The sequence below is a fragment of the Sciurus carolinensis genome, chromosome 2 (genome assembly GCF_902686445.1).
Source record: "Sciurus carolinensis chromosome 2, mSciCar1.2, whole genome shotgun sequence".
Lineage (NCBI taxonomy): Eukaryota > Metazoa > Chordata > Mammalia > Rodentia > Sciuridae > Sciurus > Sciurus carolinensis.
In genome coordinates, this window is record NC_062214.1 from 28164552 (window position 1) to 28452909 (window position 288358).

Consider the following 288358-nt stretch of genomic DNA (forward strand, 5'->3'; position numbering starts at 1 on the left):
GGCCACACCGATTAGTATTAAAATCTTAGGACTCATCAAAAGAAACTGAATGAGAAATAATACGATTCCTTTCGCACAAACCCAGAACACATGCCAGTGAAACAATATATTATTTTGGCAATACGTAGAAACAAAAGATAACCAAAATGGTATAGACCACCAGGGGTAGGCAGATGGGAGTGGGGTGTAGAGGTAAAAGGGAATAAAATGAAAGACCCTGCAGAGAAGAAAAATGGTCAACACAATTCCTGAAATTCCTTTTAATGTAGACATAGTAATCCCGTTAGAGTCAAAAGTCTTAAAAATGCAAGAATAGGCACGCTGGAATGAAAAAGTTCTAAGCTTTTCCGGCTTGGGTCAAGAAAGAACGGTCCTCCTGGCTCGTGTGACTTAGGCGGCTGGGCGGGTACCTTTGCTCGCGGTCCTCTCCGCTTCACCGCCCGCCCCCGCGCCCTCCCGCGCAGCCTGCTCCGATGGGGGTGGAGTGAGGCCGGGATCCGGCAACCTTTTGGCCAGGCCAGACCAGACTTAAGGAACCGGGTGGAGGAGGGGTCATCCGCGAGGGAACTGGCATCCAAGTAAGAGCGGACCCCTGGCTGGACGCACATACCCCTGGGGAAACCAAGGAGTGGGGGCGCCCAGTAGAGCGTCCTCCCGCCCTAAGGAACTGGCTGCAAGGAGAAGGAGCAGCTAGAATGCGGCGGGCTATAAAGGTGTTTGTCAGGGGTCGCTTGCTGCTAAGGTGCACCCCTTGAGCTGGATCATCAGTGGCCAACCTGGGGGAAGGAAAGGGGCCCTTGGAAAGAGGAAACCGTGCAGCCCCGGGGAACTTCCAGGGGCGGGCGCGGGAAGCCGGGAAGGGAGCGTTTTCCCTCAGACCCGTGGGTGGCTAAGGCTGAGCAACGCTGGGAGTGCGATGAGCGGCTCATCGGACCCAGCAGTCAGAGGCCTCAGGGAAGGAAGAAGGAGATGGCGTCATCCGGGAGGGGAGGCGGCCTGCACAGCCCTGGGAGGATGCCCCAGGATCGGGGCGGGGCGCGCAGGCACGGCTATGCGGGGGAGTGAAAGGGTCGCCTCCCGCTGCCCCGGGAGCGGGGCTTGGTCGGGCGGCACGGAGGCAGCGGTTGCTAACAGTTGCTAACTTGAGGCTGGAGGAAAGTCGCGGTGGGGAATCCCTGCGTGGCGCCGGGAACACCTGAGGCCAGCCGCGAGGTGCGGGGCTCCGAGGGCACTGCTCTCTTTCCAAGTCTCAGGGACGCGACGACAGGCGGGCGTCCAGGCTGGAACGTTGGCTGTGGGGCACAGCCGGGATGGCGAGAGCCTGAGACTGGGAAGGAAGTCCCAAGACCCGTCCAGGACTGGAGGGCCGTAGGTGTCCAGGAAGGTGCTAGTGCGCCTGGAGATGAAGTCCCCCAGAATTGCCCGATGACTGACCGGCAAGATGCGCCCCCTGGCGGAAATCTCTGGCGTTGGTAGTGCAAGATCGGGCTTGGCTGGTGGGGGGGGGGGGGGGGGGAGAGGAGGAAGAGGTGCTGGTCCCACAGACTTGGACACCACCTTTTGGAGTGAGGAGGCAGGGCGTGGGCCCACTGCCATCAGGTGGCTTCGATGCCACCTTATCTTTTGCCTCAAATCTCCAGCTTGGGTCCCCCGGTCAGACAACCAGAAGCACTGAAGTCAGAGCTCATGAGAATCTGGGGAAGGAGTGGCACCAATGTAACCTGTTCGACTTGTCTCCAACTCTTGTCCCAGTCCTGGTCTGATATGATCCCATTGCTCCTGGGGTTAAAAGGGCTGTTTTTGTAAGATTCTGTCAGGGTCTGGAGACACCTAATTTGGGACAAATCACTTATTCCTGCTAAGCAAAAATTTCCATTTATATTCTGGAAATTTCCTTGCTTGCTTTATACTGATTCCTTGCCTTTCGAATATTTCCATCTTCACAATAAAAGAACTTGAAAGCTGCAGCTGAGCTCAGTGATACAGAGCTTGCTTAACGTGTAATGCTCTGGATTCAATAAAAAATAAAAAATAAAACTTGATTTACTATCTGTTGTTTCTACTATATTTTCTGGCCTGTACTACCTTCAAATGTCTAAACCAAAGTATAAAATGAGAAATTCATCCATGTTCTTCTATGTATCAATAGTTCACTTTTTTATAGCATATTAGTATTCCTCTGTATGGTATACCAACATTTATTTATCTGTTCCTCTGTTGATAAACATTGAATTTTATTTTTCAGCTTTTGGCTATGACATTAAAAAAAAACTCCCGTGATTCATGTACAATGAAAAAAGATACACTATTGTATCTTTTTGTAAACATTTTCATTTTTCTTGGGTAAAAACCTAAGAATGAAATGGCTGGATCATATGGTAGGGGTATGTTTAACTTTTTAAGACACTGCCAAATGGTTTTCCAAAGTGATTGCACCGGTTCACCTTCACACCGGCAGTTCCTCCATACCTTGGCCAACACTTGGTGTGATTAGTCTTTTAAATATCAGGCATTCCAACAGGTGGGTAGTGTCTCATTATGGCCTTAATTTGCATTTCTCTAATGGCTAAAAATGTTGAACATGTTTTAATGTGCATATTTGCAATCCATTTATTCTCTTTCCTTAAGTGTCAGTTCAAATAGTTTGCCCTTCCCCCTTAACCTTTTATTGGGCTTTGGGATTTTTTTTTTCTGGATACAAATTCTTTATCAGACACAACTTGAGAATACCTTCTCCCACTCTTCAGTTTGTCTTGTCTTTATCTTAATGGCATCTTTCGAAGAACAGAAATTTTTGGTTTTAATGATGTACAGCATACCAAGTTTTTCCTTTATGGATTGCATTTTTGGTGTCCAGGAAAACTGCCTAACTCAAGGTCACAGCAATTTTCCTTTATTCTTTCTTCTAGGTTTAAGGTTTTAGTTTTACATTGAGGTCTGTGGTCTATTTTGAGTTAATTTTTGTATATGGTGTGAGCTATGAATTGAGATTGGTTTTTTCTTCACATGGATTTGCAGTGGTTGCAACCCACTTATTGAAGACTATCCTTTCTCCACTAAGTTGCCTTTGCACCTTCATTAAAACTGATTTGTCCATCTTGTGTGTGGATCTATTTCTGGATTCTGTGCCATTGCTGTTTGCTTATCTTTATGCCAGTACCACAACCTCTGCCCATTGCTTTATAATAAGCTTTGAAATCATGTAATGTCAGTCCAACTTGTTCTTATCTAGATTATGTTGGCTGTTCTAGATCCTTTGTTTCTATAAGTTTTAGAATCAGCTTAGTTTCTACAAAACTGTTGGAATTTTGTTCATATTTTGTGTGTGCATGTATGTGTATGTGTGTGTGTGTGTGTGTGTGCGCATACACTCCCCCCCCACACACACACTTTGAGAAAATCAATATTTTAATGTTTGGCTCCTATCTGACCCCTTGGGCAAGGTACATCTCTCCCATTTATTCAGATCTTCTTGAATTTCTCTCAGCAATATTTTTAAGGTACCATCTTTAATCACATTTACCCAAAATGCTTATTTTTGTCATTGTAAATGGTATTTTAAAAAATTCTGTGCCTGATTGTTCAGGGCTAGTACAGAGAAATACAACTGATTATTGTACATTGACCCTGTATCATAACCATGACCATGACCACATGAATACAAGGTCTACACAGACAATCCTGTTGTCTGCCAACAAATTTTACTTTGTGTCCCCCATTCTATACGCCTTTTACTTCCTGTGTTATTGTAGTGGCTGGGGCACCCAGTATACGCTGAATAGAAATGGTGGAAGTGGACAGGCTTGTTTCTGATCTCAGGGGAGGCACTCATTTTTTTCACCATTAGGTATGATGTTAACTATAAGTTTTTTGTGGATGCCTTCTATCAAGTTGAGAATAATTCCTTCTACTCCTAGTTTACTGAGAATTTTTATCAGGAATGGATACTGAATTTTATAAAATGCCTTTTCTACATCTATTGGAATTACCAGGTTTTAAAAATTTTTAGATTGATGTGAATTACATTAGTTTTTTTTTTTTTTTTTAATGTTAAACCAAACTTGCATTCCTGGTTTTAAAAGAGAAGTTATGCAGTTTGAAGGTGATAGAGTAAAGATGATAGTTTTTCCTCTTGGAAATCACCCAAGTAAAAATGAAAATGAGAAACAAAAATGCAAATATCTTGTTTGACGAAATCAGGAGAGAATAGAAACTACAAACAAATTAGGTGGACAGGGTGAAAAAAGTGTACGTGGAGTGGAAATAGGTATAACCACTTTGGAGATTATCAGGTAGCACTTACTGAAGTTGAATACTCACATACTTTATGACACAACAGTTCCACCTAAGAAACAAGTGCATCTGTTCACCAAAAGACTTAAACAAAAATGTCCATAGATGCTTTATTTATGATGGCCCAAATCTGGAAAGAACCCAAGTGTCTATCCACAGAATAATGGATAAATTGTTGTCTTTCCAGCTAACGGAATACTATACACTAATAAAAAGTAACAAAATTACTTATAACAAGAACAAATCTCACAGATATAAACTGGGGAGAATCCAGACACAAAAGTGCATTTTGCATGATTTTGTTCTATATGATTTCAAGAACAGGCTAATCAATAGGACAGGCATGTAATCCCATCTACTTGGGAGGCTAAGGCAGGTAGATTTCAAGTTCAAAGTCAGCCTGGGCAATTTAGTGAGACCTTGTCTCAAAATAAAGTTTGAAAAGGGCTGGGGATATAGCTCAGTGGTATTGTGCTTGCCAGCATATCTGAGCCCCAGGGTTCGATCCCCCATACCACACACATTTGCACAGACAAAAAGAGTAGACTAATCTATGGTGATTGATACCAGTATACTGGTTACATTTTGGGGGAGGTATTTATTGAGAAGGGGCACAATGGAAATTTCTGGGATTGTGGAAAAGTTCTGCATCTTGACCTTGGTTGTGGTTACATGGACACACACTTGTAAAAAATTAATTGAGCCATACTCACAAGATTTGTGCAACTAGGCTGGCTCAGTGGTAAAGTGCTTGCCTAGCACACATGAGCCACTGGGTTCAATCGTCAGCACCACATAAAAATAAAGACATTGTGTCCATCTACAAGTAAAAAAAAATACATTAAAAAGATTTGTGCAATATATATGTATGTGAATTATGTCAATTAACAAGGAATCAGGATAGTTTTTTCCCCAAGAAATATGAGTAGTCTAATATGGAAACATAAAAATGATTTAATAAAAGAAACAAAAACATAATTCACCATAAACAAAACAAAGCAGAACAACCAATTAGTCCTTAATATAGGAAAAAGCAATTTTATCATCTGACACCCATTTGTGATCAAAACTGTTAGTAAACAAAGTATGGAATTTTTTTCCTTTTTCCAGTACTAGGGATCAAACCCAGGACCTCATGCATGTTAAGCAAGAACTCTACCACTGAGCTGTATTCCCAGCCATTGGAGAGGAATTTTCTTAACTGGATAAAGGTTAGCTATAAAAAATCTACAATAATATACATAATTTTTAGAGTGGAAATTTAGAACAATTCCTTTTAAATCAGGATCCAGTTGAAAATGATTAAGAACAGCAATTCCATATACTCTTGACTGGGAATCTGAGTTTACAGAGTAAGATGAGGAATACACAGGAAGAAGTCCCATTCTGATAACATCTGTCTTTTAGATTCACGTGGTTTCCAATTTAGGTTCATAACTTTCATGTATTACAAATATTTTATAAGTACACAATAAATATTACACATCAATTTTTAAAATGAACAATTTTTAGATCCCATTAAGATGAAAGATGCTAGATTAAAAGAGTACCTATTGAATGATTCTACTTAAAAATTCTAGAAAATGCAAATTGATCTACTGTAACAGAAAGCAGATCAGTATAATGGTTGCTTGGGGACAGGAATAAGAGAATGCAAGGAAATTGTGGGATGGGTAAGAGGGAGAAATTATAAAGTAGTAGAAGAATATATTTTTTAAATGTATTTTTTAGTTGTTGATGGACCTTTATCTTATTTATTTATATGTGGTGCTGAGAATTGACCCAGTGCCCCTCATATGCCAGGCAAGTGCTCTACCACTGAGCCATAACTCCAGTCCCTAGAAGGATACATTTGATTATCTTAGGCGGGTGTGGTGGTACACACCTGCATTCTCAGCAGCTAGGGGGAAGCTGAGGCAGGAGGATCAAAAGTTTGAATTCATGGGCTGTGGCTCAGTGGTGGAGCACTTGCCGCATGTGTGAGGCACTGGGTTCAATCCTCAGCATCACCTAGAGATAAATAAATATATTATGTCCACTTACAACTGAAAAATAGATATTGAGAAAAAACTTTAAAAAAAAAAGTTTGAGGCCAGCCTCAGGATCTTAGCAAGCCCCTGTCTCAAAATGAAAAATAGAAAGATCTGGGGCTGTGGCTCAGGGGTAAAGTATCCAGGGGTTCAGTCCCCAGTACAAAAAAAAAAAAAAAAATAGGGGGATTACTTGATTGTGATGACGGTTTTACAGATGTATTATCAAATTACACACTTTAAATATATGCAGTTTATTGTATATAAATTACATGTCAATAAAGCTAACTTAAAAAGAAAGAATAGATGCATTTACTTGCAATCAGAGTTTATCTTTCACTATTACATGTCTCAGATGTACTCTGACACCTAATTGGACATACAATCTATGCCAAGAACTGAATAATTTAACAGAAGGCAAGTTATCCACTTTTGTTGGAAAACTTCCAGTTTAGATCAAATATTCTGAAAAAAGCAATTCCACTAGTTTTAACCTTCCTTTAAAAAAAAAATTTCCCCCCTGGAGAGGAAAGGCTGAAATGAGAGTAAAGTGCTCATGCATCTTTTGCTCCTTTTAGGAATATCTTGGTATGGCAAAGGAATGAATACTGGATATATTCTTTGAAAACCAAGATTCAAAAAAACAAAACCAAGATTCCATGAGAAGGAGACAAAGCAAGACTGTCTTACTGAATGCCTTGTTAATGGTCAATTATGGTTTCTGAGACAACACAGTTTGAGTTCTGTTCTGAGCCAATAGTGGGCCTACATACTGGGGGAACATAAGATTTTCATTATTTTTTCGTCTCAAAACAAAAGCCAGGAAATAATTTAAATGCAAATGATGGCTTGTGTAAAGCTATTTTTAAGTTTCTTGTTTCCCAGTCATGACTGAATAAAATCTGTAATACAGGAGTCAAGTTTTCACAAGTGATTTGTACTACACAAGCTTATATGACAACAAATTGAAAATAATGTCTTTATTCTATTCTTATGATAAAATTCAAGTTTAAAGAGAATAAGATATTTCAGCACATTTTAAAGCTGAAAATTTCAGGGTAAAAAGGGTCAGGACATAGATATAAAGGTTATGAAACTTCACCATGGGTGAGGTAAGCCACAGAGCAAAATGGGGTGGAAATAAAAAACAGAGGTAGAATGCAGGGGATGTTGAGCACATTAAACAGTACCAAGGTTGCTCATAGAGAGTTCTAGAGTCAGGATGGAGTTCCAGAAGCCAGTGGGAAAACCTTGGAATGACTAAGTCGGAAAGGTGACAGAATTCTTGGAGAATAAGATGGCATGCAACAGAGAAGGCCCAGCAAGACTGGGTAGCTCACATTGTTTTCATCCTGCAAATCAATCCAGGTGCAAAGTACTCTCCAACAACAGTCAGAGCCTCCAGAAGTAGAGATGCAAAAGCATCTGGACAGAGGAAAGGGTTTTGAGAAGGAAAGCCACAAAGCAGTGGCAAGGGATTGGGCAAAGTGGATGCAGTTGGAGAGCTGCTCCAAGATGGGGTTTACTAAGGAAAAAAAAAAAATTTTTTTTTTTGTCAAGAAAATTATGTATTTGTATTTCCATAAAAAAAAAAAACTTCATTTTTGTTATGTCCCCTTTTTTGTTTATACCAAAGATATTCGAAAGTATTTGTTTCAGGCATCATGCTGGTGTCTTTGCAAGACTGCCTCGTTTGGCACTTCAAAAGGGTTTTATCAATTCCGGATGCCTGTACCTGTTTCCTCAGCACCAATGTGTGTTAATCATTTCCTTTTACTTGCACTTAGTCTAGTAGACTGCTAGCCAGAATCAACAATTTTTCTGATCTGCTATTTGTCTCCTTTTGTGTTAGATATTAATGTCCTTTTCAAAGGATTCATTAATCAGAACAGGAAGTAAGTGAAAGAATCATGTATCATGCCCTCCATTCATTCTGCTTCATGATTATTTAAGTGGTCTTCATTTTTTTTCTGCCTCTACATCACTCATCAGCCCAGTGCCATGATCCATCCTGGATGCCTCCCACCATTTTAGCCCATATTCCACCACTGATGACCTTTGTAGGATCAGAACCCAAGAGACAGGACCACTTGTCAAAGCTGAATTCCTCTGCTTTTCTTAATTTCCACATTGAGTTTAGCCAACTCTCTATACTAATACCCTGGCCCTGCAACCACCTTGGATTCCTTTTTCAATTCTGTTTCCCACAACCAAAAGCTTGTTTAATTTTTTTCCACCGTACATTACATCAGGTAAACAGTGAGTTTCTAATTGGTTTTGCATTTGGATTTGCAAGCTTCTGGTTTAGTTCTAAACAATGAGTGCCACCTATGTGCTAAGAATTATGCCAGATAAAGTATCTACCTCCAGGAATCGATGAATATTGAATACATATAAGATTACATGCAACTGGGACATACAGGTAAGAATTAGCCAGATCCAAAATTTTAGCCCTTGATTTTTCCCAGGCCCAAAGAGCTGCTGACCACAAGAGACCCCTCCATAATCTTTGCTAAGTATATGTATTCTGGTGAAGGTAGACATGAATGTGTTGACAGCAGAGAGCGCATTCAATGACTTCTAAATAGTGTGAGGTCAAATGTCCAATATTGGAGAAAGTGAAAGGCAGCCTCACCAACTCTAAAGACCAAGGTTTGGGAGACCCACTTTCTTTATACAGAATATGTCACTCTGTCCTTCCATGCCTTTATTGGTGACAGCAATGGACAAGAACAATGCCAGGCCCAACACCTGGGGTGCCAGGCAGGCCCTGCAGGGCCACTGGCACATCCAGCCCCCAGCCCAGATCCAATCTAACCAGGCCATGTTCCCGAATGGGTATGTCCCCGTCTGTCCAGTTTGTATGTGTGGATCAGTCTGTCTGAGTGCCTGAGCCGTTGTCTACAGGGTCCTACCATCCTCGGCACATGGTAGGGGCTGTTGGGAACACAGCGTGGCATTCCCCGGTGGACCACTGGGCCTCGGTGCTGACCATGGGAGACAGGGCCAGGGACTGGAGGTGGCAGGGGGCCAGGCACAAAGTTCACTCCAGGGCCACATCCTATAAAAGAACCAGTTGTCAGAGTGGGCTTCTAACCAGAGTGAGCAAAGCTCTGCTTCCAGGCAGCTCTGGTCCTCTAGTGTGAGTTTCTGTTGGTTTTGGTTTCCTCATCTGCAAAATTGGGATACCACTTCCCCTACCTTCAGGTGAGTAAATTCTGATAATCAATGAACTGACTAATTAGTCTGTAGATGCTGTTCCAAAAGGAGGAAATACTGTCACCAAACTCAATCCTGGGAGCACAAGGGGTACCCAACTCCTCTCTGCTTTCCGGGGTACAGCAGGCTGGGCTGGGGGAGGTACAAGGGGAGATTGGGAGAGGTGTGAAGGGAGGCCACGGAGGCACGTACCTAGGTTGGGTGGCATCGAGAAGTCCTCCATTGGATTGTAATTGAAGAATTCATGGGGTGGGAAGGGCTGGCCTGGGAAAAAAGGGGCATCCTGGGGCAGGGGTGGGAACAAGGGAGGTGGTGAGGGCTGAGGAAGAGGGTAGGGAAAAGACATGGGAGGAGGTAAAGGAGAGGGTGGGGGCGGAGGCAAGGCCAGCTGCTCCCCGAAGTCTGGGGACTGCCTATGGCTTCCCTGGAATGGATGATCCATCTCTGGCCAGTCCTCAATCCACGGGTCTAGGAATGGGACGATTGTTTTAGAAAGACCTGGGAAGCCAGGCTGCCCTGAACTCTGATTATCCACATGACCAGAGTTCTCTATTCTCTCAGAGAATAGGGCCACCAGGCTGGAGTACCGTGTGCCTTCTACCCAGTTTTCCTCATTTCCTCACTTTTTAGGCCCATTTCAAGGTATGCTCCTTTTTTCTTGCCTCACATCTCCCACTCTTCTGGCCTCTTCCTTTCCTCCCAAGCCTATTTCCTGTGCTTGCTCAATTCCTGTTATCTTTAGCTTTTTCCTCTCCCCAACTCTTTCCCATAGACCAATAAATAAGCCAAATATAAAGACCCTGCTCTCCCTTCTGCCATTAGCCCCCCTTTCCTTCCAAAGTTCCACAAGGAACATTATGTCCCATTTCCATGCCCTCATCAACTGCTCACTCACTCTTCTCCATGCTACTCCATGCCTTCAATGCATTTCCTCCTAAATGCAACCACTCAGGGACAAATTTAACCAAGCCTTGTCTTCCCAACAGTCACATGTCATCAACAGCCTGTCTTCCCTGAAAGTGCCTCTCTATCCTCACCTCCTTGTTTCTGCCATCAGTTCCTTTCCTGCCAATCTGAAGTGTGAGTACTGTTCTGTTTTCTTCTTCATAGTTCACACTCACGCTCTCGACCTCTATCTTTGCCTGGTACCTGACTACAAGTCTACTGTATTTCCACAGTACCTCAGACAGAACTGCCCTAATCAAACTCACCAACTCATCCTCCCACCTCAAATCAACTCTTGTATTGGATGTCCTTAATTTCTGTAGTTTCAAATTGGATTCAGGAGACCTGAGACACCACAAACTAGCTTCATCACAAACCTGTCCTTTGCTAGGGATAAACACTGTCATCTAAAACAGGGAAATGGGACATTACCCAATCCAGGTCTTAATTCATCTCCCTGATGCTCCAATTTCTGGCTACTAAGTTCCAGAAGTTTGCCTCTATGATATTCCCAGCCTCTGCCCCAACCCTGTGGTGCTGAGACAGTTTCTAACATAACTTACACCTCCTACTCAACAAACACTGTCCTATTGGCACTATGTACAGAGCAACTGTGCTAGACCCGGGCTGAAGGGGTGAATTGTGAACAAGTGAGGCAGGATACCAGTCTTTTGGGGATAGGATGGAGAGGAGAAACAGACATGGAAACAATCAACCATGATGCCGGGGTGTGAGGAGGCAGGGACTGAGAGTCTAACAAGGAAACATTTTGCTGTACAGAAAAGTTATGACTCAGACGTGATGGGAACTGTGCCCCACAACAGCAGGAGGCTTGGAACCCTCAGAAGCCTGTGCTGATAACCAGTGATAGGGCCAAAGGACAGTTGTACTAAGCTGCAACCAGTGACACAGGGACCCTGAGGCTGAGATGAGCTTATAGGATGTTTTCCACTAAGCCCATTCCTGTTGAGACCGACCTTGTGTGTTATGTTTCTGCTCAGTAACCTTACAGCTGACAGCTACTCCTGTCCAATGAGTTTCCTTGCCTCTGCCACACTGCCTGGACTACCCTTCCTTCATTTCTGTCTTCCGATGCCCCACACCTGTGCCTAGCTAAAAGTACCCCCATTTTTTTCCTATTTATCTGTGAACAGGATCTTTTGATACCTGGCCTTATGCAATAATCAATGCTTGCACAAACTCATTCATGTAAACAGAGGGACTACATGGTTAGACTGTAAAGAACTGGACTCAGCCTAAAATGTTGTTCCTATGAGCTAATGCTCCCCAAAGAATGACAAAGGCACACTCAGTAGCCATGACAATCCTTCAAGGGACCCCAATTCTCCATAAGTACCTCTGTTCCACTCCCTTCCCAAGTCCTGTGCTCTGGAAGCCCTATCTGTATCCCTACCCGGTCCCCCTGTAGGAGGGCTCACCAGGGGGACGGTCACGCTTGGGCAGTTCCACGCCCCAGGCATCAGCCACATGGGTCAGAAGCAGATGTGAGAGGTGGCGGTGTGCATGCTGGTCCCAGTGGACACCATCTCGATGGCGGTGCTGTACTGCATGCCGGAAGTGGAAGTGGAGGTCCAGGACATCGAAGCAATGGTCCCCTGCCAGTGTAGCACTGTAGAAGTTCCCCTCAACCACATCCCGCCGTAGAGAGCCTGCGAGTGGCTGGAGCTGAGGGAGAAAGTGCAGCCTCTAAGAGGGTCCCCTATCTACCAGCAAGGTTTTCATCCCCTGTCCAGGAGGGCCCCAGTTACTTGCCTCTGGCAAAAGAAAACCCCCAGTGACACGCTCCCCTAGGGGCATTGCCATGTTCCACACCAGCAAACAGGAATCTGGTAACACTTGGTCCATGCGCACAAACACTCGTTCCAGGTTCTCTCGGTAGCTCTCCATTGAGCAACGGCCATACCTGTTAGGTAACACACATGGTGGGCAAGGAGCACAGGGGCAGAGCCATACCTCCACCTCCAACCTGTATTTACCTCTCCCCTGCCCCAACCTGGAGAGATCCCAGAGGCAGGAGTTGATGATCACCAAGTCGGGGGCAGGCCCATATGTCAGCTCCTCCAGGACGTCCTCAAGGTACTCGGAGTAAACGCGGGTGAGGAAGTAGAAGCGTACAAGGTGGTGGCCAGAACCCGAGCAGAACTGGCGGACCTCACGATACTGTGTCCCGTTGTGCAGCTCACCCAGCTGGCCCCCAGCCACCAGTTGGTCCTGTTCAAAGCTCAGCTCCCCCTACCCACCCCCCAACCCCACTGGTCAGACCCATGCCAGGGAGGTGGACCCTGCCAGGCCAGGGTCTGCACCCACCCACCACTGGCATAGCTGCCAAGCCTCCCTCACCTTGGCTTTCAACTGGGCAGCTGTAAGCAGTGAGTCTTTCTGGAGCAGAAGCACCAGGTCCTTATACACAGCTCTCTGGACTGCAGGGAGACAGTGATTCCCAAAGGCTGAGGCAGACCTTGCCCCACCCCAGCTCTTCCCAAGTCTAGGCCTCCCATCTTCCCAGGGTTGGGCTGCCCAACACCAACTCCATGGAGTATTCACTTAGGTGCAGGAGAAAAGGGAAGATTTAAAAGCCCTGGCACTGCCTGTTCTTTCTAGTTGTGTTCCACTCTGCCAAAGTAGTATATTTTGATCCTAGATCACCTGGCAAAATCAAGTTGGTCAAGTCCCCCAGGAGACACATGACACAGCCCATAGCTCCTTTTAGGGAAATTATGGAGGACTGTGAGAGAGAAAAAAATTCTAAGCAAGGATGGGCAAAAAATGCACAGGTTACATGTCAGGACACCTGTGGAAGATGTGCGGGGAATTAAATAAAAAAGAAGCGGGGGGGGGGATCTATTTAACTAGAAGAGACTAAGGGGCAGAGAGACCTGAGATGGAGAAAAAAGGTGCAAACATAGAAACGGGTTGCAGGTGCGGGTTTGGGTCATGTCATCCTAGAGGGGGCACTCACTGGAGTCCCCCAAGATGACCACGAACTTGTTGTGTAGCAGCTGCTGGACTTCCGAGGCCTGGAAGTGGACCATGGCGCTTCGCAGCGGGCGGTGCGGCACCTCGTTTTCCAGACAGAAGACCATGCCGCCACTGACAACGACGGGCTGCAGAGAGAGGCCACTAAGCCGCTCGAGGGCGGGGTCTTGGAGCAGGTCGGCCCCAGGGCCCGCCCTGGGATAAATAAGGCCTGCGCCAGCCCCTCCCAGGCTGCTCAGAGCTACAGAGAGGCGGCTGCGGCGGCAGAAGGGAGCCCATGGCAGCGCCGGGCTTGGTTACACTCCGGGCGGGAGGCGGCGGACGCCGGGCCTGCAGGCCTCCAGGGCACTGTGGCGCTTCCCGCGCGGCGGCGCCGCCCTGCGCCCCGCCACGTGCCCGCTGCCCCGCGCATGCGCGCGCGCCCGCTCGCGCCAATTACCGAATCCCGGCGCTCCGCGCAGTTCACCGGCGAGTAGTGCGAGACCGCGCACTGTGCGCCTGGCCCGCAGCGGGCTCCAAGTCGAGCCTCATGTTCCCGCGCCCCGGGAGGCCAGTCGGTTCTGCAAAGCCCCCGCCCTGCAGAGCCCCTGCGCCCCGGTTAGCTGTCGGTGCGCAAGCCGACGCCCAGCGCTCTCCATGCGTGCGTCGCGGTGGCCCCGACGGCGCCTCGGGCCTCAGCGCCCCAGGTGGCGTCGCTCACAGCTCCCACTTCCGGTCACCCATGTCCCGCCCTGCGCGACCCCCAACGCCCGAGGAGGCAGAAAAGCGGCAGGGCCGGCTGCTAAGGAGCCCAGGAGCCAGGGCCAGGCCCACCGGGTGCGGGGGGGGGGGGGGGGGGCACGGCCACGGAAGAGATCAGCTGCCCACAGTGGTGATGGCCGCAGAGGCGGCTTCGTCACGTGACCCGGACGGGCGGAAGCGGAAGTGCCGGCCTGGAGCCCGCGCTAGGTGGGAGTCCTCCTGGCGTTGCCCAGCCGCTGCTTGCACCAGCTATGGACTGCTACACCGCGAACTGGAACCCGCTCGGGGACTCTGCCTTTTACCGGTGAGCCACCCTGCCCTCCCGCCTACAGCTCGGCTTACCTCGCTCACCCACTGACTCGGATCTCCAGGCAGAGCCGGTGGCGTTCGCCCTTGTCACTATGGGCGCTGGGGTCTGCCCAACGCTGGCCTTTTCCTGAGTATCAGCCACTTGATGCACAGCCGCCTATGGGGAGCCGGGCTTTTTCCTGCTCCAGAGAAAGAAACCGAGATGAGCGGTTGCCACTTCCAAGTTTAGGTCTGTCAGCCTCCGGAAGGATGCTCAGATCACGTTGAAGGAGGCTGCCCGCGGTGACAGCGAGTACCCAGTCTCCTGCCGGAAAGTGCTGCTGAAGTCAGACCACAGGGGCGCTCGGAGGGGGGCGGGATCGCACGGCGGGCGGGGTGACTATGCTGACCAAGGCAGGGAGAAGGGGGCGAGTTGTCAGCGAATCCTGGAACAGCGCGAGTGAGGACCCCTGGCCCGGGGTAGCTTTCCTGTGGGAGTCGTAGAATCCTAAACCGTAGATTTTCGTTAACTTGTAAACCTATTACATCGTTACCTTGATTAGGATTTTTCAGTAACTTCCCTTTGTAAACTAAAATACAAACTATGTGTATGTCATCCCTTTTATCATTTCAACCTCACCTGCTGCTCTTTTACCCAAAGCTTGTGTTACAGATGCACAGGGCCTCAACACAAAGTGATATTTCGTGGCTTTCTATGTTTGCATCAGCCTACAGTTCTTTCTGTGGGCTTTGCCATTTCCCTTTTTAACTCACTGAAGAATTCTTGCTCATCTTTCAGGACTTAGTTCAACCTTCTTTCATCCTCCCCCCAGTAGAATACTTTAGGCCTTACAGGGCCCAGCGCTAAGTAAGGTCTGTTATGTGTGACACAGTAGGGCAATATTTGTATGAGTTTCTTCTGCTAAACCAAACCCTTTGAGGCTGAGATCATGTTTCTTGCATTTGTTTATCTCAGGTGCATGTTCAGAAGTGTCTTCTGTGTAATAGTTGTCCAATTAAATTTTTAAAGAATAATTTTAGAGCTGGGAATGTAGGTCAGTGGTAGAGCCCTTGCCTATAGGGAGACCCTGGATTTGATCCCCAGCACTGAGGGGGGAAAAGGATATTATATTGATTACAACTAATGATGGCAAAGACATTGCATCAGAGTTTATTTCAGTAGAAGATATTCATTTCTGCTGATGAAAATACTATTCTCATTCATGGATTCAAACTTTTGATTTTTGATTTGCAACATGATACACTTCCTAGTTAATACCTTGTGACAATTTTTAGAGATCTGTTGAATTTATTTATTCATAATAATTCTCAGAAATATGCCTATACAATATGAAAAATTGCAAAAGTTTTGTTAAAATTAGTAGGCAATACTGATTTCAGCTGTTTTAGTAGAGATATCAGCTGATAAAGTTAGCATATCACTTAGTGTTCACATGGTACCTAGTTAACACAGCATTCACTTTTTAAAATATTAATTTGTAGTACTCTTGAAAATACATGCTGCCTGCCTATACCTTTTAAATCAAAGACTAAAAACAATATTCTCATTACCACCGACCTGTTTATCATATATCATATCATGTTTAGCTTTATAAATAGACCATTAAGGTTTTTTAAAAATTTAAGTGTTGAGTGCACACTGTAGACCTGAAGCTGGTTGGCCAATCTACCCTTACCTGTGCTGCACTGCCAGAAAGGATTAGGGGTCTTAGCCTTGCTGTAGAAAATATCTATGTTCTAAGTTGCTAACAGATATTGAAACTTTCTTATCTTCTAGACACTATCCTAAGTACTTCTTGTGTGTTAATTTGTTTAACCTTCATAACTCCATAATGTAGGCATCATGATTAGCCCCATCTTACTGATGCAGAAGCTGAGGGTCAGAGAGGTCAGGTTACAACAGACTATGTCATGTAGCTGGTAAGTGATGGAAACAGGATTTTTTTTTTTTTTTTTTTTTTTTTTTTTGCAGTACTGGGGATGGAACTCAGGGCCTTGTGCTTGCGAGGCAACCACTCTACCGGCTGAGCTATCTCCCCAGCCCTGGAAACAGGATTTGTTCTAGACTGTGTGCTAAAGCATAAGAATTGCTTTTTTGTTTGTTTGTTTTTAAACAGGAAACTATAATAGCATGTTCTAGCTTTAGCAGAGTGAAAATGCTTTAAGGGTGACTTCATTTTCTTGATATTTGTACATTGCTAGGACTTACTTGTGTTCTAGTGAGTGAATGAATAATAAGCAGGTGGGAGACATTATATTTTGAGTCCTGTTGGCAGTACAGGATTCTTCTGCACTAAAGGTAATATTCTGGAAAACGCACTGAATTTGGGAATGCAAGGAGAGGAAATGGTGACCAGGTCTTATGGGACTCTATAAATCTAGACTTTGTTTAGTTCTGGGGATTGAATCCAGGGATCACTGAACCATATCCCCACTCCTTTTTTTATGTTTTATTTTGAGACAGTGTCTTGCTAAGTTACGTAGAGCCTTGCTAAATTGCTGAGGCTGGCCTTGAACTTGTAATCCTCCTGCTCAGCCTCCTGAGTTGGTGGGATTACAGGCATGCACCACCACACCCGGCAGATGTCTAGCCATTTTTATCCTAAAAATACAACTTGAGCTGTTGCCATTGATTAATTTGACCCAGCCTTTGCCAGTTTGAGCTTGTATTGACCAATAACACAGACATATCCTCTGCCTGTCCTCATAGGGCTAATAGTTGCTGGGCAAGGCCAATGATAACAACTAGGTATTTGTTTGATTTTAGTTACTAGGAAGGATAATCACTGAGGTGAGCATATAAACGGGGCATGGTGGTACACATCTGTAATCCCAACTACTTAGGAGATGGAGGCAGAAGGATTGCAACTTTGAGGCCAGTCTCAGCAACTTAGTAAGACCCTGTCTTAAAATAAAAAGGTCTGGGGATGTAGCACAGTGGTAAGAGTGTCCCTGGATTTAATTCCAGTACCAGAAGAGAGAAAGAGATGGAGAGAGAGTGTGCATGCATAACAGATTGGGGGTGGGGGAAGATAAAGACTTTTTTTAAGAGAAAGAATAATGCCCCATCCAAGAGATAAGTAGACTTAGGTGCAGGGGGAAGGATAAAGAAGAGCATGTACAAATGTCCTGAGGCAGGAAGGACTGAAATACTCCCAGTGGAGCCAGTGGAGTTGGAGTGTTACAGGCAATGGGCAAGACACAAGCTGAGGCTGATTCCCTTCTCTTAGGGGTCACACCCTGCAGGAACTTGTTGACCACCTTTATTTGAAAAACATGGGAAATTCAAATTAAGGAAAAGATTGATGTGAATGGATTTGCAGAGTGTGGGGATTGTTATATGTTTAAGTTCCTTCTGGTGGCAGAAGAGGGAACTAATTAGAAGGGCCAAGCAAAACAGAAGCAAAGGAGTCTGGGTAAGGAGCCTAGGGAGAAGTTGTGGGTGGTGAGCACTGGGTTAGTGATGGTGGGCGTGGAAGGGACCTGAGAGATTTAGTTGGTGAAACAGAAAGAGGTTGTAATGACTGTACTTGGTAAGGAGGAGGAACAACAAGGAATCAAGGATGACTTGAGTTTTGGCATAAAATATGAAAAAGGAAAAGTGAGTTTGGCAGAGAAGAGGGTGAGCACATTGACTTCCAAGCACTTCAGAAACATCCTTATTGTAAAAGAAAGGAGTGAAGATAAATTATGTCTCCCTGATGTTCTTAGAAAAGAGGGAGACTATTTTAATACTGTACTTGTGTTTTCGTTTTGTTCTTTTGCTAATATAAACAAATGTTTTAAAAATTGTGTAAAATATACATAATATAAAATTTGTCATCCTATTTTTGAATGTATAGTTCAGTAGTATTGTATTCAGTGTTGCACAACCAGATTTCAAAACCTTTTCACCTCTCAAAACTGAAATTCTGTACCCATCAATGGCAACTCCCCATTTCCCCCTCCCCGCAGCAAGTGGCAACCATTCTATTTTCTGTCTCTGTGAATTTGACTGCTCTATGTACCTAATACAAGTGGAATCATATGGCATTTGTCTTTTTGTGGCAGGTTACATAATATCTTGAAGGTTTATTCACATTATAGCATGTCATAATTTTCTCCTTTTTTTTTTTTTTTTTTTTTTTTTTTCCTGTTGGGATTGAACCCAGGGGTGCTTTACCACTGAGCTACATCCAAAGCTCTTTTTATTTTTATTTTGAGACAGGGTCTTGCTACGTTGCTGAGGTTGGGCTTCAATTTATGATCATCTTGCCTCAGTCTCCCAGGTTACTAGGGTTACAGGTATGGGCTACCACCCCTCTCATTAGCAATATTTTAAGGTTAAATACTATCCTATCATATGTATATATACCATATTTTGCTTATCACTTCTTCAGTCAAGAGATACTTGGGTTGCTCTCACCTCTTGGCTATTAAGAATAATGCTGGCATAAATATGGTGTACAAATATCTTTTTTTTGGGTGGGGGTTACCGGGGAATAAACTCGGGCCCTTGGCCACTAAGCCACATCCCCAGACCTATTTTGTATTTTATTTAGAAACAGGGTCTCACTGAGTTGCTTAGAGCCTCACTTTTGGTGAGGCTGGGTTTGAAATTGAGATCCTCCTGTCTCAACCTCCTGAGCCACTGGGATTACAGGTGTGGGCCACCGTGCCTGGCCAAATATCTTTTTAAAAGGGCTAAAATTGTAACTCAGTGGTAGAGTGCATGCTTAGCATGCATAAGGCCGTGGGTTGGGTCCCTAGTACCTAACAACAACAAAACCTTTTTGAGATAGGTTGAAGGCATGGGGCTTCAAGGGTGACAGTGGGTTCTCTTTAGGGACTGGGGATTTGGGGACTTTGGGGTTTTCCCTACGTCAAGATCTGATGTGCTTCTTCCCCAGGGTTTCGATACTCTAGCCCGTTTCACACAGGGGCTCTTGTCACACATGATGGACCATGCCTCTCCAGCAGTTCAGCTGCATTGCTTCAGGGATTTTTTTCACTGTTACTTGCAGGGGCTAGAATTGAGGCTGCCAGGACAGTGGTTGTAATGGTTTCAAAGCCTAAGAGTCCATGGTCCATTTACTGCTGCTCAGGAGATTTCCATTTCTGAGACCTGGAAGTGGAGGAGAAAGATGTAGCTGACCTTTCCGTTTGAGGGTATAGCCTGTCTTCACCCTTAGGCTTTTCTGAGAAGCTGCCCTTCACTTTGCCCTTCCACATCCATGGTACCTTGCAGTATAGCTTGAGTTATCTCACTGAGAAGCCTACTGCAGCTTGAAGACTTTGGGAGGTGATTTGCAGCGTTGCTCTTTGCTTCCTGACCCTTGCCCCCATACCTCTTTCAGGGCTCCTTTATGCCTGGCTCTGCCTCTTTTATACTTGTTCTGTCATTGCCTACTTCTTAGACCACATCTGATTGGAGGTTTTGACCCATAGCCTAGAGATCCCTGCTCGTGCCAACTTCAGGGTGACTGAAGAGGCCACCTGGCTTCACACTGACTTTATCCACTTCAGTCACTTTCTCCCTGAGTCTCGCCCAACCCTGGTGTTCATCAGAAGTGCTCTACCTCAGAAGTGTTAAATTCACAGAGCTGCCTCTTGGACCACAGGCTCCTGTCTGCACTTATACTCTGAAACCTCCTGATTCACCTGCCCTTTAACATGAATAGGTCCCTATCCAGGGAGCCCTCTGTTTTCTTGGTGTTCACAGGCAGACCCGCTTCTATAGATGTTTCCTTCTCTGTCCAGCTTGCTGGACAGCCATGGTCAGTCACTTCATTTTCTTGCCTTTTCCTTGTCAATTTAGTTCCTTTGTCCTTTGGTTGCACCTGGTTGGCACAGGACCACCTCCCTGTGCACCAGCCTCAATATCTCCACCTGAACCTGGCTGCAGGGTCACACAACAGCTAGGTTGGGACTACTACAGATCCACTGTCACAACTTTAGCTCGATGGAGTCATCCTACACTCGCTCACCTCAGGGGCTCTGCTTGTAAATGATTATACTATGAAATCCTTGTGAGTAATTAAAACACTTGGGGAATATTAAAAATTGAAATCTCCTTGCCCTCTCCTCCTAATAGCTGATTTCATCTAATGCTTCCCAGAGAAGTTATGTTATGAAAGCCTAGGCTTCCCCTACCAAACCTGCTCTTTCCTAACCCATTGAAGAAAGTTGCCCCTGTTCAGCCATGTTCCTGTCTCTTTGTCTTCTTAGGCATCATGTGCCAACTTGCTACCCTCCCTCAGCCACAGTGTTTCTCCAGGTATTGTCCAGGGCCCCCTGCATCAAAATCACCTGAGATGCTGGCTACATGCAGGTTCCTAGCCCAGATCTCCATCATAACTGGGGTGATTCTTAGGAGTTTGATCTATATTTTAACAAGCATCTAGGTGTTTTCTTGCTGCATGAAAATTTCAAGACCATGGCTCTGTGTTGTTTTCCAGCAGCCCTGCCCCAGTGTTCCCTGTTAGATTAAAGTATACTTATATCTCCCATACTAACATTTTGAATAAACTTTCTTATCTTGGAGGTCTTTCCTCATGCCTCTTTCTCTCCCTGCCTCCAGCCAAAGGCATGAAGACCTCCATCTGTACTTACTTCCCTTTTCTCTCTTCTCACTGACCACTTACTCTGGTCTGACCACCATGTTCTCAGTGACATCCTTCACCGCACTGGACATACCCCAGTGTTCAGCTGAACTTGAATCTAGAGCATCATCCAGAGCTAATCAGTGGGAAGTAGGAAGAGACTTCTTGGGCACAGATGGGTCACTGGCAAGCCATAGCTGGTGGCCAGCCACCAAGTGGGAGAAACATTTTAAGCAGGACACTGGAAGCATGCAGTGACTAGGTGGAGAGCTGCTGGAAGGTGCCCCCTACCCCCAGTGCAGACCAACACTGTGAGGTCGTCAAGGGATTGTGTGTTCTAGGCACATTATTGGGGTGGAGCACCACCAGGTATCCACAAACCCACAGTGCCCACAGACCACAGCACTGCTGGAAGCAGTAGGAGAGCCTCTTCCTCCTGCGGTGTCCCTTTGGCACCCTCTACTGATAAAGCTTAACCTTCAGCTCACTTCAGAGCATGTGTTAAAGTTTTGGGTGAATTTGGAGCAGAGAAGCAGTAACTTGATAACTGGCCCAGTCTACCCTTTGACTTCTCAGCTTTTCAAAGGTGTCTTCTGCACACCTTTGAACTCCTTTATAACAACAAAACAGTTATTTCTGACTTAACAAGGTATTCCTGTCCTTACAAGAAAATAACTATTCTTTCCCAAAATGAGAAGACATAACAATCTTAAGTTACTGTCCATTACTATATTCATTACTCCTCACATTGAGTTACTGTCCCACTGAATATCCTGTTACTTAAAAATTAAATTGTTCTGGGCGTGGTGGCGTATAGCTGTAATCCCAGCGACTTTGGAGACTGAGTCAGGAGGATCACAAGTTTGAGGCCAGCCTTAGCAACTTAGCAAGTCCCTAAGCTTGCTCAAAATAAAAATCTCAAAAAAAAAAAAAATAGATCTCAAAAATAAGAAATAGAAAGTGTTGGGGATATGGCTCCATGGTTAAGTGCCCCTGGGTTCAATCCCAGGTACCAAAAAAATAAAAAGAATCCCCCCAAATATTACTAAATTGTAATATTAACCTCCAGTATATATTACATATTTTGTATATAAAATAAAAATGGGAAATAGATGATAGGTAGTATATAAATATAAGCACATTGATGTAATAAGCATAGAGAAAACAGGGAAAACGACTCTAGTCTTCATTTCTACAATTGGTCACGAGGTCATAGTTGATGTCTATAGCTTCCTTCTTCAACTGTCCACCCCATACTTCCCTTGTCCTCAGCCAGACCTCTGTTGCTCTAGGTTGTTTACCTCATGGAGTGATCCAAGCCTTCATTCCTCAGCCATTCTGTTTTTGGTTTTTGTTACTGATGTTTTTCATTGACCTTTAGTGTTGGGTATAGAAACACTTAGGAGGTCCCCCAAAGGACTCCCTGGATTTCAGGCAGTCCTTCTTGCCTCTGCTATGTAGCAGCAACTTGATTTTCCTCTGTTATCAGAACAATCACTTTAACTGGTAAATTAACCTCATATTTTATGTCACTGTTGAGTCAGTGGCATAGGATCCCAAAATGGCAAGGTGGCACTCTGTCTTCTAATTCAACAAATTCATTGTTGAATCCAAATCCTTTGGAGACTCAGCTCTTCAAGCCATCAGATCTCAAAGTTCCTGGGACTGGAATAGTTTTATTAGATGGTTGTTAGGTGTAATGTTGAGTGGAAATGCTCCCACTTCTACCCCTGGATTCCAGGTCCCATATATATGTGTGTGTGTGTGTGTGTGTGTGTGTATAAAATTTTTTTTTTTTTTTTTTTTTTTTGTGGTGCTGGGAATCGAACCCATGACCTCATGCTTGCAAGGCAGGCCCTTTCACCACTGAGCTATCTCCCCAGCCCTGGTCCCATATATTTTGACTATGGAAAAGATAATAACTAATGGTCTGTGATTCAGAGCATAAGCTGCATCCTAAAAGATAGAACCTAATCCTTTTAAGGGTGCTGGCTCCCAATTGGGGCTGTAACTGAGTCAAAAAATTTAGGCCAGCCATTTGTGGGCAATGGGGTATATGGTAAAACCTGTTGGTTCCATGGCCCTAAGTCCACTACAGCACTTTCCTGCTGTGGACTGAAGCTCTTGATTAGATGCAATGCTTTGCAGAATGCCATAATGACGAGTAAAGCATTCTGTGAATCTACAGGTGGTGGGTGATGGCAAGCAGTTAGAGGCAGGAAAGGCAAATCCACATCCAGAATATGTATCTGTTCCAATGAGGACAAATTTTTGTTTCTCTGTAATGAAGAGACCCAATGTAATCAACTTGTAGGTTGGTCCTCCTGGGAATGGTGCCATACTGGGACCCTATATTAGGCACTCAGGAAGGTTAACCTGGTCAACCTTAGATAGGGAAGCTTCCAAGATCTCTACCACAAGTGAGGTTATAGGTTTTTTGTTTTTTTTTTTTTTGGTGGTGCTGGGGATCAAACCCAGGGCCTTGTGCTTGCAAGGCAAGCACTCTACCGACTGAGCTATCTCCCCAGCCCTAGGTTATAGGTTTTTGAAGCCAAGGAAAGCTAGTCTCTACAGAGTTGGAAAGGCAAGCTACTTTCACTGGTAGGGGAGGCTTGGAGTGACTGTGGGTCCAAGATTGTGAGTTTCATCTGGGTCTAACTGGATGTCCCCATTCAGGTTTCAGGATCCCATTGTTTTGATCAGTACCCTAACCTACACTTGAAAAATGTCTCTTGTGAATTCCACTGTTGTAATTCAGCAACCCACACAATTAAATTTTGTGTTTGATTTTTAGCAACAGTAGCTGTGTAGCTGTCAGAAATAAGAGATTATTTTAGGGCCATGATAGAAACTTTCTGCTTTTGAGTGCATGACTTGAGGTGAGAGCTAATGGACCTGATCTTGTCACTTTTTTTTTTTTTTTTTGGTACTGGGATTGAGTCCAGGACATCATGCATGCTGCACAAGTGTGCTACCACTGAGCTATGCCCCAGCCCTCTTACATTTATTTGTTTTATTTTTGAAAAGGGTCTTGCTAAGTTGCCAAAGCTGACCCTGAAGTTGGCAATCCTCCTGTCATAACCTCTCAAGTAGCTGGGATTACAGGCATGTGCCACCATTTGACACATATCTGGATTTAGTCAAAAGACTTAAATTTTGAAAGTTAATATAAAGAATTAGTAAACTATGATAAAGAAGTATAAGATATAAGAAAATCTCATGTGGTAGCCTAAAGATGAGGGAGAGTACCTCAAGAATGGCAAACTTGGAAGAGGAAACCTCTCCCCAGATTGGCATACCATATGTGCCATCATCATTTTTTCTTTGTAAATGTTCGTGTGCATTCAGAATAATTCATTCCATACCAGAGTCCTTGTAGTCATCATTACTTCCACACATTCAAATATGGAAGCCATTCCCAAAGCATGTGCGTAAGTTGTCACTTCATCATAGTAAACTGCAGACTTGGTTAATTGTGATGCCATAGCATATGATAGGTTCCTATCCATTTCCTACTGGCAAAGAGCTCAACACCAAACCAGTCCCTAAATCCTATCTTTAGGTGTCTATCTGCTGGGGCCATTCCCTATACCAGGTCTGTATCCATCTGGACCCAGATGGGAGATTTAAATGGGGAAAGTTTAATATAAAGAATTTGTAAACTATGATGAAGTAGTATAAGACGGGGCTGGGGATATAGCTCAGTTGGTATAGTGCTTGCCTCACATGCACAAGGTCCTAGGTTCAATCCCCAGCACCCAAAAAGCAAAAAGCAAAAAAAAAGTATAAGATATAAGAAAACCTTATATCTTAGCCTAGGATGAGGGAGAGTATCCCAAGAATGGCAGACTTGGGAGGGGAAGCCTCTCTCCAGACTGGGGTTCAGACCTTTTTTAGAAAACATAGTTGCAGCCCACTGGATGTCAGAGAAACTTGCTGGTTATCCCAGACCAGAGCTGACTTACAATATCAGGCAAACAAGAGGCAGAGGATGCAGGTAAACCATAGCTGGTAGCCCCAGAATGTGCACATGCAGCCAGAGGAGTGCAGGTGCCTGGACTAAACGGTGTCTATGGGTAAAGATTTACAAATGCGCAAAGGGGGCAGTGGAAAATGTGGTAGGGTACAAGTGGGGCACAGCTAGTGACTGGGCATCTTGGTGTGCAGAGGAATATGTTGCTTAGCATGGGCAGGAAGCCAGAGTGTGGTGTCTTCAGAGAGCCATGAGAAGGTGGTCTAGGCATGGTTTTCCAGATGCATGAGTGGGGCCTAGCACCAGCAGGTGTCCTCATACCCTGGCTGTGGGCCTCTTACACGGCCCTCCAGCCCCCTCTACTGAGAAAGCTTCGCAGTGTGCTCGCTGCGTGGTTGAGTGAAGGAGTGCTGACGTTACCACAGCACACTACGAAGGGGAATTTGGAACTGAAAGGCAGTCAAGTGATAACTGGCATGATAGCTCTGTGTAAATATCTGTATTTTATTACGCTTTTCACCCATCGATTTTAGTAACAGAATGTCAAAAGAAATGCATATGGATTATAAAAAATTCAGAATGTCAGAAATTAACAAAATCTGTGTACAAAAATAAACATTTCCTCTACATGTCACTCTATCCACCACCTTTCCCAGAGATAACTGCTTTTCTGGCTTCATTTGGAAGCCTCTGAGCATTTTTCTTTATATTTGTACACAAAAAGTTTATATTTAAATATAAACATGTCAAAAACACAAACTCAGCGAGGTGCAGTGGTGCAAGCCTGTATTCCCAGCGACTGGGGAGGCCGAGGCGGGAGGATTGTGAGTTCAAAGCCAACCTCAGCAAAAACAAGGTGCTAAGCAACTCAGTGAGACCTTGTCTCTAAATAAAATATGAAATAGGGTTGGGAACATGGCTTAGTGATTGAGCACCCCTTAGTTCAATCCCTGGTACCTCCCCCTAAAAAAAAAAGGTGCTCAGATTTTTATTACATAAATGGGCTTCTATGGTCAATGTTGAACTGCAGCTTACTCATTTTACTTAACACTGTATCTTAGAGATCATTTCATGTCACTACACACAGAGTCCCCTTAGTGATGACCACATAGCATTCCCCAGAATGAGTGGACATACGATTGTTTATTTAACTAGTCCCGTTTTGATGAACTTTTAAAGAGGGTTTGCAGGGTTTGGGCTAAATGCAAAGGGTATGTGCGTTTTAAACGTCAAGTAGATAGCACTTCATTTTCTTCCGTAAGATCCAACCCTTTTGTACTTGAGTGTTCATTCCCCACATCTTCAACAGTACTGGATTTTATTTGTTTCTCCCCCCCCCCCAATCAGTTGATCAAAACAAAAATAATGTGGTGCTCACCTGTTATCCCAGCTACTTGGGAGGCTGAAGCAGGAGGACAGCAGGTTTGAGCTCAGCCTGGGAAATTTAGTGAAACCCTATCTCAGAATAAAAAACTGGGGATGTAGCTCATTGGTAAAACACTCCTGGGTCCAATCCCCAGTACTGGGGAAAAAAAATTTAATGAGTGAATAAAATAAAATAAAAAGTTAATGAAAAGTTAAAAATTCTTATTTACCTAGTAATTAGATATGTCTTTATATCCTTTGACTTTCTCTAGGGTGTGTTTTTTTTTCTATTGACTTTTAAAGGAGCCCTTTGTTCTCCATACTAATGCTTTGTTATAACACACGTATTTTTTTTTCACAGTTGTCACTAGGCTTTTATTCTATGTATTAAGTTTTAATGTACAGATTTTAAATTTTTATGTCATAAATCTGTCTGTCTTTTTCTTGATAGTTTCTGGGTTGTGTCATGTTCTGAAAGACCTTTGCATAGCTCAACATTATAAAAGTATTAGCCTATATTTTTTCAAGTTTCTTATTTTCGGTTTTTATTTTTAGTTAAATTATTTGTGTGTTGATTTTGTGGTGTTGGGGGTCAAACTTGACCTCATGCATTACTAGGTAAGTACTCCACCACTGAGCTACATCCCCAAACCTTTTATGTTTAGTTTTTAAATATTTTCACATAATGCAGTATGTTAGAGCCCCTGACCATTTTATAGTATAATTTTTATTTTTTAATTAAAAAATTTTTTTAGTTGTAGATGGACACAATACCTTTATTTTGTTTATTTAGTTTTTTTATGTGGTGCTAGGGATCGAACCCAGTGCCTCATGCAAGTGTTCTACTACTGAGCCACAACCCCAACCCTATAATTTTTATTTTTAAAAATTAACTGAAGCCTTTTGAGAAAATTGTCCCTTTTTTCATATATCATAAACATTTTTTTCCTTTTTTTTGGGGGGGGGGCTAAAGTTCATGTTTATTTATAATCATTGGTACAGTGTTAGAAACAAGCAACCTGTGAGCTGAATATAGCCCATAGGCCCCAATTTATGATTTTTCTTAGCCTTCATGATATTTAAAAACCAAGACATTTCTCATAAGTCTACATTTGGGCTTCTTTTGGTAGGGATGCACCTATCTATATTCCTGTTCCCATAGCCCCCTATACACCTTGTTCCTTGGCTGCGTGGCTCCTGGAGGCACTTGAGTTCATGATCTCTGGGTCAGAGGATGCAGGGGGGACTGCGTCCACTCCCTTGACTAAGATATGGCTCTTGGCTGTCTCCAGCAGAAGACTGCTATTCCAGAAAGCTCAGTTTCCCCTTTGGGAGGGACTCCTCATGTAGGACTTTCCCCAGGTCTCTGAGGCTACAACTGAAAAGCAACTGAGCCCCACCTTTAACAGAACTTCAGTCTCTCTTGTTCCGTTTCTTCTTTTTGGTGCTTCTGTCAGTGTTGACTCTAGTTTCTTCCTTCCCTGGTTGCTGCCACCTCCTCTTCTCAACTCTGCTCCGTATTTCCCCGGTCCTGTCATCATCGTCTTCACAGCTTATATCCAAGACCACCTCCTCCTCCTTACACTGCTGTCTTGTCTTCTTTCTTCTGCTGCTTCCTTTACTGTGTGCTATGCTTTCTGCTTCCCTGGCCTCACCATCTAGAGCAGCTTCCTCCCCTTCCTTGTCACCCATGTTCAAGTCCTCCTCACGCTGCTGCCTTTGCTTGTCTCTGCTGCATCGGTCACCGTGTGCTCTGCTTGCCACCTCCTTTCTCCCAACACCACTTGCAGGATCCTTACCGCTTCCTTCTCTACCCAACACCACAGTCTGCTCCTCCACCTCCTCCCCTTCACGGTGCTGCCTCTTCTTTTTCTTAAGATGCTGATGGGCTTGCTCTCTGCTCTTTAATTCCTCTAGTCCACTTGTTCCTGCAGCCTCTTCCTCCTCACTCCTTACAGTTGTTCCCCCTCTCTCATCTGAGACCTCTTCCTTGTGATGTTGTCTTTTCTTCTTTTTGCTTTTCCTAATGCTGGGCCTAGTGTGTTCTGGGTGTTCCTCATCCACATTCCTCTCAGTTGCTCTACACTCTTCTTCCTCTTTCTGTTTCCTTTTCTTTTTCTTTTTTTTGGGGAGCTTACTTTCAGACTGTGGTTGAGAGGTCTCAAAGTCCTAGCCTTTAAGATGAGCCAGGAAGGCCTGCTCCTGGGCCTCTAGCCGAGCAAGCTTGACCTTCATTGTGATTCCAAGCCGTGCAGCCTTGTGTGCTGTTCGCCCCTCGCAGGCTTGGAGCAGCATCTCATCAGTCAGACTCCCCAACACCCCCAGTGCTGAAATGCAGTCTCACATCTTTGGAGGGATGGGCCCTTGGCTGTCATCATCACTGTGGTTCTCCAAGTTTTTGTCTGGCTTCTCTTCACCCGAAGTCAGCGTGGCTGTCTTCACAAACTTCTGATACAGCATGTTAGGCTTGGGATGATTATAATGAGTGGTCTCCTTGGAAAGGCGTCTTATCTGAACTCCATCCTGCCCAGTTTCCACTACCAAGTTGGCTGCAGTCTTATTGAAGAGTTCATTCCACCAGTTGTTTGTGAACTCCTTGGCAGGGTTGTGTCCCACCCCATGAGTGTCTTGCTTCAGTGTCACCTTGATGGCCTGGTGATGCCATTCTCCTTCTGGCCTAGGCCTTTGCCTTGAGTCCATCCATGCTTTAGCAGCTGCTCCTCAGCAAACTTCATCCCACGACTCTTGACCTCTGAGGTGAAGCTCATGGTGGGCAAAGAGGCTCAGCTTTCACCACAGGAGAGATGACTTCACCTGTCATCGAGATGTGCTCTCCGCCGAAACATGTGCTACCCCTGACTCGGGCGCCGCCATCTTCCTTTTTTTTCCTTCTTGACATATGTTTTCCTACTTTGTTTTTGGTGGTTTTAAACAATGTATAAAAGTTTCCTAACATTAATTATTTTGATAAATGTTAATGTGGCTCTTGGTTAGGGAATAGCTGAGAGGAACTGGGAACCTTGAGCATGCTAGGCAAGCACTCTACCACCAAACTATACCTCTAGTTCCTTGTTATTGTATTGTTTTAAAAAAATCAAAGTCCCATTCTCATCCCTGATCCTATTTAACAATTCTACCCCTCAGCTACAAGTAACCATTGTTAAGACATTCTTGTCTTTCCACAACTTTTTAAAAATGGAAGCAAATGAATGTATATTATTTTTATTTTTTAAATTTTAATTTGACCTATTATTTGGCTTTTCTTTGTGACTTCTAGATTTTATACCATGCTTAGAAATTGTTTCTGCAGCCTGGTATGGTGGCACATGCCTGCAACCCCAGCAACTCTGGAGGCTGACCAGCCTGGATAACTTAGTGAGACACTGTCTCAAAAATAAAAAAAATAGAAAAGAATTTGGGATGTAGTTTAGTGGTAAAGTACCCCAGGTTCAATCTCCAGTATTAAAGAAAAAAGAAATTATTGCTACTTTGAGATTAAAATACTGAAGATCTTTTTTTTCTGATATGGCATTTTTTCTAACATTTAAATCTTAAAATTCATCTGGAAGATATTTAATGTAAAGATTAGGTAACGAAATAACATTTATTGAGGATCTTCCCATATGGTTTCATTTCAAGTATCAATTTGTACCATTTTGAAATGCTGTCTTTATTATATGCTCAATTCCCAGGTTCTTTTCTGGATTCTGCTCTCTTTATATTGATCTGTTTGTTTATTCATATACCAAAACAAGTTTGTTTTTTTTTTTTCACATCAGGTGGGAAATGTGCCACGTTACAACAAGTTTAGAGGGAGTCATATCTCACCCAGTGGTGTAAACACCCATGTTTGTGAACTGGAAAGGATCCTAAACAATAGTCTTAATTAATTTTAGTTTATATAGTGTACTTGACATCTGGTGTATATCTGTTCTCATATTTTCAAAATGTTTTAAAATATTTTCCAGTATTTTCTCCTTTAGATGATTCTCCTCACCATGAACTTTAGAATCAGTTTATGTATCCCTACCAAAAAAAAAAAATTGGGAGGAAGGATTTTATCAGAATTCCTGTGCCTTTATAAAACGTTTTGGAAAATTTCTGCATGTCTTTTATACCCTTGAGGAAACTTTGGTGTAATTTTGTAAAATCATTAGGTTTTATTCTTGGGTATCTTGAAGTTTTATTTCTATGATGATTAGGATTTTTTAAAGTTATATTTCTCTGTCTTTCTCTTTATCTTCTGTTGTGTGAGAGAGAACCCAGGGCCTCGCACATGTGAGGCAAGCACTCCACCACTGATCCACATTCCCACCACTAGGTGTTACATTTTCAATCAGTCTTACTATGGTATAAAAAAAATTTCTGTCTCTAGAAAATAGATTGATTTTTGTTGATCACCCTGTTGAGCTTTCTTATTCATTGTTCCATAGGCTGCTTTGGACTTTTAAGGTAGATTACGCAAATACAGGTTGAGTATTCTTCTACAAAATATTTGGCACAAGAAGTATTTCAGATTTCAGAGTTCTTTGGATTTTAGCATATTTGCGTAGGCTTTATCAGTTGAGCATCCCTAATCTGGAAATCCAGAAATCCAAAATGCTCCAAAATCTGAAACAGTGCTTCAGATTTCAAAATACTTTGGGATTATGGGTATTCAACCTATAGTAACAGTCTTGCTCCCCCCTCTTTTTTTTTTTTTTTTTCCTTAAATTATTTTGGCTAGAACTCCAAGATGTATGTCAAATGGTAGGTAATGGTGAGCATCTTCCTGATAATTAATGGGAAGGCTGCTGAAATGATTCTAGCCAAAATGCCCTCCTTCTTAAATACTGTCTTCTCTTGACATCCTGGAATAGTGCCCATTCTTTCTTTGTCTTTTGGCTGTCCCCTTTTCCCTACCTCCAAGCAGCAAATAATGGCATGTTTCAAGCCACCTACTCCAGTTTACAGGACACACACTCAGTGATCCATCCTCATCTCAGATTACAGTCATCTCATGCCTGCTCATGATTTTATTACCTCCTGTAAGCCAGGCATTCACAATTTGAAATCAACCCAGAACCCTCTCTCCAGCTCTGTCTCACTGAAGAGCTCCCCTTGGCTTTCTTTTAGGTGCTCCTAACTTAGTACCTCTAAAGCAGTTCATCATTGCTAAGCATAGCTGGACCCATCAGTATAAAGCCCACAACCTGATTCATTGTTAAGAACCAGAAATAGCATAAAGACCCCTTCCCCTGAGAGACTTTCTCCGAGGGTCTTATTTTCCATTGGGCCAGCCACTTCATCCTAGTCTTGTCTCAGTTTGTGCCTTGGATATTGGCCACACAACCTGCCTCTCAGGAGCTCCTGCCAGTCATGGATACTTGCCCCAAAAGTCACATCTTTCCTTGCTAATACTCTCTACTCCCTCCCCTGCTGTCCCTAGGCAGGCATATGGTCAGTTTCTAGTCATCTTCCCCCTCTTTGCCTGTAATTTGTGGGGAGACTCTCCTCCATTGCCCTATGAAGAACAAATGGAGTCTTTAGTGATTCCTCTAGGGCTTATTCTATCCAGATGCAGGGTTGTGAGGAAGTTAATATCTGCTCATCTCTGTGTGAACAGGAAATATGAACTGTACAGCATGGACTGGGACCTGAAGGAGGAACTCAGGGACTGCTTGGTAGCTGCTGCACCCTATGGGGGCCCCATAGGTATGTTGCCCCTCCCCCATTGCATGCTCTGGGACCCTCAAATTAACTTGGTTCCTGAGGATCTTGCTGTCTAACCTGACCATTCTCTGCCAACTTACTCCATTAAGATGCTTTCAGTTTTGGTTCTCCTAACATCTGCCTTATGTTGGGTAGGCCTGAGACCCTGGTCCAGAGGCCTGTGTGGGGCCTGAGGGTCTAGGACAGAAATCTCTTCTCAAACCACAGCACTGCTGAGGAACCCCTGGAGGAAGGAGAAAGCTGCCAGTGTGCGACCAGTGCTTGAGATCTACTCTGCTTCTGGTATGCCTCTGGCCAGCCTCCTGGTGAGCTCTCCAGACTGTTCCTGGGTCTCTGGGCTGGGTGGGGCTTCCTTATTCCAAGGACAGACTCAGGAGTTTCTCTCTGCAGTGGAAGAGTGGACCTGTGGTGTCCCTGGGCTGGTCGGCTGAGGAGGAGCTGCTTTGTGTGCAGGAAGACGGTGCAGTGCTGGTTTATGGGCTTCATGGTGACTTCCGAAGACACTTCAGCATGGGCAATGTAGGGGCCACAGGGGGCTTGGAAGGAGGATGGGGTTTATGACCCTGTGGTTCCCTCAACCCATGGTCCTTTTCCCCAGGAGGTGCTCCAGAACCGGGTTCTAGATGCCCGGATCTTTCACACTGAATTTGGTTCTGGAGTGGCTATCCTCACGGGGGCCCATCGTTTTACCCTCAGTGCCAATGTGGGCGATCTCAAACTGCGTCGGATGCCAGAGGTGCCAGGTAAGCCCTATACCCGAGACAACCATTTGGTGCCATAGATGTGCCTCCAGACTGTGGGAGCAGCCAGGGGCTCTGTTCATTATGAGGTTGTCCCCTTCCCTGGTTGCAGGTCTGCAGAGTGCACCGTCATGCTGGACCACTCTGTGCCAGGACCGAGTAGCACACATTCTCCTGGCCGTGGGGCCTGATCTTTACCTCCTGGACCATGCAACCTGCTCTGCAGTGGTGAGTGCCTGAGTGAGAATGAAATCTGAAGGGGTGAGGGAGGCAGTGAGAAGGCTCTGAGAAGTGTCCATCTGGTGTCCTACCCTGCCCTGCCCCAGACGCCCCCTGGCCTGGCCCCAGGAGTGAGCAGCTTCCTGCAGATGGCTGTCTCCTTTACGTACCGACACCTGGCGCTCTTCACAGACACAGGCTATATCTGGATGGGGACAGCATCACTCAAGGTATGATTCTAGAATAACAGGGAATACTGTGCCTGTCCAGTGAAGCTCTGTTGGGGATAGGGGAGCGACTTTTCAACCAGACCAGTAACTGCTGAAACAGGGCCATGACATCCCTGCTCTCTTTCAGGAGAAGCTGTGTGAATTCAACTGCAACATCCGGGCACCCCCGAAGCAGATGGTCTGGTAAGGACAGGGGTGTTATTTGGGGATGGGAATGGAACATGTTTCTGGGGACACCTTGAATCATCCTGTCTACTGGCCAAACTATGTAGAGCTTGGATCTTCTATTTTGCCAGTAAACACTTGAAGGAACCATTGTCCTTTGTGGGCCTCAGCTGCCAAGGGGAGCTGTTGATACGGGGGTGAGAGGGAAGCAGACAGGTCAGCCTGTGGCCAGAGGAATGGAATAAGGGCATAGTCCTGCACAGGGCTGTGGGAGACTCGGCTGTGGGTCTGCTGTTCTGGGAGTGTCCCAGAGTCGTGTGTATGGTACTGCCCACAGGTGCAGTCGTCCTCGCAGCAAGGAGAGGGCTGTTGTGGTGGCCTGGGAGAGGCTGATGATGGTGGTGGGCGATGCCCCTGAGAGCATCCAGTATCCTTGAAGGGCTGCCTTTGTGGGGTGGGAGGGGTAAGGGAGGTCACTGGCCTCACTCTAACTTTGGACAGTCTTGGAAACCTTGACCAAGCTCAGGTTCGTGCTTGATGAGGATTCCTACCTGGTGCCTGAGCTTGATGGGGTCCGCATCTTCTCCCGCAGCACCCATGAGTTCCTACATGAGGTTCCAGGTGAGGCCCCACAAGGGCACCATGTAACCTAGGGCAGAGGCTCCTCAGCACCCCAGCTGCTCTGGGCCAGTGACCCAAAGCAGAATCTAGGTATCAAGGCAAGACTGAGGGTTCTTGCCCCATCTCCACTTACCAACTCCCTCCCCCAGTGGCCAGCGAGGAGATCTTCAAAATTGCCTCGATGGCCCCTGGAGCGCTACTGTTGGAGGCCCAGAAGGAGTATGAGGTAAATCCATGGACTTCTTCCCAGACCCTAAGATGGGAAGAAGTCCTTTCTTTCCACCTACTGACTGGTCTAGCCCTCTGCCCCTGTCTGGGCATGTGTGGGCACAGCCAGGTGCCACCTGTCAAGAGAGGGTTCTAGATACCTATACTCCCAGCAGCTTGGGAGGCTGAGGCAGGAGGATCACAAGTATAAAGCCAGCCTCAACAATTTGGTGAGGCCCTAAGCAACTCAGTGAGACCCTCTCTCTAAATAAAATATTTTTAAAACTATTTTTGAAAAAGGGTTGGGGATGTGGCTCAGTGGTTAAACACCCCTGGGTTCAATCCCCGGTACTGAAGAAAAATAAAAAGGTTTCAGGTGAACTGCTCAGGGGAACTGAAGTGACATGGGTGTTCTCCACATGGTGATGGGGAAGAGTAGGGCACCCCCGCTATCCCCAGCCAGGCACAAGTCAGCACAACTGTGAGAAGTTGTTAAGGCCTCCCAGAGGCAACTGTGAGTCAACATGGGATGATCTCAGGTGAGAGGTGGAGTGAGAGGTTTGGGCTCCAGCCTATGTAGGCCCTCCAAACCAGTCCATTCAAACTTCAGCCCAGAGGGACTAGGGGCTCATGTGGGGTGTCCTCTGTCATTTCGCTCCATCACTGAACCTCTCCCTACAGAAAGAAAGCCAGAAGGCAGATGAGTACCTGCGAGAGATCCAGGAGCTGGGGCAGCTGACTCAGGCTGTGCAGCAGTGCATTGAGGCTGCAGGACATGAACACCGGCCAGACATGCAGAAGAGCCTGCTCAGGGTTGGGCTGAAGAGGGTTTTGGAAAGGGGATACTGGGAAGGGGGTGACCTAGTTTGGGTGGGGGGTCAGGGAGGGAAGCTCTCTTTCACTGCTCTCTGGCTCTTCTCAGGCGGCCTCGTTTGGAAAGTGTTTCCTCGACAGATTTCCACCCGATAGCTTCGTGCACATGTGTCAGGACCTGCGTGTGCTCAATGCTGTCCGGGACTACCACATTGGGATTCCCCTCACCTATAGCCAGTATCCCCTTGCTTGCAGGGAGGGTGTTTATAGCTGGTGGTGACAGGGGAGGGGGCTGGAGATGTGGTCTGCAGGTCCTTGGCAAATAGGACTTACCCCATCTGAATCCTTAACCAAGAAAAATACAGATATAAGCAGCTCACCATCCAGGTGCTGCTGGACAGGTATAGCAAGCCCGGGGGTGCTATAGGAGGGCTGTACGTGGGTGGGCATTGTGGCCTTGGGGAGGGTCTTATGGTCATTGTACCTGACACATCTTTTTAAGATTTTGGAGGTCTGAGGCACAGGCTGGGGCTACTCTTCTCCCTCTCTCTGCCCTACCTTGTCCCTTGTGTTTTCTCACCCACCCTTGTCTGTCAGGCTTGTATTGCGGAGGCTTTATCCCCTGGCCATCCAGATATGTGAGTACCTGCGCCTTCCGGAAGTGCAGGGCGTCAGCAGGATCCTGGCCCACTGGGCCTGCTACAAGGCAAGGATGTGGGATGAGACCCAAGGGCATTTAGGTGATATCAGGTCCTGGTAAAAAATGTGGAGTGAGGGGGTGGGGATCTGATGAAGGCCCTGTGGGGGTGGGGGGTGAGGAATGACATGCAGATGTGTATCACACCCTCCCCCACACACCTTGCAGGTGCAGCAGAAAGATGTGTCAGATGAGGATGTTGCACGGGCCATTAATCAGAAGCTGGGGGACACACCTGGTGTCTCTTACTCTGACATTGCTGCGCGGGCCTACGGCTGTGGCCGCACAGAGCTGGCCATCAAGGTGTGGGTGCCCAGCCCTCCCCAGAGTCTGTAATATGAATGTTCAAGGCCCCCATTCCAGCTCTTCTCTGCCTTCCTCCCCACCCTACAGCTGCTGGAATATGAGCCACGCTCGGGGGAGCAAGTGCCCCTTCTCCTAAAGATGAAGAGAAGCAAACTAGCATTGAGCAAGGCCATTGAGAGTGGGGACACTGACCTTGGTGAGCAGAGTTTGGGTGAGAAGCAGGCTGGGGCACCTAGGCTAAGGAGGTCCCATGGTAGAGTCCCCAGTCTACCCTGTTGTCACACAGTGTTCACAGTGTTGCTGCACCTGAAGAATGAGCTGAACCGAGGAGACTTTTTCATGACCCTCCGGAACCAGCCCATGGCCCTGAGTTTGTACCGACAGGTGTGTGTGGTGGGCAGGGAGCAGGATGGAGCTGCCTGAGCCCTTGAGTTGGCATTAATGACTGATGGCCTGCCCTTTGCCCAGTTCTGTAAGCATCAGGAGCTAGAGACGCTGAAGGACCTTTACAATCAAGATGACAATCACCAGGAGCTGGGCAGCTTCCACATCCAAGCCAGCTATGCCCCAGGAGAGGTCTGAGGTCAATGGGGTGGGTGGAACCCATGAGCTGAGGCTATTGGTCTGGTTCCTTCTCTAGGAACCTAGGCTTCTGCATTTGGTTCATACTCCATCTGGTCCTCACTGTTGTGGGAGAGTTTGAGAAAATGTGAGACCAGAATGGGGACTGGTTCCAGAGGAGTTAGCCATCCCTCTCGGACACCAGAGCAGTGCCCCTAGTGGGTAAGGCTGAACTTGGCAACTCTGAGCACAGGGACTGGGAAGCTGTCACCTGGATTGGGAGGGCCTGGGTCCTGTGCACCGTGAACTTAATCTCCTTTTGTCTTTGTAGCGTATTGAGGGACGTGTAGCAGCTCTGCAGACGGCAGCTGATGCCTTCTACAAGGCCAAGAATGAGTTTGCAGCCAAGGTTTGGCCTGCCCTTTCCCAAGAGTCTCCTGGCCTCGCCTCCTGCTCTTTCCTTCTTGTCTCACTCATCCCTCACCTGCCTCATTCTGGTCCCCAGGCTACAGAGGATCAAATGCGGCTCTTACGGCTGCAGCGGCGCCTAGAAGATGAGCTGGGGGGCCAGTTTCTAGACCTGTCTCTACATGACACAGTCACCACCCTCATCCTGAGTGGCCATAACAAACGTGCAGAGCAGCTGGCCCGTGACTTCCGCATTCCTGACAAGAGGTAGGTGGGGACCTGGGCTGCATGTGGTACCAGGACGACCTGCCTGTTCTGCAACACCTCTAAACCCAGCTTTCCACAGGCTTTGGTGGCTAAAGCTGACTGCTCTGGCAGATTTGGAAGACTGGGAGGAACTGGAAAAATTTTCTAAGAGCAAGAAATCACCCATTGGTTACCTGGTGAGTCAGGGGTACTCCCTTCAGCTCCCAACTACCGAGGGTCATCTGGGCAGGGACACTGGTAGGATGACTTGTTCAGGCACCTGTTCGGCTGCTCCATGTACTAGCCCATGTGTGGGCAGATAGCATCCGCAGTGTTGAGTGTATGCAGGATGGGCTGGAGGCTGCCTGCAGAGGGAGGCAGAAAAATGAGCTGCTTTCCCCAGGGAGAGCCAGTGGGGACAACATGTGCCTGAAGGAAAGTCCTGCTTGAGTTGGGGGAAATAAGGGTGTCTGGGAGGGTGCACTATGAGGTAGGGGAAGATACCATGGGGTTTCATTTTCTGTGGCAGGTGGTTCAAAGGTGTGAAGACCAGGTTTGATAATGGCAGCCATGAGAGAAAACAAGCCCTGAGAGGGCAGGTGGCAGCTAACACTTGTTGTCAAGTGGGTAGTAGTGGTGGATGGTGAAGGAGGAGCATGAAAATAATAGATTTCAAGATCCTAACAGGGGACTGGGGATATAGCTCAGTTGGTAGAGTGCTTGCCTTGCAAGCATAAGGGCCTGGGTTCAATCCCCAGCACGGCAAAAAAAAAAAAAAAAAAAAGATCCTAACAGGTCTTTGGTTTAGGTTTTTTTCTGCCCTAAGTATGTGGAGACCACAACTGTCTTGCATTGTTGGATTGGTATATAAAATACACGTGGACGATGTATCCATTGGGCTTTGCTCAGAAGAGGACAGAGACTATGCTTTGTCTTCTCTCTCCACCCCTTTCCTCTCCTGTGAAGCCCTTTGTGGAAATCTGCATGAAACAACACAACAAATATGAGGCCAAGAAGTATGCTTCCCGTGTGGGTCCTGAGCAAAAGGTCAAGGCTTTGCTTCTTGTTGGGTGCGTTGAAAGAGGGCCCTATGGGTGTGAGGTGGCTGGACCAGTGGCTTGAGAAGAGGCAGGGTTGGTGCCCTTGGGCAGTCCCAGTACCATCTCCCTTTCTGCTCCAACCACAGGGATGTGGCTCAGGCTGCAGATGTGGCCATTGAGCACCGGAATGAGGCGGAGCTGAGCCTTGTATTGTCCCACTGCACTGGAGCCACAGATGGAGCCACAGCTGACAAGATTCAACGAGCTAGAGCACAAGCCCAGAAGAAGTGAGGAATGCTCCTTTCAGGGGGTTCTTCCCCTAGACGCTGGACATGGCAGAGGATTACTTCATCCAGTTCCTTCCCCAGAGCAAAGCTGAGGAAGGGATAGGGCAGGAGGGGACTCTTGTTGTAAATAAAGTTGGGACACTTTAGAATGCTTGTCTTATGTAGCCCAGTCTAAGAAAAGCAAACCTGAGGCAGAACCATCTAGACACTGCAGCAGAACTCCATGTATTTGGTGTTGGCACTGGAGGTAGGGCTTTATAAGAGGGTCCTATGTGACTCCTTGTAGTTATCAAGGAAAGTTCTCTTGGGCTTACAGCCCTGAGGAAGATTATGGGAGAAAAGATGCAAAACTTAGCAAGAATCACACTGAAAAACACTATGTGCTTGTGCACACACTCGGGACAACCACGATAAACATTTTGCCATTATTTCATTTGTTGCCCACAACAGTCTAGTGAGATAGATAACATCACCCCTCTAACATAAGAGGAAATTGAGGACCAGGGAAGTTGGTAACAGCAAATATGTGGCAAAACAAGGATTTGACACCCAGGTTGATTGTAAGCTGGAACAGGAATCAGGCTGTCTGTGAGCAGGAGAACCTGAGGAAAGGCCCCAGGACTTAGGAGAGGCATGTGACCATCCAGTGGTGGGGGTTGAAGGGGAACCCCCTTCTGAGAACCCTGCCTACTGAGCAGTGGAGGACAATTTTTGAGTGGTGTCTGGTTGAAGAGAAAAGGAAGATAAAACATCTCAATTCTGCCTAAGAACTGTGAACTAGAGACTCCTTGGCCCCACCTGACTGCCAGTGGAGGCCTCACCTCCAGTCTTGGCCCTCTGCTCTTGGTCTCCAGCCTTCAGTTTGCCACTCCAATACACTGTGACTCTTCCTCCCATTACCCAGGGCATTCCATTTTCCTTGTGTTGCCCTCTTATTTAGAAGGAGGACAAAGGAGGAAACCAAAGCCCAGTGCCTCACTAGAGCTTCGGCACCCCCTACCCCCGCTTAACATTCCTAGGTATAACCATACTTCAAAAAAGCGTGAGAGACTTGGGGCCTTGTAAGGTATGTCCTTTTCTTTTTTCCCATCTGATTTATAAATGTAAGTTCGTGAAAATTTTTCGACAGGATACAACAGAACATTTTGCATCTGCTGCCCAGTGTCTGGGCATCAACTGGAAGACTCAAAAGGCAGGGGGTAACTTGACAGCTAGGTGCTGAAATCACCCAGGGGCTTGCTTTCCCACATGTCTGGTTGAAGCTGGTTGTTAACCAGGACCTTAGGGTTGTAAACCAGAACATTCTACAACCAGGGTACCTCATGACATCATGATGTTGATCATAGGACTAGCTAGCTGGGTCCAAGAGCAGACATCCCAAGAAGGAGCCAGATGGAATCTGTTCTGCCTTTCCTGACCTGCTTTAGAAATCCCATGGTGTCATACCTGCCACATTTTGTTTGTCAAGGCAGTCTCATATACTTACCTCACCAATATCAAGGTGAAATAGCCTCCACTTCTTGATAGGGGAGTAGCTAGGTACTGGAAATATGGCCAGGTTTTGGAATCACAGTCTGGCACAGCCTATCATTCTTCCCTTTGAAACAAGCAGACACCTCCCAGGAAAGGAAAGTATCCCAATTCTAGGCTCATTCTAGGCTGTTTTCCTCCCCAGTCTTCCCTCCACAATTCCTCACTGCCTTTTAAAATGTTTTTCTTGCCCGGAAAGGTGGCACACTCCTGTAATTCCATAAGCTCGGGAGGCTGAAGCAGAAGGATTTTGAGTTCAAAGTCAGCCTCAGCAACTTAGGCCCTAAGTAACTCAGTGAGACCCTGTCTCTAAATAAAATACAAAACAAAAACATGCTGGAGATGTGACTAAGTGGTTAAGTGCCCCTGAGTTCCATCCCCAGTGCAGAAAAAAAATGTTTTTCTCCAGGTTTTCTTTTTTTTTTTTTTCTTTTTTGTGGTGCTGGGAATCAAACCCAGGGCCTTGTGCTTGCAAGGCAAGCACTCTACCGACTGAGCTATCTCCCCAGCCCTTTCTCCAGGTTTTCTAGTTCTCCATGAAAGAAAATTGCTACCAAACAGCACAAATTGGAAGGGGAGATTTGGCCAGTGCTTTTAGAATGTACATGATAAAAAATCTGCATCCCAAAGCAACATACCACCTATTTCTTCAAGTGCAATGCAAACATTTAACACTGTATGGCTGTCACTGTACACATGAAGTTTTAAAAATACGTGGGAAATACTTTTTAACAACAAATGTATACAAACAGTGATTACGACCTGTAAAGTTGTAAATGAAAAGTGTGTTAATGTGGAGAAACAGTGGAATTGTCTATGGGGAGAGTTGTTTGAAAATTAAAGGCAATTTTTAAACTTTTTTTGGGTAAAGTTAATCTCTAATTTTCTTCCCAACTTTTTATTGTAAAAACTTCCAACTTTTGGTCTGGGGGTATAGCTCAGTTGGTGGAGTGCTTGCCTTGGAAGCACAAGACCCTGGGTTCAATCCCCAGCACTGCAAAACAAACAAACAAAACAAAACTTTCAACTTTAAATTTTTTTTTCCAGTACTGGGGGTTGAACCCAGGAATGTTATACTCAGCTACATCTCCAGCCCCTGTTTTAAATTTTTTATTTTGAGACAGAGTCTTGCTAAGTTTGCCCAGGCTGGCCTCGAGCTCCTGGTCCTCCTGCTTCAGCCTCCCAAGTTGCTGGGATTACAGGTGTGCACCACAATGCCCAGCTAATAAAAAGAATTTTTACAGCAAACACCTCCTGTATAACTGCTGCTTGCATTCTGCATTGACATTTTGCTATACTCAATTGATCACACATCTGTCCATTCATTAATCCATCCTATTTCTGATGCATTTCAGATCAGTATATCTCTTCCTAAATACTTCAGAATGCATTTCATTAACTAGAATTCATTATTTGTACCTTTTTTTCTTTTAGGCAAAATATTACACAATGAAATACACAGATATTGTGTACATTTGCTAGTTTTTGACCAGTGCACACACCTGTAGTGATATTTAAAACAGAACTGGAGGGTGGACTTAAGCTCAGTGGTATAGTGCTTGCCTAGCATGCATGAGACTATGGGTTTGATCCACAGTACTGCAAAAGAAAGAGAGAAAAAAATCTGAAAAAAAGAAAGTTCTTGTTCTTATTTTTGTTTGTATATTTATTTATTTTATAGATAAAACCCAGAGCCTCACACAAGCAAGGCAAATGTTCTACCACTGAGCTACATCCCAGCCCCTTTTTCCAAATCTGATTGCTTAATTGTATTAGTGTGAATTGTCTTCTGCTGTGAGCAAGTGTGTAGCTGGCCTGTGCCTATTATGATGTTGGCCTGGGCCAAGTATTGTTCAGTGGATGGGGTTTGGGGCAGAGAATCTTGAAATATTTCTCATCCTACATCAGGATATCAGTGGTAGCTGTATAGTGAAAGTCAGGACAAAGGCTCTTATAAGACATGTCAGGGCAAGGAGGCTGCCTGGCCTGTCTTTTAGGTATAAAATATAGCAAATGACCTTTAGGAGTTAGACAGTGTGGCCCAAAGGTTCTCATTTACTTCAACTTTCTATCGTATTGCCTTGCTTTATTTTCATTACAGCACTTAGGAAGTTTTCTTATTCATTTGTTTGTTTATTGTCTGTTTCCAGAATGTAAGCTCCTGAGAGCAGAGGTCTCTTCTGTCTTATTCCCTGCAGTGTCCAAGCACATGGTCTGTACTCAATAAGGATTTGTTGAGAGAATGACTCATTGTTCTACTCTCTAGATGGGGAAAGGAGGCCCCAAAGAGGGGAATTGACTTGCCTAAAGAAGAGTCCTTTACTCCTGTCCTCCAGCTCTCCTTCTAGTTCAGTCCTTTGCTCATGAACCTGTGACTGTTGAGACACCTGTGGGCTGACTGACAAGAGCCTACCCCTAGGTGTACCCCATGGGCTGGGTCTAAAGCAGAACTGGAAGCAAGAAGGCTGTAGCTTCCTGCTAGAGTGGGCCTGGGTCTTGGAAGCCTGTCTCCCCTCCCCTCCCTCTCTTAGTTTTTCTCTTTTCCTGTCCTTTCCCAAGACAACCTATAATTGCTGAGGGGACGTTGGGGGTGGCCTCTGTACACTCCAGGAATAAGGTAGGATGGAGGGCTAGGCAAGTCTCCACAGGTAGGCAGCTGAGAGGATGGGACTCTGTTCTCTTCCGTTAGAAACAGTCTGTGCAGTTACTTTGCTGAACCTTCCTTTCCAGGGTCTCAAGGGTGGGTCACCCAAGACTCTGCCTCTCCTGGCTGAAGTTCTGTGCCACTTTTGCGCACACATCACAAATGCTCTGATCAGAGTGTGCCTGTCTCATGGGGGTGAGAAAAAGCTTGCCTTTCCTGAGAATGGGTTGCTTGCCAAGCTGTATGTGCCTATAATCTCAGTACAGCTCTGGGAGGTTCCAGGAAGAGCAGCAGAAGAAGGCTTAGGTCACCCAGAGAGGGGCAGGCTGGAAATCAGGGGCTCTCTGACTGTCACACACACCTGTAACATTTTCCCAGGTGTGGTCAGATGGGGTAGGGGTTCTTTATATGGTCTCAAGGATGATAATAGTTTTTGTCTTCTTCAGTGCTGGGGATTGAATCATGTCCTCACACATGGAGCTGCATCCCCAGCCTTTTTAATTTTTTATTTTGAGACAGTCTCAAGCCCAAAATGTTTGCTAAGGTTGACCTTGAACTTGCCATCTTCCTGCCTTATCCTCCTGAGTCACTGGTATACAGTCATGCCACCACACCTGGCAATAGCTATTCTAATTATATTAGTAAATACAAGTTGTTCCTCTGCCCCTCCTGTGGGTCCCATGGTGCGATGCTGAGTCAGTATATTCTATACTATTCTATCCCTTTGTAAATTACATTTGACATGGATTAAGCCAATATAAACTGCATATATACATATACTGTTTATATATAATCTCCAAACCCTTTTATGGTAATACAAGTAAATTCAAATAAAAATAAACATTAAGAAATAAGTGTGGGTTAGATGTGCATTAGATAAAACCATGCTGGTGTGATTGCTGTGCTCCTAGCTACCAAGGTACTTCTTGCACTTACAGAATTTTTCAGGATTTTTTTTTTCTTTCATACTCTGAGTTCCAGTGCAAGTTCTGGCCTCACACTTTTCCATTTGGTGTGCATTTCCATTCCGAGTTTGGACTTCCCAGGAAACATGACTGTTGGGTGTGTGGGAGGCACCCTCATTGGCTGCCCCAGGGGTCTAACATTTAGGAGATAGAACAGTGGCTTCTGGGTCTGAGGCTGGAGTGTTTATCAGGCACAGGTGCCTTGGGTTCCGCTAGCTCATTGATAACCTCTGGACTTTGGCCCTGCTGAAAGGAACCAAGAGTCATAATTCAAGGAGGAATTTCCCTGCTAGAGAGGGGATCGTCTGAGAGAGACCCACCGCAACCTAGTATTCCCAGACTGTTGCTCAGGTTAGCACGCACTAACTCACTCACAAATAACCGGGACCCGGGAAGTGCTCCAACAGCAGAGCCTAGGGGTGGTAGAGCATCAAGTTGTTGGAAATAGTAGCTGATGTGGGCTCCTCCTCCGGCAGCAGTACGTTCTCACGGTACCCTCTCCGCCATAAAGAGTCGCGGCTGGCCACAGACCCTTTCCCCGCAGCGCTCCGAATGTGGGACTCTGCCAGGCGGTTGTGTGTGAGGGGAGATTGGGGTTGGCCGGCCTAGAGGAGAGGCCTGTAGCCAACCTACCCCGGACACCGCAGACTCCGGGTCTAGGATGAAGGCTCCACCACAACTCTTGTGCCCTGCTGTGTAATCTGCTTCCAGCCCGCATACACCCCAGCCACTCGCGCTGCGCAGATCATTGAGCGTCTAAAGGAACCCGCTGGAGACCACACCCCAAAGCGTTTTACTTGCCACCTCGTACGATTAGATGTAAATTAACTTGAAGCCACAGATGACCAGGTCCTCCAGCACCCACAGTACTGCGCCTGGAAAACCGCTCGCGCCAAACATACAGACAGATGGTTTCCGGGCACCACGCGAGGACTCCGGGGCCCAGGACTCCGGGAAGGGTGTCCGCATCCCGCCCCTGGGGGATGCCCATCCTAGTCCTCTCCGCACTTTGATCCTTTCCTTCCCCGCTAGGCCTGTGGCTAAAGGTAACACCCGCCCCGCAGAGCACCACGTGTCGTACTTTCACCCTGCTCCGTGGAGGCCCAGGACCAGTACCAGCATCTCGAAAACGGGGGGGATTTCCCTGGGGCTCGTGTGGAAATGGTGTGGGCTGGCTTGATGTAAGGCGGTACCCACGAGCCAGGCACGTTCTAGGGACTTAGCAGGTTCCTCCCCCGATCCCCCACCCCATAAGATCCTCAGTCCTAGCCTTGCAGCAGTTAAGGACGGTGGTGGGGGCGGGGTGGGAGGAGGACGAATGAATCACTTTCGAAGAGAGCTGGAAAGAGGGCTTTCACTAGGTATTGGTGTGGCTGATCCCTAGCCTATTTTCCGCATCTATAAACTGGGAAGAAGGCTCACGTCCAGGGGTCAGGTCTGTCAAGAAACGGAAGACGGAGGTGCACTTGGTAGCCGGTACTTCTGAAGCCCAGCTTCCCGAAAGGTTGCGCCGCGGTGGGGCGAGCCTCCCCGGTGCTGTGAGATTGCGATACCCGACTCCGCGCCCCCGGCGGACCGGCGAGCTCTCGGAAGCGCGCGAGGGCGGGGCCCACGAGGGCCGGAGACGCCCGTTCGGTGTCGACCAACCAGCGCCCGTCTCTGAACGGCCAATGGGGACGCGCCTTACAGCTAAGGCCGGGTTGGGAGCGAGGCTGCAGCGAGTGCGGCGCTGACAGGGACGCGCGCGCGATCCAGCTCGGACCCCGGGCCAAACCCGCCATCACCGCTGCCCGCCCAGTCGCCCCCTCCGCCACTTCCCCTCGCCATGGAGGCGAGGCCGCCGCCGCCGCCGCGGGGCTCCAGGCCGCGGGCCGGGCGGCGGCCCTGAGGGCGAGTGGCGGGCCGAGACGCAGCCGCAGAACCCAGGCGGAGGCGCCGTCCTCGTCCCCAGCGGTCCCGCCCAACGCCCGACTCGGTGAGTGTGGTGTCGCCGCCGCCCGGGTGGGCTCCGGAAGCGGGGGAGGCTCCGGGTGCGGGTGGGAGGGGTCCCCGGATCCTCCTTTTCCCAGTAGAATCCCTCCCGCTTCTGCTGTCGGATCCCACGTCCCTGCGCGGTGGGGAGGGGGAGGGGGTCCCCGGAAACGTGCCGGACAGGGCACCGACCCCTCTCGACTGCCCAGGAACTTTGCGTGCGACCTTCTAGCGCCAGGCCAAGGCACTGCCGTGGTTCATTCTGAAAGGAAACTTGGAACAGCGAGAACAGCTTGTGCTCAGGTTCATTTAATAGGAAGAAAGAGGAAAACTCCGGACAGGAGGAAATTTGCTCTTGCAGTGACCAACTTTTCTTTCCCTTAAAACCCCCAGCCCCTCCCCGCCCCGCCCGGCCGCCGCCGCCGGTCTCCCAGGCTCCCTTCTCTGCTGCCTACTCCCAACTGTTGAGGATGCTTAAGAAGAAAAATAGGGGCTTAGAGCTGCCCAGAGTTCAAAGTGAGCCACTTGAGAATACACGTCCCCTCCCTTTTTAATTCCGGTAAATTAAAAAGAAAATCTTTAAAAAATCCTGTTTCCTGGAAATAAAAATGGTACTGGCAGAGCCGAATCGAATGTCGTGTGTGTGTGTGTGTGTGTGTGTGTGTGTGTGTGTGTGTTTTGTCAGTGATGATATTGTGAGACAGGAAAGAATATTCAGATCCTTCTAGGCAGGGTGAATGCCTTCAGAAGCCTTTGCTCAGAATAGGGATTCCTGCCCTGAACCAGTCATATCTCCCCGGAGATCGTTTCACGTGCCACCTGCTAGCTGTTGAGGCAGCCAGAGAACCAGAAGATGGGTGAGAGGACGACTGGGTAGGAAAAGGCGAGCATCTTCCTGCCTGGCAACTCCTTTCAAAAACACAGATCTGATGCTGTCACTTGTTTACTTAAAAACTCCTTCGCTTTCTTTTTCCCATGGGGGTGAATGAAGCCCAGAATGCCTTATCAGGTCATCCAAGGCCCTTGACACTCTTGCCTCAACTTACTTTTTTACTTTAGGCTAATCCCTCAGTTCTCTTTTCCTTCATCCCCTCCCTGGCTATTCGGAGCTTTTTGACCACTTTCAATTTTAGAAGGTTTTTATTTTCTGTGATCCTCTTTCACCTTTACCTACCAAGCTCCGTATATTCCTTTAAAGCTCCTCTCTCCCTCTCTGTCTCAAATCTCTGGGAGCTTTGCCACTGAGTTGCATCCCCAGCCCTTTTTGTTTTTGTTTTGAAATAGTGTCTTGCTAAATTGCTAAGGCTGAAACTTGGAATCCACCTGCCTCAGCCTTCTCAAACGCTAGGATTACAGGCATGCTCCATCCTACTAGCTAGGTCTTCTCATTTGAGAAGCTTCTTAGGGGCAGGAGCTGTGTCTTGTTCGTTTTTTGTTTTTTTGTTTTTGGTTTTTTTTTTTTTTGGTGCTAGGAATTAGAACCCAGAGCCTTGTGCATGTGAGGCAAGCCCTCTACCAACTGAGATATATACCCAGCCCTTGTTCACCTTTTCTTGCTGGAAAAATTCTTTTCTGTTGTCTCCTAGATCCTTTCCCAATACCCAAGATAATTTTTCACTTGTGTTTCCTGAAGGCCTGCTTAGAGTGCATGCCCAGGACTTTTACTACATCAGATTTCCTATCTCCCCATATCCATCCTACCCAGCCCCCATAAGTATTTGGGAGTCAAGAACCAGCACTTTCCACATTCCACCAACTTCCAGTCTGCTTGAAGGAAAGGCCAAAAGCTGCTCACTTTTCACCTCTGTCTGCCCAAAGTGATCTTACTGATGTGGATACCTTGAAGCTACTTATTTAGCATGTGAACGAAATACTGAACCAGAAAAGCAAACCCACTTACCTAAGTATATTCATGTGCTTTATATTTGCAAGGCTTAGTGCTTGGGATACAAAATGAAAGTAATGAAGTCATGCTCTTACCTTGAAGGAGCTCACCGTTTAATGCAGGACTGGTAGCTATAAATAGTGATATTACAGGTAGTACTAGAGTGTAATAATATTCTCTGTTGTTTTTTTACTTGCCTGTGACAGATTGTGTAAGAAGTGCTTGACATGAATTATCTCATTTAATCCTTTCAGTAGTTGTTATAGGGGTGGAAGCTGAGGCCATACAGTGGGCAGATGAAGGTGTAGTCAGGATTTGAATCTTGGTAGTCTATTTCCAGAACCTCTGCCAGATTATGCAGGGTACATTCCCTCCATCCCTAGGTGATCTGGGAAAGCTTTCTTGGGATGGGCCTTTGGGTTCTGAAGGATGCATAGAAGTTTGCACATAGTGGACAGTGCACATAGGAAAGAGCACAGCACCAACAGGTTTGTATTGAGAAGGACCTACTGCCCTCAGGAACTGGGAAGAGGTTAAACAGCTGAACTGGGTAAAGGTAAGAGGGGTGGGAGATGAGATTTGGGTCAGCTTGAAAGGTTATAGGTACTATGTTTACGTTTGAGCTTTGGAGAGCCACTGGAGGAAGGATTTAAAGGAGGTCAGGGACTTGGACTGAGTGGGCTTTGGAAAGGTCATTTGAGGGCATTTGTGGCTAATGCTGATACCTGTACAATTTAGAAGACAGTGGCCAGGCCTGACACAGGTAGAATCATATCCTCTTAGACCCAAAGGAAGGTATGAAGAGAATTCTGTTTGGTTTTGGGAAAAGATAGAGAAATGAGAGAAAAATTCCAGCAATACAAAAGGGCATATAGAGAAACAAATTGCTTTTCTATTCAGACCCCAAGTCTCCTGTTTCCTAACGTCTTTCTCCAGGGATGGCTGAAGTGTCCAGTTTCTGTTACCCTTCTGTCCACATTGTTCCTTTATAAACACTGTCAACCTATATCTACTTCCACAGTGATACAGACCAGTCACACCTTACTTTTAAAAAATTAACATATTTAGCGTTGGGGATGTGGCTCAATGTTGGATGCTTGAGGCCCTGTTTGATCCTCAGCACTGGAAAAATAAAACAAAGAAAAAAACAACATATTTAGGAAATTATTCCAAATTAGTACCTGTAGAATTGTTCATTCTTTGTACTGACATTATCTTATTTAACTGTATGACTATGTATTTGCACATGTGGCCATATGTATTTGTAACTAGTCTTCATATTAAACATTTGTTTCCTTATTTTTCTATAACAGTGCAATACAAAGTACATACTTTGTTATGAGTGCATGTGTAAAATTATCTGAACAGAATGCTTTTAGAAGTGGAACTACTTGGTGAAAAGATGTGTACATTTTTAAAATTTTAGACATGTAACTGAATCACCACCCCTTTCAGGTAGTTCAGCCAATTTATTCTCTCCCTCAAAATATGAGTGTATCTTAGTGGATTGTCATCAGAATAGCTAGCAGGATTACCTGGGATACTTTTTCAACTACCACATACCTACCTTTCTCTTATCAACCACCCACCCTCATGCCATTCTAGCCTATTTCTTCTAATTTACGACACATTGAGGCTTAGAAAGATCAAAGTGACTTGTGCAAGAAGAGCAGTGTTGGGTGGTGATGGCTTGTGTTTTGCAGCTCTGATATTTGTATTTGACTAGTACCTTTCTGGAGGCACTTAGCAATTTGTAAACATTGTTGCATTATTTTGCTCCATCTTCATGTGGAAAAAATGAGATGCAGGTTAAGTTTGAGTTATAAGCCAGGAAATTGGCCAGATGTAGAATCTTGTTTTTTTAACTTCCAGCATAGTAACTAATAAGCATTTTCAAATGCCAACGGTAAGAAAAAAAATTTTTTAGCCTTAAGTAACTGTAACAAAGCTAGCAATAATATAATACAAACTTAATAAAGCTCAGCAGAAACTCAAAAGTAGCCCAGCCTTAAAATTTATTTTAATATATTCTGTATTGCAAAGAGAATCCATTAAATATATATTTACTCTAAATTCATATCTGTGTCAGTGTATAGACATTGATTTTTTATTTGTAGTCAGTACACAGAGATGATAATTTTTGAATTGTTGAATAGCATAAAATATTTTATATTTACTCATTTATATATCTTTGTTTTAAATCAGTATAATATTGCATGCATTGACAACTGTGGTTTGTACATTCTGTTAAGTTTTCCCTTTTTTATTGTTATAATTGGTACTTTTATAAACTGAACACCCTTGTTCAAATACTTGTTTGTTTTGTTTTGGATTATTTTCTTGGACCCTTACCCCTCCAGTATGCTCACAGTATCAGAATAATATTTTATTGCTGAATTGTTATCTTTAAAGGTTGAACTACTTTACAACACTGTCAGCAATTTTATATGGCCCTGATTCCTGACAACACAGCCAGTGTTGTCATAATCAAAACCTAATATTTAATTAATTTAAAAGAAATGTAATGATATCTTGAGAAAAGTTTAATTCATGTTTCTTTTTCTTTCTTTTCTTTTCTTTCTTTCTTTCTTTTTTTTTTTTTTTTTCTTCCTTTTTCCCCCCAGTACTGGAGATGAGACCTAGGACCTTGTACATCCTAGGCAAGCGCTCTACCACTGGGCTACATCCCTAGCCCTTTTTAATTTGATTTTGAGATAGGTTCTTGCTAAGTTGTGCAGGCTGGCCTTGAACTTATGGTCCTTCTACCTCAGCCTGTAGCTAGGAGATTATAGGTGTAACTTACATTTACTTAATGAGACAAATATTAGAAAAGTATAGAATGGGATCATATTGGCATGAAATATAAGACTAGATGCTATTCTGTTGAATATACCAGGCATTGTGCGAGGAGCAGGGCATACCCCAGAGTAACATGGATATGATTTCTGTCCTTGTGGCACTTAAGGGTTAGCGCAGTAGACAGAAATTAATCACTTTATGGTAATTATAGATGTGGTGGATGTAATCAGAAGAGAAGAATAAGGTGTCCAGGGAATGCCAGAGAAGTTCAACAGTTAAGCAACATTTGCAAAAGCCCTGAGCTGGGAAGGGATTTGGTAGCTCAGGGCAGCGCTTCTCTTACTTGAATATGCACATGAACCATCTGGGAATCTTGTTAAAATGCCAAGACCTGATTCAGTAGGTCCGGGTGGGACTTGGGATTCTACATTGCTAACCACCTCCTGGGTGAGACGGATGCTGCTGGTGGGTGGATCACACTTGGTGGAACAAGGCCTAATTGAGAGGTTGGTGAGCACCTGAAACTGACTGATCATGATGAGCAGGAAGTGGCAGGTGGCTTGCTGTGACATTAGAGCCATAATTCTCTGCCCTGGCTGTGCTTTAAATTAACCTGGAGAATTAAAAAAAAATTAGGATTGCAAATGCCACACCCCTGATCGTTTTAATTTAATTTGCCTTAGCCTTAGAATGTGTGTATATAGTTTAATTTTCCAGGTGTTTTTTTTTTTTTTTTTTTTGCGTATCAGAGATTGCCCTATTTTGTGTTTTATTTAGAGACAGGGTCTCACTGAATTGCTTAGCACCTCACTTTTGCTGAGGCTGGCTTTGAACTTGCAATGCTCTTGCCTCAGCCTCCTGAGCCACTGGAATTATAGGCATGTGCCCCCATTTCTTGGCTTTTCCAGGTGATTCTAATGTGTAGTTAGGGTTGAGAACCATTGGACTTGAGAGACAGAAGCCAGAGTTGAGGGCTCCATGTACATACATGGATTTTGGACTTTATGAAGGCAGAGCTAAGCCATTGAAGGATTTTAAGCAGGAGATTGAGCCAATTTGATCTGCAGTTGTAGACATTCACAGTGGCTGCATTCTAGAGTGGTAGTTTTCAGAGATGTGGATATGACAGTTCACTGAGATGCTGGAAGAAATTTTGAATTTTTATTTTCCCTTAAAAAGTAAGAAAACTGGGCTGGGGTTGTAGCTCAGTGGTAGAGCACTTGCCTAGCACATGTGAGGCACTTCGATCCTCAACACCACATGAATAAATAAAACAAAGGTATTGTGTCTGTCTACAACTAAAAATAATTTTTAAAAAATAAGAAAACTAATTCAGGGATTGTCATTGGCATACTTTTGAGTGTGTAGATCACATAGTGTTGGTGTTAATGTGTCAGGACACAGAATTTTGGGTGTCCTGAAGGAAGAGAGGGAGTTCTGCGTGAGCAGAGCTATACTGGTTCATTCAGTGGAATGCAACTTTATTTATTTATTTATTTTTTGGTAGTAGTGGGGATTTGGGCCCCTGGCCTCATACATACTAGGCACACACTCCACCATTGACCAACATCCCCAACCATTTTTATTTTATTATTTATTTTTGTCATACTACGGATTAAACCCAGGGCTTCACATACTGAGCTTTATTTTGAGACAGGGTTTCATGAGGTTGCCCAGGCTGGCTTTGAAAAGATTGTGCATTCCTTTGGTTTGTATCTCTGTGCCTTTATCTATCCCTGTAAACCTTCTATTTGGTCTTTTTATGTTATCCCACAATTCTTGGAAGTTCTGTTCATGGTTTCTTAACATCTCTCCGTAGTCAACTCTATTTTCAATATTATATATTTTATCTTCATTGCCTGAGGTTCTGTCTTCCAAATGGTCTAGTCTGTTGGTGATGCTTTCTATTGAATTTTTAATTTGGTTTAATGTTTTCCTTCATTTCACATATTTCTGTTTTTTTTGTTTTTTTTTTTAAGAATCTACCTCTTCATTGAAGTGATCTTTCAGTTCTGTATTTTCTTTCTGACTGCATTCTTATACCATCCTTTACTTTGCGGGTCAATTTAACTATGCACATTCTAAACTTCTTCTCTGACATTTCTTCCACTTTAGTGTCGATTAATTCTGTTATTGGAGTATCTTAGTTTGTTTGGGGCAATTTGTTCCCTTGCTTTTTCATGTTGTGTGTCTACCCATCTAACAGTATGGATCTGAGACAGTAGAGTTTATACCCTGTAGACTTACAGTGTTTCTGAATGTTTCCAATACCTCACTTGTAGAGAAGCTGCCTGTCTCCTTTCTTGGTTTCATACCATGGGAGAGCCAGGAATGTGACCTCCTCTATTCCCCCATCTTGAAAAACCACCTTAGGCTGACTTTAAACTTGTGATCTTCCTCCCTCAGCCTCCCCAGTAGTTGGGATTACAAATATACTTTCTGACACCCAATTACAACATATTGTTAATTGTTTACTTTATTCACTTTTCGTTAAACTAATCTGCAAAGAAGTCAGTGATTGAAAAAAAAACTGTTAATACAAGCACAAACAAATAAGGTGGCAAAGCTGATACTAGTCTTCTATTATGAATTCTTGGTGAACTATTATATTAAAGAAATGAACTCATTTGTATGAAGAATATCAAGAAACTTATGAAATGTGGATTTATAGCCTCTGTTATTAATAGAAATCCTTCATTAAAAGTATATAGAACCTTGAGATGGCAAATAATAAAATAGGGGGCTATCATCAATACCAAGACATTTGAAAACTAAGCATCTGGAATATAAAGAGTCTGCCCCCCCACTTCCAGTGTTGGGGATGCTAAGGAAGTACTCTATCACTGAGCCATACCTCAGCCCCCCCCCCTTTTTTTTTTTTTTTTGGTGCTAGGGATTGAACCCAGATGCACTTAAACACTGAGCCACATCCCCATCCCATTTTTGTGTTTTGAGACAGGGTCTCATTAAATTGTTAAGGCTGGCTTTGAACTTACAATCCTCCTGCCTAAACCAGGATCCTGGGCTACTAGACTCATGCACCAATGCGCCTATCTCTCTCTCTCTCTCTCTCTCTCTCTCTCTCTCTTTTTTTAATGATGTTTACAGTTATAGGTGATTCAGCCAAATGCTTCACCAAATTTCTGGTTCTTATAAAAGACATAAAGGCACATACCATTAGCAGGTTCTTCCCTTACCTGCCGGGTTCACTTAAATAAATAAACAAGATTGATTTAATACATGGAAAATAATATATCAAGAAGCCAAAATGCATTCCTTTGTCAGTAAATAATGTTGGAGAATGCATAGAAAACAGTGCTGTATTTGTGATCAAATAATATTAGAATAAACCTGATTCCTGTGGCATGGCATGTGCCTTTAATCCCAGATTTGGGAGGCTGTGGCAGGAGGATCCTGAGTTTAAGTCCAGCCTGGGCAATCTAACAAGACCTCATCTCTAAAGAAATAACTATTTGAACAAATTTTGCAGTATGGGAGGTTTGCTGTACAGCGAGTCCAAGACTGGAGGTATAACTCAGTGGTAGAGTGCTTGTCTGGTATATGCCAAGCCCTGGGTTTGATCCCCAGAACTACAAAATAATAATAATAATAATAATAATAATAATAATAATAATAATAAAAGAGTTAAGCAGCTTTTAGCATATATTACTAGAGTCTTTTTAATAATTGAATTCAGAAAGAACCACTTCTTTTGTGAGCTATTGGAAGACATACTCTTAATAGTAAATAATTGCCTTAAGAACATTGTTATTTGGAATAATTGTCTAAATATAAACTACTGACAAAACTGCTTTGATTAAAAGAGAAATTGGTTCATTGCCTTGTAATGGAGAAGCTGTCGAGTCAGGTTGTTCTTCATTAGTTACGTTGTGATAGAGTTGTTGATGACTTATTTTCTTTTAAAAATGCCATTTGGCCAGGTATGGTGGCACATAACCTGTAATCTCAGCCACTTGGGAGGCCAAGGTAGGAGGATTACAAGTTTGAGGTCAGCCTTGGCAATTTAGTGAGACCTTGTCTTAAAATAAAAAAAATATAAAAGGGAGTAGAGCACCCCTAGGTTCTATTCCAAGTACTGCAAAAAAGAAAAATAGTCAAAGTCAACTGTTGGTCACCTTTCTGTTTTCCTGACCACCCCTCCCTTGCCTCCATTTAAAATTCCTTCTCTTTTTCCAATTTCCACATATGAGGGAAAACTTTTGGAGTCTGGCTCATTTCATAATGTTCTCCGATTTCATCCATTTACCAGCAAATGACATAATTTCATTCTTCTTTATAACTGAATAAAACTCCATTGTGTATATATACCACATTTTATTTATTCTTTTATCTGTTGACATTTGCTTAGGCTGGTTCCATTAGCTTGCCTTTCTGAATTGTGCTACTCCAAACGCTGGTATGCATGTATCAGCATAGTATGCTGATGTTAGTTCTTTTGAATAAATACCAAGGAGTGGAATAGCTGGGTCACGGAGTGATTCCATTCTTAGACTTTTGAAGAATCTCAATACTGCTTGCCAAAGTGGTTATACTAATTTGCACTCCCACCAACCATGTACCTTTTCCCTCACATCTTTGCCAGCATTTATTATTATTATTTGTATTCTTTTTTCCCCACTTCAGTACCAGGGATTGAACCCAGGGACACTTAACCACTGAGCCACATCCCCAGTCTTTTTTATTTTTTATTTTGAGGCAGGGTCTTTCTAAGTTGCTTAGAGCCTCAGCCTCCAGTGTTGCTGGGTTTACAGGTGTGTGCCACCCTGCCTGGCTTTTATTGCATTCTTGATGATTTCCATTCCAACTGGTGCGAGATGAAATCTCACTGTAGTTTTTGATATGTATTTCCCTGATTACTAATGATGTTGAACATTTTTTCACATATTTGTTGCTCATTCATATTTCTTTTTTGAGAAAAAAAAATTTTTAAATCATTTATCCATTTGTTGACTGGGTTATTTGTTTTTGAGGTTTTTTTTGAGTTTTTTTTTATATATTCTAGATGCTAATTGTCTCTTGTAAGTGTAGCTGGCAAAGATTTTCTCCCAATCTGTTCTTTCTTCACATTCTTAATTTTTTCCTTTGCTGTGCAGAAGCTTTTTGATGCCATCCCCCTTAATGATTTTTGGTTTTCTTTTTCTTTTCTTTCTTTCTTTTTTTTTTTTCAAACTAGGGATTGAAGCCAGGGGCACTTAACCACTGAGCAACATCCCCAGTTCATTTTATTTTGAGACATGGTCTTGCTAAGTTGCTTAGGGCCTTACTAAGTTGCTGAAGCTGGCTTTGAACTTGAAATCTCCTGCTTCAACCTCTGGAGTCACTGGGATTACAGGCAGGCTCTACTGTGATGGCTCTTGGTTTTATTTCTTTTTTTTTTTTTTTTTTGGGGGGGGGGTGCTGGGAATCGAACCCAGGGCCTTGTGCTTACAAAGCAAGCATTCTACCAACTGAGCTATCTCCCCAGTCCCGGTTTTATTTCTTGAGGGTATCTAGAGGGAGGAAGGAGGGAAGAGAATGGGGAGGTACTAAGAATGAAATCTATCAAATATGCTATGTCCATGTGCAAATATACTATAATGAATCTCACTTACCTATAATTATAATGTAGTAATTAAAGTAATAATGCTAATGATAGAAAGGAGATCAGTAGAGTAGAGGAAGCAGATTAGGAGGAGGGAAAGGGAAAGTACTGGGGAATGAGATTGACCAAATTATGTTATATGCATGTATGTATCCCACTATTATATTTAATGATAATGCATCAATTAAAAAGCCAACTGTTGGGGTTGGGGAGATAGCTCAGTCGGTAGAGTGCTTGAGGCCCTGGGTTTGATCTCCAGCACCCAAAAAAAAAAAAAAAAAAAAAAAAAAGCCAACTGTTGCCAGGTGCAGTGGCACACATGTATAATCCCACCTATTTGGGAGGCTCACAAGGAAGATCACAGGTTTGAGGCCAGCCTGGGCAATTTAATGAGACCCTGTCTCAAAATGAAAAATAAAGCCAGGCACAATGGTGCATGCCTGTAATCCCAGTGACTCAGGATACTGAGACAAAAGGATTGCAAGTTTGAGACCAGTCTCAGCAATTTATCAAGACCCTGTGTCAAACTAAAAAATAAAGGGCTGGGGGTGTAGCTCAGTGGTAGTGTACCCCTGGGTTCAACCCAAGTACTACACACACACACACACACACACACACACACACACGAAGAACAACAATGATAACAACAGATAAATAAACTAATTGACTTAAAAAATGCCAACTGTTTGGGACTGGGGATGTAGTTCAGTGGTAGACCACTTGCCTAGCATGGGTGAGGCCCTGGTTTTATTTCTTGCTTTATTTTTGGGGATATTGGGGATTGAATTTAGGGGCACTGAGCCACATACTCAGCCCTTTAAGAGACAGGGTCTCACTGAGTTGCTTAGCACCTCGCTTTTGCTGAGGCTGACTTTGAACTGGCAATCCTCCTGCCTCAGCCTTCTGAGCCACTGGGATTACAGGTGTGTGCCACTGTGCCTGGCCAGGTGTGGGTTTTGATCCCAGCATTGCCCCCACTGCTCCCACCCCCAGTCAACTTTTTATAAGTGTGCTACAAAGCAAATATCATTTGAAAAAGTAATATCCTTAATCTGTCTCTTCAAGTAAAGGTATTATTTTAATAATGAACATGAAAGTAATTTATTTCTTCTTAGAAAACGCTATGGGAGAACACTTTCCTCTTGATACTTAAAAACAAGCTTTATTGAGATAATTTACATATCATGAAATTCTGTGGTTTTTTAGTGCATTTATAGAGTTGTGCAACTATCACCGTTATCTTATTTAAGGGCATTTTTATCACTCCAGAAAGAAACCATGTACCCATTAGCTTCACTCCCCATTTTGTTCTCTCTAGCCCCTGGTATATAATAATATTTCTGTCCCTGTGGATTTGTCTATTCTGAGTATTTCATAAAAACAAAATTGCATAATCTGTGGCCTTAGTTAGGGCTCTCTATTGTTGAACTACATCCCCAGCCATATGTATTTTTATTTGAGACAGGGTTCTGTTAAGTTCCCTAGGCTAACCTTCAACCTGAAGTCCTCCTGCCTCAGTCTCCAGAGTCACTGGGATTACAGGTGTGCACCACCGCACCTGGATCTGTTTGTTTATTTATTGGCACTAGGGATTGAACCAAGGGGTGTTTTACTACTGAGTTACATCCCCAGTCCTTTTGATTTTTTATTTTGAGACAGGGTCTCCAGTTGCTGAATGTCTCACTGAATTCCTGAGGCTGGCCTCAAACTTGTGATCCTCCTGTCTCAGCCTCCTGCAAGCATGCACCTCCATGCCTTGCTCTGTGTTTAATTTTTTGAGGAATTGCTAAGTGCTTTCTAGAGCATCTGTACCATTTTATAATCCTGTCAGTAATTCTATAATAGTATCCATTTCTCCACATCCTTATCGGCACTTGTTATTATCTATCTTTTTAACTTCAGTCATCCCAAGTGGGTTTGAAGTGGAATTGCCTTGTGGTTTGGATTTGCATTTCCCAAATGATTTATGATTTCACTGTGATTTTGTTGTATCTATAAAAATTCTTATAATTTCCCACATAAAAAACTTGGAAATGTAATTTTGTAACCTTATAAAAATCTCCAAATATATTTCTAATTTCCAGATACTCTAATGAAATAAAGAACCTAGGCATTTATTATTAGTAGCTGTTAAAACCATTATCTGTAGTAAGGCAGCCATATCAGTGTTTATAGCAGCTCAAATCACAATAGCTAGATTGTGGAACCAACCTAGATGCCCTTCATCAGATAAATGGATAAAGAAACTGTGGTATATATATATATATACAATGGAATATTATTCACCCATAAAGAATAATATTTGCAAATAAATGGATGGAATTGGAGAATATCATGCAAAGTGAAATAAGCCAAGCCCAAAAAACCAAAGGCTGGATGTTTTCCCTGGTAAGTGGATGATGATACATAATGGGGGTGGGGAGGGTAAGAGAAGAGTGGAGGAACTTTAGATTATGTAGCGGGAAATGAGAGGGGGGAGGGACGGGGGTATGAAAGATGTTGGAATGAGACAGACATCATTACTCTATGTACATGTATGATAACACGAATGATATGAATCTTCATCATGCACAACCATAGAAATGAAAAGTTGTACTCCATTTGTGTACAAAGAATCAAAATGCAGTCTGTAAAAATAAAAAATAAATAAAACCCCCCCAAACAAAAAAAAACATTATGGAACTTTATAATAGAGAGGGGGTCAAGCTGACATTATTCTGATGAATCGTAACATCTCTGAAATTGGGACAACCAAACCTTTTGTCCCTTCTGCGTGATCAGTAGGAAAAACATGATATCATTCATGAAATATTACTCCCCCCTCCATAAAGCAAATCAAAACTAACTCAGATTAAGCTTCTAGATCTAACAGTTTATAGGATGCAAACTCAGAATGTGAGAACTATTGCAGAACAAATGAATCCTGTCACTTCAAATAAATGTTAAGAAAAAAGAGTAAAAGAATTATTACAGCTTAAGAGAGGCTCAAGACATTAAATGTAATGTGTAGATTACATATTACATGTGCTTTCAACAAACCACTGTTGGAAGATATTTATGATATCTACCATTGGGAATATCAGAATATTGTTAAAATAATTTTATTTTTTTAAGTTATGATAGTAGCATTGTGATTATATTTGTGTGTGTGTGTGTGTGTGTGTGTGAGTGTGTGTGTGAGAGAGAGTATTTAAAAAGGAAGACTTAGAGACAAATACTGAAATATTTATGGATGAAATGATATAATATCTGGAAGTTGCTTAACAATTATTCAGTGTGTTTGGAGGGTTATAGATAAGACAAGAATGGACACATTCATAATTATTAAAGACATAATAGGTATAAAAGGGTTTGTTTATTGTGTTCTCTTTATTGTATTTCAGAATTTCTATAGTAAAAAGTTTAAAAATACACCCAAGTGATGAATTGTAATGATTTCAAACCCATTTGTTAGAAATATAAAAATGTAACATGTTCTGATTAGTTTTTAAGAGTAATTGTGTCTGAGAAGATGAACATTTGAAGTGCTAGGGTATGGCTCAGTGATATAGAGCTTGCCTAGCATGCCCAAGGCCCTGGGTTTGATCCCCAGCAGCATCAGAAAAAAGAGAAAGAAAGGAAGATGTACATCTTTTAGCCAAAAGAGAAAGAAAGGAAGATGTACGTTTTTTAGCCAAATGTAAATGAAAATGTTTGTGTTATTGGGTGGTAGAAAGATAAACATCACAGTTAACAAACAGCCACAGTGCGCATTCCTTTTGGACCCATTCTCTTTTGGCTCTGTTAGCCATTAAAAACAAATATCGACTTGATATCAGACTTTCAAACTATTTTGCCACAAAGTGTTAAAATGAAATTTTTTGTCAAACCTATTTGGAAATATTTAATAATATGGGTCACACCAAAAATGAGTTTTATATCAATATTTTAGTGGTGTCAGTACCATTAATGTGATCATTATTGTTTCACTTGAAAATTAATTTTTTGTTGTACATATATTAGTACATATGCAGTATTTATAGGTGAAGATACGTTGGGGATGTTCTTATTAGTGGGTTGGCAGTCAAAAAGTTTTGATTGTCACTACTATAGAAAATGGACTGGGCAGATCAGAGAGATTTATTTGGTGATTGAGCAGGTTTGGCAGGTGATGATGGCCTTCTGGAGTGGTGATGAGAGATGTGGAGATATGTGGACAAGTATGATTTAAGAAGAAGCATATGTAGAGTTCCGGATTTTGGGATTTTTGGAAGACATGATTGTTAGTTGGTGAATGGAGCTTCAGTGTGTAGGAAGAAGTTGAAATCCTGCTGCTGTAAATTGTGCAGGCAGTTTTCAAATATTGATTGACAAATAACTTAACCCACAATTACTTTTCAAACATTGGTTGACAGGCGGCTTAATACCATATTGTAAATGCATTGATACTACTCATTAATAAAGAGAATGCCTTTCATTGATGTGTCAGCAGTACTGTTAGCAGAACATTGTGGAATAGTTCCAGGATTTCTGCTGTTCTAAAAGAAACTGAGGGGCCCAGTCTTTTACCCTGATGTTTCTGTTCTGGTTGCCTTTTCTGGTCTCCAGTGATGTGAATGCGTCTCCCACCTTTCAGGGAGTGAGACCAGTCCGTAAGTCAGTGCCTCTGCCTGCACTCTGCAAGACCCTCCAGTGTTCCCTACTTCCTGGCTGGGCCTGCTCATTTTGTTAGCCCTTATCCTCTACTGAGTTCAAAGTGACTTGCAGCTGTTGGTTCTTTCTTTCTTCAGTCTGGTATGTTAGCTAAATGGGCCTCACAAGTCCTTAAGTCCAAACCTCACAGATGAGAAGCAGAAGCAGCCCAGGGAGATTCTGCCTTGCCCAGGGCTTGCTGCTAGCATGGGGCAGGGAAGATTCTTTTCCTTCTATAGTTCATGCCCAGTTAGCAATAGTACCTCTGCAGCTGTTCTGAACCTCTAAGGCAGGGATTCTTAAAAAAGAAAAGATTCTAAAAAAGAAAGAAGATAAACATGGTTTTGATGTTTTTAGTTTTTATATTTTTAAAATTGCGCTTAACTTAAAATTGTGTATTTGAATAATTAATATGTATACATGTTAAAAATGTATTAGTAATACTAAAAATATATAGTAAAAGTTAATTCTCTTCCTTCCATCTTCCCTTTTCAAAGACATCCCTTTCTACAGGTACTGTGAATAGTACTTGTGAAATCTTCCACATATTTTACATGGCTGTGCAATGTAATAGTTACTTAAGTTTGATATTTCAAGTAACAGTAAAGGAGGGTATGTTTTATGTTTATCAAAAACGTTGATAAACATAGATTTAGCAGATTAAGATATGCTCCTCCTCTTCTCCTTCTTGTTATTTGCAGTGCTAGGGATCAAACCCAGGGCCTTGTACATGCTGGACAGGTGCTCCAACATGCCCCTTTTATCTTTATTTTTAATTTTTAATTTTTTTAGTTGTAGATGGGCACAACACTTTTATTTATTTAATTTATTTTTATGTGGTGGTGAGGATCGAACTCAGTCCTTGACAGGTCAAAGGTACTACATTAACATATAGAATTTCCTTATGCTTTGACAATCTGTGATACTAAGAAATTAAACTTGCAAATCTACTGAAGCAGATTCTCTTAAGACCAGTGCTTTTCATTAGCTAAATATGAATTACCAACACGTTAAAAATATTTATCCTAGTTCAGTGTGGCAGCACATGCCAGTAATCCCAGTGATTCAGTAGACCAAGGCAGAAGGATTCCAAGTTTGAGGTCAGCCTCAGCAATTTAGTGAGACCCTGTCTCAAAAATAAAAAGGTCTGGGGATGTAGCTTAGTAGTAAAGCACCCTTGGGTTCAATCCCTAGTACCTCCTCTCTCCTAGCCAAAAAGAATCCTAAACTTAAAGTATTCGTACTATGGCTTTGATATACTTCATTTTATTGCTCACATCTTTTCTTCTCACAGTTATAGTGTCACTCACTCAAATGTGGAGGATAGATTCACTGTGTGAGAGCCAGGACTATGGTACAGTTTTTGGTCAAGAGATTTGAGACTGGGGAAAGGGAACTAAAGGCTCCTTGTTTCTAGGATAATCCTACTTAAGAGGTACCCTTCTTTGTAGGAGAATCCTAAATGAGGCATCAGTGGCAGAATCCATGTCCAGAGTTTGTTTTGCCACCCTTTGTACTTTTTTTTTCTTTCTTTTTTGTTTTTCAAGTTAACCTTTAAATCAGCCCCCCAAATCAAATTGGATTTTGTTTTTTTTTTTTTTTCATATATTTTTTGTGAGGCCTGTTATTTTAATTTTGGGAGTTGGATTGATTAGGGTTCATATCTTCTGCGTGCCAGGTTTTATGAACTTGGACAAGATACTTAACCCTTCTGAGTCTCCATTTCCTCACCTGGTAATTGGGTTCAACAACATTACTCAATAAATGTTAGAAGTTATTATTTTGATTATATCTGTTTTTCCTCCCTTGTGGCTGGATCAGGACCCAGTGTAGCTATTTGAATTAACACAGTAACATTTTTCCTTCCTCCTTTTTTTCCCCTTTGTGGTGACAGGGTACTGTACTACTGAACCACATCCCCAGCCCTTTTTCATTTTATTTTGAAACAGGGTCTCATTAAACTGTTGAGGGCCTCACTATGTTGTTGAGGCAGGCCTTTGACTTGTGATCCTCCTGCCTCAGCCTCTAGAATTACTGGGATTAAAGGTGTGCACCATTATCCTCAGCTCCTTCCTGGTTTTGACAGGAAAATGTCATGTGGGAAGGGAGGAAAGGGAAAAGAATTGAATGAATGTAATGAACTCTACAGTATTTACTTTCTGAACTGTCCCCTGAGCTGTATGACACACTGTCCTCATTTTTTTCTGCCTGTGGTTTTTCCTCAGTTCCCTCGGACCCCTCTTCTTTAGCTACTCTTTGACTTACCAGAGATATTCATTTTTAGCTTCATGTTTCACTGTACACATTTTTTACTGGAATCACATGACTATGGCCATGGTTTCATCTTCCTTGCTAATCAGGAGAAAGTTGGACCACAGAATAGATATAGTTGGTAGCCAACAACCTGCTTGTGTCCTCCACTGGGCTGTTTCTCAGGCTCCTATGATAGACTCAGAGCTGAATTCATCTTCCCTTTAAATGTTCTCTTTTTATATTAAGTCTTGAAGAATGGCAGAACCCAGAAACTTACATGAAAAACCAGATGATGTTCATCTGGTTGATGACACATTCTTATCCATCTTATATCTTTAATATTTCTCAAATTAGCGTACTTTTGCCCATCTCTTCTATCTATGAGTTTAGGCTGCTTCTCATGTAAATAATTGCATAGTCTCTAGTAACCTAATCACTACTACTTCCTCCAAATTTGTTGATCAAGTGGCTGTCACAAGTAATCTTTTTGACTTTCTGATCTAATTACAGCACTCACCAGTTAAAAATCCTTCAAAAAAAATCCATACTCCTTAACAGAGCAAACTTTTGGGATCTAACCCCTTATAACCTTTTCCCTGAGCCCACTGACCCTTGCCTGCTGTGTGCTCAGGCTCTCTGCCCTTGGATGGACTGCCCATCTTCCTCTTTCCTAAGTAGTATTAAAATTTCTTAAAAAGCATCTCCTTCAATGAGCATTCCCTCACTGACAGCCACAGACTGACTTCTGTATTGATCCTGTGCTTATTTCTATCAAGTCATTTATTAGATTGTGTATAATCCATATGCTTATATTATATAATCTTTACATCATCCTGTGAAGATTAAATATTTTATACTCTTAGATGAATCCTTACGCCCAGAATGTTCACTAGTATGTAAATTTACTGAGGCATGGGTTCACTTTACTTGCCCATTGAATTTGGTGGCAGCAAGAACTAAGTTCACTTCACTATTCAATGAACTAGGTAACCTCACTCAGCATCAAATTCTTTTTATTATTTCCATTTTAGGCAGGCCACAACTTTAATAAAAGCATTAATATTTTTGAAAAGTATTATACTCAGAAGGAAAAATTAATTGTTTTTTATCCAGTCATCAAGATTTACAGGAATCTTGTCATCAATTATGTTTTATTGTGTTCTGTAGAATATATCATAATGATATCCAATGGTACTTGAATTTTTTGTGTGTGTGTGTGTGATTCTTTGAATGTCAGAGTTTTATTAGTTTGTTTTCTTACTACACTGGTTGCTCTTTGAGGACAGGGACTGTGGGACTTTTTCATTTTATAGTTTTCTTCATCTCCAGTTCTAATGTAGTATCTGGTTTATAGTGGGAATGAAGAATTGACTGCAGTAGAACCATATTAAAGACCCTCTGATTTCAGATTGCAAATTGCTAGCCTTATGAAACAAACGGATATTCCTTCAAAATGAAAAAATGCAACCTAATCATTAGGCGTAGTCCAGGTACCTGGCTCTGGCAAGAGTGCTGTGTGTTTTTCAAGGTAGCCAGGTAGCATTACTGTGATATGGAGTTTATGCACACTAACTGGAAATTTACCAACCCCAGCCCCACATGCTGGGGATAGAATCCAGGGCCTTCTGCATGGTAGGCAAGTACTCTATCACTGAGCCACATCTCCCAGCCCTAACTGATGTTTTGAGGAACTAGAGATTTTTAAAATTTTAATGATAGTTTAGGTTAGAAATATTTATTGTATATCATATTTAATTATCATTTAACCATATTTATTCAACTGTTTTTCATTCCCCAGCTGATATGGGGACTTTTTAATTTTTTCTTTTTTTTTTTTTGTCAGATGGCTAGTTATTGTTGCTCATCCATGGCTTATGAAAATCTGCATTTTGTTTGTGAACTCTTTTACCTTTCCTTTTGAAGCATAATTGAGAACCTTTTTCTCCTTACCTCTTGACCTTCAAACCCAATGATCATTGCTTTTGAAAGTTGTTTGTCTCTACTCTGGATGTCTTGTCACAGATGCATTTACTACAGGAGCTTATTTAGATATATAGTACTTGGTATACTATATTTATCATGATTAATATTTACAACATACAGTGAATTAAGAACAAAAGTTAACAAGGATTTGAAGTAGTCTCATGTAAGTAATTAAAATAACAGTGGTACTTCTTTCAAACTTCTCCCCCCCCCCATAATATGGTGAAGATAATAGCATGGCCAAAGAAAGAAGTTAATTATTTTTGGTATTACCCAATCTTACTTGTAGGTTGTCATTAGAACATGATGATTATGTAATAAAAAAGCAAAGTAATTTTTTTCTCCCAATATTGGGGATTAAACTCAGGGCTGCATTCTACCTCTAAGCTACATTCCCAGTCCTACTTATTTTTTAATTTTGCGATAGGGTCTTGCTAAGTTGTTCATGTTGACCTTGAACTTGATGGATCCTCCTGCCTCAGCCTCTTGAGTAGCTTGGATAACAGGTGTGCACTACCATTCCTGGAAAAACAGAATAATTTTTTATGAGAATAATTGATAACAAGTATTTTGTTCATTGTTCATCTAGTTTTATAAGTTTTATATTCTAATTTCTAAACTAGAAAATACATTTAAACAAAAAACTTGAAGTCTCTGTAATGCTCTCAAAATTCATAATTTTTTTTCTTTTGCAGTTTTGGGGATTGAACCCAGGTCCTTGCAAATGCTAGGCAAGCGCTGAACTATATCCCTAAACCCTTCATAATGTTTTTAAGATCTTTTTGTGTTCTCCTCACCTCTTCCCCATCCCCCTTATTTTGACATTAAGTCAGTCATGCATTGGTAACTCAAATATATATTGGAGGCGAGGCAGGCAGTGTGAATGAGAAAATTTGATTTATTGCATTCTGTGTTACATTGGGGGTTCCATGGTCTGTCTAAAGGAGTTTGTTGTTTTGCTTCTTGTAAATTTTTAACACACTATTTAACAAGTTTTAACCTTCACTTTAACTGTGAAAGGACTGTTAAAGATTGTAAAAGGTATGGTTTGTTTCTCTTTGAAACTGAATTCATTAAACAAAATTTTAAGTAATTATACTACTACTTACTCTTTTATACCCAGCTGAAATAATATTTACATAATGACAGCTCCTTAATTCTGGCATATTTTTTTTTTCCCTTTAAGATTGGCATAATAATTGGGTTTGGTGACACACTCCTGAAATCCTAGCAGCTTGGGAGGCCAAGGCAGGAGGTTTGCAAGTTTGAGGCTGGACTGGGCAACTTTGAAAGAATCTGTCTCAAAATAAAAAATAAAAAGGTGTGGAGGTGTAGCTTAGGGGTGGGGCACCCCTGGGTTCTGTCCCACTGATCATTATATATTTTAATTATCCATTTTCATGTCTAGTTTCCTGGTAGTTTATTGAGAGCAAAGAGCATGTTTATTAGTTCTAGTGGGAACTAAAGTGTTTATGTTAAATATTGCATAAAGTAGCAGGTACACAGTAAAGAGGGAGATATGTTTAAAACTAAAATGTGAGGATAGTCTATGATAACATTTCTTTCTTTTTTTATGATGATTTGGAAGACTGTGTCTACACTAAATTTTACCTGTGTTTATTGGAAATAACTAAGAATGTTAATGATGATTTATCCATGCTGGATTTGGTTTTGACAAATCTCTACAAATGGTGACCAAATAAGGCCATCACAAATAGCTAATGATTTAGTCATACAAGAAAAGGTCCATTACAAAGGGAAATTTCCTGCTTACTACTTCATACAGTTAAGATAATTAAACAACTGGTTTTGAAAAATATAAAGAAATTTGAGGGCTGGGGAGATAGCTCAGTTGGTAGAGTGCTTGCCTCACAAGCACAAGGCCCTGGGTTCAATGCCCAGCACCGCAAAAAAAAAAAAAAAAAAAAAAAAAAAGAAAAGAAATTTGAGTATACCTTGAATGAAGAAGGGATTTGGAGTTAGCACACCTCAGTTTGTTAGCAATGATGTTTCTAGCAATATTGCTAATTAGTCACAGATCTCTTAGGGTGAGTATTTCCCTTTTTTTTTTTTTTTTGTGGTACTGGGAATTGAACCCAGAACCTCATGCATATTAGGCAAGCACTCTACCACTGAGATACATCCCAGTCCTTTTTATGTTTTATTTTGAGAGAGGGCTTTGTTAAACTGCCCAGGCCTGGAACTGTAATTCTCCTGCCTCAGCCTCCAAGTAGCTGGGATTACAGATGTGCACCACCACTTCTAGTTGGGGGCAGAGGTTTTTCATCTGTAAAGTGATTAAGGACTTGATCATCTAAGATTGTTCTGCCCCTTAAATGATCTAATACTAAAATGTCATACTTTCTAAATGAAATATTAAGATTCACTGAATGTTACCTCATTCTAAGGAGAGTTTGAGGTAGTTTATTGAAATATATAATACTGTGTTATATGTGTATGTGTGTGTGCACACACGCATGCATGTGTGTTTAAGAATTCTCTAGAAAGATATAGAAGAAACAGGTAGTAATAATTAGGTCTGGCAGGAGGGGACCTGGATGGCTGGTGGGAAGAAACCTTTTATTTAGGGTACTTTCCTTTGTGTTTTTGAATTTTATAACATGTATTTGATTATCCATTCAATAAAGACAATTTAAATATAATCATGTATCAACAGTGAGGCACAAGATTTATTTGTTGCATAAATATCATAGGGTAAATGATATAGCCTATTTTTAAATCTAGAATTTTCTTTTTCTTTTTCTTTTCTTTTTGTTATAAGCTAAGACACACATATTATTAGCCCAAGTCCATATAGGGTCAGAATCATTAATATTAGGCTCTTCTACTTCCACATGTTATCCCACTGGAAGGTCTTTAGGGAGGTGACAGACATGCAGCTGGAGTTGACATCCCTTATGATAACAGTGCCTTCTCCTAGAAATCCTGAAGGACCTGTGTGAGGTGGTTTTACAGGTTTTTTTTTTTGGTACCCAAGGGCACTTAACCATTGAGCCACATCCCCAGGCCTTTATTTATGTTTGATTTTGAGTTACTTAGGACCTTGCTAAGTTGTTGAGGCTGGCTTCCAACTTGTGATTCTCCTGCCTCAGCCTTTCCAGTTGCTGGAATTACAGGTGTGTGACACCACACCCAGCTAATTATTTATTTATTTTTTTTGCAAAAAAGGAGTACACTCTAAAATAACAATAAAAGTATAGTAAATACATAAACCAGTAATATAGTTATTATTAAATCTTATATCCTCTACATAATTTTTATGCTATACTTTTTTATGACTAATAGCACAATAGGTTTGTTGATACCTGCTTTACCAAAAACTTGTGAGTAGTACGTTGTGCTTTGACATGATAGCTATACAACTCATTACTAGATGATAGTAATTTTTTGGCTCCATTATAATATATGGGACCATCATTTCATATGTAGTTTACTGTTGACCAAAATATTGTTATTGTGACACATAACTGAATATAAATGTGTACATGAAAAAGTCAGAGTAAAGGGAAAGTAAAGGTATATTGATGAGAACCAGTCCAAGACTATTAGTATGGAGAATACAATTCATTAGATCCTGTGCAGCTATCTATTTATTTATTTTGTGGCGGGGATTGAACCTAAGAACTTGTGCATGCTAAAGCAGGCATTCTACCACAGAGCTACATCCTCAGTCCCCTATGCAACTATTTAAAGAAGACTGTATATTGAGCTTTCAAGTTGTAGTAGCCAAAGCAAAGAGATGCCAAGAAATTCACTTGACAAGATAAAATTGTGAAAAGCAGCTTTTTCTGGCACTAAGATTTGAGGCATTTTTTATCTTAAAAGAGATATTATGTGATATTGTGGAAAATGTTTTCAATAACTACAGCCATATTGCAGTGTCCTTAAATGGAGGTTCTTTGATGTTTTGGAGGGAAGTTTCTGAGTAGACCCTTTTTAAATTCTTATAGTCTGATATGCAAGCGTATAAAAGACTGCCCACCCTATAACTACTGATTATTACCATACAATTTCAGTGACCATGCTTGCTTGTCTTTTGAGGATTTAGGTTATATGGTTATATATGTCTCTCACTTTCTTTTTTGTTTTACTTTGGTGCTGGAGATTGAACCCAGGGCTTGTGAGCATGTGCTTTACCACAGAGCTACATTTCCAGCCCCAACTTTATTTGTTAGTAGTGCTGGGCACACTGTGTGATTAAAGGCTTTGCTGTTGTTTGAAATGGAAAGGTAGCGACATTAGGCATGCGAAGCTTTTTTTTTTTATTTTTTAAATCTGTTATAGTAGTCATTACTGTCCTTGTTATAAGAGATGATTTGATTTTGACATTAAATCTATTGTTATCATTAATGTTGTTATTTGAGTTTTAGTAATTTCATATTTTTATATTAATTTATATGTATGTTTTAGTTCTACTGTGGTTGAACTGTCCTCTAAAATGGATGTGCTGGAAACTTAATTCCCTGTGTAACAGTGTTAAGAAATGGGACCTGACCACCCCATCCTCAACCCACCCCCATCCTGGGGATTGAACTCAGGGTCTTACACATACTAGACAAATGTTCTGCCACTGAGCTACATCTTTGGTCCTAAGGGATGGGACCTTTAAGAGGTGATTAGGACATGAGAGCAGAATGGGTTTGTGCCATTACCTCAGGAGTTGAGTTATATTGCAGGAGTAGATTTTTTTCCCCCTTAATTTTATAGGAGCAGTAAGATATCGTATTACCAGAATGTTTTACATGTATTGTGTAGATTTTGACTTTCTGTAATGGCAATATTCTACCCCACATTCTGTCCTAACCAATGCATGGAAGGCAGGGACTTATTCTGTAGGCTAGGGTTTGGGAATGAGAGTTATTTTCTCTTGTTGAAACTTTTTAGTATTCATGTTGTTCTAAATAACTAAACATTTATGTCTGTATTTTTAAGTTGTCTCAGTTGGGGATGCATATCCAAAGTTAGTTTATTGTTAAAACTATATGGGAAGGATCATTAATGTGTAATAATGACCTGTTTCTGACAACATGAGAATTAAAACAATATATTTTCTCAATAGCTTCATAGGAAAGGAAGTTCATAGCATACTGTTGTCACCATGGAATATACATTTTGATAATGTACAACTCTAAAATACAGAGAAGTTTGAGGGATTTAAAACTTTAGAGAAAACCACTAAATTATGGTCTTGTGAGACCAGTCATGAGACTGGTTTTTGTTTCACATGCAGTTCTGTTCAGAAAACTTTATTCTCTTTTTTTTTGTGTGTGTGGCATTGGGGATTTAACCCAGGGGTGCTTAACCACTGAACTACATTCCCAGTCCTGTCTATTTTTTATTTTGAAACAGGGTCTCACTAAGTTGCTTAGAACCTTGCTAAGTTGCTGAGGCTGGCCTCCAATTTGTGATCCGCTTGCTTTAGCCTCCCAAACTGCTGGGATTAGAGGTGTGTGCTATGCAGACTTTATTCTCTTAAATGAACAAAGCATATGCCTTCTGCATAAATGTCAGTTCACTCTTTGTGTTGTTCCCTATCTCCACAGTCATTTTAATTTTCAGATATTTCAATTTTTGGTATGATATGTACATTATTTAGGTTATGTTAATATAGGGTTGACATTATTTTACTAATTTACTGCTATTTTACTAAAATAACAGAGATATTAATATTGAGAAAATGTTGCTGGTGCTTGGGAGGCTGGGGCAGAAGGATTTCAAGTTCAAGGCCAGCCTTAGCAACTTTGCGAGGCTCTATGCAAATTTAGTGAGACCCTGTCTTAAAATAAAAAAATGAAAATTACTGGGAATATAGCTCAGTAGTAAAGTGCCCCTGGGTTCAGTACTCAGTACCTAAATAAATTAATTGATTAAATTAAATAAAAATTGAGAAAGTGTTTAACTTTATACATGTTAAAGTGGCTCAAAAACTTTAAAAAGAAACAGTTGCTTTAAAAAGGTCTCAGTTAATATATATTAACAAGAAAAGGGCTGGAATTTACCTTCATAAAAATTTCTAAATAATTATCCCTTATAAAAAAATCCTTATTGAGCTTACAAAAGAAAACCAATTTGATTGAAGTTGGGTGGCTTTTAAATTGTTTCACATTTGAACTTTGCATGTAAATATCTGCCTATGAATAGTTCACACGTTGAAAAACAAAAACAAATCTTTATTGTCTAGAAATGTGTGTATATATATATATATATGAAATCCCCCCACAAAAGGTGCTGTTCTCTCATTTCCCCATCCTTTTCCTCTTCTTCAACACTTCTGATGTAAAGGACATTATTACACCTTATTAAAACTTCACCCAGATGTCCAGACAATGCTCCATCTATGTATTCTTCTGTAATTGCAAGTTGCATGTTTATATAGCCATCTACAGATCCCAGGTGGCCCTTGTACTCCATTCCCCACTTAAGTTTCACCATCACTAGTGTTCCTGTTAATCTATTGAGGAAAGGTTTGGGATTGAGGGGTAAACTCATTGTGAATAGAGTGCATGCTGCAGGCTACCTACCACTAACCCAGCTGCAGTGAGTGCCTCGTGACTGAGCAGCTACCCTACCGCAGGGCCCAAACTGGTGAGCATCAGGAGAAATGCAGAGGAATAGATTTCTGATAAAAGAACGAATTCATCCAACACAGAAACCGACAGGTTCTGAAGCTGTATGACAGCATATTTTTATGTTTATGTGTGTTCCTTATAAAAGTATTTTATTTAGTATTGGGGGTGTATAAGAATTTTAAAAGGGTTCTATATCTTTCTCATTTGAGAAACTCTGCTGTAGTGATTTGGTTGTAGATCTTGTCACAGCATCTCTCATTCTAAGCAGAGTTCACAATGCCCAAATAAAAGGTTGTTTTGTACGTGAACCCCATTTCTCATAACTGATTTGTTGAGAGTTAGAAAAAGAAACTTTGAAATTATTAGTAAAGCTACTGGTTAAGAACAATTGTAACTTGCTTTGGAAATGAGAGTAGTCTAAAGGCAACACACCCTTGAATAGGTGGCCATTTCATCTCTACATGAAGCAACTGTAGGCAGGACCAGATGGTTATCAGAGAGGAGGAGCCTGAATACCAGGTGCAGTGGCTAATGCCTGTAATCCCAGTGTCTCGGGAAGCTGAGACAGGAGGATTGCATGTTGGAGGTAAGATTCAGCAATTTTGTGAGGCTCTAAACAACTCAGTGAGACCCTGTCTCAAAATAGAAAGTAAAAAGGACTGGGATATTTCATATATATATGAAATATAGCCATATCCCAGTGGTAAAGTGCCCCTGGGTTAAGTCTCCAGTACAAGGGAGTCTGACTGCTTCAACCCACAAATGACTGACTAGCCCAGTCCTCTATCTTCCTCTTTGACTGATAGAACATAACTCTAGTGAGTTTAATCTGAAAAACATCAGAGTTCAAGAACCCACTTACTTACTTTCATGACTAATGAAAGATGTCTATAACTTCCCTGTGAAACACCTAATTTCAAATAATGTAATTTTCTGGTAAGTCCAACAGGACAATTCTTTTGAAAAAGACAACTCTAGCAAATGGAGTTTTAAGGTACTAAAGAAAACTGTTACATATTAATTGCAGCTTCCTGCTCACAATGATACCTAATTTTCATTTTAAAGTTGTTGATCCTAAGACATTTTTTCTGATAATAACAAATGAGCCATTTTTCTTTTTCAACAATCATTTTTTGCATCAAAACAATATTTATCAACTGTGAGGATAATTTCTCTTTCTTTTACATTTCAAATAATTGCAATAGAACTTTAAAAGAAGGATGTAAGGATTTATATTTCATGTAATATAATCCATCTGGCAGAAGTGTGTTGAATCCATCCCTGTGATCTTAGGGCAGTTTGATTATAGGTAATACTTATCAGATTAAGGAAGTTCCCCTCCATTCCTGTCTGTGAAGAAGTTTTTAATGAATGGATGTTGAATTATACCCCATGCTTTTTCTGTAGCTAGTGGTATTCCTTGTTTTCCTTTAAATTGGCAATACCATCAATCAGTTTTTATGAAAGAATGGTATTTCTTTTCTTTAAAACTCATCATTTTTTTTATTGTGGTGACATATACATACACATAAAATTTACTGTTTTAATAATTTTTAAGTGTACATTTTAGTGTATGTTCACATTGTTGTGCCATCATTAGCATCATCCATTTCCAGAACTTCATCATCCAAACTAAAACTCTATATCCATTAAGCCTTAACTCCTTATTTTTCTCTGGCTTAACTAACCCTTGGCAACCAGCTATCATTAATCAGTTTTTAAACTTGAATACAGTTTGGTCGTGGTGTATGTTATCTCTTAGTGGAGTCAGATTATTGATATCTTGGTTAGTTTTTTTTTTCCAACGATAGACTATTTTCATAATTTCATTGTGATTTTCCGCTTTGATCCTTGGATATTTAATTTATGTGTCTTTTAGCTTTCAAATATGGTTTTTTTTCCTAGTTATCTTTTTGTAATGGGCAAGATTATTAGCATTGTGGTTAAATTATATGACCTATACATATTCAAATCTTTAAAATTGTTAATATTTATCTACCATTTGGCTTACTGTACCCTTCACCCAGATTCCACAGTTAACATTTTACCTATTACCTTCTCTTATTTATCCATTTGTGACAATTCTGAATCATTTGACAAAAAGTTGCAGACATAATGCTCCATTCACCTAAATCATTGTGTACTAAATGATTTAGGGTAAAGACAAGGGCACTTTCTTGCATATCCATAGCATCCCTTTAAAATCAGCAAATGAAAATAAATAAAAGGCTTTTAATTCAAAGACCCCACTCATCTCACTGATCTCCTATTTATATCCTTTGTAACAAAAACAACCCCCCACCCCCATGAAAACAAAGAGAAAAACCTCTTAGCTACTTACTTTTTTGGGGGGGCGGGGAGCATACAAAGAATTGAAACCAGAGGTGTTTAACCACTGAACCACATACCTACTCCTTTTTTAGACAGAGTCTCCCTAAGTTGCTTAGGGGCCTCATTAAGTTGCTGAGGCTGGCCTCATACTTGAGATCCCCCTGCCTCAGCCTCCTCAGTCTCTGGGATTACAGGCATGAACCACTACCACGCCTGGTGGCTACTCACTTTTATTTCTGATTCAAGAACCATTCAGGGTCATGCCTTGCATTTAATTATCATGTCTCTTCAGTCTACTTCAATCTGTAATGGGTTTTCAATCTGTCTTTCTTTTCAGTGATCTTGATATTTTTGAAGAATAAGCCAGATACTTTGCAGAATATCTCCCATTTTGGATTAATCTGAGGTTTCCTCGTGAGCAAATGCATTTTTGGCAAGAATATTGCAAACCTAATGTTGTGTTCTTATTGCATTGTATCAGGAGGCACATCAGTTTTTCCTATTACAGGTTAAGTTCAAACTTATCACTTGGTTAAGATGTCTGACAAATTTCTGTAAAGTTAGTTTGGAAGTGTTTTGTGCTTACTAATTAAGAAGTAAATACAGTGCATTTTGCATTTTGTTGAGGTGATACTTTAAAACTATGTAAATAGCCCATTTGTCTTCAAATTTCCACCAACAAGTTTTGGTATCCATTGATGATTTGTCTCTGAATCATTTATTACTATGCTTGTTGCCAGATGGTGAATTTGAAAAATTTCATCATTCCTTTTGCATTCATTGCTTGACATTTCATTATAAGGAAAAGCTTTCTCTCCTTGTTGTTTTTAAATCTTAAAAAATGTCAGCATGGGCTCATGAATTCTTATTTTATTCATTTTTCACTTATTTTGATGTTCAAATTGTCCCAGATTTGGCTAGTGGGAGCCCTTTCAAACTGGCTCTTGTGTCCTTTTTTTCATGTCCTCTTTTTCATGTCCTCATCTTTCTTTTTTTTTTTTTTTTTTTTGTACTGGGGATTCAACTCAGGGCTCTTTGGCCACTGAACCACATCCCAGCCCTATTTTGTATTTTATTTAGAGGCAGGGTCTCACTGAGTTGCTTAGAGCCTTACTTTTGCTGAGGCTGCCTTCGAACTTGTGATCCTCCTGCCTCAGCCTCCTGAGCTACTGGGATTACAGATGCATGCCACTGCGCCCAGCCTCATCATTGTTTGAGCACTTTTTTTTCCCATACTTTTTGGCACAATAAGATTTTCTATGCTTATTTCATACCTTAGCTGTCTTAGTCCTGGAATCAACCATTTTTTTTTTCACATAAGGGAGTTTATTAAGCAAACAAAGTGTCTCCCTGCAGGGTAAGAGAGAAAATGAGAGGAAAAGAGAAAGGGTGCACGCTAGACAGAGTGGAAAAGCAAGGAGGAGAGAGAAAGAAAGTGAGTAGGAGAGAGAAAGCCCTGGAATCAACCATTTTTATCAAAGAACTCTCGTTCCTTTTATTAGAGAATGTGTTTAGAAAGTAAGATCTGATTACTAGGTGTGTTCCTTGCTACTGGGGTGTCATTGATTTTCTGCTGAGCACAGAACTAGGATATTGTTTAAAATGTACCTGGGATTTAATTTGTAGGTGTGACTGAGTGATAACACAAAGAAGCCAGTACCATTGAAAGTTTATTTCTCAGTTTCCAAGAAACAGGAGGCATACCATGCTGTATAGGCCACTGGGAGAAGCACCATGGTGTTTCAGAAGGGAGAAGGAGCCAGAGGAAGACATGAGAACTTTTTTTTACTATAATGGTGGTATGTTGTTAGGTGGTGACATCTATCCCTTATCAGGCAGAAAACAAACACAGATGTTGGGGGTCTGTGGTTGGAGCTTTGTGATAAGATTTTAGCATACCCTCAGAAACACAGGGATGTTATAAACGTCAACAACTTTGACTGTTATTTTAACCCATGCTTTCAAGATGCCAAATCATCAATTACAGAATATCAATAGTAATTATTATAGGTATATATGCATGTTTGTATAGTCATGTTCATATAAACATATACAAATATCTTTATCTGTCTATAAACATTTTTAATGTTAACATTTTATTTAAGACTTGTTTTAAACATCTGCAAAACATTCATCAATCCATATGCCTATAAATATTGAAAGCAATGATTTTTCCAACACAATGGAATTTTTTAGAAAGTCTTTTTCTGTTTTTGTACCTCCCTTTTCTGACACTGAAAAATCTGCTCTCATTATCCTATTTACTCCATCCCTCTGTAGTTAACAATCTCCTGACTATAAGAACCATTTCCTTGCCCTCAGCCCCACTGAATGTTTGGTTGAACACCCACTGAAGTTCCATGAGCTGTTTTTATATTCAGTCTTCACTTTGCATGGTTCCAATATACAGAAATTTCCATTACCATGCTTTAGTTAAATAGCACTAGTCCCCAAACAATGTTAGTAAAATGTAAAATATAGCTTGCGATCAGGAACAGTTTCTCCCAAATTTAAAAAATTTACTGTTATCCTATAGTAGCTATTTAATACCTCCTTAAACACTACTTGAACACTGTTCTATTAGAGCTAGCTTTTTTAAAAAAATTTTTTTAAAGAAAAATTACTGTCTCTGCACTGCTCTCAGCCGAACTTTACATAGCTCTGCATTTCCCTGTGTCAGTTCCTCTTGGAATGGTGGGTGGGTAGCAGAAGGGAGGATATGTACAATAATATATTTTTAGTTCTTTTGAATAGAGGGGTTGCTTCAGCCATTGGTATTGATGGCAGGAAGTATATTTATAGCTCTAAGGAAGGGAAGGAGGGGTGGAAAAAGTCCTGGTTTAAAAAAAACCTGGGTGGCTGTACTTCATTTCATTAAAATTAATTTGCACTTTACTGTAATTTCTTACCTTAGAAATGTAATCAAAATTAATGGTAACATTGTATTTGGAAAACTTTTTTATTTTGAAATTTCACAGTCTCCAACACCTGTAACAAAGGGCCCTGTAGTGCAAATAAGGATGTATGTGAAAAATTCAGGTGTGTGCTAGCATGCAGTTGAACAGCAAAGATATTGAGGAATACTAAATTTTGTGTCCAGTTAGATATTATTCATAAAACTCTTATTAGTACTGCTTCTGTTGTGATTCTTTTAAAGATTGAAACCAAAATACAGTGTATATGAATCATAGGATACTCTCAGTCATAGGATACTCAATTTGAGATTTTCCACTAAGCACAAAGAACTTTGTCACAACTTTGGTTGGGACAGGACTTTTGCCCATGTTTATCATGTGCAATGGGCACATTAAACACAAGTTAAATTATTCTGAAATCTCTCTTTTTTTCTACTTCCTTTCTTAGTTGAGAGAAGCAATGAATTCGTTTCCAAGGATACGCCTTCTCTCTTAGTTGGTCTTGGATTGATGCAGTCATGGAAACAAGGCAGTAAACTCATTCTTGGCATCTGCCAGCCCTGGTCTGATCCTTTCTTTTAAAAGCACGAGATTCTTTAATAATACATTTTGGGAAGGTTGCTGCCAAATGATTCCAAATCATCCTGGAGGGGGGTTGGGAATGTTGTTGAATTGATTTTAAATGAATCAGGCAAGTGTTAACAGGTTGCTAAATAAGACTTCAGTGATTTAACTAAAGTTGTTTGTCTAAACGGAAGGACCTGTATTAGAACAATTAATATTTAGTCTATTTTAATATTTAAAAACACTCCTAGTTATAATTTGAGGATTTTATTTTTTAAAAATGTGATATGTTAAGTTGTAGATGTGCTGAGCTTTATTTAACACAATGAGCACAATGAAGATTTTTAACTGGCTGGTTAAAGCCAATCCACTAATGAGATGGAATATGAGATTATTTTGTGGATTCTAAAGCTGAAATGCTTAGGTTTCAATCTCATCTCTGATACTAGTGCAGACTGTAACCTTGGGCAAGTTACTTAATCTCTCTGTGCCTTAGTTTCCTCACCTGTAAAGGGTATAATATTCACATTGGTTTGTGGTGTGGAGTACAAACTGAATTATGTAAAGCATCTAACCTAACTTACAGGGAGCACTCAGTGAGTGTTGATTGCCATTCACACATGAGAAGTGAAATTATCAATGAGGTTATAAAGGCTAAAAAAATAAATTCTATGGTTTGTACTGAATTCATTTATGAAAGACCTTTAAAAGAAGGAAGGTGTGTTTGACCTGGGTACTTTTTTTTAATGTTAGCAAGGGTGGTGGATTTAGGAAGCTCTTCTCTATACCAAATAATAAGCCATCTGTTACCCTGTTTCCCCTTTAAAGATTCAGTATTAAGTTTCTATAACTTAGCAAGGAATTTTTCAATTTGGTAAGCATTGGTTGATTACTACATGCTAGGTATTAAAATCACAAAAGTGAATAAAACACATCCTTTTCCCTCAAAAACTTCCCATTTTGGAGGGTGTGAATAAAGGAGAGCAAAGAGGAGGGAAGACCTGTTGTTATAAAACTTAATTCATTAAGTGCTACACTAGTAGAATCTAAAAATTTTTTTAATCATGTAGAGACAGAAGAGGGCACAAATTAATTTAATAAAAGTATGTAAGACATGAAGAAAACTGTAAAACTTTAAGATGTTAATTCTCTCCAAATTATTCTGTAGATTTTTAAAAATTCATTTTTATTGTAAACAAATGGGATACATCTTATTTCTCTGTTTGTACATGAAGTAGAGGCATACCATTTGTATAATCATACATTTACCTAGGGTAATAGTTTTTGATTCATTCTGTTATTTTTTTTTCTCCCCCCCACTTATTCTGTAGATTTAATGCACATTAATTTGTAAGCCCTGGTTAGGGCCAGGGGGTGGTGGTGAACATTTTTGAGAACTTGATAAATTGCCTGAACAGTTCATTTAGAAGAATATATCCAGCCAGGCATACACCTGTAATTGCAGCACCTTGGGAAGCAGAGACAGGAGAATCATGAATTCAAAGCCAGTCTCAGCAACTTAGTGAGTAAAGTATAAAAAGGGGCTGGGGGTTTGGCTCAGTGGTTAAGCACCCCTGGGTTCAATCCCTGGTACCAAAAAACAAACAAAACAAAACAAAACATTCAACAGTTGAGAAAATTTTGAGAAATTTTGGAACAGAAGTTTTGGAACAGAAGAATAATTGGTGGGCTGTAGAGGTGGAAAGTATATTTGACACTGAATCCTCTAGATAGTAAAATATATCAGAAAGTTAGATTTGGTATTTGTTGTAGAATAAACAAATAAATAATTAGAACAGATTAGAAAGTTAAGAAACAAACCTGGATATGGATGGGAATTTAGAATATGATGAATTTGAAAATCAGGTTGAAAAGAACTATTCAGTAAATGGTTCTGTCACAGTGGGCTGTTTGGGGAAAAATGCATAAAGATTCCCAATTTAGACTATATTCAAATAATCACCAGATTATGGAGTATACACACCAAATTATCAAAATAACCACATTCTTGCTGGGGAGATAGCTCAGTAGGTAGAGTGCTTGCCTTGCAAGCATGAGGCCCTGGGTTCCATCCCCAGTACAACCAAAAAATAAAAACAAAATACAAAATAACCACATTCTTCATTCTTTCTGTAGATTATATTGAATGATTCCTAAGAAAAGCTGAATATTCATGACTAGTAGGCTGCTACTCTCTAGCACACCTCATGTTCAGCTCTCACTCTTCCAGGCGTCAATTTGTTTCAAAACTGCTTATGACAATTATACTTACTGTAGTTTTTTGATCTAATTAAATATTCTAATAATAATTAAATATTACAGTTATGAAATGATTGGGAAAATAATTGTTTTTAAGAAAATTAAGTTGAAGATGTTGAATGGAATGGATAAGTACAAATCCCCACTTCCCCCTAGCTATTGTCTTATTAGTTGTAGGCATAAACGCTTTAAAAGATTAAGGGAAAAAATATAAAATTCTTATTAATGGTTCTACACTTAGGGCAACTCAGTGTTAGAGCATGTGCTCAGCATGCAGAAGTCCTGGGTTCAATTCCCATTACCACACAAATGTAACAAAGTGATAAAAGGTTCTACACTTAATTATCTCAACAATTATCCAAGTTGTTTCACTTTAAAGAAATTGAAATTTGAAATCACAAATGTATATAATGGGTATTATTTATGCAGGAAAGAACATGTGAAACTTCAGTTGATCTGTACTCATAGAAGAGGCTTTGACTTTTCACTTAAATATTGGCAGATGAATGTATATTTTAAATTTTATATATGTATGTAATATACATGTATATAATTAGCTAATTTACTGTACTTTTAATGTAACAAATCAGCCCTAAGTCTGTGTTGGGTAAGTTTTTACCAGTCCCAAAAGGAAAGAGGAGATGCTTTTATATTTAGGCTGAAAAAACCTTTCATTGTTGAATAGAAGTGGCAAAAACAGACATACTTGTCTTTTTCCTGATCTTTACTGGTGGGGGACAGAAGGAGTCTTTCCCCACTGAACACTGGTATGTTTTTTTGATAATGCCTTTTATCTTGTTGAGGAAGTTCCTTCTAATCCTAGTTTGTTGAGTGCTTCTATCACAAAAGAACATTTGATTTTGTCATGTGCATTTTCTGCATTGAAATGATAGTGTGCTTCCCCCCTTTATTAATGTGTTGTATTTTTACATTGTTACATAGGCACCCCCACACACACAAGATTGAACCCAGGGGGCAATCTAGTGCTGAGCTACAACCCCTTTTTATTTTTTATTTTGAGACAGGCTCTCCCTAAGTTGAGGAGCTAGCATCCAGCTTTTGATGATCCTCTTGCCTCAGCCTCCTGAGTATCTGGGATTACAGGCATGTACCACCATGCTTGGCAATACATAGATTTTTAAATAGTAAATAATTAGCTATCAGCTTCTGTTTTATTCCATCTTTTGCATTGTATGTAGGGATTGTCACGAAGTATTGTTTAAGCATGATAAAATTAATTGCACACATGTCTTCAAGATACCAAATCAAATATAAAATGAGATTATATTTCTAAAAATGAGATTTATTAAGACATACATCTTACAAAAAAAGGAACCTTTCCTACATACAGTTGAATGAGTTTGCCAAATTTATATACGTTAACCGACCATCACCACAATCAAGATATCTATTTCCTTAACCCTAAAAAGTTCCCTTACACCTTTCTGTCATTTCCCTCTATTTCCTGGGACCCATGCTTTTATCTGCTTTGGGTTTGTATGCTTTGGGTCACTGAAGATTAGATTTGTCTTTTCTAGATTGTTGTATGACTAGAATAATATGGTATAGAATCTGTCAGCATAATGTTTCTAACATTAGTTCATGTTAGATATGTTAGTAGTTAATTCCATTTTTTTCTTTTTTCTTCTGTTGTATGGATATCTTAGAATTTGTTTATCCTTTCTGTTGATAGTTATTTCTACTTTGGTTCCCTTATAAATAAAATTTCTAGGAACGTTTTTGTACAAGTCTTTATGTGAACATGTTTTTATTTCTTTTGGATAAATCTTGGGAGTGGGATTTCTAGGTTTTACTTTACAGTTATCTGCCAGACTGTTTTCCAGAGTTTTGTAATGTACATTGCAGTTATTCCAAGGGCTGGGATGTAGCTTGATAGTAGAACTATTACTTGCCTAGGACCCTGTATTCCATCTCCATTAACACATACACAATGTGCATATGCGTGTACACACACACACACACACACACACACAGACATGTTCCAGTTCTAACGCATACTCATCAACACTTGGTATTGCCAGCCTTTTAATTTTTAGCTAATATAAAGAGTGTGTAGTGGTATCTCATTCTGGTTTTAATTTGCATATCCCATATCCCTTTCTTTCTTCCTTCCTTCCTTTCTTTCTTTCCTTTTTTTTTTTTTTTTTTTTTTTTTTGCAGTACTGGGGAGCAGACCCAGGGCCTTGCAGATGCTAGGCAAGGGTTCTACCACGGAGCCACACCCCCAACCCTGATTTGCATTTTCTTAATAGTAATGATGTTTATTGGCATTTGTGTATTTACTTTTTTAAGTGTCTCTTTAAACATTTGCCCATTCTTCTTGAGAGTTGTTGACGTTTGTTTGTTTGTTTGTTTGTTTGTTTTGGGTATCAGGGATTTAACCCAGGGGTGCACTTTTACCACTGAGCTCTATCCCTCCTTAACCCTTTTTATTTTTTATTTTGAGACTGGGTCTCACTGAGTTGCTTTGGGCCTCACTAAGTTACTGAAGCTGACATTGAACTTGTGATCTGTCTCCCAAATTGCTGGGATTATAGGTGTGGGTCACCACACCTGGCTGTTGGGTTGTTTTTGTTATTTTGTCAGTATTAGCTCATTAACAGTTATTTATGTATTAGGGTTGTAATTCATTAATCATGTGTATGTATTACAAATACAAATCCAGACTCTGGATAGCCTTTTTATTGTTCTGCTGGGGATTAAATACAGGGCCTTGTATAAGCAAGGCAAGCACTGTACCATTCGGCCATTTCCCCAGCTCCTTTTCTTTGTTACTTTTTTTTTTTTTTTTTTTAATGGTATCTCTCTAAGAGAAAAAGGTTGTTGTTATTCTTCTTTTTTCTTTTTCTTTTTTTCTAGGTACTAAGAATTGAATTCAGTGCTTTGCACATGCTAGGCAGGTGCTCTACCACTGAGCTATATCCCCAGTCCTTTTTTCTTTTATTTTTTGAAACAGGATGTCATTAAGTTGCCCAAGCTGGCCTTGAACTTATGATCCTCTTCCTCAGCCTTTGGAGTTGCTGCGATCATAGATGTGTACCTCTGCACCCAGCAGAAGTTTGTAATTTTGGTGCAGTCCATATTGCATATATTAATAGTTCATGCTTTTTGTATCCTAAGTTTTTGTCTCTTTGGCAGGCACAATACTAAGGTGACTATGATGGCCCACTGCTTGACTAATTTCCATAAGTGTTGGTAAGACCTGTGAATATGATAGAATTTTGCTGCAATGATATGTTATCTGACACAGAACATTTCATTGAATAATTTACTAATCAATTGACTTTGAGTTGATCAAAAGGAAGATTATGATGAGGGTCCTGACCTAATCACATGAACCCTTTAAAATATGGGTTCAGATGTCAGAGTTAGGACAAGTCAAAGAATTTGAAGCATAAGAAAGATTTGACAAAAGGAAGATTTTTTTCATTGCTGACTTTGAAGTTTTAAGAGTATTGCAGGTGGCTCTAGATGCTGAGAATGGTCCCCTGGTTGAATTTGGAAGAATTTCCCAAGATGGTGATGTGAACAGTCTGGTAGACACCTTTAGTTTATCCTTCAGAGACCCTAAGCAGAGAATCCAGTCATGCTGGGCCTAGACTTCTGACTTTTAAACTTCAGGTGCTTTGTTATGCAATAGTATAAAATTAATACACTATCTCAAGCTTGTGAAGATTTTCTCTTATGCATAAAAAGAAAAAAATATTGAATCCAGGACCTCGTACATGCTAGGCAAGCACTGGACCACTGAGCTATTATCTTCAGCCACAGAGTTGCCTAGGCTGTCCTTGAACTTGTGGTCCTCCTATCTCAGCTTTCAAAGTGGTTGGGATTATAGACATGTGCCATCCTGCCCAGCTATAGATTTCTTTAAGATTTTTTCTGTCTACAAAATTATGTCCTCTAGTAAAGATGGTTTTAATACTTCTTTTCCTAGCTTTATGTATCTCTTTCTTTTTAAAAAATTTCTTGCCTTTTATCTGATTTTAGGAGGGAGATTCAATATTTCACCACTAAATATGATATTGCTTTGAATTTTTCATAGATGACTTTTTTCAGGTTAACAAACTGTCTTATAATTCCTAGTTTGCTGAGAGGAGTTTATTTAGATTTTTTTGGATTATAGGGTCAGAGAGTACAAAGTGACCTTTTATTTTGAACTCAGCTGTTTGTTTTAACTCTGAGTTATTTTCTAGATCAGGGCATTTCTTTCTCTGTGTAACATTTTTGGTAAGTTTTTTAGACATATTTTCCAGTTTATTAATTCTTTCTTCAGTTGTGTCGTCGCTAGTGGTTAACTCATCTATGGAGTTTTATATTTCAGGGTCTTTTTTTTTTGAAGTTCCATTTTTGTTTTGCTTTTTTCTTTTTAAAAAATATTTTATTCCTTATGGTATTGTTGTTTTTGTCTTTTAATCATTGTTAATCATACTTATTTTGTAGTCTTTATGATACTGATTTTTCTGGATTCTGTGCATTTTGTGTTTGGGGACTTGTCTTTCAATATTTGTTTTACTCTTTATTTTACTAGATGTCCAGCGGCATTACAAGCATGAACCAGTTTTGCTCATTTCCCTTCTGAACGTTTCTGAATCATATGATAGAATAAATTTAGTCCTTAAATTCAAATAAAACATCTATGGTGTTTAGATTCTCAAGAAGAACATTTTCTTCCTCTTACCCACAGTTCAAACTGAGGCAGATAAACTTTTGATCTCCTTGTTCTTGTAGGTGGATTTTTTCTAATCCATTTTCATTGAGAGCACAGGCCTTTGAGGGGTCTTGGGTCAAAATCACCAGGAGCTTCTCAGGAACCTTTTCAACTTTTCTCCTGCTTCCTGTCTTCTTTCCTCCTCCTCCTCCTCCTCCTCCTCCCTCCTCCCTTGGTCACTCAGATGTCATACCTAATGCTGCTGGAACAATACAGAGATTAGCTCATACTTCTAGCTCTGACTTTTGGCTCACTTTTTTTTTTTTTTTTTTGTACTGCTAGTGGTTTTCAAAGTATATTAGCATTTATCTAGCATTTCTAGATTTTAGTAACTGAAGAATTTTAATAGATTTTCTAGGCTGCAGTGTTACTAGATTTAAAAAATATACCATGTGCTTTTTAAAGATTGAGTTTAATATACAGAATACTGGGTGTCAGCCAAAGTATAAAATTACTTCATACATATTTATTTATTAAATTCTATTTTTAAATAATAACTTCTCTTTAAAAAATAGATCAAGAGCCTGATTTTCCTGTCTGCTTCCTGAGGAAGCAAAAATGCAGAAATTTGTTGAATAGCAGACCAGTAATTGCTATAGTAAGCCTGGGGCTTCCTGTCAAATCAAGTTGTTAACAGGAGGAAATGGAACCATAGCCGTGTCTCTAAATTGCTTTTGTTTTCCATCTCTGAGATGGGAGGCTCTGCCATGTCAACAAATTGGTTTTCCCCATTTGTTTCATTCTTTTGTTTAGTCAAACTGTGATTGGAGGGGCTGGGGAGATAGCTCAGTCGGTAGAGTGCTTGCCTTGCAAGCACAAGGGCCTGGGTTCGATCCCCAGCACCCAAAAAAAAAAACAAAAACTGTGATTGGAAAGCTTCATTAACTCTATACTTTGGACACTGTAATTATATGACAGTTATACTTTCAAAGAGAACTTTGAAAATTTCCATTCAGCTTCTTTTGGAGAAAGCTCTTTTCCTCGTGTGGCTCTTGACATGCATGGGTCATAGTCTTTATTCAACCAGTGAGTGAGAACATAGATTTTGGAGTTGGTAACACTTGGATTTGAGTCAGTCTTAACCATCTGCTAGTTGTTTGTGGACCAGTTAACTGTTGTATGCCACAGTTTCTTCATCTGTAAGATCTGCATATTGAAGTATCTATTTCTTTTGCTGTTTCAAAGACAAGGTTAAATAATGTACTTTATGTAGTTTGACAAATTCTGACCTATAAGAACTTAATAAATTATAGTTATTATTTTTCTGATCTTCAGTGAGCTGCTGCTTTTGATGTGTTCTGGTTAATCTCATACTGTATTGCATCTTCCAAGATTTGACCAGGTGTCAGAGATCCAAGAAGCAGCAGCAACTAGAAAGCAGAAATTAAGCAGTTATCAAAGCATTGAATAGTGGTGACCATTATTACTTGTGCTTAAATTTTTAAATGGGAGCTCAATCTTTGTCTCAGCCTTTATTTAATACATTTTAAAATTTTTTGTTTCTCCCTTTAAACCTTTTATCAATTTCAATAATAAATGAAAAAGAAATATATGTCTTAGCATAAAGAAAGATTCAAATTAATAGTATATGTGATTTCCTTTCTTGGTGGTGGTATTGATTGGTGTTTTCAACCAGGGAATCACTTAAAGAGCCTTTTTAAAGAATGCCTATAGTGTTCTTGATGTTCTAGTAGGCTGTGTGAGTATTAAGGTATAGACCTTTACCTCAAGGCTCTTACTATTAGGTGGGAGCTGCTGTAAAGCAATTTGTGCCAAGTACTTTACTGTAGGCAGTGATTGACTTGGGTGGCTAAGGGAAAGAAAGTAATTGAAACAGCTGGAGTTCTGGCTTAGGCAAGGGTATAGACCAGGGTTGGCAAACTAGGACCTGCTGCTAGGTTTTGTTTTTGTTTTTCTACCCCGTGCCCCCCCCCCCCCCCCCGCTAGTTTTTGCATAGCCCACAAGCTCAGTTGTTTTTACATCTTTAAATGGTTGCGGGAAACATCAAAAGAAGAGTAATATTTTGTGCTGTGGAGGTTATATAAAATTCACATTTCAGTGTTCCTAAATAAAGTTTTACTGGAATACAGCAGTGCTGAAATTTTACATATTGTCTATGTATGCTTTTGTGCTACAATAGTAGAGCTGAGTGATCATAACAGAGGCCAGACCTGCAAAGCCAAACTTTTCATATGTTACAGAAAAGGTTTGCTGACTCCTTGGATAGATTGTGATTTTTGTTCACTGAGATAAGCAGTTAAGGAGGAACAGATGTAGAAGAAAACATTTCTGTGAGTGTGGATTATTTGAATCAGAGAAATTTGTGAGATATGCAGGTGTAGAAGGCAAGGGCATATATCTGATACTGAAGAGCTTGAGACTAGAGATAGAGGTGAGAAGAAAGAATGAAGTCAAGCCTGAATGGAAAAGTGATTCTCATCCTGGCTGCACATTGCTGAGGTACCTAAAAACAAAAGGGAACTGACCTTGGCAATGAACCCCTGCCCCAAGAGTGGGCGGAGGAAGTGTGTGACTTGGGCACCAGATTTTTTTTTTTTTTTTTCCTGCCAATCCCTTTGTGCAGTCAGCTTTGAGAACTACTGGTATAGAGAAGGTTGAAGGTGGAAATCTAGGAAACACTTAACATTTAAAAGGCAGTTCTAGGTACTTCTACAGAGAAGAAAAATTGCTGATGAAGTGCTGGTTGGAGTGGTCAGATCCTACAGTTTGGGCAAGTAAGAAAAGAATCTCTCTTGCAGATCATAGTTTGTATCAATCAAGAGCAGTTTTTGTAGAGGCCACATGAGGTTGTATGTCAAAGGGCAGCAGTTTGAGGTGGAGGTGGAAGGGCACTAAATGTAAACTGTTGAGAAGAGTGACAGGAAAAGAAAGAAAGTGATAGCTGGAATGGGGAACAATTAGGGATGTAGTTTGTTCAAAAGAGAAGACTTAATTTGATATAACTTGAGCCTGTTTATGTGCGCAGGGAGTCAGCACTCAGAAAGGGAACCTGGAGTACTAGATGCTACCATTCAGTTTTCATAGAATAAAGGAGCTAGATTTTGAATTATTCTTGGAATACTCTTAATATTATAGCCTCTTTGCAATTGTATGCTTAATATTCTTTTTGCATTTGGGTAGTTTACCAGTGTACCTGAACAGAGGAATGAACCCAGGCAGTCAGAAACACAGCCAACAACTGTTCTTTGCTGACCCAGTCAGTCACTCTGGGGCATTGGTCTCATCTATGAAAACAGGCGCGTTAACTGAATGGGCTCCATAGTGGTTTCCAAAAGCCTTTTATTTAAACTAGTAAAACTTGTAATTAAACAAATGAGGAAATGTCTGTGAAGCCCATAACTTCATTAGTACCTGGGCATTTTTTTTTTTTAATTTTTTAAATTTTTTTAGAACATCAGCAGATTGGTTGATTCATTTTGTGAATTTGTGTACATTGTATACAAAGTATTCCAATTTAGCTTGCCATTAGAACATTTCTGTGGAAGAAAAATCTAGTATAAAGTCTTAACGTTCATTTTTTTTTTTTAAGTGTAAGTAGCAGATGGTCATGATGGTATACTTAATACATAAGTCTAACTAGAATTGGTAACATTTTGGTTTATTTTTTGGGCGTTTCCCTCTCCCTAGGAGAGTATTGTTTCTTTATCAATGTACATATTCTTTATTTTTTTCTTTAGTTGTAGATGAACACAATGCTTTTATTTTGTTTATTTTTATGTGTGCTGAGGATTGAACCCAGTGCCTCACACATGCCAGGCAAGTGCTCTACCACTGAGCTACAACCCCAACCCACATGTTCTTAATTGATGTGCTAAATCAGGGCATGGTGGCGCATGACTGTAATCCCAGCCATCCTGAAGCTGAGGCAGGAGGAGCACAAGTTTGAAGCCAGCCTCAGCAAATTAGAAGACCCTAAGTAACTTAGAGAGACCCTGTCCCAAAATAAAAAATAAAAAGGGCTGGGGACATAACTCAGTGGTAAAGTGCTACTGGGTTAAAATCCCAGTACCCGCCCACCCACCCCCCAAAAAAATGATACACTGGTCGAGTTCCTCAGGAAGAGCATCATTGAGGTGGAACTAGAGGGGAAGGAATTCATTGGGGAGTAATGAAAAGGAAGAAAGCAGGTTTGGGTGTAGCAAGCCACCAAATTGTAATTCACACTTTTCCAAGTCTCTTGCCTTCCCAGATTGCTTGACAGATAAGGGCCACTGGAACAAAGTGGATGGACCCTTGTACCACCTCATTGCCCAGTCATTGACTGGGGGCAGTCCTGAGGAAAGGGTGCCCTCTGCTAAAAGCTGGGGCACATTCTAAAGAAGCTAACAGCCAGAAGCTGTAGGCTAACCCCATCCCTTACACCTGGACAGCATGTCCTTTCTTGAAGAGGGATTTGCTTATTTTATCTTTGTGTCTGCCATGAAATAAAATTTTGTGTCCTGCATTTTCTCTTTAACATGTGGGTTATTTTGTGGTCATTATAAACTTTTAAAATATATGCACAATATTCCAACATCGGTACTTGGTTTACATATATGTTCCCTAGGTTGATAAATTTTTCATATTAATAAAAATAACAGTGGTATCTTTATATAAGGCTTTTTACAAGTTATTTAGAATTATTTTATCAGAACAGACTCAGAAACAAAATAGATAAAAAGAGTGTACATTCTTAAGACCTTTCATGTTGAAAAGGATGGTTATTTATAGTGTTAGTACAAGGTATGAGTAACCTATAGCATTAGGTCCTCGGTAGCCTTGGATCTTGTTTTCTTAATCTTGACTAATTTATAACTGAAAATGGCATATCATCTCCATTTCTGACCTGTGGTCTCATATGGTGTTTAGTGGCTGTGAATTGAGGGATATCTTGACTCTATCCTCTGTCCAAAAAGATGGGAAAAGTTAAGGATAACAATGAGAGCACTGGAAATCAGATTGACTGGGTTCATTTTCTGTCTCCCGTTTGCCACTTTGTGACCTTGGGCAAGTCTTGGTACATCAACCTATTCATCTGAATACTGAGGGGAATAATAGTCTCTGTCTTAAAGGGCTGTTTTGAGGATTCAAGAAGGTAGAACATGTAAAAACACTTAGTATGAGCTATGACCCATTGCATATGCTCAAATAATAGGTTTTATTAGAAAATTAGTTATTTTACTATCTCATGAATTAGGAAAGAACATGTAATTCAAACTTTAAGGAAAAAAAAAAACCCTGAGACTTATAAAGGATAAGAGATTTTGCTTGGGTCATTCAGCTAAATAAATTGCAGAGCTCAGACCTGAAAGTGGGTCTTTATCCAGTGCAGAGTCTTTCAGCCTATTTACATTTTGGAAGGCGGGGCGGGTAGAAAATTCATTGTTACAGAAGGCTGTCCTGTAATTAGTAAGGTGTTTAGCATCATAGACCTCTACTGCTAGATACCAGAGGATAAACCCCCTGTCTTCTGTTATGATAATCAAAACTAACTTCAGGCATAGCCAGAAGTCCCCTCCTGGGTTGGGGTGGGAGGTGGGGGTGGAGTAGCTAATGATGTTCTAGGACATAGTACTAAGTTTTGGGATAAGGGAGTGGTGTTCCATCCTGTCCCTATGAAAAGGCCTATTCCCATGAACTCTTCAGTGATCTGAACTATTTAAGATGAAGCTTTGGTCTGTGGCTACTGGAATTTTAAGCACACTTCTGTGAGACATCTTGTAAGGGTATACACCTTTCCCTAGAACGGTCCATGGTGTCTAAATAGGGCTATTTTATATCGCCCTCACCAACTCTTTTGGTACCAGGGATTTTGAACCCAGAGGTACTTAACCACTGAGCAACATCCCCAGCCCTTTTTAAAATTTTTATTTTGAGACAGAGTCTTGCTAGGTTGCTTAGAGGCTATTTTATATTTCTAAAGTTTTTTTTTGGTTGTTGTTTATTTGTTTGTTTTTTTTTCAATTTGGTTGCAGGTGGCAGTACTTTAAAAAAGGTATTTATGGAATTCCAATGAATGGTCATGGATGATGCAGTTCAAATAACTAAGGTAAGAGAAATAAAACCAAAACTGGGAAAACCTTGTCAGACAAGTTAATATTCTCACAAAATAAAGCGAAAACTAGACTCTTTCCCATTCCATTTTGTTTCCAAATTGTAAAATAGCTTATTTTTCATGATTAAAAACAATTGTTATCCTTTAAGATGATGGTTCTCAATGTGGTCATGTATAAGAACTATGACCTTAAAAAGAAAAAAGACTTAAGTAAATATCCTGCCATCCTGCCCTTACTGAATTAAAGCTTCTATGCGTAGGTCACAGATTAACTCCAGGTTTTACTGGGAGTGCCAACCAATACTATAGCTTTGGAGAACTGTTGGGCAATATTCACTGAAGTTAATATAATTAGATACATGTATCCAGTAACCCAGGAGTTCTATTCCCAGGTATTTGCCCTTGAGAAATGAAAACATGTCCACACAAAGATATTAAATAGTCACTGCAGCTTTATTTGTAATGGCTGTGAACAGTGGCAATAAATGTCCAAAAACATGTGAATAGGTCATAAATTTGAATATATTTGTACAATAGAATTTTACTTAGAAAAGGAACAAAACTAACAATATAAAACATAGTTGAATCTCGTTGTTCTAATGTTGAGTGAAAGAAGTCAGAAAACCACACAGAAGTTCACATGTTGTTCAGTTATCAGGTAAAATTGAACTATAGGTTAGTGGCTTCTCTAGCCAGAGGTTGGGAGTGGAAGGAGGTATGTATGAGAGAGCCCCTGCTGCACTGAGAGTGTTTTCTATATTAATGTGTGCATTTACATATTTCTTATTTTCTTGTAGTAAAATATACTAACATAAACTTTATCATTTTAAGCATTAAATTTTAAGTATACTATTTACTGGAATTAAGTACATTCACGTTATTATGGACCATTTACTACCATCCAGCTCTAGAACTTTTTCATTTTCCCAACTGAAATTCTGTACCGTTTAAACTACAACTCCTAATTCCTCCTTTCCCCCAGCCCCTGGAAACCACTAGTCTATTCCCTATCTTTATGAATTTGACTGTTCTGGGTACCTCATATAAATGTAGTCACAGAAAATTTGTCCTTCTTACCATAGGGCTGGCTGGCTTTCTTTCTCTCTCCCCTCTCCCTCCCCCACTCCCTCTTTTTTTTTTTTTTGATACTAGGGATTGAGCCACTGAACTACAACCCTAGTCCTTCTTATTTATTTATTTATTTTTATTTATTTTTATTTTGAGACAGGGTCTTGCTAAGTTGCTGAGGCTGACCTCAAACTTGTGATCCTCATGCCTCAGCCTCCCGAGTCCCTGGTATTGATTACAGGTGTGCACCACTATACCTGGCAGTGTTAAGGCACTATTCCAATATCCCAGATAAAAACTCTGGGTCCTTTTGAAGCAAAGACAAAGGGTTTATTCTGGCCAGGGCCGAGGGAGCAGGGTGCAAGTGGGTGAGAGTGGAGGTGTTAGATTCCATGTTAGTGGGCTCATGAGGAAAGGGGGACCAATTTCACGCAGGTGGAGATGTCTGAGCAAAATGGGGTCAACCTGACCTAATTTCCAAATCATCCTATAACAGCATCATAGTTTTTTCATGGGTCACCCATGTTGTAGCATATGTAAGAATTTATTGATTTTTAAGGCTGAATATTCCTTTATATGCAGATATCACATTTTCTTTATCTGTGTATCTGTTGACGGAATTTGGGTTGCTTCCACATTTTGGCTGTTGTGACTAATGTTTCTCTGAACATGGATTTATAAACAACTGTGCAATTCCCCACTTTCAGTCCTTCTGAGTATACATTTAGAAGTAGAATTGCTGTATCATATGGCAATTCTGTGATCCAGCAGTTTTTGGAGGGACCACTGTGCTGTTTTCCACGGTGCCTTAGCATTTTATATTCTTCCCAGTATTATTAATTTTTAATGGCCTTTGTAGTGCTAGATTATGTGTTTATATTTGCTATTTTGTGAACCTTTTTGAAAAATTAGTTTAACAGTTTTGCCTCTCTAATATGGAAGATGGCGATTTACCTTTTGACACAGTTTTGTCCATTATGAAAGATGAGGATTTACCTCATATTATGCATCCATTTGATTTTGCATAATTTTTTGTACTTCTGCTGTTTATTAGTACCTTTCATGTACACTTTTCCACTTAACTTGTTAAAATTGTTAACCTCTGCATCCTGTTGTCTGAAAACAAACCCATGGTCTGTCTGTAAGTTCTCTCAAAATTGAAAGCTGTTAAGCAGTATTCACATTGTAGCTAGCCAGTATTGTCCTATGAGACCAAACAGTGTTTTCTGGGTTTTTTATTTCTTTCTATGTAGGTTTAATGTTATGGACCCTTGGCTGTTCAAAGGAGAAAATTAAAAAGTGAATTCTCTTCTTGAAACTGTCAGTTGCTTTTAGTCATACTGTATATTTTATATTTTGACCATAACTTTCTCATGCAGTTTTTACCCCTGGAGTTTCTTTTGTTTTGTCTGTTTGCCCATTAAGATCTTACTTTCCCCCAAATTCACAATCACACATCCTAGTCTTCTAAGACTTGTCCGTACCACCCACTGTAGCTCAAGTGTAATCTAGTCATATGCTCTAGTTCTAGGCCAATCTGGACTTTTTTTTAGGATGTATACATATAGTTCAGCCTATAACATGGACCAAATTATGAAAGGTTTCCTGTTCATTTCAGATATTTTGAAATATATTGTTTATTTAGTGTGAAACCATTGAGTAGGATGAATGTGACATTTTAGGTAGACTCCTGGGAATGGGACTGGAGGAATGTTAGCTGAATTGGAATGCAGTAGAAGGCCTGAACTGTGCTGCAGAAAATACAGATTCTGAAGTCCCCTTTCAAGAAACCTGAAACCATAATCTTCAGACCAGAGACCCAGGACTCTAACTGAAGCTTCTTTCTCTCCTACTCTTTCTGTCCTACTCTGATCCTGATGATTACCCTACTTTAGATAACACTGGGTGTGAGATGATAAACACATGAAATGGGTTGGTGGTTATATGAGCAGAAAGAAGAGGGAAGCTAGGAAAAAGAGACATTTCAAAGAAGTAATACATAGTTTGGTATCTCAGAGACTGAGATAGAGATGGAATTTTTCACAGAAATAAGGTTGTGCCCTGCAGGTCTTCACTCTTTTTACTTCCCTTTAGGTCTTTTGCCCATTTTCTAATGAGTTTTTTTTTTTTTTTTATGATTCAGTTTAGAGTCAAATATGCTTTCTTTTTAGTTATTATTTTTAATTTATTTTAACATAAATTCTGTATTTATGATATACAACATGTAGTTTTTATGTGTGCATACATACATATATTGTGAAATGGCTAAATCAAGCTATTTAACAGCACTTACAGATTTTTTTGTTTTTGATGAGAACACTTAAAATTTTCCCAACAGTTTTAAAATGTGCAGTAACTATGATGTACAATACATCTCTTGAACTTATTCCTCCTGCTTAACTAGAATTTTGTGTGCTTTGATCAATATCTCTCCAATCCACATATCCCCCAGCCTCCGGTAATCACTGTTTTACTCTGTTTCTGAGTTTGACATTTTTATATTCCAACTATAAGTAATATTGTGCAGTATCTATCTTTTACTTAACGTAATGCCCTCCAGGTTTAGCTATGTTGCCATAAATGACAGGATATTCTTTTTTAAGGCTGAATAATGTTCCATTGTATATGTATACTACATTTTCTTTATTCCTTCATCCATTAGTGGACACTTAGTTGATTCCATATTTTGACTGTTGTAAATAATGCTGCAGTGAATACAGGATACCAGTATCTTTTTGAAATAATGATTTCATATCCTTTGCATGTATATCAAGTAGGGATTACTGGAACATATGGTGGTTACATTTTCAGGTTTTTGAAGAACCTTTGCACTGTTTTCCATTATGATTATACTCAATTTACAATCCCACCTATTTATGCTTTATTGGTAAAGTTAATCATTAAATATGTTCTGCTGATATTTCCTCCCAGTCTGTCATATCTTTTTCATCCCCTTAAGAAGATCTTTCACATACCTGATTTTAAAAAGTGATAAAAGTTTAATTTGTGAATTTGTGAACTTTTGTGCATCTTGGTTTAGTGTGGTGTCTAAAAACTATGTGGTGACTAATCCTCTGGGTCACAAAGATTTTCCCTTATGTTTTCTTCAAATTTTAATTTAAAGTTTTATATATTGTTTGCAAATGTATAATTCTAACTTATATTTATGTCAAGGATCCATTTTGAGTTATTTCTTATGCAGCTTATAAGACTTTTGTTAAGGTTCTTTATTTTTCTTTGCCTATGGAAGTCCACTTGTTCCAGCCCCATTTTTTGAAAAAAACATCCTTTCTCTATTGAATTGATTTTGCATCTTTGCCATAAATCAGGCAAACTTGTAAGGGTTTGTTTCTTAACTCTGTCTTGTTCTATAGATCTCTGTGTGTCTTCTCCAGTACCACAGTTTTGATGACTATAACTATATAGTAAGTCTTAAAATTGGTTAGTGTGTTTCTTCCAATGCTGTTATTTTTTAGTACCATTTTAGCTATTCTAGTTCCTTTTTTTCCCCATGTAACTTAGAATTAATTGTGTCTCAATAAAAATCAATTGTGGGGTCTGGGTTTGTGGCTCAGTAGTAGAGCACTTGCCTAGCACATGTGAGGCACTGGGTTAGATCCTCAATACCTCATACAAACAGATAAACAAAATAGTTATAAAAATGTATTTGAAAAATCAATTTTGTTAACCCTAATTATCATTCTGGGGAGAATTGATATCTATACAGTGTTGAGTTAGCTAAAATGTGAACATACCGTATCTTTCTACTTATTTAGGTCTAATTTTATTTGTTACTATGTTTTATTAGATTTATACATCTGTATTTCCTATTTTGGGGGGGGTGAATATAAATGATATTGTGTTCTTAAGTTTTGTTTTTGGTCATTGCTATTACTTGAAAAATACTTGTAATCTATAGAAACTTTATTCCCTTTTCTTTCCATATTGCACTAGTGAGGGCTTCTGATAATATGTCATATATGAGTGGTGAGAGTGAACATGGTCATGTTCATGATTTTAGGGGTGAAGTGTTGAGACTTTACGGGTCTTGTAGATGCCTTTTATTGTAGATTTTTTTTTTTTTTCTATTCCTGCTTCCTGAGGATTTTGGGGGTTTGTTGTGTTTTATTTTTTGAATGGATGTTTGCACCAAATGCATTTTTGCATAGATTAATATGATTATGTGGGGCTTTTTTTATTTGTTTGTATTGATTTTTTAAAATTGAACCAGTTTTGCATTCTTGAGATAAATCCCACTTGGCATGCTATGTTGTCTTTTTACCTATTCTAGTATTTACTTTGGTGATCTGTTGGGGATTTTTGTGTCTGTTTTAAGGGGGAAATTGGTCTGTAGTTTTCTGTTTACTGTTTGGTTTTGATATTACAATAGTTTTTTTTTTTTTTTTTTTAAATAATTGGGAAATGTTTCCTTCTTTTCTGTGTTTTTGGAAGAGATTGTGTAGAGTTGGCATTATTTTTTCTTTAATGTTTGGTAGAATTTGCCAGTGAAGCCATCTGGGCCTGATGACTTATTTTACAGGAGTTGAAACCTTTCTTTAAAAAGTTATAGGAATTTTGGATTTTGGAAGTTGTGATTTTCAAAGAATTAATCTATTTTTTTCTAAGTTGTTGGATTTCTGTATAAGAGGTTTTTGTTTTTGTTTTTGTTGTTGTTGGTTTTGCAGTTCTGGGGCAATCCCCATCCAATACCAGGGGTGTTCTACCACTGATCTACATTCCCAGCTCTTCTTATTTTTACTTTGAGACAGGATCTCCTTAAGTTGTGCAGAATGGCCTTGAACTTGTTACTCTCCTTCAGCCTCCCCAGTAGTCAGGACTTCAGGTGTGTACCACTATGCCCAAACCAAGAGTTATTTATAATATCCCCTTATTCTTTTAACGCCTGTCATATTACTATTGAAATACATGTTTTTCTTTTTCTTTTCTTTCTTTCTTTTTTTTTTTTTTTTTTTTTTTTTCCAATATTAGGGATTGAACCCAGTGTCTTGTGCATGCAAGGCAAATGCCTCACCCCTGAGGTATATCCCAGTCCTGAAATATCTTCTTTTCAAATTGTAAAGATTTATTTTATTAGCCAGTATGTTGTCTATCTTGGTGGATGTTCCATGGGCACTTGAAAAAAATGTATAGCCTGCTGGTTGGTTAGGTCTTGATGGTTGATGGTGTTCATTTCTTCTGTATCCTTGCTGATTTTCTAGTGGTTCTGTCCATTACTGAAAGAGAGTTATTGAACTCATAAGCATAATTGTTGATTTGTCTCTTTCTTCTTTTAATTCTGTCAGTTTTTGCTTCACGTGTTTTGTAGCTCTGTTCTTTCATGCTTACAAATTTGGAATTTTTATGTCTTCTTAGTGAATTGACTCTTTTCTCATTGTATATTGTTTCTCTTTGTCCTTGCTCTTGATAATTTTCCTTGCTTTGAAGAATATCACATACTAATATAGCTATGTCAGCTGATCTTTGATTAATGTTTGAATGGTATATCTTCATCCATTTTTTGAAAATTAATAGACTTTTTAAAAAGCAGTTTTAGGTATGCAGAAAACACCCTCACTTCTGTCCCATACCCTTACCCCTCTTGCATTTGTGTGGTAGATTTTTTTTTTTTTTTTTTTTGGGTATGGAGTATTGAACCAAGAGGGGTTCAACCACTGAGCCACATCCCTAGTCCTTTTTTTGAGAGAGTGTCTCACTAAGTTGCTGAGGCTGACTTTGAATTTGCAATCCTCCTGCCTCAGCCTCCCAAGCTGCTGGGATTACAGGTGCATGCAACGACACCCAGCTCATGTGGTAGATGATTTTTTTTTCCCCATTAGTCAGCCAGTGTTGTTAGATAATTACTAACTAAAGGCCACAGTTATGTCAGATTTTATTATTTGTGTTCTACCTTCTACCAGTTTTGACAAATGTATAATTACATATATCCACCATTGTAGTATCTTACAGAATAATTTCACTGCAGTAAAAATCCCCTGTGCTCTATCTATTCATTCCTGCCTTTTCTTTCTCTGAAGGAGGATTTAGTACACAGATTTTAAAAATTCATTTCTTTAGCTCCCTCCTCACCATAATTCTCTCCTGACTCTGGTTGTGCTGGAGCTGGCTCTCTTTTGTTTTTCCAGGGTGGAGGTGGACGACAGCTCCACCCACGTTCTCCACAGATGCAACATGCTCACAACCATTCTGGGCCACAGTGCCTGATGGTGGTGGTGGGGGGAGCACTCTCTTTGTGTATGCCTGAAATAGGGCAAGAATGGTCAAAATGTTTTTGCCTTCTGTGCTGCCCCTTTCCTGGTCTTTTATCTAGAGAAAAATCAGACGTTTTTTGGCACTTTCTTGTCTGTGCTTATTTGTGTTTTCAGATTGTGGACTTTTTAAAACTCAGGCTAGGACATATTAGAAGTCAAATGAGATAAAACAAAAGATAAAGAACTTACTGGATTGATCTTTGTATCCGTGGCTCCTAGTTGATTCTTTCTTTTTTCCACTTTTCAGAATCCTTGAGTTGTTTCATGAATATTATCCATGGATTTTGGTTGTAATTACTGGGAGTAATAAGGTAGAATATTCTTAATCCATCTTGTCCTGAATGGTGAATCTCCCTTGAAATTTTAAATTATAAACTTTATGCTCCGTTTCATTAGTTTTTTACCTATGTCCTTTTTCCCTCTGAGAGCTTTCCTTCACAAACCTCTTTCTTTTCCTTTGTTCCCTCACTCATTAAATGGCACCTCCTTGGTAAACCAGAAACACAGGAAGAGTAGCATCTAACATCTTCTTCTTTCACCACAAGAGCAAGTCCACTATCAAGTCCTTGCAGTTTATCTCATAAATATCTCCCTACTTGGCATCCACCAATAACCTAATCTTCTAATTGTGCTGCCCACATCTGCTACTCTGCCCTCTCTACCCAGCTTAAGTGTTCATTCCAAAATACAGGGGTTTATATTCTTCATGTTTGTATTCTTCAAAGACTTCTTAATCCTTGGAAAACAAGAAAAACCCCAGTGTGGTCCTGCCTTATATGCATATCCAGCCTCTCCTGGCACCATGTTCCCCTTCGCTCTTTGTGCTCCAGACACAATACTCCAGACACAATGCCTTCTTTCAATGGCTTCCAACCTCTCTGTGGCCCCTGACTGAAATGAAGTTCCCTGTCCTCCGTGTCTCCCTGAGTCCCATTCATCTTTCACATCTTAACTCAAGGGTTGGTGCCTAAGGGTAGCCTTGGCTGAGCTCCCTGACAGGTTGAAAAAAAGAAAATTCTTATATAGACTCTTAGAGTCCTTTCTTTCCTATCACTTCTCACATTTGTGAGGTGATTTGTTTAATGCTACTAGGATGTAAGTTTCATGAAGTTAGGGATTCAGTAAGTTAATTTATTATTTCATTTCTAGTACCAGGAACAGGGCATAGTACCTAGTAAATGCTCAGTAAATGTATCCCCAGCCCCCATGAATGCATTTTAAACAAAAAAATTGGAATTTTACAAGCAGTTTTTATACATTTGTTAGGGTAATCATGTAGTTTTTTTTTTTTTTTTTTTAATTAAGTGGTATTGGCAGTTGAACCCAGAGGTGCTTTACCACTGAGCTATATCCCCAACCTTTTCTTTTTGACAAAGGGTCTCATTAAGTTGCCAAGGATGACCTTGAACTTACAATCCTCTTGCCTCAGCCTGGCATATTTTGAATTGTTTTTGTGAGGATCTTTATTAATATGTTTCCTATTAATAGACTGTGGCTAAATTTCTGAAGTAAACCTTACTTGGTCATTTAGTAGTATAATTATATGTTGCATTTTCTTTTCAGAATCAGGATTCTGATTTTTAAATTATGGTTTTCTTTTTTGTTAGGCTTAGTCAGATTTTAACATCAGAATTATAGTAGTGTTTTCATGGTTGATTTTATTAAACTATCTTTATTTTCAACTTTTCTATGTTCCTATGTTTTAAAATAGCTCCTCTAAGTAGTACATAGTTGGGTTTTTGTTAGTTTATTTAATTAATATATTTGAATATAAATCTATGATCTTACTTCTTTTTATTTGCCCCACTTTTTCCTATGTTCTTTTTTCTCTTCTTCCTTTTTTTATTTGATAAACTTTTTTACTATTCTTATCACCACCCCATCTTGGAAATTATAGACTCTTATTTTAGTGGTTACCAATAGATTACTCAATTCTTCTAGTTGTTACTCATGTGGCCTAGATTTATCACATTAATATAATTTTTTTTCTAAAATTAAAAAAAAATTTTTTTTAGTTGTTGATGGACCTTTATTTTATTTATTTGTACACGGTGCTCACTCATGCTAGGCATTTGCTCTGCCACTGAGCCACAAGTTCAGCCCTATAATTATTCTTTTAATGCATTGGTTCATCTTAGACAATACAAAGATCTTGGTACATTTTTGACTCATTTTGTCCCTTCATATCTATTTTTATTGTGTATTTTAGTTATATATGTTGTAACCCTCATAACACATCATGTATATAGATCATTTAGATCTATTCACATATTACCACTTTTATTTTCTTCCACTCCTTTATGAGATTATTTTCCACTGTTTGAAAAACATTCTTTAGTAATTTCTTAGTGTAGTTTTGCTGGTAATTAATTTTGTTGAGATTTTTTGGTCCTAGGTTTTTTATTTCACCTTTAGATTCTCAGGAGATACTTTTGCTGGGTATAGAATTCTAGGTTGACAGTTTCTTTCCTGACCTTCAAAGGTGATCATTCCACTGCCTCTATCTTCTATTATTTGTTAGGGCTCATCAGAGAACAGGATGAAAAGGATGTTGAGTGTGTGTGTGTATATTTATTATACATACTATTCATAATTATATACCATATTACTAATTATATTAAATATTAGTCATATCGTATATTACATTAAATATATACTATACATATCTGTAGATACTCCTTGATTTAGAATAGCGTTACATCCTAAAAACTTCTGTAAGTTGAAAATATTGTAAGTCAAAAATGCATTCACTATACCTAACTATCTAACATCATAGTTTAGCATAGATATATACCTTAAATGCACTCAGAATACATACATCAACCTACAGTTGGGCAAAATTCTGTTACACAAAGCCTTTTTCAGTGGTGGTGGGAATTGAACCCAGGGTTGCTCTACCACTGAGCTACATTTCCAAGCCCTTTTTCATGTTGAGATAGAGTCTTACTAAGCTTCTCTGACTTGTAGTCCTCCATCCTCAGTCTCTCAAGTAACTGGAATTATAGGTGAATAGCTGGGATTACAGGTGAGTGCCAGTGCACCCAACACAAAGCCTAATTTTTAATGAAATACAAAATCTATTCAATCTGTACTAAAAGTGAAAAACAATGGTTATATGGGAATGCTTTCTCAGTGTCCAGTATTGAAAAGTTGAAAAAAAAAAAAAAAAAAAACCTTAGGTCAAACCATTATAACTTGGGAACCATCTGTATATATTTATATATAGATTTATTGTAAGGAATTGACTTGATGGGGAGGCCTGCAGATAGGAAACTCAGGAAGGAGTTGCAGCAGGAGTCCAAGAGTACTCTGCCAGAAAATTCCCTCTTGCTTGGGAGAGGTTATCCTTTTCTTCTATTCAGATGTTCAGCTGATTGTAGTGCATTTTATTGTACTCAAAGTCCATCAATTTAAATGTAAACCTCATCCAAAAACACCCTCACAGAAACATCCAAGACAGTTTGTAATTAGACCAACTAATGCAGTTATTGTAGCCTAGCCAAGTTGACACATAAAATTAACCATCACAAGTCTACCTCTTCTCAGCTTGGCACCAGTACACATGTCCTTAAATACTATTTAATCTTGCTAGGTGTGGTGATGCACGCCTGTAATCCCAGCAACTCCAAAAGCTAAGACAAAAGGATTGCAGATTGGAGGCCAGTCTTGGCAATTTATTGAGACCCTGTTTCAAAATAAAAAGTAAGAAGGACTGGTGATGTAGCTCAGTGGTGGTGCCCTGGGTTCAATCTGGTACCAAAAACAAGAAGCAACATACATTATACTTTTTTTTTGGTACAGAGGTTGAACCCAGGGGCACTGAGCCACATTCCCAGTTCTTCTTCTTCTTCTTCTTCTTCTTCTTCTTCTTCTTCTTCTTCTTCTTTTTTTTTTTTTAATTTTGAGGCAGAGTCTCACTGGGTTGCTTAGAGTCTTGCTAAACTGTGGAGGCTGGCTTCAAACTTGCAATTCTCCCGCCTTGGCTTCTGGAGCTGTTTGGATTTCAGCCGTGGCACAGCATAAATTATATGTAATCTCATTTAAAGACAATAAAAAGGTCCTCTTTCTACCTCACGAGATAGAGCTATCTTACATACAACTGTAAACACACACTCTTTCCTCAGAAGAGGTTGCAAAGTTCTTAGATGATGTTTATCTTCTCTGGTATTCTGCAACTTAAACACTATTATGTGAAGTTAGAAATGCTTAAATATTATGATTAATTGTTAATCTGATCATTTTCCTTGAAGAAACGATTTCGGTATCCATTTTCTTCTGTATGGCAAAACATCCCCAAATGTAGTAGTTTAAAGTAAACCATTAACTGACTCACAGTTCTGTGAGTCAGCAGTCTGTTGGGTCTCCTGCTGGTCTTGATTGGCGTCATTCAGGTCGCTGTAGTTAGCTATTGGTTCATCTGGGGCTGAGATTGTCTTGAGCACATGTCTGGCAGTTGGTATAGTCTGTCCATGTCAGGAGGTAAGCCAAGGCTTCTCACATTATGATAACAGCATTTCCACAATTGCAAGATTTCATGGTGTCAACATGGAAATCACATCATAACTTCTGCATTTTATTGGTTCAAGCAAATCATGGAGCCAGCTCTAATTATAGGAATGGGAAATAAACTTCACCTCTCTATAGGAAAAATGGCAGTATCTCACTGTAAATGGTATATGGACGGGGATGGGAGTTTTTGTATCCATCTTTGCTAACAATCTACTACTATGTCCTGTTTTCCTTGTGGCTGCCTGAAGATTTTTTTAAGTAGTTCTTCTGGTTTTCAAAAGTCTTTACTGAGGTGTATCTAGACACGGTTTCCTCTTTATTTATCTACTTGAAGGCTCTTAGGACTTCTTAAATCTGTGGTTTGATGTCTTTTGTCAGATTTGGAGAATTTTCTCCCCTGCTCTCTAAATATTTCTTCAGTTCCATTTCTCTGTTCTCTTTCATCTAAGGCTCAAATTACATGTAGGTTAGATCATCTCACTATCTTCTATACCTTTTACCTTATCTTCCTTATTTCTTATCCTTTTGTGTCTCTCTGCGTCACTTTAGATACATCTTTCTGATTTATCTTTCAGTTTATTAATTCTCTCTTAAGTTGTATTTTATTTGTTCTTAAACCCATTCATTGAGATCTTTGTATCAGTTATTGTATTTTTTTCAATTCTAGAGTTTCTATTTGACCCTTATTTTAACATTCTTTTAATAGCACTAATTCTTGGCTGAAATTCTTTGTTGTGAGACTATTCTTGTCTGCTTTCTGTTGATTCTCATGTTGTCTTTTTAGAAATTATACACTGTATTTTAAAAATTATTTATAGACATAATTGAGACTTAGGAAGCTATCTTTTTCTAGAGAGGATTTACATTCATTTCTAGTCTTTCCTAGGGGCCTTAAATCATCTTAATGCGGTTTCAGAGATTGCAGGATCATCATCCTTACAGGGGCTGATCAACTTTAGTCTACTATCTTTTGCTAGATGCTGGATAAGTCCTGTGAGCAAAGCAGACCAGGTCTTTGGTCTACATGAATCAGAGTCATGATTGATTGACAGGTAAATATGTATACGATTAATATGTTAAGTTTTGTGAAAGCAGTGAATGCTTTACACAGCAAGTGGCTGTGGTAGTTGTAAGGAAAAATGGAGCTCAGCTCGGGACCCGCGGTAGCTCCAGCCCTTCCGACGGAACTGGCGCTCCATACACCAGTCTCAGTTGCGGCTCAACAATAGCTCCCAGAAAATCCACAATGGACACAGGGCCTTACGCAAGAGACTTTATTACGTGGACGACTAGCGCGCCCGCTGAGGGGTTGAAAAGAAGGGAAAAGAGAAAGATGGCATGGACGCTTCTCCCAGATATTGGAATCTCCCGGGCTGGAAGGAACCAATAGCGGAGGAGAATACTTGCAAGCTGACTGATGAACCAATAGCTAGCTAGCATGTTCAGACTGACAAGCTAGGATGTAACGTGGGAAGCAGGAAATGGCTGTATCGTAGGCTGGAAATTCCTGTAACATAAGAGGTGGGCGGAGCAACTTTATCACTGATTGACAAGTGGTTGGGAGGTGGGGAAAAATGGCTGCACCTGAAAGGGCGGGGTATCGACTTTGTATTACAGTAGTGTGTATTTGGAGTAGAAAGGGAACAGAATGGTTGTACTGTAACTAACTGGGGCAGGTTCTGTTTAAGTTGCAACCTGTCTGATGAGAAAGAACTAGGAGAACTGCTAGTCAGAAGCTGTTGCCATAGTGAAGACTAGATAACAACCAAAAAGGCATATGAGAGATAAAAGGGAAGAGGACAGTGAGGAAAGGAATGTGAGATTGATTTAGAACTATGTTGATGAGCTCTGGGTCATTTCCTACCTGCCATTTTTCTCCTATTTCCTTTCAGAAAAATTGGTGAATTAGGTATTGATGAATCTGGACTCTGGATTTAACCTTGTGATCTTGGCCTAGTTACCTAATTCTTCATTCAAAGCAAGCAAAAGGAGGGAAGAAGGCGGCCAATATGAATGTGGGATAGAAAGCATGGAAGGAAGCACATGAAGACTGACAAATTTATGTTACTCACAAGTGTTTTCAGTTTGACACTTATAGTAGGCATTTTAGAAGTATCTATTGATTCAGCAGAATGAGAGCAGATCAGATAATTTTTTTTTTTAGTTGTCAGTGGACCTTTATTTGTTTTATATGTGGTGCTGAGAATCAAACTCAGTGCCTCACACATGCTAGGCAAGTGCTCTACCACTGAGCTTCAACCCCTAATTTTTTTTATCTCTAAAGAAAAGATAAGAATTTCTTCATCCTTTCTCTATTTAAATAAAAGAGTAAATGAATTAAAATGAAGAAAAGCCACATTGATTTTTGCTTCCTGGATGAAAAGTTGATGACTAACTCGAAATGTTTTGGGCAACATGAGAAAGGGAGGTGAGAAAATGTCTCAAGGGCAGGAGTTGTTTTCTTCTTTGCCTCCACAGTCTGGCACAAGACAAGGAATGTAATTAACAAGTCAGTGATTATTTCCCTGCTTTTATGGAACTTGGACTGTCATTACCATCCAAGTCGGGTTTACCATCCATTTGTTTTATATGCATTCCAGAAAAAGATTAAGAAACTATTTCTTCTGGTATTACTAGCCCACACTTCTGGTCTGGCCCTTGGATTGTAGGATATAAATGCCCCCAAAGCCCAGCAGTCCAAGAACTTGTTATTCTGAGGTAAACAAGCATACCTCTTAGAGCCTTCTGAGTCTTTTTTGCCTTTGGTCAAGGACCCCAGGACTTGAGGTTATATTTGAGAGGGAAAGATCATAACTTGGTAGTTATACTTCTTGTATCTTAATTCTCCAATTCTTATGTAGGGTTTTCTTTTTCTAGAAAGAGACTAATCTGGAATGAGAATGAATTCCCATCAGTAAAAGCAAAGCTTTAAGTAGGTCATCTGACTTTGCTTTTGTGCTTCACATTCACCCTGGTTATAAAAGAGCCTTTCATGAGTTTTCTAGGCTTTCATCACTGCCAGACTCTCCGCAGGCATTGTGAAAGAATTAAACTACCCACCCTCCCCCATGCTGGTCTCATGGACTCTTTCCTAGACTATACACTAGACTATGTTTAGCTCAGCAGGATCTTTTTGCAAACACTGAATCCATGAACGGTTTTCCTTCTAGATAAGAGATTCAGTATTGATTAGTTTTATAGCCACAGAAAGTTAGTATCTGACAGAATCTAATAGGTAGGGTGACTTGCAGCCTTATTTTGGCCAGATAATGAGGCCACAGTTTAAGAAGTGTTTATATTAAAGTTGCTTCTATCTGAAATTTACTTATAATTTCTGTCAATTGAGTTGGATAGGAGGTTGATGAATGATTCAAATAATCTAGTTAATGTACTCACAATTAAATTTTCAAAAGAATCTGGTTAGCATTGAAATAGATTTTTCAGGTTTTGACTACAGGAGTGGAAGAAAAGGAAACATGGGATTTTGAAGGAATATCTAGCAACTTGTCCTTAGCAAGGGATAGTTAGGGGTAATAAAGGATTTACATTTACCGCGTTCACATTCTGTTGAGATCCATATATCTCAAGAAATTCACAACTATATGGGGTTAGCTAGCCATATTTTTTGATTTTTGAAGGACTGCAGTTATAATAGGTTCCAAACAATTCTTATGAAATAAGTCTTGGGTCTGCCAGTTTACCTGCTGCAATTGTTCCCACTGAAAAGTATTCTCTAACATCTTCTGGGGTCTTAGCCTCTTAAATCCTTCATTTTATCAATCATTGCTGCTGTCTGCCTTCTTTTCCTGTCATTACTGTGCTTGGTGATTCAGCAGTTCAGCTGTTCTTTTGCCAGTACTCAACCCCTTTGCTTTAAAATTTTGTTACATTTACCCAGCAAAACCTTAATACAGATGGTCTCTAAATTTTTAGTGTGTAGAGCAGTTTTCTAGAGAAGAATCCTAGAAAAATGGGCCTTATCTCATCTGGGCTGCTCAAAGTCAGCCTCTCCTGTCATTTTCTGCATTATTATTAGACTAACAACTTACAAAAACTTTATCCCACTATCTTCCCTGGCTCTCTGCTTTAATCTGTTGTGTACTTCCCATAGAAACCTTAAGATGGGCCAGTCATGGTGGCTCATACCTGTAATCCCAGGGACTAGGGAGGCTGAGGCAGGAAGATCACAAGTATGAGCTCAGCCTCAGCAACTAAGAGAGGTGCTAAGCAACTTAATGAGACCCTGTCTCAAAATTAAGAAAAAAAAAAATATATATATATATATAAAAGGACTGGGGATATGGCTGCTCAGTGGTAAATCCCCTCTGCTTTCAATTCCTAGTACCAAAATATTCACTTGCTTTAAGGTGCCTTTTTAATGCAAATCAACTGCAAATCAACTAATCCAGAGCCCACAGATCAGTCTGAGTTATTAGACTCTCAAGGGACTCTCATCCTCTGGACCACTCTCTGCCTACCCTGTTTGCTTCAGCACCAGGTGCCAGGCAACTAGGAACAGCCCCTATACTCCAGAACCCAGTGAAATTATTCAAACTTGCCAATCCTGAGCCTGCTTACCCTCCTGACCCATTTCTTCACTCTGAGACCACAATAAAGACTCTTGGCCTGTGTTTTTTTCACCTCGTTCCCTCTGCCTCCTAACTGATTCTAGTATTTCCTCCTGTGGTCTCTGTGTGGCATGACATGCACCTTCCTCAAAATTTGAATCATCTTTTCAGTCACAGTCATCCTGCACTGGTCTGTTGGTCTCACTGTACCTAAATAATAATTTCTAGCATCTTCCATGTGCCTTATTGTCTTCTATGTATTTTCTTCAATGAAAATATCTCTTAAGCTGGGTGTGGTGGTATGTGCACCTGTAATCTCAGCAAATTGGGTCACTGAGGCAGGAGGATCACAAGTTTTGAGGCCAGCCTTAGCAACTTAGCAAGACCTTGTCTCAAAATATAATAAAAAGAACTGGTGGTATGGCTTTTTGGTAAAAAGCTCCTGGGTTCAATCCCTGGTACTGAACAAAAGAAAAGAAAGTATCTGTTCAAATCTAACCTCCCATTCCTTCTTCCCCTGTAACCCGTGGCTACCATCATTCTATTTTCTAACTCTTAGATTTGACTACTTTTGGAGTCATAAATATTTGTCATTTTGTGCCTGGCTTAATTCACTTAGTATAATATACTTATACATTATACCACATGGGTTCATCCATGTGGTAACATGTATCAGAATTTTTTCCTTTTCAAGGTTGCATCATGTTCCATTGTATGTATATACCACATTTTATTTATCATCTACTGATGGATGCTTCCACCTTTTGGCTATGGTGAATAGTGCTGTTACATGAACATTGGTGTGCAAATATCTTTTCAAGTCCTTGCTTTCAATTCTTTTGGATGTATTATCAAAAGTAAAATTCCTGGATCATATGGTTATACTATATTTAATTTTATGAGGAATTGCTATACTGATTTCTAAAGCAGTTGTAACATTTTACATTCTCATCAGCAATGCACAGGGTTCCAATCTCCTTACATCCTTACCGATGTTTGTTATTTTCTGGTTTTATTTGTTTGGGTGTTTTTTTTTTTTTTTTAGTAGTAACCATCCTAATGGGTATGAAGTGGTCTCTCATTATGGTTTTGATTTGTATTTCCCTAATAGTGATATTGAACATCTTTTAATGTGTTTTTTGGCCATTTGTATCTTTTCTTTGGAGAAGTGTCTGTTCATGTCTTTTCCCTATTTCTTAATCAGATTGTTTTTTTTTTTGTTGATCGTAGGAGCTCTTTATGTATTCTGGGTTCCAATTTCTTATTAGATATGTGATTTATATACAGTTTCTTCCATCTTTGTGTTTCCTTTTCATTTGTTGATAGTGTTCTTTGATTCACCAAAGTTTTTAATTTTGATGAATGTTATGGTGCAGATGTGGTGTCCCCCAAAAGCTCACATGTGAGACAATGCAAGAAGGTTTGGAGGAGAAATGATTGGGTTATAGCCTTAACCTAATCTAAATTAATCCCTGATGGGGTTAACTAAATGGTAACTGGAGGCAGGCAGGGTGTGACTGGCGGAACTGGTCATTGGGGGCATGGCTATGGGGTATATATTTTGTGTCTGGAGAGTGGAGTCTCTCTCCTTGCTTAGGGATTATCATGTGAGCTGCTTCCTTCTGACACACTCTTCTACCATGATGTCCTGCCCTACCTTGAGCCCCAGGGAATGGAGACAGCCACTGGACTGAGACCTCTGAAACTGTGAGCCCTTAAATAAACCTTTTTCCTCCTTTACTTTTGTTCTGGTTGGGTCTTTTAGTCACAGCAGCAAAATAACTGACTAAAACAATGAAGTACAAATTTATCTTTTGTTGACTGTGCTTTTGGTGTCGTATCCAAGAAATCATTGCCAAATTCAGTGCCATGAACTTTTTGCCCCATGTTTCTTCTAACTTTTAGTTCTTATGTTTAGGTCTTTGACTCATTTTTTGTGTTAATTTGTGTATACAGTTAAAGGCAATGATCCAACTTCATTTTTTGTATGTGGATATCCAATTTTGTAGACAACATTTTTTTGAAAAGACTGTCCATTGAATTGCTTTTGTCCCTTTGTCAAAAAATATTTGGGCATATTTGTGTGAGTCCATTCATGGTTCAGTATTTTTTGGTGGGGGAACTAGGGATACTCAACCTTTGAACCACATCTCCAGCCCTATTTTGTATTTTATGTAGAGACAGGGTCTCACCGAGTTGCTTGACACATCGCTTTTGCTGAGGCTGGTTTTGAACTCATGATCCTCCTACCTCAGCCTCCTGAGCCACTGGAATTACAGGTGTGTGCCAAGGCACCCAGCCATGGTTCAGTATTTTATCCCATTTTACTTTGTGTTTATCCCTGTGCTAATATTGCACTGCCTTAACTATGGTAGCTACATAGTAAACCTTAACATTGGGTTACCCACTGTCCTAGATTGTCTCATTTTAAAATTTTACATAGATAAGCTATACTATGTATGGTTTTTATATATCTAAGGGTATGCTTTAAAAACAAATACTTTTCCATATTGTTATTTGTCTTAATTAATTTGCAACATAAATGTATATCAAACTCTATTTTATGTTTGTTCATTGTAGTAATCTGACAGACATTCCTGTCTCCAGGGTCATCTCTGCCATGCCTCCTCCCCCCAACTGAGTTTTGCCTGAGGCATAACTTAAAGGCAGGAGAACTTAAGAATTTTGATTCATAGCCTTAGTGGTCCAGATTTGTTCTGTGGAATTTCATCTGTGGAAGGGAGCTGCTTTCCAGGGCCACTTGTAGCAGGAGGTCCTCTTCCCTTTGATTTGGACTTCTCTATTATATTGCCTTTCTCAAGAGAAAACCTATGGAGAAAGCTGGGTTCTGATGTCCTGGAGTTTCTTCTTCAGCTCTTTAGCATTTTTTCGGCTGTTTTTTCTCACTAGCAGCTCTTCAGTGTGCTGTTCCTACCCCACCCTTCCCGGTGGCAAGTATCAGTTTTCTACTCATCAACACCCACCTACTCCTGCTTGTCAGATGTCTCCTGCCTGACTTGCTCATTGCTGCCTTTGTCACTTGTACAGCTGTCCTCTTCCCTACTTTGTTTTTTTTTTCTCTTCCCTACTTTGGCTTTCTGCCTGTCTTCCATGGCAGCTGCTCTGTCATTGCCTGTGTGCTCTCCTGCCCCTTCTCCCATCACCTCCTGCAGTTACGACACGTATTGCAGTACTGCACATTCTCCTTGTTCAGAAGTACCCTCACCATCTTCCCCACTGTATGCCCCAAACCAGTCATCCTCTAGCATATAGCACTGCTGTTCAGACACCTGAACCTTCCTTACCTTAGCATCTCATGAAGTCTTTAATTCTACTCCCATAAATAAATCAGTCTCCTCTAGAAATTCCTGCCTTGCTCTGAGGCCCTCCTATTTTATTGGGTAGATTATTTCTGAAGACTTTAGACAGTGACCCACCTTACCACAAACACTACCAGTTGAACCTCCATTTTGCAGATGTTTATTATTTTTAAAATCCAAATTGTTCCAGCCAGCTACCTAAGATCTTTGGTGGTTCCCCTTTGTGTTAAGTGGTAAATCATTACTTTGATTTTTTTTTTTTGGGGGGGGGATACTTTTTATTGTGCTTCAGGCCACTTCATGATTGAGAAAGTCTTCCTCTTCTAGCCTCGTGATGTTCATTTAACCTCCTGTCTGCATTCTCACAGGCATTAGTCTTTCATGTCTGTCACTTTTATATTCATTTAACAGAAGTTTGTTGAAGTCTTGCTTGATGCCCTTACCCAACTCTTTGTTGTTCCTGGGTTGAAATGGGCTTTTTCAAGTTTCCAGTTATTCTTTGCTTGAAAGACTGTGACCCTTCTCTTGGCTAACTACTCATATCCTTCCATGTTTAGCATCCTCTCCCCTGAAAATAGCTTCTCTGGTATGCAGTTTTTCCCTCCATACCTCCATACCTCCATACCTCCATAGTTAATTGACTGAAGTTTTTTATGGCAGGAATTGAATAAATAGTTTATCTGTGCTTACTACTAGTTAGCAAACTCCTTGATGACAATGTCCATAACTACTCCATCTGGCTGTTCTCCAGTATTTGGTGAATCATGAAGGGAAGAACATGAACTTTGAAGTTTCAAAAGCCCGGAGTTTGAATACAGTAGACATTTATTAAATGTGCGTCCTGTACAACCTCTGTGCTCTTCTGTTTCTTTACTTGTAGAATGGAAAATATTAGTATTTGGCTTATGGGGTTGTGAGGATTAAATGGGCTAAAGGTACATAAAATGCATATTACCAGTGCCTAGTACATAGCAGGCAGTTGTGAAAATGTGTTTTGTTCCTAATGGCGAACAATGCTGAACCCTTCTAGACACCTTTTCCTTAAGTCAGAGAACCTGAACAACTCTAGGGCAGAGTTTATTGCTCCCAGCTGCTGCTTTGTTTATCCCACACCTGGGAGGCATCCTCTGTAAGATTGAGTTGAGCATGTGTCTTTCCCACAAAGAGTTTTAATTCCCCCCAAAAAGTGAGTTTACTTAAAAATCAAGACTGGTATTTGATTGTAGATATTGGATATCTTAAACATCAGTGCTTGATTAACCTGATGACGTTTTAAAAAAATCACTGCCCCTCTATTGAGAGATGTATAAAATGGAAATAATCACAATTAATTTTAGTTGGTGTTGGGAAGACTTATCTATTTCTTCATTAGTCTTTGAACCTTTAAAGGATCAAAATAGTGATAGGTGAAAAAAAAGCCAGGTAATCTTGGGTTTGAATTCTATCTCTGCAGTATACAAACTGTGAAACCATCTCTCATTCATTTTCATCTGCAAAATGGAAGTAAGAAGAGTATATAATTTGAAGAGTTGCTGTGAGATCTGAGAACATGAGTGTTGAGATAATACATATCTGACATTGATCATATTTTATCAGTAATAACATATTAAATATGGAATATTTAACTTTGAGTAGCAAGACTCTTAATGAAAGCTGTCACATTCAAAGTCTAAACTCTGGAAAATGTGCAGATTAGTTCTCTTTTGTTAGTGAGGACTTCATAATGTTCTTTATAACCTTTTTTCTTTAGTAAATATATTCAGAGCCCCCTTGTAATTCCCATCCCGTGAGCATCACAGGTCATAGTCGGAGTTGGTCTTATTCCTTCTACCAGCTGTATCAGGATTGGGGTGGATTGCATATATCAGAAAGTGAAATGGGTTCATTTCTTAGGTGCACAAAATATAAAAGTAAGCTGTGCTGGCGTGGCAGTTTGACAGTGTCATCAGAGAAACTAGTCTTTTTTCTCTGTTCTGATATAAGTGTCCAAAATAGCTGTTGGGGATCTAATTATCACATCCACATTCCAGATTACAGGAGGGAAGAAAGGAAAAAGACTCAGTTCCTGCCTTTTAAACCACCTTGGTAGAGATCTCTTAACACATTTTGGTTTCCTCTTTCCTTAGCTGAGAGTTTAGTAACTTGTCCACACCTATCTGAGGAACGGGTATATTCTCCCTAGTACTAGCATCCAGTTTTCTTTCTTCTTCCTCTCCTTGTCCTCAGGTGGGAATGCACTGCTCTCAGGGCCTTAGCATCCATTGACAGGGAGGGTATGTGTGTCTGGGCAAGGAGTGTTACTCTTTGACCTGAAGGCAAAGGAGTCTTTCTCCAGCAGGTACTGGGAATGCCCGTGATTGGTTCCCTCATCTTGGGTGCAGGATATATATTTCAAATAATTTTACCCCTGAAATGCACATAAGCATGTTTAGTTGATTGTGAACTAAACATTCAAGGTTTCTGTAATTCAAGCGGGATACGCCTCCAGGTACACAGCACAGTAAATTACAATAACACCAATATTAGTGTAGCAGAGTTAATGAGAATTAAATGAAAGGAGGCATAGGAAGTGCTCAGAGCAAGCTGGCCTTTGTGATGGGAGAGTAGGTGTGAATGACTTAACAGCCAGTGGGAGATTGGGAATGATTTAATAGACCATTGGGGAGTCCAGAGCTTCCACATATATCCATAGAAAATGTCTCAAGTCTGCAATGCTGAATTTGAATTTTAAGTATATTTAGGAAATCTTCTTAGACATTCAGTAATTTTCAGAACTTTGTCTTTTATCCCAGGGCTTTTAATTATTGGTAATGGCATCTTGGTTTTTCTTTGTTATTTGAATGTTGAACTTTGCAAATTGAGCAACCTATTATATATGCAGTGGAAATATTGTTTTAAGTTAGTAAGAAATCTTTTTATAATGAAAAGAACTATATATTGGCCCTTTGTATGGGTGGAGCAGGAAAGAGAATACAATGTGTGTGCCATTGTGTCCAGTATATTAGGGAAATGCCCAGACTTCATGACTCATCTCCCCAAATCTCCTTGCTCAGTTGTCTGTACTCAATTAACCAAAAGCTTATGATTCACAATGTGTGTTTTTGTAAAATGAACAGTTTTAAACTTGAGTTTCTCCCATTATTTTGTCTTCCCTGGAATGTGTAATTCTGTCTTTACTCAGGGCATTGTTGCCTAATAGAAAATGATACGTAAGACAGGAGAGGAAATTGTATAAATCACTTTTAACAAAAGCTATAGAAAGGACTGGTTAAAATAACTGGCATATCCATATGATTAAACACTATGCAGCCATTGCCAAGAAAGGTAGCTGTATATATTGATATGGAAAATGTTTAGGATTTATTATATAAGTAAAAATACAAGTTGTAGATATGTATAATAGAAGCCTGTTTATATTTTAAGCATGGTTATACACTGGTGTAGTAGAGAAAACTTCTGAAGGATATAGAAGGAAGTATTTAGTGATCCTTTTTGGGAAATGGGACTGGCAGGTGGTGAATGAATGTTTTACATCCCTCTGTTCAGTTTGCATTTCTTGTAATGAATATGCCTCACCTTTTTTTTTCCCCCATAGTTTATAATGTGTAATGGTGAAATAGGAAAACCAATGACTACTATTTTTAAAAAATTTCCCTAGGGCTGAGGCCCTAGGGAGTGCTTACCTAGAATGTGGGTTCAATCCTTAGCACTGCATAAAAATAAACATATAAAATAAAGGCATGTTGTCTATCTACAACTACAAAAAATAAAATTTAAAAAAGCCCCTAAATAACATTAAAAGATTCCATTCACAATGGTAATATAGTATAAAATACTCCAGAATAAATACAGGAAGAAATGTGTTAGGCGAAAAAGAACATTTCAAGGAACATAAAAACTTGAATAAGTGAAGAAAATATTATGTTCTAGGATGGCAAGATTTAATTTTTTAATATTGCCAAAATGTCCATACTACCAAAAGTGCTATACAGATTTAATGCAAATCTTATTAAAATTCCAATGATGTTCTTCATCAGAATAGAAAAAGCAGTCATGAAATTCATTTGGAAAAATAAGAGGCCCAGAATAGCCAAAGCAATCCTCAACAAGAAAAGTGAAGCAGGAGGCATCACAATATCAGACCTTAAATTATACTACAGAGTGATAGTAACAAAAATGGCATAGTATTGGTACAGAAACAGACATGAAGACCAATGGAATAGAATAGAAGATACAGAAACAAACCCACATAATTACAACTGTCTCATACTAGACAAAGGTGTCAGAAACATACATTGGAGAAAAGATAGCCTTTTTAACCAGTGGTGCTGGGAAAACTGGAAATCCATATGTAGCAAAACGAAATTAAACTCCTTTCTCTAACCCTGCACAAAACTCAAGAGGATCAAGGACCTAGGCATTAGACCAGAGACCCTCTGCCTACTAGAAGAAAAGGTAGGCCCAACCTCTCCATCATGTGAATTTAAGACCTGACTTCCTCAACAAGACTCCTAAAGTACAAGAAGTAAAATGAAGACTCAATAAATGGGATGGTATCAAACTAAAAACTTCATCACAACAAAGGAAGCAATCAAGAATGTGAAGAGAGAGCCTATAGAATGGGATAAAATCTTTGCCACCTGCACCTCAAATAGAACATTAATCTCCAGGATACATATAAAGAACACTTAACGCCAAAAAAAAAAAAAAAAAAAAAAAAAATCAATGAATGGGCAAAGGAACTGAACAAACACTTCACAGAAGAATAATACCATCACTCAACAAATATATGAAAAAAATGTTCAACATCACTAGCAATTAAAGAATTGCAAATTGGGTTTCAAGATGGCGGCCTAGAGGGTGGCTGCATTTCACGTTGCTCCAGGACGCAGGATTCAAAACAGGAGATAGTGAGAGACTTGGGACCAACTCAAAGCCGCCGGGTGAGTCTCTCCCGTTGGGAAGGCGTCCCGGATGGGGCGGTAGCCCCGGAACGCAGGGAATTTGTGAAGTGGAGTTGCTCGGCGAGACGCCCCTCCCCCCGCTGGAGCGGTAAACACGGACAACTGGGATCATCGTAGAGGAGGCGGCTCAGCACAGCGCTTGGACTCGGAGCAACCACTGGGGCTCCGGGCGGCTGCCTGAGGAGGAGCTGCGTGGTGAGCTGTTTAGACTCAGAGTAATCGCTTCTGAACACCGGGGGGTTGCCCGGAGGAAGAGGAGAAGCGTGGTGGGTCGCTTGGTCTAGGAGTGACTGCATCAGAGCCACAGGCGATTGCCAGAGGAGGAGGCGAGTGGTGAGTTGATTGCACTCAAAGCGACTGCTCCTGAACACCGGTGGCCTGCCTGGAGGAGGAGCGCGGTGGGTCACTTGGTCTCGGAGCCACCGCCCCTGAACACACGGGGGGCTACCCCGAGGAGGAAGAAGAGGAGGAGGAGGAGCAGGGTGGGTCACTTGGGCTTGGAGTGACTGCCTAGGGCTACGGGAGGTTGGCGGGAGGAGGAGACGCGAAGTGAGTTGCTTGGACTCCTAGTGACTGCGTCGGAAACCAGACTGCTGTCCGGAGGAGGAGGTGTGTGGTGGGTCTCTGGGTATCAGAGCTATTGTACAGGGCTCCAGGTGGCGGCTCAGAGGAGGGGCCGCATAGCCAGGCGATTAGGTGCAGAGTAGGGTCCCAGGAGCTAGGTGGCTTCTTGCTGGAAGAGCTGCACAGAGACACGCCTAGGGGCGGAGCGAAGTTTCCAGGACTGCGGGCAGATTATCTGGGAGAGGCAGCCTAAGGAGACTCGCCTGCGAAGGGTGAGGCTCCCAGGCCCAGGAGGTAGTTGTAGATTGAGGGGAACCTCTAGGAGGGGAACTGACCAGCGAGACGTTCCCACCGAGTGAGTCTTCCCTACCGGGAGAGGTTTTCCCACAGGGACGGTTAAACCAGAGACACAGGCACACATAGGCCTTGCCTCAGCCCGCAGCTTAGTTCCCCGTTGGATGACCATTGGTCAACAAGTGGAGACACCTCTGACCACTAGCAGGAAATATACGCCACCTGAGGGTCACCACCCTAGAGAGGCAGCTTCTTCGTGGAGCTCCGCATTATCAACTTCCTCCAAGACTTCAGGCTACTGAAGGATAAGAGGGGATATACTAGCAATCTTCAGGGACATTATAAGTCGATAGAGGAAATCTGCAATATCTTAATGACCCACTGATTCCTGAACAATATGAGAAAACAAGGGAAGAAAATGCCCCAAACAAATCTAGATGTTACATCAATAGAATCTAACGACAGCATGGCAGAAGAAACGACAGAAAGGGAGTTCAGAATGTACATAATTAAAATGATTAGGGAAGCAAACGATGAGATGAAAGAGCAAATGCAGGCATTGAATGATGAGATGAAAGAGCAAATGCAGGCATTGAATGATAGCACCAATCGACAGTTAACAGAGCAAATTCAGGAAGCAAAAGATCATTTCAATAAAGAGTTAGAGATATTGAAAAAAAACAAACAGAAATCCTTGAAATGAAGGAAACAATAAACCAAATTAAGAACTCCATAGAAAGCATAACCAATAGGATAGAACACCTGGAAGACAGAACTTCAGATATTGAAGACAAAATATTTAACCTCGAAAACAAAGTTGAACAAACAGAGAAGATGGTAAGAAATCATGAACAGAATCTGCAAGAACTATGGGATATCATGAAAAGGCCAAATTTGAGAATTATTGGGATTGAGGAAGGCTTAGAGAAACAAACCAAAGGAATGAACAATCTATTCAATGAAATAATATCAGAAAATTTCCCAAATCTGAAGTATGAAATGGAAAATCAAGTTCAAGAGGCTTATAGGACTCCAAATACACAAAATTACAACAGACCCACACCAAGGCACATTATAATGAAAATACCTAACATACAAAATAAAGACAGAATTTTAAAGGCTGTGAGAGAAAAGAACCAAATTACATTCAGGGGGAAACCAATACGGATATCAGCAGATTTTTCAATCCAGACCCTAAAAGCTAGAAGGGCCTGGAACAACATTTTTCAAGCTCTGAAAGAAAATGGATGCTAACCAAGAATCTTATACCCAGCAAAGCTTACCTTCAAATTTGACGATGAAATAAAATCATTCCATGATAAACAAAAGCTAAAAGAATTTACAAAAAGAAAGCCAGCAGTACAGAACATTCTCGGCAAAATATTTCATGAGGAAGAGATAAAAAACAAAGAAGCAAATCAGCAAAGGGAGGAATTAACCTAAAGGAACTGTCAAATAAAGGAGGAACCAAGATGTGTCAAAAAATAAATAAATAAATAAATAAAATTTTAAATATGAACCAAATGACCGGGAATACAAATCATATCTCAATAATAACCCTGAATGTTAATGGCCTGAATTCATCAATCAAAAGACATAGACTGGCGGATTGGATTAAAAAGAAAGATCCAACAATATGTTGCCTGCAAGAGATTCACCTCATAGAAAGAGATACCCATAGACTAAAGGTGAAAGGATGGGGAAAAACATACCATGCACATGGACTCAGCAAAAAAGCTGGAGTATCCATCCTCATTTCAGATAATGTGGACTTCAAGCCAATGTTAGTCAGAAGGGATAAGGAAGGACATTTCATACTGCTTAAGGGAAGCATAAATCAGCAAGATATAACAATCATAAACATCTATGCCCCAAACAGTGGCTCATCCATGTATGTTAAACAAATCCTTCTCAATTTTAGAAACCAAATAGACCATAACACAATAATACTAGGTGATTTTAACACGCCTCTCTCACCACTGGACAGATCTTCCAAACAAAAATTGAACAAAGAAACCATAGATCTCAATAACACAATCAATAATTTAGACTTAACAGACATTTATAGAATATACCATCCAAGCAAGAGCGAATACACTTTCTTCTCAGCAGCACATGGATCCTTCTCTAAAATAGACCATATATTATGCCACAAAGCTAATGTCAGCAAATACAAGAAGATAGAGACACTACCTTGTATTCTATCAGATCACAATGGATTGAAGTTAGAAATAAATGAAAGGGTAAAAAACAGAAACTACTCCAACACCTGGAGATTAAACAATATGGTATTACATGATGAATGGATAACAAAAGATATTAGGAAGGAAATTAAAAAATTCTTAGAGGTAAATGAGAACAAAGAAACATCATATCAAAATCTCTGGGACACTATGAAAGCAGTACTTAGAGGAAGATTTATTTCCTGGAGCGCATTTAATAAAAGAAGTAAAACTCAAAAAATAAACGACCTAACACTACAGCTCAAAGCCCTAGAAAAAGAAGAACAGACCAACACCAAAAGTAGTAGAAGACAGGAAATAGTCAAACTCAGAGCTGAAATCAACGAAATTGAAACAAAAGAAACAATACAAAAAATTGACAAAATAAATAGTTGGTTCTTTGAAAAAATAAACAAAATTGATAAACCTTTAGCCACACTAACAAAGAGAAGACGAGAGAAAACCCAAATCACTAAAATTCGGAATGAACAAGGAAATATCACAACAGACACGACTGAAATACAGAACATAATTAGAAACTATTTTGAAAATCTATACTCCAACAAAATAGAAAATTTTGAAGATATCAACAGGTTTCTAGAGACATATGAATTGCCTAAACTGAACGAGGAGGACATACACAATTTAAATAGACCAATTTCAAGTAATGAAATAGAAGTCATCAAAAGCCTACCAACAAAGAAAAGTCCAGGACCAGATGGGTTCTCAGCCGAGTTCTACAAAACTTTTAAAGAAGAGCTCATTCCAATACTTCTCAAAGTATTCCATAAAATAGAAGAGGAGGGAACCCTCCCAAACTCATTCTATGAAGCCAATATTACCCTGATACCTAAACCAGACAGAGACACATCGAGGAAAGGAAATTTCAGACCAATATCCTTAATGAACAGCGACGCAAAAATTCTCAACAAAATTTTAGCAAATTGCATACAAAAACATATTAAAAAGATAGTGCACCATGATCAAGTGGGTTTCATCCCAGGGATGCAAGGTTGGTTCAACATCAGGAAATCAATAAATGTCATTCACCATATCAATAGACTTAAAGTCAAGAATCACATGATTATTTTGATAGATGCAGAAAAAGCATTTGATAAAATACAACACCCCTTCATGCTCAAAACACTAGAAAAAATAGAGATAGTGGGAACATTCCTTAACATTGTAAAGGCCATCTACGCTAAGCCCATGGCTAATATTATTCTAAATGGTGAAAAACTGAAAGCATTCCCTCTAAAAACTGGAACAAGGCAGGGATGCCCTCTTTCACCACTTCTATTCAATATCGTCCTTGAAACTCTAGCCAGAGCAATTAGACAGACCAAAGTAATTAAAGGGATACGAATAGGAAAAGAAGAACTCAAACTATCCCTATTTACTGATGATATGATTGTATACTTAGAGGAACCAGGAAATTCCACCAGAAAACTGTTAGATCTCATAAGTGAATTCAGTAAAGTAGCGGGATATAAGATCAATGCACATAAATCTAAGGCATTTCTATACATAAGCGATGAATCTTCAGAAAGAGAAATTAGGAAAACTACCCCATTCACAATAGCTTTGAAAAAAATAAAATACTTGGGAATCAATCTCACAAAAGAGGTGAACGACCTCTACAGTGAGAACTACAGAACTCTAAAGAAAGAAATTAAAGAAAACTTTAGAAGATGGAAAGATCTCCCATGTTCTTGGATAGGAAGAATTAATATTGTCAAAATGGGCATACTACCAAAAGTGCTATACAGATTCAATGCAATTCCAATTAAAATCCCAGTGATGTACCTAACAGAAATAGAGCAAGCAATTATGAAATTCATCTGGAAGAATAAAAAACCCAGAATAGCTAAAGCAATCCTTGGCAGAAAGAGTGAAGCAGGGGGTATTGCAATACCAGATCTTCAACTCTATTACAAAGCAATAGTAACAAAAACGGCATGGTATTGGTACCAAAATAGAAAGGTGGATCAATGGTACAGAATAGAGGACACGGACACAAACCCAAATAAATACAGTTTTCTCATACTAGACAAAGGGGCCAAAAATATGCAATGGAGAAAAGATAGCCTCTTCAACAAATGGTGCTGGGAGAATTGGAAATCCATATGCAACAGAATGAAACTAAACCTATATCTCTCACCATGCACGAAACTAAACTCAAAATGGATTAAGGATCTCGGAATCAGACCAGAGACCTTGCATCTTATAGAAGAAAAAGTAGGTCCAGAGCTTCAACATGTCGGCTTAGGACCAGACTTCCTCAACAGGACTCCAATAGCACAAGAAATAAAATCAAGAATTAATAACTGGGATAGATTCAAACTAAAAAGCTTTCTTTCAGCAAAGGAAACTATCAGCAATGCGAAGAAAGAGCCTACAGAGTGGGAGAAAATCTTTGCCAATCATACTTCAGATAGAGCACTAATCTCCAGAATCTATAAAGAACTCAAAAAACTCTACACCAGGAATGCAAGTAATCCAATCGACAAGTGGGCTAAGGAAATGAATAGACACTTCACAGAAGAAGATGTACAAGCAATCAACAAACATATGGAAAAATGTTCAACATCTCTAGTAATAAGAGAAATGCAAATCAAAACCACCCTAAGATTCCATCTCACCCCAATTAGAATGGCGATTATCAAGAATACAAGCAACAACAGGTGTTGGCGAGGATGTGGGGAGAAAGGTACACTCATACATTGCTGGTGGGGCTGCAAATTAGTGCAGCCACTCTGGAAAGCAGTATGGAGACTCCTTAGAAAACTTGGAATGGAACCACCATTTGACCCAGCTATCCCACTCCTTGGCCTATACCCAAAGGATTTAAAATCAGCATATTACAGAGATACAGCCACATCAATGTTCGTAGCTGCTCAGTTCACAATAGCCAGATTGTGGAACCAACCTAGATGTCCTTCAATTGATGAATGGATAGAGAAAATGTGGTATATATATATACAATGGAATATTACTCTGCCATAAAGAATGATAAAATTATGGCATTTGCAGGCAAATGGATGAAACTGGAGAATATCATGCTAAGTGAGATAAGCCAATATCAAAAAACCAAAGGAAGAATGATATCGCTAATAAGTGGATGAGGACACATAATGGGGGGTGGGAAGAGTTAGTGTTAGGGTTAGAGTTAGGTTTAGGGAGGGGGGCAAGAATGGAGGAAGGAAGGACTGTATAGAGGGAAAAGAGGGGTGGGAGGGGTGGGGGGAAGGGAAAAAAATAACAGAATGAATCAAACATTACCCTGTTAAATTTATGATTACACAAATGGTATGCCTTTACGCCATGTACAAATAGAGAAACAACATGTATCCCATTTGTGTACAATAATGAAAAAAAAATTGCAAATTAAAACTACACTGAGACTTTATCTCACTCCTGTCAGAATGGCAGTTATCAAGAATACAAGTAACAATAAATGTTGGTGAGGATGTTGGGGGAAAGGTACACTTCTATATTGTTGATAGAACTGCAGATTGATTTGCAACCACTTTGGAATGCAGTATGGAGATTCCTTAAAAAACTTGGAATGGAAGAACCACCATTTGACCCAGTTATCTCACTCCTCTGAATATACCCAAAGGATTTAAAATCGGCATACTATAGTGCTGTGATCACATCAGTGTTTATAGTAGCTCAATTCACAATAGCTAAGCTTTGGAACCAGCCTAGGTGTCCTTCAACAGATCAATGGATTAAAAAAATGTGTTCTATATACACAATGAAATATTATACAGCCATAAAGAGGAATGAAATTGTGGCATTTGCAGTTAAATGAATGGAACTGGAGAATATCATGCTAAGTGAAATAGCCAATCCTAGAAAACCAAAGGCAAAATATTCTCTTTTATATGTGAATGCTAACACACAATAAGGGATGAGGAGGGAAGAATAGAAGTTCATTGAATTAGACAAATGAGAATGAAGGGAAGGGAACAGGGATGGGAATAGGAAAGACAATAGAATGAATCTGACTTTACTTTCCTATGGTCATATATGAATACATGAACAGTGCAACTCCACATTGTGTACAACCACAAGAATGGGAAGTTATACTCCATGTATGTATAACATGTCAAAATACATTCTGCTGTCAGGTATAACTAGAAAGAACAAATAAAAAATAAAAAAGATTTAATTCTTTAAAACTCTCTATTCTCCCTGAACAGATTATTTTATCAGTCATTTACTATAAAAATTTCAAATATAGAGAAAAATTGAAATAGTTTTGTATCTACAACCCAGATTTTACAATTAGTAATTTACTATACATATTTTACCAGGTATCTGTCCATCTGTCTATTCACCTATTATTTTTAATGTGTTTTTATAGTAAACAACAGTGTAATTCTTCCTTAATTGTTAAGAATGTGTATCATTTACTATAGTATTTGTTTATGGGTGGGTTATTTTTGGAGGTACAATATATATACAGTAAAGCACACAAATCTTAGATTATCATTTAATTTAGTGTGTTCTGAAAAATGCGTTTTACCCATGCAACCCACTTACCTGTCAAGATACAGAATGTGGATTGAGTATTCCTAATCTGAAATCCAAAATTCTATGAAATCTTAAATTTGTTAAGTATCATTGCTGTACCATTAATATCCAGGCACAAGTTCCAAAAGCTGAACAACTCTGAAATATGAAGTACTTCTGGTTCTAAGTATTTCAAATAAGGGCTAATCAACCTGTGCTACCATTGTCCAGGAGGAAAACTCAGTGTTCCTTTCCAGCGAATCTTTGATCTCTTTTTTTAGGCAACTGTCATTCTGATTTTTTCCAGAGTATGTTAGTTTTTCTTGTTCTGGTACTTCGTATGTATCAAATCGTACATTACATACTTTTTTTGGTAAGACTTTATTATCTTAGCATAGTGTTTTTTAGATTCATTCATGATATTGTATGTCAGTAATTCTTTCCTTTTTATTGTTACTTTACCACTATTTGTTACGTATTCTCTTATTAATGGTCACCTGGGTTTTTAGTGTTTTGCTGCCATTGTTCTTATATAAGTGTTTTTGTAAATATATTACAGGTCTCTTGTAAATTCATGAAAATGGAAATTACTGGATCATAGAGTAGATATATATTTAGTTTTATAAGTAGCTACCAAACTCATTTTTTAAATAATATCAAAATATCACAAATATTTTCAAATTGTCATGTGACAAGGCAGAACCATTCCCAGTGTTATAGTGTGTACAAATGTTTCCATAGCTGAGATGACTGATTTTCTTCTGGTACTGATAGTGTATATTTTCTTTTTATGTTAGGGAAATTGACCTTTGTGAATTCGTTGCACATATTTTTAGGGAGGTCATTCTTTAATATGGAAGCAGTTGTTTTTTAATGGCATAGTGGGGAAAGAAGCCAGGCTATGAAGGCAACCTCTTTCTAGAAATTTGGCTCTGAAGCAGGGTAGAGAGGATGATAGCTGGAGGATTGATGTAGGTACAAAGGAGTTTTTCATCTTCTGAGAAATTCTTAACAGTGTTTAAATACTGGTATGAAAGGAGGTAAGGCTGGGGCAGTGGTAGAGGATTAACAGGGTCAGGTTTCTAAGGCACTGAGATTTGGGGAGTTTTTGCAGAGAAATTTGTAGACTTGGTGACTGGGAGTTAAGGGTGTCCCAATTTGATGGATTGTTTTCTTGGAAGTATAAATAGTCAGCCAGTCTAGAGTGTAGGAAGAGAAAGAGGGAGAGGAGATTTGAAATCATTGCTATGAAGAATTGGAAATTCTGACCAGGAAAATGCAGAAAAATTATGACTTGTTTGGCTTTTTTAAGGAGCATTTGGTAATAGCAAGTATAAGGTTGAAAGTTCTGGATTTATTTTCATGTTGGTATATCAGAACAGTGTAACAAAGATATTTAGGATATTAATGAGAGTGATTGAACTGACAGCAACCTTTCTTGGCTTGGTGGAGAAGGAAATAAAGGCATGGCAGAGAGCTTAGAAGGAAAATTGGAGAGCATTCAGGGCACCAAAGGCCTGAGTGAGGTCAGAGAGCAGTTATGGTAGACATAACCCAGAGAAATCTGCAAGGATGGATAGGAAGTGTGGTTGGAGAATGGAAAGGTAAGGTTACATGTATGAGAGTTTTCTGAGTGAGGACAAACTCTTGAGTACAGCCATTGTCATGCATGGCCCAAATGAAATAGAGGTACAAGATTAGTGGAATTGAGGAAATCAGGAACTGAGAGGCTGACCCAGATGTGGATTGTGGTTGTTATCTGTGAAGATGTGGAAGTCATCCAGGAGAATGTGAGGACTGGAGAATGCAGAAAAAATGGTGGGTCACATTACAATGTATCCAGTGCTAGGAAATTACAGCAGAAGTCTTCAGGAACAGGCACTATCAGAGCAGATTCCAGGAGAAATGATTTCCATGGCATCTTTGAGGCAGGGGAAGATCTAACCCCTGCTTCTTGATGTGGAGCTCCAGGATGCTTGGAATAGACTGTAGGAGGAAGTCAGGATTGATGTAGTTGCAGATGGGTTGTGTGTAAGAGGTAAGAATGTCACAGGAATTCGCCTGATGGTTTTTATTCTTCTGGGGAATGTGAGGCTTTTGCTGTGGTTTCCTGGTTTTGGACCTGTAAATATACCTTGTTAGTAACATGGACCTTCTGAAATGTCTCACACACTCTATACACAAATCCTCTCCAACTTCCATCACTATGCATTTGTTCTTTTCCTTTGCATTCTTTCTTTCTTCTGCAGTATCTTTATAAAATTATCATGCTCTTTATTTAATAATCTCTAAAATAAGGAACAGTATAAAAGAAAATAAAAAATGGTAAAGTGCAATGCCAAATGTGTACCACATTTTCCCCTTCCATTCTTATTTTCATGCACATATGTTCATGTGTGTGTATATATATATATATATATATATATATATATATATATATACATACATAAATTTAGTTGAGGCCATATGCTATATCTATATTTTATTGGTGCATTATAATTTTATATGTACACACACACACACATATATTTCACCCTCCCTCTCACCCACAGTACTGGGTCCAGGGGCACTTTACCACTAAATTATACCCCTGTCACTTTTAGGTTTTTTTGAGACAAGTTCTTGCTAAGTTGCTGAAGGTAGCCTCAAATTTGCAATCCTCCTGCCTTAGCTTCCCTTCCTAGTAACTGGTATTACAGGCATGCACCACCTCTTCTTGCTATGACTTTTTCTTAAGCTTAAAAAATTAAGGGCTTGTTCCTTTTTCTTAAATTACTAGAATGTAGCATCTTGAATAGCAGCCATATATCCTCTTGAACAGCAACATAATGTTTATTTCAGCTTTCTCCTATCTTCTCTGTTGTTGAGTATTTGAATTATTGCCATCTTCCCAGTATTATGAAATTTCTATTCATAATTTTAGTTATTTCAGTTTATTTACATTTAAGAATAGAATTTTAGAAGCCACATATACATGTCTGTAGTCATAGTTACTGCAGAGACTGAGGCAGCAGGATGGCAAGTTCAAGGTCAACCTTGGTGACATAGCTAGACCCTATCTCACTATAAAAAGGATTGGGGTAGAGTACTTGCCTAGCATGCACAAGACCCCAGGTTCAATCTCCATTACCTGCCTACCCCTAAAAAAAGAACCTTGAAAATAGAACAGAAAACAGTATGAATAAATTAAAGGTTTTTGTATAATATTTCTAGAAAGGAGTTTATTATTGGGACTAATTGGCATTCCTACCAAAATTTGAGTCCTTTCCATTCTTGCCAGCATTGAATATTTCATGATTGAATTTTCCTGATTTGAAAAGTAAAAATGTTCCATCATCGTATTCCTTTAAATTAGTGGAGCTAGTCAACCCTTTAAAAATGTTTTCTTATCATTTTTCTTTGCTCTAGGTTTTCTGTTTACATCTTTCATATTTTACAAAATTAAGATCTTGTGAGTGTAGCTCAGTGCATGTATAAGACCCTGGTTCAGTCTCCAACAGGGGGGAAGAAATTGACAATCTTCATGTTTTCAACATGGACACATGACTTCTTGTTTTCTTTTTTATGATAATTTACCCAATTAATTTGTTTTGTTAATTATTTTTTTGAGTGTTTTAGGGATCACAGAAAATTTGAGAAAAAAGATACACTGCTTAGTAACCCCTGCTCCCACATATGCACTACCTCTTTCATTATCAACTGTCTTCACCATGGGTAATATGTACATTGCAGTTGATGAACCTACCTTGACTCATCATAATCTTTCAAGCTCCATAGTTTGCATTAGAGTTCACTCTTGGCAATGAACATTCTTTGGATTTTTACAAATATACAATGATATGTAGCCATCATTGTATCATACAGAAGAGTTTCACTGCCCTAAAAATCCTGTGTGCCACCTATTGATCCTTCTTTTCCTTCTCATCCTTCAATCACTGATCTTTAAATTTCTCCATGGTTTCATCTTTTATAGAATGTCATATACAGTAGTCCCCTCTTACCCACAGACACATCCCAAGACCCTTGATGGATGCCTGAATCGTAGATAGTACTGAGCCCTACATATACTATATTATTCTGTATGCACACATATATATGATGAAGTTTAATTTATAAGTCAGGCAGAGTAACTAAATAAAATAAAGCAATTATAACTATGTTATAATTGTAATAATAGTTATGTGAATATTATCTCTCTCTCTCTCTTGAAAGAGTCAAGACAAATGATATTTTCCAACCTCAGTTAGATGCTTGTAACTGAAACTCTGGAAAGCAAAAGCATCAGTAAAAAGGAACTACTGTGGACTGGGGTTGTGGCTCAGTGGTAGAGTGCTCACGTAGAATGTGTGAGTCAAAGGGTTCGATCCTCAGTACCACATATAAATAAATAAAATAAAGGTATTGTGTCCACCTACAACCCAAAAAAAATTTTTTAAGAAAAGGAACTACTATAATTGGAATCATATAATTTGCAACCATTTCAGATTGTCTTTTTTCACTTGGTAATATTTAAGTTTTTTAAAATTCTTTTTATGACTTTAACCCTTTTCTTTTTAGTGGTGAATAAAATTCCCATACCAGTTTATACTTTCACCTACTGAAGGATATCTTGGTTGCCTTCTGTTACAGGCAGCCAAGTCAGGGAACCTACCTAGATCCTGCCTGAGTGCACATGGGTCATTTGCCTGCCTAAGAAATAAGCAAATAATGCAAAAAGGAGAAATGAATTTAATTACAATTTGCTGTTTCCACTGGTCCTATAGAAGTGGCTATAATTTATAGGGGAGGAGCCAATATATAGGACTGGGGTTGTAGCTCAGTAGAAGAGTGCATGTGTGAGGCACTGGGTTCAATTCTCAGCACCACATATAAATAAATAAAATAAAGGTCCATCAACAACTAAAAACTATTTTTAAAAAGCCAATATACATATGTAGCTTTAGCTAGGCTGTGCTAGCAGGAACAAGTTATAATTTCACTTTTGCTTGGAACCTGCCTGGGCCAGAGGGCAACCTCTCAGTTTTCACTTACTTAGTACAAGCAAACTCCAGATGCAGAAAAGCAGTTACCAGGAAGTTGGGAAGGAAAAAGCACTTTGAAGCTTTTAATTTCAAAGGGGCTCTGTTATACTTCCAAGTTTTGACAGTTATGAATAAAGTTGCTATGAACATCTGTTCAGGTTTCTGTGTGGGCATAAGTTTTCAACTCATTTGGGTAAATACCAAGGAATACAGTTGCTGGATCACATATGGTAAGAGTATATTTAATTTTATAAGAAATTGCCAAATTGTTTTTCAAAGTGACTTTATCATTTTGCATTCCCACCAGGAGTGAAAGAGAATTCCTGTTGCTCCATATTCTCATAAATATTTGATATTGTCAGTGTTGGATTTTGACCATTTCTGGAGATATATAAAGTTCTATTATTCTTGTTTTAATTTTTTATATTCTCAATGATGTGTAATGTTCAACATCTTTTCACTTGCTTATTTGCTATAAATGTTTCTTTTTTGATAAGGTGTCTTCAGGTCTTTTGTCTGTTTTTCAGTGTAGTTAAATTTTCTGAGTTTGAAGAACTCTTTGTATATTTGGAGAATAGCACTTTATCATCTCTTTTGCAAATATTTTCTTCTAGTCTGTGGCTTGCACTCTTATTGTTTTGCCATCTTTTGCAGAGTAGAAGTTTTATTTTAATGAAGTCCGGATTATAATTTTTTTCTTGCTTTCTTCCTTTTTGGATTTTGCCTTTGGTTGATGTTATATCTAAAAAGTCATTGCCAGGCTAGGGGAAAAATTATTTGGAAGGTATTACTGTACCCAAAGACATCTAGATTTTTTCTTAGTTTATCTTCTTAAGAATTTTATACCTTAGTGTTTTACATGTAGGTCTGTGATCCAGTTTGAGTTAATTTTTATGAAAAGCGTAATGTTTGATCTAGAATTCTTTTGTAGGTAGATTGTAGGTGAGCTGTTCCAGCACTATTTGATGAAATGACTATTTTTGCTTCATTGTATTACGTTTGCTCCTTTGCCAAATTTATGTAGGTTTATTTCTAGTCTGCGTATTTCTGTTGATTTATTTGTGCTTTTTTTTTTTTTTTTTTTTACCAGCACCACACTTTCTTAATCTCTGCAGTTTTCTAGTCAGTCTTGATGGCAGGTAATGTCAGTTTTGACTATTTTCTTCTACTTCAATATTGAGTTGACTCTCTTGAGTCTTTTGCCTCTCCATATGAACTTAAAAGGCCATTTATTGATAGCCACAAAATAACTAGCTGGGATATTGATCAAGATGGCATTAATCTACAGACCAGCTTGGGAAAAACTGATATCTTAATATTGAGTTTTCCTATCTGTTCATGATTGATTTCTTTTACATTTAGTGACTTTATTTATTTTTATTCCATTTTTACCTTCACAATTTCTTGCATTATCTTTACGCTTAGAAAAGTCCTCCTCATCCTGAGCTCACTTAAATATTATAACTCTTTTTAAATGTGACTTTTAAGAATTTGATTCTTCTTCTTTGTTTGTTTGTTTGTTTGTTTGTTTTTTAACAGGGATTGAACCCAGGGTGCTTAACCACTGAGCCACATCCCCAGCCTTTTTATTTTTTATTTTGAGGCAGGGTCTAAGTGGCTTAGGGCTTCAACTTCATGAGCTTCTGGGATTAGAGGTGTGTGCCACTAGGCCTGACAAGCATTTAATTCTTTAACCTGACTGGAACTTATTTTGGTATGTGGAATAGGGTGATGCCCTAACTCCTTCCCTTCAACTACATATTTGTTTTTCCCAATTTCCTGTTGATTTTTCGATAATAGATGTGTATACATATACAGTAGTCATCCTTCCAGTTTTTCTGATCCTTGTGGAGAGAATTAATGTGCATTGCCAGTTTTGGAATGTGGCAAGTTGGGAATTGAGCTGATTTCTGTTAGAGATCAGTATTTGTTTACTGTCCAGATCTTTCAGAATTATACAGATACAATAATGTATCACTTGTTTAGTAATCACAACCCAAGAAGGATGAAGAAGTGGTCAGAATTTTGTGTGGCTACACCCGGGGAAGGCCACTGTCTGAACCATTCCCCTGCTAGGCATTGCCATGCTAACCATGGCAAACTTACAGTGTGTATATGAACCATCTACATCTGCCTCATTTCTCAACTCTGCCTCTCTCCCAAGATTTTCAGGTGCCCCTTAAGAAGGCATGTACTCTTTCCCTTGGAGAGTGACTACAATATTGAATTACATCTAGATTGGAAGTCTTACAAAGTGGGATTTATAAGCAAATTGCTCCCCTGTTGTTTCTCTAATATCTAACCCAGTGAAGGGCAAAGAATCTGAATGGATGAATGAGTCACTATTACTGGTGACAATGTGCCACTGTTTTACATGGTGTGAGGTAGAATAGTTTAAGAGTAGCTATAAATTGTGTACTCACAAATCTGAACCTATATGCATTCAGACTACATTCTCAATACTTCTCTGAAGACTGTAAAGAATATACATAGTCATCAACTTGGGAAAAGGACTGCTACCTAGCTTTGACCCACAGAGATGCATTCCAGCTTGGGAATTTTAAACAGTTTTTCAGGTGATTCTAAAGTGCAACCAAGGTTGCTTTAAAAAAATGTGTTCTGATTTAGACCTACTTGTATATGTATAAAGACTCAATTAATAGTTGAACTCCTGAAGAAATGTATATATGTGACTCCCATAAAGATCATTGGTCCTGAATACATATGTTAATGACTGGGGAGATGCTGCCCCAAATACTTTTATTTTGAATAATTTGGACATAATTATAATAATATAGGACCTCATCTAACATGACTTCTCATTTCCAGGTCAGCATGGATTCCTGGTTCCTTCTTGTTCTGCTTGGCAGTGGACTGATATGTGTCAGTGCCAGCAATGCTACCACAGGTAAATTGTCATTTGAGAAAAACTGATAATTTGAAACATAATTTTACTTTCACATATAATGACCCAAATTTGAGAACCTAGGTGGTATTAAAGAAAAGAATATTATTCTTTAAAAATGATGGCAAAATAAATGCATTTGGAAATCTCTGAATTGCATTGAATGCTTAGCATTCTTCTGCATATTACTGTTTTAAACAGATCAGAGGTATGATCTTTCTTGGAAAAAAACGTTGATGTGTAAGACTCCGTATATTGATTCTGAAGAACTGAGTGAAGAATTTCATTTCTTTGTTCCATAGATAGTCCTTTGGAGAAAATAGGAAGGGTTCTACTTTAGATAAAGATGTGTGTGTGTCTGGTCTTTGTCTAATCTCCACATGTTGGAGAAGTTTAGTAAGGTTTATGCCTTATGTTTTAACTTTTGAGTTTCACATTCTTTGGGTAATGTTTCCTTATTTTTTGCTGTTTGTAGTTTCACCTTCCTTGGAAATTACAAGATCAATTAAAGCATCAACAGCAGAATCAGTTAAAGAAGAGAACAAAACTTCAAATCCAACCTCATCAGTAACTTCTCTTTCTGTGTCACCAACATTCAGCCCAAATATAACTCTGGGACCTACCTACATAACCACTGTCAATTCTTCATACTCTGACAATGGGACCACACGAACTGTAAGCACCGATTCTGTAGGCACTACTGTTTTACCAAATGGAACGTGGATTCCAGATCACCAGTTCACAGATGCCAGAACAGAACCCTGGGAAGGGAATTCCAGTACTGCAGCAACCACTCCAGAAACCTTCCCTCCTTCAGGTACCAGAGATGATTTTTGCTTCTTCTGTCTTTCACTCTTTGAGTGTTTTCACCCTTTTATCATATTTGTGTTTTCTGGCCATAAAATTTCTTGAAATAAGCAAAGTAATAAAACTGAGATATAAAGATTTTTCTTCTTCTTTTTTATTTATTTATTTTTGATATAAGGACTTCTTAAGAATGTCTGGTGAGCATAGAGTTAAGAGGAAGGAAGGAGCTGTGATGGCACACTCCTATAATCCCAGTGGCTCTGGACACTGAGGCAGGAGGATCACAAGTTCAGTCAGCCTCAGCAACTTAGCAACTTAGTGAGACCCTGTCTCAAAATAAAATATAAAAAAGGGTTGGGGATGTGGCTCAGTGGTTAAGTGCCTCTGGGTTCAATCCCTGGTACAAAAAAAAAAAGAAAGAAAAAAGGAAGGTTCTAGAGGATATATTTTTGCTCAGTGATATTCTGGGTAGATTGGGGAGCCTTAAGTGTGTTTAAAGGGAAGGAGGAGGTTGTAAATACAAGCAAAATCAATGAGAGTTAATTGATGATGCAAGAGACTAAAGATAAAAGGATACAGAGAGACTGAGTAATAAGATTAGCCTTGAAAAGGAGAGGATCGTGGAGATCACGAGAAGGAAAATGAAAACAAATGTCCCATAATAATTAGCTGCAGAGTGGAAGACTGGTGTCAAGGTATGGAATTAGAAAAGGGGCTTAGGGAAACTGTTACATCACAGTGACAGTTATTCAGGACCTTGGCTATTCAGGACATTGGCCCAGTCCCCATTCTCCTTGAATCAACCTCAGTGGATTAAAGCAGAAGTGACTCCAGGTATAGAATTAGAGCCCAGTGGTTTGAGATCAAGTGGGGTAGGTCAAGTTTCTGACTTCTTCGAACCTCAGGTTCCTGAACTAAGAGGATTTGAGGATCCCTCAAAGAGCTTCTCTGAGGATTTAATAATTGTTTTCTGATTGCCATGTAACTGTCATTCCTTTTTCCAGCAAATTCACTGTTTCCTCTTCTATGATTCCATTCTTTTAGCTCAAATTTCTTTTCTATTATATGAATTCCCCTAGGTGGACTCATGTCTGGTGCATGAGGAAGCATTCAGAAAGTACTTGCCTAGTCACATCTCATTTGGTTATTCCAGATGATGTCTTTGATCTAAACTTTAAAGCCCAGACCCTCCGTCTGCCTATGTTAATCTCATTTTTCTACAATAAAGACAGTGTAGCATTTGTAGTTAAGAGCATAGTCTATAGAGCCATTTTACCTGTTTGAATCCCAACTCTGACAGAAGCTCGTTGTGTGACCATAGGCAAATTTACTTAATCCTATACCTCAGTGTCTTCATCTGCAAAATAGGGGTGAATGATAGTGGTGAATGATAGTAATAGTTGTTACCTCACAGAGGATCTATTCAGATTAAATGAATTAATATAGGTAAATTACATATTATCATGCCTGTGCATGGTAAGCACTCTTTTGAAGTGTTAGCTACTATTATTATTACAATTATTGCTCTGATAGTTACTAATAAAAAATATAAATGTGATGGCATTCCACTATTCTTGATGAGATAGCTGCAAACAAACAATGTCTGGTATTTACTTTGGGCTTTAACATAAATTATAATTTTATCATATTTATTACACTGCTTTGCACATAGTAAGAGTTTTATAGAATAATCTGATGAGGGAAGTTTTGTGTTTTACAGGTCAAGGAGTTTTCTAATGATGAAACCGTAATTTATGGAGTAGTTTTCAAAGTGCAGTTTATGACCCATGCATGAAATCAGTTTAATCCACCACTGCTGTTTGTTTTACTGAATGGTCTATTCCATTTCTGTTTTTTTTTTTCATCTTACACATTTAATTTTGTGAAACTTTTGTTATACACGAACACAATGTAGATATTTATACTGAGTAACAATGTAAAATGTATTTCTTGCTGTGGGTTAGGTAATTGCTTAGGGAGGAAAGGTAGAGTAACTTGTACAAGCTGAAGGAGTAAGTGGATGAGGTAAGACTACTCAGGTAACTGATTTCGTGGCCCATGTTCTATTCTGTACTGTCCTTTATTTGACAATTTTGTGAGGTGACCATGAATAACTAGCTCCTTTTATTACATGCTTAATTTAAGGTTATATATAGAGGACAAATGATTTGCTTTAGATATCAGTGCTTGTGAGTAGAAAATTAAGCATATTTCTTACTTTTGTAGGCTTTCCTTACTATAGGTAAGAAACTTAGTTTTCCACACACTGATGTAGGTCTGAATTTTGTTGTAGCTAAAGAATCTAGTCATTGTATATTTAGCACATTTCATGTTAGAGGAGACTACCACTGGTGACTTTTATTCAGGATCAGTAAAACAAGAAAAAACTGTTATGGTACACAAGTATTTCACGGTCTTAAACCCCACATCCTATTCATCATCACCATCTTACCAGTATTCCCATGATACACTCTTTGCTTAGATCAGTATTTGATGTTTTATATCTTTTTTTAAAATTTATTTTTAGATGTTGATAGGCCTTATTTATTTATTTATTTATTTATATGTGGTGCTGAGGATTGAATCCAGTGCCTCATACATGCTAGGCAAGCGCTCTACCACTGAGTTACAAACCGCAGCCCCTGATGTTTTAAATCTTTATGACTTGGAATATAGTTTATTGCCAAATTATGTAAGTACAATTTAATTATTTTTCCTTGTGTACTTTTTTTCTGGATTTGGTAATTGCTTAACTTTTTGTTAAGTTATTACTAGCCAATTCCCACATTCCCCAGAGCCCTGCAGTACAGTTTTCTACAAAGTCAGGCCTGTTAGATAATCTGATGTATCTTTTTTTGCCTAGAGCAATTCCCTCTGAGCCTTCTATTGTCTTATACCACTCTAGGCTTATTGATCTCTAGGGCTATACACAGGTATCAGCCTAGAATTTTCCTTCTCTGCCATTCTGGGAATTCCCCTTGCTCTTCCTGGCTTCCGTATTGTTTTCTTTCTTGTCTTATTTCATTTGGTAGAACACATTCTTCTTGAGAAAGGGATCTATTGGAGGCAAACCACATGAGACCTGATATGTCTAAGCATATTCAGGGCTGTGTATAGAATTCGAGAAAGTAATTTTTCCCTGGCAAATTTGAAGTGCTGCCCTGGCTCCTAATTTGGAGTCAGCTTGGAGGATTCTGTTGTTGTTCTAAATCCTAATTCTTCCTGTGTTATGATAAGTGCCCTGAAATTTCACAGTTGTGTCATGATGTAGGTCTTTTTCATCCATATTTTTATTACTTTATAGGGCCTTTGGAGCCTTGGTCCTTCTATCCTGAAAACTTTCTTCTTCCCATTTTTATGTTCTTTTAAAACTCCTATTATTTAGATATTGGATTATTCTTGAATTAATTCTTTAATTTTCTTAATTTTTCTTTCACATTAACCTTTTCTTTGAGTCTCTTTTTTTCCTTTTGAAACTAAGCAGTCAGGGGCAGTAGCTCATGCTTGTAATCCCAGCTACTGGGAGTCTGAGGCAAGAAGGATCACAAGTTGGCAGTCAACCTGGGTAACTTAGTGAGACCCTGTCTCAAAATAATATACGTAGCTCATTAGTAGAGCACTTGCTTAGCACAGGCAAGGCCCAGGTTCAATCCCCAGTACCTTAAAAAAAGAAAAGAAAAGAAAAGAAAAAATAAACAAAGGTATATATATTCCTTTTTTCTCCCATCTGTAACATAAACAATACATTATGTTCATTTCTACACATTGCTTTTTTTCAGTTAGCTTATCTCTGTGTGTGTGTGTGGGGGGAGAGAATATGTATGTATGTATGTGTTTTTTTAAAATGATGTTGTTAGGGGTCAAACCCAGGGCCTAAATCATGTCAGGCATGTGTTCTACCACTGATCTACATTCCCAGTCTACTTATTATACTACATTTTAGTGAAGAACTGGTCTTGTGGTTGTATATTAATATATTTATTTGGTTTCCCTATCAGTAAGACTTTCAGGTTGTTTTCAGAGCATTTTTATTCACAATACAGCTTGTCATTTCAAACATGCATGAGAATATTACTAGGATAAGTTATTTTAAGTGTGCATTTATAAATTGATAGATATTGCCAAATTTCCTTTACTGTGAAATGTATTCCTATAAGTATTATATCAAAGTTCCTGTTTTTCTACACTCTTCAGTACAGTGAATTATCAAACTTCTGGGTCTCTGCCAATTTGTAGATAAAAATAACATCTCTGTAGCTTTAATTTACATTTCTCTGAATGAGATTGAGGACTTTTCCTCTTTTTAAAAATTTATTATTATTATTAATATTATAATACTGGGGCTCAAACATAGTACCTTGCACATGCTAGGCAAACAGTCTACCACTGAGTGACACCCCCACCCCCTTTCCATATTTTAAAAGATCATTTGTATATATATTTTTTGAACATTTTTATATTATATATTTTTGAGCATTTATATATATACATATATATATATTTGAGCATATCTTTGTTGATATTCTTTACCCATTTTTCTTATTAGGATGTCAGGATTTTTGAAGCTATTTATAGCTGTTCTTTATAAATTTGGGGAATGATATTACAGTGATATTACAGTGCCTACAGTGATATTACAAAAGGTTTTTTTTTTTTTTTTTTTAAAGATGAGGTCTCACTATGTTGTCCAAGCTGGTCTTGAACTCCTTGATTTCAAGTGATCCTCCTGCCTCAGGCCTCCCAAGTACCTGGGACTACAGGCACATGTCACTCACACACACCTTTTTTAGTTTTTCTATATTGCAGAAGATGGTATTAGGAATTTTTAAATATAAATATGAGTTTGTTTAAATGTTCTCTAGGTAATGGGCCATATTTAAGAAGGCCTCCTTTACTCCAAAATTGTAAAAAAATTTTCCTAATGTTTTAATTTGGACTTTTATGGCCTGCTTTCTTTCTTTCTTTCTTTCTTTCTTTTTTCTTTTCTTTCTTTGGTTTCTTTTTATCTCTTTGCAGGATGTGTTGGGAGGGTGATTGGATATGTGTGCCCACAGATAACTGCTTGTCTTTGATTTTTCTGTAATTTCTTCTGATGTTAAGTGTGAGCTATAGATGTTTTTTTCCTCCAAATGGCTATTTATCCCAATGCCCCTTAATGAATAATCTGTATTTTCCCCTCAATTATGAGGTGATTAAAAAAAAAAAAAACAGAATCTTCCTGAAAAAAAAGTGATTTGAAATGTCAACTTTCTTGTATATTGAATTGATATATATATATATATATATTCAGTTTCCCATATGTATTTGAGTATTTGGGGATGTTCATTGTGTTTTCTATAGATTTTTTTTCACTACTGAAAATCCAACCCAGAGCTCTTTATTTATACACTGAGCTATATTCCAAGCCCTTTTTATTTTTTATTTTGCGATGATCTCCTTAGTAGCTGGGATAACAGGCATGAACCACACTGTTCCTGGCTATTATAGTTTTAACCAAGATTTATGTACAGCCATTAAATTTTACCAGTTGCTTGTTTGGTGTCAGCAAGATCTGTTTGTTTTCTTCTCTTTTGTTCTATTGCTACATTTTACTACCAACTTTTAAAAATTCTTAAACTGTCTACATTCATGCAAAAACAACTCACCTTGGTAATGTATAATTTTTGTAACAAACTTGCAATCTGTTTATTTTATATAGGATTTTTTCCGTTGATATTGGCAAGTAATTTCTAAATGAACTTGATCTGTGGTTTTTGATAAATTTTATTCATCAGTATTTTGTTTCATGAAAAAAATCAAAATTTACATAGAAAGCCATGCATTCTACTCACATTTTAGTTTATTTGAATGAATTTGAGGAAAAGTTGTTTCTTAAAATTGTTTCATTTCCCACATAGCTATGAGTAGTTCTCACTTTGCACATATTTTAGTTCTTTTTTTTTTTTTTTTTTTTTTTTTTTTTTGGTAGTGCTGGGGATTTGAACCCAGGGCCTTGTGCTTGTGAGGAAAGCACTCTACCAACTGAGCTATATCCCCAGCCCCTGCACATATTTTAATTTCCTTTTTTTTCCTTGTTTAAGTTCATGGTTCTTTGCTTTTTTCCTTCCACAGAACCTACTGTTTATTAGTTCTGTCACTTTTCAGTTTTAATTTCTTTGATTACTTTTTAATTCCCATTCTTTCTTTCTGCCTTCTTCAGATTTATTTTGTGGGGACTGCTATCTTGAATTGACTGCTTAATTTATTTTCATTCTTTGGGTTAATTAACATATTTAATGCTGTGAATTTTGTATAAGCACAGGTTTAGACATACATGCTCCATAGGTATTCCTGTACATAGTCGTGTTAATTAGGATTCAATCTAAACTGCTATAGCAAAGATACACCAAAATCCAGTGACTCAAGTAAGACCACAGTATCTTTCTCTCCCCAGGGGTGGACAGAGGGCTTTGCCTTATCAGGGCATAAGTCTCTTTTCGCCTGTGGCCCTGCCATCCCTACAGTATTGCTTTTATCTGCTTGATTATCTGCTTTCATCATTGGACCCTAATTCCAGCCCCTGAGAACAGAGGGAGTGAAGACAAACAATTTCTTTTCAAAAAGATGTGACCTGGAAATTACCCACATTGCTTTTGCTCACATCCCATTAGCTGGATTTTATCACATGACTCTAGCACAAAGGAGTCTTAGAAATATAGTCTCTAGCTAGACAACTTTGTGCTCAGCTAAAAAATAAGAGGTCTGTACCAAAGGCAAGAAGAGGTGTTTTCATCATTGTATTTTGCTTGGTTTTGCTCTGCTGGGGACCAAATCCAGGGCTTTGAATGTATTAGGCAAGTTCTCTACCACTAAGCTCTGTTGCTAGTTCATTATTGTTATTTTTAGTTATTTTCTATTTTGATGTGGATTTTGATTTTTAATTTTCAAGTATTTTTTTTTTTACTTTGTTAATTTCTAATTTTATTGTATGGTGATAAAATAATATTATACTGTTTTTTATTCCTGGGAATTTGTAAGGACTTGTAGATATTCCACAGGTCTTTGAAAAGATTTTCTCTGTAATTAGATAGAGATGGGTATATACCAGTTAAGTTTTACCTCTTATCTTTTAGGTCTTTTATATCCTTGCTTCATTTTGTTCTCTTGAATTTTAATGATCCAAAGATATGAAGTCTTGAATTGTAAAGTTCTGTAATTTGTATTTCTTCTTGCATTCTTATACTTTTTATGAATATTGATGCTGCATTATTTGTGTACTCAGGAAGAAGTACTACTGACTAAAGTTTAGTGAATCCGGGCAATTTTGTTTCTCAGTTGGTGGAGGATATCTCATTCTAGGTCAACACTGTACATGGAGAAGAGTATCTATATTCCCGGAGCTTGTTTTGTTTTACCTTAAATTGAATAGTAATGTTTTTCTTTAACCTGAGTGAATGTTTTTATTTGTCACTTATTACACAGGTAATTCTGACTCCAAGGACAGAAGAGGTGAGCTGCTCACCTTGTATCTGTTGTCCCTTTTACACAGTGTACAGTATTCATCAGTGTTCCCTCTGCTCAGTCTGGTAACCTTGTACCTCTGTGTCTGTATTTTTTGTTTACTTTCCCTTGTTTTCATACTAATCTTATAATCTACTTGTTCATTTCTTACTTTGTTAATTTCTAATTGTATTTTCTTAATAAAAGAATATTTTACTTTTTCCTACTATTAGCACCACCAAAAAAGAAAAAAGAAAAATTATGTAAGATATGTCTAACATTAAATTGACCTTTTCAATCCTTTTTAAGTGTACAGTGGCATTAGGTACATTTACATCATTGTGAACCACACATCTCCAGAACTTTTCGTTATCATCCCAAATGAAATAATAACTTCCTTTTCCACCTTCTCCCAGTCCCTGGTAACTGTTATTCTCCTTTCTTTATGAATTTGTCTATTCTACATGTCTCATTTTAATGCCATTGTACATTGTCCTTCTGGAATTAGCTTCCTTTGTTCAAGCATTTTTACTGGTGTCAGTTTGGATGATCTGTGTAATATGCATTAAAATTAGTCTGGCATTAACTAGCAAGTAACTGTATAGCATAAAGTCACTGATGACTGTGCTTTCTAGTTGTACTTTGCCTTCACTGGTTTTATAACTCAATTATTAGCTATAAACTGGGATAGAGATTTGCATGCAACAATTTATTGTGGAAGTATTTTCTTCCTGTAGCACCTGTGAGGCAGTGAAGGCAGAAGTATTGGGTAGATGAAGGAAATGAGACACCATGTGGTCAGAACTAAGATCAATCCCATAGGAAGCTCTGGAGCTAGAAGCCCCTGGGCCAGGCTCTCTTAAGCCAAGAACAGTTCCTGGGGAAAGACTCAGAGCCACTAGTCACTAACCCTCCCAGCAGCTGGGGGAGTAGGTTCTTTAGTCTTGAAGGAGGGTTTTACAAAACATCTGTTATGGTTCCCATGAAGTCTGAACAAAATAGGGATGCTACTTACAAATAAAGATTTTTCCATCTAAGAAAATGCTACTGAATGATTTTGATATATATATTGAGGCTAGAGGATGAGCACATAGTAGAATATATGGGGAGGCTGTGTAGTAAAGTACTTAAAAGCATGGGCTCTGAAGCCAGACCTCTTGGGTTGGCATCTTAACCCTACTGCTTACCAGCAGGATGAGTAGATGTGTAACTTCCTTGTGCCTCATTTTGCCATTTTCAAAATGGGACAGGCACATTATCTCTTTCACAGGGTTGTGAAAAATGAAATATTGCAAATGAAGTGCTTGGATCAGTACATAACAGTTGCTCAGCAAGTGTTGGCTGTCACTATTATTATCATTGTGCTACCACCAACTTTCTGTTATCATTGCTATTAGAACTGAGAATTTCAACCATTCTCACAAGCCACTTGGATCCTGTTGTGTAAGGCAGCTCCCAAGGCAGGGTCATAGTGTAATCATACTACCACAAGTACAAACATGAGCCAGTTCTCTGCCTGTTGATTGCAGTACTGGGAATTGAACCCAGGGCCTCACACATTCAAGGCAAGTGCTCTATATTCACTAAGCTACATCCTTGGTCCTTGTTAATTTTTTGAGACAACTTCTTGCTAAGTTGTCCAGTCCGGCCTTGATCTTACAGTCAGCCTCCCAAGTAGCTGGGACTACAGGTGTACAACAGCATTTTGCTGCCTTGTGTCTTTTAAACAAAAATTTGCTTAAATCTGTCATATCCTACTTTTTAACTTTAATAATTTGATTGTTTGGGGGGGCAGTCTTGTGAAGACCTTACAAGTGGTATTTATTAAATATCAAATAAAAGATAAAGCTGGTTCCAAATATACCCTGAATTATCTTAGATGTAATCATTTACTTACCTGCCTTTTAAAATAAGAAAATAGTGCCATCCTAATTTTTATAAAGAAGGAGTCCTTGACCTCCAGAGTTCTAGAATCAGTAAGGATAAGCATTCTACTGAAACACACAGATTCCTGAAATTTTCTCAGCTCTCATTTCAGATCATCTGGATCCTTCCCTTGACTTTCTCTTCTTAGTATTTTAAAGAGCCAGAGTCTATAATGGAGTTGATGTTCTTCTTTAAAGACAAGTTTTTGGTTTATCATAGTAAGTAGCATTATTATTGTGAACTCCATTTGTGATGATTTTCCCTAAGCACCTTTAATGATACATTCAGTATTCATTCAGTACCTGTTAGATGCTGAGGAGTCCAGCAAAGAAAAAGAAAATGGCTCCTGTCTTGGAGGAAATATGTGAACACCAGAAATCAAAGTTCATTCAATTACGTGCTATTGGATGTACTGCACAGAGTGCTCAGAGAACTCAAGACTCTTTGTACCTGGGAAATGGGAAGGAGGCACAGAGACGAACTTTGAGCAGTTTAAATGAAAACAGTAAATGGGGGAAATGAGGACACACTTCATTTTCAGGTAGGATAAAAGCAGGAAAATGTGAAAGAGCAAATCATATGTTTGAGGAACTCTGCATAGTTGATGTGCATGAGGTAAGGAGTGATCAGAGGTGGCCTCGACAGAATTGGCCTGGTGGTACATTGAGCCCAGGAGTCAAGGTATCGCCTGTAGGTGGTAGTGAGGAAGGAAGTGACATGGTCAGAGTTTTGTTCTAGAAAGATAATTCCAGAGACCTTAGGGAAGACAGAAGAGCAATGGATATCAAGGTTTCTGAGTGGTACTTAAAACAATATTACAGCTCTACATTTGAGATTCAATAAATACTTCTCCCAAAAAATTTGGACACAAGATAAATAAAACGGGCTTTAGGAACTGGGGCTACGGGAGTATGACTTACTTCACTGTTTTTGTAGTTGACCCACGTATGTTTTAAGAACTTAGATAATTCGCTTATCTACATGTGAGCTGTTATTTTTATATGACCCTTTGTTTTCTTGGAGAGGGGATATAGCAAGTAGACATCTGTTGTCTCATGATGCCTTATTAGGGTTTTGAAATGCTTGCCCCCTACCCTGGCCTGAGTCTAGAGAGTGAAACTTTATTAGAATGAGAGTTGGGGACAAAGTTGTTGGACAGCATGGAACAGACCTTAGCTATACCAGTCTGCCTTGTACTAGTCCAGCTAATTGATCTGGGTCTCCTTCCCTCATAGTAACCTGGAGACTTCTGTGTTCTCTGTATTATCTTCTAAGCATACCAGAAACATGAGAATAATTCTAATAAAATCTGATTTTTATTGAGGGTGGACTGTTGTGGCCTATAAGCTCAAGAGAGTTAAAGTGCTCTTGATCCTATAATTTCTCAAGCTTCTGGAAAATAGTGTAAATTTGTTTTCTTGCTTTAGATTTGCAGCCATATAATCATAAGCAAGTTATTTAATTTCTCAGCTCAGTTTCCTCATCTGTAAAATAAGACTATAAATGATCGGTATCTAAGAGCTTAAGGATCACGAAGTACTACAACATGGGATTGTGCTCTGCTTTGTGCCAGCAACGTATATGTTTCAATATTAATTCATAGTAATTTTTATTAACTTCTAAGTTAGCTAGGGGCCTCCCTTATTTCTGTATTGCTTGTAATTATCAGTTCTCTTAGTAATCATAAATAACATGCCTTTCTGACACTTATTACATTCACTCATTCATTTGGGGTTTTTCCTGACCATGCCTTCTTAAATAACAGTACACTCCCCACCCCAATCCTTCTTTTACTCTACCTTACTTTTCTTCATAGCACATATGACTACCTGTAATATACATTTCTTTACCTATCTATTGTCCTGTATTTGCACTAAATCATAAGCTTCATAAGAGCAAAAAATTTTTATTTATTCACTGCCATGTCCTCAGGACTCACCACTTACCACTGACACCATTACTCACTATGTATTTACTAAATGAGTTTTTTCCCCCAGTGCTAGGGCTCAAACCCAGAGCCTCACACATGCTAGGTAAGCTCTCTACCACTGACTCAGGCCTAAAGAATAATTTTTGAATTTAGGGATATCTGTCCTCAAGAAGTTTATTATTTAATGGATACATAATCCGTGACCTTAATCCAATGTGGTAAGTGTTGTAGCAGAGTAGGTACACAGTGTTACTAGAGTACAAGAAAGGGGCGGTTAATTTTGTCAAAGATACTGCTTAGAGAAGTATTTACTCAGAAACAATGATATTCAAGCTAGAATTGTACAAGAGGAGAGGAATTAATAAAGTTCTAGATCAGGGGTTAACAAACTTTTTCTATCAAGAGCCAGCCAGGCAATAAATAGTTTCAGTTTGCAGTCATTCAGTCTCCATCACATCAACTCATCTCTCATTCTGTAGTGCAAAAGCAGCTGTAAATGGTATGTAATGAATGAACATGGCTGTGTCTGATAAAACTGTACTCACAAAAACAGGTGGTGGACTAGATTTGGGCAGTAGTTCACTGATTGCTGTTCTAGATAAAGACCTGCCAGAACCTGTGAAGTCAGGCTGCCACACCCTCCTAGTGTGCAGACTTTTGGATGCCAAGTCCAGTCTTTTCCTTTCATATCAGCCAGATGTTTCTGGTTACCTTCTTACAATTCCTGGTGTACTGCTCTTTGTGCTTGGAATTTAACAAAGGCATATTTAGTGATAAATCACTAGTTCTTTTGTTTATTCATTCAACATAATCCAGTAGTGTTAGTTCCTACTATGTATGAGATCTTGTGCTAGGTTTTAAGGTATTCATTCAATGAGCATAAAAACAGATATATAATTCTTGCCTTTGTGGAGTTTGTGGCATAAAGGAGGGACACTCGTTGATCCGCTACAGTCAAATAGATACATAATTACAAAGAGAGAGGTATTTTCAAGGTAAATAAGAGTACTGTATGAGAATAGTACAAAAATAAAAACCAAATACTGACCAGATTCATAATGTGTACTAATTAGTTTTACTGTGCCAAAAACTTCACATAGATGATCTGATTTAATCTTCAGGACACCTTACTTTAGAGGTGGTAAATTTAGTATGAGGAAGTCGGAGAAGATGGAAAAGTGGCACTTAAAATAAAAACTGGTTGAGGAGAAGTTAGTCAGACAAAGAATGGAGGGAGGCCATGTGAAGCAGAGGAATAACATGTTCAGAGATGTAAGGGTGGATAAACTTAGCATTCTATGATAGGATGCTAGGAGCTAAAGTAGTGAAGCAAAGAGTGTCAGGAGATAGAATAGGTAGGGCCCAAGTTAGGTTGTTATGGGTCAGAGTAAGAAACTAGACTTTATTCTAGGCTCAGGAAATCATTGAAAGGGAGCAACATGATTTAGTTTGCTTTCTGAATGTTTTTTGGAGAATGGATTGGCAGGTGTCAGAACTTACTATGGTTCTTATAGATAGGCAAAAGAGGATGGAGGTTGGGACCACAGTGGACAGGATAATAGAGAAATGGCAAAAAGGTAGACAGATTTGAGGTATTGGTTCTAGCCCTTACATACATTACTTGTAGATGGGTTAGACATAGATGGTAAGGCATGAGGAAGAAATCAAGGGAATTTCCATATTTTCCCACAGGAAGGATGGGAGTGCTAGCCACTGAATGGGTAGGGAAAAGTGTAGATGCAGAAAGTTTGTGATGCCTGTGAAATTTACAGTGAAGGTGGCAGATGGACAGTTCAGAGCCTGAGGCTCAGAAGAGAAGTCAGGTCAAGCATTGCAGATGTGGGAATTGCTAGCATATCATTTGTACTTATGTCCATCTACCTGATCAGATCAGCTAGAGAGAGTGTAAAGGATAGGGCCCTGAGGAGTTCTCACAGTGAGAGAGCCTATGTTGGAAGAGGTACAGCTAACAAAGGAAACAGATGGAGCAACCAAGAGATAGAAAGAAAATGAGAAGAGTGCTTTGTCCTAGAAAGCAAGAAAGTACTTAAAGGAGTAGGTAGTGGTCAATCAGTATGAATGCTCATTTTAAGATGAGAGCCACAGTGTGTTTGCAGATTGCCAGGGAAGCATGGTCCAGCTATGGTGGCCCATGCTTATAATCCTCATGACTCAGGAGGCTGAGACAGGAAGATCGAAAGTTTGAGCCCAACTAAGAGAACTTAGTGAGACCCTGTCTCAAAAAAAAAAAAAAAGTAGAGATGTAGCTCAGGGGTAAAACACTCCTGGGTTTAATCCCCAGGACACGAAGAGAAGAGAATGGAAAAAGAAAAAGAAGAAGCATAGTATATCTCCCATCTCTTAGGGGGAAATTTTTTACCCCATACCTCCCTCCAAACAGCTGCTGCTTTTCTCTGCATCCCTTTATGTAAAAGTCTTCATAAAAGGAGTGGTTGGCTCCATCCTCTATCCACGTTTCACTCCATTTAGGTTTTTTCCCCTATGGTCAACTGAAACCCCTCAAAAAGGTTGGGTTGATTACTGTCTATCCTTGAAAAACTGCTCTTCGTTTCCCTAACACCACTTTCTACTAGAAACTGCCCACCAACTGGCTGCCGTGTGTGAGTCAGTTTAACTGATCTTTTAATGAGTATAAATGCACCTGAGTTCAATCCCTAGCACTGGGGATATTTTATTTGTATATATATATGTGTGTGTGTGTATTATATGTGTGTTATTATATGTGTATTATATGTGTATTATATGTGTGTGTGTTATCTCTATATTATTATTAGTTATTAGTTATCTCTAATATATATGTTATTAGTATATATTAGATATATATGTATATATAGTTATTAGTTATCTCTAATATATATGTATATATTAGTTATATCTCTCTCCTTTGTTCAAATCACATAATATTTCTTGTCTCATTCAGAATTAAATCCACACTCATTGCCATGGCCTACAAAATAGAAGTCATCTGGCTTCTGCCCATTCTTCAGCTGCATCTTATACCACACTGGCCTTTGCGCTATTTCTTGATCCCACCAAGCTCATAAGGGCTATTATGCTTGTTACTTCCTGTGTCTAGAAAGCTCTTCACCCAAATTTGCATGGCTCACTTCTTATCATTTAGAGCTCTGCTCGGAAATAACCTCCTCAAACTGACCTTCCCAAACCACTCTATCACTGCTTTCCTATCACTTTCTATCCCTTTACCCTATTGTTTTTTTCTTCATATCCCTGTCTGAAGTCGTGTTTACTTATTTGTGATCAATGTCCTCCTTCCCCACAGAATGTAAACTTTCTGTCACTTGTCTACTTAAGCACTTCTCTATTCCCACTGTTCAAAACAGTGCCTGGCATACATTTGCTGGTCCATAAATGTTTTTTGAATGAATGCTGCTAAGAGGTTGTATCAGATGAGGACAGGAATATTTCTATTGGATTTGGCAGTATGCCATTTGTCAGTGTGCTTGCTGAACAGTTTAAATGGAGCGCTGAGGGTGGGAGTCAGAACAAACAGATTAAGGAGAACCTGGAAGTAATTAAAGAAAAGAAATTAGACAACTGTTTTAAGAAGTTAACTGAGAAGACAGACATAGAACTGGTGGTATCTGGAGGAGGGAGTGAGATCAGGAAGATCTATCTTTGAGGTGACAGTAATGGATGTAATCCAGATCCCAGATGATAGGATTGACCTTTATATGGGAGAAAAACATAAATGGCAAAGATAGCTATACATGTAGACTTGTGTAGTTTATGGAGAGGGTAGGACTTAGCTACAAGAGAAAAGGGACTAGGTAGAAAGGGAACCAGGCCCTGTGGAGGCTTGCCTGTCTTTGCCAAGCCAGAAGTTATATTTGGAGGTCCTAGGGCATTGCAAGATTCCTCTTTCTGATGTTTTTTCAGAGGCCTCTAGATATTTCCTCCCAGTGAGCAGTCCTGGCACATGGTGGTTGGGGAAGCAGGATATGGGAAGCGGTAGAAGGTAGCATCCAGCAGTTTTTGATCTATGTATCTCCTTGTTTTAACCAGGAATGATATTCTCTGTGTTGGAAAATTATTTGGGTTTATGTGATAGAAAAAATCATTTCTTTTTCCTTCCTCTCTGGCATCTTCCTTTAGATGGAACCCATTGAGGCTGGGAGAGAATATAGAGTTGTCCCTGCATACCCCACATGCCATCACAATTGGCTGTGTTTATGCCTCCAAATAGTTGAGTGCTTTCTGTGTGCTAAATATTGTTTTATGCTCAAAGGATATAGTGGTGAATCAGAGTCTCTGTCTTCTTCATAGAGTTTCTATTCTAATGCAGGAAGACAGAGTAAACAAATACAGAAATGGGATAGGCATGTCACCCTGGACCCTGTGTGCCTTCCCACTTACCCTGGCCCAGTAGCCCTATGGTGGCAGAAGGAGATGCATTGCCTTGCCCTTGCTCTCTCTCTGTTCAATATCCTATCATCTACAAAAGCATGGCATGAGCCCTTCTTCCTCATCAGGGTCAGCTGCTTAGGGAAACAGTAATGACTTGTTCTTTTCTCTTGGTTTTAGATGAGACTCCAATTATTGCAGTGATGGTGGCTCTGTCCTCTCTGCTGGTGATTGTGTTCATTATCATAGTTCTATATATGTTAAGGTGAGTATGCTAATGTTTGTCTGCATTTCGTTTCAATAATGCAGAGTATCAGTAAGCCCACACAGTCCAGAAGATAATAGGATAAGAACTGAATAGAATGGAAGGGGAATGATTCATGACAGTGCTATAACCCTGCTCAAGCAACCCCTGAAAGGGCCCCAATGAAATTACGTGCACAACAAAAGCTTACTTTAGGACCGGGTATGTAGCTCAATGGTAGAACACGGTAGCATGCACAAGGCCCTGGGTTCAATCCCCAGCATTACAAAACCAAAAAAATAAAGAAAGCTTACTTTGTTTATAATTGGGACTTTGTCTCTAAACTCCTCTGGGACCTCTGGTGGTGACATGAACTATGGGAGTTACAGGGTTCCTCTTTTTGGCCTTCTTTCAAGGGCCTCTAGACATTACCCCCTCAAACTGTGAGTAGAGAAAGGAAAAGGAACCCAAGGGATAGAAGAGGGTGGTGCATTGGTTCTCTTCCTGCTAAAGCTATTGCCCTGACCACCTGGGTTTAACTCTGCCTTATCTTTGGCTTAACCTGTTCTGTTTTCCCTCTGTTCTTCAGGAATAAAGTCAGGGAGGAATTGTGTGCTCGCCCCTGCCTCCACCCTTCCCCACCCAACCGCAATTTGGCCTGTGTCTCTGTCATTCTGTGGAAGAAATGTGGCCAGATTTGTGTCCACCTAATCTGGAGCTCTGATCTCTGCAACTCCCAGGCTATACTAGGGAAATACCAGGAATCTTGTTGCATATAAGGTTTTCCTCTTATCCCGTATCCTCACTGAATTCCACTCACCCTTTCTCTACCTGGTATGGCTATGCTGTAGTGGGTTCTAGAACTAGAGCTGTACAGAGGAGCCAAACAAGCCAGAATATATTGGTGGTGTTACTTGGGTTGGAGTATAGTGTGCCAAGGGTAAGAAGGAACACCCTGAGGTGCTCAGTCACCACAGTATGGAGCTGCTGCAGGATGTGAATTACCGGTTTCTAAACAAGCCTGAGTATTTGATAGAGGAGAGTTAGAAAGACTGAGTCTGAGCAGGAATATAAAACCAGTGGTTTGCCTCTCTTTCCTCTGTGCTTGGTTTTTCATTAAGAACATTTTCTTCTCAGGTTTAAGAAATACAAGCAAGCTGGGAGCCACTCCAATTCTTTCCGCTTGTCAAATGGCCGCGCTGAGGATGTGGGTAAGGCATGGGGAGCCTTGGCAGAGAAGAAAATCAAAAAATTAGGGGTTTCCCCATCCTTTTAAAATAGTAAGACTATCATCCTTTTAAAATAGTAAGACTATTTAAAAAAAGGACTATTGAAGAAACCATTTCTGGTTCTTGGAGGCTTGATCCATGAGGTAAAATCGCTAAGTTAATCTCCAAAAAAGGAACTGTATCCTCAGAGCACCTGAATGACCTTCCCTTTTTCTGCCCTTCAGAGCCCCAGAGTGTACCACTTCTGGCCAGGTCCCCAAGCACCAACAGGAAGTACCCACCCCTGCCTGTGGACAAGCTGGAAGAGGAGATTAACCGGAGAATGGCTGATGACAATAAGCTCTTCAGGGAAGAATTTAACGTGAGTTCTCTGTTGTGAGTGGTGTGTCAGCAGAGCGGAAGGCAGACCTAAGGTCAGGCCTTTTGAGTCATGGGTGAAAAACAGGTTTCTAATGGTTGAGAAGTGAGAAATTGTTTGCTAAGTTCAGCTGACTCCCTGTGTGATCATGGATAAGAAGTGAAAAAAGATTTGCTTTGCCTCCCTCATCTACCCATCCATCTATTCATCCATTCATTATTGCATTTGTTATTTCATTGTTTAATAAATACTTATCAAGTATCTCATATGTGTTAGGCAGTATTCTGGGTGCCAAGAATATAACAGGGAGTAAAACCAGATCTAGTCTCCACTTTTAAGGAACTTACTGCCCAGTAGGGAAACCCCACAACAAAAATAATGAATAATTTAAACAACAAAATGGGACACGAAGAACTGGTGCATAGTTGTAGGAGCCCATATTAAGAGGTGACCTTTTAGAGTCTAGATCTGTAGGCCAGAATGTCTAGAGTAGATAACAGGAGTAGAGCAGTGTGGAAAATGGGAAGCATGGCAGACTGCAGTAGACAGGCCTCATCTCGAGTACTAAAATTCATATATATATATTTTTAATAACTCCCTAAAGGAAATAATATGTGTATTATCCACCAGTTGGGGATTCCATCCTACCAGTTCTGATCACAGGTCAAGAATTTCCTTGAAGAAGCCAGAGTATAAGAAATGGGAGCGGGGTACATTCTAAGCACTAGAAATAGCAGAAGAAAATTATCAGAAGTGAGGGAAGGATATATTCAGAAAACTAAAGAAGGACTGTGAATGACCAAAGGGCAGACGTAGACTTCAGGGAGTAGTAAGAAAAGTTGACCAGACAATTGCTTTCCTAGATTGCCATGAGAGAAGTGGAAAGCCAAGACCAACCAGATTTGTATTTCGAAAAAATTCTAGTTTATCTATGGAAAATAATAGCCTATGAGAGATAAGAATAGTTACAGGGAATACAACTAGGGGCTACAGCAATTGTTAAGACCAAAAGAGCTGGATGGACCTCAAGTGGTAATGATTAAGGAGAGAGGAATGGACTTGACATAGAGGAGCAGTTCCATAGTTGGCCAGTTTGTCAACTAGGTCATTACTAAACCGATGGCTTTCTTCACAACTTTCCATTGATCCATATGTCAGCTTTGTCTTATAGACTGGCTCCGTTCATGATGCCAAAACAGCTGCTCCAATTCTAGGTGTTACATGGAGATATAATCAGGTTCCAGTGGGAAAATAATAACTGTTTTTTCCTTTTATCAGTGAGGAACATTTTCCCTGAAACATCTGGAGGCTTTACCTGTTACTTGCACCTTCTTAAATGAATCACAAGCAAGGGAAAAATAGGGTTACTACAACTAAGACCAGTCCAGATTATTCATGAGCCTAAGTGGGCAACCCCTACAGAATGGGAACCCTTGTAGCAGGGAGGAAAAGAGGGATGATTATTGGGTGGATGAGTCACCACTCATCTTTTCTATCACTGAAGGATCAGATTTACATCTTGAGAAAATTACTAGCTTCAATATAAACAATAGATGAAAGGGAGGCAAGACTTGAAGTTGGAGACCATTTACCAGGCAAGAGTTAATGGAATAGCTTGAACCCTTTTCTTTGACAATTGGAAAAAATGAGTACCATTGAATATTCATTATCGATTGAGAACATTTACCACATCTCACAAGATAGCATTGCAGCCTCAGCACCACAGCTGGGTCTGTGCTAGGCTTTATACTTTGTTGTAATCTGTAATACCAACTACTTCTTGGTGATGGGATATATTGCTATACATTTCTATGAAATGAGTTCCTTTTCAGGTAGTATTCCCTGAGAACCTATGATAAAGCATTCTAGTAAATTCCTGGAGGATGGTAGTGTTCCTAGCATTTCTCTTCATACTCATTCAGAGCTATCACTTAAGTACACTGTCCTATAGCAGTCTACTTCCAGTGTGGACCAGTATGTCATATAGAGTCATCAGTATATAGGCTGGACTTTTTTCTTCCTTGGTCAACTATTGACATCAACAGGAAGTCAGAAGTGTCTTTCAAAGGAGTGGGTTATGTGGCATATATTCTGCTTATTGTTCATATAATACTACCTAGTATGTGATGGGAAATTGAAGTCATTTGGATACCTGGTGTCGCATAGTCAGGCTTACATTCTCCACTCTAACCCAATTCTAAGCTGGGAGCATGGTCTTGCTAGCAGGATCATAGTCTTATTCTCATATCATCAGACTTTTTCTCATTGTGATTCTTCTGTTCAGCCTTACCGTGGACATTTTAGAGCCCCACAGAATCTGTCAGTCAATTTTTCCCTGGCCTAGATCAGCTGAAGAGCCTCTTCCTTTCAGATAATTCAGTAATTGGTCCAGAGCAATATATCAGAATGTAGTATATGCTATCTTCAGACCCAAAGTAGCCCAGCAAGCATTGCTCTGTTTTAACGGGGAAGATATGGTGAGGCAAGAAATAGCAACTTTTTCTTTGTGTTAGACAAGAAAATCCTAACAAGCTACAGGCCTTTGACCTTCAGAAAACTCAGCTCAAGTTGTCAAGCCAATGTTTTCTTATGTCTAGCATGTATATCTAAGATGCGTAATTTCCTGTTCTTCAAGTTTTGTCAGCTTGATATCATCAGTATGGATGTCAGGGTGATGTCCTGTGAAGCAGTGAGAAAAAATCCTGATGAACCAGATCACAGCACAGAGAGGTCAGGATGATTTATCACTGAGGCAGCTCCTTTAATGAGAGGGAGACTACTTCAAGTAGTCTGTGCAACTTAAAAAGAACATACACTCACCCCATCAGTAAGGATTTTCCAGGTACTATGAGCTATATGTTGATCTGTAGAAGCAACTACAGGTCTATAGTTCCAGCTGATTCAATTTACCGTAATCTGTTGAGTTTCTTTTGTGTTAGTGTGTTTGGTGGCTTACAGGAAACAACAGCAATGGTAATTACTGAGCATTCACTCCATGCCATCACTAAACTCGGAGATAGCAGTGGATTATCTCATCATTGTCCTGCAGCTTTTTGGTTTTGTTTTAATTTGAGGCAGGGTCTCACTGTGTTGCCTTGGCTGGCTTTGAACTCCTGGCCTCAAACAAACTCTTTCACCTCAGGCTCCTGAGTTCTTGAGACTATAGGTGCACACCACTGAAGCTTTTAAGTCTTCTGTAGCACTTAAGATCTCTGCTGTGCATCTAGGGACTTAGCCTTTTGGTAAAGAGAAATCTCTGCTTTAGGAGTTTGCATTTGCTCTTTCTATAATGGTCTTTATCCAGTGGATTAGGGGATCATCATGGGTGTTTTGCTGCCTAATTGGTAGCTCCTGATGGTGAGACCAATTCAAGTTAAAACTCATTCCATCACCTGGCCTGCTAAGGCTCCATTCTAACCATCATATCATAGTGGTGTTCTGAATTCCCAGGAATAAATAGCCCAAGGCCAGGACCCAGTAAACTCCAAAGCATACATTTCCCTTTACTCAATGTACCATTACCACAATCGTAAATAACTGATTTCTTAGGGGAGGGTGAATAGGGAGGTTCATAGTATACGAATGTTGGATATGCTCTGGCAGAGTTCTTTCTCATACGTTTCTGATATCTACCCCCTTATTTGAGGGGTTGGGTCTATGAAATGGCCTAGGCCAAGGAGTCAGACGAGGGGGACCCTTTCTCTAGAATGGTAGTCTAGTAGGCTTCTCAAATAAGCTAGGCCATCTGCCTCCCATTTTCATCATTACAGAAGATTCCAGTGCTTTCCTCACTAGTCTGTAATCCCATCAGGGACATAGTGAAGGTGTCGGTAGAAAGGTTGAGCCCATTGGAGTCCGTATAACACTCTGATCTCCTCTACTTTGTGCCAGGCATTTTCTGGCTTAAAAAACAAGTTACCATGTATGGTGGTGCATGTCTGTAATCCCAACTACTTGGGATGCTGAAGCAGAAGGATTACAAGTTCAAGACCATCCTGGGCAACTTAATGAGACCTTGTCTCAAAATAAAAAGCACTGGAGATATAGTTCTGCAGTAGAGCACTTGCCTACTACATATGAGTTCCCGGGTTCAGTCCCCAGAACTATAAAAAAACAAATAGCTATCTACTTGGAAAGACACTGGGGGAGCTGGCAGAATCAAAAGATGAGTTAAAGTACCAAGCCTTTGTCAGAGTACACCCTGCCATGATGGCTCTGAGACCCTTCCAACGAAGCCCCTGCTTCTTTCTAGTTTTCAGAACCTGGGAAGGAGAATCTAATTGGGTCAGATGAGACTATTTGGACCAGTCAGTCAAGGGAGGGAAGAGGAAAAACAGCCCACAGGGCAAATGCACCAATTAGTGTGCGTGTGTGTGTGTTGTGTCACCTTGGAGATGGAACCCAGCATCTACAGGCCAGCCTGGGCAACTTTGTGAGACCCTGACTCAAAATAAAAGGACTGGGAATGAAGCTTAGTGGTAGAGTGCCCCTAGTTTCATTCCATAGTACTGTGAAATGAATGAATGAATGTTGAACATCTCTATGACAAATGATGCCATAAAATAGCCCGCTGAGAGAATCTATTTGCCAGAGGTAGACATAGAACTTTCTTTAATATGTAAAGCGCTTCTGCAGCCTGTGAGAAAAAGATAAATAATTTATTGGAAAATGTGCAGTTCACAGAAGAAATATAAATGGTCTATAAACATACAGAAGGAACACCAACTATATCTAGTAATCAGGGAAGTAGAGATTAAAGCTAAACATTTTGGGCCTATCAGATTTGAAATTTTGAAAAGATTGATATCAAGTATAGGCAAAAGAAGGGGATTGCAGATATTCTTCTACATGGGTAGGGGAGACAGTTTAAATTGGTGTAGAATTGGGAGTTTGATTTGGCACTGTCAATCAAAATTTAAATCTTATGTTATCTAGCCTCTGAGACTCTGTAACAGAAAAACTTTCACGTGCCCAAATATGTATTTGTAAAAGGGTGTTCATTACAGCATTGTTTACAGAAGAAATACTTACCAAATAACCAAATGGCAAAATGTTTTCATATGTCCATTATGAAATTCTACACTGTCATGAAATGTGTTGTCATAGAAAGACATTATGTGAGAAAACACATAATAGATGAATATGATAGTGTATTCCCATTTTTGTTTTTAAAACTGTCTATGAATACCTGTGGGTACTCAGGTATATTAATGCATTTTTTTTAAAGTATGGAAGAAATTATGAACTGTTAACCAGTGGCTACCTTTCATAAGGTAGCTTTATTTAATTTTTTTCCCCAGTATTTGGGATGGAACCCAGGTCATCACATGTGCTAGGCAAATACTCAAATCACTGAACTATATTCCCAGCTCTTTTTGTTATGTTTTTAAATTTGAGACAGGGTTTTGCTAAGTTGCCCAGGCAGACCTTGAATTTGTGATCCTCCTGCCTCAGCCTACCGAGTCTTTGGGATTTCAAGCCTGTATTGGCCCATTCCCACTCTTTTTTTTTTTTTTAATATAAGAAATAAAGCTAAATAACTGTAATATGCATTGGTGAACATATAGCCTGTTGAATGAAGAAGTTGCTGTCCTTCGTTTGAACTGTGCCATAAGACTTACGATCAAGTCACTATGAAAAGTCATATCACCAAATGGTTTTTTGTTCTGGAGTGAAACTGTAGCACAGGAGCGAACAGCTGAAAGGAACAGTCTGAATACCATATGACAACTGTTTTCAGATATCTGACAGGCTGAAAGGAGACTGTAGCATTTCCGTGAATCCCCACCATGGTTGTTGGAAGTTCCAGGCTGTGGCTTTCATTTTAGTTGCAAGCTGGAACTGTTTTGTTCACCAGCATTTGTCTTAGGAGAAAGCACTGAATTTGTTTAATAAAAACACTTTGAAAAGCCACTGAGGTCCCTAAGGTATGCTGAGGATTTAAGAAGAAAAGGAAAAAAAGATAAAATGTGGGAGCTCCTGAGAGGAAAGGACTAGGGGAGAGAAAAGAGAGGAAAGAGGTGGAACCAGTATCTGTGTGTGGTGAGCCTGACTTCCTTCCTCAGGACCCATATCTGGAGTTACAGTTTCATTTGTTGGTTACTAGGTGAAGAAGGCCTGTGTGTGTCATCTATTAATGGGACTGAGGGGGATGTTTAAGTTTAGATGGGAACAAAAGAGCCTCTACCTTGATAAGTTGTCTGGAAATAAATGAATCAGAGCTAAAGTCCCATGGGAACTAGCAACAACTGTGACAAGGGCTTTGGAACTCAATGTTCCAGGAAGGTTGTGGGGGTTCCAATTTTGCAAGGGGCAGAGAAATCACCAGCTGATATCTAAGTTTACACTACTTAGTGCAAAATTCAAAAAGAGAAATTCAGAAGCATTTGTGTGTCTGGATATTGTGTTCTTTTAAATAGAACTGTTTTAAGAACTACCTTGAAAGATAGTAAATTTCCCATCACTGCAGAGTGTTTGATTAGGGGACAGTATGTGAAAGTGGATTCAAACCTAAAACTGAATGAGAGTCATTATGTTCTGGAGATTCTAGGTAGCACAGCAAAGGAAGAAAAGAAATGAAAGGTGTGAGAATTGCAAAGGTGGAGACAAAATAGGACTTTTTCACTCAGACTATTCAGAAAAGTCTAAAGACTCACCAGATAAATTATTAGAATTATTTTAGCAAGGTTCTGGATACAGAAGCAGCATGAAAAAATTAATGCATTTCTATGCTTAGACTACAAAAAGAAAAAGTCTAATAATCTTTAAAAATATACCATTTGCAATAGCATCTGAAATGTAAAGTGCTTAGACATAAATTTAATGAAATATTTATAAAAGCTTTAGAGAAAATTATAAAAATGTTTGAAGACATTAAAGGAAAATGGCTTAAATTAGTGAAGAGATAGGATAAATGGATTAGAAGGCTCAATATTGTAAAGATGTCAATTCTCCCCAACTGATGCATAGATTCAATGCAATTCCAATAAAAATCCCAACAGGTTTTTTGTGGAACTTGACAAGCTGATTCTAAAATTTATATGGAGGAGAAAAGATCCAAGAATAGCCAAGACATTCCCGAAGAAGAAGAACAAGGTGAGGAGACCTGCCTTACCAGATATAAAGAGTTATTATAAAATTTTAATAAGTAAGACAGTTTTATATTGGCGCTGGGATAGACCTGATTGGCCAGTGGAATAAAAGAGAGAGCCCAGAAGCAGATCCATGTGTAATTGGAAACCTATTTATGACTAAAGAAATGCTGCTGCTGTCTTGGTTGGGGAAAGGATGGACTTTACAGTAAATAGTGCTGGGACATTTGGGCAGTCCTCTGGGAGTATATGAAATGGAATGTTTGTCTCATACTAGACACACTGATCCCAGTTTGTATAAACACTGAGATTTAAAGGACAGGATTAGAAAATATAGACACCATAATGTAGGAAAATATGACCTTACAGTAGGAAAGAATTTCTTAAGCCTTAAAATGTGGCTAAAGGAGGTTGAGAGGTACATATCAGGTAGAGCACTTGCCTAGCATCTTCGAGACTCTGGGTTTGTTCCCCACACTGCCAAAAAATGTTGATAAAGGGAAAATTTGATGAATCTGTCTATATGAGGTTTCAAAAATTCTGTTGATAAATAGATACCATAAAGAAAATGAGAGGGCGAGCCACAAACTTGGTAAAAGGATGAGTAAGTATCCAGAATATATAAAGGATTCCTACAAATTATTAAGAAAATAATCCAGTAGAATGGTGGGGAAAACTCTGGACTCGGTACTTGGTTGACCAATAAACCAAGGAAAGATGATGACCCTTAATAATCAGAGAAATATAAATTAAAGCTGTGTTTAATAAATTTCTGACCATAGCAAATATTGATGAAGACACAACAATAGGACCACTTCACATTGCTGGTGGGAGTATACATTGGTACAACTACAGTGAGAAACAATCTGGCCTTATCTGTTAAGGTTAAGATAACTCATACCCAAAATTCTTAAATCCTTGCACAAGAAACATAAAAATTCATGCTTAGAGCAGGACTGTTTGTTAACTGTTAACAACCCAAATATTCATCAGTAGGACAGAATAATAAATTTTGGTGTGGTTTCAAAATGGAGTACTACAAAGTAAAGGGAATGAAATTCAGCTGCACATAACAACCTGGACAAATCTTAACATGACGTTGAGCAAAGGGAAAAAAGCAAGTCACTACTTAATTATCATTCTATTTTTATAAGAAAATAGACTGAACAATAGTAATATATTGTTTAAGGAGGCAGAATATATGGGGTACACAGATGTTGAAACAGTGTAATGATAAACACATAATTCCAAGTTTACCTTAAAGTGGGGAAGGAAGAGGACATAGGAGGAACCCAAAGATAACTTCTAAGTTAAACTGAATGATAGGCATGCTTTTTAAAAATAAGTAAATTAGAAAAGCGATTTTTTTAAAAACTGGCCTGTTTTTAAAAAATGAGGACTTGGTTCTAGTTAAGGCTTGAGTAAGAGATGAAATGGTGCTTGATGGCCACCTACTGTTCAGAGAATGTAACACCTTGTAGGCTTGTGGTTCAGCTGCTCCTTCCCTACCTGTGTGGGCTAGGTTTTTAAAAGTAGAAACTAAAAGCCAGTAGGTTTCCCCTTATTTTCATTCCCAGCTTAGTCTCTTCAGCCTGAATCTTTGCAGCTAACATCGTGTTCTCCAAGGCAAGCCCTGTCTTTTCTCGTGCTAAACAATGGTTCCTGTTTCTTCCTAACTCTCCTCTTAGGAACCTGAACCCACCTGAAGACCTAGTTTTTCTTCATCGTGACTGGTGGAGCAAGGGATTCCAATAGGATTGTGAGATGATGGTCATTGTTATCCTGACCCTTCTGTATCCAAGACTATTTTAGAGAGTCTTGCTCTTACTGTCTCTGTATTATATCACTTCAGAGAAGGGATATACAGGAATTTTAGAGAGTATGCCTCCGTACTGGTACTGAGGGCTTAAAAAATGGTGTTTCATCCTGCTTTGAACCAGGATAGAAATCTCTTCTATGAAAAGGAAGAGAAGGCAAACTGGGGGTGAAATAGGAAATTCCAGTCTAAAGTATGGTCTCTGTTCCATGTGCAAGAGCCCAGCCCAGGAAATTCTGTCTTTCATGTATTGACAGAATTGGGTCAAAGGGAATTGCTCCTTTGGTAAAATGACATGCATAATTTCCAGAGTTGTAACTCTGAAAAGAAAATCCCTTGAGTTGTTGAAGGCAGATAGATTATGAGACCCTAATTCCCCTTATTTTGGGGTCTTTCAGTTTAATTTTTTCTACTGCTCTCATGGTGGTTATATTTGTTCCTTCTTAAAGCACTTGCTTTCATCTGGCAAAATTGGTTCCCATTGGGCTGAAATTTTCTTTATTTTATTTTATTTTTTAAATAAAGCCAGAAATCTGAGAGTCATTTTTCATTCCTGGCTTTCTCTACCCAGGCAACCTTCCTTCCATCACCAAATCTAGTAATTCTACCTCTAGTGTATACCTTAAATGATTCCGTCTCCCTGTTCTCTCTCCCTGCCTCCACTTCTTGCTTCAATTCTTGCCTCTCTACACCGTTATTTTCCATGTAGCAGAGTGTCTTTAATGTAAATTGAATCACATTTTTTAAACCTTCAGTAGTTTCCTCACACACTTAAAATCCAAACTCTCTTCACAGATCTACATGTAAATGAATAATCTGACCTTAAACTCATCTCCCACTTCCTCCTGTTATCCCCACCAACCTCACCTACTATCTGCCTCTTTCACTGACCTTTCAGTTCCTCACTCAGGCAAGGCTTCTCCTACCTCTGGGTCCTCTCAAGTACTGTTCTCTGTGCCTGAAATACTATCTTCCACACTCATCCTTTCTCATGAACACCTACCTACCCTTAACCTAAATTTGGCCCTTTCTGATACTTTATCTCTAATAGTATTCTGTTCTTTCATAGCATTTATCATGATATATAATTATATATTTATTTGTTTTATCTGTTTAATGTCTGTCTTTTACCCACAAGTTTGTATTGTCCATGAGGGTAAGAACTGTGTGTATGTTTGATCCACTACTGGTTGCTCTGTACCTAGCCTAATAGGTACACAGTATGTATTTGTTAAAAGAATGAAAGAAAACAATATGTGAACCATAATTTACTAAACTGTTCCCCTACTGCTGAATACTAAGGTTGTTCTCAGTTTTGGGTTATTCTGAATAATGATGAAGTAAATGATTTGAACATAGAGATTTTTATTTCCTTAGATTAGATTCTTAGAAGTAAAGTTACTAGGTCAAAAGGTTATGACTCTCCAAGGCTCATAAAACATACTTTCAAATCACTTATCAGAAAAGTTGGAATTTAGATTGGAATTTAAAACTATTTTCCCTTTTTTTTTTCCTTAGTTTTAAATATATAGAACACAAGAAGAGAACGATTTGAATAAAAGTTAGCTTCCTGCTCTCATAAAACTCTTTTATTGGATGCTTATTTTATGCCACATGTAAGATTATCTCATTTATTCCTGTGGCAGGATAATTATCCCAGGGTCACAAATGAAGAAACTTGGGCCTAGAAAGGTTAACAGGCTTGCTTAAGCTGATACAGCCTAAGCTGTCTCACATCAAAACATTTTATGCTTGCCCACATACCTGTGCTAGCTAATTTACATTTGCTCTAAAACTGCTGCAACATTCAAAGTCATTCTGCCCAACTCTTACTTCCAAGCTGCTGCATCCATGTGAATGCCCACCCTCTCACCAACTAGTCCTTGCTTTCTTGCTTCATGATGCCATAGGATGGGGTGCTATGTCCATCTATGAGAACCCTAGAGAATGCCTAAATCAGCCTTCCTATTTGGGTTCACTGAGATGCATGTCATCTCTGCATGTTTACCATGGGGATGAATGGCCCATTTTTTCTGTTATGTACCCCACTACTATTATAAGGGTGGTTTATTTTGACTCAGCATTGTATCAGGCCCTAATCAAATAGTATCACAGAAAGAGTATGCTGTGCTTATAGTAGTAGGAATGGCACTTAGCCTCCTGGGGATTCTTGGTTTTAAATTCTAAGGGGCTTGCAGTTGTTTAGGGGAGAGGTGCATTCTCTCTGTTAGACTGCAAGTATTCACCTGTGTCTATGCCTCATCCCCAAATTAAAGGTAAAACTTGCTGCCAGGTCAGGGTTTGGTGAGAACCTGCATGTTTGGTGTTTATCCCTGTTAATTACTCCTTGAATTTCTCTCAACCTTTCAGGCTCTCCCTGCTTGTCCTATCCAGGCCACCTGTGAGGCTGCCTCCAAAGAGGAAAACAAGGAAAAAAATCGATATGTAAACATCTTGCCTTGTGAGTGTTTGTAGGGTTTGGTGGGGGGGATTATAACCTGAAATTACATCTCTGACCATATTTTCTGAGAATGGAAACAATCACAGGAGGGTGATAACTAGACTAGGGTCAAGACTTTGGGCTGAAAGATTCATTACATGACTTCTCTTGCCACCCCACAGGGTCACTTAGACTGGTTGGTCAAGATTTTTTTGCAGACCTAAAGTTTTAGGAGGCCAGAGAGAGCAGTTTAATAGGACCAGACACGAAGTGGGTTATTGGGGTATTGTTTTATTGTAATGCTCATTGAAAGAAATTCCAATACAGAGTTCTTCATGACCCTGTCTCAGTGTTAGCCTTTGCTCATCATGATCTACCATCTAACAGATATTTTTGTAGGCCAGTGGTCTCTAGAATGGAACATGCATAATCCAGGCATGTGTAAGAGGAAGATGTTTGAACTTCATTTTATATTTCCTTTGTTAAATTTCATACTTTAAAAATCTTTAAATTTTAGCATGCTCTTAAAAAATTTTAGCGTGCTTTTAAAATTTTTAAATTTTAGGGTACATAATTATATTAGCTTTTATGCATGATTTATCAATAAATGAACATATGTTAGAGATGCATGCTCAAATTTTTATTGTTAACATATGGGACCAAAAATATTAAGACTACTCTACTAGACATTTACAGCCACTTACATTTTATTTGTCTACTTATTTGTATATAAACAGAAGTGTATTTATCATGTATTTTTAAAATATTGTACACATTGAGGGGTTTTTTTGTTTGTTTGTTTGTTTGTTTGTTTTTGGACAGTGCTGGAGATTAAACTCAGGTCTTCCTGTACACTAGGCAAATGCTCTACCACTGAGCCACATCCCCAACCCCCTTTCTTTTTTTTTTTTTTTTTTAATGTTATATATTATCAGTTAATCTGTTAAACAATTTCCCTTTTATCAATTGGTTAGTATTTTATACCGTGGGTATGTGTGCATATAAATTCCACTGATGATAATTGTTTTTCCAAATTTGGGATATTAAAAATAGTGTTAGAACGACAGACATCTTTATACATCAGTATTTCAGTACACATAGGACTGCAGATGTCTCAGCTGACCTAAACAATTGCATCAGGAACAGTGAGAAATAAAATTGGTTTTACTGGTCTAGTAATTGTTGGATTCTTCCTAGATGACCACTCTAGAGTCCACCTGACACCTGTTGAAGGGGTTCCGGATTCTGATTACATCAATGCTTCGTTCATCAATGTAAGAAACTTGTGTTTTTCTCATTTATCTTCCTGAAAGATCTTTGTTTACCATCTGTTGGTTCTTTCCCAGCTGTATGTGAGGAGGGATACTTGCCATTTCAAGTTTTCCCCAAGTCTGATTTTTGAAAAGATTGAATAGTTTAAAATACATCTCAGTTTCCATCTTCCAATGATTAGAAAGATTTGCCAACACTTAAATTCTTCTCAGTAAAAATTTTAACAGGTTTCTTGTTGCTGACTCTAAACATGTCCATCTCTGAGTTCTCATGCTTTCTCCTTCTGTATTCAGAAGCAGTTCTGTGCTGCCCTTGTTTGAACTGGATTAGGAAATGGCTTCTCAGATTTAGGCCTCTTCTATTTGGCCACTGCCTTGTAGACTTTTACTTCACATCATTACCTTGGTGTGACCTGGCATCCCATCAGAACTTCCTCATTCACTGCCCATTGTATTGCTTTCTGAATGGGGAAGAGGGTGATTCACAGTCCTTGAATGATTTTTTTACTTTCCTGTGACTTCTCAAGTGAATACCACATGTATGTAAGTTATTAGGTTGAAAAGTTGTATAACTGGAACAATAAAGACTGGAAAAAGAAAATTAGGGGCTGGGGATATAGCTCAGTTGGTAGAGTGCTTGCCTCACATGCACAAGGCCCTGGGTTCAATCCCCAGCCACACACACACACACACACAAAAAAAAAAAAAAAAAAAAAAAAAAAAAAAAAAAAAAAAAGGAAAAGAAAGAAATAAAGAAAGCTAATGCCAGTTATAGTTTTTCAAAGGTTCCTTATCTGTTGACTGACCTCCGAGGCTCATTTGCTTCTTGTCTCCCACTGCCTATTGTTAGGAAACTTACTTTCAAAACACTTGAAGCTGTTCCACCATACCCACAGAATATTCCTAGAAAGTTTTTGCATTTGGGTAAAACATCCTAAAAAAATAATAATAATAAGCTAGGTGTGGTGGCATGAATCTAGTCTCAGCTACTTGGAAGGCTGAGGTGAAAGCTTTACTTGAGCCCAGGAGTTTGAGACTAGCCTGAGCAATATAGTGGGATCTAAAGAAATAAATAACCCTTTGTCCTTCTCAGGGTAAGCCCAGGTTCATCCCTGCAATTACCTCATATGCTTCTGTCTTAGAGTGTTCTTAACCAGTAACACTAAAACATACATTATAGGCTGCTGATCAAACATCAGAAATATAGTCTATTATGCTAAACCCATGGCCAACATCATTCTAAATGGAGAAAAACTTTAACATTCCCTTTAAAAACGGGAACAAGACAGGGATGTCCTCTTTCACCACTTCTATTCAACATTGTCCTCGAAACTCTAGCCAGAGCAGTTACACAGACTAAAGAAATTAAAGGGATACGAATAGGAAAAGAGGAACTTAAGCTGTCACTATTTGCTGATGACATGATTCTATATTTAGAGGATCCAAAAAACTCCTCCAGAAAACTTCTAGACCTCATCAATGAATTCAGCAAAATAGCAGGCTATAAAATCAACACGCATAAATCTAAAGCATTTTTTATGCAAACGACGAAACATCTGAAAGGGAAATGAGGAAAACAACTCCATTTGCAATAGCCTCAAAAAAAAAAAATACTTGGGAATCAATCTAACCAAAGAGGTAAAAGATCTCTACAATGAAAACTATAAAACATTGAAGAAAGAAATTGAGGAAGACCTTAGAAGATGGAAAGATCTCCCATGTTCTTGGATAGGCAGAATTAATATTGTCAAAATGGCCATACTACCAAAAGTGCTATACAGATTCAATGCAATTCCAATTAAAATCCCAATGATGTGCCTTACAGAAATAGAGCAATCAATCATGAAATTCATTTGGAAGAATAAGAAACCCAGAATAGCTAAAGCAATCCTTAGCAGGAAGAATGAAACAGGGGGTATCACAATACCAGAACTTCAACTATACTACAAAACAACAGTAACAAAAATGGCATGGTATTGGCACCAAAATAGACAGGTAGATCAATGTTACAGAATAGAGGACACGGACACAAACCCAAATAAATACAATTTTCTCATACAAGACAAAGGTGCCAAAAATATACAATGGAGAAAAGATAGCCTCTTTAACAAATGGTGCTGGGAAAACTGGAAATCCATATGCAACAGAATGAAACGAAACCCCTATCTCTCGCCCTGCACAAAAATCAACTCACAATGGATCAAGGACCTTGAAATCAGACCAGAGACCCTGCATCTTATAGAAGAAAAAGTAGGTCCAAATCTTCAACTTGTTGGCTTAGGATCAGACTTCCTTAACAGGACTCCCATAGCACAAGAAATAAAAGCAAGAATCAACAACTGGGATAGATTCAAACTAAATAGCTTTCTCTCAGCAAAGGAAACTATCAGCAATGCGAAGAGAGCGCCTACAGAGTGTGAGAATATCTTTGCCACTCATACTTCACATAGAGCACTACTTTCCAGAATATATAAAGAACTCAAAACACTCTACACGAAGAACACAAATAACCCAGTCAACGAATGGGCTAAGGATATGAACAGATGCTTCACAGAAGAAGACCTACAAGCAATCAACAAAAATATGAAAAAATGTTCACCATCTTTAGTAATAAGAGAAATGCAAATGAAAACTACACTAAGATTCCATCTCACCCCAATTAGAATGGTGATTATGAAGAATACAAGCAACAATAGGTGTTGGAGAGGATGTGGGGAAAAAGGTACACTCATACATTGCTGGTGGGGCTGCAAATTAGTGCAGCCACTCTGGAAAGCAGTTTGGAGATTCCTTAGAAAACTTGGAATGGACCTGCCTTTTGACCCAGCTATCCCACTCCTTGGCCTATACCCAAAGGACCTAAAATCAGCATACTACAGAGATACAGCCACATCAATGTTCATAGCTGCTCAATTCACAATAGCCAGACTGTGGAACCAACCTAGATGTCCTTCAATTGATGAATGGATAAAGAAACTGTGGTATATATATATATATACAATGGAATATTACTCAGCCATAAAGAATGATAAAATTATGGCATTTGCAGGCAAATGGATGAAATTGGAGAATATCATGTTAAGTGAGATAAGCCAATCTCAAAAATCCAAAAGACAAATGATCTCGCTGATAAGCGGATGATGACACGTAATGGGGAGTGGGAGAGGGGCAAGAATGGAGGAAGGAGGGACTGTATAGAGGGAAAAGAGGAGTGGGAGGGGTGGGGGGGAAGGAAAAAATAACAGAATGAATCAAACATCATTACCTATGTAAATGTATGATTATGCAAATGATATGCTGATACTCCATGTACAAACAGAAGCAACATGTATCCCATTTGTTTACAATAAAAATAAATTAAAAAGAAATGTAGTCTAGTCTAGGAATTGTTATTTGAACATTCTTATGCCAGTATTCACTAATAATTCTTTGAAGACTGCTTAGACTGTTTGCAGTTTATAATCTTTTTTTTTTTTTTTTTTAAATTCCCAAAGCTAATCTCTTGGGAATTTCTGTAATGGAAAGTCTCGTTAATTGCCTGGACCTTTTCACAAGGAAGGCCTTGTTAACTGGATCAGAGTTAGACTGGAAAATTTCATTGCTATCAACTTTCTGTTCTTACTTTATTCTCCCTCCACCTCCCCAGGGCTACCAAGAAAAGAACAAATTCATTGCTGCACAAGGTAAAGTAATGACAACATTTTGTTCTTGGTCTTAACTGTGATCCCATAGTGGATTTGGGGTTTCCCCTACCCCAAATACTAAATGGAATAGCAAGAATGCAATAGCTTTTCTCGTAATTTTATTACTATCTAAAAGAAATGAAATCCACCTCACAGGTTTACAACTAAGGGCTTTCATCTTGATGACTTACAGTATTCAGGGATCTTTAAAAGTGGTCCTTTTGCTCAGGTACTGTGATGCTTGCCTATAATCCCAGCAACTTGGGAGGCTGAGGCAAGAGGATCACAAGTTCAGGGCCAGCATGGGTAACCTAGCGAGGCCCTCAGCAACTTAGTGAGACCCTGTGTCAAAAATTTAAAGGGACTAGGAATGTAACTCAATGGTAAAGTGCCTTGGTTCAGTTTCCAGGATTGATGGATGAATGGATAGATAGACAGACAGATGGATAGAGTAGTTCTTTTGTTTATGTGTATTAAAAAGACTAGAGAAAACTATAATACACAGCAAAGTTGGATGAGGCTCTCTGACCTTGGGGCCAGTTAGCCTCAGGTAATTTTAGTTTGAGTTTGCAGTCAGTCTCCACAGAGGATCAACCACCTTACAGATCCAGTTGGGTTCTTGTTACTCAACTCATAGACCTGAGCTTCACAGGTAAGTGATCTAGGAACCCTCAGAGTAGGGTCTGGTACCACAGTCCTCTACATGATCTGCATACATTTTCCATTTCCCCTGCTGTTCTAATGAGGGTTTCACTCTTGGGAACCTAGCAAAAATATCTTGATGATTGCAGAATTAAAAAATAATTGAGAGGGATGACTTGGAAGGCTGAGGTAAGAGGATCACAATTTTGAGACCAGTCTCGGCAACTTAGTAAGACCCTATCTCTAAATAAATAAATAAATAAATAAAAATAAAATAAAAAGGACTGGGGATGTAGCACAATGGTAAAGTGCCCCTAAGTTTATCCACAGTACCAAGGGTAAAAAAAAAAAAAGGTAAGAAGGTAAGTAAGTAATTGATGTTAGTATGGTCCACTGACTTACTCAGTTTTTAACAAATGCTTATTGACTATATCATATGTACTAGACACTGGCATAAATGATGGGAATATGGCAGAAAATGAAACAATATAAGGTCTCTGCCTTTTTGGAGCATTTGATAAAGTAAACATATTAACAGAAATGTTAATAAGTGACTATGTTGTTCATTATGATGGCCACTTAGCTGCATGTGGCCATTTAAAATTAAATTTTTAAGTTTGGGAATATATCTCAGTGGTAGAGGGCTTGCCTATCATGTGTGAGGTTCTGAGTTTCATTCCCACCATCTCAAAAAAAAAAAAAATCACATTACATTTAAATTTTAATTAGCAAAATTTAAAGTTTGTTTTTTGATTGTGTACTAAGTAATACTTATTGATCGATCTTTTAAGACTCAATAGCTACATGTTGCTAGAGGGTACTGTTAGTGCAGATGTAAAACATTTCCATAATTGCTGAAAGTTCTATTGGATGATAAAAAGATATAAACTAAAACAGATATAGCAATGAAACAAAGTGATCAGGAAAAGCCACAGAAACTCCTTGTTGCTGCAGCCTCCCATGGGGCCTACCTATTACCTGACAAGGCCTTGTTTTCTCTCCCTCTGTTTACAGCCACCGGACAGTTCAGACTATTTCATTTTGGTTGGGGATGTTGCTCAGTGGTAGAGCATATGCGAGGCCCTAGGTTCAATCCCTAGCAGCCCCCCCAAAAAGAATTATTTCTATTTTTACCAAAGGGAATGCTTGGAATAATAAAAACCAAAGAAGGAAAAATTAGAAAAGTGAGAAGAATCAAGAAAACTAGATTGTCAAGAAATAATGAAGAAGAGTTTAAGAAAATCAATGGGACTGCTAAACTTGTAAACAAATTTATGCTCATGCTTGCACTCTCAGGACTGGGAAGACTGAGGTGGTAGAATCACTTCACCAGTTTCAGACTAGCCTAGACAACATAGTAGGGCTCTATCTTAAAAAAATTTCTGAAACAAAAACAAATTTACCCCCTTTCCTCTTCAGTGTTGTGGACTAATGCTACTGAGGCACCTGTTTTTATCTGTTGACTCCTGATAGGTCCTCTAATCCGCTTACACAGCTCCTCTCCCTCAGTCACGTAGCCAGGCACAAATGTGCCCTTCTCCCCATCCTCCCAGTAAAATTGGATCCTAGTTTTGAGTTAAGGTAATATTTGTTATTTCCATTATCATGAGTATACATAAATATTCACAACCGAAATGTGTAATCTATGTTGTTTTGTACACTCCCCTGCTTCTTTTCTGGGAATTAATGATGGCACATTTTCACAGTCATTTACCTTTTTAATATGCCTACTTCTGATTTTTTCCCCTAAACGTTTTTGTAGTGCTGGTGATCAGTCCCAAGGCCTTGCACACACTAGGCAATCCCCTAAAATTTTTATTAGAAGTATATATATATTTCCTCTCAGCACTTTCAGATACACAAGGTTTAATTTTTTTTTAATTAAAAATTAATTTTTTATGTCTTGAGATCCTTCTAGAGCCTTCCTTGGTTCCATGTTGGATTGGTTGTCAGAGGCCTGTGAGCCTTCTAAGGCGTCCCTTTACAAACACTCCGGGAATTTGTTAGTCTCTTTAGGTTCTATTTCTTTCTGTTCGTTGCCTCATACTTGTTTAGAAACTTCTTATAAATTTGAATTCCAGCCTAGACAAGGCACTCATCTTTTCTGGGGCCGAAGACGTTCACCTCAATGCATGATAGGAAGGAGTAAATGTTACATCAAGCACCTAGCTTATCGTCTAGACCATAATGTAGGTATTCAGTAAGCACTCATGATTTCTAATCCTTGACAATAATGTCCTTGGGAAACACAGTGTTCTGTTGTATTTTGACAGCTTCTTGCCTCTAATCATAGTCAAGAGTCTGGCACATACATAGTGAATACATGGGAAACATTCAACTTTTAGGTAGATGGATTTGATATTTAGTTGAAAACATGGACATAGGCTTTCAAAAGCCAGGAATGGGTCTTCCTAATGTCTTAGCACCTTTCTTCCCCTTAGTGTATGTTTTTTGTCTTTGTTATCGGCTACTTTAGGACCAAAAGAAGAAACAGTGAATGATTTCTGGAGGATGATCTGGGAACAAAACACAGCCACCATCGTCATGGTGACCAACCTAAAAGAGCGAAAGGAGGTAGGTGGAGAAATTAGATAGGAGGGGCCTTTGATGTCGGCATGGCCAACAGAGGGGCTGCTCTCTGGAGTGCTGAGTTTGAGCCCAGCTATCCACATCTTGTGTGCCATGGATCATCCAGGCAAACACAAGTCGATGTGTGTACTAGACTTTTCTATGGCCTGGAAGCCTCAGATGAACCTTAGGGGGACCAATGGCACATTCCCACATCTGGTAGTCAAACAGCTTGCTCTCGTTCTAAAACAACTTGGAAGGAAGATATGGGCCATTAGTTAAGGGGAAACCACAGAGAGTCTTTTCTCCCCTGACTTCTCAAGTCCCTTATTCCCCTGGTTTCCTTTCCCATCTCCTGCAGCCTTTGGTATATCCTAAAGTTGACAAAGGGAGCTGTGTGAACTGACACTTTGAAGGAATGCAGAGCAACCTGAGACTTGGGCCTGGGCCTGTAGTCAGATTTCTGATTGCTTCTTTTCCTTGAGTGACTGCCAAGTGTATTCCTGGCCTTAGCCAGCATCATCAATGGGCCACAGCCAGTGACAATCCTGGGTTCTATATCAAACCCCAGAGAAGAATCTCCATTCATGGCAGTCTTTCTCAAGGATGGCCCTTGACTCACCTTGCTTACCATCCTGGGGTGTTGAGTGTTTGATCAGCAGCCCCCCAGTGCCTAGGAGGGATAGTGCTAGGACTGGGCTTTAGGTTAGATTCCTCCCAAGAGACCTCTGGTTCTTTAAAGCTGTCCAAGGCCTGATGAACAAAGAAAGCCTAGGACCTCTCGTGGCAGGTTTATAGTCTGCCATAGTCCATCCTGGTGGCCCCCTCATCTGACTACTGGCTCCAGGGGTTCAGACAGGCTTTCCCCTAAAGCCTGACCTGGGATATTGTGGAAGTACAGATTTTATTAGTAAAATAACTTCAGATTTGCCCTGAATTGAAGGGGTGAGGGTGTTAAAGATAAGTATGGGACTGATGCTCTGTGAAGTGATGATGGAAGCTAAGGAATTTGATAGAAGGAAGTTGGAATAAATAAGCCTACAGCTGGCTGAAGTGAAAATAGAGGCTTTCTGGGGACTTGATTATGGCCCTTTGCATCTGCCAGGGGCAGTCTGAGGTGAGGGGATATGTGTCTGTTTCTTTCCAGTGTAAGTGTGCTCAGTACTGGCCAGACCAAGGCTGCTGGACCTATGGGAATATCCGTGTGTCTGTAGAGGATGTAACCGTCCTGGTGGACTACACAGTACGAAAGTTCTGTATTCAGCAGGTACTGTCTCCCTCTCCTTTCCCAGTTCTTATTTAAGATTGGCTAACCACTGAGAGGATGGGAACAGGCTGGATTGTCCCCACTCTTACCCAAGGTGGTCAAGAATCGCTAAGTGTGTGATATGTTTTGAGTCTGAAATGAGAGATCTGGCCTTCAGGGAACTTATGTCAATCCTGAAGAGGGCAGTGCTTTCATGATTGGGCATGAAGTACCAGCTGATGTGGAGTTTGATCAAGATGTGACCAAGCATTGTGGAGTGGGGGATTGGGAGGTGGCACAGTCTCCCAGGTACTGGATTCACCTTTCCTTTCCTACTCCAAAGGCTCCTGATAGCAAGGACCAAGTGGGCTTTGCCTGGCACTCCAGAGCAACCCTGGAAGCCTGAGCCAAGGTTGCCTTTAGCTGAAGGGCATGTTTTGCTCTGGAAAGGGCCTTACCAAGAGTTAGGAGTCCTGCACTTTGGCTCTGACCCTGCCATTTACTCATTCTGCAGCCTTGATAGGTCATTCAAGGTCTCTGAGTTTTACCTTCCACATCTGTAGGTTGAGAATATTAACAGTTCTGCCTAACTCATAGGGTTACTGGAAAGATTCTCTGGCCATGACCAGAACTTTCTTGAATACACTCTCACTTTCCCATGTTAACTGATGGTCATTGTTGTACCTTCCCTCTCCTGAGATGCCCATTCCTGGTTATCAAGGCCAACTAAAGAATTTCCTTACTTCACAGGTGGGTGACATGACCAATAGAAAACCACAGCGCCTCATCACTCAGTTCCACTTTACCAGCTGGCCAGACTTTGGGGTGCCCTTCACTCCAATCGGCATGCTCAAGTTCCTCAAGAAAGTGAAGGCCTGTAACCCTCAGTATGCAGGGGCTATTGTGGTCCACTGCAGGTCAGTATGACCTGACCCTTGGCTCCCCACATTCTGCCCCTTTGGCCAGAACAGGAAACAGCATAGGGGCCCTGCCTGAGGAAGTTGGCATGGAGCAAATGAGCAGTGGGAGCCCCAGGGGAGCATCAAGAGAGACTCTTCAGGTTCAACTGCAGGTAGAGACTATGACTTAAGAAAAGAGGGAAGGAAGGGCAATCTTCCAAGGTTAGGAGTCGGGAGACCCTGCTATAGAGCTGGATCAAGTGCTGACCGTGTATCCCTGCAGCCTTCAGATTCTTCTAAGTGTCAAGGTACCCAATGCTGATAGCTGGAGATGAGAAGTTCAGGGAAGAGGGGGGTTTCTGGTTCCAAGAGAGTCCCAACTCTTTCCCCTTCAGAATTAAAATTTAGAGGCTTGGAAAAAGAGCCCCAGCCTTTGCTGTTCTTCCCTGCCTCCTCCAACAAGGCATGCTGGTCATCCCAGTAACCATCCTCTGCCCTTTGGCTACAGTGCAGGTGTAGGGCGCACTGGTACCTTTGTCGTCATTGATGCCATGCTGGACATGATGCATACAGAGCGGAAGGTGGATGTGTATGGCTTTGTGAGCCGAATCCGGGCCCAGCGCTGCCAGATGGTGCAAACAGATGTGAGTGATCTGTGGGTGAAGGCAGGGGATAGGTATTCCAGGGCCAAAATATCTGCCTACCTCAAGGGTTCACTTAGTCTCCCAGGTTATTGTAAATGATCATCATCATAAAGTGTGATGAAGAACCCTTATAAATTATGTACTCATCCAGGCTCAATGGTGCACACCTATAATCCTAGCTGCTCGGGAGGTGGAGGCAGGAGGATCACGAGTTCAAGTTCCATCTCAGCAATTTAGTGAGGCCCTGTCTCAAAAAAATAAAAAGGACTGGGGATGTAGCTCAGTGATTAAGCAACCCTGGTTTCAATCCCAGCTACCAAAATAAATAAGTAAATAAATAAAATACTTAAACAGAGCACCAGCTGGGTGCAGTGACATATGCCTGTAATTCTAGCTATTGAGGAGGCTGAGGCAGCAGGATCACAAGTTTGAGACCATATGGTAATTTTGCAAGACCCCGTCTCAAAATAAAAAAGGATTGGGATGTAACTCAGTAGTAGAGCACCCCTCACCTCTGTGTTCAATTCCTAGTATCAGAAAGAAAGAGAAAGCAAGAAAGCACAGAGGAGGTTTTGACTTTGTGTATGGGGGTGTCAGGAAGGCAGCTGTCGTTTTCACTGGACTTTAAGGGGACAATCGTTGAGGAAAGCAAGTGAGTCATGATGCATCAGCCACACCCAGAAGTAGCAGTGAGATGGGCTTTGTGGCAGAGCACAGCACAAAGAGGGAAGCTGCCTGAAGACTGGAGCATCATAGATGATTGCAAGCTTTATGCGTCTCTACTTTCTGACCATCCTTCAGACTGAGTCTGCCCCCTCAGAATGAGCAGGGTTGCATATGTCCTTCTCTCTAAGCTTCCACCATCCCCAATGCATATAAGGGATGCTGCCTCCCAAGCTAACCACCAGAAGTTAGTGCATTTCAAGTCTACTTCTCTGAGTCAGGGCAATAAAAGTGAATCATTTTATCCCTGGTAGGATCAAAAGAAAAGTAGACACTTGGGTGGGAGGGGTGATGTGGCATCATAAGGACTGTGTTGTGTGTAACTGAGAACTTGGCATCATCTGCGTTTCAGATGCAGTATGTTTTTATATACCAAGCCCTTCTAGAGCATTATCTCTATGGGGATACAGAACTGGAAGTGACCTCTCTAGAAACCCATCTGCAGAAAATTTACAACAAAATTCCAGGGACCAGCAACAATGGATTGGAGGAAGAGTTTAAGGTGAGTTGGTGCTGCATGACCAAGTCCAGATTGAAGGGTCCATGTGGTCTGCGAATTGTGAGTAGGGGTAAATGCTTGACTCCTTTCGCATTTATCAGCAAATAGTAAGTCCCCTGGTGAGACATGCCACTAGTTGAGAAAGTGGCCCTTTACTCAGTTATTCTCACCTTATTTTGCATGTCAGAGTCACTTCAGTTTTGTTTAGGGGGAAGAAAAACAGGTAACAATATTTTTTTTTAAAGTCCCCAGCACTCCCAAGTGATAATGTACAGCAAGAACAAAGATTTTCTGTAAGGGCCAGATAATAAATATTTTAGACTTTTTAGGCCATACAGTCTCTGTCCCAACTACTTACCACTGCTGTTGTAGCACAAAAGCAGGCATAGACAGTGTGTGAATAAATGAGTAGGGCTGTTTCTGTACAACTTTATTTACAGGCAGCAGTGTGGTTTTAACCTGTGGACCTTAGATTGCTGACTGCTACTGAATGCCATTAGATAATGGCTCTCAACACATAAGACCTATGTACAACACAGTGTGTAACTCACTGGTTGAGCATGTGCTTAGCATGATGAGGCCCTGAATTTAATCCTCAGCACCAAAAAAGTCATCCTGTGTCATGTTCTCATCAATGAAAAGTGCTCCCAGAAGCAAGTGATTGTAGGTTGGGGTGAGGATGACACCTTTCCTTAAAGCAGCTCTTCTCACAGTGTAGTTTATACACTGGGGATCCTGACAGACATAGGTTCTGATTCAGCAAGTCTGAGTTAGAGCCTGACATTCTGCATTTGACGTGTAGACATAGAAGTCAGGGCCCAGGGTGGGAAGAACAGGATGCTGACAAGGGGCCACCCTGGAGATGCAGGCCCTGTGACATGCAGTCTTTTCAGGGTTAGTTACTTGGTTCAGTAATGTTCCCCTCCCCTTCCTCATTCAGAAGTTAACATCAATCAAAATCCAGAATGACAAGATGCGGACTGGAAACCTTCCAGCCAACATGAAGAAGAACAGGGTTTTACAGATCATTCCATGTAAGAGTACTTTTCCCCACCTGAGATCCTCATTGCCCTATCTCCCAATTCCCTCTACCCCTTCTACTTCTCAGGGAGTAATTAATGATTGGTTTAGAGACAAGAATCAGGGCATTACCTCTTATTGCTCCCAGTTCTTTAGTGGCTCCTATAAATAAAAGAACATACAAAGCCAAAGCCTTTCTCTCTCCTGGGCAAGAAATAAGCTTGTCCTTGCCCCACTGGGATTTTATCTGCCAAGGGCCTAAGGCAGGAGCAATGGAAAGAGAGAAAGGGAGCATGTTGGTGAGCTACAAGCCACTGTTCTTCCTGCAGATGAATTCAACAGAGTGATCATTCCAGTTAAGCGGGGTGAAGAGAATACAGACTATGTGAATGCGTCCTTCATTGATGTAAGTGGTGGCTATTTGCCTGAGCTCCCAGCACCCCATAGAAATTCCCTGGGACTTGTAGTGCTTCCCTCACAAATCTCCTTGGGAGGATCATATTTGAATTGGTCAGCAATTACTAAATTCTGATACCTTCCCACCCACCCTGCTTTCTAGGTGTGTCCAGCCCCAAAAACCAGAAGGTGGGAGAAATAGATGGTGTGCACCAATATGATACCTAAAGTAAAACCTCACAGTGCACTCATCTAGGCTTAAACAACTACCTGACCTTGCCCATTCCTGTTTTCCTTATCCTAGCTCCAGCACCCACTCCCTTTCCCCAGAGTTTGATCTTTGACCACAGAGGAGCTCTGCCTGAGGTGGGTTTGCCTCCAGCAGCCCCATCCTTCCCTAGGGTCTTGTCTCATTGCCTCCTAGACAGGCAATTCCACTCACCCCTTCCTGATTACACCACCTCATTCCTGTAATTGACCTGATCTGTCTAGGGCTACCGGCAGAAGGACTCCTATATTGCCAGCCAGGGCCCTCTCCTCCACACAATTGAAGACTTCTGGCGAATGATCTGGGAGTGGAAATCATGTTCCATCGTGATGCTGACAGAACTGGAAGAGAGAGGCCAGGTGAGCTCAAAAAGGTCCTGGGTTGTGGGAGAGAGACAGCATGAACAAGTGTGTGTTTGGGGTTGGGGGTAGGTTAGAAGGTAGGTTTGAGTCTTTACTTTGACTTACACTGTCCACAAAGTCATTTCCAGGCTTATTATTCAGGCTATTGGTGTCTGAGCAGTCATCAACTTCTCCCAGGACTGGAGAGTAGTGTGCCTGAACCACCATTCCATTCCCAGACAGTTCCCACACTTTCACTTTTCTTTTGTCTATAGTGCCCAGCCTAGTCTTGGCATTCTCTGTACCCAACCCTGCAGGCAGGGCAGAACCAGCAAGAAAAGGGTTACAGAGCCAGCCCAGGGTATGGTGAGTGTCTCTAAGAAGGGGTCACCTCTTCTGGCTACATGAAAGAAAACAATAGAATTTGAGAAATAATAAAAGCAAGAAATTTATAACTTAAATGTAATTAGTAAGGAATTGGTGTTTTCCCCCTAGAAACATGTGCCCTTTTTTGCTGAGTAGGTGATTTGAAGGGGTAAAGCCAGAGGATGAAGTAACCCAGTGCCAGACCAGCCATGCTTCACAGGCTTAACAAGGAGGTCTTTAAAAAAAAAAAAAAAAACCTCAAAAACACTGAGGTTGGACAGTGCAGTAAATGAGTGCTTCCTCAGACCTGGGGTGTTACATAACAAGGATCAAAATCAATAAAATGAACCTGGAGAAGCTAGCAAGACCTGGTAAGAAAGTTCCTCCTGAGCTATAATGAAGACTTTTTAAAGCAATTGAAGAGCCTTTGACAAATCCACTTGGTGGTTTTTTGTTTTGTTTGTTTTGTTTTGAATCCCTCTGGTGACATGAGAAATGAGCAAGCCAGAAGCAGAGGGAAACTGGCAGTTTTGTTGATGTCTTGGACTCTGCTGAGCTGGTCAGAGAAGGTGGAGATGTGAGGTGGGCCTAGTAGGAGAAGAGTTAAGGATGGCCCCACTTAGGAATCACTGAGTTTGTTATCAATTGAAAATTAAAAACACTTAAGTGTGTTTTACATTGGTTCCAAGCCATTAGTTCCCATTCTGTGATTCTGCAGTTTATTTAACTTTGATACAAGACTTCACACATTTTCTCACCCCAGCATTTGATTATGTCAGATCTGTGGTTTGTTGTTGTTGTTGTTGTTTTTTAAATCAGTCATTTCACTCAGTAGCTAGTCTTCCCAGGCTTGTATTATGTTACTTGACAGACATCCTCTGTAGGTCTTTGTCTATCATTAGTAACAAGACCAAGTGGGAGGTTTGGTCAGGCTCCTTGACTTTGCACTCAAAGGAAGCATGAACTGAGTAACAAAGGCCAACAGGGACAGCAGTAGCTGTGTTAACAGGGGCTAGTGCATGTCTATTAGCCTTCTTTGATAAGCCACAAGACTAGGGTTCTACATGTGTTTCCCCATCCCATCAGCAGGTGAATGATGGGCAGGCCCAAAGAATAGGCAGAAAAGCTAAAACAGGTCCCCTGCCCTATAATAAAATGTGGCTCAGTGAACATCTCTAACTCTCTCCAGTCTGATTATCAGGCTTCTTTTTCCCCCCTTGGTATTGGGAATGAACCCAGGGTGTGGCTCATGCTGAGCAAACATTCTGTCACTGAGCTACATCCCTAGCTCTCAGGCTCTTTCATTCTTGAAGAAAACTTAATGAGAGTAAAGGGCAGAGGGGCAGGAAGCATTTCTCATGGATAGCAGTGAGGGGAAGGGCCATACATAGTCCTCCTATCCGTTAGCCAAGCCTGCTGTCATTTGGGTGAATCCCCTTTCCTTCTGCCACTATGCATTAACCTCTGTCTTCCTAGGGTCAGCAAAATAGCCAGTAACTTTTGCCCTCAGAAACTTCTTAGTGGATTTTTCACAAGGACTCACTGGCCCCCAAGACAAAATTTCACTTACTGTTCCATCTCTTATTCATGTGAGGTATAGCTCCCAGAGATACAAACACAGGAAGCCTAAATGACACAGCGAAGGGTGTGTATGTTTATACAAAATGACACCACAGCCACTCCTTACCTCACTATTACAGTCTTCAGGGAAAAGTCTGATCCCCAAATATAAATTTTCTACCATATAAATTAAAATCTCAAAGGAATTAAAACTTCAATTTCTCTGAGTTTTCTCCTCTTCCTCCTCCATTTTAACCAAAGGGATGCTTCAAGATGCGTGGGAAGGCCTGGGTTCCCTCAGTGGCCACAGCTTAGACCAGGCATCAGTGTGAACTGGGCAGTGCCAGCAGCTCCCACACTGTGCCACCCCTACTCAGGTCTCATTCTGCTTCTCTAAGGCATCAGTAGAACATGATGCCCACAAAACTGTATGTTTTTATTACTGTTGTCAGCCTTAGACCGTAGAAGAGACTTAGTGTTGCCTGAAAATTAAGTTGGAGATTAAACCTTGGCTCCCAAGCTCTTTTCACCCACTTAATGATTTCACCTGTACTACCCCTTTTGGGGTCTTTATTCCTGTTTCTGTTCTCTTGTCAATTTGGTGTTTGTTTTTTTTGGTGGTGGTGGGGTGTTGTTTGTTTTGAAATGGAGTCTTACTGTGTTGCCAGACTGATCTTGAATTCCTGGACTCAAGTGAACTTCTTGCCTCAGTTCAGCTGAAACTACAGGCATATGCCCCTGTGCCTGGTTTTTTCTCTCTGGTTTTGGAGGCTTCAGTATTCACAAAGTGATCCATCTACCCTTAATCTTTCTGATTCTTGGCTTCCTCAGCCACCAATTCCCATGGTCAAATCATCACTTTTTTGTTCCCATATGTGCATTGCCTTTAGAATCTTTATAGGGCATCCCAGCCTGTTTATCACCAGTACAACATAGTACTTCTTACTTCTATTCTAGTAATTGTTTATCTTCATCAAATCTTGGAGCCATTGACTCCTCCACTTTCTCAATGACAGTCACCCAGATCATGTTCTATTAAATTCAGTTACCTGTCTATATCATGGGAAAAAAACAAAACTCTGCTGTCTGTTCTCACATTGAATTCATGACCACAAATCTAATGTGAGTAATTAGCACTACCTAGCAATTCTGCTCTTTTTTCTTCTCTTCCTCAAATCTGCAGAATTCCCTTGCCTATCCCACCATACATCTTAGCTATGGCTTGGCCTCATTTTTCAAAAAATTGGACAAGAACACTCTTCTCACCCTCAAGCAGTCAGCCCATTCGCATCTGTAACAGTTCTCTCCCCTGCTCTCCTGTGGGAAAGGGATCCTACATCTTGATCCAGCCATCCACTCTGCTCTTGGTCCCATTCTCCACCTCAAGGATCTTGCTACTGGAAGATCTTCTCTCTTGTCTCCATCAACAGCTCCCCTCTCTACTTAGCAGCCTACACTATTTCATTTCCTGTCTTTAAAAAACAAAATTATCTCCCCTAATCCCACATCCCCTTCCATCTAGGTACTATTTTTATGCACTTCTTCCCAGAAAAGTACCTTTAAAGAGTCTACTTTCCCCCTTAGGTTCTCATCTCACTCTGTTCCTTCCATTCTTGACTCCAGTGGGACTGCTTTAGTTAAAGATCACCAGTGACTGTCGTCTTGCCAAATCCAGAGATCATTTTTTTTTTCACCTTTTTTTCTTTTTCATTTTCTTTTTCTTTGTTCTCGTTGTTGTCCTTATAACAGCATTCCAGTCAGTACCTTCCTCTTTGATTTCCCCTATCATTAGCCTTGCTAACTCCTTTGTCATTTGTTTTTTTTGTGTGTGTAACCTCCTTCTCCTCTGCATGACCTCTAAACACTCTCCGGAGGATTCTAAACTCAGGCCTTATTAACCCACTCTGTTCTCTTATGACATTGCTGTCCTTGAGGATCTCAGCCAAGCCTGTGGCCTTAAATACAATCCATATACCAAATACTTAAATCTGTGCCCCCAGCACAGTTACCTACTCCCCTTCCCAATCATGAACTAATGTATCCAAGTACCTACTTGATATCTGCATATGGATGATTATTAAGAATCTCAGGCTTCATTCATATGGCCCAAATAAAACTTGATTTTTCTCCCTATACTGAACCACCTCAGTGAACAGGACCACCTTCCACCCCATTGCTCCTGCTACAGGTATAGGATTTCCCTTCCTTACTCCCTTTTCCTCACCATCACATGCAGTTCATTGAGTCCTGATACCTGCTGAGCATATCCACTTCACTCTAGCTTAACCACTGCCACACACATAAGCCACCATCATCTCTCACCAGCTAAGGGACAAACCCTGCCAGCACTGGGCCCACCTGGAGTGGCCTGGCAACCTGTTTTCCTGCTTCTAGTCCCATTAAGTCAGTTCTTCACATGGCAGCCAGCAGTCCTTTTGAAAAATATAAATGTAGTCATGTCACTCTTTGTCTTAGAGACCTTAAGGAAAAATCTGCCCATGCATATGAAATTTAGAAACTTTTTTTGGTTATTTAGTTCCCAGACTTGAATTGGGCCCTTCCTTTTAGTTTCACTTGCTTATTTTAAATCCCCTATTTCCTATTTTCTCCTATCCTCTCTACCCTCAATGGGTTAGGTGGTACATGGTTTCTATGATGGGTTACAGCCTCTCTCCTTCAGAAAGGTCTCCCATATTCCTCATGGCCTTGCATTCCCTACTGACTTGCTTTCCTGCCCTGTCCTCCCCTCCCATCCCAGCAGAATCTGGGCATTTTTAGCCTAGGATAGACAGTGCTGCCCTTGCTTTCCAGTTTCCTTAAACCCACATTCTGCCTCCTAAGGAAGGGGTCCCTTAGCCCAGAGAACTGTTACCCCAATAAATCTCTGATTGAAACTGCTCTGTGCCTTCCAACAACTTACCACAGCCTATGAACTGATGCTTCTGCTGTACAGCTGTCACCTCTGCCCTCCCACAGCCAAGAGAGAGACCTCTGGGGATCATTTCCCTCCATTTCCCCCCTTTTCCCTCTTAGATGGTTTGACTTGGTTTGAGATGGGGACTAGCCACATTGCCCTGGGCTTAAGTGATACCCCTGCCTTCAACCTATAAAAGCTTCTTGTGTAGCTTTTCTTTACTTCATGTCACCTTAAATCCTAACCCCATAAATTTACCAGACTTGTTTTCTTTCAGCACACCTTGCCTGCCTCTGTATAAGAGCTGTGTCACCTTGAAACTCACTGTACAGCACCAGTCTGCCCCGATCATATGAAGCACCTCAAGTGACTGTCCCTATTAGCTAACCAAGGCAGGATTCCCATTTGCTGTCCCTGTGGATAAGGTCCCTATCCCCAACTTTAGGAAGGACTTCTCTCCTATAACTCCCAGCTCTGCCTTCCTGGGGCCTCCTCCCCTCTACCCCTTTTCTCTGCTATGCATACTTAAGAAGATCTAAAGTACTAAAAGCTGTTAGGTGCAGGGCCATAGTATTTCTTTCTCTTGTAAAGTGTGATCTTGCTCTCTTCCCTCTAGCTCAGTCTGCTGACCTTACTTCCATTTGGAACCTAGTGGTTCCAGTGACTTTGAAGTCTGTTTTCAGTCCTGGTTAAGAAATTGTGTGAATGCAAGGGAACTATGGCAGCCAAATCATTCCACCCACCAGTGCCCTGGAGACCAATGATTAATAACAGGTTGAACTGCCTCTTAATTAAGATTTTTTAAACAATTGTGATTGAAGAGAGGTCCAGCACCCCATCTTCAGGCATCCTCAGGGTTCCTGGTAAACACAGGTGGAAAAGTGCTGGTCTATGGCATTTCCTTGCTCCATTACTTTAATAATCCTTTCTGTTAGAATGAATTCACTGCCATTTAAAAAGGAGTTACTGAATGATCACACTTAGGAAAAGCAATAAAATTCAGTAAAATGGATTTTTAAGCTGAATTAGGTGACACTCCCGTAGTCTCAGCTGTTCAGGAAACTGAAGCTAAGGCTGGAGGAACACTTTAGCAAAGAGTTAAAGGCCAGCCTGGGTACCTTAGTGAGATCCTGACTCATAAATAAAATGGATTTTAATAGTGGTTTTATTTGGACTGTGAGACTACCAATGATTTTTCTTTTTTACTTAATTTTTTCAAGTATTTTTTGTGAACAGTGTGACTGAGAAGTTTTGCATTACCACTATTATTGGATGTGGTGTTGCATACCTGTTGTCCCAGAAACTTGGGAAGCTAAGGCAGGAGCCTTAACAACTTAGAGACCCTGTCTCAAATAAATAAAAAACAGGGCTGATTTGAACCTGGCACATTAAGTGCTGGGGAACTTCACATGAACAACATGAGGTATTGGGCAGAGGAGCATGCAGGATGTGATAGTGTGTAGGAGAGCAGCATGGGAGACCAGTAGCAGAGAGATCAGTTGGATAATGTAGCTCAGAGGTAGCACAGCCCTGGGTTAAATCCCTAGTACCACCAAAACAAACAAACTAACAAAAAACCCAATAGTGAAGAATCTCAGACCCCTACCCTATAATACTCTAAAGAAATGGACCATATAACTATGGTTTACTTACATATTTATGCCTTGACTTAATCTGTAGACACATTCATTTACCAGGTACTTACTGAGAGCCTACAGAATGCCAGGCATGTTGCAGGGTGCTGAGAATACAAAGATGAAAAGAGACAGCCCCCACAACCCCCCACACAAGGAGCTGCAGAGGGAATGAAGCCAGGTACAAGCAAAGACAGTAAACCATCTCCTGCTCACCAGCAAGGACAGAAATGCTAGTGCTAGCAACCTTAAGGTACTGTTGCAGAGTGAAGAGATCAAGATCAGAGGAAAAAAGGGATGCTATGGACTGGGCTGTGGTGAAGCAGAAAGGCTGGATGAGGGTATAAATGGGTTCCACTTTTCTGGATTAGCAGGGTGGCATATGTAAGCAGCTCTAAAATATGGAATGATGGAGTCAGGCAGAACAAAAACATTCATCCTCTTCATCCTTCCACAGCCATTTGAGTATTGCATAGCTCTGAGCAGCAGAGTTCTTCATAGACCCTGTCATGTTGTAAACTAGAATGTCAGTAAGTGACACCAAATGGTTAACTAATTGTTTCTGTTTAATTAGAATGCTATGAAGTAGTGTGCTCTTTTGCGTTTTCAACACCTTGGTGATAAAGTGTGTCAGAGTAAAAGGTGACTGTGCTGTGAGAGGTCAGGCTGTTCTTGGGCAGTGCTGCCTTTGCCACACTTAGTACTAGCCCCCGCTTCTGTCATTCGTTCCTCTAGGAGAAGTGTGCCCAGTACTGGCCATCTGATGGCCTGGTGTCCTATGGAGACATAACAGTGGAGCTGAAGAAGGAAGAAGAATGTGAGAGCTATACCGTCCGAGACCTCTTGGTTACCAACACCAGGGTAAGAGGTGTGGTGGGTGGGGCTCCTCCCACAGGGAAAGCAGGGCTGCTCCTGCCTCCCTGACCCTCTTTCCTTCAAAGGAGAACAAGAGCCGGCAGATCCGACAGTTCCACTTCCATGGCTGGCCTGAAGTGGGCATCCCCAGTGATGGGAAGGGCATGATCAGCATCATTGCAGCCGTGCAAAAGCAGCAGCAGCAGTCCGGGAACCACCCCATCACTGTGCACTGCAGGTACCATTGGCCCCAGCCCTCAGATGGAAGGCAGAAGCAGGTGCAGTGGTGAGCATGTGTCAGACCGTGAGGAAAGCTGCACAGGAGCAGGTTGTTGATGAGCAAGTTTAACAGTCATAACAGGGCTGGTGATTGGAGAGAGTCTTGGAGTTTGAACTTTGAAGACTGTGCTAGGGAACTGAACAACATAAACGACATGGGGTATCAGGCAGAGGAGCATGTGGGATGGTGATGGGGTCCAGGAGAGCATCAAGGAAGACAAACAGCAGAGAGACCAGCTGGGCAATGTGGGGGTGAGGGCCTGCCCTCCTTAAACACAGGGAAAAAAAATGGCAAATGTTCTGAAAACAGTTCAAGGAAAAATGAACAAGACTAAGACTATACAGTGAAAGAGCAGAAGAGTCAGGGTGCCTCCCAGGTTTGAACCTGGGTTACTGGTAACAGCTGATGTAAGCAACTGAGCAAAGATGATAAGGAGACCTATTTGGGGAGAAAAGGTGAATTTTACATGGAGCATGTTATTTGAGATTGCATTTTAGGAAAAAGAAGTGTTTACCCTGAGTTTCCTTAATAGTAAAGTTTCTCAACAGATTTATCTATACTGACTCTCCAGTTCCTTTCCTCCATTCTACCATCCTCTCAAGCCCATTCCAGTTATACCACCTACCCACACACACTCCATTGCAACTCTGCCATTGGGGCTACCTGTAGCCTCCAGATTGCTGAAGCCAGTGGTCATTTTCAGTCTCATACTTGACTTTTCATCAGTGTTGGACACAGTTGATCACTCATCTCTCTTCAGAGTACTCCCCAAGTGGCTTCTATTCTGGTTTTCATCCTCATGTGCTGTTCCTTCCGTGTCCTGTGCTGATTGCTCCCCATCTGTGGCCCAGGACCCAGTCCTTGAACCTCTTCTCTGTCAATAGACAATACCCCTAGGAGAGCTCACTCAGTCTCCTGGCTTTATTAGCAACTCTCAAGTCTTTATCACTGGTTCACCCTCTCCCCCAAATTCTAGATTTATGCAGTTATGTACTCGTCATTTCCAATGGTTATCTAATGGACATTCTTAGCTTAGGGTTCAAGTGACAACTGCTGGTTTTTCTTCCAAAGTCCACTGTTACCACATCAGTAAGTAGCTTGCCAATTCCCAAATAAGTTGAGTGAGAAGCCTTGGAACTATCCTCTTCTCTGCTTTTTCTCAGATATCATATCTAATCCATCATCAAATTGTGTTCTACCTGCATATAATCTGAGAATCCCAAGTATGTTTCACTGCCTCCTCCAGGGCCCTCTGTCCGAGCCAACTTTCCTCCCCAGTAATTGTGCCAGCCTCCCAGCTGGTCTGTCTGCTTTCACCTTCACCTGCAGTCTGTTCTCAGCACAGCAGCCTGAAAGAGCCTTTTATTTTACTTATTTTTTCCCCTTGCCCTCCCCCAAAAGCATTTCAAATGTAAGTCATGGTCTGGGGATATAATCCAGTGGTAGAGTGCTTGCCTAACAGGCACAAGGCCCTGGGTTCTATGCCCTGCACCACCAAATATATATAAACAAATATAAATCACACTGCATCTCTCCTTTATTTAGAACTCCAACAACAAGGGCCCGATATGATTTGAGGGCTTCCTGCCAGGCTCTGACCTTACCCTCACCACTCTCTTTCCTGCCTATATCAGATCCAGCTCCACAGGCTTCAGCATCCTTGGCACACTCCTGCCTTTGGCCTGAGAGACTCTTTTCCAGACAGCCATAGAACTTCACCCTCACCTTCTTGGTGTGTCTGTTCACACAGCACCCTTTCAGAGAGCCTTCCCTAAGCACCCTGCCTGGAATTCTGTTCCTCCTTCTCCTTCCCTGACTGCATGTCTTTTTGTCTGGAGAGACTGCTAAGCCCCACCGTCCCTGCCACAGAGCAGGTACTCAATGTCTGGTGAGGGAATCAGCTGATGACATTGAATGGGGTAGATAGTGTTGAGGTAAGAGTTTGAATTCCTTGGATTTACAAAGAAGGTAAAAGACACAGGAAAGAACCAGCAGGTATACCCCAGTGCAAATGGTTTGTCAGGGAAAAGGAAGAGAGGAATAGAACTGCAAGCTGATCCAGTGGTAGGGTCAGGTCAACCTGGCATGTTTATAGGTGAACAGCAAGAGCTAGTACTGGTGGGTATAAACGAGGGGTATCAACCTGGTTCCACAGGCAAGCCCTCAGCAAGGGTACACCCATGTCATGTAGGAAGTACAGCAGGGGTACATTGCCTCCCCAGAGGTGTGCTAGGTTCCTCCAGGCTGTCAGAGGTGAGTGTGGGCCTCCTGCCCCACTCATACCCTCCCATGGATCATGTACCTTCCCAGGCTCCAGACTCAGCATCAGTCCCCTCCTTGTTCCTCACACTCACCTTCTCTGCTTGGAGACATGGTAAGCCTGTCTGCTCTGTTTCAGCGCTGGGGCAGGACGGACGGGGACTTTCTGTGCCCTGAGTACAGTCCTGGAACGAGTGAAAGCAGAGGGGATTTTGGATGTCTTCCAGACCGTCAAGAGCCTGCGACTGCAGAGGCCACACATGGTCCAGACACTGGTATGCTGCTCATGTCTGTCTGTGCCACCACCACCTGTAGTCCTTCCCCATCAGGGAGAAGGCCTTTAGAGGCCCACCCAGGGGCCACCCAGTCAGAAGACTGACTACAGACCCACCCTTCCCCAAGGTGCCCCAGCAGACAGGAAGTGCCTTGAGAGGCAGGATTGCAGTGGGACTATACCCTCTATCACCAGAGGGAATGTGACCGGTTAGACAAGGGGTACTTGGGTGCCCCTCAGGGCTTGTTTGTGCTTCTCGATGGATTGGGGGTGGGAGAGCAGGACTGCTGCCTTTGTTCTGCTTGGGTTCCCTGTTAAAGACAGTCTGGACATCCACAAAGGTTTTCCTGAAACTCCTGGAGTAAGAAATGTTTGAGGAAAAAGGAAAATGAATTTTAGTAGGTTTGCCAGGAGATGAGACATTGAGAACAGGGCACATGTCAGCCTGGCAACTATGTTCGGGGGTGGGCCATTCTTCAGTTGTCCCATTTCCCAGCCCAGCACACTCACATTTGTCCTTGCCACTTCCATCAGCTCTGTTTGTAAAAGATCCATTCTGCTAACCCAGAGGGCAGAGCTATCAGAACTTGGGCAGACAGTTCGAGATGCACGTGGAAGTTCACAAACATTCATTTCCTCTCCAATTTCCATTCTAAAAACAGTTCTGTTAGGAACTGCAGTTCCACGTCCTCTTCAGTAACCCTGGCTTTCTTCCCACTCTCACTCTCCAGGAGCAGTATGAGTTCTGCTACAAGGTGGTGCAGGAATACATTGATGCGTTCTCAGATTATGCCAACTTCAAGTAACAGGCGACAAGGCTCCATGGACAGGAGAATTGCCTTTAATATTTTGTAATATTCTGTTTTGTTAATATACCCAAAATTGTGTATATATCTTATAACTGTTTTAGAAATTGGTACATAGGCTTCTATTACCTATTAGGTGGAGATTTTATATGTAAATGTGTTAGCACTGATAGTCCTTTTTCCAATGTTTTATTGGGGAATTAAATAGTGTGATGTTTGATTGATATCGTGTAATCCTCAGCCTGGAAATTGGGCTGGTTCATTCTTTGGTTTAAACATCTTTTCCTAAGGAAGATAAAACCCATTCCAGGTAGCTTGGCACCAGCTAAGAAAAAAGCACAAAGTTCTCAGAACTCTTGAGGAAATGGTTGTCCCAGGACCCCCATGCACATCCCTATTCCCTCCCTACACTGTAAATATCCCTCCCTCTCTAGCCTACCTCCTTCACCCCACCCCATATCCCAGCAGCCCCTTGGGGGGAATCATGGGACCAGGTCGGTATCTCTGGCACCACACTAGGGATTATCAGGTAATAAAAGCTTTGACTCCCTGAGGAAATGTCTTCTCCCTTTGTCTGGGGCGGGGCAGCCAGAAAGGGCTGGGTCTCTCCTGGCCCTGCTGTTGCTGCTGTCTCTCAGTTTCCCAGCCCTCCCTTTCCATCATTCAAGCTCTTCCATCTCTGATGTGATCCCTAAGACACTCCTTTCTTTCCCAGCACATGTTTGGTGCAGTGGTCTCAGCCAGCCTCACACCCTGGAAAAGATGGCAAAGGGTAGGGCCACCAGGAGGAGAGGAACTGACTCAACCTGGACCTGAGGTTGGTCTCTGACCTCTCCAGTCCCTCCTGCTTTGCTCCAAAGTCATCTGGATTATGTCACTATCCAGAAAAGTCTTTGTGTCCATACAGATTTTGTTAAATGACTTCCACTTCTTTTCATATGTGTCCTCATTTCCAGAACTTGATGTGGAAAACTCTCAGATCCAGAAGCCAAGATGATGAGATTCTTAGATCTCATCTTGGTGTCAAATCTGACATGTGTGACCTGTTCAACTTTTGTATCTTAAATAACAGATGTTTATTTATTCCTTATATATAAGTCTGCCCTACCCAGAGACCTAGTATCCTTCTACCTTCCAGACCTAAGGTCCTCAAAATGTAATTCTCATCCTCATGGTGGGAGTTAAGTCATTTCCACATCTGTGTCTCAGTCAGGCAGGGGCAAAGCGTATGGAGAGTAAACACAATTTCATTTTTAGCAAAAGTCATTTTTTTTGTTGTTTTTGTTGTTTTTTGTTTTTACAGTACTGGGGATTGAACCCACTCAGTGGTGCTCTACCACTAAGCTACATCCCCAACCCTTTTAATTTTTCCTTTGAGGCAGGGTCTCACTAAGTTGCTGAGACTGGCCTCAAACTTGCGGTCCTGCCTCAGCCTCCCAGTAGCTGGGATTGCAGGCGTGCTCCACTGCTCCCAGCTCAGAAATTGCACTTTTGGCTTCCACTCATAGTCCATTAGCTAAAACCTTAATCCTATGGCTATACTCATTACAAGGGGTACTGAGAAGTGATATAGCTGGGAGGGTAGGTCTGCCTACTGCCTCCTAGCCTCAGGAGTATCTCCTGATGGGAGCAGAAGATAAGCCAATTGCCCAGGCTGGCAAGGCAGGACTGAGGAAGCCTGTAGCTTCTGGCCTCCCTTAAAGAGCTGGGACAGGCTCTGAGCTCAAGGTCTTCAAGAGTGAGAGGTGGCAGCCCAGTTTCATCTGTGGAGGCACACTCAGGTCAGTGTTCCATGGCTTGCTGGAGGCAAGGCAACTTGAACTGGATCCAAGGGATGCTGGAAATTGAGTTCAGTACAAAGGAGAAAAGATCAAATGGAACTGCATTACAGAAGGCCTGAATCCAGGTGAGACAGTAACTCAGTGGTTTCAAAGAGGGAGCCCAGTGGTATACCACATATTCATGATGTTTGTGTGAATGATGTGGTGTGTGTGGAAGGAAGCCCAGAGGCCTATAGGAGACAGGAGCACTTCTACAGACTGCTTCTGGAAGTTTCAAGAGGTGAGTGCAAATCATTAGAGGTATTCAGTCCTTCTGTAGGAACTACAAGAGGCAATTAACTCAAAACTCAGTAGTTTCCAAAGAAGTGTGATAAACAAAACAGAATCTGTGGGATTTCCAATGAGGGATGATGTGTTTGTAAGGAGAAGACCTGTGTGACCAGATCCAGCACAGATAGGAGTACAGTGTTGGGGTTGGCAAGCCATCAGTGAACATGCAGGTGACTCTCTCCCTGTGTCCCTGTGCTGCCTTTCCTCTCCCAGCAAGTTGCTTACCTCCTGTCGGCAGCCCTAGCTTTGGGCAGAGCACACCAATGTGTTCTGGCCAGGGTTTCTGCTGGAGTCCATGCTGACATGGTCAGTGGCTGGCCAATATTTTAAATATCACCTGACTACTAAGCAGTTACTTTCCAGCAAGAATTACCTCATCTCATTGCTTCCTTTCCATAGAAGTAACCCTTATCCTTTCATCTCCCCTCTTAACTCCTTTCTTACTTTCTTATTCAGAGTGCAAGAGACATGAAACCGATAGGAACTGGTGTAGGCTCAAATGTCCTGGGGCTCAAACAGCAAAATTGTGTGAGACAGGCTGGGGTGACTGCTTAGACAGTGCCTATCCCACATCATCAGCTGTGGCCCCAAGGGATTAGTGTGGGTAGGTGTATATCCCTGAAGGGAAGAGGGGTAGCCAGCACCCACTGTATGCCCCAAATTCTGGGTCCTGCCACTCTCTGAGACCTTACTTCATTGAGTCAGCTCCCTTCTAGGTTTCATTTTCTTTCACCACCACCCCCAAATACTCAAGTTTCTTTCCTTGAAGAAAAAGAGGAAAAAAAATCAATTTCCCTAGGCCTAAGTTCTTCCCCCTTGATGCTGTCATAAGCCCCTTTTTGCTTAAAAGTTCTCTGACTCCTCCCTGTTCCTCACTTTGTCCCCACACTCACCTTTTTCACTGGTTCTTGCCAGGGCAGCCTGGGTGCTAAACTTGAAGGTCCCTTGCCTCTTGTCCACTAGTGCCCCACTGGCGTTAGTGATTCTTTTCAGACCTCATTAACTGCTACTCCAGTCTCCTTGCTTAGAGGTCCTGTACTGTGTGTGTGTGGACCTTCAGCTCTCCTCCACCTGCCCTCTGCTCCCCCACCCCACCCCAGGCTTCCCCAAGTCCTTTGGGTTCCTCCCAGTCTCCACAGTCTTCCAGCGTACTCCACCCTGCCATGTTAGAGCCCACACATTACCAGCAGCTCCTCTGTTGGCCCTTCTCTACTTCGTCCCTTTGCTAGATTATCCCAGAGTGCCATTCTGTTTCCACAACTCTGCTAACAGCATTCGCTTTTAATTTTAAATTTTGGGTGGCAGTGGGGGTGCTGGGGATTGAACTTTACCACTAAGCTATATCCTTGGGCTCTTTTTTAATTTCTAATTTTCAGACAAGGTCTCACTAAGTTGCTTAGGACCTTGCTAAGTTGCTGAGGCTGGCCTTGAACTTGTGATCCTCCTGCCTCAACCTCCCAAGTCCAGTAGATTACAGGCATGTGCCATTGCACCAGGCTAGTGAACCCATCTTTATTCTTGGCCCTGGGCCACTGCCCAAGGTTTGTGCCTGTCTCCCACAGCACCTAAGCATTCAGCTTTCACCCTGTGCTCTCCCAACTGACTGCTAGCTACAGTGAGTGATTTTATACCTTTAGAACCAGGCTATAGTTGGAACTCAGTAGTGAGCAAGTGGCTTTCCTATTCTGCCAGAAGGGATACAAGGATGAATTCCAGAGTTGGTGGTCTGGAAGGGACTTCTAACAGTCCTGAAAAGCTAATTATGTGGCTAGAAAGAAAGGGACCAGAACTTGTCCTGGAAAGCTTATTGTTCTGGTTTGGAATTTTCAGTGGCAGGGCGGAGGGGAGTTACAGAGAGTTGGGGAGTTAATTCAGGGGCACAGCTCTCATCTAGCATGCAGCATGTGTGAGGCCCTGGGTTTAATCCCAACCCCACACAAAACTGTAAAAAGGCACCTCTTTCCTCTTTTAAAATAAACACAGGACATAGGGATATAGCCAGTCGTAGAGTGCTTGCCTATCATATGCGAGGTCCTGGGTTTGATCCCCACAGCCCCCTCCCCTGGGACGGGGAAACTACCAGGAACTTTGACTTTTTTTGTTTGTTTTTAATTTTTGACACAGGGCCTAGCCATGTTGCTGAGTCTGGCCTTGAACTCATGATCCTCCTGCCTTAGCCTCGCAAGTTGCTGGGATTACAGGGTGTACATCACCACATTTGGTGCCTCCAGTGACTTTTTTTTTTTTTTCCTGTAATTTTTTTATTGGTGCATTATGTTTAAACATAATGGTTGCATTATAGTTGAACATATGTTGTTTTATATTTGTACATTCATATACCACCAGAACCTTTGAATGAAATATTCTGAAACCCTAACCAGAGAACAAGGCTAGTTGATTGAATTCAGAGTTATTTTCACTAAACCATAAAGTAAATGTTTTCCTAAGAATCACCCAGCTAACAAAGTCTGTGTATTTCCCAAAACAATTGAACTGAAAATACAGTCCCCACATTCATTTCAGGTCTCTGCTAATAAGTCAATTTGGAAAGTCACAGATGTGCCCATCCCGAAGCCCAGGTGCCAGGACTGCCCCCTGGTGTCTGTTGTGACCCTTCCCCATCTCTGTCACGGATATGACGCAGCTTCTTGCCCAATGACTCTGGTCACCACAGTGCCAATCCTGACCCTGGCACTGGCATCTGCTGCTGAGTTCAGATGTGGAGATTGGCTATTAACCCTGTAAACAGAGCTCTGACCCCCTCGAGGCTGATGGTTAGCAGTGGAAAGCTGAGCCACTGACACAGACTTGGAGACACAGGCTGGTTTCCAGGATCGCTGGTGCGCGATGTCCAATTCACAAATGGTTCTGGGTAAGCACAGGATGAAGAGGGGTTTGAACCTTGGGGGACAAAATTACCTCCGGTTGACAGCTAAAAGGAGACTGCAGGTCCCCAACCATGGACATGATGGTGGGGGCAAGCAGGGGTTGGTAATACCCCACAAAAAAACTCACCCAAAACTGGAGTGACCCATCCCTGGTGCCAGGTGTATGGATGTGAACACTTACATCCATACCATTTTATAGGTGAGCAAACAAGCCCTCTGGGAGAGTGGTCACAACCTCCACCAGATATCTGATCAGGTTGCTGAGCACCCAACTCATTCCCCACTTTTCCACTGGACAGAGCCCTGAGCTGGGTCTGGGAATCCCAATGTGTTGCCCTTCTCTAGGGCAGTTTCCTTCGGGTCAGGGAGAGCTATGTAGAACTCCAGGGCAAGAGTTTGATGCAGCATAGGAAGTTGAAGATGAGACTGGGACATAGACCAGCCTGGAGCAGAATTCCTGTGACTTCTATAAACCAAGAAATCATAAAGGAGGTTAAGATAAAAGCAAAGCCAGTCTTACCCAGGTGTGAAGTAGATTTGCAAATTGGGAAACAAGTTAGGTGTGTCTGGAAGGGAACATGGGCTGGGCTTGTAGAATTAGAAGTGACCCCATGCAACTTTGGGGGAGATAAATAGAATTGAAGTCCAGTGGAAACTGGAATATCCACGTCAGGAGACAAAACTGGTCATTCTGGTATTTTTCAAACCTTATAAGGTATTTAATTACAGAAATTTGTTCCCTCTTGTCAGGTTCATTTCCCAACATTAAACTGGTGTGGCAATTTACCACTGTCAGTAAAACTTTAAGACTCAGGAAAAGATTGTTCTCCTTTTGACCACTCTGCAGCCATTTTGATTTTTTGTATGACTTCAGTCCCCTGGGAAGATGAGGGAGGGGAGGAAGCATCTGTTTGGTGACCTTAGAGCCAGCAGCAGCCTAGTATTCATGCTTTGGGTACAGCGGGAGGGGCTTGGGTGCCCAGCACTTCTCGACTCCACCCGCTTTTCAAGACGTCACTGGGATCCGGTGGGCCAGTTGCAGGGGAAGCCACCTCCTGGTCAATAAATCCCAGGGCTGTCTGACTAGGGTCTGCAGCTGTCTGAAGGAGCCACCTCATCCACAGCTCTCCCTTGGTGAGTGAGAATGCTACCCTCCTAACTGCAGAGCTCTGTGGGTGCATGGCACACTGTCCCTCTCCCAAGCCCCTCCACCCTTCAATCATGCCCAGTAAGACCCCCCTTCTCTTCTTCTCACCCCAACTCTATTAATCTCTTCCTGAGCTTATCACTCCTGGCGTGAGGGACAAGGGGTGGAAGTACTTACTCCACTCACCACACATCCATCCCACATTCCCAGCTCCCGTGGAAAAGAGGACAAAGAAAAGGAGCAGACACTCGGGTGCTAGAGATGCCCCACTCTGCCACTGACTCATGGAGAATTCCCCTGACCATCCTTCCCATTTATTGAACTGAAGTTTGTTCTCTCAACCTTCCACTTTTAGAACTTCCTGAAGGAAGGAGGGATGGGCCTGAGTGACTAGAAGTTCCCTGCGAGCTGGGGAGCGGGGCTCTGCTCCAGAACTCTGGGGGAAGACTGGTCTCTGGGGCATTCCCCACTGGCTCACACTGGGGTCACTCAGGGTATACCCCTGTAGACCTGGGGTGAGGAGCATTAGCAGAGGGGGAAAGGCTTTGGAAAATAATAAGCTGGCCTGAGAGGCCATTTATCCAGGGTAACCCTCGAGAAAGAAAGGGTATGTCTGGGAGTGTCAGACTTTTTGAGTGCTCTCTACTGTTGTACAGAGCAGCCCTGCCATGGCTAGCTCTAGATTAGGCCTCCTGCTGCTGCTGCTGCTGCTGCTGCTGACTGCCCACCCTGGACCCTCGAGGGCTCAGCACTGGTCCTATGGCTGGTACCCAGGAGGAAAGCGAGCCTCCAGCTCACTCCAGGACCTCCCAAGTGCTCTTAGGCCTTCAGGTTGGTCAGAGGTTTTCCCAGCGTGAATGGGAAGAAGACAATGTTGGCTCAGGCTTCTCCATCTACCTGGTTCCTGGGTTAGGGAGGTGGGGGCAGGCCTCAGCCTTTGTTCCCTTCTGAGGAAGGGTCATGGGCACTGCAGCAGGCAACCCAACCCAGGCTGCCCATAGCCTACCAAATGATGTGCTGGCTGCTCCTGAGGATCCAATGCCCTGGGAGGGCAGGACCATGGCCCGGTGGTCCCTCCAGAGGAACCAGCGTCTGGTGTAGACCCTAATGGTGAGTGTGGTGAGAGGGCCCCATCATTCAAGTCCTGCCATGGGTCCCCTTTGGCCATCTTGGCTGGGGACTGGGGCGTATGAGACACCACTGGGATGCCCCTTGCCCCAGTATCCCCAGTAGAACAACTGTACTTATAGGGCCCATATATAAGACAGTGGTAGCTTCATCCTGACGGAGCAGTACCAGCAGTACCGCCAGACTTCTTGACAGCTAAGTCAGCACGTCTCAAGGTGGGCGGGCCCCCTGGTCAGAGGGAAAAGGGAAGAGGTGCACCTCAGAGATAGGCAGCAGGCTCGAAGAGCCAGGTTGTCACTGACTTGCACTCAGAACACTCAGTGACTATAGACCTCCCCAAGACCATAGAAGAAGACAGGTGTAAGAAAATGACTTATTACTAGTTCGCAAATAAAGTGCACCAGAGGAGCACATTAACTAAAGGAGGAAGTGCTAAGTTCCTAGGAGCTACAGCCTTATCGCCTAATTTCTGCGATGTGAGCTCAGATTTTTACACATCAGGTTTGTTTGGGGTGCACAGGGCCACCTGCCCAGGGGACTGGAAATCCCCATGCTGGGTTCTTAGGCTTCTATAGGGGAGGGATGCATCCTAGCAACGTGAAAGCAGGCCAACCGGCCAGATGGCAGGAGGGAAGGGGACCGAGCAGCTCAGCCCGAAGTATGACGCCCCTCTCCCTCCACAGAACGCAGCCCGAGCGCCGCGTCCCTCCATCCTTCAATAAAAGTGTGAAGTCGGCCAAGCTGTTGCCTCGAGCCCTTCCTTTGTCCCCTTCCTATTCCACTCCCCTGAGACCCCTAAGGGGGAGGGAGGGGCGGCCCGGAGGGAGGGCGGGGCCGAGCCCGGGGGCGGGGGTGACGGACCGGGTAGCGGCGCGCGAGCTCCGCCCCCTGGGGAGGGGCGGGGGCCCGGAGGACTGCAGGTTCCGTGGTTCCCCGCGGCCGCTTCCGGGCCCAGCGGTGGCGGGCGACCGGGAAGCGACGCGGCCATGCTGCGTACCCTGGGCGGCCTGGGCGCGCTCCCCCTGTTCCGGGCTCCGGCCCTGCTACTGCTGCCCGCGCGCGGCCGCAAGACCCGCCACGACCCGCCCGCCAAGTCCAAGGTCGGGCTCGTGAAGACGCCGCCCGCGGTGGATCCTGCGGAGTTCTTCGTCCTGACGGAGCGGTACCGGCAGTACCGCCAGACTGTGCGCGCCCTCAGGTGTGTGTGACGGAGGGGCAGGTGACCGTCGGCGTCCTCAGGGGAGTGTTGGGGCAAGCGGGCGGGCAGAGAGGGTGCCGACTTGGAGCGCATCCCCGCCCAGGCTCGAGTTCGTGTCCGAGGTGCGGAAGAAGGTGCATGAGGCCCGAACCGGGGTCCTGGCAGAACGCAGAGCGCAGGAGGATGCCGCCGAGCATCGGGAGCTGATGGCCTGGAATCAGGCGGAGAACCGGCGGCTGCACGAGCTGCGGTGAGTGGAGCGCGAGGCGGGGCACGGCCCCGTGGCCTACCCGGGAGAAGCGGGGGCCCCGGTCAGCTTCGGCCTCCTCCCCCTTGCAGGCTAGCGAGACTTCGGCTGGAGGCGCAGGAGCAGGAGCAGCGGCAGGCGGAGGAACGGGCCCGCCGCGCCCGGGAGGAGCAAGCCAGGATGCAGCTCAAGGAACAAGAAGTGCTGCGTCTGCAGGTGGGCCGCAGCCCCGGAGACGTTGGGGGTTGTGGGCATGCAGACTCAGCTGAAGGATCTGAGGGAAGGGGCCCAAGGGGAATGCCTGTGAAGCACCGAGAGTGGAGGTGGGAGTGGAATTGGGAAAGCGTTCAAGTTCCTGGCAGGTGGTAAGCCCGGGTGCGCACTGGTGATAAAGTCATTGAAAGGTTGAATATGCCTTGCTGAGATTGGCGCCTGAGACCAGTGAGGAGTAATCCAGAGGCAGTGGATGAGGCTTGAATTAAAGTTATAAGAGCAAAAAAGACGAGTTTGAGAGAGTAACCAGGTAGCTTGAGGGACTGAATCCACCCGGTGAGACACAGAACTTATCACAGCTGGGGCTTGGGGCTCTGGCTGTGTTCCCAGGATGGTTGTCTAAGAAAGAGGAATATGACCGAGGCTGTCTGAAATTATTCCACTGGAAGGACAGTAGGGAACTCAAAGAGGCCCTGAACTCCAGCTAGTTTTCCAGGGAGAGCTTGGAGCCTCTCCCTAGGTGGGCTTGAGGCCAGCAGGCTCCCAGTATGTGCAGGGCTCCCATGCAGCTGGCCTTTTCTCTTCCAATAGGAGGAGGCTAAAAACTTCATCACCCGAGAGAATCTGGAGGCGCGGGTGGAAGAAGCTTTGGACAATCCGAAGGACTACAATTGGGCCATCACCAAAGAGGGTCTGGTGATCAAGCCTCAGCACAGGGGCTCCTAGGGGCCCAGTAAGGACGGTTCCTACCAGAGACAGAATGTATATGGGGGTAGGAAGGCTGGGCCTGATCTGGAATGAAGTAGTTGTGTTTCCAAGGAGAAAAGCTCAGACTTTTCCAAGGCTGCCTTCATGTTCTGGCCTCTGCACCCACCACTTGGTCAGAAACTCTCAAACAGTGACCTATTCTTCCTCAAGTACAACCTCAGGATTGCACCAGACCGTAGAGTGTTTTCCATCTCACAGAGAATTGAACTGGGTGACAGTCCTCTGGGGCAGTCAGGCTCTCTCCTGTTATCAAGGGCAGTGACTGGTTTCAGTCCTTAAACCAAATGTGACCTGCTGCCTGTTTTTGTAAATAAAGTTTTATTGGAACACAACCTTGTCTGTTCTTTTACTACTTTTGTGCTACTACAATGACAGATGAGTTGGAGTAGATACTGAGTGACTCACAAAATCTAAAATATTTGTTATTAACTTTTTACAGAAAAAGTTTATTGTCCCTGATTTGGAGCTTTAGACTACTGGCTAAGCACTGGTATCATACACCTGTTATCTGAGCTGGCTAACCATTGGCCACAGGTCTGCTTTTGCTTAATCCTGGACTTTGCTGGCCAGGGTGTGGCATGTTCATGACCCTATTTCTCCTAGTAGCTCTTCACCTGTGATTTTAGTGACCTACATCTGCCCTGGCATGCCCAGCATTCTTAGACCACTCAAAATTGGTGCTGGCAGGGGAGGCCTAGTTGACTAAGTCTTTTTGACATCATGTGGCTTGTCAAGCCCTTGTAACAAACCTTATGGGTGCCAGGGATATGGGCACTCAAAATTGAATAAGTTGAGCAGGTAGATCCATGGCCCAGTTCAGGCCCTCAAGCAAGCCGTGAGATGAGGACAAAGACGTTTGTCCCAGACAGCTGTTTCCCCTTTGCTGCTATTTACATGAACTTTAGATACCACCAGAGGAAAAAGAACTGAATCCAGATTTTTCCATGACTCTTGTAGATGGCTTGGGGATTCCCAAGAATCCATAGAGATTAGGGAATACGGGCTGCCCCTCATGTTCCAAGGTGAGGAAACAGCTGTCAAGAGGCAAGCAGAGGTGGTGCCCCAACCCCAGAGAGCCACGGTCCCCTTCTTAGCTGGTAATAGTTCTCTCCCGTGGCACGGATTCTGGACAGAGCACAGTGGGGTCTCTGCTTTCAGGTACCCAAAATAGCTTCCAGGGTGATGGGAGCCGATGAGCAAATGTCGTGGGCCGTGATTTGACAACTTAGTCCACAACTTCAGGCTTCATTGTGGTGAGAAGTGGACCATCTGATTCCCTGCAGTGGACGCCTGTGGTAACTTTGACATGGGACATAGCCCGTGTTAGGAAACCCATTTTTATGTACATACTCCTTTCTGAACTTCCTTGTCACCATCTTCCGGTTTCATTCTTTCCAAGTTTGCACCAAGATCCAGACACAAATGATCTGTCTCTTCAGATAGGACACAGTGTAATACCTTCTTGAAGCTCTTTGGGTTGATTTCCTTTCACTAGTGCTATCTAATGTCCTGCATGGGGCTATATCACCTTAGCATTCACCTGCTGTCAGTGTGTCATGCAGAACTACCTATCAACCGAGCTTCAGCATTTCACTCTCCACCCGCAGCCATCTTCCTCATATGGGCCCAAATATAGGCAGCTTTTACCTTTAAGGGTAACTCGAGTCCAGTCCCATCTGTACTGTTTCTAATGGATCAGTGCTATATGGGGCATGGGTAAGCTATCAGTTCCCACCAATCCAGGCTACAGTTTTGTGGTATCCCACTGTAGAATGTCTTAACTTCTAGCAGAACCCTGGATGGTTAATCTGATAGCCATGGTCTTGCTCAAACACCAGGGGCTCTTCTCATTCTTGCCTCAAGTTCCAAATGGTTGGGTCTCCTATTTACAATACATGCTCTGCTGGGTTGTAAGGGATAGGGTTGTCAGAATCATACTTGCTGCAGCCTGGACCACCTAGAGAAGATTCCCTTGTTCTAGGTCTCACAGATGAGTGATAAATTTGAGGGCTACCCAGTAAATGCATCTGGAGCAGAACACCCAAATGTGAGTGCTTTCATAAGATTTGAGGAGGGGAAACACCCTGCTTTGTGCACAGGGAGTAGACAGGATGGGTCAGGGTACAAGTGCAATTTGTATTTCCACTTCGGGGAGGGAAGGTTTTCTGTTCCCCCAGAAACTGATGAATGAGTAGCCCCTCACCCGTTCCAGGATTTATCTCCCCAGTCACACATGAGTGTCTTACTACAACACTTGACTCTCCTTCTAATCCTCCAAGCTAAGCAGCATGATATCAATGAAGTGGACTGCTATGAAGTCCTGGGGATGGATGGGTGGTCAAGGTCTTGAAGATAAGACCATGCAAAATTGCAGAGTTGGTCATCTCTTAGGCTGAATAGTAAGGGTGCCAGACTGCTGCCAAATGAAGGGAAACAGCTTGCAGTGGTTCAAGTGGATAGGAAAAGAAGAATTGGCTTGCCGGGTTAATAGGCACTAGGTGCCTTGTTAATCTCTTCTGTCAAGGAGACCCCGCTGGGTCTAATTCAACCTGAAGTTACTCCTCACATTTTTCCAAAGTACTCCAAATTTTCTGCTTGGAAAACAGTCAGAGGTGTCCAAGAGTCTCTGAAATCTGTGGGAAAACTCCCCCTGTACTTTTAAGTACGGAGTTGAAACAGACACATAGGAAATAAGCCCAGCTGACTGCTGAAATAGACTGATTCTGGCAGGAAGAGTCAAGCTTGGAATTCTTTTTTCCTTCCCAAATGCAGGACTTCCTTCCATTCAAAGTAATATTGCAGGACTGGGAGTAGAGCTCAGTGGTAGAGTGCTTGCCTACCATTCAGGAGGTCCTGGATTTGATCACCAACAGTGGGAAGGAGAAAAAAATAAATAAATAAAAGGCAATATTGGAATCCAAAAAACCTGAGACAGGCCAGTCTAGTGATGGTGACCACTTACTTCCCTGGTTGGGTATTTTAACAAATATATTCTCAGTGCAGGTAAATGCATAAACAATAAACATGAAGTAAAATGAATTATTATAAAGTGAACATCTATGTCAAAGAACTAAATGCTGCCTTAGTCAACCTCTGAGGTTATAAGCTCTTGAAGTCAAAAACCTGTAAGGAGGAATCCCACTGTAGTACCATAAAAGGGCCTGGGAAAACAACAGAAGTTCAGAGCTTCATAGCAACATGAGTCCTTACCAGTACCGTGCAGTGGCCTGTGGATCACAGACACCCAGTCATCTTTCCCCATGTGTTTGGGCATTTCCTCTTATTGGGGGTAAAATAATTGGCCCATGGTTCAAGGTCCTAGGAAGTTATGTTGTATTTCATACTTTTTTTTTTTTTTTTTTTTTTTTTTTTTTTTTAATGCTGGCTACTGAGGGAAAGAAGTGGTCTGGAAGATAAATTTTGTGTCTGGGAAATTTGAAACTTGAGGTATAAATGTCACCCATGGCTTTGCCTGTTACTGCCAGAGCCAGAGCCTGTAGGTGTTATTGCTGCTACCAGCTGCTGCTGTTGTTGGACCATAGTCACTGGGCAGGAACCCAGCCTGCCCTCAGCTGTTGTAACTACTAGAGATGCCCCAGACATGGAGAAGATGGATTTGCTTGCCTTCCTCTGACCTAAACACAAATCTTTTAAGGGGAAATGATGGTCTACCAGAACAATAGTACAGGTAGATGGCAGAAATAAATGCTGGTACTCTTGCACAGTAGGGTGACAAGCTAACGTAATGCCCGGTTTTAAAGAAGTAGGACTTGGCATGTTCTCACAACAAGGAAATGATAAATGTTTAAAGTAATGGATATTCTAGTTTTCACATATACATCGTACCCCATAAATATGTATAATCACATGCAAGTTATTAAGAAAACATCTTTTGCCAGTGTCTCCTAGATTATTGTCCCTACCAAACGGCAGCCAGCTAACAAGGAAATCTGGGAAATGTGGTTTGCCAGCTTGCAGTTTCCCTGGGAATTGAGAACTACATAAAAAGTACTAGCATCAGAATGATTTTTTATAAGAAATGTTTCTCACAACTTGTAGAATTAACAGTGGGAAAAGTGGAATTGTTTTATAGGGAATTTTTTGTTCAGTGCTGGGAATCAAGCCCAGAGCTTTGGGCATGCTAGGCAAGTGCTCTACTACTGAGCTATACCCCCAGGCATTTTCAAACACATTGAAATGAAATTTTAGACTACATGCTTTGACAAGACTTTGCCAAAAAGAAAAAAAGAAAGAAAGAAAGAAAAGAAGCAGAAGAAACAGGAGAAAAGGAAAGAGGGAGGGAAGGAAGGAAGGAAGGAAGGAAGGAAGGAAGGAAGGAAGGAAGGAAGGAAGGAAGTCCAAGAGAGATGAGAGAATGTTTGTATGATGCCCTATTCACTTCTACCTGGAAATCCATACAGAATAAAAACTAGAGAAATCTCCAGGAAGGGCTACATAGCTTTGTAATTACAAGACTGGTGCATCCTTCGGGTTTGAATCCCAGTTCCTCCACTTACCACTGGTGTGTCTTTGGGAACATTTCTTAGTTGTCCTGTGCCTTTGTTTCCTCAAGAGTAAAAGAGAGATAATACTGATATCTAACTGTAAGATTATTGTGGCAATTAAATTAGAGTTTATGTAAAGCTAAGCTCTAAGCTCAGTGACAGGGACGTACATGTTCAATATATGCTACATGCATATTTTTGGTTGTTTTGGTACTGGGGATTGAACCCAGGGCTTCACACACACTATACCCCTGGGCTACACCCCTAGACATGCCCCCCACCTTTTTTTGAGCATGGTCACAATCTCATACTATGGACTAACAAATGTGGTCAAATTGGGAATGAATTCCTGAGAGGCCAAGATCTGCCTGCAGTTCCCCTTATCTCCAGCAGAGGACAGTCTCATCAAAATAGTGACAGGACCCTTAAAATTCTGAACGTTAAAGTTGGTAAATTTGACTACATTTTTTTTTTTTTTTAAACAAACAAAATAATGAAGGAAGGGTATTAGAAACTTAACTGGATCCAGTGCTGTAGTTCACATCTGTAATCCGAGACTCAGGAAGCTGAGACAGGAGGATTGCAAGTTAGAAACCAACTTCAGCAATTTAGCCAGGCCCTAAGGAATTTAGTGAGACCCTGTCTCAAAATTAAAAAAAAAATAATAATAAAGGGCTGGGAATGTAACTCAGTGGTAAAGCACCCCTGGGTTCAATCCCCAGTACTGCATCCCCAAAAAGGATCCTAGCTAGTTGTTATCTCCGTTGCCTCTGAAACTGCACTGACTTTAATCTGCTTCTCTATGCATCCAATCTTTTTCTCATTTGAAAGTAAATGGCAGATATCATGATACTTCAGCTGTAAATACTTAAGTATATACCTTTTCAGAGCAGGGACCCTCCAAATAACCAGAATGCCACTATCTACCCAATACATCAAAGGTTTTTTTTAAAGAATTTAACCTTTAATTAATTAATTAATTTACTTTTACTTTTTTTACTTTTTTAATGTGGTGCTGAGGATCAAACCCAGTGCCTCGCCCATGCTAGGCAAGTGCTCTACCACTGAACTACAACCCAACCCCTCAAACAACTTTTGATCCCAACATTTCAAGTTCCATTTTCTCCTCCCCAGAGTCCCGAGAAGTCAACACTCTACTTTTGTCTCTGTGAATTTAACTAGTTCATGTACCTCATGTAAGTGGAATCACAAAGTTTTGTGACTGGCTTATTTCACTTAGCATGATCTCCGTGTTCAACCATGTTGTAGCATGTGCCAGAATTTCCTTCCTAGCTGAGGCTGAATCCCATCATATGTACACAGTACATTATGCTTTTCCATTCATCCACTAATGGAAACTTGGGTTGCTTCCACCTTTTGGCTATTGTGAATAGTGCTATAAATATGGAAGCACAAATGTTTCTTCAAGACCTGGCTTTTGATTGTTTTGGGTATATACCCAGAGGTGGAACTGCTGCCTTATATGGAAAATTAATTTTTTTTCAGTGCTAAAAATTGAACGCAGGACCTTCTGCATGTTCAACATATATTCTACCACTGGAAAGAGAGGTTATTCATTTTCTGGAATTTAAGCAAATCTCCTAAAGGAGGGAAAATAAAAGGAGGCAACTTTATCTTTCTTATTCTGGGGTATCTCCAAAAAGATACGTCTCTAAACACCTCCGGAGGATACACCATCTCTAATTCCCAAGACCCTTTGCTCATCATCTCCACTTCCAGGAACTCATGAATTACATAGGAATGTGAAAAATCCATGGAGAAATCCATGGAGAATTGTCTTCTAACAATGAGCCACAAAATTAGGTGGAAGTGGTATGTGTGGGCCCACTCTGCTCCTGAAGGCAGGTGTTGATGATCCTTATATGCAGGGGTCCTCTTTCACTCAGACTTTAAACCTCAGGGGAACAGTTAACCAAAGAGAAAAATATGGAGCTCAGTTTTCAGATGGTTCATATGCAGATGGCAGATAGCTATGGTGACAAGGCTCATATGCAGATGGCAGACAGCTATGGTGACAAGGCTCATATGCAGATGACAGACAGCTATGGTGTTGCTGTCGTGCTCAGGGATGGTTCTGAAGGACAATAAAGGGAATCTACTTCTCCAAATAATATTACACCCACTTTGCCTGGAACTAGAGAAGCCTTGGGGACAGATAAGTAGCTATTGATTGGGCCGGATGATAAAGGACTTGGAACTTAGTACAAATTTGATTGGAGGATGATAACATAGAGGTCTGTGGAAGAGTGCTTGGACGGATCTCTTAGAATGGACCTAAAGTTGGAGAACATTTATGTCCCTCTTGGAAAAGATCACTGCAAAAGTGACTATCACTAATCAGTAAACAAGATGACTTTGCCTGTTAGACGTCCTCTGTCCCTGTTCACCTAAATCCTTACAAAGTGGTCAAGGTGGCGAGGATTGGAGGCCGTTCATAGGCTCAACCACACTGGCTTCTCATCAAAGCCAACCTGACACTTTCCATTGTGAAGCGCCTGGACCACCAAAGTCGGGCACTATTCTCCAGGGACCAGCAAGCTACTTCCAGCACCAACATTCAAAGATGCTTTTGTTGTTTTCCCTCAGTGCTAGGTATTGACCTTGTACACGGTAGGCAAGCACTCCACCACTGAGCTGCATCCTCAAGCTGACACATTTTTTGACTCAGAAACTCCACTTACAGAAAAAGAGGGCAGGCAATTGATTCTCTGGTCTAACCATGTACCCATCCACCAAAAGCAGCTGGCCACAGAGAACAGCAGGATAGCCTATTGAAGGTCCAGTTATGCGCTTGGCCCACAGACATCTGGGGGAGGAACTGTGTTCTGCATTGACAACCAACATGGGTCTCTGTCCCATCAACAACGGCATGGATGGGGATGATAACTCAATGGAGAAAAAGAATTAATGAGAAGCTTTTTTTTTTTTTTTCAGTTTATTTTCCCCAACTCTACTGAGGTATACTTGACAAATAAAAATTGTATGTATTCAAGGTGTGCAACGTGAGGACTTGATGTACATATACATGAGCAGTACTCAGAGCCTTGTTGAAATTGGAACCCCCGAGCCAGTGCTGCGTCACTCCACAGCTGTGAGATTTCTGGTGGCCGTGCTGCCACAGGAGTGTAAAAATACAGGAGGCAGTCTCAGCATCTATCTTAAACAGGCCCAACACATGTGACCAAAGACCAAGGCTCTAGGGGACACTTTCATGCACCATCTCAATCCACTCAGCCTTACCTCCCTCCAGCATCTGTAGGGGGTCAGTCCATGCTCAGGGGCCACCAGGCAGCAGCACTGCCCCTTAGATGGGGGGGAATCTTTCGCACCTTTTTTTTTTTTTTAACAGTGCCATGCTGGGGTTTTAACTCAGGGCCTCGTACATGCTAGGCAAGTGCTCTATCATTGAGTCACACCCCCATCTCTTAAAAAGCACTTACCATAAGACCCAGCAACGCTACTCCTAGTTAACTACCCAAGAGAAATGAAAACAAATGACCAAAGACATGTTCATAACTATTCCTAGAGTACCCCTAACAGCCCCAAGCTGGAAACAGTGAACTGTTCATCTACCGCTGAGTAGATAAATAAATTATGGCTCATCTGCACAATGGAATGAAAAATAATAAAAAGGAATGAACTACTGATAGAGAAAATAACTAGGATGAGCCTCAAAAGTACTGGCAAAACAAGCCACAAATAATTATGTACTTCATGGTCCCATTGATGGAGAATTTTTAGAAATGGAAAATCTATGTCAATGGTTTCCTGGGGCTGGAAATGGGAGCAGAATTGAGGCATGAGGGAAATTTTTGTGGGGGTGGAAGTATCTTAAAACTGGATCATAGGAATAGTTGCATTTCTGCTTAAATTTACTAAAGAAGTGCAGTGGCATATGCCTGAAATCTCAGCTACTCAGGAGACTGAGAAAGAAGGATCCCTTGATCTCAGAGAATTGAGACCAGCCTGGGCAATATAGCAAGACCCTGTCTCTTTAAAAAAAAAAAAAAAGAAAAGAAATTATACCAGGTGAGGTAAAATGGCAAACATTTGTAATCCCAGCTACCTGGGAGGCTGAGGCAAAAGGATGGCAAGTTCAAGACCAGTCTGGACAACTTAGCAAGACTCAGCCTCAAAATAAAGTTCAAAAGGTGTGGGGATGTCGGTCGGTGGTACAGTGTTTGCTTAGCAGGCACAAAACGCTGAGTTCAACCCTCAGGATGGGAAAAAAGTGGTTCAGATGGCAAATTTTACATTATGTAAACTATAATACAATGTTTTTTTTTAATTAGTATTTTTAAAAATTCAGGCTAGGGTATAGTTCAGTGGTAGAGCACTTTCCTAGCATGATCAAGTTCCAACCCCAGCACTGCAAAATAATTATAAATAAATAAAAATATTGTCACTCACTCATTTGTCTTCCCAACTTCACGCGTCTTCAGCCTAGTCCTGTCTCCTGAACTCCAGACTCTTGTATCCAATGCCTGCCCAAGTTCTCCTCGGGTATGGGCTGGCCAGCTCAAGCCATGTTCATGCTGAGCCTCTAGACATCCCCACCCTAATCTGTGCCACCTCGGGGTAACCGTGCCAGTCGAAGCAGCTCCATTCTTCCATTGCTCAGGCCTGAAACCTTGGAGTTGTCTTTGACTCTTCCTTTTCTCTCCAGCCCACATCCAATCCATCAGCAAGGCCAAGTTGGGGCTTCCTTCAAAATGTACCTGATGACATCTGGACACTCGTGCCTCACCACCGTTACCCACAAGACACGGATAATCTCTCTGCACTTTTCCAGCTTCTGTCTTATTGTTTTTTTTTTTTTTTTTTTTTTTTTCAGTTCTAGGGATTGAACCCAGCGGGGTTGTACCACTGAGATATGTCCCCAGTCCTTTTTTATTTTATTTTGAGACGGTCTTGCTAAGTTGCCTGGGCTCAAACTTGTAATCCTCCCAAGTCACTGGATTATAGGCATACACCACCATACCTGGCTCCAGCTTCTGTCTTTGCATCATAGTCTTTTATCCAAAGATATCCTGCAAGGGCTTGGAATTTCTTTGGTACCCTGTTTCATCTGGAGTACAAATCTAGGAACCCAGCCCCTAAAGACCTTTCTGACCTCAGAACTTTGATGACTCAGCTTCAGCCAGTTCACTGGCCTCCTTGCTCTTCCTTGAACATGCCACACACATTCCTGCCCCAGGACCTTTGCACTTGCTATTTCCTGTACCCAGAATGCTCACCCTTCATGGGAGGCAGAATGTTAAAATGACCCATGTTTCCCACCTGCTGGTATCCACACTTTTGTGCATTCTCCTCTTGTTGCATGGAGATGGGACCCAGAACTTTCTTCTAACCAGTGGAAAAAATATGGCAAAAGTGACGGAGATCTGACTCCCGTGAATACACTACATTCTATATCAAAGGTAGAGGAGTTTTGCAGATAAGGAAGGCCACTGTCCTGTGTGACTTTGAGTTAAAAGAGTAGTGGTCCTGGTGGGTCTGATCCCTTTCAAGAGGGCATCCACCTTCCCCATGCTCAGACTCTCTCTCTCTCTCTCTTTCTCTCTCTCTCTGATACTGGCCTTGAAGAATCAAGCGTCTGTGAGGTCTACGTCTGCAGGGAAATAAGTTCTGCCCACATCACCTGGGCTCCAGAAAGGAGTGCAACCCACTGACCCCTTGATCCTGAGAGACCCCAAGCACAGCATAGGAGCCAGCCAGCCCCTAACCCAGGCCACCCCCTGAGCTCTGCCCTGTGGAAACCGTGGCATAATAGAAGGGTTGTGCTGGGAGCTTGGCTTTATGGCGGAACACATGCCTGGCACAGGCAGGCCTTGGGCTGCATCTCCAGCACTGGAAGAAAACAAAGAAGTTAAAGAAAAAAGAGAAACCCACTGTTCCCTCTTCACACAATCGCTTCTCTCCTCGCCTTTCCCCGGTGCTCCGAGGTTGTCTTCATAAAGAAATTACAGCAAGCCCCTCCCCTTTTCCCCATAGCATGTACTAACCTACCAGCTTTGGGGAGAGGGGGTGCAGGCATCGAGCCCAGGGTTTTGTGCATGTTAGGCACACACTGCCCCTGAGCCACACCCAGTGCCTCTAACGCACGTGCTTATTGCTAGAAAAATACTTTATGACTGATCTTTGTTTCCTAACTGTGTTGTTAGGTTTTCATCACTAGGCCAAAATACCAGAGATAATTAACTTATAAAGGGAAATGGTTTGTTTTGGCTTCTGCTTTCAGAGGTTCCAGTCCATGATCCCTTGGGCCTGTTGCTAATGGGTCTGTGAGGAAGCAGCAGATACCAGCAGGAGCACGTGGTGGAGCAAAGCCACTCATCACATGGCCGAGAAGCAAGAGACAGACATGAGGAGCCAGGTCCCATTAGCCACGACATCAAGGGCTTGCACCCAGCAACCAAAAGTGCTCCCCCTAGAAAAAGATTGAACCACATCCTAATAACAGCATTCTGAGGACCAAGCCTTTAACACATGACCTTTTGGGAAAGGACTAGATCCAAACTATGGCATTAGTCCAATGGGGTATTTCACTATTCCACACCCTACCTGCTCCACTAGATGAAACCCATGGAGGAGGAAACGACTCCCGGACCACACAACCACCCACCCGCCCCTGTGCTAGCGATTGAAACCAGGGCCTCTCGCATGTGATGCAAGTTTTCTAGAACTCAGCCGTATCCCAGTTCCCCAAAAGTTTGTTTCTTTGTTTTCTGGTACTGGAGATTTTGAACTCAGGGGTGCTTTACATTGAGTCACTGTCCCAGCCCTTTTTATTTTTTATTTTGAGATAAGGGTCTCACTAAGTTGCTTAGGGCCTCACTAATTTGCTGAGTCTGGCCTCAAACTTGGGGTCCTCCTGCCTCTGCCTCCCAAGTCGCTGGGGTTACAGTTGTGCACCACCATCTCAGCCTCCAGAAGTTTTTAAATGCATAAAACAAAAGAAGATTTCAATCACCAGCACACATACACACAAAGATCATGGGTTACAAAAGAAACCAATTACATTTCTATTCAGGTGTCAATATGATGCAACACATTTTGATTTTGTCCTAAATATGATTCTTTAATAAACCCTTAGATTACAAGCTGTAGGGGCAGCCTGATCGCCAAGTGACCATGAGTCTAAACAATCCTTAGAGACATTTGCAGTAATGGTACATGATGGGAGGTTGTCTATTATCTGTGTTGGTGACAGCCACAGGTATTGCCAATTCCAATACCGGTGGCCTGCAGCCCAGCTCCTAGCTGGAGGAAAGGCTGACTTTTAGTTAGAAGTGGGAGAAAGCAGGATCTTTTCTGTGCAAGTGCTGGTGCCAGGGAAGTGGCTGTGCGGGGGTGGGGAGGTTTTCTGGTTATTTAAGCTTAGGAAGAAGAGACCTTGCTACTAGGGGGTCAAGGTATGTGTATGGACCAGGGAGTATGGGTGGGGGTTCCAGTCAGGGGCTGTTCCTGCCTGGAGAGGCCCTTGGGTCCACCATCCCTTCCCTCACACCCTCCTTTATGTATAGGACGTCTGGAAAAATATCCCGTGGTTGGACTCCCCACCCCCACACCCACCCCCCGCAGCCCGTCACTCAATTCTCCCTTTCCTACCCTCATGGCCCAGGTGACCCAGCCTGCTCCCTTCTCCAGGGCACCCACCAACCATGTTTCAGTCCATTAGCCAAAACACTGACTCTGACTCCGGTGTGGTAATGAGGGGCTGACCTGGCTGACATGGTCTGACCTAAATGACCTGCTGTGACCAGTAATGCGACGGCCTTCTTAGACACTACTAGGCAGGTCCAGCGCCCAGGCATAAAAAAGCCGGGCCTGAGAGACCTCCAGCAGCAACGGATCCCCGGGACCCAGTGCGACAACACCATGGCCAGCCCCAGTCTCGCCTGCTGCCTGCTGGGCCTCCTGGCTCTGACCTCTGCCTGCTACATCCAGAACTGTCCCCTGGGTGGCAAAAGGGCCACGCTGGAGCTGGACGTACGCAAGGTGAGTCACCGAGCACAAGGACCCGCAGGGACCACTGCCATGCAGCACCCGTCCCTGGATCCCATCCCTTCCTCATCTGGGACCCAAGCAGTTTGGCAGATTTCCACTTCTGCCCTTAGACCCCAGTCTGCGTCCCAGGACCTGTAGCCCCTGGATCGGGTCAGCAATGCGAGCCCAAGACTCCCGAGCTCCAGTCCCACCATCTCAATACCGCATACCCAGCCGGGACTCCAGGGGGTCCCCCACTTCCGCCTCTCCCTCCCTCCCGCTCACTCCCTCGGGTTCCCGCAGTGCCTCCCCTGCGGCCCCAGGGGCCAAGGACGCTGCTTCGGGCCCAGCATCTGCTGCGGGGACGAGCTGGGCTGCTTCGTGGGCACAGCCGAGGCGCTGCGCTGCCAGGAGGAGAACTACCTGCCGTCGCCCTGCCAGTCGGGCCAGAAGCCCTGCGGGAGCGGGGGCCGATGCGCGGCCGCCGGCATCTGCTGCAGCCCAGGTGAGCGGGGAGAGACCAGCATGGGGACGCGGGCAGAGTGAGACACGGTGAGACGCCCCTGACCCCAGCTCTATTTGCAGATGGCTGCCGCACCGACCCGGCTTGTGACCCCGAGACCACCTTTTCTGAATGATGACTTTGGATGTCTTCAGACATATTCCCACCGCACCCCTCGCTTCCCCAAAGACACCCCTAAAATTAAGGAAAATCAAGCGAAACCCCCACTGTGGCACTTGCCTGTATACCCAAAGACTGATGTCTGGGCAGGAGGATCCCAAAATTGAGGACATTCTCCACGACATGGCAAGACCCTCTCTCCAAGTGGAAAATGAATGGGGCTGGGGATGTAGCTCAGTGGCAGAGCAGCCTGGCTTCAATTCCCTGTGCTACAAAAATAAATAAAATGAAATGAAATAAAGCAGATCTTCCTCTCCTATTTTTGTCTGGTCTGAGGGTCAGAAAGGAGGGGAGGCATTGGGGAATGGATGACTGCTTCCTGCTGGACCTGCATTTCAGCTGGGCTGGTCCAACTGAGCTCATGAGGGTCTCAAACAGCCGCCCCCATCCTGAGGAGACAGAAGGAGGGAGGACCCCAACAGGGCCAGCTCCACTGAGGTGGAAACAACCCAGCTTCCCACTCCCAGCAGGGGCTGGACCTGGAGCAAGGCACACTTGAGGAAGTCCAAAAGGACAGGGTCCATCATCTGCACAGAGAGGCAGTGTGTGACAGGGGTTCAGGGGAAGGGGAAGGGACAGTGGGGATCCAGTGACTCTCTGACTCCTGGAGAGAGGCTTGGGTAACACCTTGGTGATTGAAGGAGTAGAGCTGGCCTAGGGGAGGGTCCTTCAGGGGCAGGAAAAGGCCACCATGTTTCAAACAACTGGACTCTCACACACCAAGGAGGCCATTGATGTGCCTAGCTGAGGAGGCTGGGCTGGGGCACCTACAAGACACTGCCCTGCCTTCACCACCTAATGAACTGACTCCTGCCTGTGTAGTATCAGAACTTGTCAGAGATGGGCACCCAGCCACAGGACCTGTGGTCCTCAGCACCCACAGCCACAGAAATGACCAGTAAGCACAGAGGGGAGAGCAAACTGACAGAACCCTTCCATCTATACTGCCCACCTATTCCCAGGTCAAGGATCCTTTGTGGGATCAGATAAAAGCCCATCCCTCTCTCCCAGAACATGCCTCATTCACCTGCCCAGGAGGCTGGCCACAACCTCAAAACAAACCCTACTCCAAAAACAAGAGGAGCAGTTCATTCATTGTCTGTTAAAAATAAAAAGTGCTGGGTGAGTGTAGCCCACTGGTAGAGAGCTTGCCTAATGTGTGGGAGGCCCTGGGTTCTGTCCCTGACACTGTAAAAAAAATAAACATATAAGTAAACTAATGAAGTATAAATAAGTAAATAATAAATTAATTAATTAAATTAAACATCTCATTTCTGTAGTTTCCTCCTATACTAGAGAGAGTGGAAGATCATCAAGAATAAACCCCAAAGCCCCACCAATAATTGGTGAGGCTCAATCACAGGGTGGAGACACAAAATATATATTGTGAGGACTACAAGTTTTGAAATTAATCAATTTTTTTTGATGATGGGGACTGAAGATTGTCTATATCAATTATAAAAATAGGCAAAACTAATGTATGGTAGTGGATTTCTAGGAAGACACAATGACACAAAGGGATGTTGCGGGGCTTCTAGATTGCTGGTCACATCCTGTTTCTTGGACTGGAAGCTGGTGAAACAGATGTGTTCAGTTAATAAAATTAATTGAACTGCTGGGCATGGTGGTGCACACTCATAATTCCAGCTACCGGTTATGCTAAGGCAGGAGGAGTGTATTACCGTCTGGGGTGTGGGGTTCATTGTCTCGGTTCAGCAAAGAATCGAAGAACAGGACACAGAAATAGCAAGCAAGCAGCACGTTTATTGCAAAAGCAACAGAGATATACTTCTCCAAAGAGAAGGGACACAGAGCTGGGAATCCAGTGGGGGAGATTTTGGCCTTTTTTCTTTATGGTGTCTGGAATTTCTTCCATTCCTTATCTTCTCCCCTGTCTACACTCGCCTCACTGTTAATGATTGGTGCCCCTTCTGTCCTCATGTCAGTTTCAGTTTTTCTGTTCAGTCCTCCACTTTGAAGCAGGAGGATGGAGTGTCTCTCTGATTGGGTCCTCTGCTTGTCTCCATGAGCACCTTCGTCAACCAGGAAGGTGACCCCACCAGAAGACCCTCTCCATGCTCTTTGTTCTGACCCTGCCCCCAACCTCCTCACTCGCCATCTTGCCCTGGCTGCCTAAGCCCTTCTACATTTCCCTCAGTCCCCCTCTCAGAGGACACCCTGACTACTGTCGGGAGTTGGGGCAATGACTGCTCTAGCTACTTCAAGCCTACAAGGGGCATCACTGGAGTAACCAGGACATCCTCCTGAGGAAGGTCTAAGGTAAGTGGGAAGCATCAGGTGGGTCCAGAGGCCAACCCTGATGATAGACATCAGTGGGTCTGTGGATGGGTCCATGATGGAAGTCTGGAGGGAGCTTCATTATTACACCGTCTGAAGTTTTATTGTCTCTATACAAGAGGAAACAAAGCAAAAAAGCGAACTGATAATGTAAGGACCGAAAGGAATAAGCAACAGGGCTGACAGAGGCTCAAGGACAGGAAAAATCCATGAGGTAGATTTTATAGGTTGGGATAAGCTGTTGGACTGTGTCCTTCAAGCCTTTTACTGAAAACATTTTCTGTATTAGGGTAAGAGTGTTATCTCTTCCCAAATGGTAGAGGTGATGAATAGACTTTAAAGCCTTCCATGGGGATGCTTGGGGGAAGTAACAGGATTCTCTCAGAAGAAACCCACCACCCTCTATAATCTAGTTGGTATCCTTGCGTTACAGCCTGTTGAGTCTCCTCCATAGAGCAGTGGGGGCCTTCAGAGGACAGAAAAGAATTTTCCCATGGGAGTGGGGCAACTGTGGAACCTTACAGAGCAGCTGCCTTGGCTGCTACGTCTGCAGCCCTGGTTTCTTTAGCTACTACGTCCTCTCCCTTGTGATGTCCAGGAACATGGATTACTGCCACCCGAGAAGGCAAAAAGATCACCTCTAGGAGGCAAAGAATCTCCTTGATCTGCTTAACAGAAATGCCTGTAGCAGTTAAGCAATCCTCTCTTTCCAGATAGCCGTGCGAGCATGAGATGTAAGAAAGGCATATTCAGAATCAGCATATATATTCACCCTTTTATCTTTAGAAAGCTCTAGTGCCTGGGTGAGGGCAAATGATTCTGCCAACTGAGCGCTGGTATTACTAGGAAGTGGCCCCGATTCAAGAACCTCAAAATCTGTCACTACTGCATATCCAGGTCTCTGAGTCCCATCCATCACTGATGAACTCTGTCAGTGTCTAGAGTGAGATGGGATTATTTATAGGATGCTCAGATAAATCTGGTCTGGCAGCACAAGTTTCCATTAAAACTTCCTCTCAGGAGTGGAGAGGTTTTTCCTCTATCTCAAGTAAGAAAGAGGTTGGATTGAGGTTCTGACAAGTCTTTAAGGTAAATTCAGGTCCTTCCAACAAAATGTCTGTCTCTTAACCAGAGACTACATTTAGAACTTAGAATTTCTCCTAGTTTGTGGGAGGTAAGAACAAGAGGGGCCTTCCCAGAGTAAGTTGATTTGCCTCAGGGTCCACTAGTCCCACTGTAGGCACAGTTCTAAGACCTCCAGGCCACCCCTTGGCCGGCTGGTCTAATTCTTTACTTAGGTATCCCACTGACTGGGGAGTGGCCCCTCACAACTGAGTCATCTTTCCAGTGTCACTTCATTCCCTTCCTTAACATATAATTGAAAAGTCAGTTGAGTGTGCAAGCCCAGAGCAGGGACCTGGGTAAGAGCTGTTTTTAATGTATGGAAGGCTTTCCTCGCCTCTGGAGTCCAGTTAATAACTGCCTGTGAATGTCCCTGTGCTTCCTTAAGGCACTCATAGAGGGGTCCTACCTTCTCAGCATATCCAGGGATCCAAATTCTACGATATCCAGTTATTCCCAGAAATGCCCTGAGTTGTTTCACTGTCTGAGGAAGGGAATATGAGAATGTGAGTTGAAATCTTTCTGGGCCAAGCTTTCGAGTTTCACTTTTCAGTATCACACCCAAGTCAGTAACCTGGGGTAGGCACAGCTGAGCCTTCTCTCAGGGGACTTTATACCCCCAATGGTCAGGAAATTGAAAAGAGAGCCAGTGTCCTCAGAAATTAGTTTTTCAGAAGGCCCACTCCAAAGAAGGTCATCTACATACTAAAGTAACACTGTTTTAGAGTATGACCCGTCCATGAGGTCTTGTGACAGTGCTTGTCCAGATGGGCACTGTCTCTAAATCTCTGGGGAAGGACTGTCCAGGTAACTTATCCTGCCTTAGAGTAGGATCTTCAGAGGCAAATAGAGGTTGGCATTTTGGATATAAAGAAATGCAGAAAAAGACTTCCTTCAAATCTAGCACAGTATGAGCAGTTCCCTGGGGAATCTGGGTAAGGAGAGTGGAACAACTGGATGCAAACAGACTCCTCCTCCATTGATTATATGAGGGTCCCAAACTAATCTCCATTTACTGGGGTCCTTTGGGATCCCCAATATAGGAGTATTATAAGGGTAAGAGTACTCTACCAAAAGTCCCTGTTGTTTCAAACTTAATATAATAGGTATTAGTCCTTTCCTAGCTTCAGGTTTTATTGTTTTTGGCAAAGAAAGTAGGAAGGATCCTTAAGATGAATTTCAACAGGGGTTTCAGTCTGTGCTCTCCCCACTGTATTGTTATCTGACCAAACTGTGGGTTCCACCTCAGTCTCTATTAAAGGTAGGCAGCTGTGTTCTCCAGGCGGCAACAACTTGACCCTTAAATGAGATAATAGGTCTCTTCCTATAGGGGTTGGGGTTTCTGGCATAATGACAAAGGAGTGACAGAAGTGGAAGAAATCACCCTAGGAACGAACAAGAGGTCTAGTGAAACATCATTCAAGGGGCCAGCCCAAAATGCCCCAAAAGGTTAATTTATCTTGGGACCTAGGTCCAGGAAAGAAGGACAAAACTGAGAACGGAGCTTCCATGTCAAGAAGGAAGTTTACCTGGTGTCTGTCCATGAGCAAGTTTCCCCAGGGTTCCTCCAGTAGAACTTCAGTCATAGGAGCCATAAAGGAAGGCCCCGGGACCTGCCCTTGGGAACTGGTAGGCAATGGCTTCTGAGGACACCTAGCCTTCCAGTGGTTCCCCTTTCACAGAGGACAAGGTCAGGGAGGCAGTCTAATAGGTGGTCGACACCTCCCGGGCCAATCCTTTTTGAAATGGCCTTCTTTCCCGCAAGAGAAACAGGAGCTGGAGAAGTACCCCTGGGTGCCTGCTCACATCTGCCATCAATTCCCCATGTCATTTGTCCTTCTTTTTCTCCTTTCTAGGTCTCCATTATAAAAGACTATTGTAGCAGCCTGGACTAATTGGTCCAAGGCTTTTGGAGCTTCCCCTATGTTCGGAGAGAATTGGGTCAATAATTTATCTTTAAGAATTACTTCCTCTGTCTGTGACCCTACCTCAATATTGGCCTCCTGGAGCCTCTGTAAAGAGGTTAGCACTGGCTCCTTTTCCCCTTGAACTGCAGTGACCAGTTGGGCATAACTGAAAGGCTTAACTTGGGCCCTCCTCAGTCCTTCTAATATACAGTATATAAAGTGACGTCTGTCCCGTTCATCTTTAGCTCTGTCAGCATCCCAGCTTGGTTCAGCGAGGGAGCTGCCTGACTCCCATGGGGGTGCCCCACTCTTGCCAGCCGTGCTTACTTTCCTACCCCTGCTGTAGAGCAGTTGTCTCCTGTTTCAGGAACCTTCTCGGAGCCCTTTGCTTTTCCAAGGAAGTTAAAGTTTGACTCAAAAGCAACATAACATCCTTCCGTGCTAAGTCATAAATATTTGATAAGCGCTGAAAGGTTTTAAGATATTGCTCTGGGTTTTTGATATAGTTCCCTAGGTCTTTTTTATGTCCTTTAATTCAGTTAATAAAAAAGGGACATGGACCATTTCAGGTTCAAATCCCCCCAACCCCGCTCCCTCCCGGCATTGCCTTGAGAGGAAATGTACCCTAAGCAGCAGATTTCCTAGCAACTCTGGGATCGTAGGTGACGTTTGTCCCTGGATAAGGAGGACTAAGCTAGTCCTTTTAATCTGGGATATACAGAGGAAGGACCTACTTCTTCAGATGGGGATGAAGGAATTTCCTGTTTAAGTGGTAAAGGTCCCTTTTCCTCTGTCGACAAGTTTTTCTGTTCTGGGGATTTGGTGTCTGACTTAGAGCAGGAGATTGCTGCTAGGGTCTGAATGTCAGGCTTGCAATTCTTTGCTAGTTCAGGGTGATCTCTAAGATAAAAGAACAATTGTACCATAGGAACTTCACTCCATTTACCCTCCTGTTTACAGAAAAGGTCTAATTGCTGAATAGTACTGTAGCTTAGGGTCCCTTAGGTGGCCATTGCTCTCCAACTCCTAACAGGTACTGAGGCCAGGCCTCAGTGTAAAAGGTCAAAGATTTTTTTCTTTAATTGGGGGTCCAAATTATCGTGGTTTTTGAGCACACCAGAGAGAGGTGAGCCTTGTGAGATTTTTGGAAGAATTGGATCCCATCCAGAAACTAAAAGAAAGAAGAGGTCTTGATGGGGGGGGGGGGTCACCCAATCTCCATCTCACTCTTAGATTTGGAGGGGCGGACTCCGGCCTGTGAATCAAGTAGACTGGTTTGATCTAGAATCTATCCGAAGGGACCATGTCCAGGTAGGGACTAACCAAGGTTACCCATGGCCTGTGGTCCAGGTCCCTGATGTTTCTTTTGGTAATCCACATATCTCTGTTGCTTCCATTCCTGGAAAGTATGTAATTCTCACTTATTCCTGTCAGAGGGATCCAAAATTCTCAGGAGAACAAGAATCTGGAGGGGCGGCAGCTGCCTATGAAGAGACTTAGGCTGAAGTCTCTGAAATAAGGAACTCTCCCTGAGCTAGGAACCTGGTCTCTCAACCCACATTTGTGGGTCTTCTTCCTGAACAAGGAGATTTTCAGTAGCTGCAATAAATTAACCCGGGACAAGTCCTGTGATGGTCATAATGATATCCACTTTTTAAAAAATTTTTCCTTGCTTTTGGAGGATCCTTAAAGCCACAAGGGAGGGAAATAGATGGTTTCTCAATCTCTCCAAAAGATAGGGAGTTGCTCTATTATAAGGCCTTTTGATCAGGGGTAACTATCCTGACAAAAAGGACAAGGTTTCTGTAAAGACGAATTAGGAGGAAACTAGTCTTAACTGACAAGCTGTGTTTCCATAAGGAGGAGAAGAAATGTTGCTGATTCTGTCTTGGACTATGGGTCCCATTACTCATGTGTCTGCACAAGAGGAGAGGAGAGAAAGAGAAAAACAACAACAACAACAACAGTCAGCGTGAAAATACAGCTATGTTATTTCCCAGCCACGGAGAGCCACAGAAGTACCAGACAATCAACAGTCACTTTCCAGGTCTCATCAGCCGTTTAACATGACTGTTACTAACCTTTGAGTCAATGGTTTCTGTCCCAGATGAGCCCCAAATTCTGTTATCGTCTAGGGATGCTGGGTTCGTTGTCTCTGTTCAGCAAAGAACTGAAGAATAGGACACAGAGATAGATAGCAAGTAAGGGGCAGGTTTATTGCAAAAGCAACAGAGATGGGTTTCTCTGAAGAGAAGTGGTCCCAGAGTTGGAAATCCAGTGGGGGGAATTCAGCCTCTTTTTATGGTCTCTGGAATTTCTTCCTCTCCTTATCTTCTCCCTTGTCTATGCTCTCCTCAATCTTATTGATTATCGCCCCCTCTGTCCACGCATCTGTTTTAGTGTTTCTGTTGGGTTCCCAGCTTGGGTCAACCAGTGCTTTCATCAACCAGGAAGGTGACCCCACCAGGAGACCCTCTCCATGCTCTTTGTTCTGACCCTGCCCCCAACCTCCTCACTCGCCATCTTGCCCTGGCTGCCTAAGTCCTTCTACATCTCAAGTGGAATTTCTAGAAGAGCCTCAGCAGTAATCTAGAAAACATCATGCCCAACAGCCAGAGATCGTGTGATTTGGGGGAGCACACATGAAACACTCACAAAAATTCAACCACGGACTTGCCACCAAAGAAGTCAACTGTTCCAGAATCAACACTGTGCAGGCGATGTTCTCTGACCTCAATGCTTAAATCAAGGACAACAAAAGATGGCTAAAGAAAATGCTCACGTGCCCGCACTCTAAACACCTATTAAGAGCCCTTGGGTGAGCAGGGTAATCATCGGGACATCACCAGACTCTAAGATCTTGGCCATCTGTGTGGGGAATCAGCCACCTGTACCTAGGAGAAGCTGGTGTTGGGTGGGGAAGGCCTGGAATTACAGGTGGGACAGAGCTTCCTATCCTCCAGCTAGTCTCTAGATGAAAAGCACCCACACCCATTCTCCCGGATCCAGCCTCAAACCCAGTTACTGAAATGAAAATGATACTCATTTTCCTGTATCTCCTGTCTGGATAGGTCAATGTCTAAGAGCTTCTTTTGCCCCTCCCACCTTGCCCAGCAACTTGGTCCATTCTGACCCAGCCTGGTGACCCTTCCACCTAGCTATGGCTCTTTCACTCAGATCTGCCCCCTCAAGACAGATCTGACTTCCCAAGGACTCCTCTTCCCTAAACTCTGCCACTCCTGGGGCACTTCCCAAGTGGGGCACAATAGTACCTGACTCCTCCACATTCTCAGCCATAGCCCTTTGGCCACCCTGTGGGAAGTTCTGGATGTAGCAAGGGGAAGGCCACGTAAGCAGGCAGACAATATTGTATTGGACATCCAGGTCCTCTTGTGGGGCCCTGGGCATAGCGCTGCTGGACTAGCAGTGTGCTCCTACCTTGGCGAGCTGCCTGTTTATGAGCACAGGTGTTCCCTCAGAGATTGGTGTCCACCTGTGTCCTCCTTAAAAGAATAAAAGAAGGACAGTAAAACACCATGTTCCTGACATGACCCTTTCCATTCCCATGAGCCTAGCCATGGCAATGCAGCACTGAGAGCCATCTCAAAGCTGAATATCATCTATGTATTATCTTGAAGAACACTGTCTCTCCCTCTTCCTGTATCTCTCAGCATGTGCCCCCTGGAAACAACAGCAGACTCGTGGTATCTGGAGAAACTGCTTTCTCAGACATTTGCTAAGCTGTGGGAATGTTGGCCATAAAATTGGGCAAAGTAAGCTAGTGATGTCACTGCTTCTGACCTAATGAGTAAACCCCCTAGGTTGGTTATAATTGATGGGAACCCGGCACCGTGCCCTTCTAGGCCGCCATCACTGGACAATGAACCATGAAAGATGGAGGTGCTATGAGCTTTGCCTGTCCTAAGGGACCTTTCCCAAGAGCAGTTTCCAACAACCTGTGCATTACAGTCCATCTCAGGGCATTTTCCTGGGGTCTTAGAAAAGTATACAGAGCCTGGCACAACTGGGATGGGATATAACCAAGCCCTTTTCCCAAGGTTTACACAGCCTCCAGGTCCCAAGCCATCTGCAGTGTTACAGGCATCTGGGGACATATGTGGGTCTGTCTGTGCCAAACATGGTAAAGGAAGGGCTCAGGTGACCAGAGTGTTATTGACCACAGGGTTACAGAAACTGCTGTGGTTTTGACTCAGGACTCAGGGAGAGAAACAGACTGTGTCACTGGAGACCATCTCTGAGCACTCTGACTGTCCTGAGACTACTGAGGTCAAAGGGCCCCTTGTACCTGACACAATCCCTAGAATAGGGGCAGAGGTTCTAGGGTCTGCTGTTAGCAGGAGGGTCAGGTTCCAGCAGGAGTGATAATGCAGGGGTCAGCCAGGCTTGGGAGTCCCATCCAGTTATCCCTGTAGCAGGACAAATGATCAAGAAAGACAGGTGGCCAGTTCAAAGGCTTGGAAAAGAAATCCCTTTCTGCAGCCTCATGGGCAAGGTAGCCACTGCTATGTAGTCAGAGTAAGGTGACAGAAGCACAGAGGATTGTTGCCATGGGGACAGGGCTGTGGCCGATTCAGGGGGAAGCTGAGGATGCTACCACCACACCCATGCCACTACAGGGCAGGGTTCAGGGATTCAGGCCCTGAGACTGGGGACCTTGGGGAACAGTTGTGACATGTCCCCCATCATAGCCCTCACAGCCATAAACATGGGTTGAGCAGCTACTCTGAGGAGCAAAATCTCCAGAACCAGTAAGACTCAAAGATGCAGAGAAAGTCCATGGGAACTGACAGCCATTTACCCCAATGGTATCCGGATCCTAGTCAAGTATTGTGACAGAGCCTTCAGCGGCTGAGAAAAGTCTCTTTACTGTTGACTGGTGAAATACAGCATCTCACATGTCACATGGACCCCCAGACAACCCACATTCCTTCCACACTTCCCTTGTTATTACCCTTCCAAAATGACTTTTCCACACTTTCTGCAACCTTACATTCCCTGTGCCTCAACCCCTGATGTTGAGTCAACATCTTTTAAGAAGACTTAGCTTTTTAAACCTTCCCCATCACATGTAACCTTCATCCACTGTCTTCTTCACACAATGATATCATGTAGGTTAGAACAGCATTACTGGTTTGGTTGCAATTACACCCTGCTAGGCTAAGCCATGTGGTTAATATGATGATTCTTCTATCTCACAGAACAGCTTTTTGTGTTCCCTGGAGTTAGTGATTGGATTTGTTTTTCATCTGTGGTCATCTGCCATGCTAACCCACAAACCAACATATTCTTGAACTTCCTCCACTGAGGCTTCTGCCCACTGAAACCCCTCTTAGCAAGGTCATAAACTTGCTGACAGATTTGGTGGACAGACTAGGACCTCACTGTCCATACTCCCCATGGAGCATTCAACATGGTTACACTGGTCCCTTTCTAAAACACATTTTGTTTGACTCCAGTGAAACTATTCTTACCAGATTTTTCTTCCCTAACACTGTGTACTTCTTCCCAGTGTCCTTTCTTGCCTCCCTCTTCTAAATGTTGGAACATCCCAGAATTTATTCCTTCAATCCCTTTCCTTCTCTTTATGGTGATTTTATACACTTCCTATTAGCTCATGTGTGGAAAACTGTCCATATTTAGCAGAATTAGACTAGGTTGAGCCATGTGACACAGAGGTCTGGCTTTTAGGAACTGCCAGGAAGTATGTGGTGCTGCATGGAAGTGGTTTCCTGTCTCCTTCTGGAATTTTCCCCCTAAGATGGCTTCCCTAACTCCACCCTATCCTGTTCATCACGGAAGAAGCTCCTCCAGGTTCTGGTCCCCTTTACCTGTATATTATAAATAAAGGAGAGTTGGGCAACTCCATGTTGTTGTAGGAGGCCAGCGCTGGTATGGTCAGACCCGTCACGCCCCCTCTCATAAAAAGTGTATTGACTCTTGTGTGTTCATTGAGTAGACAAGTTTTTTGGATAATAGATAGAAAAACCACCAACACCTGGCGGTTAACTCTTTCTCCTGCACATGTGATGTGGCAGAGAGGACCCCCACACTAATGGTTCCCAAATCCTTATCTCCATCCTAGGCCTCTCCCCCTAGTGTCAGACTTGCTGTCACTCAACTGCCCAGTGACACCTCCCTGTGGGTATCCAATGGGCCTCTGAGACTTAACATGGCAAACTGGGCTCTGGATCCTCTGCTGCCCCTGCATCGCCCAGGCTTCCCCAGCTCTGCCAGCACACCACCATCCCACCAGCTGCTCCTCCACAACCTGACACTCAGCCCACTCACCCTGCTCCTTCTCTTCCTCAGCCTCGGCAGTCCTACCTCTCACCTGCATCTCGACTCTCTGCTTCCTGCCCCTCCTGCTTTGGGATCCCAGAACCTGCCATTTCCTTGTCCCAGAAGGCCCTGCCCCCCTCACCCCTGCCCAGGATCCACTTGACGGGCTTATACAGCTGCTATTTAGAGAAACCTGCCCAAGACTACGTTGTCAGGGATCATTTCTGGACTTCATTCCTGGAGAAGTTTCTCCGACCTTGAAGTGTACTGGAAACCCCAAGGAAGGGGCACAGAGTTTCCTCCTGAGAGTGAAACCAGCTCTTGGTGTTGCTTTACTGCAACTGCCTTTTACCATTGATGACTGTTCTTCTCTTTCCTACTTGGGGAGGGTGAGAGGAGGGAAATGTAGTCTGAGAGCTTTCCATTAAAAATTGAAAGAAAGAAAGAAAGAAAGAAAGAAAGAAAGAAAGAAAGAAAGAAAGAAAGAAAGAAAGAAAGAAAGAAAGAAAGGAAGGAAGGAAGGAAGGAAGAAAGGAAGGAAGGAAAAGGGAGGGAGGGAAGAAGGGAGAGGAGGATGTCCTGACTCTCATCTAGAGCACCCCTCACTCCTGCCACTATGATTTTCTACCTTGGGGATATATTAATATATCACATGGCACCTGCTACAACTTGCAGTTCAGTGTGTGTGTGTGTGTGTGTGTGTGTGTGTGTATGTGTGTGTGTGTGTGTGTGTGTGTGTGTGTGTGTGTGTGGCCCTGTAAAATGAAAGCCATCTCCCATGTTAGGTACTGTGGCCCCTCTGCTGGTAGAGGGCTTGAACACGGGGGCTTTCCAATGCATTATGGCAAGAAGGAAGGGAGGGAGGGAAGCCCTAGGAACCACCCTAGCATCACCAGGGAGTAGCTGTGTGAACTAGGACAAGCCACACTTGTTTCTATGGTTATTTGTTGGATGTACTAATCCCTCTTCCTGGCTTACTGACATGTTAAAGAAATCTTACGATGATGCTATAGAAGTTTAAGGTTTTCTAGGATACTTTCCTAAATAAATGTTGCAAATCTCCAGATTAAAACCAAAGTCTCTTACCTTTCTTTCGAGTACTCCCCTAGACCAGGTTATCTGAGAACAGGTAACATTTCATTCATCTCAGCAGACCATCTGCCCCTCCCCAGCCCTCCTGTGTCTTTCTCTCCTCTCATGTGCACCATCTAGTGGCCCTGCCAGTGTCCCAGGGGCTGGGCCTCATTCTCAGATGGACTCTGCTGCTAGCAACAGCACAGCTTTCTCTTTCCCCCAATTTCCATTTGTCTTACCTGAGGACTCTCCACCATGAAGACCCAGGAATGGTCTGTAACTGTGAAGAGGTGATGAAAAGGGACCAAAATTACAGGAGCCCAAGAGGGCACCTTGTGTGGGATGGATACATTTGAGGAACATGCTGGTCCTGAGTCCGACAGGTGCAGAACTGAAGAGGATCCACCTCATGACTGAGTGAAGAGCCAGGGGCCCTGGTGCTACCTGTCATCCAGCTACTGGGAGGCTGAGGCAGGAGGACTGCACCTTCCAGGCCAGCCTCGGCAACTGAGCAAGACCCAGACTCAAAGGAAAACAAAAGTTCTGATGAGTTACAGCTAAGGGAAAACCCTTGCCCAGCACGTGGGGGGCCCTGGAGTGGATCCCCTGAAGTGCAAAAAGACCCACCGCTCCTGCCTTGAAGCATGTAGCACCTCTCCTCACCACTGCCCAGGGCTCTGAGGTCAAGCTCAGGAGGAAGTCCACACTGACCACCTTAGAAGTGTGAAAACAGGCCCCTCCTTCCTTCTCCCTAGACTTTACTGATCTAGAGAAGTTGTTTTTTCTGTTCGCAGGGCTGTGCTGGGGATGGAGCCCAAAGCCCTGCACGTGCTCAGCGCCTGCTCCACCATTGAGCCACACCCCAGCTCCTCTTACACACGTGTCATTGCCTCTGAAATGTATTAGGCTTTACCTTTGTGCCCCAGTGCTGGGATTCCCCACTATGGCAACATACCTGACATAATTAGCTTGTGGAGGATTCAGGTTGGTTTTGACAATGGCTTCAGGGGTTCCAGACCATCATCGGTTGACCTTGTTGCTTCTGGGTTCATGGAGAGGCGCATATACTGGCAGGGTCGCAATGTGGAGAAAATCAGCCATGGCTGGGAAGTAAAAGAGAGAGCAAGGACAGGCCAGGGTCCCACTGTCTCCTTCAAGGACATGCTCCACAACTACAAGTCCTCCCACTAGGTGCCACCTCTCAAGATTGAAACACATCCTAAAATCACCTCTCTGAGGACCAAGGTTTTAACACAGGGGCTTTGGTGACACTCAGTATCCACACTGTAGCACAGCTGTCCACAACATGGTCACTGTTTCCCACCTCCCCTCCTCCACCTGAATATAAGGCCCACGAAGGCAGGAGGCCCTCCCCACTTACCCTAGCCCCACCTCCTGGAGCCTGACCCAGAGACTCCTGCATGCTAGGCAAAGCATTACAGCACTGAGCTGCAACCCCAGCCTACGGACAGGATTTCTGTCTCGTTTGGACACTGGTGTTTCTAAGCATCTGTAATGGGGTGCATCTTCAGATGAGGAGCTGGGGAACAGAGGAAGTTAGGTCAGTCATACAGGGACATGATACTACGGTAATTCACGGGCACATGTTGACTTGAGTGAGGTCAATGTGGCCACAGGCTGTGTGAGTGGCCTCTCTGGGACCATTACTGGGGTCAAGCCCTTGGCCTTGTAGGCCAAGAATGCAATGACCTACATGTGTTACCCAGGTCAGCCTGACCAGCTCCTCAGGGCTGGACAGCTCACACTAATGACTCAGGCTCAGCGACTCCAGGGCAGACAGGCTCTGGGACTGCTTGACTGTAGTGGTCTCTCCACTTCCTCAAGGAAGGTGACATGAGGGCAGGAGAGCCCAGGGCAGTCCCATTCTCCTCTCCAAGAGTTGGGGAGGCTGGTCTCTCTGACAATGGCTCTTATTTCTTCCTCATTACTCATGTGTGTGCCCCAGGGAGCAGCCTGAGAGGGACTTTAGAGACAGGGTGTTTGCTCCAGTGAGCCTGGAGGCAGAGTGGGAGAGACACAGCAGAGGGACCAGTGCCTTGCAGACCTCTGCTGACCCCACAGGGAACTGAAATGCTCCTCCAGAGCAGAGGCGTCTTACATTTGGGCCCAAATTGACCAGTCACTGGATGTGGTCACGGGGAAGGGTATGAGCCTCAACCAGGTTGCTCTGGGCTCCTCAGGCCTCCTGCTGACCATATTCCTAGCTGCTGGGTGGCAAGCTCTTTGAGAAAAGGGAGTCTAGGGAGTGCCTCTTCTTTCCTGTTCTCAGGATTAGACAGCACCCCTTCATGGAGTACACCTGGATGTAAAATTTCTCTTTTGTTTTGAGATATTTCCTCAGGTAACTTTGGGGCATGAACAGGCTAGGATGTATGGTTGTCTGCACTCCACCTAGTACCATCTCCAGTCTCTACCTGAGAGACTGAGACTGAGGCTGGGTGCTTTTATAAAAGTTTATTTCCTTGCAAAGAGGCGGGTGGAGAAGCTCTGGTGGCATGGGGAAGGTGACTCAGACCCTGCTGGGCCTTCTGGGCTGGGCTGGCTCCATCTCCAGCTAGCTGCAGCGGGTGGGCTCTTCTAGCTGTGTGGCTTTGTGGCTTTACTCCTGTCGCGGGCTCCAGAGCCTCAGTCAAAGTCACATTGGCACGCGGGGTCGCTGGCACACTTATCTGTGGGAAGGACCATAGGAGTGTGGGCGTGCTGGGGGTGGGCAGAGCTCCCGGACCTCCAGCTCTGTGTCACCCGCCCCGCTGACCCTCCCAGTAGCACACCTCTGTTACTGCACAGGCCTCTTGCGCTGCAGCGGCTCCCCTTGCCCCAAGGCTTCAGGCCCTGCTGGCAGGGCATAGTCAGAAAGTTCTTGTCGCCGACGCAGTGCAGCCAATCGACGGCCCAGGAGAGACCTCAGGTCTGCTTCTGCTCCTGCTCTTAAAAGTTCATCAAAGCCCATAATACCCACCTCATTATCTTCATTTTCGACAAGATCTGCGGGGATGGATGCAGGTGACCGCGATCAGGGAGGGTGTGGAGAAAGTGGGGGCATCCACGAGGGGCACAGTATGGGGATCCAGACACAGGAGTGCAGGTCATACCCATGGGACTGGGGTCCTTGGGCCAGGCGGATCTGGAGAGCGGTCAAGGGCAGATGCAAAATGGACTAAACACTTCCGTTTTCAAGGGATTGACAACCAGCTCTCTGTAACAGCCCTCAGCATCCTCACCTTCACTTGTGGGACGTTCTCCTATGGGCTATGGCAGGAGGACACCTTCCTCTAAAACACTGGGGCCATCACGGGTGTGCCCTCCTCTGTCATCTGCCCACCAGACCCTAATCCACAGCCACATTATGCAAACTTCATCCCTAGGCCCTTGCACAGGGCCCCTGACCACATGCAGAGCTCACAGGAGCTTTCCTCCCATGTCTGGCCTTCCCTTGCAACCCACCACCAACCTGCTGGGCCTCACTTGGGTCCATGATCCAATGCTCACTCTACTAGGTTCCCCAAATGGGTTCCAGGGCCCTGAGCCCTGGGGAGGACAGGCACTTCTGGGGTCTGAGACCACCAGAGGAGCCAAGCACAAGCAGGGAGGCTGTGGGGTTGCCCACATGCCCACTCTCACATATCCAATAGCCCCCATGGAGCCACCCGTGGCCTGGGCAGAACTGAGCATGGTGATCAGATTTCCTTCAGCTCTGCCACAGCTGGCATAAATAGGAATCAGCTGGATGCACAGCACAAGAGAATTGGGTTAGGTATCCAGTAGCACTTCCTTACAGGTTACCTGTGTGGTCCTCCTGCTCAGACCAGCTTAGATCAGTAACCATCTGTGTCTGTGTCTGGGTCAGCCACCTGTGGCTAAGAGCAGCTGGTGCTGGGTGGGGAAGGCCTGGGATTGCAGGTGGGTCAGAGCCTCCAAAGCCCTAGCTAGTCCAGAGGAGAGAGCCCAGCAGACCCAGCACAGGCCTCCCCACTGCATTCTCTCTAATTCAGGTCCCAGTCCAGTTACTGGAGGAGCATCTCTCACTTCCCTCCATCCCTGTATGGATGGGGTCAGTGTCCAGCAGCCCCTTCTGCCCCTCAAGACTGGCTCCTCCCAAGCATTCTCTCTTTCCTAGCCCCTGCCAGTGCTTGGGCACTGACCACTACAGGAAGCCCCAAGATGGGCCTCAGTGGTACCTGACTCGTATGTATTCTCAGTCATAGCCCTTTTGCCACCATTTAGGCAGTTGCCGAAGGAGCATGAAGAGGTGAAGGCCAGCAGGCCAAGGAAGCAGGCGGGAAGCAGAGTGCCAGGCATCCTGGTGCTCCGGGAGAGGACAGGGAACAGTGCTTCGGAGCAGGCTATGTGCTGCTGCTTGGTGGGCTGTCTATTTATGTCCCGGTTCCTTTAGAGACAACATGGCAGCTGCCTGTGTCAGCCTTTAAAAAGAAAAAATATAGGAGGACAGTAGAACACCATGTCTCAGAAACACCCCTTTCCAATTCCAAGAACCTGTCCAAGTCAATGAAACAATAAAAGCAGTCCCGGACATGAATGTCAATATATGAATTATCTTGAAGATCTCTGTCTCCGTTATCTGTCTCTGTCTCTGTCTCTGTGTCTCTCGTTCTTGCTCTCTCTCTGTCTCTATCTCTATCTGTCACTGGAAACTTTAGCAAAGTAGTGCTATCTGTAGAAACTGTTTTCTTGGAGATTCATGAAGCTGCTTGGAATGCTGGCCCTACGATGGGACAAGTAAGCAGTGCTGTCACTACTTCTGACGTAAACTCTCCATGCCTGGTGAGGATTCAGGCACTGTGCTCTCTCAGGTCACCATCATAGGGCAAATCTGAGCCAAAAATAGGAGGAGGAGGGTCCAGTCAAATGGATCCAGCCCAGGAAAGCTGCTATGTGTTCCTGATCTCAGGCTGTAGCCTCCTTCCCACAGGGCACTGGAGTGACACTCTGGTCTTGGACCCAGGCTGGAAACCCATGCTTCTCAGGCTGTGCACACTCCCCACTTCTCCCAGTGCCTGCAGATGCTTGGATGCAGCATGAGGGCACTTTGAGGAAACTCCAGGGGACTAGGTGGACTCTCCATACCAAGTACATTGAGAGTGTGGTGGACAAGGCGGGAGCTTCCCACACTGAGGACCTGACAGCAAACCTTACAGGAATGACCTCTTAGGGACTAAGGAACCTTCAAGAGGAAGTCATGGGCAGGTCATATTAGGGACACTGGAGAACAGTGGCCAGGGGAAGGACCTGGCCTGTTGTGCCTGGAGCTTCCTGGTTGTGAAGGTCACTCATCTCTATGCCTCACTTTCCCCAGCATAGAGTAAGGACAAGCAGTAGCCACTGCAGTGTTGTTGTGGACACTTAATATTTAACATGCAAAAGCCTGAGGAAAATGTGCCATTGTGCAGTTTGTTAAAAGGAGTTTTGTATTATTCAGGTCAATGCTAAATGCTGAGAAATTTTCCAGATGTAGCAGCTTCCTGAGTCAGGCAAGGAAGAACTCTTTCATCCACCTGTGGCTGGAAACAAGTTGGGTTGCAAGCCATCATCAAGGCTCTGTGGGTTATAAGAGCAGGCGTGAGTCGCCCACACCTTACCCTCTGTGCACTGTAGGTCCCCGGTACCATCTGAAAACACTTGGAGCCAGACTGACTGAGGGGCACAAGTCCTGCAACTGGCCAGGACATCCCTGTGTCCATCAGTCACACCTGCCAGGGTCTTCATTCTAAGACCTGCCTCCCACACCAGACCCTGCTGTAGACCCCAAAGTCCACTCTGGCTCAAGAGGCCAGAGAGCCTGATTCCCCCAATACCTGCTACTCAGAGCCTGCAGTGGCTGGGAAAGTCTCTCTACTGTTGACTGGTTCCCTTTCAAATGCAGCACCTCACATGTCACATGGACCCCCAGACAACCCACATTCCTTCCACACTTCCCTTGTAATTACCCTTCCAAAATGACTTTTCCACACTCTCTGAAACCTTACATTCCCTATGCTTCAACCCCTGATGTAGATTCATACATCTTTTAAGAAGGGAAGACTTGGCTCTTTAACCCCTCCCCATCCCACGCACCCTCCATCCACTGTCTTCTTCATACAATGATGCCATGAAGGGCAGAGCAGCATTACCAGTTTGTTTGCAATCACACCCTACTGAGCTAAGCCATATGGTTAGTATGATGACCCTCCTATCTCAGAATAGCCTTTGTGTTCCCTGGAGTTAGTGATTGGTTTTGTTTTTCCTTTGTGATTCACCTGCTATGTTATCCCACAAACCAAAGTTCATTCTTCAACTTCTTCCACTGAGGCTTCTGCCTTCACCAGCCCACAGAAACTCCTATTAGCAAGGCCAAAAACTGAGACCATGTTTCCTTATTTGGTGGGCATGTCTAGGTCCTCTTATGCCTACTTCCCTAGCATCATTCAACATCATTGCCCTGGTTCTTTTCCTAAGACACACTTTGAATCAAGTGAAGAGAACTTTACCTGTTTTTTCTTCCTTCTGTGTTAGCCCTCACTGTTGGCTCTGTTGGCATCTGCAGTAGATGCTTTGTGGGCACAGCTGAGGTGCTCTGCTGCCAGGAGGAAAACTACCTGCCTAAGCCTGCCAGTCAGGCCAGAAGCCCTGTGGGATCGGGAGCCAATGCCAAGTCACCAGTATCTGTTGCAGCTAAGGTGTGTATGGATAAGCCAGCTCAGAGACCATGGAGGGGTGAGATGGGAAAGATGGACACTGACCCTAGCTTTTGTTGCTGCCGCACCAACCCTGCCTGCAACCCCAAAACCACTTTTTCTTTTTTTTTTTCCATTCAATTATAATTTTTTTTATTGTAAACAAATGGGATACATGTTGTTTCTCTGTTTGTACATGGAGTAAAGGCATACCATTTGTGTAATCATAAATTTACATAGGGTAATGTTGGTTGATTCATTCTGTTATTTTTTCCCTTCCCCCCACCCCTCCCAACCCTCTTTTCCCTCTATACAGTCCTTCCTTCCCCCATTCTTGCCCCCCTCCCTAACCCTAACTCTAACCCTAAACCTAACCCCTTCCATGCCCCATTATGTGTCATCATCCACTTATCAGTGATATCATTCTTTCTTTGGTTTTTTGAGATTGGCTAAAACCACTTTTTCTGAATGATAAGTTCAGGTGCATCAGGACATATTCTCTCACTCCCCAAAGTAATGAAAATTGAGCAAAACCACCAAGGTAGCACTCGCCTGTATACCCAGTAACTATGGTGTCTGGGTAGGAGGATCCCAAATTTGAGGACATTCTACATAAATTCTGAGACCCTGCCTCAAACGGAAAAATTAATGGGGCTGGGGATGTAGCTCAGTGGCAGAGCAGCCTGGCTTCAATTCCCTGTGCTACAAAAATAAATAAAATGAAATGAAATAAAGCAGATCTTCCTCTCCTATTTTTGTCTGGTCTGAGGGTCAGAAATGAGGGGAGGCATTGGGGAATGGATGACTGCTTCCTGCTGGACCTGCATTTCAGCTGGGATGGTCCAACTGAGCTCATGAGGGTCTCAAACAACTGCCAACATCCTGAGGAGACTGAAGGAGGGAGGACCCCAACAGGGCCAGCTCCACTGAGGTGGAAACAGCCCAGCTTCCCACTCCCAACAGGGGCTAGGCCTGGAGCAGGGCACACTTGAGGAAGTCCAAAAGGACAGGGTCCAGCTGCACAGAGAGACAGTGTGTGACATGAGTACGGGAGAAGGGGAAGGGACAGTGGGGATCCAATGACTCCCTGACAACTGGACAGAGGCTTGGGCCACACCTTGGAGATTGAAGGAGTAGAGCTGGCCTAGCGGAGGGAGGGCCCTTCGGGATAGGAAAAGGCCACCATGTTTCAAACAGCTGGACTCTCACACACCAAGGAAGCCATTGATGTGCCTAGCTGAGGAGGCTGGGCTGGGGTACCCACAAGATACTCCCCTGCTTTTGCCACATAGCTGGGTCTCAACCCAATGACCTGACTCCTGCCTGTGTAGTATCAGAACTTGTCAGAGATGGGCACCCACCCAGAAGACCTGTGGTCCTCAGTGCCCACAGCCATAGAGATGACCACCAAGTACAGAGGGGAGGAGCAAACAGAACCCTTCCATCTATACTGCCCACTTATCCCCAGGTCAAGGATCCTTTGTGGGATCAGATAAAAGCAAATCCCTCTTTCCCAGAATGTGCCTCATTCACCTGCCCAGGAGACTAGCCACAACCTCAGATGGTCCATGCCCACACCCCATTCTGAAAACAAGAATAGATTATTTATTGTTTGTTAAAAATAAAACATTTTGGTAAGGTCCATTGGTACTCACCTATAATCACAGTACTCAAAACGTGAGACAGGAGAGACAAAAGTTTCAATCCCTCCTTAGTAACTTAGTGAAACCCTCAATAAGTTAGTGAGAAGCTGACTCAAAATAAAATGTAAGGGTTTTCAAGATGGTGGAATAGAGAAGGTTGCTTTCCTGGCTGCTCAGTGGCAGGAAACCAAGAAATCAGATAGGAGATTATCAGCAAGGTGGGGAAATAAAAACAAGTGGGGGACTTTACTGGAATTTAATGCTGGACATTCAAAGCAGATCAGGGACTCAGAAGGTTGGAGATAATAAAATAAGAAAGAAATTCCCAGTGCCTTGGTTGCTGCTATAGCTAGAGTCACCATAGAGAGCACTCCTTCCACAAAATGGAGGGATAAGGAAATTGAAGGAACCTGCATTTTTATGAGAACTGTGGTGTGTCTGGGTACAGAGAGCTTAGAGATCAAACACATGGCCTGAGTAAACTGACAGGCAACCTGCACAATAACCTTGTGAGGGAAAGAAGTCACATCACACCTGGCTTCCTGTGGAGGACAGAGGAAGGAACCATTTTGTAGTTGTGCACGGCAGACAGCAGCTAATGGATGCAATTCTAAGTAAACCCGAGTTAGGCCCAATATACAGGCCTGGCAAACACATACTGCACAACATTGAGTGTGCCTAAGTGACCAGGAGAAAACTGAAAGTGAAGAGTTTACCCTGGTAGTGGAAACACCCTGGGCTCTCCCCTCTCCCTCCAATATGACTGCTTGCAGGACCAGCTGGGAGAGATACACCTGGTAGGGAATTCAAAAGGGTGGGGAAGGGAGAGGTTGAGTTTGGAGACTGATCCTGAGGCTAGGAAACATGGGTTCTTCAGGTGACAGATTGGACTAAGAATTGGTTCCTTCACCACATGAGTGGAACCCTGGGGGATATCCCTGTGGTGCAGTCTTCCAGCATGGACTGGCAATTGCTGGGCCCTGGAGGTGTGCTGATTAGAGTCTCCAGACCAGTGCTGGGGTTGTAACTCAGAGGTAGAGCACTTGCCTAGCACCTATGAGGCACTGGGTTTGATCCTCTGCATCACATAAAAACAAATAAAAATAAAGATATTGTGTCCATCTACAGCTAAAAATGTTTAAAAAAAAATCTCCAGACCAATTGGCATTCAGCAAAGAACCTGGAACCTACCTAAGTCTAATCCTCACCTCTAGGAATTCCATCTACAGGATTACCTCTCTCACTCCAAAAACCCCACTCTGAGCATGGAGCAAGCATCATACACTAGACCACCCCAACAAACACTGCTGAAAAGGGAAGGTGAGAATCTTTTGAACTCTAATGGAAACAATTCCTTAACTTTTCTTCAAGATATTTTCCTCCCTCTTTCTCTTCTCTGTTTAATTATTACCTTAACAGTTCATGGATATTTATACTTATTCATATTTGTTTTTTTCTCATTTCTAGCATTTTTGAAGCCAGTTATTTTTCATGGATCTATTTTTTGAGGACTAGGATGATTGATTAGTATTTTTCAGTTCTGTTTTGTGTACATTTATCTTCTCATTCTTATTTAAATTTATACTTTACATATATATTTTCTTTTACTGATCTGCTTCCTGCTTCCATGGATTGGTTTTCTCTCTTCTTTTTTTAACAGTCAATCTCTATTGTGCCTTCTTTTAATCTTCCTTTAATTTTTTACTTCTAACTTCTCTCCTCCTCCCTCATACTCATCACATTCTACATCACTTCTGTTCTCTGCCTGTCTATGATTCAAAATTGAAAACCCTTTTGCAAACTCACTGTTTATACTGTAGGCAATAACTGATCATATCATTTCTGTATATTATGACAATGAACATTGTAGATGTTATAGCAGGAACTATTTGGTTTAATGCTATATATTGTTTGCATTGGTTGTTATTATTTGTCTCCCCCTAAAAGGTCAGGTCCTGGGAAACTTCAGGGACACTAAGTTCACAGGGTAGAAACTCCACTGCCTCAGATCCACACTACTAAATTGGTATTCACACAAACAACATGAAAAAGCAAGGAAACAAATTGCTCCAAACAAACCAAAATACTTAAATAACAGAATCCATTGATACCACAGTGGAAGAAATGTCAGAGGAGTTTGAAATGTACATAGTTAAGTTGATCTGCAAGGTAAAGGATGATATAAGGAGTAAAATCAGAGAGAACATACAGGAAGTGAAAGATCACTTCCATAAAAAGAGAGAGATTCTGGAAAAAAAAATAAGCAGAAGTCCTCAAAATGAAGGGATCAATAAACCTTCCATGATAAAAAAGTTAAAAGAATTCACAACTCAACAACCTGCACTATGAAACATACTCAATAAAATACTTCTTGAGGAAGAAATGGAAAAATTACACTGGAAACCAGAAAAGGGAGCAGCTCCACTAGAAGAAGAGTCAATCAAAGGAGAAATGATTTCAAATTAAAAATCAGAAATAAAGCAAAATAACAGGGATTAAAAATCATTTCTCAATACTAAAATTGAATGTAAATGGCCTAAACTCATCAATCAAAAGACATGCTTTGGTAGTTTGGATTAAAAAACAAGACCCAACAACATGCTATCTCCTAGAGACTAATCTCATACCCCAAAACATCACAGACTGAAGGTAGAAGAATGGGGAAAAAAACTCAACATTCACATGAATCTCATAAACAAGAAGGGGTTTCTGTACTCATATCAATTAAAGTGGATTTCAAGCCTAAGTTAATCAGAAGGAACAAAGAAGGACATTTCACACTGCATCAGGGAATTATGCATCAACACAACATGACAATCATAAATATTTATGCCTCAAACAATGCAGCATCTATGTACATCAAACAAACCCTTCTCAATTTCAACAAATAGACCACAACACAATAATACAGGGTGACTTTAACACACCCCTCTCACCAATGGATAGATCCTCCAAACAAAAATTAAATAAAGAATCTACAGAACTAAAAATGCAATTAGTAATTTAGACTTAACAGATATATGGAATATTTCATCCATCAATGACTGAATACACTTTCTCCTCAGCAGGACAGGAATCCTTCTCTAAAATGGACCATATCTTAGACAACAAAGCAACTCTTAGCAAATACAAAAAATTAGAGCTAATACTTTGCATTCTATCAGATCATAATGGAATGAAATTAGAAATCAATGATAAAATAGAAAATAGAAGCTACTCTAACCCCTGGAGACTAAATAATATGCTACTGAGTGACCAATGGATACTAGAAGAAATCAGGAATGAAATTCAACAAATACTTAGAGGTAAATGAGAACACTGATACAAAATATCAAAATCTCTGGGACACTAGGAAGGCAGTGCTAAGAGGAAAGTTCATTGCACTTAGCTCATTCATTAAAAGAATAGAAAGTCAACAAATATGTAACCTAACATTACATTTCAAAGTCTCAAATTTGTTCTAGAAAAAGAACAAATCAACACCAAATGCAGTAGAAGACAGTAAATAACTAATATTCATGCCAAAATCAATGATATAGAAATAACAGCAACAACAAAAAATTCAAAAAATTAATAATAAAACAAAAAGTTGGTTCTTTGAAAACAAATCAAATTGATGAGCCCTAACCAAGGTAATGAAGAAAAAGACAGAAAACTCAAATTACTAAATTTCATGATGAAAAAGGAAGTATCACAACAGACACTACTGGAATGCAGACAATAATCAGAAAGTAGTTTGAAAAATTATACTCTAATAAAATAGAAAATCATGAAGACATTGTGAAATTTCTAGAGATATATGACCTACCCAAATTGAATCAGAAGGACATAAATAATTTAAATAAATCAATTTCAAGCAATGAAATTTAAGACACCATCAAAGGCCTTCCAACAAAGAAAAGCCCAGGACTCAGCCAAGTTCTACTAGACCTTCAAAGAAGAACTAACACCAATTCTCCTCAAATTATTCCATGAAATAGAAAAGGAGGGAACCCTTCCAAACTCATTCTATGAAGCTAGTATCATCCTGATACCAAAACCAGACAAAGACACATCAAGAAAAGAACACTTTAGATCAATATCCCTGAAGAATATATTCTTAATTCATCTTAATTATATTAAGAACAAAATTCTTAATAAAATACTGACAAATCACATAAAAACATATTGAAAAAATAGTGTACCACAATCAAGTGGGGTTCATTCCAGGGATGTAAAGTTGGTTCAATATAGGGAAATCAATAAATGTAATTAAATACATCAATAGACTTAAAGACAAGTATCACATGATTACTCAATAAATGAAGAAAAAGCATTGACAAAATACAGCATTTATTCATGTTCAAAACACTAGAAAAACTATGGATAGTAGGAACATACCTCATCATTGTAAAAGTTATATATGGTAAGCTCATGGCCATCATCATCCTAAATGGAGAAAAATTGAAAGCATTCCCTCTAAAAACTGGAATGAGACAGGGATACCCTTTTTCACCACTTCTATTTAACATAATCCTTGAAACTCTAGCCAGAGTCATTAGACAAAAGAAAGAAATTAAAGGGATATGAATAAGGAAACCTCAAACCATCCATATTTGCTGATGACATGATGCTATAATAGAAGACCAAAAAGTCACTAGAAAACTTCTGAAATTCATAAATGAATACAACAAAGTAGCGGAATATAAAATTAACACCCAAAAAGCAATTGCAATTCTATATATCAGTGATGAATCAACGGAAAGAGAAATAAGGAGATTTCCCATTCACAAAAGCCTCAACAAAACTTGGGAATCAATCTAGCAAAAGACATGAAGACCTCTACAGGGAAAACTACAGAACACTAAAGAAAGAAATTGAGGAAGGCCTTAGAAGATGGAAAGATCTCTCAGGTTCTTGGATAGGCAGAATTAATATTGTCAAAATGGACATACAACAAAAGTGCTATACAGGCTTAATGTAATTCCTATTACAATTCCAATGACGTTCTTCATAGAAAAAGAAAAAGCAGTCATGAAATTCATTTGGAAAAATAAGAGGCCCAAAAGAGACAAAGCAGTCCTCAGTGACAAAAATGAAGCAGAGACATCACAATACCAGACCTTAAATTATACTACAGAGCTGTAATAACAAAAATGGTAGAGTATTGGCACCAAAACAGACAAGAAGACTAATGGTACGGAACACAAGACACAGAGACAAACTCGTAAATACAGTTATCTCATACTAGACATACCCACCCTAAACATACCTGAGAGAAAAGATAGCCTCTTCAACAAATGGTACTGGGAAAACTGGAAATCCATATGCAGCAAAATGAAATTAGACTCCTATCTTTTACCCTCACAAAACCCCACTCAAGGAGAATCAAGGACCTAGACATTAGACCAGAGATCCCACACCCACTAGAAGAAAAAGTAGGCCCAACTCTCCATTGTTTTGGCTTAGGAACTGAATTCCTCAACAAGACTCCTAGAGCACAAGAAGTAAAATGAAGAATCAAAAGTGGATGGCATCAAACTCGAAAGCTTCTTCACGGCAAAGGAAACAATCAAGAATGGGAAAGAGAACCTACAAAATGGGACAAAAACCTTTGTCACCTGTAGCTCAGATAGAACATTAATTTCCAGGCTATATAGAGAACTCAAAAAACTTAAAACCAGAAAATCAATAACCCAACAATAAATGGGCAAAGGAACTGAATGGGCATTTCTCAGAAGAAGAAATAAGATCAGTCAAAAAATATATGAAAAATGATCAACATCATTAGCAATAAGAGAAATGTTAATTAAAACTACACTGAGATCTCATCTCACTTCTGTCTAAATAGCAAATATCAAGAATACATGTAATTATAAAAGTTGATTAGGATGTGAGGAAAAATGTTCACCCCTACATTGTTGGTGGGACTGTAATGTGGTGCAACCACTCTAGAAAGCAGTGTGGAGATTCCTCAAAAAACTTGTAATGGAACCACTGTTTGACCCAGTTTCCCAACCCTGGGTATATACCCAAAGGACCACCTCAATGGTTAGAGCAACTCCATTTACAATAGCTAAGCTATGGAACCAACCAGGGGCCCTTCAACAGATGAATGGATAAGGAAAATGTGGTGTAGATACACAACGAAATATTACTCAGCCATAATGAAGAATGAAATTATGGCATTTGTCGGTAAATGGATGGAACTGGAGACCATCATGCAAAGTAAATAAGCCAATCTCCCAAAACCAAAGGCCAAATGAATGTTCTGTCTGATATTCAGATACTAACACACGATAAGGTAGGAGTGGGAAGAATGAAGTCTATTGGATTAGAAAAAGGGGAATGAAGGGAAGGGAGAGGGATTAATACAGAAAATACAGTAGAATGAATCGCACATAACACTCCAATGTTCACATATGAATACATAACCAGTGTAACTCCATATCACTTACAACCACAAGAATGAGAAGTTATACTCCATGTATATATAAAATCTAAGATACATTCTACTCTCAGTATTACTACAAAGAAAAATTTAAAAAATTAAAAATGTAAATTCAGTCAAAAAAGTAAATATTAAAAATAAGTCAAGTGAAAAATGAAAGAGAGAATAATGAAAGAAAGAAAGGAAGAAAGAAAGAAAGAAAGAAAGAAAGAAAGAAAGAAAGAAAGAAAGAAAGAAAGAAAGAAAGGGAAAGAAAAGACTAGGGAAGTAGGCATAAGAGGACCTAGACATGCCCACCAAATAAGGAAACATGGTCTCAGTTTTTGGCCTTGCTAATAGGAGTTTCTGTGGGCTGGTGAAGACAGAAGCCTCAGTGGAAGAAGTTGAAGAATGAACTTTGGTTTGTGGGATAACATAGCAGGTGAATCACAAAGGAAAAACAAAACCAATCACTAACTCCAGGGAACACAAAGGCTATTCTGAGATAGAAGGGTCATCATACTAACCACATGGCTTAGCTGAGTAGGGTGTGATTGCAAACAAACTGGTAATGCTGCTCTGCCCTTCATGGCATCATTGTATGAAGAAGACAGTGGATGGAGGGTGCGTGGGATGGGGAGGGGTTAAAGAGCCAAGTCTTCCCTTCTTAAAAGATGTATGAATCTACATCAGGGGTTGAGGCATAGGGAATGTAAGGTTGCAGAGAGTGTGGAAAAGTCATTTTGGAAGGGTAATTACAAGGGAAGTGTGGAAGGAATGTGGGTTGTCTGGGGGTCCATGTGACATGTGAGATGCTGCATTTGAAAGGGAACCAGTCAACAGTAGAGAGACTTTCCCCAGTCACTGCAGGCTCTGAGTAGCAGGTATTGGGGGAATCAGGCTCTCTGGCCTCTTGAGCCAGAGTGGACTTTGGGGTCTACAGCAGGGTCTGGTGTGGGAGGCAGGTCTTAGAATGAAGACCCTGGCAGGTGTGACTGATGGACACAGGGATGTCCTGGCCAGTTGCAGGACTTGTGCCCCTCAGTCAGTCTGGCTCCAAGTGTTTTCAGATGGTACCGGGGACCTACAGTGCACAGAGGGTAAGGTGTGGGCGACTCACGCCTGCTCTTATAACCCACAGAGCCTTGATGATGGCTTGCAACCCAACTTGTTTCCAGCCACAGGTGGATGAAAGAGTTCTTCCTTGCCTGACTCAGGAAGCTGCTACATCTGGAAAATTTCTCAGCATTTAGCATTGACCTGAATAATACAAAACTCCTTTTAACAAACTGCACAATGGCACATTTTCCTCAGGCTTTTGCATGTTAAATATTCAGTGTCCACAACAACAGTGCAGTGGTTACTGCTTGTCCTTACTCTATGCTGGGGGAAAGTGAGGCATAGAGATGAGTGACCTGCACAACCAGGAAGCTCAGGTGCTACAGGCCAGGTCCTTCCCCTGGCCACTGTTCTCCAGTGTCCCTAATATGACCTGCCCATGACTTCTTCTTGAAGGTTCCTTAGTCCTTAAGAGGTCATTCCTGTAAGGTTTGCTGTCAGGTCCTCAGTGTGGGAAGCTCCCGCCTTGTCCACCACACTCTCAATGTACTTGGTATGGGGAGTCCACCTAGTCCCCTGGAGTTTCCTCAAAGTGCCCTCATGCTGCATCCAAGCATCTGCAGGCACTGGGAGAAGTGGGGAGTGTGCACAGCCTGAGAAGCATGGGTTTCCAGCCTGGGTCCAAGACCAGAGTGTCACTCCAGTGGCCTGTGGGAAGGAGGCTGCAGCCTGAGGTCAGGAACACATAGCAGCTTTCCTGGGCTGGATCCATTTGACTAGAAACTCCTCCTCCCATCCTTGGCTAGAGCTCCCTCAGAGCCCATGCCATCCTGGTCTGACATAACACTGCCTAGGGTACAGGAGGTGGTAAATTTTGGGGCAGGTGGCTTTCGGGACCCATGAAGCAGTCCTTGAACCTGTGAACTTCCTGGCCCTGGAGTTCTTGCACCACAGTATCTCCCAACCCATGCTTCTGACCAACAGTGCTATGATAAGGGACATGCCACAAAATTGTCCCCAAGACCCCAAGTCTCAGGGCCTGAGTGCCTGAACCCTGCCTGTAGTGGCATGGGAGTGGTAGGAGTGTCCTCAGCTTTCCCCTAACGTCAACCACAACCCTGACCCCATGAGAACAATCCCCTGTGCTTCTGTCACCTTACTCTGACTCCATGGCAGTGGCTACCTTGCCCATGAGGCTGCAGAAAGGGATTTTTCCAAAGCCTTTGAACTGGGCACACTGGATGTGTCTTTTGTTGTCACTTGTCCTGCTATAGGGCTTACTGGATGGGACCCCACAGGCCTGGATGTCCCCTGCATCACCACCTCTGGGCTGGAGCCTTCCCCTGTCCCTAACACAGAAGCCCTTAATACTCTGCCCTAGGAATTGTGTCTTAGGGACCTGGCCCTATGACCTTCAGCAGCCTCATGACAGTCAGAGTGTTTAGAGATGGCCTCCAGTCACCTCTCCTGAATCCTGAGTCATACCTATAGAAGTCTCTGACCTACTAAGGTCAATACCGTTCTGGTCACCTGAGACCTTGCTTTAATGTATTCCACATGGATGCACCCACGCATGTCCCCAGATGCCTGAAGCACTGCGATGGTCTGGGACCTGACAGCTGTGCAAGCCTTGGGGAAAAGACTTGGTTATATCCCTTCCCAGTTGTGCTGGGAGGTGGATGCTTTTCTTACACCCCATGGAACACACCCTGAGATGGACTGTGATGCACAGGTTGTTGGAAACTGCTTTCAGGAAAGGTTCCTCTTTGATAGGTAAGACTCATAGCACCTCCGTCTTTCATAGTGCATTGCCAGTGATGGCAGTGTGGAAGAGCACGGTGCTGGATTCTTCTCCAAGTATGGCCTGCACAGGGTTTACCCATCAGGTCAGAAGCAGGGAACCACTAGCTTATTGGACCACTTATATGGCCAGCCTCCCAAGCAGCCTAGTGAATGTCTGAGGAAGCAATTTCTCCAGAGAGCACGAGTTTGCTATAGGTTATTGGAAACTACTTTTGGGAAAGATCCTTTGGTGACAGTGTTCATAGCACCTCTGTCTTTCACAGTGCATTGCCCAGGCAGGCAGAGGGGCTATAGGTTACAACAGATGTGGTGACAGCATGACTCACTTTGTCCCATAGCAGGACAAGCATCACAAGAAACTTCATGAATATCCAAGAAAACAGTTTCTAGAGATAGCAGTTTTCTATAGTTTTCAATGGTAGAGAGATAGAGAGAGAGATAGAAGAGAGAGAGAGAGAGAGAGAGAGAAATAGAGGAGTCAGAGAGACAGGAAGAGATAGAGGAGAGAGAGAGGAGAAAAAGAGAGAGGGAAGGAGAGAGAGGGAGAGAGATCTTCAAGATAATACATGTGTTGACATATTGACATTCAGGTCCGGGACTGCTTTTATTGTTCCATTGACTTGGACAGGTTCTTGGGAATCAAAAGGGGTGTTTCTGGGACATGGTGTTCTATGTTCCTAATATTTTTTAAGAGGACTACACAGGTGGCCACGAAGTTACCTCTTACAGAACACATGGCATATAAATAGCCCACCAAGGCAGCAGCACACCCACAGCCCAGGAGCACTGGTCCCTGGCCTCACCCGGAGCACAGGATGCCTGGCACTCTGCTTCCTGCCTGCTTCCTTGGCCTGCTGGCCTTCACCTCTTCATGCTCCTTCGGCAACTGCCTAACGAGTTTCAAAAAGGGAACGTCTGACAATTCAGAGGACTCAGGTACCACCATGGCCCATCTTGGGGCTGCCTGTAGTGGTCAGTGCCCAAGCACTGGCAGGGGCTAGGAAAGAGAGAATACTTGGGAGGAGCCAGTCTTGAGGGGCAGAAGGGGCTGCTGGACACTGACCCCATCCACACAGGGATGGAGGGAAGTGAGAGATGATCCCCAGTAACTGGGCTGGGACCTGAATCAGAGAGAATGCAGTGGGGAGGCCTGTGCTGGGTCTGCTGGGCTCTCTCCTCTGGACTAGCTAGGGCTTTGGAGGCTCTGACCCACCTGCAATCCCAGGCCTTCCCCACTCAGCACCAGCTGCTCTTAGCCACAGGTGGCTGACCCAGACACAGACACAGATGGTTACTGATCTAAGCTGGTCTGAGCAGGAGGACCACACAGGTAACCTGTAAGGAAGTGCTGCTGGGTACCTAACCCAATTCTCTTGTGCTGTGCACCAGCTGATTCCTATTTATCTGCCAGCTGTGGCAGAGCTGAAGGAAATCTGATCACCATGCTCAGTTCTGCTCAGTTCAGAGGTAGTTCCCATGTGGGACTTTTGAACAAGTGAGAGTGGGCATGTGGGCAACCCCAAAGCCTCCCTGCTTGTGCTTGGCTCCTCTGATGGTCTCAGACCCCAGAAGTGCCTGTCCTCCCCAGGGCTCAGGGCCCTGGAACCCATTTGGGGAACCTAGTAGAGTGAGCATTGGATCATGGACCCAAGTGAGGCCCAGCAGGTTGGTGGTGGGTTGCAAGGGAAGGTCAGACATGGGAGGAAAGCTCCTGTGAGCTCTGCATGTGGTCAGGGGCCCTGTGCAAGGGCCTAGGGATGAAGTTTGCATAATGTGGCTGTGGATTAGGTTCTGGTGGGCAGATGACAGAGGAGGGCACACCCGTGATGGCCCCAGTGTTTTAGAGGAAGGTGTCCTCCTGCGGTAGCCCATGGGAGACCGTCCCACAAGTAAAGGTGAGGATGCTGAGGGCTGTTACAGAGAGCTGGTCGTCAATCCCCTGAAAACGGAAGTGTTTAGTCCATTTTGCATCGTCGTGCTGGCCCAAACCCCTGTTCCTTGGGTATGACCTGCACTCCTGTGTCTGGATCCCCATACTGTCAACCCTGTGCGTGCCCCCACTTTACCACACCCTCCCTGAATGCAGTTGTCCACATCCATTCCAGCAGGTTCTTCGGATGGAAAAGAAAATGATCTGTTTGGGCCCTTCGCGCAACTTTTAGGACTAGGAGGAGGAGGAGGAGGAGGATTCGGGGGGAATCCTTTCCTGGGCCGTCGACTGGCTGAACTGCGTCGGCGACAAGAACTCTCTGACTATGCCCTGCCAGCAGGGCCTGAGGCCTTGGGACAAGGGGAGACGCTGCAGCGCATGAGGCCTGTGCAGTAACAGAGGTGTGCTACTGGGAGGGTCAGCGGGGCGGGTGCCTCAGGGGACACAGAGGGGGAGGTCTGGGGGCTGTGCCCACCCCCAGCATGCCCACACTCTTATGGTCCTTCCCACAGATAAGTGTGCCAGAGACCCCGCGTGGCACTGTGACTTTGAGGCTCTGGAGCCCGTGACAGGAGCAAAGCCACACAGCTAGAAGAGCCCACCCGCTGCAGCTAGCTGGGGATGGAGCCAGCCCAGTCCAGAAGGCCAGCGGGGTCTGTGTCGCCTTCCCCTGCCACCCCAAGTTCTCTGCCTGCCCATTTGCAAGGAAATAAAGCTTTGTAAATGCACCCCAGCCTCAGTCTCAGTCTCTGGGTAGGGAGAGGAGATGGTACCAAGTAGGACACAGACCCCCAAACACCCCAACCAGCTCATGCACAAAATTTACTTGAGGCAAATATCTCAAAAAGAAAAGGGAAATTTATATTCAGATGGGCTCCATGAAAGAGGTGCTGTCCAATCATGAGAATAGGAAAGGAAGGGCACTACGTGGACTCCTTTTTACCAATGTGCTTCCCTCCAGCAGTTAGGAATGTGTTCAGCAGGTGACCTAAAGGGCAGAGCAACCTGGTTCAGGGTCACACCCTTCCTAGTGACCACATCCAATGGCTGATCCATTAGGGCCCAAATGTAAGATGCCTCTGCTCTGAAGAAGCATTTCAGCTTCTGAGTTCCCTGTCAGGTAGGCTGAGTTCTCCAAGGCAGGGCTCCCACTCTCTGTGACTGTCCCCAGTCCTCCCCAGGACCACTGGAGCAAACACTCTGTCTCTAAAGTCCCTCTCAGGCTGCTCTTTGGGGTACACACATGCAGTCATAAGGAAGAAATAAGAGCATTTGTCAGAGGGACCAGCCCCCTCCCTCTTGGATAGGAGAATGGTACCGCCCTGGGCTTCCTGCCCTATGTAACTGTCTCAGAAGCTGAGGCCAACATGATTAGGCAGTCCCAGAGCCTGTCTGAACTGGAGTTGCTGAGCCTGAGTCATTAGTGTGAGCTGTCCACCCCTGAGGAGCTGGTCAGGCTGACCTGGGTTGTATATACAGGTCATTGGCCTCCCTGGCCTATAAGGCCAAGGGCTTGACCCCAGCAATGGCCCCCAGGGAGGTCTCCCACCCACCCATGTGGTCAAAATGATCTTGCTCCACCTAACGTGCACACACAAATTACCATAGCATAATGTCCCCGTGTGATCGACCTAACTTCCTCTGTTCCCCAGCTCCTCATCTGAAGATGCACCCCATTACAGATGCTTAGAAACACCAGTGTCCAAATGAGACAGAAATCCTGTCCGTAGGCTGGGGTTGCAGCTCAGTGCTGCAATGCTTGCCTAGTGCTCCAGGAGGTGGGCCTAGGGTAGGAGGGAAGGGTCTCCTGCTTTCGTGGGGCTTATATTCAGGTGGAGGAAAAAGAGTGACCATGTTGCAGAGAGCTGTGCTACAGTGTGAATACTGAGTGTCACCAAAGCCCCCTGTGTTAAATTGGTCCTCAGAGAGGTCTTTTTAGGATGTGCTTCAATCTTGAGAGGTGGTGCCTAGTGGGAGGACTTGTGGTTGTGGGGAGCATGTCCTTGAAGGGGACAGTGGGACCCTGGCCCGTCCTTGCTCTCTCACTTACTTCCCAGCCGCAAGGTGAGTGGTTTTGCTCCACATTGTGATCCCCAGTATATGCGCCTCTCCATGGACGCTGAAGCAACGAGGCCAACTGATGATGGTCTGGAATCTCTGATGACATTGTCAAAATCAACCTAAATTCTCCAAAAGCTAATTATCTCAGGTAGGTTGCTATTGTGTGGAAACCCAACACTGGGAAACAAAGATAAACTGTAGTATTTTTTAAAATTTTTATATTTTTCTAATTAGTTATACATGATAGTAGAATGCATTTATACATTTTGATAGATCATACATAAATGAAGTGTAATCTCTCATTTTTCTGATTATACAAATTGTAGAATCACATTTGTCATGCAGTCATATCAGTACATGAGTACATGAGGTAATAATGTCTGTTTCACTCTACTATCTTTCCTACCCCCTCCCTTCACTCCCCTCTACCTAATATAAAGTAACTCTATTCTTCCCTATTCCCCTCCTTATTGTGAATTAACTTCTGCATATCTGAGAAATCATTCAACCTTTGGTTTTTTGGGTTTGACTTATTTTGCTTAGCATGATATTCATCCATTTATCAGCAAATGCCATAATTTCATTCCTCTTTAAAGCTGAGTAATATTCCATCATATACATATATACCACATTTTCTTTATCCATTCATCTGTTGAAGGGCATCTAGGTTAGTTCCATATTTTAGCTATGGTGAATTGAGCTGCTATAAACATTGATGTGGCTATATCACTGTAGTATGTTGATTTTAAGTCCTTTGGGTATAAACCAAGGAGTGGGATAACTGGATCAAATGGTGGTTCCATTCCAAGTTTTCTTAGGAATCTCCATATTGCTTTCCATAGTGGTTGTGCCATTTTGCATTCCTACCAGCAATGTGTAAGTGTACCTTTTCCCCCACACCATCACCAACATTTATTGTTGCTTGTATTCTTGATAATTGCCATTCTGATTGCAGTGAGATGAAATCTTAGAGTAGTTTTGATTTGCATTTCTCTAATTGCTAGAGATGCTGAACATTTGTTTATATATTTGTTGATCATTTGAATATCTTCTCCTGTGAAGTGTCTGTTCTTAGCCCATTTTTCTTTGGGTTATTTGTTTTCTTGGTGTTAAGTTTGAGTTCTTTACATATCCTAGAGATTAGTCCTCTATCTGAGGTGCATATGGTAAAGATTTTTCCCCAATCTGTGGGCTCTTTCTTCACATTATTGATTGTTTCTTTTGCTGAGAAGAAGCTTTTTAGTTTGAGCTCATTCCATTTATTGGTTGTTGATTTTACTTCTTGTGCTTTAGGGGTCTTGCTAAGGAAGTCAGATCCTAGGCCCACATGGTGAATATTTGGGCCTACTTTTTCTTCTAGTAGTCACAGGGTCTTTGTTCTAGTGCCTAAGTCTTTGATCCATTGTGCGTTGAGTTTTGTGTAGGGTAAGGGATAAAGGTTTAATTTCATTTTGTTACATGTGGCTTTCCATTTTTCCCAGTTTCATTTGTTGAATAGACTATCTTTTCTCCAGTGAATTTTTTGGCACCTTTGTCTAGTACCTGTATTTATGTGTATTTATGTGTATTTATTGTGTATTATGTTTGTTTCTGTCCTCTATTCTGTACCATTGGTCTACATGTCTGTTTTGGTGCCAATACTATACTGTTTTTATTATTATAGCTCTGTATTATGGTTTGAGGTCTAGTATTGTGATGCCTCCTGCTTCACTTTTCTTGCTAAGGATTGTACATTTTAGTGGTAATGATGCATTGTATTAGAGGAGCTGGGGTGTCATTCAGTGGTTGAGCAGGTGCTGAGCATGTGCAGGGCTCTGGGCTTGATCCCCAGAACAGTCTTTCAAAAGAAAAAGCAACTTCTGTAGATTAGTAAATGCTGTGATGATTAAGGGAGGAACATATTTAATGTTTATAGGAACTATCAGTATAGACTTTTTCCTGAGGACGACCTCAGAGCTCTGGACAATGTTGAGGAGTGATGACATGTACATCAAGACATTAAAAAGGAACTGGGTTCTGTTATGCATGACTGTAATCCCAGTGGCTAGGGAGGCTGAGGCAGGAGAGTCAGGAGTTCAAAGCCAGCCTCAGCAACTTTGTGAGACCCTAAGTAACTTAGAAAGACCCTGTCTCTAAATAAAATATAAAAAGGGGCTTGGGATGTGACTCAGTCATTAAGTGACCCTAGGTTCAAGCCATAGTAAAGTAGCCAGGCATGGTGGCAGATGTAATCCCTAGTGACCTGGGAGGTTGATCAGGAGTAATGTAAATTCAAGACCAGCCTCAACAATTTAGTGAGGCCCCAAGTCACTTATTGAGACTTATCTCAAAATGAATAATAAACAGGAAGGACTTGGGATGTTACTTAATGTTTAAGTGTCCCTGGGTTCAAAGATCAGTACCAAAAAAAAAAAAAAAAAAAAAAAAAAAAAAAAAGAAGAAGGAGGAGGAAGAGGAGGAGGAGAAGGAGAAGGAGAAGGAGAGTTTCCTTTATTTTTTTGTCTCACAGTGGTGGGAATTGAATCCAAGGACTTGACATGATGAACAAGGGCTCTACCATTGAGTGAAATTCCCAGGTTGAATGTTTATATTTTCTTTGAGTGTGGATTTTGCTAAGTTGCCAAGGCTGGCTTGGAAGTTGCAATCCTCCTGCCTCAACCTTCCAATAGCTGGATGACAGGTAGCACCAGGGCCCCTGACTCTTCATTCAGTCATGAGGTGGATCCACTTCAGTTCCATACCTGTCGGACTCAGGACCAGCATGTTCCTCAAATGAATCCATCCCACACAAGGTGCCCTCTTGAGCTCCTACAATTTTGGTCCTTTTTCTTCACCTCTTTACAGTTACAGACCATTCTTGGGTCTTCATGGTGCAGAGTCCTCAGGTAAAACAAATGGAAAATGTGGGAAAGAGAGAAAGCTGTGCTGTTGCTAGCAGCAGAGTTCATCCGAGAAAGAGGCCCAGCCCCTGGGACACTGGCAGGGCCACTAGATGCTGCACATGACAGGAGAGAAAGACACAGGAAGGTTTGGGAGGGGCAGATGATCTATTGAAATGTTCTCAGATAACCTGTTCTAAGGGTAAGAGAGTACATGTGGATTTCCAGTTTTCCTCTCACCATTTCTTGAATAGGCTATCTTTTCTCCAATGGATGTTTTTGGTGCCTTTCTCTAGTATGGGATAACCATATTTATGTGGGTTCCTCTGTGTCTTCTATTTTGTACCATTGGTCTACATGTCTATTTTGGTGCCAATACCATGCCGTTTTTGTTACTATTGTTCTGTAGTATAGTTTGAAGTGTGGTAATGTGATGCCTCCTGCTTCACTCTTCTTGCTAAGAATTGCTTTGTCTATTCTGGGTCTCTTATTTTTCCAAATGAATCTTATGATAGCCTTTTCTAGTTCTATGAAGAATGTCATTGATATTTTAATAGGAATTGCATTATATCTGTATAACACTTTTGGTAATATGACCATTTTGACAATATTAATTCTGCCTATCCAAGAGCATGGGAGATCTTTCCATCTTCTAAGGTCTTCTTCAATTTCTTTCTTTAGTGTTCTGCAGTTTTCATTGTAGAGGTCTTTCATGTCTTTTGTTAGATTGATTCCCAAGGGTTTTTTTTTTTTTTTTTTTTGAGGCTATTGTGAATGGGATAGTTTTCCCAATTTCTCTTTCAGTAGATTCATCCTGATGTATAGAAATGTGTTTGATTTATGGGTATTGGTTTTATATCCTGCTAATTTGCTGAATTCATTTACTAGTTCTAGAATTTTTCTGGTGGATTTTTTTGATCTTCTAAATATATAATCATGTCATTTGCAAATAGGGACAGTTTGAATTCTTCATTTCCTATTCGTAGCCCTTTAATTTATTTCTTCTGTCTAATTGCTCTGGCTAGAGTTTTAATAGAAGTAGTGAAAGAGGGTATCCCTGTGTTGTTCCAGTTTTCAGAGGGAACACTTTCAATTTTTCTCCATTGAGAATGATATTGGCCTTGGGCTTAGCATAGATAGCTTTTATAATGTCAAGGTGTGTTCCTACTATCCTTAGTTTTTCTAGTGTTTTGAACATATAGGGGTGCTGAATTTTGTCAAATGCTTTTTCTGCATCTATTGAGATGATTATATAATTCCTGTCTTTAATCTGTTGATGTGATGTATTACATTTACTGATTTCTGTATGTTGAAACAGCCTTGAATTTCAGGGATGAATCCCACTTGATCATGGTGCACTATCTTTTTAATCTGTTTTTGTATGTGATTTGCCAGATTTTATTGAGAATTTTTGTGTCTATGTTCATCAGGGATATTGGTCTGAAGTTTTCTTTCCTTGATGTGTCTTTATCTGGTTTTGGTATCAAGGCAATACTAGTCTCATAGAATGAGTTTGGAAGGGTTCCCTCCTTTTCAGTTTCATAGAATAATTTACGGAGTATTAATATTAATTCTTCTTTGAAGGTCTAGTAGAACTCAGCTGTAGTCCTGGGCTTTTTTTGGTTGGTAGGCCTTTGATGGCATCTTTAATTTTATTGCTGAAATTGGTCTGTTTAAATTATTTATGTCCTTCTGATTCAATTTGGGTGGATCATAAGTCTCTAGAAAATTGTTGATGTCTGAGATTTTTCTATTTTATCTGAGTATAAAATTTCAAGATAGTTTCTTAATATCTTCTGTATTTCAGTAGTGTCTGTTGTGATATTTCCTTTTTCATCACAAATTTTAGTAATTTGACTTTTCTCTCCCTTTCTCTTCATTAGTGTAGCTGAGGGTTTATCAATTTTATTTATTTCTTCAGAGAAGCTATTTTTTGTTTTGTCAAATTTTTCAATTGTTTCTTTTGTTTCAATTTCATTGGTTTCAACTGATTTTAATTACTTCCTGTCTTCTACTTTTGGTGTTGATTCGTTCTTCTTTTTCTAGGACTTTAAGATGTAATGTTAGGTCATTTATATGTTGACTTTGTATTCTTTTACTGAATGAGCTCAGTGCAATGAACTTTCCTCTTAGCACTGCCTTATGGTGTCCCAGGGATTTTGGTATGTTGTATCAGTGTTCTCATTTACCTCTAAGTATGGTTTTTTCCTCCCTGATTTCTTCTGCTGTCCATGCATCATTCAATAGTGTGTTATTTAGTCTCCAGGTGTTGGAGTAGCTTCTATTTTTTTTATTTTATCATTGATTTCAAGTTTCATCCCATTATGATCTGATAGAATTCAGGGTAATATTTCTATTTTTTTGTAATTGCTAAGAGTTCCTTTGTGGAATAACATATGGTCTATTTTAGAGAGGGATCCATGTGCTGCTGAGAAAAAAGTATATTCACTCATTGATAGATGAAATATTCTATATATGTCCATTAAGTCTAAATGATTGATTGTATTATTTAGTTCTATAGTTTCTTTGTTTAGTTTTTGTTTGGAAGAGCTATCCAGTGGTAAGAGAGGTCTGTTGAAGTCACCCAGTATTATTGTGTTGTGGTCTAAGTGATTCTGGAAATTGAGACTGGTTTGCTTGATGTATACGAATGCTCCATTGTTTGGGACTTAAATATTTCTGATTGATATGTTTTGTTGCTATGATTCCCTTAAGCAGGATGAAATGTCCTTCTTTGTCTCTTCTGATTAACTTTGGTTTGAAGTCCACTTTATCTGATATGAGGATGGAAATCCCTGCCTGTTTATGCAGTCCATGTGAGTAATATGTTTTTTCTCAACCTTTCACTTTCAGTATGTGGATGTCTTTTCCTAAGAGGTGAGTCTCTTGAACACAGCACATTGTTGGGTCTTTTTAAAAAAAAAAACACCTAATCTGCCAGTTTATGTCTTTTGATTGGTGAGTTTAGGCTATTAATATTCAGGGTTATTATTGAGATATGATTTGTATTCCCAGTTCATTTTGGTTTATTTTTGTTTTTTAACTTTACTTAGTTTTTCTTTTGATTGACTTTTCCTTTAATGCAGTTCCTCCATTTCATGGTTTTCTTTTTTTTTTTTTTTTTTCCTCATTTTCTCCCCATGGAATATTTTGCTGAGAATGTTCTGTAATGCAGGCTTTCTTGTTGTGAATATATTTTTTCTCTCACTTATCTTTTCCCCATGATTACCATTATCAATTTTCTTCTTCTAACAGTCAATCTCTATTCAGTCTTTCATTAATTTATTACTTCTATCTTTTCTCCTCCTCCCTCATAATCATCACATCCTACATCACTTCTATTCTCTTCCTGTTCACCACTCAAAATTGTAAATGCTTTTGCAAACTTACTCTTTTTACTGTAGGCAATAACCATTCATATAATTGCTGTTTATTGTGACTATTAACATCATAGATGTAATATCAGGAACTATTTGGTATAAGCTGTATATTGTTTGCATTGGTTGTTATTATGTGTCTCCTCCTAAACAGTGAGGTACTGGGAACTTTAGGGTTGTTATAAGTCCACAGGGTAGAAAATTCAGTGCCTCACATCCATACTGTTAGATGGGCAGACACACAAACAACATGAAAAAGCAAGGAAACAAATCTTCCCAAACAAACCAAGGTACTGCAATGACAGAATCCAACAGCACAGTGGAAAAAATGTCAGAGTTTGGAATATACATAGTTAAACTGGCCTGCAAGGTAAAGGATGACATAAGGAATGAAATCAGGAAGAAAATACAGGAAGTGAAGGATCACTTCAATAAAGAGAAAGATATTCTAAAACAAAAAATTCAAGCAGAAATCCAAAATTGAAGGAATCAATAAACCACATTGAAAATTCAATGGAACACATCACCAACAGACTGGACCACTCAGAGGACGGAGTTTCAGGCAACGAAGACAAAATATATAACCTTGGAATTAAAGTTGATCATGGAGAAAAGATGTTAAGAGAACACGAATAGGACTTCCAGGAAATATGGGATAACGTGAAAAGACCAAATTTAAGATTTACTGGGATAGCTGAAGACTCTGAGTTACAAACCAAAGGAATACACAATCTTTTTGATGAAATAATATCACAGAAATTTCCAAACGAATTCAGGAATTGAAAATTCAAAACAGAAGGGCCTGAAAACCCCAAATATACAAAATTTTACAGACGCAAACAGAGGGACATTATGATGTGAATGCCTAAAACAGAAGGAAGAACTAATTTAAAGACTGCCAGAGAATAATGACAGGCCATGTGTTGAGGGAAACCAATCTGGATCTCAGCTGACTTCACATCCCAGACCCTCAGGTATAGGAGGTCATGGAATAATATATACCAAGCTCTGAAAGAATATGGATGCCAACCAAGAATACATATGTTGTAGAAAACAGTTTTTGGGAATGGTTCCTTGGTGAGATTATAGGCCGATAGCACCTCCATCCTTCAGAATACATTTATTGCCCAGTGATGCTGGCCTGGCAGAGCACTGTGCTAGATGCTTTGCAAGTATGGCCAGCATAGGGGGTTACCCATTAGGTCAGAAGCAGTGAGAACATTATCTTACTGTGTCAAATTATATGGCCAGTATCCCAAGCAGCTTAGTGAATGTCTGAGAAAGTGGTTTCTCCAGATACCATGAGTCTGCTTTTGTTTCCAGGGTGCATATGCTGAGAGATACAGGAAGAGGGAGAGACAGTGTTCTTCAAGATAATACATAGATGATATTCAGCTTTGAGATGGCTCTCAGTGCTGCATTGCCATGGCTAGGGTCATGGGAACGAAAAGGGGCATCTCAGGGATACAGTGTTTTACTGTCCATCCTTTTTTCTTTGTAAGGAGGGCACAGGTGGACATCAGTCTTCTCTGAGGGAACACCAGTACACATAAACAGGCAGCCCACCAGAGCGGCAGCACACAGCCAATCCAGCAGCAATGTACCCAGGGTCCCACATGAGGACCTGGATGCCCAATACAATGCTGCCTGCCTGCTTCCTTGGTCTTTCCCATGCTACATCCTGACCTGCTGAAAGAGTGACCAAAGGGGCATGCCTGGGAATGAAGAGGAGTCAGGTACTTCTTTGGTTCATCTCGGGGCTGCCAGGCTTGGGCAGTGCCCCAGACTGGCAGGGGTTAGAGAGAGAGGATGCTTGGGAGAAGTCAGTGTGGGGAGAGATCTGAATGAAGGAGCCATGGCTGGGTGGAAGGCTCACCAGGTTGGCTCAGTGTACAACAAGCTTCTGGGCAAGGTTGTAGGGGCAGAAGATGTTAGACATTGACCTATCCAGACAGGGGATACAGGAAAATGAGAGGCTTTTTCAGTAACTGGATTTGAGGCTGGATACGGGAGAAATAATGGGGATGCCTCTACTGTGCCTATGGGGTCCTGTCATCCAGACTAGCTGGAGGATCAGAGGCTCTCTCCCACCTGTAATTCCAGGCCTTCCCCACCCAGCACCAGCTTCTCCCAGACACAGGTGGCTGACCCCCACACAGATGGTCATTGTGAGCTGGCCTGAGAAGAAGGCCCACCCAAGGATCCTGTGAGGAAGTTCTGTGGGTACCTAGTCCAACTCTTTTGTGCTGCATGTTGAGGCTATCCTTTTCATTCCAGCTATGGCAGGGCCGTTGGAAATCTGATCACCATGTTGTATTGTGTCTGGGTCACAGGTGGCCCTATGGGAGCTGTAAAAATTAGTAAGACCGGGCAGGTGGGCAACACTACATCCTCCCTACTCTGTGCTGGGAGAGTCTCAGGGCCTCTCTGGCAAGGGCAGGTGTGAAGATGGAATACTGGGGCAGGAGGAAGTTCTGGATTAGGAATGGAGTGGACAGATGACAGAGAGTGACCACCTAGAGTTGGCCCCAGAGTTGAAGAGGCAGGTCTCCTTCTGGTGGAGTCCAGGGACACTCATCCCACAACTGAAGGTGACAATGCTGAGGGCTGTTACTGGGAGCTTCTCATCAATCACGTGAGAACCACAGTAACTTAGTTAATGCCACACACAACCCTCGACCACTGTCCTGATCCCCATTACCCAAGGATCTACAATCTCATGGGTATCATTGGTGCTCCTGAGTCCTGAACCCCCGTATGTGCCCCAATCTCTTGGAGGCCCACTACTTACCCACCTCCTTTGGCTCAGCTGTGATCAACCTCATGGTGCATCTCCTGCAGCCCAGAGAACATGGGGCGTAGTATAGGCCCTACATCTGTTGCTGTAACCAAGTGGGCAGCTTGGTGCACAAGTTGAGACACTGCACGGCTTGGAAAAGTTTCTGACTTTGCCATGCCAGTGGGTTCTGAAGTCTCGCAGGAGTGGGGCTTCCTGTCGTGCCCCCAGCCTGTTCTGAAAGGAAGGTGTACCCTTGGGTTGACAGGTGGGTGAGTCCCACATAGAAGATGAGATCCCAGAGCAGGACACCCCCAGGGCACACGTGCTCAATCCGTCCTTCCCGTGAATAAGTGCACGAGTGACTGCCCTCCCTCACACTTTTAACCACAGAGAGAGAGTCAACAGTCAAAGCCATGTCCCACAGCTCAGGAGCCCACGGGGGTCTCGCTGCTCTAGCTGCTGCACTGGCTACTGCACTGCTGCTGGCCATTCCCACAAAGCAGCTCAGTCCCCCACTGAACAACCCCAGCCCTTCTGTACCAGCCCATTATAAGAAAATACGTCTTTGTAAATTCACCTGGTGTCTGTGTAGGTCTCTGGGATGGGGATGAGAAAAGAAACTGGGTGTGGCCCGGAACCTTTAACCCCAACTGGCCAGTTCCTGCACCCGAAGTCCTGGCATATCCACCAGGGAGGGATCTTGTGTCTGACAGAGAGGGATGGATTCTGTTGGAGAAACAATCTTGGGAAAGAAGAGCTGTACATAAAGGCAAAGACTGGACGTAGTGTGCAGGGGAAAGGCCAGAGAGAATGAGTGGCCTTCTAGGGAGTGGGTTGGGGACTCTCCTGAGAGAGACAGAAGCAAAGGTAGGGAGCTAGCAGAGAAGAGAGAGAAGATAGGGATAACAGGAGAAAGAGGGAGACCCAGAGTCTTTTAGAGCAACAGAAGAGTGAGAAAGGCAAAAGGCGACAAAGTCCAGGGTGACCCTTGTGTCCCCATTTTGACCCAGCAGACTGAGACATGAAACACCTTGAGACACCCAGGTTCTGGGATTCCAATTGCAAGCTCTTTTTCATTTAAGGCTGTGCCTCCTTGGGGAAGGGGCAAGCAGTGTGGGGCCACATCACCCCGACCTGGCAAGGCATGGGTCACCGCCACAGCAGGCTCTCTTGCAGTCACCTCAGACATCTCTGTGGTGTGACTCCTGACCTGGCTCTGGCAGCCTGTGCCGTGGCAGTGCCAAGTTGCCTTTTCCAGCTGGGTGGAGCAGGGCACAGATGGGCTTCTATCCCTGCCCTGGCTTCCTGCTCCTTCCCCCTAAGGCCCACTCAGGGCCTTCACCCAGATAGGGGAAGGCCTGGGCAGGGATACAACTCACGGGAATATATGAACTTCCAGACAGAAGGGAATGGAAGAACAGGTGGCTTGGTAGCACTGGATCCACCGCCTAGTGCTGGTGTCTGCGCCAGGGACAGTCTTGCAAGGAGATTTGGATCCCTCCTCTTCCCAGGTGCAGTCTCAGAGATGCTTCCTCCTCTACCTGTCTTCAGAAGAGTCATGGACTTACCTCTGAGAAGGAGTCACCTCTGCCCACTGCCAACTCTGTTGCCTGCATACCTTCTACTCTTTCTCAGATTCCTGAGCCCTGTGACCCAGCTGCAGACCCAGTCAGGCAGAAAATCCTGATGTTTCAGAAAATCCTGAACTCCTTGAGTTTCAGGAAGTTCTGGCTCTGTCTCCTCAGCCTCTCCAGGAACAGAGGGGCTGCCTCAAGTAGGTGACAGGAGTCAAGGAGAAGTGTCCAGGCCTCCAGACCTGTGGTTTCATAAAATGGAATCACGAGCTTGGGGATGCACCCAGGTCCTGAGATTCCACTTGCAAGGCCTTTCCATCCAAGGCTGTCTTGCTTGGGGAAGGTGCAGCTGACGGAGGGGTAACATGGCCCACACCCATCATGGAGAGGGCCCTGCCACTTCAGGCCCCTGCAGTCTCCTCAGAGACCCCTCTGCTCTCACTCCTGACTTGACCCTGGCAGCCTGTGCAGGGGCAGCACTCAGTTGGCTACTCCAGCTGGGTGGAGCAGGGGATCCGTGGCTTTTTTTTTTAATGTGTAATAGAGTTCCCTGTTTGGGTGAGGTGGTGCTACTGCTAATCTCAGGTCCGTGGGAGGTTGAGGAAAGAGGATGGAGAGTTCATGGCCCGTCTAGGCAGCTTGGTAGGACACTGTGTTCAGTCTGGACAGAAGTTACTTTATGGTTTTTGTATTTTTATAGAAATAGTTTTCCAATAGCTTTTCATTTCATCAGCCTCCACTTTTGTTTTTGCATGTGTAATTCACTTGGCTTTTACCATTTTTCTGTTGTGTGCGTGTGTGTGTGTGTGTGTGTGTGTGTGTGTGTTTCATAGGAGGAATTGAAGCCAAAGGCACTTATCCACTGTGCCACACTCCAGCTACTATTTAAATTTTTTATTTTGAGCCAGGGTCCCACTATGTTGCTTACAGCATTGTGAAGTTGCTGAGGCTCACTTCAAACCTGCTATCCTCCTGCCTCAGCCTCCAGAGGTGTTTGAAATAGAGGCATGCAGCACCGTGCCCAACTCTAAAAAGTTTCTTTGAGACAGAATCCCACTATGCTGTCCAGGCTGGTCTTGAATTAATGTGTTCAATAATGCTCCCACCTCAGCCTCCTCTGTAGCCAGCTCTGCAGGAAGGGGCCACTGCATTGCCCTTCCTAGTTTTAAGGTATAATTTGCATCAGGTGAAATTTACTGTTTTTGGTGTAGAGTTCTGTGCATTTTGATGAACATGCTCATTTTAGGAGCTTCCCAACCACAATCGACATGTAGACAGTGTCATCCCTCCCCCCTCCAAGCTCCCAGCTACACTTTGTTCCCAGTGCCCACGTGCTAGAGGCTGAGTCCCAGGACTGGCACACTAGGGGAGGGGTGGAAACTTGAAGATTGGGGACTGGTGGGAGCTCGTCCTTACATTGGGACCCATCCTAGGAGGGGACACTGGGCCCCAGTCCCTCGTCTTCCTCACATTGTTTCCTGGCCATGAGAGGAATGACTTTGCCCCTTCTCCTCCTCCCCACTATGAGGCCTTCCTGGCCACAGGCCCAGAGCCATTGGGCAACTGACCATGGACTGAAACCAGTGAAAACTGAACCCAAATAAACTTTGTCTCTTTGGAAGTTGATGATCTGGGGAAACTTGTCACAGTAAGTGAAAGCTGACTGATACACTCCTGGTTTCCAGGGGCCTTGGAACTTTGACAGCTTTCCTCAAACGCCATTTGTGTGAGTCACAGGCATGACCATGGTTCATCTGAATAGGCCCCCCATTTCTCCTGTGAGTCACCTCTAGTTCCTTTGCATGACACATCCTCCCTGCTGCCCTCCACAGACATGGTGTGAGGAGAGGAAAAGCTTTCATAGCCCAGTAGCCACCGTGGTCTGGTTCCTGTTGACCACAGGTTTTCACATCCCTATCTCTGAACTTTTTCAGACCTCTTATTAATAACAATCACCTTTTCATTATATGAAAATTTCATTCAAGTACACAAGAGTGAACAAATTACATGACCATAGAGGAACAAATTTTATTTGTTAAAACCTTATTCTCATTTTTTATATATAGTATATTTTAAATATTATATATTTTATGTTTATGTATTATTTGTTACATTTTATAATTTTATGTGTTTTATGGTATGAAATATAATAATATTTTAGTTATACATAAATACATGCAAAGTGAACAAATCATTTGAACACACTTTAGTCATTTTTGATAAAATGCACACATCTGTTTTATCAGCTTCCAGTCTGAGAAAGAGAACATGAGCAAACTCCAGAAGCCTCTGACATCCCTTCTAGTCATGGTGCCATGACCTCTAGCACCATGGAGCCATTTTCCCCATTTTTGTAACTGATGCAAAGAAAACCTTCATTCCCTGGCAATAAAGATGGAGTTGACTAATTAATAACCTTACAGTACTGTTTGGTCTGTTGTTCTGTCTCTCCCTGTTTGTGAGCCCCACAAACTGCTGATGGGGAGGGGTTCATTCTCCCTGCTTACCTCAGTTGCTCTGGTGTGTGAGGAAACCACAGAAATGGGTTTGTTGTGTTTGTTTGCTTGGAGAGCTGGAGATGGAATCAGGACCTCCCACATGTTAGCCAAGCTCTCCAGCAGTGATTAAAACCCAGCCTAGCAAGTATTATATTCTTATGTATTTATTTACGGTACTGGGGATTGATCCAGTGGTGAATCCAGGTAGTCTCTCTCCAGGAGTCAGGGAGTCATTGGATCTAAACTGAAATACATCCCACTCCAACTTATGTTTTATTTTGACACAGGGTTTCACTAAGTTGCCCAGGGTCTCATTAAGTTGCAAAGGAAAGATTAACACTTCTGTTCCTCCTGTCTCAGTCTGCAAATACTGCAATTATAGGTGTGCATAACTGTACCTTGCCAACATGTTTTATGTTTAATAGTCAATGAATGATCTGCTCTTCTTGTTCTTGGAATTGGCTGTGAGCATGGACCTTCTGAGGTTGTGGTCAGCCTCATGGGCAGGCGAATGAGGCATGTTCTGGGAGAGAGGGATTGACTTTTATCTGATCCCACAAAGGATCCTTGACCTGGAATAGATGAGCAGTATAGATAGAACGGTTCTGTCCATTTGCCCCTCCACTCTGTGCTTGGTAGTCATTTCTGTGGCTTTGGGCACTGTGGTCCACAGGACCTGTGGGTGGGTGCCCACCTCTGACAAGTTCTGATACTACACAGGCAGGAGTCAGGCCACTGGTCTAAAGACCCAGCTGTGTGCTCAAAACATGAGAGTGTCTTGTGGGTGCCCCAGCCCACCTCCCCAATTCAACACATCAGTGGCCACCTTGGGGTCTGAGGGTTCAGATCCTTGAAACATGGTGGTCCTGCAGCTGGCAGGGTGATGGCAAGTAGTTCTCCACCTTGTTTGTACATAGGAAGCAACCCCACTCACTCCACAGAAAATACTGGGCACAATGCAGCACTCTTGGCCCCTGGGTAAAGGGGTGGAAAGAAAAACCAGGTAAGAGTAGCTTAACAGGATCCAAACAAAGTGTGATTCATGAAAAGGACCAGTGGAAAGCTTTCAAGATGGCGGAATAAAGGTCACTTTCCTGGCTTCTCTGTGGCAGAAATAAAAGGATAAAGGCTGCTTCTAATAAAGGTGGGTGAAAAAAAAGGAGGTTGGGACTTTGGTGGGATTTAATACTGGACTTTTAAAAGCATATTGGGGACTCAGGAGTGTGGAGATAGTAAAATAATGAAGAAATCCCCAGTGCAACAACTGCTGCTACTAGAGGCACCAGCCAGACCAGTCTCTCTGTAAGCAAAGTGGAGGGATAAGGGGATGAAAGGAATTCACATTTTAGGGGGTCAGAGATGTGTCTGGGTACAGAGATTTTAGAGATCAAAGACACTGCCCAACTAAGTTGGAAGATATTCTACTCAATATCCTTGTGCAGGAAAGAAGCCACATCTCTCCCAGTTGTGAGTGGAAGATAGAGGAAGAAACCATTTTGCAGCCACAGTGCAGGGGAAGGCAGCTGGGTGAGCCAATTCTGGAAAATCAAAGTTTGGCCTGAAATACAGGCTTGGGAAACACACTACATGACATAGAGTGTGCCTAATTGACCAGTGGAAAGCCAAACATGGAGAGGGAGTTTCACAGGGGAATACTGGTGGTGGAAACCCAACCAGATCTCCCCCTCCTCCTTCAATTTGGCTGCTTGCAGGACCAGCTGGGAGAGACAAGCCTGGGTGGGAATTGGAAAGGGCATGGGAGGGAGACCTTGAGTTTGGAGAGCAAACCTGAGACCTGGAAATGTGGGGTCTGCGGGTAAGAGATTGGACTAAGAATTGGTTCCTCCATGCACAAATGGAATCCAGGGAAGACTGTCATTGACCAGCAATTGCTTGACCTGGAGGTGTGCTAATTTAAAACCTCAAGACCAATTGGCATTCAGAGAAGAAACAGGAACCTATCTAAGACTCCAGGACTTGTCTTAATTCTAGCATTTTCAAAGTCAGTTGTTTTTCATGGATCAGTTTTTTGAGAAATAGGATGTTTGATTAATATATTTTAGGTTTTTTTTTGTATTCTTTTATTTTTATTTATAATTTTTAAAAATTTTTTATAAATATGTATATATATTCTCACATGTGTTTCTCTTGATTATCTTTCTCCCCTTTCTTCTCTCACAGCAAATCTCTTTTGTTCTCACTTTCAATCTTCCATTTTTTTTTACTTCTTTCTTCTCTCCTTCTCCTTCATAATCATCACAACCTACATCAATTCTTTTCTCTCCCTGTTTACCATTCAAAATTGTAAAACCTTTATCAAACACACTGTTTTTACTGTAAGCAATAACTGATCATATCATTTCTGTTTATTGTGAAAATGAACATTGTAGATATCATAGCAGGAACTATTTGGTTTAAAACTGTATATTGTTTGCATTGGTTATGTTATTATTTGTCTTCCCTTAAAAGACCATGTACTGTGAACCTTCAGGGACACTATAAATCCACAGGGTAGAAACTCCACTGCCTTAGATTCATACTGTTAGATTGGCAGACATACAAACAACATGAAATAGCAAGGAAACAAATTGCCCCAAACAAACCAAGGTACTTCAGTAACAGAATCAATTGACACCTCAGTGGAAGAAATGTCCAAGAATGAGTTTAAAATGTATAGTTAAACTGATCTGCAAGGTAAAGGAGTGAAATCAGAGAGAAAGTACAGGAAATGAAGGATCACTTTGAAAAAAAGATAGATATTCTAAAAGAAAAATCAAGCAGAAATCCTCAAATTGAAGGAATCAATAAACCAAATTAAAAATTCAATGGAAAGCATCACCAACAGACTAGACCGCTTGGAAGACAGAGATTCAGGCAATGAGGACAAAGTGTATTATTTGGAAATAAAGTTGACCATTGATTAAAGGTCTTAAGAGAACATGAACAGAACTTCCAGTACATATGGAATAACAAGATAAAACCTAATTTAAGATTTATTGGAATAGATGAAGTCTTGGCATTACAAACCAAAGAAACACATTACCTTCTCAATGTAATAATACCTAGAAATTTCCAAACGTAAAAGAGGAAATGGGACAGCAAAGTCAGGAATCTCATAAGACCAAACATTACAAAAAAATCATAACAGACCTACAACAATGCACATTATGATGAAAGTGCCTAACATAGAGAATGAGGATAGAATTTTAAAGTCTGCCAGAGAACAAAGACAGGTCAAATTAAGAAGGAAACCAATCCAGAACTCAGCTGATTTCTCTTCCCAGTCCCTCAAAGATAGGAAGTCTTGGAATACTATAAACCAAGCTCTGAAAGAAAATGGATGCCAGCCAAAATACTATACCCAGAAAATTAAGCTTCAGAATTGATGATGAAATAAAAATCTTCCATGATAAACAAAAGTTAAAAGAATTCAGATCAGTCTGCACAACAAAACTTTCTCAGTAAAATATTTCATAATGAAGAAATGAAAAATAAAACTGAAAATCAGCAAAGGGAAGAACTACACTAGAAGAAGAGTCAATCAAAGGAGAAACTATTTCAAATTAAAAATCAGAAATAAATCAAAATAACAGGGAATAAAAATCTTTTCTCAATTATAACACTGAATGTGAATGGCCTAAACTCATCGATAAAAAGACAAAGATTGATAGATTAGATTAAAAAAAAGACCCACAATATCCTGTCTCCAAGAGACTCAACTCATAAGCAAAGACACCCACAGACTGAAGGCATGAGAATGGGAAAAAACATATCATTTACATGGATCTCATAAATAAGTGGGGGTTTCTATCCTCATATCATATGCAGTGGACATCAAGTCAAATTAATCAGAAGGCATAAAAAGGATATTTCTTACTGCTTAAGAGAATTACACATCAACAAGATATAACAGTAGTAAGTATTTATGCCTCAAACAATGTAGCATCTATGCACATCAAACAATCCCTTTGAAGTTTCAAGAATCAAATAGACCACAACACAATAATACTGGGTGACTTTAACACACCCCTCTTACCAATGGATAGATCCTCCAAATAAAAACTAAATAAAGACTCTATAGAACTGAAAAATACAATTAGTAATTTAGACTTAACAGACATACATAGACTATTTCATCCATCATTGACTGAATGCACTTTCTTCTCAGCAGTACATGGATCCTTCTTTAAGATAGACCATATCTTAGATGACAAAACAACTCTTGGCAAATACAAAAAGTAGAGATAACACCTTGCATTCTATTAGATTATAATGGAATAAAATTAGAACTCAATGATAAAATAGAAAATAGAAGGTACCCCAACACCTGGAGACTAAATAATATGCTATTGAGTGACCAATGGGTAGTAGAAGAAATCAGGAATGAAAATAGAAAATACTTAGATGTAAATGAGAACACTAATGCAACATATCAAAATCTCTGGGACACTAGGAAGGCAGTGCTAAGAGGGAAAGTTCATTGCACTGAGCTCATTCAGTAATAGAATAGAACATCAACAAATATGTAACCTAACATTAAATTTCAAAGTCCTAGAAAATGAACAAATCAATACCAAATGCACTAAAAGACAGGAAATAATTAAAATCACAGCTGAAATCAATGAAATTGAAACAACAATAAAAACAATTCAAAAAAATCAATGAAACAAAAGGTTGACCCTTTGAAAAGCTAAGTCAAACTGATAAGGCCTTAAGCAAAGTAATGAAGAAAAAAGAGAAAACTCAAATTACTAAAATTCATGACAATAAAGGAAATATCACAGTGGACACTACTGATATACAGATGATAATCAGAAGCTATTTTGAAAATTTATACTCTAATAAAAGAGAAAATCTTGAAGACATTGACAAATTACCAGAGACAAATGACCTATCCAATTTGAATAAGGAAGACATAAAAATTGAAACAGATCAATTTCAAGCAATAAAATTGAAGATGCCACCAAAGGCCCACCAACAAAGAAAAGACCAGGATCAGACAGATTCTCAGTCAAGTTCTACTAGACCTTCAAAGAACTACATAATCCTCCTCATATCATTCCATAAAATAGAAAAGGAGGGAACCCTTCCAAATTCATTCTATGAAGCTAGTATCTCCCTGATACCAAAACCAGACAAAGACATATCTAGGAAAAAACATGTCAGATAAATATCTCCATTGAACACAGACACAAAAATTCTTAATAAAATGCTGGAAAATCACATACAAAAACATACTGAACAGATAGTATACCACAATCAAGTGGGGTTCCTCCCAGAGATATAAGGTTGATTCAATGTGTGGAAGTCAATAAATGTAATATATCACATCAATAAAGACAAGAATCAAATGATTATCTCAATAGATTCAGAAAAAGCATTTGACAAAATGCAGCATCCATTCCTGTTCAAACCAGTAGAAAAACTGTGGGTAGTAGGAACATACCTTGACATTGTAAAAACTAACTATGCTAAGCCTGAGGTCAACCTAATTCTCAATGGAGAAAAATTGAAAGCATTCCCTCTAAAAACTGGAACAAGACAGGAATACCCTCTTTCACCACTTCTATTCAACATAGTCCTTGAAACTCTAGCCAGAGCGGTTAGACAGAAGAAAGAAATTAAAGAGATATGAATAGGAAATGAAGAACTCAAACTATTCCTATTTGCTGATGACATAATTCTATATTTAGAAGACCCCCAAACTGAATAAAACCCATAAAGGAATTCAGCAAAGTAGCAGCATATAAAATTAACATCCATAAAGCAATTGCAATCCTACATATCAGTGATGAATTTGATGGGAAATTTCCCATTCAAAATAGCCTCAAAAAATTTTAGGAATCAATCTAATAAAAGACATGAAAGACCTCTACAATGAAAACTATAGAACACTAAGGAAAGAAATTGAGGAAGATCTTAGAAGATGCTTCTTGGACAGGCAGAATTAATAATACCAAAATACAGATTTAATGCAATCCTGTTATAATTCCAATGATGTTCTTCACAGAAATAGAGAAAGCAGTCATGAAATTCATTTGGAAAAATAAGAGGCCCAAAAGAGACAAAGCAGTCCTCAGTGACAAAAGTGAAGTAGGAGACATCACAATACCAGACCTTAAATTATACTACAGAGCTGTAATAACAAAAATGGTAGAGTATTGGCACCAAAACAGACAAGAAGACTAATGGTACGGAACACAAGACACAGAGACAAACTCGTAAATACAGTTATCTCATACTAGACAAACCCACTCTAAACATACATGAGAGAAAAGATAACCTCTTCAACAAATGGTGCTGGGAAAACTGGAAATCCATATGCAGCAAAATGATATTAGACTCCTATCTTTTACCCTCACAAAACCCCACTCAAGGAGAATCAAGGACCTAGGCATTAGACCAGAGATCCCACACCTACTAGAAGAAAAAGTAGGCCCAACTCTCCATTGTTTTGGCTTAGGAACTGAATTCCTCAACAAGACTCCTAGAGCACAAGAAGTAAAATGAAGAATCAAAAGTGGGATGGCATCAAACTTGATAGCTTCTTCACGGCAAAGAAAACAATCAAGAATGGGAAAAAAGAGTCCACGAAATGGGAGAAAACCTTTGCCACCTGCAGCTCAAATAGAATTAATATCCAGGATAAAGAACTCAAAAAACTTAACACCCAAGAAACAAATAACCCAATCAATAAATGAGCAAAGGAATGGACCAGGCACTTTACAGAAGAAGAAATACGATCAGTCAACAAATATGTATAAAAACTATCAACATCATTAGCAATAAGAGAAATGTTAATTAAAACTACACTGAGATCTCATCTCACTCCCTTCAGAATGGCAATCATCAAGAATTCAAGTAACAATAAATGTTGGCAAAGATGTGAGCAAAAAGGTTTACTCATACATTGTTGGTGGGACTGCAAATTGGTGTAACCACTCTGGAAAGTTGTATGGCGATTCCTCGGAAAACTTGGAATGGAACCACCATTTGACCCAGTTATTCCACTCCTTGGCTTATAAGCAACAGATATAAAATCAGCATACTATAGTAATGCAGCCACATCAATGTTTATAACAGCTCCATTCGCAATAGCTAGATTGTGGAACCATCCTAGGTACCCTTCAACAGATGACTGTATAAAGAGAATACACATACACAATAGATTATAGGTCAAAAAGAAGAATAAAATTATGGCATTTGCTGGTAAATGGATGGAACTAGTACTATTGGGCTAAGTGAAATAAGCCAATTCCAAAAACCCAAAGGCCAAATGTTCTCTCTCATATTCAGATTGTAACATACAATAAGGAGGGCGGGGAGGGAAGAATAGATGTCAGTGGATAGACAAAGGAGAATGAAGGGAAGTGAGTGTTTGGGGAATAGGAAAGACAACAGAATAAATTGGAGTTAACTTTCCTGTGTTCATAGATGAATACACAATCAGTGAGACTCCACAGTATGTATAAGTACAAGAATGGGAAGTTATACTCAAGGTATATATAATATGTTAAAATATATTCTACTGTCATGTATACATAACAAAAAAGAGCAAATAAAAATAAACAAATAAATAAAATATAAGTCGGACTGGGATGTATTTCAGTTTGTATCTAACTACTCGGTGTCACTTGGAGAGAAGTTACCTGGGTTCATCACTGGATCCATCCCCGGTAACCTAAATGAATAAATAAGTACATAAAAAATGCTAGGCTGGGTTTAGGTCACTGCCATAGAGCTTGGCTAACATGTGGGAGGTCCTGATTCCATCTCCAGCTCTCCAAGCAAACAAACACAACAAACCCATTTCTGTGGTTTCCTCACACACCAGAGCAACTGAGGTAAGCAGGGAGAATGAACCCCTCCCCATCAGCAGTTTGTGGGGCTCACAAACAGGGAGAGACAGAACAACAGACCAAACAGTACTGTAAGGTTATTAATTAGTCAACTCCATCTTTATTGCCAGGGAATGAAGGTTTTCTTTGCATCAGTTACAAAAATGGGGAAAATGGCTCCATGGTGCTAGAGGTCATGGCACCATGACTAGAAGGGATGTCAGAGGCTTCTGGAGTTTGCTCATGTTCTCTTTCTCAGACTGGAAGCTGATAAAACAGATGTGTGCATTTTATCAAAAATGACTAAAGTGTGTTCAAATGATTTGTTCACTTTGCATGTATTTATGTATAACTAAAATATTATTATATTTCATACCATAAAATACATAAAATTATAAAATGTAACAAATAATACATAAACATAAAATATATAATATTTAAAATATACTATATATAAAAAATGAGAATAAGGTTTTAACAAATAAAATTTGTTCCTCTATGGTCATGTAATTTGTTCACTCTTGTGTACTTGAATGAAATTTTCATATAATGAAAAGGTGATTGTTATTAATAAGAGGTCTGAAAAAGTTCAGAGATAGGGATGTGAAAACCTGTGGTCAACAGGAACCAGACCACGGTGGCTACTGGGCTATGAAAGCTTTTCCTCTCCTCACACCATGTCTGTGGAGGGCAGCAGGGAGGATGTGTCATGCAAAGGAACTAGAGGTGACTCACAGGAGAAATGGGGGGCCTATTCAGATGAACCATGGTCATGCCTGTGACTCACACAAATGGCGTTTGAGGAAAGCTGTCAAAGTTCCAAGGCCCCTGGAAACCAGGAGTGTATCAGTCAGCTTTCACTTACTGTGACAAGTTTCCCCAGATCATCAACTTCCAAAGAGACAAAGTTTATTTGGGTTCAGTTTTCACTGGTTTCAGTCCATGGTCAGTTGCCCAATGGCTCTGGGCCTGTGGCCAGGAAGGCCTCATAGTGGGGAGGAGGAGAAGGGGCAAAGTCATTCCTCTCATGGCCAGGAAACAATGTGAGGAAGACGAGGGACTGGGGCCCAGTGTCCCCTCCTAGGATGGGTCCCAATGTAAGGACGAGCTCCCACCAGTCCCCAATCTTCAAGTTTCCACCCCTCCCCTAGTGTGCCAGTCCTGGGACTCAGCCTCTAGCACGTGGGCACTGGGAACAAAGTGTAGCTGGGAGCTTGGAGGGGGGAGGGATGACACTGTCTACATGTCGATTGTGGTTGGGAAGCTCCTAAAATGAGCATGTTCATCAAAATGCACAGAACTCTACACCAAAAACAGTAAATTTCACCTGATGCAAATTATACCTTAAAACTAGGAAGGGCAATGCAGTGGCCCCTTCCTGCAGAGCTGGCTACAGAGGAGGCTGAGGTGGGAGCATTATTGAACACATTAATTCAAGACCAGCCTGGACAGAATAGTGGAATTCTGTCTCAAAGAAATTTTTAGAGTTGGGCACGGTGCTGCATGCCTCTATTTCAAACACCTCTGGAGGCTGAGGCAGGAGGATAGCAGGTTTGAAGTGAGCCTCAGCAACTTCACAATGCTGTAAGCAACATAGTGGGACCCTGGCTCAAAATAAAAAATTTAAATAGTAGCTGGAGTGTGGCACAGTGGATAAGTGCCTTTGGCTTCAATTCCTCCTATGAAACACACACACACACACACACACACACACACACACACACACACATACACAAAACAGAAAAATGGTAAAAGCCAAGTGAATTACACATGCAAAAACAAAAGTGGAGGCTGATGAAATGAAAAGCTATTGGAAAACTATTTCTATAAAAATACAAAAACCATAAAGTAACTTCTGTCCAGACTGAACACAGTGTCCTACCAAGCTGCCTAGACGGGCCATGAACTCTCCATCCTCTTTCCTCAACCTCCCACGGACCTGAGATTAGCAGTAGCACCACCTCACCCAAACAGGGAACTCTATTACACATTAAAAAAAAAAAGCCACGGATCCCCTGCTCCACCCAGCTGGAGTAGCCAACTGAGTGCTGCCCCTGCACAGGCTGCCAGGGTCAAGTCAGGAGTGAGAGCAGAGGGGTCTCTGAGGAGACTGCAGGGGCCTGAAGTGGCAGGGCCCTCTCCATGATGGGTGTGGGCCATGTTACCCCTCCGTCAGCTGCACCTTCCCCAAGCAAGACAGCCTTGGATGGAAAGGCCTTGCAAGTGGAATCTCAGGACCTGGGTGCATCCCCAAGCTCGTGATTCCATTTTATGAAACCACAGGTCTGGAGGCCTGGACACTTCTCCTTGACTCCTGTCACCTACTTGAGGCAGCCCCTCTGTTCCTGGAGAGGCTGAGGAGACAGAGCCAGAACTTCCTGAAACTCAAGGAGTTCAGGATTTTCTGAAACATCAGGATTTTCTGCCTGACTGGGTCTGCAGCTGGGTCACAGGGCTCAGGAATCTGAGAAAGAGTAGAAGGTATGCAGGCAACAGAGTTGGCAGTGGGCAGAGGTGACTCCTTCTCAGAGGTAAGTCCATGACTCTTCTGAAGACAGGTAGAGGAGGAAGCATCTCTGAGACTGCACCTGGGAAGAGGAGGGATCCAAATCTCCTTGCAAGACTGTCCCTGGCGCAGACACCAGCACTAGGCGGTGGATCCAGTGCTACCAAGCCACCTGTTCTTCCATTCCCTTCTGTCTGGAAGTTCATATATTCCCGTGAGTTGTATCCCTGCCCAGGCCTTCCCCTATCTGGGTGAAGGCCCTGAGTGGGCCTTAGGGGGAAGGAGCAGGAAGCCAGGGCAGGGATAGAAGCCCATCTGTGCCCTGCTCCACCCAGCTGGAAAAGGCAACTTGGCACTGCCACGGCACAGGCTGCCAGAGCCAGGTCAGGAGTCACACCACAGAGATGTCTGAGGTGACTGCAAGAGAGCCTGCTGTGGCGGTGACCCATGCCTTGCCAGGTCGGGGTGATGTGGCCCCACACTGCTTGCCCCTTCCCCAAGGAGGCACAGCCTTAAATGAAAAAGAGCTTGCAATTGGAATCCCAGAACCTGGGTGTCTCAAGGTGTTTCATGTCTCAGTCTGCTGGGTCAAAATGGGGACACAAGGGTCACCCTGGACTTTGTCGCCTTTTGCCTTTCTCACTCTTCTGTTGCTCTAAAAGACTCTGGGTCTCCCTCTTTCTCCTGTTATCCCTATCTTCTCTCTCTTCTCTGCTAGCTCCCTACCTTTGCTTCTGTCTCTCTCAGGAGAGTCCCCAACCCACTCCCTAGAAGGCCACTCATTCTCTCTGGCCTTTCCCCTGCACACTACGTCCAGTCTTTGCCTTTATGTACAGCTCTTCTTTCCCAAGATTGTTTCTCCAACAGAATCCATCCCTCTCTGTCAGACACAAGATCCCTCCCTGGTGGATATGCCAGGACTTCGGGTGCAGGAACTGGCCAGTTGGGGTTAAAGGTTCCGGACCACACCCAGTTTCTTTTCTCATCCCCATCCCAGAGACCTACACAGACACCAGGTGAATTTACAAAGATGTATTTTCTTATAATGGGCTGGTACAGAAGGGCTGGGGTTGTTCAGTGGGGGACTGAGCTGCTTTGTGGGAATGGCCAGCAGCAGTGCACTAGCCAGTGCAGCAGCTAGAGCAGCGAGACTCCATGGGTTCCTGAGCTGCGAGACATGGCAAGACCCCCGTGGGCTCCTGAGCTATGGGACATGGCTTTGGTTGTTGACTCCCTCTCTGTGGTTAAAAGCGTGAGGGAGGGAAGTCACTTGTGCACTTATTCACGGGAAGGACGGATTGAGCACGTGTGCCCTGGGGGTGTCCTGCTCTCGGATCTCATCTTCTTTGTGGGACCCACCCACCTGTCAACCCAAGGGTACACCTTCCTTTCAGAACAGGCTGGGGGCACGACAGGAAGCCCCACTCCTGTGAGACTTCAGAACCCACTGGCAGGGCAAAGTCAGAAACTTTTCCAAGCCATGCAGTGTCTCGACTTGTGCACCAAGCTGCCCATTTGGTTACAGCAACAGATGTAGGGCCTATACTACGCCCCATGTTCTCTGGGCTGCAGGAGATGCACCATGAGGTTGATCACAGCTGAGCCAAAGGAGGTGGGTAAGTAGTGGGCCTCCGAGAGATTGGGGCACATACGGGGGTTCAGGACTCAGGAGCACCATGAGATTGTAGATCCTTGGGTAATGGGGATCAGGACAGTGGTCGAGGGTTGTGTGTGGCATTAACTAAGTCACTCTGGTTCTCACGTGATTGATGAGCAGCTCCCAGTAACAGCCCTCAGCATTGTCACCTTCAGTTGTGGGATGAGTGTCCCTGGACTCCACCAGAAGGAGACCTGCCTCTTCAACTCTGGGGCCAACTCTAGGTGGTCACTCTCTGTCATCTGTCCACTCCATTCCTAATCCAGAACTTCCTCCTGCCCCAGTATTCCATCTTCACACCTGCCCTTGCCAGAGAGGCCCTGAGACTCTCCCAACACAGAGTAGGGAGGATGTAGTGTTGCCCACCTGCCCGGTCTTACTAATTTTTACAGCTCCCATAGGGCCACCTGTGACCCAGACACAATACAACATGGTGATCAGATTTCCAATGGCCCTGCCATAGCTGGAATGAAAAGGATAGCCTCAACATGCAGCACAAAAGAGTTGGACTAGGTACCCACAGAACTTTCTCACAGGATCCTTGGGTGGGCCTTCTTCTCAGGCCAGCTCACAATGACCATCTGTGTGGGGGTCAGCCACCTGTGTCTGGGAGAAGTTGGTGCTGGGTGGGGAAGGCCTGGAATTACAGGTGGGAGAGAGCCTCTGATCCTCCAGCTAGTCCGGATGACAGGACCCCATAGGCACAGCAGAAGCATCCCCATTATTTCTCCCGTATCCAGCCTCAAATCCAGTTACTGAAAAAGCCTCTCATTTTCCTGTATCCCCTGTCTGGATAGGTCAATGTCTAACATCTTCTGCCCCTACAACCTTGCCCAGAAGCTTGTTGTACACTGAGCCAACCTGGTGAGCCTTCCACCCAGCCATGGCTCCTTCATTCAGATCTCTCCCCACACTGACTTCTCCCAAGCATCCTCTCTCTCTAACCCCTGCCAGTCTGGGGCACTGCCCAAGCCTGGCAGCCCCGAGATGAACCAAAGAAGTACCTGACTCCTCTTCATTCCCAGGCATGCCCCTTTGGTCACTCTTTCAGCAGGTCAGGATGTAGCATGGGAAAGACCAAGGAAGCAGGCAGGCAGTATTATGTTGGGCATCCAGGTCCTCATGTGGAACCCTGGGTACATTGCTGCTGGACTGGCTGTGTGTTGCCGCCCTGGTGGGCTGCCTGTTTACGTGTACAGGTGTTCCCTCAGAGAAGACTGATGTCCACCTGTGCCCTCCTTACAAAGAAAAAAGGATGGACAGTAAAACACTATGCCCCTGAAATGCCCCTTTCTGTTCCCATGACCCTAGCCATGGCACTGCAACACTGAGAGCTATCTCAAAGTTGAATATCATCTATGTATTATCTTGAAGAACACTGTCTCTCCCTCTTCCTGTATCTCTCAGCATATGCACCCTGGAAACAAAAGCAGACTCATGGTATCTGGAGAAACCACTTTCTCAGACATTCGCTAAGCTGCTTGGGATGCTGCCCACATAATTTGACACAGTAAGATAATGTTCTCACTGCTTCTGACCTAATGGGTAACCCCCTATGCTGGCCATACTTGCAAAGCATCTAGCACAGTGCTCTGCCAGGCCAGCATCAATGGGCAATAAATGTATTCTGAAGGATGGAGGTGCTATCGACCTATACTCTCACCAAGGAACCATTCCCGAAAACTGTTTTCTACAACATATGTATTCTTGGTTGGCATCCATATTCTTTCAGAGCTTGGTATATATTATTCCATGACCTCCTAGACTTGAGGGTCTGGGATGTGAAGTCAGCTGAGATCCGGATTGGTTTCCCTCTACACATGGACTGCCATTATTCTCTGGCAGCCTTTAAAATTAGTTCTTTCTTCTGTTTTGTTAGGCATTCACATCATAATGTCCCTCTGTTTGGGTCTGTAGTAATTTTGTACATTTGGGGTCATCTGAGCCTCCTGTTTTTAAATTTTCAATTCCTGATTTTAGTTGGAAATTTCTGTGATATTATTTCATCAAAAAGATTGTGTATTCCTTTGGTTTACAACTCAGAGCCTTCAACTATCCCAGTAAATCTTAAATTTGGTCTTTTCACGTTATCCCATATTTCCTGGAAGTCCTATTCATGTTCTCTTAATTTCTTTTCTCCATGATCAACTTTATTTCCAAGATTATATATTTTTTCTCCATTTCCTGAAACTCTGGCTTCCAAGTAGTCTAGCCTGTTGGTAATGCTTTCCATTGAATTTTCAATGTGGTTTATTGATTCCTTCATTTTGAGTATATCAGCTTGATTTTTCTTTCTGAATCTCTCTCTTTATTGAAGTAATCTTTCACTTTCTGTATTTTATGTCTGGTTTCATTTCTTACGTTATCGTTTACATCATAGATCAGTTTAAGATTGTATATTCTAAACTTTCTCTGACATTTCTTCCATTGTGGTGTCAAAGGATTTTGTTATTGAAGTATCTTGTTGGGGGTTTTTTGTTCTTTTTTCTTTTTTTTCTTTTCTTTTCTTTTCTTTTCTTTCTTTCTTTCTTTTTTTTTTTTTTTTTTTTTTTTTTTTTTTGGTGGTGGGGTGAGGTGATTTGTTTCCTTGCTTTTTCAAGTTTTTTTGTGTGTCTTCCCATTTAGCAGTATGAATCTGAGGCCGTGGAGTTTCTATCCTGTTGACTTATCATGTTCCTGAAATTTCCCAGTACCTCACCATTTAGGGGGAGACATATAATAACAACAACCAATGCAAACAATGAACAGCAGTAACCAAATAATTCCTGCTATGACATCTACAATGTTAATAGTCACAATAAACAGAATGATATGATCAGTTATTGCCTACAGTAAAAACAGTAAGTTTGCAAAAGGGTTTACAATTTGGAATCTTGGACAGAGGGAGAACAAAATTGATGCCAGCTATGATGATTATGAGGAGAGAAGATAGAAGTAAAAAATTAATGAAAGATTGAAAGAGAGAACAATATTGATTTGCTATTAGCAGAAGAAAATAGAGAAGGATAATCACAGGAAGCAGATTAGTGAGATAAAAACATATTTAAAGTAAAAATTTTAAAAATAGGGCAGGCATGGTGGCACATGCTTGTAATCCCAGTGACTCAGGAGACTGAGGCAGGAGGATTATGAGTTCAAAGCCAGACACAGCAAAAGCAAGGCACTAAGCAACTCAGTGAGACACTTTCTTAATAAAATACAAAATAGGGTTAGGGATGTGGCTCAGTGGTCAAATGACCCTGAGTTCAATCACTGGTACTTCCCCAAAAAATAAAAATAAAAGAATACAAAACAAATCTGAAATATACTAATCAAACATCCTAGTCCTCATAAAACTTATCCATGGCTTAAAAATTCTAGATATGAGAAAAAATGTGAATAAATATAAGTGTCCAGGAACCATTATGGTCACAATAAAACAGAGAAAAATATATATATATATATAAAAAAAACTTGATGAAAAATTTAAGAATTGTTTCCATTGGAGTTCAAAACATTTTCAGCTTCACTTCTCAGCAGGGTTAGGATGGGTGCTCTGGAATGGGATGCTTGCTCCACCTTCATGGTGGGGTTGCTAAGGTCAGAAATGTAATCTCATAGATGGAAATCCTGGAGGCAGGGTTTAGGTTTAGGCAGGCTCTAGGTTCTTCACTGAATGCCAGTTGGTCTTGAGTTTTAAATCAGAACACTTCCAGGACCCAGCAATTTCCAGTCCACACTGGAAGACTTCACACAAAGGATCTCCTCTTGGTTCCACTTATGTGGTAGAGGAGCCAATTCCTATTCCAGTTCATCATCTGCAGATCCCACATTTCTTCTTCTCAGGTTTAGACTTCAATCTCAATCTCTCACTCCCATCCTTTTGAATTCCCCACCTGAGGACAGGATTTCCATCTGCTTTGGACACTGATGTTTCTGATCATCTGTAATTGGGTGCATCAGCATCTGATCATCTGCAATGGGGAGCTGGGGAACAGAGGAAGATATGTCAGTCATATGGGGACATTATACTATAGTAATTTGTGTGCAAAGGTTAGGTTGAGTGAGGTCATTTTGGCTAAATGGATGGGTGGAAGGACTTACTGGTGACATTGCTGGGACCATTCCTTGTAGGCCAGGATGGCCAAGACCTGCATGTACAACCCAGGTCAACCTGACCAGGTCCTCAAGGTTGTGCAGTTCACACTAACAACTCAGGGTCACCAATGCTAGGACAGACAGGCTCTGGCACCTGCTTGCTGGTGGGGCTTCAGAACCTCCTAAAGGAGAATGACATGAGGACAGGGAAGCCCAGGGCTGTCCAATTCTACTCTTAAAGAGTGGAGGGGACTGGTCTCTCTGACAAACACTCTTATTTCTTCCTTATTACTGCATGTGTGTGCCCTAGGGAGCAGCCTGAGAGGGACTTTAGAGCCAGAGTGTTTGCTCCAGTGGTCCTAAGGAGGGGGGACAGTCACAGACAGTGGGGGCCCTGCCTTGGAGAACTCAGTCTACCTGACAGGGAACTCGAAAGCTGAAATGCTTCTTCAGAGCAGAGGTGTCTTACATTTGGGTCCAAATGGATAAGCCATTGGATATGGTCACTAGGAAGAGTGTGACCATGGACCAGGGTTGCTTTGCCCTTTAGGTCACCTGCTGAACACATTCCTAACTGCTGGATGGCAAGCACATTGGTAAAAAGGAGTCCAGGGAGTGTCTCTCTCTCCTTTCCTGTTCTCAGGATTGGACAGCACTCCTTCCATGGAGCCCAAATGGCTCTTTCTTTTCTTTCTTTTCTTTTTTTTTTTTTTTTACCTTTTATTTTTTATTTTTTTTATTTTATTGTAAACAAATGGGATACATGTTGTTTCTCTGTTTGTACATGGCGTAAAGGCATACCACTTGTGTAATCATAAATTTACATAGGGTAATGCTGTTTGATTCATTCTGTTATTTTTTCCCTTCCCCCCCACCCCTCCCACCCCTCTTTTCCCTCTATACAGTCCTTCCTTCCTTCATTCTTACCACCCTCCTTAACCCTAACCCTAAACCTAACCCTAACCCTAACGCTAACCCCTCCCACCCCCATTATACATCCTCATCCGCTTATCAGCGAGATCATTCGTCCTTTAGTTTTTTGAGATTGGCTTATCTCTTAGCATATTCTCCAATTTCATCCATTTGCCTGCAAATGCCATAATTTTATCATTCTTCATGATGGAATAATATTCCATTGTATATATATGCCACAGTTTTTTTATCCATTCATCAATTGAAGGACATCTAGGTTGGTTCCACAATCTGGCTATGGTGAATTGAGCAGCAAAGAACATTGATGTGGCTGTATCTCTGTAGTATGCTCTTTTTAAGTCCTTTCTCTGTTTGTACAGTGGGATAGCTGGGTCAAATGGAGGTTCCATTCCAAGGTTTCTGAGGAATCTCCATACTGCTTTCCAGAGTGGCTGCACTAATTTGCAACCCCACCAGCAATGTATGAGTGTACCTTTTTCCCCACATCCTCGCCAACACCTATTGTTGCTTGTGTTCTTGATAATCGCCATTCTAATTGGGGTGAAATGGAATCTCAGGGTAGTTTTGATTTGCATTTCTCTTATTTCTAGACATGTTGAACATTTTTTCATATATCTGTTGATTGCTTGTACATCTTCTTCTGTGAAGTGTCTGTTCATTTCCTTAGCCCATTTGTTGATTGGGTTATTTGTATTCTTGGTGTAAAGTTTTTTGAGTTCTTTATATATTCTGGAAATTAGTGCTCTATCTGAAGTATGATTGGCAAAGATATTCTCCCACTCTGTAGGCTCTCTCTTCACATTACTGATAGTTTCCTTTGCTGAGAGAAAGCTTTTTAGTTTGAATCTATTCCAGTTATTGATTCTTGTTTTTATTTCTTGTGCTATGGGAGTCCTGTTAAGGAAGTCTGATCCTAAGCCAACAAGTTGAAGATTTGGACCTACTTTTTCTTCTATAAGATGCAGGGTCTCTGGTCTGATTCTGAGGTCCTTGATTCATTTTGAGTTGAGTTTTGTGCAGGGTGAGAGATAGGGATTTAATTTCATTCTGTTGCATATGGTTTTCCAGTTTTCCCAGCACCATTTGTCGAAGAGGCTATCTTTTCTCCATTGCATATTTTTGGCCCCTTTGTCTTGTATGAGAAAATTGTATTTATTTGGATTTGTGTCCATGTCCTCTATTCTGTACCATTGATCTACCTGTCTATTTTGGTGCCAATACCATGCCATTTTTGTTACTATTGCTTTGTAATAGAGTTGAAGATCTGGTATTGCGATACCCCCTGCTTCGCTCTTTCTACTGAGGATTGCTTTAGCTATTCTGGGTTTTTTATTCTTCCAGATGAATTTCATAATTGCTTGCTCTATTTCTGTTAGGTACATCATTGGGATTTTAATTGGAATTGCATTGAATCTGTATAGCACTTTTGGTAGTATGGCCATTTTGACAATATTAATTCTTCCTATCCAAGAACATGGGAGATCTTTCCATCTTCTAAGGTTTTCTTTAATTTCTTTCTTTAGTGTTCTGTAGTTCTCATTGTAGAGGTCTTTCACCTCTTTTGTGAGATTGATTCCCAAGTATTTTATTTTTTTCGATGCTATTGTGAATGGGGTAGTTTTCCTAATTTCTCTTTCTGAAGATTCATCACTTATGTATAAAAATGCATTGGATTTATGAGCATTGATCTTGTAACCTGCTACTTTACTGAATTCACTTATGAGTTCTAAAAGTTTTCTGGTGGAATTTCCAGGTTCCTCTAAATATATAATCATGTCATCAGCGAACAGGGATAGTTTGAGTTCTTCTTTTCCAATTCGTATCCCTTTAATTTCTTTGGTTTGTCTAATTGCTCTGGCTAGAGTTTCAAGGACAATGTTGAATAGAAGTGGTGAAAGTGGGCATCCCTGCCTTGTTCCAGTTTTTAGGGGGAATGCTTTCAGTTTTTCACCATTTAGAATGATATTGGCCATGGGCTTAGCATAGATGGCCTTTACAATGTTAAGGAATGTTCCCGCTACCCCAATTTTTTCTAGTGTTTTGAGCATGAAGGGATGCTGTATTTTATCGAATGCTTTTTCTGCATCTATCAAAATAATCATGTGATTCTTAACTTTAAGTCTGTTGATATGGTGAATGACATTTATTGATTTCCGGATGTTGAACCAACCTTGCATCCCTGGGATAAAACCCACTTGATCGTGGTGCAATCTTTTTAATATATTTTTGTATGCGATTTGCTAAAATTTTGTTGAGAATTTTTGTGTCAATGTTCATTAAGGATATTGGTATGAAATTTTCTTTCCTCGATGTGTCTCTGTCTGGTTTAGGTATCAGGGTGATATTGGCTTCATAGAATGAGTTTGGGAGGGTTCCCTCCTCTTCTATTTCATGGAATACTTTGAGGAGTATTGGAATGAGCTCTTCTTTAAAGGTTTTGTAGAACTCAGCTGAGAACCCATCTGATCCCAGACTTTTCTTTGTTGGTAGACTTTTGATGACCTCTTCTATTTCATTGCTTGAAATTGATTTATTTAAGTTGTGTATGTCCTCCTTGTTCAGTTTAGGTAATTCATATGTCTCTAGAAACTTGTTGATGTCTTCGAGGTTTTCTGTTTTGTTGGAGTATAGATTTTCAAAATAGCTTCTAATTATGCTTTGTATTTCACTCATGTCTGTTGTGATATTTCCTTGTTCATTCCGAATTTTAGTAATTTGAGTTTTCTCCCCTTTTCTCTTTGTTAGTGTGGCTAAGGGCTTATCAATTTTGTTTATTTTTTCAAAGAACCAACTATTTATTTTGTTAATTTTTCTAAATGTTTCTTTTGTTTCAATTTCGTTGATTTCGGCTCTGAGTTTAACTATTTCCTGTCTTCTACTACTTTTGGTGGTATTTTCCTGTCTTCTACTACTCTTCTTTTTCTAGGGCTTTCAGCTGTAGTGTTAAGTCATTTATTTGTTGATTTCTACTTCTTTTGTTGAATGCGCCCCATGAAATAAATCTTCCTCTAAGTACTGCTTTCATAGTGTCCCAGAGATTTTGATATGATGTGTCTTTGTTCTCGTTTACTTCTAAGAATTTTCTTATTTCCCTCTGATGTCTTCTGTTATCCATTCATCATATAATAGTGTATTATTTAGTCTCCAGGAATTGGAGAAGTTTCTGTTTTTTATTCTGTCATTTATTTCTAATTTCAATCCATTATGATCTGATAGAGTACAAGGTAGTATCTCTATCTTCTTGTATTTGCTAACAGTAGCTTTGTGGCATAAAATATGGTCTATTTTAGAGAAGGATCCATGTGCTGCTGAGAAGAAAGTGTATACGTTCTTTGGATGGTATATTCTATATATGTCGGTTAAGTCTAAATTGTTGATTGTGTTATTGAGAGCTATGGTTTCTTTATTCAATTTTTGTTTGGAGGATCTATCCAGTGGTGAGAGAGGTGTGTTAAAATCACTTAGTATTATTGTGTTGTGGTCTATTTGATTTCTGGAAATGAGAAGGATTTGTTTGACGTACATGGATGAGCCAATGTTCGGGGCATAGATATTTATGATTGTTATGTCTTGCCGGTTTATGCTTCCCTTAAGCAGTATGTAATGTCCTTCTTTATCCCTTCTGACTAGTTTTGGCTTGAAGTCCACATTATCTGAAATGAGGATGGATATTCCAGCTTTTTTGCTGTGTCTGTGTGCATGGTATGTTTTTTCCCATCCTTTCACCTTTAGTCTATGGGTATCTCTTTCTATGAGATGAGTCTCTTGCAGGCAGCATATTGTTGGATTTTTCTTTTTAATCCAATCTGCCAGTCTATGTCTTTTGATTGATGAGTTCAGGCCATTAACATTCAGGGTTGTGATATGATTTGTATTCCGAGTCATTTGACTCATTTTTGTTTTTTGACATGATTTGGTTTCTCCTTTATTTGGCTATTCCTTTAGGCTAGTTCCTCCTATTGCTGATTTGCATCATTGTTTTTCATCTCTTCCTCATGGAATATTTTGCTGAGAATGTTCTGTAATGCCAGCTTTCTTTTTGTAAATTCCTTTAGCTTTTGTTAATCATGGAAGGATCTTATTTCATCATCAAATCTGAAAGTAAGTTTTACTGGGTATAAGATTCTTGGTTGGCATCCGTTTTCTTTCAGGGCTTGGTAAATGTTGTTCCAGGCCCTTCTAGCTTTTACGGTCTGGATTGAAAAGTCTGCTGATATTCTTATTGGTTTCCCCCTGAATGTAATTTGATTCTTTTCTCTCACGGCCTTTAAAATTCTGTCTTTATTTTGTGTGTTAGATATTTTCATAACAATGTGCCTTGGTGTGAGTCTGTTGTAATTTTGTATATTTAGAGTCCTATAAGCCTCTTGTACTTGGTTTTCCATTTCATTCTTCAGATTTGGGAAATTTTCTGATATTACTTCTTTGAACAGATTGTTCATTCCTTTGGTTTGTTTCTCTAAGCCTTCCTCAATCCCAATAATTCTTAAATTTGGCCTTTTCATGATATTCCATAATTCTTGTAGATTCTGTTCATGATTTCTTAACATCTTCTCTGTTTGGTCAACTTTGTTTTCAAGATTAAATATTTTGTCTTCAATGTCTGAGGTTCTGTCTTCCAGGTGTTCTATCCTATTGGTTATGCTTTCTATGGAGTTTTTAACTTGGTTTATTGTTTCCTTCATTTCAAGGATTTCTGTTTGTTTTTTTTTTTCAGTATCTCTAACTCTTTATTGAAATGATCTCTCGCTTTCCGTATTTGCTCTTTTAACTGTTGATTGGTGTGATCATTTAATGCCTGCATTTGCTCTTTCATCTCCTCCTTCAATGCCTGCATTTGCTCTTTCATCTCCTTGTTTGCTTCCCTGATTGTTTTAATTATGTACATTCTGAACTTCCTTTCTGACATTTCTTCTGCTGTGCTGTCATTGGGTTTTATTGATATAGTATCTAGGTTTGTTTGGGACATTTTCTTTCCCTTGTTTTCTCATATTGGTCAGATGTCAGTGGAACTCTGAGATATTGCAGATTTCCTCTTTTGGTTTATAGTGTCCCTGTAGATTTCCAGTGTATCACCTCCCAGCCTTCAGTAGCCTGAAATCTTGGAGGAACTCGATAATGCAGCTCATCCGAAGAAAGCTGCCCCTAGCCCGCTACTGGTTCCAGGGCTTGGAGCTGGCTCTGTGTGGAAAGGCTCTCACTGGGCAGTCTGCTCTGAGAAGCTGGCCGTGAAAGGAGCCTGCTGCTGGAGGGAGCAGGGCTGCTTGGGAATTCCCTGGCTGCCCTGTCCTGGTCCCTGAAGCTGCCTGTGGGCCGGAGCTAGCCACTGGCTCCGGGACTTTTAGCTGGTTTTGTGCAGAAAGGCTCTCACTGGGGGGCCTGCTACGAGAAGCTGGCCATGTGGGAGGAGCCCACCACCACAGGGAGCAGGGCTACCTGGGGAAGACTCTAGCTGCCCTGCCCTGCTCTGATACGTTGCCCATATCTGGGCCTGCCGCCCAGGCTGAGCTTCTCCCAGTAGGGGAGACTCACCCCATGGCTCTATTTTAGTCCAAGTCTCTCAATGCCTCCCCTTCTTGAATCCTGGGTTCTGGAGCAACAGGAGATGCAGTCACGCTCTAGTCCACCATCTTGGATTGCCTGGCTCTTTCTTTTAGCAAACATATTGGTGCATGAGCTGGCTGGGGTGTTTGGGGGTCTGTGTCCTACCTGGTACCACCTCCTCTCTCAACCCAGAGACTGATACTGAGGCTGGGGTGCATTTATAAAGCTTTATTTCCTTGCAAATGGGCAGGCAGAGAACTTAGGATGGCAGGGGAAGGCGACACAGACCCCGCTGGGCTTTCTGGGCTGGGCTGGCTCCATCCCCAGCTAGCTGCAGCGGGTGGGCTCTTCTAGCTGTGTGCCTTTGCTCCTGTCGCGGGCTCCAGAGCCTCAGTCAAAGTCACAGTGGCATGCAGGGTCACTGGCACACTTATTTGTGGGAAGGACCATAAGAGTGTGGGCATGCTGGGGGTGGGCAGAGCTCCCAGACTGCTACCTCTGTGTCCCTGAGGCACCCGCCCCGCTGACCCTCCCAGTAGTACACCTTTGTTGCAGCATAGATTTGGGTTTGTCTGGTTGCTCCAATTCCCCCATGACTTCAAGTCATGATGGCAGGTCAGATTCAGAAAGATCTCTTTTGTTGACGCAGTGCAGCTATTCCTTGGTGCAAGACATGCAGTTCACCATCTCTGGGGGTCAGACCATAGTCCTGAAGAAGTGCCTTATCTTTTTCTTGTTCTGGAATAGGCCCTGTGGAGATGGATGAGAGTGAGCATGATCAGGGAGGGGTGGGGAAGATGGGGGCACCCACGAGGGGCACAGTATGGGGATCCAGACACAGGAGTGCAGGTCATACCCATGGGACTGGGGTCCTTGGGCCAGGCGGATCAGGAGAGCGGTCAAGGGCAGATGCAAAATGGACTAAACACTTCCGTTTTCAGGGGATTGATGACCAGCTCTCTGTAACAGCCCTCAGCATCCTCACCCTCACTTGTGGGACGGTCTCCTATGGGCTACGGCAGGAGGACACCTTCCTCTAAAACACTGGGGCCATCACGGGTGTGCCCTCCTCTGTCATCTGCCCACCAGACCCTAATCCACAGCCACATTATGCAAACTTCATCCCTAGGCCCTTGCACAGGGCCCCTGACCACATGCAGAGCTCACAGGAGCTTTCCTCCCATGTCTGGCCTTCCCTTGCAACCCACCACCAACCTGCTGGGCCTCACTTGGGTCCATGATCCAATGCTCACTCTACTAGGTTCCCCAAATGGGTTCCAGGGCCCTGAGCCCTGGGGAGGACAGGCACTTCTGGGGTCTGAGACCATCAGAGGAGCCAAGCACAAGCAGGGAGGCTGTGGGGTTGCCCACATGCCCACTCTCACATATCCAACAGCCCTCATGGAGCCACCCGTGGCCTGGGCAGAACTGAGCATGGTGATCAGATTTCCTTCAGCTCTGCCACAGCTGGCATAAATAGAAATCAGCTGGATGCACAGCACAAGAGAATTGGGTTAGGTACCCAGCAGCACTTCCTTACAGGTTACCTGTGTGGTCCTTCTGCTCAGACCAGCTTAGATCAGTAACCATCTGTGTCTGTGTCTGGGTCAGCCACCTGTGGCTAAGAGCAGCTGGTGCTGGGTGGGGAAGGCCTGGGATTGCAGGTGGGTCAGAGCCTCCAAGGCCCTAGCTAGTCCAGAGGAGAGAGCCCAGCAGACCCAGCACAGGCCTCCCCACTGCATTCTCTCTGATTCAGGTCCCAGCCCAGTTACTGGAGGAGCATCTCTCACTTCCTTCCATCCCTGTGTGGATGGGGTCAGTGTCCAGCAGCCCCTTCTGCCCCTCAAGCATTCTCTCTCTCCTAGCCCCTGCCAGTGGTTGAGAACTGATCACTACAGGCAGCCCCAAGATGGGCCACAGTGCTACCTGACTAGTATGTATTCACAGTCATTGCCCTTTTGATACCCTTTGGGTCGTTCGTGATGAGGCGGGCAGAGGTGAAGACCAGCAAGCCAAGGAAACAGGCAGGAAGTATAATGCCAGGCATCCTGGTGCTCTGGGTGAAGCCAGGGAACAGTGCTTCATAGCAGGCTATGTGCTGCTGCTGGTGGGCTGTCTATTTATCTCCCACATTCCTTCAGAGGCAACATGGCAGCCACCTGGGTCAGCCTTTAAAAAGAAAAAATAAAGGAAGATATTGGAACACCATGTCCCAGAAACACCCCTTTTCATTCCCGAGTACCAGGCCAAGTCAATGAACCAATAAAAGCAGTCTGGGAACTGAATATCCATATACGTATTATCTTGAAAATCTCTACCCCACCCCCATCTGTCTACCACTGGGAACAATTGCAAATTACTGCTCTCTGTATAAACTGCTTTCTTAGCATTCACGAAGGTGCTTGGGAAGCTGGTCCTATTATAGGATAAAGTAAGCTATGCTCTCACTTTTTCCTCTCCTAATAGCACCTGGCCCTGCCTGGTGGAATCCAGCACTGTGCTCTTCCAAGCCACCATCACTGGGCAATGCACTACGAAAGACAGAGGTGATGTGATGCTGCCTGTCACCAAAGGGACATTTTCCAAAAGTAGTTTTCAAAACTCAAGATATCTGGAGAAAACTTTATCAGACATTCACTAGGCTGCTTGGGAGGCTGGCCATATAAGTGGTCCAATAAGCTAGTGGTTCCCTGCTTCTGACCTGATGGGTAAACCCTGTGCAGGCCATACTTGGAGAAGAATCCAGCTCCGTGCTCTTCCACACTGCCATCACTGGGCAATGCACTATGAAAGACGGAGGTGCTGTGAGTCTTACCTATCAAAGAGGAAACTTTCCTGAAAGCAGTTTTCAACAACCTGTGCATCACAGTCCATCTCAGGGTGTGTTCCATGGGGTGTAAGAAAAGCATCCACCTCCCAGCACAACTGGGATGGGATATAACCAAGTCATTTCCCAAAGGCTTGCACAGCTGTCAGGTCCCAGACCATCGCAGTGCTTCAGGCATCTGGGGACATGCGTGGGTGCATCCATGTGGAATACATTAAAGCAAGGTCTCAGGTGACCAGAACGGTATTACCAGAGTAGGTCAGAGTTGTATAGGTATGACTCAGGATTCAGGAGAGGTGACTGGAGGCCATCTCTGAGCACTCTGACTGTCATGAAGCTGCTGAAGGTCATAGGGCCAGGTCCCTAAGACACAATTCCTAGGGCAGAGTATTAAGGGCTTCTGTGTTAGGGACAGGGGAAGGCTCCAGCCCAGAGGTGGTGATGCAGGGGACATCCAGGCCTGTGGGGTCCCATCCAGTAAGCCCTATAGCAGGACAAGTGACAAAGAAAGACACATCCAGTGTGCCCAGTTCAAAGGCTTTGGAAAAATCCCTTTCTGCAGCCTCATGGGCAAGGTAGCCACTCTCATGGAGTCAGAGTAAGGTGACAGAAGCACAGGGGATTGTGCTCATGGGGTCAGGGTTGTGGTTGACGTTAGGTGAAAGCTGAGGACACTCCTACCACTCCCATGCCACTACAGGCAGGGCTCAGGCACTCAGGCCCTGAGACTTGGGGTCTTGGGAACAATTTTGTGGCATGTCCTTTATCATAGCACTGTTGGTCAGAAGCATGGGTTGGGAGATACTGTGGTGCAAGAACTCCTTGGCCAGTAAGTTCACAGTTTCAAGGACTGCTTCATGGGTCCAGAAAGCCACCTGCCCCAAAATTTACCACCTCCTGGACCCTAGGCAGTGTCATGTCAGGCCAGGATGGCATGGGCTCCAAGGGAGCTCTGGCCAAGGATGAGAGGAGGAGGGTCCAGTCAAATGGACCCAGCCCAGGAAAGCTGCTATGTGTTCCTGACCTCAGGCGGCAGCCTCCTTCCCACAGGTCACTGGAGTGACACTCTGGTCTTGGACCCAGGCTGGAAACCCATGCTTCTCAGGCTGTGCACACTCCCCACTTTTCCCAGTGCCTGCAGATACTTGGATCCAGCATGAAGACTCTTTGAGGAAACTCCAGGGGACTAGGTGGACTCCCCATACCAAGTACATTGAGAGTGTGGTGGACAAGGCGGGAGCTTCCCACACTGAGGACCTGACAGCAAACCTTACAGGAATGACCTCTTAGGGACCAAGGAGCCTTCAAGAGGAAGTCATGGGCAGGTCATATTAGGGACACTGGAGAACAGTGGCCAGGGAAAGGACCTGGCCTGTAGCGCCTGAGCTTGCTGGTTGTGCAGGTCACTCATCTCTATGCCTCACTTTTCCCCAGCATAGAGTAAGGACGAGCAGTAGCCACTGCAGTGTTGTTGTGGGCAATGAATATTTAACACGCGAAAGCCTGAGGAAAATGTGCCATTGTGCAGTTTGTTAAAAGGAGTTTTGTATTATTCGGGTCAATGCTAAATGCTGAGAAATTTTCCAGATGTAGCAGCTTCCTGAGTCAGGCAAGGAAGAACTCTTTCATCCACCTGTGGCTGGAAACAAGCTGGGTTGCAAGCCATCATCCAAGGCTCTGTGGGTTGTAAGACAGGCCAAGAGCAGGCGTGAGTCGCCCACACCTACCCTCTCTGCACTGTAGGTCCCAGGTACCATCTGAAAACACTTGGAACCAGACTGACTGAGGGGCACAAGTCCTGCAACTGGCCAGGACATCCCTGTGTCCATCAGCCACACCTGCCATGGTCTTCATTCTAAGACCTGCCTCCCACACCAGACCCTGCTGTAGACCCCAAAGTCCACTCTGGCTCAGAGACCAGAGAGCCTGATTCCCCCAATACCTGCTACTCAAAGCCTGCAGTGACTGGGAAAGTCTCTCTACTGTTGACTGGTTCCCTTTCAAATGCAGCATCTCACATGTCACATGGACCCCCAGACAACCCACATTCCTTCCACACTTCCCTTGTAATTACCCTTCCAAAATGACTTTTCCACACTCTCTGCAACCTTACATTCCCTATGTCTCAACCGCTGTTGTTGAGTCAACATCTTTTAAGAAGGGAAGACTTAGTTCTTTAACCCCTCCCCATCCCATGCACCCTCCATCCACTGTCTTCTTCATACAATGATGCCATGAAGGGCAGAGCAGCATTACCAGTTTGTTTGCAATCACACCCTACTCAGCTAAGCCATGTGGTTAGTATGATGACCCTTCTATCTCAGAATAGCCTTTGTGTTCCCTGGAGTTAGTAATTGGTTTTGTTTTTCATTTGTTGTTCATCTGCCATGTTGTTCCACAAACCAACATTCATTCTTCAATTTCCTCCACTGAAGTATCTGCCCACACCAGTCCACCGAACCTCGTTTTAGCAAGGTCAAAAACTACCTCCATGTTTCCTGATTTGGTGGGCATGTCTATATCCTCATTATGCATACTCCCCTAGCATCATTCAACATCATTTCCTTGGTTCTTTTTTCTCAAACACACTTTGAATCAAGGGAAGCTACCTTTACCTGTTTTTTCTTCCCTTTCTGTTCGCCCTGGAGATCAACAGTGCTGCTTTGTGGTCAGCATCTGCTTCTGGGACAAACTAGGATGATTTTTGGGCACAGCTGAGGTGCTATGCTGCCAGAAGGAAAACTACCTGCCTCCATCCTACCAGTGGGTCAGAAGTCCACAAAAGCTGGAACCAATGAGCAGCTAGTGGCATCTGCTGCAGCCAAGGTCAGCATGGAGAGGCCAGCTCAGGGACCTGGGAAGGGGGGGACTGGGCAAGACAAACACCAACTACACCTCTCTTTGCAGATGGCTGCATCACCAAATCTGCCTGGAAACCCATGACCACCTTTTCTGAATGATGAGTTCAGATGACTCTGGACATATTCTGCCACTCCTCAAGGCACGCCTAAAAGTATTGAAAATTGAACAAAATCACTGAGTGGCACTTGCCAGTATCCAGTATCCTCAGTGCCTGTGGTGTCTGGGCAGGAGGATCCCACGTTTAAGGACATTACCCACAACATGATGAGACCCTGCCTCAGGTGAAAAATGAATGGGGTTGGAGATGTAGCTCAGTGATAGAGAAGTCCTGGCTTCAATTCCCTGTGCTACAAAAATAAATAAAATGAAATGAAATAAAGATCTTTCCTCTCCCAGTCTTCTCTGGTCTGAATGTCAGAAATGAAGGGAAACATTGGGGAATAGATGACTGCTCCCTACTGGACCTGCATTTCAGCTGGGCTGGTCCAACTGAGCTCATGAGGGTCTCAAACAACTGCCACCATCCTGAGTAGACAGAAGGAGGGAGGACCCCAACAGGGCCGGCTCCACTGAGATGGAAACAGCCCAGCTTCCCACTCCCAGCAGGGGCTAGGCCTAGAGCAGGGCACACTTGAGGAAGTCCAAAAGGACAGGGTCCAGCTGCACAGAGAGACAGTGTGTGACATGAGTACGGGAGAAGGGGAAGGGACAGTGGGGATCCAATGACTCCCTGACAACTGGACAGAGGCTTGGGTCACACCTTGGAGATTGAAGGAGTAGAGCTGGCCTAGCAGAGGGAGGGCCCTTCGGGGGTAGGAAAAGTCCACCATGTTTCAAACAACTGGACTCTCACACACCAAGGAGACCATTGATGTGCCTAGCTGAGGAAGCTGGGCTGGGGCACCCACAAGACACTCCCCTGATTTTGCCACACAGCTAGGTCTCAACCCTATGACCTGACTCCTGCTTGTGTAGTATCAGAACTTGTCAGAGATGGGCACCCACCCAGAAGACCTGTGGTCCTCAGTGCCCACAGCCATAGAGATGACCACCAAGTACAGAGGGGAGGAGCAAACAGAACCTTTCCATCTCTACTGCCCACCTATTCCCAGGTCAAGCATCCTTTGTGGGATCAGATAAAAGCAAATCCCTCTCTCCCGGAATGTGCCTCATTCACCTGCCCAGGAGACTAGCCACAACCTCAGATGGTCCATGCCCACACCCCATTCTGAAAACAAGAATAGATTATTTATTGTTTGTTAAAAATATAACATTTTGGTAAGGTCCATTGGTACTCATCTATAATCACAGTACTCAAATCGTGAGACAGGAGAGACAAAAGTTTCAATCCCTCCTTAGTAACTTAGTGAAACCCTCAATAAGTTAGTGAGAACCTGACACAAAATAAAATGTAAGGGTTTTCAAGATGGTGGAATAGAGAAGGTTGCTTTCCTGGCTGCTCAGTGGCAGGAAACCAAGAAATCAGATAGGCAGAATATCAGCAAGGTGGGGAAACAAAAACAAGTGGGGGACTTTACTGGAATTTAATGCTGGACATTCAAAGCAGATCAGGACTCAGGAGGTTGGAGATAATAATATAAATAAGAAATCCCCAGTGCCTCAGCTGTGGCCATGTCCAGAGTCACCAGCCAGAGTGGTCCCTCCACAAGAAAAGTGAAGGAATAAGGGAATTGAAAAACCTGCATTTTTATAAGGTCTGTGGTGTTTCTGGGTACAGAGAGCTTACAGATCAAACACTCCACCCAACTAATCTGACAGGCAGCCTGCACAATAACCTTGTGAGGGAAAGAAGTCACATCACACCTGGCTTCCTGTGGAGGACAGAGGAAGGAACCATTTTGCAGTTGTGCATGGGAGACAGAAGCTAAGGGATGAAATTCTAGGCAAACCCTAGTTAGGCCCAATATACAGGCCTGGCAAACACATACTGCACAACCTTGAGTGTGCCTAAGATACCAGGAAAATACTTAATGTGGAGAGAAGTTCACACTGGTAGTGGAAACACCCTGGGCTCTCCCCTCTCCCTCCAATATGACTGCTTGCAGGACCAGCTGGGAGAGATACACCTGGTAGGGAATTCAAAAGGGTGGGGAAGAGAGAGATTGAGTTTGGAGACTGATCCTGAGACCAGGAAACATGGGTTCTGCAGGTGACAGATTGGACTAAGAATTGGCTCCTTCACCACATGAGTGGAACCGTGGGGGATATCCCTGTGGTGCAGTCTTCCAGCATGGACTGGCAATTGCTGGGCCCTGGAAGTTTGCTGATTTAAAATCTCCAGACCAATTGACATTCAGTGAAGAACCTGGAACCAAACTAAGTCTAATCTTCACCTAAAGGAATTCTGCCTATGGGATTATTTCTCTGACTTGAGGAACCCCAGCCAGTGTGGAGAAAGCATCATACACTAGACCACCCCACCAAACATTGCTGAAAAGGGAAGTGAGAATCTTTTGAACTCCAATGGAAACAATTCTTTAACTTTCCATCAAGACCTATTTCCCACACTTTCTTATCTTTGTTTAATTGTTACCATAATGGTTTATGGACATTTATACTTATTCATACTTTTTTTCTCATTTCTAGCATTTTTGAAGCTAGTTATTTTTCATGGATCTGTTTTATGAGAACCAGGATTGTTGATTAGTATATTTCAGTTCTGTTTTTTATCCAATTTATTATATCATTTTAATTTATTTAAATTTATACTTTATATATAAATTCTCTAAATTACCAGACCCTGTGGATTGTCTTTCTTCTGTGAACAGCCTATCTGTATTGTTACCTCTTTCAATTTTCCATTAATTCTTTATTTCTAACTTCTCTCCTCCTTAATAATCATAACATCCTACCTTACTTCTGTTCTCTGCTTCTCCATCATTCAAAATTGTAAATTCTTTTGCAAACTTACTGTTTTTACTGTAGGCAATAAATGATCATATCATTTCTGCTCATCATGACAATGAACATTGTAGATGTCATAGCAGGAAATATTTGGTTTAATGTTGTATATTGTTTGCATTGGTTGTTGTTATTATATGTCTGCCCCTAATCAGTGAGGTACTGGGAAACTTCAGGGACACTATTAGTCCACAGTATAGAAACTTCACTGCCTCTGATTCATACTGCTAGATGGATAGGCACATGAACAACATGAGAAAAGCAAGGGAACAAATATTCCAAATAAATCAAGATACTCCAATAGCAATCCATCAAAAACACAATGGAAGAAATGTCAGAGAGGAGTTTGGAATGTACATAGTTAAGCTGATCTTCAAGTTAAAGGATGATGTAAGGAGTGAAATTATGAAGAAAATACAGGAAGTGGAAGATCACTAATCGAGAGATAGAGATTCTGAAAAAAATATCAGGTAGAAATCCTCAAAATGAAAAAAAAAGAAAAAAGAAATCCTCAAAATGAAGGAACAGTAAGCCAAATTAAAAATTCAATGGAAAGTATCACCAAAAGACTAGACCATTTGGAAGACAGAGTTTCAGTCAATGAAGACAAAATATATAATCTTGAAAGTAAAAATTCAATGGATTGCATCACCAACAGACTAGACCACTTGGAGAACACAGTTTCAGGCAGTATGAAGACAAAATACATAACTTTGAAATAAAGTTGATCATGGAGAAAAGACTTTAAAAGACTGTGAATAGAAATTCCATGAAATACAGGATAACCTGAAAAGACAAAATTTAAGATTTATTGGGGTAGATGAAGGCTCAGAGTTACAAACAAAAGGAATGCACAATCATTCCAATGAAATAATATCAGAAAAATTTCCAAACCTAAGGTGGAAATTGAAAATTAAATACAGGGGGCTTACAGGTCCCCCAATATGCAAAATTACAACAGACCTACATCAAGGTACATTATGATAAAAATGCCTATCATAGAGAATGATGATAGAATTTTAAAGGCTGCCATAGAACAAAGACAGGTCATATTTTGAGGAAAACCCATCTGAAACACAGCTGATTTCTCATCCCAGTCCCTCAAATCTAGGAGGTCTTAGAATAATATATACAAAACTCAGAAAGAAAATGAATGCCAGCCAAGAATACTAAACCCAGCAAAATTAAGCTTCAGAATTAGCAATGAAATAAAAACCTTCCTTGATAAACAAAAGTTAAAAGAATTCACATCTAGACAGCCTGCACTACAAAATATACACAATGAAATATTTGACAAGGAAGAAATGAAAAATAGAACTGAAGTAGAAGCCCTAAGAAGTGGCGAATGATGGAACTTCA

At 42.0% G+C, this 288358-nt stretch overlaps 8 protein-coding genes, 1 non-coding gene and 1 pseudogene across 16 annotated transcripts; 6 read left to right on the forward strand and 4 right to left on the reverse strand.

Moving 5' to 3' along the window:
* Positions 1–6558: 6558 nt before the first annotated feature.
* Pced1a (PC-esterase domain containing 1A) lies at positions 6559–14586 on the reverse strand. 2 transcript variants are annotated; one of them, XM_047539812.1, is made up of 8 exons: positions 14568–14586; positions 13468–13612; positions 12849–12928; positions 12502–12740; positions 12261–12411; positions 11927–12173; positions 9735–10010; positions 6559–9384 (listed from the first exon to the last, which is right to left on the reverse strand). In XM_047539812.1, exons 2-8 carry the CDS (start codon positions 13589–13591, stop codon positions 9137–9139), a joined length of 1365 nt encoding a protein of 454 aa, XP_047395768.1. In that variant the 5' UTR covers positions 13592–13612; positions 14568–14586; the 3' UTR covers positions 6559–9136. The 2 variants fall into 2 exon arrangements, with proteins under 2 accessions (XP_047395768.1, XP_047395767.1); XM_047539811.1 differs by lacking the exon at positions 14568–14586 and adding an exon at positions 13924–14295.
* On the forward strand, positions 14401–40524 carry Vps16 (VPS16 core subunit of CORVET and HOPS complexes). Of its 3 annotated transcripts, none has more exons than XM_047539808.1 (24): positions 14401–14529; positions 32059–32147; positions 32373–32470; positions 32556–32684; positions 32764–32908; positions 33018–33133; positions 33232–33354; positions 33482–33537; positions 33857–33946; positions 34046–34140; positions 34290–34366; positions 35029–35160; positions 35270–35397; positions 35526–35561; positions 35758–35866; positions 36026–36160; positions 36251–36359; positions 36450–36547; positions 36632–36739; positions 37056–37133; positions 37230–37399; positions 37479–37575; positions 38345–38448; positions 38565–40524. In XM_047539808.1, exons 1-24 carry the CDS (start codon positions 14477–14479, stop codon positions 38707–38709), a joined length of 2520 nt encoding a protein of 839 aa, XP_047395764.1. In that variant the 5' UTR covers positions 14401–14476; the 3' UTR covers positions 38710–40524. The 3 variants fall into 3 exon arrangements, with proteins under 3 accessions (XP_047395764.1, XP_047395765.1, XP_047395766.1); XM_047539809.1 differs by having other exon boundaries at positions 38345–38425; XM_047539810.1 differs by lacking the exons at positions 38345–38448; positions 38565–40524 and adding an exon at positions 38187–38325.
* On the reverse strand, positions 27867–29277 carry LOC124972638 (G patch domain-containing protein 4-like). The gene is given in 3 exon segments (XM_047537148.1): positions 27867–28761; positions 28798–29110; positions 29113–29277. Coding segments are annotated over 3 exon segments (1317 nt in total). The 5' UTR covers positions 29222–29277.
* LOC124978557 (uncharacterized) lies at positions 30227–30321 on the reverse strand (annotated as a pseudogene).
* A 5020-nt stretch (positions 40525–45544) lies between the features above and the next one.
* On the forward strand, positions 45545–186084 carry Ptpra (protein tyrosine phosphatase receptor type A). Of its 4 annotated transcripts, XM_047538843.1 has the most exons (23): positions 45545–45819; positions 90376–90449; positions 130605–130683; positions 131156–131497; positions 138949–138975; positions 147386–147470; positions 148587–148660; positions 148903–149039; positions 160314–160404; positions 161581–161657; positions 165301–165337; positions 168456–168553; positions 169695–169814; positions 170544–170710; positions 171201–171336; positions 172412–172561; positions 173499–173592; positions 173908–173984; positions 174467–174601; positions 181793–181918; positions 181999–182150; positions 184591–184726; positions 185457–186084. In XM_047538843.1, the coding sequence occupies exons 2-23, from the start codon at positions 90417–90419 to the stop codon at positions 185529–185531; spliced, it is 2448 nt and encodes an 815-aa protein (XP_047394799.1). In that variant the 5' UTR covers positions 45545–45819; positions 90376–90416; the 3' UTR covers positions 185532–186084. The 4 variants fall into 4 exon arrangements, with proteins under 4 accessions (XP_047394799.1, XP_047394800.1, XP_047394801.1 ...); XM_047538844.1 differs by lacking the exon at positions 138949–138975; XM_047538845.1 differs by lacking the exon at positions 90376–90449.
* LOC124976293 (small nuclear ribonucleoprotein F-like) lies at positions 46044–71518 on the reverse strand. The gene is made up of 2 exons (XM_047539242.1): positions 71250–71518; positions 46044–46077 (listed from the first exon to the last, which is right to left on the reverse strand). The coding sequence occupies exons 1-2, from the start codon at positions 71516–71518 to the stop codon at positions 46044–46046; spliced, it is 303 nt and encodes a 100-aa protein (XP_047395198.1).
* Positions 186085–191506: 5422 nt separating the features above from the next.
* LOC124977913 (progonadoliberin-2) lies at positions 191507–193597 on the forward strand. Of its 2 annotated transcripts, none has more exons than XM_047541848.1 (3): positions 191507–192508; positions 192651–192787; positions 193489–193597. In XM_047541848.1, the coding sequence occupies exons 1-2, from the start codon at positions 192346–192348 to the stop codon at positions 192776–192778; spliced, it is 291 nt and encodes a 96-aa protein (XP_047397804.1). In that variant the 5' UTR covers positions 191507–192345; the 3' UTR covers positions 192779–192787; positions 193489–193597. The 2 variants fall into 2 exon arrangements, with proteins under 2 accessions (XP_047397804.1, XP_047397805.1); XM_047541849.1 differs by having other exon boundaries at positions 191507–191664; positions 192334–192508; positions 192651–193580.
* A 141-nt stretch (positions 193598–193738) lies between these two features.
* Positions 193739–195563, forward strand: Mrps26 (mitochondrial ribosomal protein S26). Its single transcript, XM_047540767.1, has 4 exons — positions 193739–194003; positions 194107–194253; positions 194343–194466; positions 195055–195563. The coding sequence occupies exons 1-4, from the start codon at positions 193792–193794 to the stop codon at positions 195187–195189; spliced, it is 618 nt and encodes a 205-aa protein (XP_047396723.1). The 5' UTR covers positions 193739–193791; the 3' UTR covers positions 195190–195563.
* Positions 195564–207631: 12068 nt separating this feature from the next.
* Oxt (oxytocin/neurophysin I prepropeptide) lies at positions 207632–208384 on the forward strand. The gene is made up of 3 exons (XM_047541020.1): positions 207632–207758; positions 208050–208251; positions 208332–208384. The coding sequence occupies exons 1-3, from the start codon at positions 207639–207641 to the stop codon at positions 208382–208384; spliced, it is 375 nt and encodes a 124-aa protein (XP_047396976.1). The 5' UTR covers positions 207632–207638.
* An 11869-nt stretch (positions 208385–220253) lies between these two features.
* Positions 220254–220474, forward strand: LOC124978551 (small nucleolar RNA U3). The gene has a single exon (XR_007107527.1). It is a non-coding gene; the product is annotated as a small nucleolar RNA U3 (small nucleolar RNA).
* Positions 220475–288358: the final 67884 nt, after the last annotated feature.

Bases quoted from the DNA above. Each gene is read 5' to 3' on its own strand.
- Pced1a (XM_047539812.1), bottom strand. From the start codon at position 13,591: ATGGTCTTCTGTCTGGAAAACGAGGTGCCGCACCGCCCGCTGCGAAGC. The intron at 12,929-13,467 runs GTGAGTGCCCCC...GTCTCCCTGCAG, and splicing joins GGTCATCTTGGGGGACTCCA to TCCAGAGAGCTGTGTATAAG. The intron at 12,412-12,501 runs GTTGGGGCAGGG...GTTACCTAACAG, and splicing joins TGCCTCTGGGATCTCTCCAG to GTATGGCCGTTGCTCAATGG.
- Vps16 (XM_047539808.1), top strand. From the start codon at position 14,477: ATGGACTGCTACACCGCGAACTGGAACCCGCTCGGGGACTCTGCCTTT. The intron at 34,141-34,289 runs GTGAGGCCCCAC...TCCCTCCCCCAG, and splicing joins GTTCCTACATGAGGTTCCAG to TGGCCAGCGAGGAGATCTTC. The intron at 35,867-36,025 runs GCAAGGATGTGG...CACACCTTGCAG, and splicing joins CCCACTGGGCCTGCTACAAG to GTGCAGCAGAAAGATGTGTC.
- LOC124976293 (XM_047539242.1), bottom strand. From the start codon at position 71,518: ATGAGTTTACCCCTCAATCCCAAACCTTTCCTCAATAGATTAACAGGA. The intron at 46,078-71,249 runs GTGGGGGGATTT...GTTTCCTTTCAG, and splicing joins ATGAGAGAACAGCACCTTTT to AATGAACCACGGCAGTGCCT.
- Ptpra (XM_047538843.1), top strand. From the start codon at position 90,417: ATGGTCATGGATGATGCAGTTCAAATAACTAAG. The intron at 173,593-173,907 runs GTAAGAGTACTT...TTCTTCCTGCAG, and splicing joins GGTTTTACAGATCATTCCAT to ATGAATTCAACAGAGTGATC. The intron at 173,985-174,466 runs GTAAGTGGTGGC...TGATCTGTCTAG, and splicing joins TGAATGCGTCCTTCATTGAT to GGCTACCGGCAGAAGGACTC.
- LOC124977913 (XM_047541848.1), top strand. From the start codon at position 192,346: ATGGCTAGCTCTAGATTAGGCCTCCTGCTGCTGCTGCTGCTGCTGCTG. The intron at 192,509-192,650 runs GTTGGTCAGAGG...TGGGCACTGCAG, and splicing joins AAGTGCTCTTAGGCCTTCAG to CAGGCAACCCAACCCAGGCT.
- Mrps26 (XM_047540767.1), top strand. From the start codon at position 193,792: ATGCTGCGTACCCTGGGCGGCCTGGGCGCGCTCCCCCTGTTCCGGGCT. The intron at 194,254-194,342 runs GTGAGTGGAGCG...TCCCCCTTGCAG, and splicing joins CGGCGGCTGCACGAGCTGCG to GCTAGCGAGACTTCGGCTGG. The intron at 194,467-195,054 runs GTGGGCCGCAGC...CTCTTCCAATAG, and splicing joins AAGAAGTGCTGCGTCTGCAG to GAGGAGGCTAAAAACTTCAT.
- Oxt (XM_047541020.1), top strand. From the start codon at position 207,639: ATGGCCAGCCCCAGTCTCGCCTGCTGCCTGCTGGGCCTCCTGGCTCTG. The intron at 207,759-208,049 runs GTGAGTCACCGA...GGGTTCCCGCAG, and splicing joins TGGAGCTGGACGTACGCAAG to TGCCTCCCCTGCGGCCCCAG. The intron at 208,252-208,331 runs GTGAGCGGGGAG...CTCTATTTGCAG, and splicing joins CGGCATCTGCTGCAGCCCAG to ATGGCTGCCGCACCGACCCG.